This window comes from Ascaphus truei, chromosome 1, assembly GCF_040206685.1.
Source record: "Ascaphus truei isolate aAscTru1 chromosome 1, aAscTru1.hap1, whole genome shotgun sequence".
NCBI classification, from domain to species: Eukaryota; Metazoa; Chordata; class Amphibia; order Anura; family Ascaphidae; genus Ascaphus; species Ascaphus truei.
In genome coordinates this window covers 474,149,051-474,437,408 of record NC_134483.1, presented here as the reverse complement: position 1 = coordinate 474,437,408, position 288,358 = coordinate 474,149,051, and the positions used below count along the sequence as shown (strand labels likewise).

The following is a 288,358-nucleotide window of genomic DNA, read 5'->3' as shown; positions in this document are numbered from 1 at the left end:
TCTGATAACTCTTCTAGAGTGAAGTCTGCCTGTAGTGCTTCTCTCACACCCTTGTTCAAGATGGGTAATTTTGCCTCTTTCAGAAATGTTTTTAACATCTCTTTCGTTTTTAGGTTGTGAATGACCTTGTCTCCATTGTATAATTTTTTATAGTAGACTTTAAATTCTTCTACTATTTTCCCAGGAATGGATGTGAGGTCTCCACTCTGTGTACGAATAGCGTGAATGTGGGAATTTGGAAGCTTGTTTTTTAGCTTATTGGCAAGTAGGGTATCTGGCTTGTGTGTTGAAAAACCTCCTATGGCGCTGAGGATGGATGAATGGAACAGAGTCTTGTGCAGAAATGTTCCTATGAGGATTACCTCAGAGAGGGAAACAAGAGAAATGCAAAAAACACCACAATAGTGTATTACCCTTTAGACAATGTAAGACATAATGAGCATTTAATAATTAAAACAATTGTATCTACAATTGGTGTAAAACATGAACTGTAATAATAAACAGTAGATGATCTTCTGTTGATAAAAAACAAAAATAGGGGCTTCCCAGCGCTTATGCTGAAAGAAGCCTTGTTGCTCCGCCAAGAGTAAAACTGAAATCCTACTCACCGTCCTAGAGTAGGACATGTGCAGTGGTACGGGGTCTTTTGCCAGGGGTTGCCGTCTGCTGCAGGGTACCTGACGTCTGCTCAATGCGTGCGGGGAGATTTCCTGGTGTACTCGTGGTCTCTAACACGCCGAGTGAATTACAAGCGTCTCCTCCGCTGACGTCACAGCCGGATTGGTGCAGCTACGGTGTCCCTGGATGCCCAAAAACCTTCCTACGCGTTTCGAAACACCTCGTCACGTGTCTCTTCGTCAGGGAATGGTTGCTACAAGGGTTGAGCTTCCTTATATACCCCCGAGATTCTAATTGGCTAATGGGAACTCCCAGGTTAATGATCCACAATGTGACAAGTCCTTGGATAATAGACCTAACACTGTTGTTAGTACAAGAAAGTTATTAAGTCAAGATGATAACTACAGGGATGAATACTTTCCAAGAATGATATACAAGATATTTTGCAATGGAAATGGTGTATATAGCAGGTTACATATACCTATGTCGTCTGGTGTGTGTGTTTTGGTTTTCACTGAGACCCAATTTAGTTAAATCCTATTTAATTAATTGAACCCTATGAAGGGAAATTAAAGCACCATAATTAGTATATGGATGTTAATCAGGGTGTCAGTGCAAACAGGGCACACTATCCAAGGCCACACGTATATGGAGTACAATACAATTTATGCATACTACAATGATGGTTTTTTAACAATTGCTAATACAAATTATAACACCAATTTATCTAAAATAATTAATCTAATGTCTACAATGAAATTGATTATATACACATGATTATATGAACATATGTCTACAACACAATTAATTATATACACATATATGTCTATCTTCAACAATATAGTTGCTATTCAGACAATTATACAGTTTAGTTAAGTAATTGACCCAGCAGTCAAATAATGCCAGAAATATGACATAATTGATGTTATTTAGACATCAACTATTTTAATTTTGTTGGACCTATTTAAACCATGGTCCTATTTAGAAGATGGTCAGATTGGAGAGACACATCTTATATGTAGAGAACATTTTAATGAAATCAAGTGAAATGAATAATGTGATATTAGTCAATGTGATAGCTATACACTACATAAATGTTAATGAACAATAATGTGGATAATAGTGAATCTATTTTATTGATCCTATGTATGTGTATGTACAAGAAAAAAGAAATATAGTGAAAATATTTTAATATTTTTAATAATTTATAAATTTTTATAAAAAATATATAATCTGTGATAATATTATATAATGTGCACTTTTAGTTATGTGATTATTATAGATAGTGATATTCTTAGTGATTGTGTAATATTATATGGTGTTGGCTGGCACATCCACACTGGTTGGGGTGTCGGTGGACAAGGGCTGGGCACCCCGCCATGTCATGCGGACCTGGTTATTTAGATATTAAGGGTTTGTTTTATTTATTTTTATGCATATACGCGTTGCTGAGGAATTGTGTGACCATACTATTTGAGGAATGATGTCAAATCGAATTCCACATTTAGACCATGTGGGCTGAGGGTTTTCAATTCAAATATCCAATAGGATTCTCTTCTTGAAATGATGTTAATTTTGTCACCCCCTCTTTTACTAAATGTGGGACACTCTATAGCATGGCATTTTAGTCCCATTGGACTTTGTGCATGTTTTAATTTGAAGTGGAGAGACACATTATGGGCCTCAAAGCCTCTCTTTATGTTATATACGTGCTCCCCTAGTCTTCTCTGTAGTGTTCTGCCCGTGCGGCCCACATATTGTAAGCCACACGGGCATTCCAGCAGATAAATTACAAATTGACTGTGACAGTTTATAAGCTATTAATAAAATTAGACAAAGAAATTGTTGAAATTCAGGCATATTTAGAAACAATTACGAGCTCAGAGAAAATTTTATATGAATATAAAATTGAGAAAAAAACAAAACAAGTAGAAAAGGAAATAAAAGAAAATAAGAGAATCAAACACCACAGAGACAAGTTAGACTATGCCCAAGGTAAATACAGAAATTGGAAGAAAGCTTCAAATTTAGACAAACCCCAAAATTTTCATAAAGGCAAAAAACGTTATGATAAAAAATGGGCACCAGATAGGGCCAAACACGATGGGTCCCGGGACAGGACTCCATCCAATTCTAGAGAAAGTAGAAATTATAGGGATGAATCAGATCGCACCAACCTTAGAAGGGAAAGGGAGTTAAATATAGAAGAATTAAATGACAAACCAAATTACAATATCAATTCTCCTTTTCACCAGCTAAGAGGTCTACACATAGAAGACAAAAAACAGAAAAAGATAAGCCCCACTAAATCACCTATAAACAAATGTTCTAATAAACCCACCGAAAGTCCCAAAAAAGCACCAAAACCAACCAATGGTGACAAAAAACAAGAGGCCCCCCCCCCACTTCCAATCCGGAAAAGAAACCGACGTTTTCTTTTTTAGATTGGAAGAGGGAGAGAGACGAGCAATACCAACGGAAAAAATTAGACACGAAGTGGGTCTCTCCCAATTCAAGAAAAAGAAAAATAGGGAGAGAGGTAGAAGAGGTGGAAAAGAAAAAAACAGCCAGAACAATAAGCGAATGAGAGAGTATAAAAAAACCAAACAACAGTTAAATATAGTCAACATAAGTGAATACAAATTAACCAAATATGAAAAACAAGTGTTGAGTAAGGGGTTGACGTTTGCCCCTACTAGTGATCCTAATCATTTTGAGATTTATATAGATGTGCAAAAATTTATTAGAAAGTTGGCTCTTAAAAGGTTTTTTGCTAAAAATAAAACATCTATTAATGGAAACACTGATGGGGCAAACAATAACAATTTTACTCAGTTCAAACCAGCTTCAACATTTTACCCCAAATTTGCTAGGGGTAATCTAGTTGAATCATTCGCAGAGATGGTCACAGCGGATTTGGAGAGACACATTAGGATGGAGAGAAAAAAGAAAGAGAATCTTAGTTTTGATGAAAGGCAGGCAATAACACAACTGGAGAACAACAAACAAATAATAATTAAGTCGGCGGACAAGGGGGGAGGCATAGTCGTCATGGATGCGGCTTATTACATTGAGGAGTCGGGTCGCATACTTGGGGACACAGACACTTATCTCCCTTTAAATCATAATCCCACATCCAAATATCAGGATACATTAAAACTTTTATTGGAGGGAGCTGTTAATGACGGTGTTATAAACGATAGGGAATATGAATTCTTGTTTAATTTACATCCAAGAATCCCTATCTTTTATATGATACCAAAAATCCATAAGGATCTTAAAAGACCACCGGGTCGCCCGATAATTTCGGGAATAGGATCAATTACTTCTGCATTATCTGAGTATATTGATCATCACTTGCAAAAACATGTAATTAAATTGCGTTCACATTTAAGGGACACCACACATATTCTGCAAATTTTGGGAGATCTTCCTTGGCACTCAGATTACATCATTGTAACAGCCGATGTAACATCGCTTTACACTGTAATCTCACATTCCAAGGGATGTGAGGCTATTAAAATAGCATTAGAAAGTGATACATCCATGTCCATTCCAATGGTCACATTCTTGATGGAATCTATAAACTACATCCTTAGACACAATTATTTTTCATTTAAAGACCAATTTTATGTTCAGACATGTGGCACCGCCATGGGTACGAAATTCTCTCCCAGTTACGCAAACCTATATATGGGTAAGTGGGAGGACGACACCATCTGGTCCAACGGAGAGCTGGGGGCGAATCTCGTCCTATGGCGGCGCTACATAGACGACGTTATTTTTGTTTGGAGGGGCTCCGTCTGTGAACTGGAATCATTCAAAATGTATCTTAACAACAATGACAGAAACCTAGTCTTTACATTTAAAGAAAGTACGAACTGTATCGAGTTTCTAGATTTACAGTTATACACAGAAAATAATATTTTGAAAACTAAAACTTACTATAAACCCGTACAGGCTAACAACTATTTGCTGGCCAGTAGTCACCATAACCCAAATTGGATTAGAAACATCCCAAAGGGACAACTGGTCAGGATCAAGCGCAACTGTACAGACCCCTCTGTCTTTGATATCCAGGCACAAGAATTAAGACAAAAATTTATTGACCGTGAGTACAATAAACATCAGTTGGACGATGCTATAAAGACTGTCACAGCCATGACAAGGTCAGACTTGTTACAATACAAACCAAAAGATCAAACAAACACAACAGTGAACACGGTGGCCTTCATCACAAAATATAGTTCATTAGCACCACAGATTGTCAAAATATTTGAGAAACACTGGGGCCTTCTACGGCAAGATGATATCCTTAAAGGATTTCTGAAAGACATTCCGGAAATTTATTTCAGGAAAGCAAATAACTTGAAAACAAAATTATCCCCAAGTTGCCCCTTTAGTAGAGATGTTCCAAACAAAAGGGATACCATCAAAGGCTATTTCCCTTGTGCTAAATGCACAGCATGTCAACATAGCGTTAAGACCCAAAAATTTGTTTCCAACATCACATTTAAAGAATATCCGATCAGAACACTTATAAACTGTCACAGTCAATTTGTAATTTATCTGCTGGAATGCCCGTGTGGCTTACAATATGTGGGCCGCACGGGCAGAACACTACAGAGAAGACTAGGGGAGCACGTATATAACATAAAGAGAAGCTTTGAGGCCCATAATGTGTATCTCCACTTCAAATTAAAACATGCACAAAGTCCAATGGGACTAAAATGCCATGCTATAGAGTGTCCCACATTTAGCAAAAGAGGGGGTGACAAAATTAACATCATTTCAAGAAGAGAATCCTATTGGATATTTGAATTGAAAACCCTCAGCCCACATGGTCTAAATGTGGAATTCGATTTGACATCATTCCTCAAATAGTATGGTCACACAATTCCTCAGCAACGCGTATATGCATAAAAATAAATAAAACAAACACTTAATATCTATATAACCAGGTCCGCATGACATGGCGGGGTGCCCAGCCCTTGTCCGCCGACACCCCAACCAGTGTGGATGTGCCAGCCAACACCATATAATATTACACAATCACTAAGAATATCACTATCTATAATAATCACATAACTAAAAGTGCACATTATATAATATTATCACAGATTATATATTTTTTATAAAAATTTATAAATTATTAAAAATATTAAAATATTTTCACTATATTTCTTTTTTCTTGTACATACACATACATAGGATCAATAAAATAGATTCACTATTATCCACATTATTGTTCATTAACATTTATGAAGTGTATAGCTATCACATTGACTAATATCACATTATTCATTTCACTTGATTTCATTAAAATGTTCTCTACATATAAGATGTGTCTCTCCAATCTGACCATCTTCTAAATAGGACCATGGTTTAAATAGGTCCAACAAAATTAAAATAGTTGATGTCTAAATAACATCAATTATGTCATATTTCTGGCATTATTTGACTGCTGGGTCAATTACTTAACTAAACTGTATAATTGTCTGAATAGCAACTATATTGTTGAAGATAGACATATATGTGTATATAATTAATTGTGTTGTAGACATATGTTCATATAATCATGTGTATATAATCAATTTCATTGTAGACATTAGATTAATTATTTTAGATAAATTGGTGTTATAATTTGTATTAGCAATTGTTAAAAAACCATCATTGTAGTATGCATAAATTGTATTGTACTCCATATACGTGTGGCCTTGGATAGTGTGCCCTGTTTGCACTGACACCCTGATTAACATCCATATACTAATTATGGTGCTTTAATTTCCCTTCATAGGGTTCAATTAATTAAATAGGATTTAACTAAATTGGGTCTCAGTGAAAACCAAAACACACACACCAGACGACATAGGTATATGTAACCTGCTATATACACCATTTCCATTGCAAAATATCGTGTATATCATTCTTGGAAAGTATTCATCCCTGTAGTTATCATCTTGACTTAATAACTTTCTTGTACTAACAACAGTGTTAGGTCTATTATCCAAGGACTTGTCACATTGTGGATCATTAACCTGGGAGTTCCCATTAGCCAATTAGAATCTCGGGGGTATATAAGGAAGCTCAACCCTTGTAGCAACCATTCCCTGACGAAGAGACACGTGACGAGGTGTTTCGAAACGCGTAGGAAGGTTTTTGGGCATCCAGGGACACCGTAGCTGCACCAATCCGGCTGTGACGTCAGCGGAGGAGACGCTTGTAATTCACTCGGCGTGTTAGAGACCACGAGTACACCAGGAAATCTCCCCGCACGCATTGAGCAGACGTCAGGCACCCTGCAGCAGACGGCAACCCCTGGCAAAAGACCCCGTACCACTGCACATGTCCTACTCTAGGACGGTGAGTAGGATTTCAGTTTTACTCTTGGCGGAGCAACAAGGCTTCTTTCAGCATAAGCGCTGGGAAGCCCCTATTTTTGTTTTTTATCAACAGAAGATCATCTACTGTTTATTATTACAGTTCATGTTTTACACCAATTGTAGATACAATTGTTTTAATTATTAAATGCTCATTATGTCTTACATTGTCTAAAGGGTAATACACTATTGTGGTGTTTTTTGCATTTCTCTTGTTTCCCTCTCTGAGGTAATCCTCATAGGAACATTTCTGCACAAGACTCTGTTCCATTCATCCATCCTCAGCGCCATAGGAGGTTTTTCAACACACATCTTCCTAATCTGGGTGGAAGATACCAGATCAACCCCCCAAGGCAGCTCAAGGACTATCTTCATCCAAGGACTGTATCTCAGGTTTTTTTCCCCCTGTGTGTATTGTATAAGTATTGCACTAGCGCTCATTTACACTTAGCATCTTACCCCTTAGGGTATCTGGCTTGTTTGCTTTTTCATAAAATTTACGCCTAGACCAAGTCATTTCCTTCTCGGCTTGGAAGGAAAGGAGGCGATTGAGTTTTGTTTTGGTGTCTAATAGCTGTTTCAGAATATGATCCTGCTTATTTGCTTTATGGAGGGATGAGAAGTCTGCTAACTGTTTTTCCAGATCTCTAATCTTTTTCTCTCTTTCCCTTTTTCTTTTAGCGGCCATATTCATTAATATCCCTCTAAGGGTTGCTTTATGAGCTTCCCATAGTGTGGAGTGTTCAGCTACACTCCCCTCATTCTCCGAAAAATATTCTTTCATTTTATCCCCCACCTCTCTTTCCAAATCCGGTATTTTTAAGAGAATCTCATTTAACTTCCAATTCGCTCGAGGTCTGTCTAGAGGTATTAATGTGCACCGCAGCTCTATAGGTGCGTGGTCAGACCATGAAATATCATGGATCTCTGAGCGAGTGACCCCCGGGACCAGTCTTTTGGACACAAGGAAGTAATCTATTCTGCTGTATGTGTTGTGGGGGTGCGAGTAGAAAGTATATTAATTCACTCCCTGATGTTGCTCCCGCCAAATGTCTAGTAGTCAACAGTCTTTTAACCCTTTCATTATTGTTAGTAAGTCCTGTCTGTGGGCTTTGTTAATAGTAGTGCATCTGTCTAAATCAGTGTTCAAGTCTCCTGCTAATATAATTTTCCCTTTAGCTACTTTTTGTAATTTACTGAGGAATCTATTGAAGAAGTCTGCAGCATTTTCACACGGGGCATAGATTGCTGCTAGTGTTATCTGGTGGTCACGTATAGTGAAACAGAGAAAAGACAAGGCGCACAACGCACATAGTGAAATACAGTTTAAAAAGTTAATTTTACTAGTAGATAATAAGTTCTGCGTACATCAATATGTATAAAAACAAGCATTTGATAAGTGGGGTTACCACACAAGGGAACAGCTGGACGCGACATGCTTCATCCGCTATCAGAGGAGGAACCGGAGACCAACGATCATCTGACCAGGTAGGGGGGGGGGGCCCTCTGGATCCGTGGAGGGCACTCACTCTTTTCCTGGATGCTGAGATGTGAAATCCACCGTGTGGATATACATACAAGTCCCAATGACACGTGCAGTCTGCTCTGCTATTGCCTTCCACTGCTACACACCGGTAGCACGCCTTTGCGCCTCACGGGACGCCCGCTGATGACGTCACTGGTTTGTTCTTACAGTGCAGAGCCCAAGGCAATGTCTATAGTGTCCACAGTGTTAGCGCAAAGCACTTCATATTCACTATAGTGTATTTTATCACATTATCACGTTATTAGCTGCGCACCATCACTCTTCTGTATACTGGTCACGTATAGTGCCTGTTACTATAATGTATCTGCCCTCCTTGTCCATATGTGTTTTGTCAGTTAGGAAAGGTATCCTATTGTGTATTAAGATGGCCACGCCTCGCTTCTTGACCTGTGCGGAGGACAGGAAACTTAGCCTGAAATCCTTGTCAAAGTACTTGGGACAATTATTTTGTGAAAAGTGTATCTCTTGCAGAAATAGGATTTCTGGACCCTTCCGCTTGAAATCCTTAAAGGCAGCCCTCCTTTTTGTTGGGCTGTTAAATCCCTTTACGTTGTGTGAAATAAATACTATGTCCTTACTCATTGTGGAACTTATGACTTTTTTCCTGCCGTGTTCTGCTGTTTATCTGAGGTGATTGTCTGCTCTTGGAACCGATACCTGCAACTGTATCCCTCTTCTGTCTGCGTCCATTCTTGCCTTGACTATCTAAGGAAACAGAGTGGGGGGGACACACACACAAGGGAAAACCTGGGGGTACACAAATACAAAACAAGCATTTGCAAAACACTGCATAACAAAAAATAACAGTTCTCGGCGCCTGTCCACTCCTCTGGCACCGAGTCCATTGCCTTTGGGCTCACTCCATCCGCGTTGTACCTTCACTCCCATCTTGGAGTGTACGGATTCCCTTCCCTTCGCCTCTGCCCAAAGGACTTCGCTGGTGAGCTGAAGAGCTCTTCTCTCCACCCCCAGCCTTTGGCCCATACGAACTTTGGAGCTGGCATCCCGCCTGAGCTCCTGCCCCGCTCTCCTAATGTCTTTAAACTTAAAACCATCAAACTTTTGCTCTAATAAACTGAATTCCTAAACTCGTGTCCTCTCTCTTTGTGCCACTTCTTTTGTGTCCTGTTGTCCAACCCTTCCTCCCTGATCTCGTATGCTTCTTCCCCCTCTAAGCTAACCAACGCACTACCCTTCGTGTCTGCAGCTCAGGCTTCTCTTAATCCTCCTCTCCCTTCTTCTTTCCACTTTGTGCGTTTCTACTATTCACTCGTCTCCCTTTCCTACTCCCCTAGTCTGTGCTCTCTCCATCGTAAGTCGTCCTGAACTCCCCCCTCATCAACTCTTCTATTCCTCTCCTCTCTGACTTCCTTCCTATCATACCGTTCCTTCCCTCAACCTGGTCTTATCCATGCTTCCGTTATCTCACGCCTCTTGTTATCTCATGCCTCCCCTGCCTCTTTCGCTGGCCTCATTGTCTCCTTTCATCACTTCCCTAACTCTCTTTGTCCTGTGTCTAACCATTTTTCCATTATCCCCTCCTACCTCCTACCTTTTTATCCTTTCCCCTTCCCTTCTTTCCACTTGCCAATATACCCCCTACCGCCTCCTCTATCTACTTACCCCTTTTGATTGGTATAATCCCTGATCCTGTCTAACCAACAGCTCTCTATCCCTCTTTCTTATCATTTCCCGCTACCCTGCCCCCCTGTCTGCGCTCTCTCCAGCGCTATTAGGCCACTTCTGGGGTCCTTTGCCTGCCGCGCTGCTCTGTTGACGTCATCTGTGTGGCCTTTTCGCTTTTGCCACCTCCAAGATGGCGTTGGTTGCATCGTCTCTATAGTATGACGTCCTTCCGGTCCATCGCCATCTTGGATCGCCCTTCGAGTCATGGTGGAGGTCTGTGTCCCCGCTCCCGCTTCCTGCCATCCTGTACCTTCCGGCTTCTGCGTTTCATCTTGAATCCAGGGATACTCCATTACCGCCACCATCTTCTCAGTTCGGCCATGCTTTCAAAGAAAGGTAAGGGGAGTTATTAGTACTGGGAAATGCCTTTATTTCCTTTTCTGGCAGGTCGTGGCAGCTAGGTTGTTGCTGAGTCTCTTGTTTCATCTTTGTTACTTGTGGCATTTAGTGTGGAATATCTGGAACCGCTGAAACTTTATCGTAACTTTAAACCAAGGAAACTTGATACTAATGCCTTAACTTGGAACTATGATGCTTTACTTTCAGAATATAGTTAGCTCTTGACCCTTTGTGTTTTGGGCGACCTGGGATTCTGTACCCATATGGGATCCGGAGCTGTCTCCTCGGGCTCTGCACCAGTGGGAGCTTCCCCTAGCCCTAGTTTGTGCAGGAAGGAGGGTCCCCCCTTGGGCTCCCTCATTGTGACCGAGCGACCACCTCGAGTCACCATTAGGCCAAAGGGAAAAGTCCATCTGACTCCCTTGTCTCTTAAGATTTTGGTGACTGTCAGCAGTCCTCGTCTCCTCACTAGCGTGTCTGATGCCAGGTCTTGAAAGATCAGTAACCTGGCTCCTTCAAAGTCCACCGCCGGTAGTGGTCTCGTTTTTTGCTTCTTTCGACCGGTAGTAGTGCATTCGCACAACAATGTCCCTAGGTTGCTCCGACTGGAGAGGCTTAGCTCTTAGGTCCCTGTGGCATCTGACCATTGTTAGATGCTCTTTTGGTGTGTCAGGCAGCATGCTCTCTATCCTTCGGGAGATATATTCCTCACAGTCCCCTACTGCTTCAGGGACTCCTCTGATCTGAATATTGTTGCGTCTGTCCCGATTTTCGGCGTCCTCCTGCCTTTCTCGTAGTTCATTTACTTGTTCATGTATGTCCGCTGAGTTTCTATCTTGTCTTTTTATTGCTTTAATGGACTGATCCACTTTTGTCTCCAGGACTCCTGTTCTCTCTCCTAGCCCTGTCACTTCTTTTTTAAATTCTTTTATTTCTGCTTGTAGCAGAGTCCGCAAGTCTTTATATAGTCTTGTAAAATCGCATTGTGGTACAGGCATCTGCGCTTGGCTGTCCTGGTCTTCTTCCTCACCGTCCAGCTCCGTCTCAGATCCAGCATTTGAACCGGGCGCCATTTCTGCTCCCGCTCCCCTCAGCCTGGCTCTCCCGAAGTTTTCCGGCAGCCCCTTCTTCTTAGGTGCTTTCGCTCCTCTCCGAGACATCCTGCGTGTTTGGGGTCTGTATCAGGGTGTTTTGTGCATTTGGCTTTTCGTTTTTAATGGTTTTAATTCAATGTAGTTATCGAGCGGGGCATGGAGCACTCAGCCTATGCGTCCATGCTCCTTGCCGTCGCACATGCGCCCCTAGATAATATTTTTTAAAGAAAAAAAACTTTAATAAATATATATATTTTTTAACTTCTGCAATTATTTACACACGCACAAACACACACACACACACACATCCATACAAACACACATCCATGCATACATGCATACACACATACACACATCCACGCATACATGCATACACACATACACACACATACATACATCTGAGCGCAGGCAGCGGCGCGAAAAGATGAATTTCCTCATCTTCGCCGCTGTCTGTCGGCTCCCCTCTCCCTGCCGTGCGGCGCGCGCGGCCCTTCTATAGAAAGGCTGACTGACGTCAGCCAACTAAAAATCCACGCGCGCGCACGGCGTAGCACGCGCCCGCCACTATAGAACGTGCCTTAGTGTTAGGACCTGCTTGCTGGTCATGCCGTGACGTGGCATGTAGACAGTGTGTTATATTTATTGAACCTCGATATATTAAAACAGGGGTGGGCAACTCCAGTCCTCAAGGGCCACCAGTAGGTCAGGTTTTTAGGATATCCCTGCTTCAGCACAGGGGGTTCAATTAGTGGCTCAGTCTTTGACTGAGCTACTGATTGAGCCACCAGTGCTGAAACCAGGATATCCTGAAAGACTTGGCCTGTTGGTGGCCTTTGAGGACTGGAGTTCCCACCCCTGTATTAAAAGGTATTCCTCAATTTAAAGAGCTAGGTTATTTAAAAACTATCATTATCAATAACAAGATACTCATAATATTTACTGTTTTGTTTGGGGGATGGGGAGTGGGGTGAGGTGGGGAGACAATAGCCTATCTTCAAATGAAACAACAGAATAAGGTTATAATAATAAGGAGGGAATTCAATTATAGGATAACATTCAATCTTTTTTGGAACAACTGACAAGCTTTTTGTAAGTATTTGGTTCAAACCTCATATTATTTTATTATGGATGAAGGATTATACAATGCCTCAAATTAATATGAAAACAATTATTCCCTCCAATCCCAAGTTTTTTATATTAGGTTTTGTGGTATACAGTTGTAAACATCCTTAGCTACCTCAAACACTATTCGTTTTGTTTTTAAATAAAAACATTTTTTATTCACTTACTGTTCAAATAACCCCGAATGCTAAAAACAGATCATCGATATAAATGCTTCTTTTGGGTTTACGCATAACTTCTTTATTTCTACAAATTATAGTTTCCATCAGCTTTTTTTCTGGAATGACAAAGTGACTTGATCTTCCTTTTAGGTGACTGTCATTTGTAATACTAAGAAACAACAGCAAATGTATTGAACTGTCATTTATCATGATTTTTTTGTTTAGATCAGAGTGAGTATACATCTCGCCAATTCCTTCTACCTTTCAAAACACTTTTAAAATAGCAATCCCCTCCCAGAAGCCTATTTGCGTTTAACTCAGAAGTTTTCAAACTTTTTTTTGGTTGAGGGACCCTATAATTATATTGTGAAATTCTGCGGAACCCCAACACTTTCTAATAGCGCGTCTGAGATCAGATACATTGTAAGGAACCCCAACCCTCTCTAATAGCACGTCTGAGATCAGATACATTGTAAGGAACCCCAACCCTCTCTAATAGCGTGACTGAGATCAGATACATTGTAAGGAACCCCAACCTTCTCTAATAGCGTGACTGAGATCAGATACATTGTAAGGAACCCCAACCCTCTCTAATAGCATGTCTGAGATCAGATGCATTGTAAGGAACCCCAACCCTCTCTAATAGTGCATCTAAGATCAGATGCATTGTAAGGAACCCCAACCCTCTCTAATAGCGTATCTAAGATCAGATGCATTATAAGGAACCCCAACCCTCTGTAATAACGTGCCTGAGATCAGATGCATTGTAAGGAACACCAGCCCTCTCTATTAGCGCATCTGAGATCAGATGCATTGTAAGGAACCCCAACCCTCTCTAATAGCGCATCTGAGATCAGATGCATTGTAAGGAACCCCAACTCTCTCTAATAGCGTATCTAAGATCAGATGCATTATAAGGAACCCCAACCCTCTGTAATAACGTGCCTGAGATCAGATGCATTGTAAGGAACACCAGCCCTCTCTAATAGCGCATCTGAGATCAGATGCATTGTAAGGAACCCCAACCCTCTCTAATAGTGCATCTGAGATCAGATGCATTGTAAGGAACCCCAACCCTCTCTAATAGTGTGTCTGAGATCAGATGCATTGTAAGGAACCCCAACTCTCTCTAATAGTGCATCTAAGATCAGATGCATTGTAAGGAACCCCAACTCTCTCTAATAGCGCCTCTGAGATCAGATGCATTGTAAGGAACCCCAACCCTCTCTAATAGCGCATCTGAGATCAGATGCATTGTAAGGAACCCCAACTCTCTCTAATAGCGTATCTAAGATCAGATGCATTATAAGGAACCCCAACCCTCTGTAATAACGTGCCTGAGATCAGATGCATTGTAAGGAACACCAGCCCTCTCTAATAGCGCATCTGAGATCAGATGCATTGTAAGGAACCCCAACCTTCTCTAATAGCGCATCTGAGATCAGATGCATTGTAAGGAACCCCAACCCTCTCTAATAGTGTGTCTGAGATCAGATGCATTGTAAGGAACCCCAACTCTCTCTAATAGCGCCTCTGAGATCAGATGCATTGTAAGGAACCCCAACCCTCTCTAATAGCGCCTCTGAGATCAGATGCATTGTAAGGAACCCCAACCCTCTCTAATAGCGCATCTGAGATCAGATGCATTGTAAGGAACCCAAACTCTCTCTAATAGAAAAATATATATCCAGGCATTCTAGGATTAGTGAAAAAATACTTGCTGTTTTATTGAATCACATTGGGGCATACATCCAACCAACGTTTCGGTCCATACTGGCCTTCCTCATAGCGACCCTGATGAAGGTCACTAATCCTAGAGTGCTTGGATATGTATTTGTCTATTGAGTGAATGTTTCAGAACAGATGGCTGTAGGGTTCATCCTTTGGCACCCAACCTCTGTAATTTGTTTTGCTAATTAAGGATAAGGTGTGCACCCCCCTATACCTTCTTTCCACTTACCCTTCCTTATAGATTGTAAGCTCCTTGGGACCAGACCTATCGTAACAATGTATGCTAATGTTTGATATTTTATTATTTTCGTCCTCCAACCCTATTGTACTACGCTACGGAATATGTTGGGGGTGTTAAGTTCTGATGATAATAATAATCTACCAATTTTGTATTGTTGAAGTATGGATTATATACGGGTGTTGTATGTCCACCAATATGCTGTAGTATTTGCACCTTTATTGATGCACCTAATACCAAGGTAACACCAAATAAAATTATTTCCTGAAACACTGAGGAGAGTGACAAAACCAAAGAAAAATACAAAAAAGTGTATGATACCCCTGCCATTATTTAGCAGAGTACGCGTGGCTATACTTAGGCTACAGTATATGTGAGTTATGTATCAAAGTCTTCCACTTGCAAAAAAACTACAGCAGATTTTTTTTTAAATCACATTTTTTTCTACAGGATTCTTTTGTTTGATACGTTTGGCGCTGTTTTTAGGCCCAGTACTAAAAGTGTGGGCTATATTTACTAAGCAGTGCTAACCTATAAGACATTTTATGATCCATTCAAATGGATGGGATGTAACGTGCCTTGCGGTTAGCCCCACTTCATAAATATGTTAAGAGCTATCAGACATATCTCTTTCTCTAATCAAGAAATTAGCTGTGTGTACTGTACTTAACCAAAATGTACACCACTTTATTTGGTTATTGCTTATGTGTTTGTGATATGCAAATTGCATATTAGTGTTCAACCTGAACAACTCTAGTTCTACAGCTAAAGCTTCAACTGCAAAGAAATTCTGCAGTGACACAGTATGTTCTCAGAATGCTGAAGTGGCTCTGTTACTCAAGTCGTTATGAAGCCAAGCATGTTAAGCAGTAGTGAGCGACCATCTAGACATGTTAGATGTTTACATGTTCACAGATATTGGCAACTTACCTTACACATAAAATGAGACATGAGCTTCTTGGTCTCCTCATTCCTGTAGCACTAATATGTTACAGTATGTCAGCTTTAAATCCATGTACTGTAGGAACCTATTCACAAAGCCCTGAAAGTGCAAACGATACGGTCTTGGTTTTGCCGGTTTGTGAATATTGGTATAAGTGGGGTAACATGTAACATTTAATTTTAATGTGCCCCTACAAACAGTAGTTTAGAAAATTGATAGGATATTACCCAATGGGCCATGTAAAGCAGATGACAAAGTCATTTGTCAGCTGCATTGAATCTAAATTACCCCAGTGTACATCTGTGTTGCCCCAAAGGCCAACAGCCTGATGGGGCGCCCCAAGAACTGCTCCCATCTGCACAGGACCAGCGTGCTAAGGGTTAACATTTGCATGTACTTTGTGGAAGGTCAACCCCACCCACTGGAATGTTAATGAGCCAAGAGGACACAAAGAACTTTGTATTCGCAGCTGCGTTGAATCTGAACCACACCAGTGTACATCTGCGTTGCTCCAAAGACGGACAGCCTTTGGCACAGCCAAAGGGCAGCAAAAGGGAATAAGCCATTTGCTGATGTTAAAGCTGCTCTATTACAGTCTAAACCTCACCAGTCCTTTATACCTTGTACCCAATTTTCCAACTCTATCTGTCCATGAAATGTCTGTGATTGACTGTATAACCCTGTTCTTTTAATGTAACCATGTATTTTTATAACTCTGTGCCCAGGACATACTTGAAAACGAGAGGTAACTCTCAATTTATGACTTCCTGGTAAAACATTTTTATAAATAAATTAGCTGAGAGACCCGGCGTTGCCCGGGATGTGAATCCCTAATAATTGTTTGGTGGGGGGGGGGGTGAATCTTGAGTGGGTGGGTTTTGGGGGGGGGGTGAATCTTGGGTGGGTGAATCGTTGGGGGGCTGTGAATCTTGGGTGGGTGGGGGTGTGGGAATCTTTTGTGAATCTTGGGTGGGGGTGTGTGAATCTTGGGTGTGAATCTTGGGTGGGTGGTTGTGTGTGAATCTTGGGTGGGTGGGGGGGTGAACTCTCACACACACACACTCTCTCACACACACACACTCTCTCACACACACACACACACTCTCTCACACACACTCTCACACACACACACACACACACACAGGGATTGAAAGCACAAATACGCCAGCCACGACCGCCGCCCCCCCTGTCCCCCTGCGCTGCCAGCCACGACCGCCGCCCCCTCTCTCCCCCTCCCCCCCCCCCACCCACGCCCATCTCCTGCTAACCAGACGGTTTACACATGGGAGGCAGGGGAGCACCGGGAGGCAGGGGAAACGCAGCAGGAGGGCTGTGTGGGACCAGGCAGTTGTGTTCTGGTTCTGAAAGAGGTAAGTTAAACAGGGGGTTACAGGCTCCTCTGGCAGCGACGGGGTTAACACATTTCCCACGAGAACCAAATCGGGATGAGAAGTCCTTTACTGAATGCCTGGGAAACAGCATGACCCCTGGACGGGGGGCCGGGTAGCACTGGGGTGAGTGCATGAGGGTGTGTCCGTGGTGGCGGGTCACTGTGTAGTGTTGTCGCGCTCACCTCGTTCCCCCCCTCACCTTTGTCGCTGGCCCGCGGGGTGAAGAGGAGAGTGGCCGGGTGGTTGTGCGTCGTAGTCCCCAGTGGCAGTTGGCTATGTGAGGTCATAGAACCACACAGGCCAATGAGAGGCGTGCGGGGGTGGGAGCGGGGCCGGGCCACGGACCAAACTGATTGGCCAGAGGCTGAGTGACAGACCGACGGACCAATCAGATTGCCCAGAAGCACAGCAAATATACAACATTTTCTGCAAACAAACAACGTTTCCATTTTTATAGATATAGATAATTACAATTTCTATAATGAATTGTGTACCAATTAAGAGGCACTGATGGTTTCAGTTTTATGATGGTTTTATTTCATATGATGTTTCAAAAAGTGCACGAATTAAATCTTTTTGATAACACAACGTATTGACAACAAAATCCTATGTACATGTCCTTCTGTCCTTGCAGCTGTCTTCATTGTGTGTGCACGTGTGCTTAAAGTTTAATCCACACAATTACTGTCACCTCCAGTCCCAAACACATGCCCTCCTTTCTCCAAGTTCCATCCTATTTGCTGAGGCATGCATCAACTCTGCCTTCACCAAGTCTAATTGACAGAATCCATTCTTCTGTTATTTAAACTTTCCCCAAAAGAGGGGGAGGGGGAGGCTATCATTGGACTATTCACATTTGACTTTGTATAGAAAGCAATGTCAAACAATAGGAGGAGAAGGACAAGCCCTAAACATGGCAGAAGACAAGTGTCAAAGGACAGCTAGGGTCGAATGCAGATCTAGCTTCAGGTGTGGCAGAAATGTTCTTTTTGTACACAATATAGAGCACTGAATGAATGGTACTATATTGTGGACACCTCATTTGCATTAATAATAAAAACTACAGAGATTTGGTAGTTGCATTGTCCCTGGAGAACACTATTTTGAACACAGCGGTAACAACGTAACTACTTTACTAATATGCAAATTCTTTAAGTATATCGTTTGTACTGTATGTGAGCTTCCATACCCTTTTGCTGGCAGAGGGACCTGCTATGCACTGTAATCTTCATATCTAATTCATTAAATATTAATGTCAAATTATTTTCTCTGGGCCTTATTAAAGATGGTAGCCATGGTGATTTTTAAAAAAAAATGCTTAATAACTTTAATCACAGCAACCATGGGGATATTTGTGCATTCTACATATGAGCTCCTTATTAGTACTCTGTAAGGTACCATGTTTTCATTTTTAAACTCTTGACATTGTGAATAGGGTTAACCCCCGTATCTAGTGCTCAAGAACTGTAGGTATGTATTGTATGTCTTTATTTATATAGCGCCATAAATATACATAGCGCTTCACAGTAGTAATACATGTTGTAATCATATAAATAACAAATAATATAAATAACAGGTCATGGGAATAAGTGCTTCAGACATAAGAGTAACATTAAGGAAGAGGAGTCCCTGCTCCGAGGAGCTTACAATCTAATTAGTAGGTAGGAGAACGTATAGAGAGAGTAGGAGGGAATTCTAGTAAGTGCGTCTACAGAGGGCCAAGCTTTATGTATCATGTGTTCAGGATTATCCACAGTGCTATTCATATGCTTCTTTAAGCAAATGTGTCTTAAGGTGGGTCTTAAAGGTTTATAGAGAGGGTGCTAGTCGGGTATTGAGGGGAAGGGCATTCCAGAGGTGCGGGGCAGTCAGTGAGAAAGGTTTAAGGCGGGAAAGAGCTTTAGATACAAAGGGGATAGAAAGAAGACATCCTTGAGAAGACCGCAATAGTCGGGATGGTGCATAGCGAGAAATTAGGGCTGAGATGTAAGGAGGGGCAGAGGAGTGTCAAGCTTTAAAAGTGAGGAGGAGAATTGAGTGTGAGATGCGGGATTTGATCGGAAGCCAGGAGAGGGATTTCAGGAGGGGAGACGCAGAGACAGATTTAGGAAAGAGTAGAGTGATTCTGGCAGCAGCGTTTAGGATAGATTGTAGGGGAGACAGGTGAGAGGCAGGGAGGCCTGACAGCAGGAGGTTGCAGTAATCGAGACGGGAGAGAATGAGGGCCTGAGTCAGAGTTTTAGCAGACGAGTAACAGAGGAAAGGGCGTATCTTTGTGATATTGCGGAGGAAAAAGCGACAAGTTTTAGAACGTTTTGAATGTGAGAGTAGAATGTGAGAGAGGAATCGAGTGTGATCCCTAGGCAGCGTGCTTGGGCTACTAGGTGAATGATCGTATTTCCAACAGTAATGTGGAAGGAGGTAGTAGGGCCAGCTTTGGGAGGAAGTATAAGGAGCTCTGTTTTTGCCATGTTAAGTTTCAGTCGGCGAATGGCCATCCAGGATGATACTCCAGAGAGACATTCAGAAACTTTGGTCTATATAGCAGCTGTAAGGTCAGGGGTTGAAAGGTAAATTTGTATGTAGCCAGCATAGAGGTGATATTTAAACCCAAAAGATGTGATTAGGTCACCTAGAGATAGTGTGTAAAGAGAGAAGAGAAGGGGTCCCAGGACAGAGCCCTGGGGTACCCCCACAGAGAGATCGATAGAGGAGGAGGAGGTGTTAGCAAAAGAGACACCGAAAGTACGATGGGAGAAGTAAGAGGAGATCCAGGATAGAGCTTTGTTCCGAATACCAAGAGTATGGAGAATGTGGAGGAGAAGAGGGTGGTCCACGGTGTCAAATGCTGCAGAGAGGTGGAGTAATATGAACAGAGTGTAATGACCTCTGTCTTTGGCAGCATGAAGGTCGTCGGTTATTTTAGTGAGGGCTGTTTCCATGGAGTGAGCAGTGCGGAAGCCAGATTGTAGGGGGTCTGGAAGACAATAGGTGTTGAGAAAGTGTAGCAATCGAGAGAATACAAGACGTTCAAGGAGTTTGGAGGCAAAAGGCAGGAGGGAGACAGGTCGATAGTTAGAAAGACAAGTAGGGTCAAGCTTGCTGTTTTTGAGCAAAGGTTTCACAGTTGCATGTTTGAAGGAGGATGGAAAATTACCAGAGTAGAGGGAAGATCTGTGTGAGCATAGGGATTATAGAAGGAGCAAGAGGTTTTAGGAGATGGGAAGGAATGGGATCAAGAGGGCAGGTGGTAGAGGGAGAAGAGGAGATCAGCAGTGACACATCCTCCTCTGAGATAGCAGAAAAAGAGTCCAGAAAGGCAGGGGGAGAATTAGGAAGCGGTGTGGGATGAGAGGAGGCAACAGATGGGATGTTCTGACGTATGGATTGTTGTAGAAGGGTTAAATGGTTATGTCCATAATGAAACGAACGCGATCCGGCTGCTATGTGTAATGTGAACAGAGACTCATGAATCTGTGTGAACCTGCATCCAGGAGGGGGTGAGTATAGCGGGACCAGGGAACCAAAGCCGCCAGAACGCTCACCGGAGGGTAAGTGTCAGTTAGCTGGCAACCCGATCGTCCCGCAACCCTCGCACACCTTGTGTCACACACAGTCTCTGCTCTCCTGCATATAATAGGTAGTCACAACGAGAATGCCGACAGAAGTATCCAGCCGTCGATCCAATCGCGAGGAAGCATGCTCCAGCAAATTGGTATGTTTCAGGTGTGCACTATATTGTGCACCTGAAATGATAAAGTCCTATCAGATACAAGCATCGGCTATTTAAGATCACCGTGGTACTTTGACAAAGTTCCCCGCAAGGAACGAAACGCATCAGAGTTTTGTGCTCACGTTATGTGTAATTCCAGTTTTGTTTTTATAATTCTTTTTTTCATTGATTGCGCTTGAATACTGATTTTTCACTTACCGGTTAGCAGTGCACCGCCTTCCTGCATTTTTCTACCCTTTTGTTATACTCTTGACAGTTAGGCTGTCAGGCCTATATTTTAAGACCAAATACACTTATTTATTAATTATGGTAAATAATAGGCAATATATTGCAAATTCAATGTACTGTATTTTGCTCTATGGGGCTACATCTTTAAAGACTGCATTGCATTGACAAGTTTAAGGCTTAATGTCTGTGACTATGGGTTACAGGCTATTCATAATCACCTTAAAGAGTGTCTCCTGGCGACACTATTTTGTGTGTGTTTTTGAATTTTTTAATATATAGGTTTGAAACGGGGTCACTGGGGCTGAACTGCGTTGCTTTCAGCTACAGGAGATCTGAGATAATTACCAGTAGGAGCCCTGGCTGGGTTCACAATATACGTGTCCTGCTGGCCAATAGGAAGCATCAACGTCATCCCGTGTGTCTTCCTATTGGCCACGTGAAGTGGGAGCTTTAAATTGCACAGAGATACCGGCAGCACTTAAGGAGGTAAGTATCTTGGGAAGCAGGGGGTCTCCAGAGCTGAAATCAAGGCAATTCATCTCCAGAGACCCCCTGCTTCAAAAAAAAATAAAAACACATATTGTCGCCTGGAGTTCTCCTTTAGATACCCACATGCTCCTTATCTCCCTCTGTTTGCAGCCTCAGTGCGTGCTGCTACTTCAGTGTTTGTTTCTGTCTCAGTACGTGCTCCTTCTGCATTTGTTGCCTCATGGGGCCTCCGTGTTTGCTGCCTCCGTGTTTGCTGCCTCCGTGTTTGCTGCCTCCGTGTTTGCTGCCTCCGTGTTTGCTGCCTCCGTGTTTGCTGCCTCCGTGTTTGCTGCCTCCGTGTTTGCCAGTGTCTGACTCGCCAGCAACCTAAACCTTGTTACTTGTACAGCTTTCTCTCTTCCTACTGATTTTCAGTCATACCTGGTCCCCCCTCTCCTTTCCCTCTCACCTCACCTAACCCCTCCCCCCCTAATTGCTGTCGCCTCCAGTCCCAAACACATGCCGTCCTTTCTACAAGTTTCATCCTATTTGTCTAACTGACAGAATCCAGAGGTGGGGCTATTATTGGACTATTCACATGTAAAACAATAGAAGGAGACGGGCAAGCCCTAAACACAGCTGAAGACATGTCTGAAAGGACAGCTAGGTTTGAATGCAGATCTTCAGGTGTGCCTCTGGAAGACATGTTCTTTTTGTACACAATATAGATCAGTAAATTAATGTACTAACTCCCCACCCTCTCTATTTCACCCTCCAACTGTACTCGTCACAAACCAGGACCGGACCGCAGGGCTGAGGTGGGGATAGAGAAACACCGACCTGAAGCCATGAAGCCGGGTCCGGATTGTGGATTCCGTTGTTGTGGGTAGCTGGGTCGGGGTTGGAAAGATCATAGTAAACGAAGTCCAGGCTGTGGTCAAGGGAGGTTGCACGGGAGCGATGGTCAGGGTCACAGGCATGGTATCAGGGATGGCTTTAGCAGTGGGGCAACAAACCAAAGAGGCCTCTTGAATGAAGAGACTCCAAAGCACGAATAGCCACCGGAACATTAAAGCTGTAGCGCAGGAAAGCCAGTGCAGGCGCTTTTGCACAGGGCCGACGGTTGAGGTCACAGACTGGGGATGATACCAGGGAAGGATGAAGTGAAGGGACTTCGGCCCAGTGAAGCCTCTGGAAGAGGAGACTTCAAAGCAGCAATGCCACCGGAACAGTGAAGCTGTAGCGTAGGAGATCCAGCACAGACGCTTCAGCACGGGAAGATCTGAGACAGGCCAAGCAGAAGTGATTGTGACAAACACAGGTTACACAAAAGAAAGCCCTCAAGGGATTCAAGAATTATGCTTAGCCTCTTCCTGGTGGAAGGGCTGACCCTAAATAGCACGGACAGCCAATAGGGGCAGAGCTGCACAGAAAGCAGCATCAAGTCAAAGTGAAGTCTGAGTTCAGAAACAGCTGATCCCAATTTCTCAATTCAGGGAGAGTTTTGCCAGTAACCTCTATAGCCATGTAAGGGTGAGTTCCAGCCAAACCCAGGACCGGAACCCTTACAGTATCCCCCCCTTCAGGAGAGACCTTTGGCCAATCAGAAGCAGGCTCACTCTGTGAGTATGTAGGCAACATGAAATTGTTTCTGAACTGTCTTGGACAGGTAGCGGACCTGCAGCAAGGCCGTTTGTTAGCGAGTACCATTTTTAAAAGAGAAAGCAGTGGTACTGCAAATCTTGACAGGCAGAATGCATCACAGTAAGACTTTGACATGCAGAGCTGTAGCAAACCTAGAGAGTCCGGAACCGACTGAATAAGGCTGTCAGAAGGCTGCAAGACAGATGAAAGGTTTTCGGCAATAGTCTCAGAGAACAAGGCAAGAAGCACCGACTGTTGATCGGATGCAGAAGAAAAATGTTCTGGAAGAGTAATTATAATACTCAGATTGGCACGTAGAAATTCATGAGAATTTTCTGCTCCAGATGGAATCCTGTCACAGGGTAGCATGGAGAGAGACTGAAAGAAAGGCACAGATACAGTTTTCTTGTCAAAATCCAGACCAGTTACACCTTGCAACTTATCTGCGACATTTGAGGTGAGTAAGTAGCTTTCTGCTGTGGTACTGGCAAACAGTAGGAGGCCAGCACCCCTGGGCAGGTGGGCTTTGGAAAGCATCAGTTCAGATTTCAGGGAATCCACAGAGGAAACAGTAGACACCGAAGAGCAAGCGGAGAGAAGCATACCCGTTCCCACAGTGGGAGCACAGGAAGCAGGGACGGGCACAGCAGTTACTGCAAGGAAATACCAGGGGGATGCCGTGAACTCAGATGAGGTCATCTCAGGCACTGCACCAGGATCAGGAAACAGTAACACTGTCCTTAGAGTAGGAGACTTTGAATTTGCACGTATATTAGGTTCTGCAGGAAGTTGGGTGAGTGGTAAACCTGACTTTGAAACAGAAGTCTTGGAGTTAGAACTGGGCACTTCAGACACTGAAAATAAATCAGGGAAGAGAAATCAGGGAAACACAAACTTGACTTAGGAATGGAAGTCCCAGACTCAATGGCTTCATGAGATACTGTAGAAGAATCCGTGAAGTATAAATCCGTTTCGAACACAGGGACCTTTGAATCAGTAGGTATATCAGGTACTACAGAAACCTCCATGAGAGGTAACCCTGAGTTTGTAGCAGAAGTTGTTAAGTCTGTAGTGGGTACCTCAAATACTGTGGAAGAATCAGCGAGACACAGTGTTGTCTTTGGAGTGGGAATCCCAAACTCAAAGGTTACATGAGGTATTGTAGGAAGAATAGCTAGAGGAAAACTATTATTTGCTGTGGGAATTTTATAGTCAGTAATAAGTACCTCCGACGCTGTAGAGAAATCAGTGATACTTAAACTTGTCCTTGAAGTGGGAGTTTTTATCCACGGTTAAAACAGGGCCAGCAGAACAGTCAGTGAAGGATATGTTTGCCCCTGAAATGGATGTCTGAGAAGCAGCAGTGGTTACCCTAGGTGCTGCACAGGAATCAGGAAGAGATACACTAGGCTCTGAAGTGAGATTCTGGATAACCACAGTTGAACTAGCTGTGGAGAAGTTTAAGGGAAAAGGCTTAGCATTGAGGATAGGTGTTTCACACATAGCAGGGAACTGTAACGGATCAGGCGACTCATGCTCCCCAGCGTGCCCCCGTCACCCCAATTCCCACAACACCTAACTATCCCTCTTCCTTACGTCCTCACTCTCTCCCATCCTCCTCTGACGGCCGTTCCTCCGCGGCGCGGTCTGCGCGCCCTGACGCGCGTTCGGGTCACGTGCGCGCCTCCTGCACTGTGTGCACACGTTCCCGGTCACTCGCGAACCTCCGTGGTACCCGCATGCCTCTGCGTGCTTCCATCACCCCAGCCCGTACCTTACCTGGCTCCACCGCTTCTCCTTCCCTTCCACCTCTGCTCCCGAGCGGCTCCCCGGCGGTGCGTTACTCGCGCCCAGTGCGCGCGCATAGTACAGTTACAGAGGGCGCGCGCACCCGCTACAGTTATTTGCCACCCCCAAACTCTAGCTCTGTCCTCCGGGGCTTACAGGCTATCTCCCTGGATTATTTCCCGGTCTCCTCCCCTGCACTGTCTGACTTATCCCTGCAAACATTCACTCAAGCCTCTGCTCCACCTCTCACCCCTATTGGTTCCCTTTCCTTTATAACCCCACTCTGTCCTCTTAGTCATTGCTCTGCATAGCTTTCCTGTAGCTCCTCTGTGTGCAGTGTCTATGCCTAGCTCCCTTGTCTGTTTCAGCTCTGGTTCCTGTCCCTGCCCCTGTTTTGGATTCCCTTGGTTTGAACTTGAACTCTGCTTTGGATTTGACTACTCTGCCTTCTCCTGCCCTTGAACCCTGGCTTACGGACATCACTACGCTGCTCTCTCGAACCCTTGAACTCTGGCAAACGGACATTACTCTGCGACCTCTGGCACCCCGGAATCAGCAAGTATACGTTAACCCTTTCTTACCAGGCCCGGCAACGCATTACTAGACTCCGGGCACGCCCTCACTGCTGTGGGTGCGTGTTATACCCTTACCCACCTCAGTACTGGGGACAGGCCAGGTCTGCGGGCACACAGGCGTTACATTATGCAGAGCCCAACAAATGCAGACCCCCCTGAGGTGGGCCAAGGTATTTCCATGGAACATTTGCAATTTGTAAGCAACCAACTTACCACTGTTTCTCAACAACTTTCCAATTTATCACTCCGGGAATCTCCTACAGTCCCGTCACCCCCAGTCCCTGTGGCTATAACTAATCCGGGACCACGCATACCACCTCCCAACCGGTATGATGGGGACCCCCTCGCTTGCCGAGGATTCTTCAATTAGTGCGAAGTGCAATTCGAGATGTCCCCGTCCCTCTTCCCTACTGGTCGTACAAAGGTGGCCTACATTTATGCCCTACTCACCGGCGACGCACTCGCTTGGGGTTCTCCTCTCTGGGAACACAAACCTGAATTAACCCAAGCAAGTGTGTATTGGGTAACCGAGGGGTTAACCATTCAGGCGCTCCAAAAGTCAGTAAGGTTACTGGGTCCTGCTTGTACAATAAACAAATGTAATTGAGTCACGGCTAATCTTCAAAGGGAACTCGTGAGCGGAAATGGTCTCTCCTAACAAATGGCTCACCGTAGAGCACTAATAGTATTGAATGTGGAGAAACTCATGGTTGATGAAGCAGTTGAAGCCGGACAGATGAATGAGGAAATCAGCTGCAAACAGGCACACTGCAAACCACCAGGAAACTCCTCCGTGTCGGTGGGTGGTCTTTGACCCGCAGTGTCTTGGCGATCAGCTGACACAGCAACCCGGCGTGCTACCGGTAGCAGACTGGAATCAATGAAAACTACTCCAACCGGAGGAAAGAACGATGCACCGCCGTGGAAAGAAGTCACTTGCAAGGCTGATATGGTGACTAGAAAATATTTATTGGAGCATCATTGTGTAGTTCTGGCGGATCCTCTGACGCGTTTCAGCCGCAAGGCCCCTGCGGCTGAAACGCGTCAAAGGATCCGCCAGAACTACACAATGATGCTCCAATAAATATTTTCTAGTCACCATATCAGCCTTGCAAGTGACTTCTTTCCACGGCGGTGCATCGTTCTTTCCTCCGGTGGGAAGAGTTTTCACTGAATTAACCCAAGATTACCCCACATTCCGGCGTGAGTTCCAACAGGTGTTTGACACTCCAGCACATAGGGAGACTGCTGCTTTTCCCTTGTTCCATCTCTCTCAGGCTCATAGGTCAGCTGCAAGATACGCGGTGGAGTTCCGCACCATCGCTGCAGAGACCCAGTGGAACGACGAAGCTCTCGCCACAGCATACTGGCACGGTTTGTCCGAAACTCTTAAGGATGACCTCGCATCCCATGCTCGGCCCTCCTACCTTGAGGAACTCATTGCCCTCAGTATCCGGATGGATCAGCGCACTCAAGAACGACGTCATGAGCGTCACTGTTCCCGTTCTCTCCCATCCCTGCATGTTTCTCCTAGGTCACCCCCTTCGGCCTTCCCTGTGTTGGATGCCCCTGAACCGATGCAGATCGGTAGCCAACAGCTTCGGGCTGCTGAGAAAGCACGACGTCGTGAGGAAGGTCTCTGCTATTATTCCGGTTCTCCATAACACTGCCGCCTGAAACCGGGAAATGGGAACGCCCAGTAAAGGTGCTTTTACTGGGTACTATGTCTCCTTGCCCCTCTCTCCCTAAGGAACTACCAAAGAAGATACTTCTCCCTGTAACTCTGGCGGGTCCTGATCTTCAAATCGAAGTGGATACCTTTATCGATTCCGGGTCTGGTGGTAACTTTCTTGATCACGCCTTCGCTTGCAAGAACCAAATTCCATTGGTCAAGAAAAAGTCGCCCATCGGCCTGGAAGCTATCGATGGTCGACTGCTCCAACCAGCCTTCATCATTTGGGAGTCTATTCCACTTACCTTGACCACCGCGGATGGTCACACTGAGGTAATGGTCTTCAATGCTTTCCACTCTCCTACTGTCCAGGTTATTCTGGGATTGCCATGGCTCCAACTTCACAACCCACGCATAGATTGGACCAATGTGTTGCCCATCCAATGGGCTGCTACCTCTGAGAAGACAGTTACTCCTCCTGCTGCCGTACTCGCCGGCCTCAACACCACCTCATCTATCCTCTCTACTTTGCCGACAGTGTATCACGAGTACTTGGATGTCTTCAATGAGGTACAGGCTGAGGTACTACCTCCCCATTGGCCTTACGATTGTCCCATTGATTTAATTCCTGGTACCATACTCCCTAAGTCTAAGTCGTATCCCTTATCTGTGCCTGAGACAGAGGCGATGACGTCTTACATCTAGGAGAATCTTGAGAAAGGGTTCATTCGCAACTCTACCTCCCCCGCCGGGGCAGGCTTCTTCTTCGTAAAGAAGAAGGATGGCTCTTTAAGACCCTATATTAACTTTCGTGGGCTTAACAAAATGACAGTAAAAAAACGATACCCTCTCCCTTTCATTTCTGAACTCTTCGGCCGTCTTCAAGGAGCTTCTATATTCTCCAAACTCGATTTAAGAGGAGCCTATAATCTTATTCGAATAAGAAATGAGGACGAATGGAAAACCACGTTTAACACGCGTTCGGGACATTATGAGTATTTAGTGATGCCGTTCGGCCTGTGCAATGCCCCTGCTGTTTTCCAAGAGTTCATGAACGACATCTTCCGGGTCGTTTTGGGAACATTTGTCATCGTATATTTGGATGACATCCTCAATTCCCCTCTAAAGACTTGGAGGAGCACATTTACCATACCAAACTGATACTCTCACGGCTTCATGCTAATCGCCTCTACGCAAAAATGGAGAAATGTCTGTTCCATCAGGCTTCCACAGCCTTCCTGAGCTATATTATCTCTGACAAGGGCTTTACTAGGGACCCCGAAAAATTGAAGTCTGTACTCGACTGGCCCTTGCCGAATTCACACAAGGCCGTGCAACGCTTCCTTGGCTTCGCCAATTACTATCGGAAATTCATCCGTAACTTCTCTACCATTGCCCTACCTATCACTGCCTTGACCAAGAAAGGTGCTGATCCGACTACTTGGTCTTCCGAAGCCATCGAAGCCTTTGAATTTCTCCAGAAAGCCTTCATATCTGCTGTCATGATAATGTCATGAGATATTTGGTATTTTTAATCCCTCTGGTGCTTAAGGGGTTAATGAGCTACACTTTTAAGAAAAATACAAAATGCTGAGTCTGAAACAGGTCAGAACTGTTTCTTTGAACTGCTCTGAATTTCAAAGGGATTTACATGGGGAGGGGGGTCCGTGTGGATGGCCCACTCAAGGTGTCAATTGAATTAATCAAGATCTACAGACAGGGTTGGGGGAGAACAGCTTAAAGGTATTTTGTAGAAGGGGTGGGCTCATGAAGGTGCCCTAAGAAAGAATTGTACTTAAGTCTGGGCCAGGTTGTAAAACGGCAGATCTGACCAGGGGCATGCTTGGAAAGCAGGGCAGACTTCATCTTCTGAACCAGTGCCTCTCTGGGAAAAATCCATAGCATGTGGTAATGTACTGTATAGGATTTTCTGTTTTACCCCTTTTATTTTAAGAAGCTGTTCTGCCTTATATTGTAATTGTATGTTTATTTTGTAATAACTTTTCTGTAATTCAAGCACTGTATTTTTATATATATTAAACCATTTAATAAGTAATGCTTTGGGCTCTGAATGAACTTTGTGCACGCTGGAGAGAATAACTTGCTAAATTCAGGCACATGTTACTACAACTGATTTTGTGTTAAAGTGCATACTAGTTTTTGCTATAATAAACAGGGACCTGAGGCCCTGGCGGATATTTTATTCTAAGATCTTTTATCATCTGTCTGCATAACCTCAGGTGGTGGCAGTGGACGGTTATGATATGCAATTGAGTAGGGGGTTAATGCTAACTCGCTGGTTCCTTGCAGAGAAAGGGGGGTTGCTAGAGAAGCTTTTGTGGATTAACCCTGGTTGCATATCTAAAGTCACGTGCTCACTTGTCTGCTGTTTGTGGCGGTGGTATATTGGGACGGCTTGAAGAGAGATACAACCCATTTGAGGGACCCCTGAGTGGGTGAAGAGTGGGTACGCTTGCGAGCGTCGGTATTAACCCTTGTCCCGTATGCAGGTCGCGTGCTAGCAGGGGGTCATACGTGACATCTGCACCCATCCTACGGCATCCAGATACTTCCCTACCTTTTACGTGTTAGAAGTAGACGCCTCTGATGTGGGAGCTGGTGCAGTACTTTCTCCACAGGAAAAACTCTATCCTTGTGGATTCTTTTCTCGGAAGTTCTCTTCGGCTGAGAGAAATTACGATGTCGGGAATCGTTAGCTTCTGGCCATTAAATTGGCTGTCCAGGAATGGACGCATCTTCTGGAGGATACCAAGGAATCTATAGCCATCCTCACCGACCACAAAAACTTATTGTACATTGAGGGGGCTCGTCGCTTGGGATCCCGTCAAGCTCGTTGGGCACTGTTCTTCTCTCGATTCAATTATACTATTTCTTATATTCCCGGCACCAAAAATATCAAGGCCGACGCTCTTTCTCGCCAGTTCTCCATGGAGAACAACTCTAACGAAGCCTCAGAGACAATTCTTCCCACCAAATGTATAATTTCCACCAATAACTTTGATATCTTGGACAAAATTAATAAAGCCCAGGTACACATCCCCAGGAGATTTAGGGTGCCAGAGGACGCTTGTACGCAGCCCCGCGTTTTTACCATAAGATACTTCTATGGGGACATTCTTCGAGATCTGCCGGTCATCCAGGCTTCAAGAGGACAGCAGACCTTATCAAACGGACCTTTTGATGGCCTAAAATGAACAAGGACATTTTTGATTTCACTAGTGCTTGGTCTGTGTCCAGAGTAAGTCCACCCGACACAAACCTTCTGGTCTCCTCATGCCGCTCCCCATTCCGGAACAACCTTGGAAACATATCTCCATGGACTTTATTGTGGAACTCCCCAATTCTCAAGGGATGAATACTATCCTCGTTGTAGTAGATAGGTTTACCAAGCAGTCACACTTTATACCCTTCAAGGGTCTTCCTAACTCAGCTACTTTGGCCGACATTTTTTCTAAGGAAATGTTTAGATTACACGGTGTACCTATTTCAATTGTTTCAGACAGAGGTACTCAATTCATTTCTAAGTTTTGGCGTGCTTTTTTTCAGAGACTTGGGATTTCCCTTCTATTTTCCTCGGGTTATCACTCTCAGACCAATGGGCAGACGGAAAGAATGAATCAGACTCTGGAACAGTATCTCAGATGCTTCGTGTCTGAATCTCAAGACAACTGGGTGGATCTATTACCCTGGACTGAGTTTGCCATTAACTCATTAAGAAACGAGTCTACGCAAGAGTCGCCATTTTTCATTAATTTTGGATTCCATCCCAGCAGTCTTCCCCTCTCCTCCCTCCCCTCTGGGGTTCCCGCAGCGGATGCTCATATTTCCAATCTTCAAAACTCTTGGAGAAAGATCCTAAAAACCTTGCAAGGTGCTGTTCAAAGAGAAAAGACGAAAGCTGATCGGCGACGTCAAGCGGGCCCAGTATTTAAACCTGGAGACCGAGATTTGCTATTTTCTAAGAATATCAGGCTCAAGACTCCTTCCCAGAAACTGACCCAGAGATTCTTGGGTCCTTTTAAAGTTATTGAGAAGATCAACCCAGTCGCATACCGTCTTGCACTTCCTTCCACCATGAAGATTCCCTCGGTCTTTCATGTGTCTTTACTTAAACCAGTGATCCAAAATGCCCACTTTCCAGATTGCCCCCAAAGACCCAATCCTGTCATCATTCAAGGACAACAAGAATATGAAGTCCACTCCATACTCGATTCTCTTTGGTCTAGAGGCAGATTGCAATTCCTTGAGCATTGGAAAGGATATGGGCCGGAGGAACGTTCCTGGATACCATCTCACCACATTCATGTCCCAACGCTCCTTAGGTAGTTCCGTCGGAAGTTCCCTCATAAACCTTGGGAGGATCGCCCGGAGTCCGATCCTCAAGGGGGGGATACTGTAACGGATCGGGTGACTCACGCCCCCAAGCGTGCCCCTGTCACCCCAACTCCCACAACACCTAACTACCCCTCTTCCTTATGTCCTCACTCTCTCCCATCCTCCTCTCATGGCCGTTCCTCCGCGGCGCGGTCTGCACACCCTGACGCGCGTTCGGGTCACGTGCGTGCCTCCCGCACTGTGCGCACGTGTTTCCAGTCACTCGCGAACTTCCGTGGTACCCGCATGCCTCGGCGTGCTTCCATCACCCCAGCCCGTACCTTACCTGGCTCCTCCGCTTCTCCTTCCCTTCTGCCTCCGCTCCCGAGCGGCTCCCCGGTGGTACGCCACTCGCACCCTGTGACAGAGGGCACGCGCACCCGCTCCAGTTATTTGCCGCCCCCAAACTCTATCTCCGCCCCCGGGGCTTACAGACTATCTCCCTGGATTATTTCCCTGTCTCCTCCCCTGCTCTCTCTGACCTATCCCTGCAAACATTCACTCAAGCTTCTGCTCCACCTCTCACCCCTATTGGTTCCCCTTCCTTTATTATCCCACTCTGTCCTGAAAGTCATTGCTCTGCATAGCTTTCCTGTAGCTCCTGTGTGTGCAGTGTCTATGCCTAGCTCCCTTGTCTGTTTCAGCTCTGGTTCCTGTCCCTGCCCCTGTTTTGGATTCCCTTGGTTTGAACTTGAACTCTGCTTTGGATTTGACTACTCTGCCTTCTCCTGCCCTTGAACTCTGGCTTACGGACATCACTACGCTGTTTTCTCCAACCCTTGAACTCTGGCACACAGACATTACTCTCCGACCTCTGGCACCCCGGACTCAGCAAGTATACGTTAACCCTTTCTTACCAGGCCCGGCAACGCATTACCACACTCCGGGCACGCCCTCACTGCTGTGGGTGCGTGTTATACCCTTACCCACCTCAGTACTGGGGACTGGCCAGGTCTGCGGGCATACAGGCGTTACAGGAACTTTGAGAAAGAGAAACGATTTAGAAACTGGATCCTTAGATGCAGTAACAGGAAACTCAGACATTGCAAGGGAAGGAGAGAAAAAGGAACCTGGCGGAAACACATAGGCCGGGAGCCATTCTACTTTAGTGAAAGGTGAACTTGTCCCCAAAGTAGGAACCTTAGAATCAGTCAAAAGAATCTCAGACATGGCAAGGGGACGAAAGAAAGGAAACCCAACAGTAGGAGTCTTAGAAATCCAAGAAAGCCGAATGTGCCTTGTAATCTAGGGCGTTAGAATTAGCAATGGTGAAAGCCGGTACTGCAAGTGAGTCAGAAAAAGGGGAACTTGACTTTGAAACAGGAGGCATAGAAAGTTCATATTTTGGCTCTGGGAATGTAACATTAGATTGGGGATTGCAAGAACACAAAAAGGGTGCCCCAAGGGGTTTAGTAGCAAGACTCTGTGCGCAGAGGGGCTGTGAAATAGCAGAGAGGTTGGGCTGGCGGTGATCCACCTTTTTTTTGTGTTCCTGTGCATGGATAGGGACAGTTCATGGAACAGTCTTTCAAGTGGGGCCAGGTATAGATCCATTTCAGCGGGGTCCTTGTTTGTGGGGCTGAGCATACTGTAACGGATGTGCTCGCCACAAACCATGACCGGGTCGCAGGGCTGAGGTGGGGATAGAGAAACACCGACCTGAAGCCGCGTCTGGATTGCGGATTCCGCCGTCGTGGGTAGCCGAGTCAGGGTTGGAGAGATCAGACTAAACAAAATCCAGGCTGGGTGCAAGGCAGGCAGTACAGGAGCAATAGTTGGGGTCACAGGCTGGGGTCGGCATCAGGGAAGGCTTTAGCGTTGGGGCTACAGCCCAATGAAGCCTCTGGAAGGAGGAGACTCCAAAGCAGGAACAGCCAGCGGACCAACGAAGCTGCAGCGCAGGAGATCCAGCGCAGGCGCTTCAGCATGGAACCGATGGTCGCGGTCACAGACTGGGGACAATACCACGGAAGGCTGAAGCGAAGGGACTTCAGCCCAGTGAAGCCTCTGGAAGAGGAGACTTCAAAGCAGGAAGGCTACCGGAACAGCATTACCAAATAATCCAGCATTACCATTGCCCCAGTTTAACATGATGATTCCACATGCACCCTGCTCCTATTACATGTGGGTGGGCAGCGTGCACCTACTAGAATACACTAATGATGGTATGAAACATGGGTAGCCAAAAAGGTTTTCTGGACTCGCACAACTTTCCTCGAGCCTGAAAATGGTGCATGCAACCATGAATGAGGCCTTTTCTGCACTAATCAAAGGGCATACTTGCATTGTTTTTGCTGATCTGCACTAGTGAGAAGTTTAGCAGCAGTATGGGAGATCCTCACATATTTCTTCTAATGAAGACTAAACATGCAACCACTTATCGTGACAACAAAGCCCACTTTTCAACACAGTATAATCTGTACAAATGTGAATGTAAAGAATTCCCAGAACAGATGTCAACTGAAATATACTTCTGTATTTCTATTCATTTGAATAATTGTACGGCATTTATGTGAACTTCAGAATCTAAAAATATTATAATTGTGTGGCATTGATGGGAGACTTTCAGAATTGTCAAAAAGAAACTGGTCTCAGTTTAATGCAAATGCCAGAAAATCACAGTGCCATAATAACACTGCCAAAGACCATGCAAATCATTTTTTAGTTGGTCCACTAATTTTTCATTCTGCACTGGGAATTAATTGGTTAAATAAAGAGTACCAACAAACCAAACAGTGAGTACAGATATTATGATAGTTTTTTTCTCCATAAAGCTATAAATGGTATTGTGACGGAAGGGGGTGCCAGCATGCATTAATAAATGTCAAGCCCGACTGGCTGCCTCTAGAAACCAGTATGTCAAGGGCTGAAGTGTCAGCTCTTGGGTCTTGTTGTGCACCCTATTGTATTGTCCTGTATTTCTGTTCTCATTTTACGGTCCCCTGCAGGAATGTAAGCTAGGGATGCCAGGTATAGTTAGGATCCCCATTAGGAAATAGCTGCAACACAGGGACTCTGAGAGCAGGAGATTAAGGGTGGATATTAGGGAGCAACTACAGTAGGGTTAAAAAGTATCTAGCCATAGTGTGGCTAAGAAATTTAGATTGCTACTTAAACAATTTGGTTTGTTGGATGCATGGCGTAGCTTGCATAAAGGATAGATGGATTACTCTTTTTATTTGCAGCCACACGATTCATATTCCAGAATCAACAATATATTTGTATCCCCAAATATTTTGGAAGTACTGGTACAGTCAGTAATAGGGCCTATAAGGTGGTCAGACCACGCCCCCGTGGCAATTTTGTTTGATCCCCCATTTGCCAGGACTCAATCATTCCATTGGATGATGAATGATTCATTATTGAATTACCCAGAGATTAGTACACAAATTGGAGACTCGCTTAAAAAATGTTTTCATATTAATAATGGGTCTGTAGAATCAACAACAATGCTATGGGAGGCACATAAGGCTATGATCAGAGGACAGCTCATCTCTATAGCATCACACAGAAAGAGAATAAAAATAGAAAAACAAAAAAGTCTAACGGAAACAAAAGTAAAGTTAGAACACTAACATAAACAAAACCCGTTGAGGAAAATTGATAACATTCTAAGCCAGGCAAGAGGGGAACTTAAGAGGTTGCCATTAAAGGAGGTGGAGAAGGCCCTAAAGTGTAAAGTGGACTAAACAGTTGTATTATGATAAGGGAGACAAGGCGGACTGTTTACTGGCAGGGAGAAGGCGCAATGAGTAAAGACATTGACTGGCACTGAGTTTGGGAGCAGGGGAACCTGGTTCAATTCCCGGTGTTGGCTCCTTGTGATCTTGGGCAAGTCACTTTATCTCCCTGTGCCTCAGGCACCAAAATATAGGCTGTAAGATCTACAGGGCAGGGACCTGTGCCTGCAAAATGTCTCTGTAAAGCGCTACGTAAAACTAGCAGCGCTATACAAGAACTTATTATTATATAAACTTAGAGGGAACAGGTCGAGAACTTTGGTCCCCGCTATTAGAATAAAAAAAGAAGTGACTTACAACCCTGTGATGGTAGGGGTGGACTATGGAAGGGGCAAGGGGTCCAACCATGCTGGAGGACTTTACAAGCCAGAGAGACTCAATTTCTTCCCTGCAACCTTAATTTGTTTCAGGGTGTGACAGTAGGGGGTAGCCGGCATTCATTAATAAAGGTGGAGCCCGACTGGCTACCCATGAAACCATATGGCAAGGGCTGAAAGTGTTAGCTCTTGGGTCTAATATTGTACCTTACCGTGTTGCCCTATAATTCTGTTCGCTTACACTGTCCCCTATAGGGTTATAAGCTAGGAACCGTGTGTGTGGGGTTAACTATATAAGCCCAATGGGCCAGTTAGGGCATTCTATGTTGTATTCCCTTTGACTCACGGTCCCGTAGCTGTCTGTGCAAGCTTATAAGTGGGTTGCCTTGTATGGGTGACCCCTTATGAGAAATATCTGCAGGGCAGAGACTTCTGGAACATGAGGAAAAGGGGGGATTTTGAAGGTCAAGCATGGTTAACCTGTATTGCATGCCAGCAAGGTATTAGAACTGGGTCTAGGAGGCCTGTATGCTAATGCAGGTTTTAGAACCCCCACTCACAGATCCCAGTTTTAGAGTGTCAGTTCTAGGGATCAAATATTACTGTATTGGGTGTAGGGGCTGGTATCCTAGAACAGGTTTTAGGGCCCAGTTCAAAGACCCAATGTTTTAGGTCCAAATTGTAGAGTGCTAGCTCTAGGGATCAAGTTTCAGTGTTGCTGTGTTTTAAAACTACAATGCCTTGTGTATTTCCCCTGTGAGGAAAAAACAGTTTGGTGACAAAAGACAGCCACAGGTAGATTAGCATAGCAAAAGAAATGCAGGTTTGTTGCACATGGTGAGGGGGAAGAGCTGTGAACAGGACATCTGGAGTAAAAAGCCTTTGTTTCACCTAGACCCAGCAGAGCCAGGAACAGCAGGAGTATGGGGTTGGACAGGAAAACGGTTGCTGGATGTCAAACTCATAGGCACGATTTCCATTGCCAAGTTTTGAATTTTCCCCTTCTATCATTGAATGCACAACCACAATCCATGCACTAATTGGCTGCCAGCACCCTCAGTGTATTAGATAGGCAGCAATCCCTATATAAGGGACAGCAGTGTAGCAGATCATTCTCTTTTCTGTTGGAGATTTTAAGAAGACAAGCAGCTGCTGGTAGGCTTCTCAAATGTGCTTCTGAGTGAATGGGCTGTTCATACACAGAAGCATGGAGAGGCTCAGCCAGCAGACTGGGACCAACCGGAGCAGACAGGGTAACGCCTTTTGCTGAAGGAGGAGCCCTGCAACTAAGAAAGGGCTAGATCTCAACCCCCAGATCCCAGTAAGTGTGTATATTCTCTGTATTTTGTATTTCTGTGTGTTTCCGAGGTCTTATCCAAATAAACCTCAATTTATTTCACTGCCTTGTTTTGCCTTGTGACTGATCCCTTAAAAATAAATGTGTTAAAAGACCTTCTCTACCATGACAACCCCGTCTAAGATAGCAGAGGAATTTGCTAAATTCTACGCGGAACTCTATGACCTAGACAACTCAACCCCAAATGCTAAAGTCCCGGACCCAACCCAGATTGAGGACTATTTTGGAGATTGCAACCTCCCAAAACTGACAGAGGAAGATCATAACATTTTAATCGCACAAATAACCCAGAAAGAGCTAGTAAGTGCGGTCATCTCATTCTAGCCATCAAAGGCGCCTGGCCCACATGGCTTTTCAAATCTGTACTATAAATTTTTTTATAGGAATTCTAGGACCATGTTTATTGGACTTATTTAATGATTTTCTTAATGATTTTCTTAACGGAAAACAAATCCTCCCACAAATGACGAAAGTTAATATAGTGGTGATCCCTAAAGAGGGTAAGGACCCTTTCTGTTGCGGCAGCTACAGGCCAATTTCATTGCTCAATACGGATCTGAACCCCTTCCCATTTATATTTGAAAAACGTAATAAAAATATAAGTTTAAAAAAAGAAAATCAGAGCTATGACACATAGATAGTCCTAGCGAAGAAGCAATGTAAGCAAAGGCCTCGGGCCACAGCAACTCAGAGGCCTCAAATACACTCTGGGGTATTGAAGCTCAAGTTATTCCATGAGAATGTACTTGATGTTTTCCCCAGATCCTTAAAATTATATTTGTGTTCTAGGATCTAGACAGTTATGGGGTTCAATGAAGGGTCAGAATTTGATGAATTTGGCTAATTTTAGACATACATGACTGGGGACAAATTGTCACACATATGAAACTTTGCCAGAAATCTCCAAATAAAAATGTCTTACTTAGAAAGCACCATGAAACCAATTTTCACAAATCTGAAAATGGTTGGAAAAAATTGGCAAATTATCTGGGAAATATACTGTCAAACATTGGAGAATGTGGGGCAAAATATTGTGAATTTTGTCAAATTTCACAAATACAGTATTTGCATAAATGAATTGGAAAGTGCCCATTTTTATATCTACAAATCAACAAATAGTCTTCACTCCAACATTTGGACATTTATTTAAAGAACTTTCGGGAAGAGGTGACAAGGACAGGTTCACACATCTCTACGTATGACCAGGTTATTTGTGAGTAAACAGAATGACTTCATGCAGTATATTATTTAAAAGGCTGAAGGTGTTGATTGAATTAACTACATGTGAGAATTATATGGATTTTTGTTATTATTATTTTTTTAGTGTAGTATCTTTTTAAGTCTTGTACAAAAAAAGCCCTAAATAAAGGCATGGAAATCTCCTAGACAACAAGAATCAGATGCCGGCTTTATGTACCAGTATACTGCAAGTTTTACAGCATTCAGGCTTCAATAAAGGAATAAATGTTAATTCACCTAAAATAGAAAAGCAAACAGAATATATATTTCTGCATTAGTCCAACAGTTTGTATTAATAAAAAATATATATATATGCATCATTTCGTATGTTGCTTAACTATGTATATTTATTTTTTAAAACAGGCTATTAGTCGTATTCTACCTGTTGCCAAGACACCGAGGAATTTCACATGGAAATCCTCTCCTCTATTTTGAGCCCTGTGCCCAACACTTCACAAGTCCAGTAGTAATTGGAATGAACATCAAGTATTATTTTAATGGAGATTCCGTTTTTAGACACATCAAATATTTCATTACAGGAATCAGTTTCAGACTTTCAGCAGGTACAGCGCACTAAGCCTGTGTGAAACATGGTTCTATTTGAAGTGTTATATTTGAGGTCTGTGTGACTATTGCTGAAAAACAGGAGCTACAGAAATGACCTTCCGTGTCAGTCTGAAGAGTAGCATTTGGTGTTGGACACCAGCAAAATGTGTACTGTTTTGTAACACGTTTTGGAAATGATGCTAAACAAGTATGAAGAGGTCAAAGAGAAATGGTCTTAATCCCTGCTTTTTCAACCCAGGTTCATTGAGATTCTTTATTTGACAGCCATCAGTCACTCATTTATACCGCGATGATGACTGAGAGTATTTTAATGCGCTCCCCAAGGAGGATTAAAACATCTTGTGTGGTAGAACCTCTGCTCCTATTGTTATGTACAGCTCCTGACATGACCCATTCTTTTAGTTATCCCACTATCCCAGCAGCCTGACGCCATGTTATCATGAGATCTTCATCCACTGCTAGGCATCTTTTCAATATACTGGGAAGCCACCTTCACCTATCTCAGGAATATCTCTTGAATTGGGCTTGGATATTTCAGAGCAATGCTTCACATCTTCTTAATAAGGCCCTCTTGTTCTGTTACCCAGAGCATTGGGCTTTTCAATAGCCTTGTATCAATTTTTATGGAAAATGGAGACTTGTAGAACCAGGACTTAAAGATTACCCAATCCTACCTCTGTTAGAAATAATAATAATAATAATAATGTATTTTACAGCACTGACTATACAAAGAATTTTGCAGACACAACGAGTCCCTGCCCTCTAGAGCATAACATCTAATATTGGTGCTTGTGGCACAGCGAGATAAAGTGACTATTTGAAGATCATAAGGAGAACTGACACACTGGGTTCTCCTGCTTCAAAGACAGTAACATTACCACTCAGCTAATCCTCCTGTTGCAGATCTTTCCTTGAAAGCAAGAGACATTTATAATCTCCACAGTAATGTAAGGGTTTCAAAAATTTAGATAGAACAAAGTGCCTTTGACTGAGAATTCATGCTGTTTTTTTAAAATAATAACACTAGTAAAATACCAAAACGGACACACATCAGTTATGAACACTGTATAAGTCGCAATCACCAGTGGAAGACACAAAGAGAGCATCTACAAGGAGACCATCGCATATATAGGAAGAGATAGTACCGTATATCCCAACCAGCAACAGAGATGTTTGGATTTTGGCCATAAATCCCAAGCTGACAGAATAGAAGTGATTGCACTTATTATAGAAAGTGGACAATACAAAGAACGCTCTACAAACTACAGCAGGACAATCTAAAAAAGTAATGCATGTAACCCCTATTTACCTGGCTCAAAAAGAGTGCTACATCGAAGGTGTCTTATATACAACGGTGCTCATCGTCTCTAATTACCTTCTCAGTGTGCTAGCATCCGGGCTGGCGGGGTGTGTATGATGGGATATGCTAATGATGGTGCCAGAAACTTTATTGATACAAACAAGAGCTTTATTCGTTCCATTGAATATACTTCACATGCGAGGACATCTTCCTTTAAGAAATAACAAGTGGTAAATAATACAATTGCACCTGTAATTCTTCCCCAGACAGCTCTGACCACTATCATAAGGAGGTTCTGGACTTGGTACCCTTAGCACTTGATCTGCGCAGTGTTCGCTGTCCCTGAGTTTGGCTTTGCCTCCTTCCTACCAGGACTCGGTGTAGAGATACTTCCATTGTCAGAGATACATATCCCATTCCTCTGAGGAGAAACCTCCTTATCCCAAGACATCAAAAGGGGCTGACATTTAGAACTGGTCATAATGGGCCATCCCGCGGTGCTCCTGAACCCTTTATTTAAAAGGATTCCCCCCGAAGTACCATGTATCCGCCTCTGCCAGTGCAGGCAAATATGACTAAGATGGGCACATTCCCTAACTAGAAAATAATAAAGGTGACCAGACATCCATAAACATATAGCTCTACACATACACAGGACTTACTGTATGTACAGTGAGATCCCTCCTTTGTGACTACTCCAGGGACCTGTCTAGAATCTTCTAGCTTCACTATATATACCTACTAGTGACATCACAAGGCACCATGCCCACAATGGGAGTGGTTTGGATTCTGCAAAGTCATCCTGTAATAGGTGACAGGCTAGACACCTTCTAGAAGGTGGGTGTGGCTAGTTTCCTAGTAACCATTAGTAACCCTGTACCATGGGATGGGAGAGGGGCGTTACACTTGCTAAGCACATAGTGTTAACCCTTTAAGGCCTTTAACCTTTTAAGTGAAAATAGTAATCCCAAAGGGGCATTACCAGTATATAGGAAGTAGCGCCATTCAATAACCATGGACAATTAATAACCCTGCTTTTCTTCATGTTATATGCTATATACAGACAATCGTACAGCTTATTTTGTGGTGATATATATTCAATTGTGCTTATGTGTTTGCATGGTGTGATTTACCAATACAGAAGAAGTATGTAAAAATGCAGGATGCCATATTTTTTTTTATGGATAAAGGTCTGAGAAGATATGATTAAGTTGTGACTTGGTGTACTCCACTAAGGGCTTGGTCTCCACTGGCTACTGCAGCGCTCGCTGTGGCGGGCGCTGCGGGGACAAGAGCCACCCCTCAATGGGGCCGGCCCGCTGCGAGGGGTGGCGTTTTTCAGACTCACATTAAAATTGTGATGAGACCTAGCAACGGAGCGCTAGGCCACACACCCCCGGCGGTTCAGCCAATGAGGGCAAACCTGCCGGGTGACGTCATGGTCGCGCCCCTGTCACTCCCCCCCCCCCCCTTCGTGTTTCCCCCTGCAGTTCTCTGCAGACCGGGGAATTCGGCTGCACGCGCCACCAGCCCCGCAGGCGCGCGTGCAGCACAGGCAGTGGAGCCGCAGCCTAAGGAGTATTTTTATATGCAGTTTTGCACAGATATTTTAAAGGTGATAGATGATGTATTATAATTAATGCTTTTGTAATGTTGCTGATAAGTCTTTGGCCCATTGGTTAATGTACTTACCAACAACCAACTGTTTCTAACTATAAAGGTACACACATCTCATTCTTTTAACACACTTGGCACGTTGCCCTTTCTGTGTGGTAGTGCCTGCTTAGTACTGTCTCACTTAAATGATTAACCCCCTACTGTAAGTTGTTAATGTTCTTGTACACGTGGACCTGCCCTTGAAAAGATGCATATTGTTGGCTTATCACATACCTGATTCTCTGTGCCTTTTTGTCATAACATAGGCTATAAAATGAAACAAATGGCAAAGGTTTACTAATATGGTGAAATCAATGTTACAATCTCATGTTCTACTAACATGCATACGGTAGGCATAACATTCACCTTCACCGACAATTTTGTTTTAAAAATGTGTTTTTATACAGAAAAAAGTGAAGTTGATTCTTACTATTTGTTTCAGTCTCTAATAATAACTTTTTTTCTAAAATTTTAAATGTTTGCATCGTGCCCAGCTACTTTCCTTCAGATTTAGCAGTGTGACAAAAAATAAACGGTGCTGTTACGTACTATGGCCAAGTATGCAGGGCACGTCAGTCAGGAATGCTCAGTTCTTCTGCAGCTTTTGTCATATGATGGCATCAATACGTAGAGATTTAAGAGAAGGAGAAATGTGAACAATCAGAAATAACAAAGGGGTTGTCTTGTAACAGAAATAGTCAGATATATGATCCCTGGGCTACAACATTGTTTAAAGGTTGTATTCTGTTTCTTTCTGCTAATAGCATTGATTGATGCGTATAGTATGAGTGGGTACAGAATGACACTACTTTATAAAGTGTTATAAATTAACCCTTTCACACAAAAAAAATAGGGAGTACTTTAAAAGGAAAATAAGTTAAGTCTCTCTTAAATGTAGGCCTACATTTACTGACTGGTGCTATGCTGTAAGGTATCTTATGATCTATTCCAGTGTTTCTTAACCCTATTTTAGTTAAGGAACCCTATAATTATATTGTGAAATTCCGAGGAACCCCAAACCCTCTCTAATAGTGCGTCTGAGATCAGAGGCATTGTAAGGAACCCCAACCCTCTCTAATAGCGCGTCTGAGATCAGATGCCTTGTAAGGAACCCCAACCCTCTCTAATAGCGCGTCTGAGATTAGATGTATTGTAAGGAACCCCAACCCTCTCTAATAGCGTGTCTGAGATCAGATGTATTGTAAGGAACCCCAACCCTCTCTAATAGCGTGTCTGAGATCAGATGTATTGTAAGGAACCCCAACCCTCTCTAATAGCGCGTCGAAGATCAGATGCATTGTAAATTCTTCAGTATTTGGTACAATTTTCGAATGACTTAAAAATTGCAGGGAACCCTTTACGGATGCCCGGGGAACCCAAGGGTTCCTAGGAACCCCTGTTGAAAAACACTAATCTATTCATATTAATGGGTCATAAGAATGCCAAGTTGTTAGTAGTGCCGCTTTAAATTGTTTGGATAAGTAAAACAAATCACGCCTGTTGGTAACGCCTGTTGTGTGTATGCTGTGAGCTGTGAAGGTACTGTGTGTTTGTGTGTTTATGTGTGTTTGTGTGTATGTGTAATTTATTAAAAAAAACAATGGTAAAAATACACACACAAATACATACAGTACACACATACACACACACACACACACACATATACATGCATACATTTATACACACACACACACACATATACATACATTCAACAAAAAGATGATTTTCCCCGTCTTCCACGCTGTCTGTCGGCTCCCCGCTCCCTGCCGTGCGTGCGCGCGGCCCTTGTATAGAAGGGCTGACTAACCTCAGCCATCTATAACTGCCGTGCGCACGCACAACGTAGCACGCCCCACCACTATAGAACGGGCCTATTATTTTACTTCTCCTGTGCAAAGGAAGCAATGCCTTCAAACTGTCTGAAACGCATTGGTTCAAATATCCAGTATTGAACCAACATGGCAAGTGGCTATATGTAAGAATTGAAGGACTTTGAAAGGCAGTAGAAGGACACGTTTTTATATTGAAAAGTGTCAAGTTCTGTGTTTGTGGAATATTTGTCTCTTTTTTTTATCCATGTGTAATGGGTATTCTGTATGGCCTGACCCCCCCAATCTCATATTGGCCCCTGTGGTCTAACCAGCCCCCATTACATGGTCGTGTCTGGTGGTGCACCTGTTGGCAACAGGACTCCTGAGTCTCCCACATGATGGTGTTTGGGGATTGTCAATCCAGACAAGTAGCTGAGGTAGTGTGTGCGAGTCCTACCTATATCCAGTGCAGCGCCTCCACCTCATCAGGATCCCTGCGTCCGCATGGGGATGGTTCTGATGAAGAACTCCTCGGTGTTGCCTTCCTCTGCAGAGTAATTCCAGACTCATACATGAGGGTATCTTTTATCAAGGACATCTTTATTGGCATGGTGGTATGGGCCAGCTGCCCCTCACAGCTAGCAGCTCAGATGCTCATCTCTCTGCTGCACTCCATTAGGAAGGTTCCTTCTCCTCTAATAGAGTTTCTCTCCACCTCTCCTCTCAAGGAGATTCACCAGCTTGTCTGTCTGCTTCTAGCTGCACAGAGTCACAGCCCTTGCATCAGCCACTGCAACACTGTTGCAGACCTCCACGTGCCTCTCACTGAACAGAGTCAGAACACCAAGAGGACTGAACCACTAACTTTAGGCAGTGCTGTGTCTTATATCACCCCCAGAGGACAGACACGCTCTGTGTCACTAAGGGTGGACATAAAGCATGTTGTCACTTCCTTTGGGACATATGACACCTCACCACGGTTTGAGGGCAAACCTCCATGATTGTTGCTGGCAATCCTGCATACTTACCAGGTTTACTGCCAGCATGAGAAAGAGATATGTACACTAATTTTATACATGGCTACATTCTCCCCCTGGTGGAACCCAACGTTCCGGCTGGGATCTAAATTTGCAGAACCTTCCTTCAGGTAGCACTGCAAAACATAACAATACATATCTTTTCATCATGACATAATAACAGATACATCCTAACTTAAGATGATGTATAACAACCAGGATTACTCCCTGATGGAGTATCCATTACTGGTACTACTCTACCCTCTTAAGGTGGCCTGCGCACAGCATGGTCCACTGGGTTTAGAGCAGCAATGCTGTAACACTCTAGGTGACATACTGGACACCCACAATCAGCCCATAACTCTGGCCTGGATGCTAGTGGACTGAGAGGATCATGCCCATACACTTCCTTCAGGCATCTGCTGGAGATGTAAGCTATCTTTTCTGCTGTCTCATTATACCAATTTTCATCTGATACTTCACGATCCCAATTTTCTATGGAACTATCAGTATCCCAATTCTCCTCATCTGATCCTTCCTCATCATCAGAACTATATCCCCTATCCTCATCAGTGGAACCATTTCGAACTCAATTTCTCCCTCCCATGGATGGTGAAAATAAAGTAACAACTTTTGGCGATTCCTGGCAACTCTTGCCGACACTGGAGGTACATAGTGGGTTCCCCGGGCAATAGGCACAATATGAGCGACATTACCTAAATCCCCAGACGAAACTCCTGATGTCGCTGTGGACCTAGAATTGGACCAAAGGCTCTTTGGCCTACACCTTACATTAATAGTACTACTATTATCACTGGTACATGATGACACTCTTTGCATAGATATTTCCCCTCCCGACCCATCATCAGATGTAAAGCACTCACCCCAGTCCAAGTTTTCCCCAGTCCGTTCTTCAGAAGTGACTCAGGACTCCCCAGACAACCCTTGGCTAGACGGGGACCCAGATGAGAAAGTGACAGGGGCAGGGGTTTTAACTATGGCCGGGGGTTGGGCATAGGGAAACACTGCCGGCTTACGCGGGGCTACGACCCGCAACTTCGTGCTACCTTGCCCGGTGCCATCGGACTGGCGCTCCGGTTCTCCCGTTTCATTGTTCCCAGGCTTCCGCATGGCTTGCCAGCTCTTCCCGGATCCAGGCGACCTGGTACAGCTACTTGGTCGCGAGGACGTGACCATTTTCCACCCGGCTCCGCTGTGTCCGCCGGATGTGATGTCATGGATCTCGCGGGACTCACCGCCGCCATCTTGCGTTGGGCTCCCAACCGGAACCTCTTCCTCCAGAACGACATCCGCCACCGGAAGTGATGGTTCTGCTCTATCCGCTCTGCTCGGGCCCGGACTAGGCCTTTCTCCGCCGTTTCCACCACCGACATCGAGGCTTCAGCTGTCAGTTTAGCTGTGTCCGCTCCCGCCTCTACGGTCTGCTCTGGTACGAAGGGCTGCTAGGCCCCTAGGTAGTGGATGCCACATTGGGGACACCTTGCCGTGATGCTAGCTTCTCCGCCGTGTAACCTGCACTGCATGCACAGGTACCGCAATGTCTCTTTGTCCCCAGCCGTGACTACCAGGAAGCCTCCTGGCAATGAATAGGGATATACCCCAATGTCCATCTCGCTCTTTGTTGTGCTGGTTACGGGAGACACTTTGCACAGTGGTCTCTCCTGTTCACCAGCTCCTCGCAACTGAGGGACAGGAAGCTCACATCCAGCTCCTCCCTCAGACAACTCGGGTCTTGCCTGGCAGAGATAGGGACCCCTCCCCCTGGTGAATATTTGGGGAGGGTCCCACAGATTCACGTTATGGCCCATAATTGGCTCTGAGCCTGTCACAGTCCATGAGTGCGCGGCCACAGCTTTCGCGCCATATCCCCCATCAGGGTGCGGTTTTCCTTTTGGCGCCACTCCTGGCCAACTCTCTGCAAGTTGAGTCCTTGCAACATTTTCTGCAACTGGCCCACGCGGTTTCCTAGGGAAGCGGGAACCGCCATTTTGGATCGCTCTGCAATCCATATTAGCAGCAGTTGTAACTTGAGTAGTAATCACCACCTGGCAATCAGATACTCCCTCAGCATTCTCACACGTAATCGCAATGTCCTCACAGCTATCCTCCAGGGTTGCACCCCAGAAATTTAGGCAGGACAAGAAAGGCGCGGCTACAGCTTTCGCGCCACTCCACAGCAGGCTCACAAAAGTCGCTTCTGTAGCTTGCTCTTCACCCGCACACATGCCATGTGCGCTCTCTCCCTCGGCCTCCGTCCGCCATTTTGGACCTTCCGCACCGCGCGGATCCTCCATTCTTGCGGTCGCCATTAGATTACTGTGTTCGTTCTGATTGTACATGGAGCTCCTCTCTGCGGGGCAGCTGCAATACCGATACAACAAACATGCCTTGTGTACCTAATGTAGATCTGACTCGTGTTTGCACTACCTCAGGCTAGGCTCACTCTTTCTGTGTCTGCTGTATCTCCTTCCTCCTAGTCTGTGCTCCCTTCGGTAAGTGGCCTGGAATGGGCTGGAGTACTCTGGCTCCTCCATGCAGTACTTGGGCGTCTACCTACTGTTGGCTAGCTTAGCGCAGACCCTCTCCAGAATTCCTGACCTCGTTAACAGGCTATCCCTTCAGGCATCCTACCACTAGCGCTACCTCAAGGTGACTAGGACAGCAATAGCTCCTCTCCAGACCCACTAACTCCTTGCAGGTCCCCAGGTCGTCTGTGCGGTCTGACAACTCCATCAGCTCCCATGACTACCCCTGGTTCCGTCCCACGCAGCACAAGTGGCAGCAGACACTCTCCCTGTTTCCCAGTGTGCCTAGCAAAAGCCTGTCCTGTTGACAGGTCTCTCAGCAGCGCCTCCAAATGTAACGGGTATTCTGTATGGCCTGACCCCCCCAATCTCATATTGGCCCCAGTGGTCTAACCAGCCCCCATTTACATGGTCGTGTCTGGTGGTGCACCTGTTGGCAACAGGACTCCTGACTCTCCCGCATGATGGTGTTTGGGGATTGTCAATCCAGACAGGTAGCTGAGGTAGTGTGTGCGAGTCCTACAGCGCCTCCACCTCATCAGGATCCCTGCGTCCGCATGGGGATGGTTCTGATGAGGAACTCCTCTGTGGTGCCTTCCTCTGCAGAGTAATTCCAGACTCATACATGAGGGTATCTTTTATCAAGGACATCTTTATTGGCATGGTGGTATGGGCCAGCTGCCCCTCACAGCTAGCAGTTCAGCCGCTCATCTCTCTGCTGCACTCCATTAGGAAGGTTCCTTCTCCTCTAATAGAGTTGCTCTCCACCTCTCCTCTCAAGGAGATTCACCAGCTTGTCTGTCTGCTTCTAGCTGCACAGAGTCACAGCCCTTGCATCAGCCACTGCAACACTGTTGCAGACCTCCACGTGCCTCTCACTGAACAGAGTCAGAACACCAAGAGGACTGAACCACTAACTTTAGGCAGTGCTGTGTCTTATATCACCCCCAGAGGACAGACACGCTCTGTGTCACTAAGGGTGGACATAAAGCATGTTGTCACTTCCTTTGGGACATATGACACCTCACCACGGTTTGAGGGCAAACCTCCATGATTGTTGCTGGCAATCCTGCATACTTACCAGGTTTATGCCAGCATGAGAAAGAGATATGTACACCAATTTTACACATGGCTACACATGTCAAACAAATTGCCTTGTCTGAAGTACAGTAGCATGAACCTCTCGCACAAGGTTTACAACAAAAGACAAAAAGCCTCAATGCTACATCCACTATGACAAATTGTACAGTTAAATACTCATCTGTTTTTGTTCATAATAGTATGTGACGGTCATTTAGTTAAATTCTTTGGCCAAAGCCTTTTATGCTTGCAAACCATGTCACGGTATCCCCTCTTTTGCAGGTCCAAACACTACTGCACCCACAAAAGGCACTCAACCTCTCTAATGGAGGGAGAGCTATCTTAATAGACAAGAGAGGATGGGTTGTTTTTTTACACAAATATATATGGTGTGGTTCAGTGGTGGATTTCCTATTAGTTCCGATAGGCCCGGGTTTAGGGCGGCAAAATTTGGGGGCAGCGAATTTCCCTTCCCCCTCTAACCCCTATATACAGAGGCCCCTCTCCCTTCCCCACTGATTGCCAGGGGAGAGCGTGGGGCCTATTTGAGCATTGAACTATGTACAGTTCTTACTTTCAACTTCGTGCCGCCCTCCTCCTTCAGCGTCAAATGATGCCGCGATGTCACACAACCATGGCAACGTGACCCCATGTGACGACGCGGCACCATTTGATGCTGAAGGAGGAGGGTGGCACCAGGTAAGGCTGAGATTATACTTGGCGCGCGCGCGACGGAGCGCATGACGTCGCACGCGCCCATCGCTCGAGCGATCCCTGCACTGAGGTCTGAGGCGATGGAGAGGCGTGGGGGACGCATCAGAGGGCTGGTTTGCCCTCATTGGCTGAACCGCTCACATGACGCGGCCGTTGCGTGAAAAGACTAATTATTTTGTCTTTTAAAAACATGCTGCGCGGTCGCTCTGCATCTCTGGCACGGTTGTGCGCACTATGGGCGGCCTCATAGGGAAGAGGTATCTTGTTCTCGACGCGCGCGCGCACTATAATCTCAGCCTAAGTGCCTAAGGGCGATGGTTCTGTAAATCCACCACTGGTGTGGTGGGTTTGGGGCCTGAGCTTACAGGAGCTGTGTGTCTTTGTCAAATGTTGATTGAAACGTGGGTGTTTCTAAATCAAACTACTGTTCTTCTGGTTAATATTGTAAACATTTGAGGAAAGAAAGGTGGCTAAATTATTTATATAGCACCAACAGTGTACACAGCGCACCACAAAATAGACATTACAATACAGGGAATTGAAATATAATATGTGCATCAAACATATAAGCACATAATAGGTAAAGAATACCTGACTGAGGAAATATACATCTAAATTCAACGCCAAAATGTAGATTCCCTCTCCTTTTGAATCATAACAAATAATATAAAGTTAAATGACAGCCCCATAACTGGAAACTTTGAAGTGACAGGTACGGGTGTTTTATTGTTTACAATATCGGCACTGCGTATAAAGAGACGACATCCTGCTGATAAATATGTTATTGTAAAGTGAAACGTGATTTATCTGCAGATATGCAACAGGATATGTGCAAATCACAAAGAGGTAAGAATAACAGGAAAAGCACCTCAGAATTGCTATAACTGACAGCAACATATGCTGTCATATCAACTTTTGTATCTGCAACTTACTTTCACCTTCACAGTGCAAAGCAATCACATGCATCAAAAGGACAACAAACATGTTTGGAAATGGGTGGCTAACTCTGGTCTTCATTCACTCAGACCTGGCATTGCAAGCTCTATAATGTAATAAATAAAGCTTACGGATGTCATTGAAAAGAAAGGCGGTCTAGGACATTTGGTGTTTAGCCGCCGCTCAACTCGCGGCAGCGACATTTCAATGCCAAGGTAAAACCCTAACCTTACCACTTACCGTAAAACACCCTAATCTTAACCCCTAATACTAATGCTACCCCTTACCCCAAAAAAACTTTGCTCTAACCCTTACCCTAATACCCTACCCTAAAAACCTAACCCCTTACCCCAAAAAACTCTATCATTAACCCCCTACCCGAACTGCTACAACCCCTTAAGTTAAATTACCTTATTGGCGAAACGGGCGGCGGCTGAGTGTCCGGCGGCTGAGTGCCCAGGGCCAAAGGGTCATTGGGCGGCCAAATGCCAGCGACTAAATGTCCAACTCCGAAAGATCGGCATGGAACATAAAATATTTAGGGGCTCTGTCACGGTAACTTTTGAGAAGATATAATATACACCAAAATACCTGGGTTGAACTGAACACGACTAGATATGATAAAATATAATTTATTCCATGAAAAGGGTGAACACACGAGATATACAAATAACAGACAAAATATGCACTTACTTAGAATTGGAAGACCATGGGCATAGACTGAGCCCTGTTTAAATACAATTTTCAGCCCTATACTTTAACTTTAAGGCGCCTAGCTGGCTAGTAGAGTCGTTTGAAGTAGAATCTTCCTTCCCTGCAAGTGTGAACTATGACACTTACAAACCACTCAGCCCCTTTGTTCTTGGCCCTAGTGTATACAATCAGGGCGGTTAACCTTTGATCAGAGGGCTTATGCTAAACCATCTGTCTGCCCCCCTGACCTATTAGCATAGCAGATGGGCTCTGTGTTCTCATATCAGACCCAAAATACCATTCACAGTTTAATATCTTCCTATATTAATATAAGCGATTCCGTTGGGTCCAGTGGGCTGATACTGCCAGCTTTCCTTGCCGGAACTGTACCTTCATTGTGGCCAAATCTCAGCCCGCTACGACCCCCAGAACCGGAGATACACAAATGCAGGTTAAAACACTTTTAAAATACAGGATTCTTCCCTTTAAAAATGAATCTCTGCTTTTCACTCTTTCCCCATTGAAATCAATGGGTTCCGCCGCCATAGCGTTGAATGGCGGAGCTCCGCCATTGAAGTCAATGGGGTTCCCCGCCATAGACTTTCAATGGGGAGACGCCGCCATTGAAGTCTATGGAAAAACCCAAAAATCTTTACATTTGCCCATACTCTGTCTGGTTGTTCGGAGAGGGCTGGGAATGGCCATGCATTCTTGCCGGAACCTTGGCTACATGCCACCCAAGTCCCAGCCCTCTGGTCCTTCCAGAACCGGAAATATGGACTTACACTTTTCACCATTTCGGACTTAGCCGTTTTCACGCCACGCGGCTTTTCCCCATTGGAATCAATGGCCGGCGCCGCCATAGACAATGCATGGGCGCACGCCGCCATTGGATTCAATGGGACATACGCTCCACCATTAAAGTCAATGGCGCGACCCTCTTCCTCCGCTCGACCCTTTACGGGGGTCCCTCATTCCTGGACCTGGTGGGGGTCGTGTGTGGAGGTTCCTAGGGGCAACAAGAATTTTATTCCCAGGTGCCCTAGAACCTAAGATTCCCACGCCAATTGTCATTGAACTTGACCCAAGCGATAAAGCTCTTTTCAAAGACATTGTATCCGCTTTTGCGGTCTGCAGTTTGGATGGCTACCAACCTGTTCCTGGAGGCCGACGTTGAGGAATCCCCGTTGAAGTCAATGGCCCCATTGACTTACAATGGGAAACCGCCGCTCCTCCTCTCGGACGCCACCTGCTGGTCGTCGCTGGAAACAGGTTCAAAACCTCTACTTCTGCCATTGGAATACATGGAGCCCCAATGGCGACCTATGGGACTCTGCAAAATGGTGCCTGAAAAGGCGGGAACATGGAACAAAGAGCTATAAACACTAAGTTAACCGTAACCCTTTCCCTCCCGCATTAATCCCAGTGTATGTGTTGGTGCAAACACTGGAACAGAAACAATACATTTTTTACAGGGAAATCTACATTAGGATGCTGAAGCGAGGTAAAAACACATTACTGGACCACAGTCCAGTTAACCCCTTGCTTCCCAGGTGAGAGTAGGGGTTGGCCAAATGGGGTGTAACCCCTTTAATCCCGGGCCAAACCCCCTCTCCCATGACAGGCTCATTCACTAAACAGTGATAAGCAGTTCATAGTACTATAAATGCCCTTATAGCGCGATACTGCCTGCTTTGCTATTCACTAAGCAGTGATAACAGTGCAGTATCGAGCTATAACGGCTTTTTAACGACCTTTAACACTCTGACAACAAAAAATCATACGAGAAGCCAAAATAACTTTTTTTTTGCCAGCAACTGCTATTCACTAAGCAGTGAAAAGCATATCGAACTTCAAAATCTTGCAATATTTTGGAGCCAGCTAAAAGCTGGTGCTAAAGATATTGCAAGATGCATAAAACCTGACTTTAAAGAGTAGACACTTTACAGTGTTTCTCGCACATATTACACATCTTAGGGACACTATTGGTCTGTACTGGTCAACTCTTTGTCATGTTTCATTTTGTACGTGTAGCCCTGGTAAGAAATAGGGCTATATGTCTTTCCTCCTACTGGTATAAGCCATGGTAAAGACAAGCTGCCAGTAGTTATCATGGGTTCCCCCCACATCAAGCCCTGCTCTGAGTGGTGGAAGTAGGTCACCTGACCCTGTGTGGAAGGCATAGACACGGGCGGTACCTGCTGATGTCATGAAGGGGAGGGCTGTCTCTATTTTAGTGTGCCTGTTCCTGTCAGTGACAGTAGTAGTTGAGTCCTGGGTTCAGCCTGAGAAGTAGTGTTGGAGTGTCTGACTGGACAGTCAGAGTATGTGAGCTAGCTAGGTTCCTGAGGAGTAGGGCCTAGTGAGCTATAGGTGGACCAGTGCCTCTCACCCTGCCTAGGGGGTGAGGGAAGAGCTAGCCCCACCCTGAGTGCCCGTGAATGGGGTGGAGGCAGGGACACAGAGTACCCAGAGACCATCCTGAGGGTGTGCAGTCTGGTGGGAGAGAAGACCCTGTACCTGTGATACAACTGTGTTGCTGTTGTTGCTGCTACTCTGCTGCTGTGTGCAATAAAGAGCTGCTGCTGATTTTACAATGACTGACTGAGACTGGAATCTCTCATCCCTGTGTGGGAAGTTCTCTGTAAGAGTTCCACCCCATATCCCTGGGGCTTCACAGAGATGGAGGCGTTGCACCACTGAGAAGAGATGAAGGCATTTACCCCAGAAACCTGGTACTGTCATCCCCCACACCATCGCGGGAGACTCAGGCCCTCCTGTTGCCAGCAGGTATGCACCACACCAAGACACGTAGCCAGACCTTAGACACCTCAGGGGGTCCGATCTGCGACTGGGGGGGGGGGTCTGAGGGCTACATACGGATTGCTCTTCATTGCATTTATTCTATGTATAAATACCGCGATTGGCAGGATTTAGTTGCCCCTGTCTTTGTGAAGTTGCGGAACAAGGAGTCCCACTAAGCACCTGGTGGTCTTTGGCCTTCTTATTAGTATTGCCACTGTTATATACCTTGCAGTGACCTCCCTACGAAAAGCCACTGGAGAAGATTATGCCTACAATATTTTCTTAGATTCTGGGATGTATGAAGGACATTGTTGCCTCAGGCCAGTACTCTCTCTATTTGTTGGCGCTTACCTCAGATTATCCTCTGCCCAGGTCCCTTGTTTTAAGATACATTTGTTTTTAATGCATTTTTAATATGTCACGTTTGTATTTCATTGTGTTCAACTTAAGTTCAACATTCAACTTAAGTTGTTGTGTCTCATTGCCTGAATTTTATGATAGCACCCTTATGGTGAATACAGAGATTGGGGATGTATAGCGCTAGATTTTTGTATCAAGCATGGTGGTTGCCAGGGATGCTTCTGTCTGGCAACCACTCTGTCGTCGCTTGGTCAAACGTGCATGGCCTCGATTGCAGGGCAGGCTGTGCGCGTGACGTCATTGCGCACTCGGTTGGTCTCATCCTGTTAGGGACTCTCGTTTTGCGCATGCGCATTGCAATGCATGACAACGGCTGTCACTAAGCTACTGGAGATATTTCATAAATTATATATGAATCGCGGCAACGGGGACTTTGCTATAGTGCTGGTAGGTTTTGTGAGTATTGCTCCCCTGTTTCAATGTGCTTGGAGGGTGGTGTCCAGCGCTGGTTCAGTAGATTATTAGATGAGTGAGGGTTATATACCACACATACTTACTGACCATTCCCATGACCACACACCTGTTTTAATTCACTTCACAGCTGCCCCTTGTTGTTTTGTGGCGTCACCATTTTACTTGCTCTATATAAACTTGTTTGTTGTTGTGTGCTATCAGTAAGAGCTTGAGAAAGGACAGAGTGAGGTCCAAAACGTTGCTCCTGATGCATCTGATTGCCATATGTGGTAAATAAATTTATTTTTGCTGATACCTGGAGAGTGCTGCAGATTTTCTACATTCTCTATCTATCTATCTATCAAAAAATTATTGTGTGCCAAAATGTCAATGTTAAAAAGTGATATAAACTTTTAGAAAAATGTGAGTCGTATATATGAAGAATTCCTACATATGATGAATAATTTGTTGTTTGAAATAATTTTTGACACATCCCTTATGTTGAATACCAAATTGATAAAATTTAAATTAAAACAGAATTATGTGTATTTCTTTTATTTACAACTAGTAAATATTAATTATTCGGCAAGCTGGGAAAATAATATATTTTGTTAACCTAAATAATGATATATCTGTGCTGCGTCCAAAACTTTTTTTGGTTGTTACATAGCAACTTAATTCTGTGCTAACACTATTTACAAGTTTTTTTTATGTCAATTTGAACTTGACTGAGTAGTTTGATGCACTTTTAATTGATTTTTTGCACACAGAAATTTTCATTTTTAGTACATACAGGCATACCCCGGTTTAAGGACACTCACTTTAAGTACACTCGCGAGTAAGGACATATCGCCCAATAGGCAAACGGCAGCTCGCGCATGCACCTGTCAGCACATCCTGAACAGCAATAACGGCTCCCTACCTGTACCGAAGCTGTGCGCAAGCGTGGAGACTATAGAGCCTGTTACAAATGCGTTATTTACATCTGTTATGCACGTATATGACGATTGCAGTACAGTACATGCATCGATAAGTGGGAAAAAGGTAGTGCTTCCTTTAAGTACATTTTCACATTACATACATGCTCTGGACCCATTGCGTACGTTAATGTGGGATATGGCTGTACACACCGTTCCAAATATAATTGATTCTTGAGGCAGTTTACAATACCCAGCTTCAGTTAGTATAGATAAGGACAGGTTATCAATGGAGAACAGACTTGGGCTATATATTTTTCTCTTCTGACGCATCTACAGAGAAATTGATTCGTTGTAACGATGCGCGGAACACGCCCCCTGCGGCGTGTCCCTTCCTTACCTGTTTACTTCTGATCGCCGCCTCTAGCTGCGAGTCAAGATCCTGTGTCTTTAAAGATTCTGAAGCAAGCAACGCCATCTTGCTTTCTGGCAAACCCTGCCCTCTTCCTCCTGACAGGAAGTAAGCCTCTCTTTGACTTTCTCTCTGCTATTAGTCATTTGCTGCCTGCCCTGGTGCCTGCTAGTACTCATCGCATACTGTTCCTGCCTGGACCTCCTTGGGACCTTTACTTATCTCCTGTGGATTCCGGAAGACTGGGACAGTCACTCGTATACTACTGAGGTTAGTTTACCGTGGGGTAGTGTAGGTACCTGCATAGTAGGGTTCACCTTGACGTGGTAGCAGGCTTATAATTCCTTGGCCAATGGATTAGACTAAGAACCCTTATGTTATGTTTAGTTTCGCTGCACCTTGCTGTTTCTGTCACTATGCCTTTAAGAAGTCTGGACATTCTCCAAGAAGCAATCCTTCTCTGGATGTTACCTTGTGCTCTGGACTCCATGCCCATGTTCCATGTTCCTGGTTTCCGTTTCCAGACTCCCGTGCTGAAGCGTTGGTGCCTGAGAACGTGCGCACTCCCGCTCTGCTGTCAGAGCATGCACGCACATGCAGCTGGATCAGTCATGTCTCTGAGCTTGGCTCCACACCTCCGGAAGCGGCGCGGTCACATGACTACGAGCGCCGATCCCCAGCTGCGCGGCAACTTACTCCCTTCGTATCCCCTGTGGCCTCCCCACCTCGCTATTGGGTCCCTTTCCTTTCCCTGCGCTTGTGAGGAGAGCACAAGCGTGACATTCGTATAGTAATTCCTAGCTACTAAATTAACATATTACTATTAAGCAGTGAGATGATTAGGAAGCGGAGAGCTGCGTATAAAAACAGAAAGAATAGATGAAAAAAAGCCTGGTCGTACAGCCCATATTCTTATCTAAACCTTAAATAGATTTCATCTTGTACCCAAAAGGTACTATAAACAATTCAGTTGTTCTAACTTTTCTACAAAATAAGATTCCCTTAAATGTGGGTTTCTTTCGAACATCCCACAAACTAACACTACAGAATATGTCTGGGTAACAAAACTGATACAAACACACAACATGGATTTCGAATCACTTGAATTCCATTAACATGTCAAGAAAAGTGCCACTCCGGGGGCCCTTATGAAATATTGTCTTAGCTCGTTTTTTAGGGGCTGTGTGTGATAGGCGCTCCATCCCGTACCACACCTGCCCCCTCAATGGCACATCCGACTGGTATAGGAAACGCATCCCATGAGCGCTCTAAAGAGTGGTCATGGGATGCGGACGCAGGGCCGTGACAGGGGGTGACAGCTGGGGCCGGGGCCCAAGCTCCTTACCCGCAAACTTGACATGTGGCCAGATCCGCAGAGGGAGCCTCCTGGAGGGTATCTTGGGAGGTGCCTGTTTGTTGAGGAAGCCGTTGGGAGGCACCCCTGACAAGCACCTCCATGGGCACCCTCCAGCAAGCTCCTCTGCAGGCTCACACCAAAGGTCTTTAACAGGCCCCTCCTCCAAGGCAGCAGGAAGGCTGACTCAGCTCTTTCCTCTCACCTCCCTTCCCCTACCTCTGTCTTTCTCCCCTCCCTCTTTCTCTTCCCCATCTTTCCTCCCCTCTCCCAGGCCCACACCTACCCCCCTCACCACCAGGGCCGTTATCTCTTTCCGTCCCTCACCCACCCCCAAGGCCCTTATCTCATTCATCCACTCCGCTCAGGGGAGGTGGCACGACCCTCCGTCACTGAAGGGGTTAAAGGGATCCCGTTAAAGTAGATAAGAAGCCAAATGTAATGGACTATGAGCTCTCATTTGCATGTCATTGTCACTGGAGACCAGGTACTTACACATTTATACCGGGATCATATCATTGAGCAAAGCCAATAAGTAAAATAAATTGTGATTTATTCTGTAGAAACAGGCAAACACACATTGGATTACAATAGGCAGAAGAAAATACATTTACTGGGGGTTTGGGGTTGAAAACGAACTTTCCTGATTGAAACAAAGTCTTTAAATAGTCCGTTGGCACCTATGGCTTCAGAAAAGTGAGAGGGCATGTGCACAAACTGCCATCTTGCCCACTTACAAAGCCCCATGCAGGCTCAGTGCCTCCAAGTCTAGGAAGGTGACATCTGGCCAGGCTGGTCAGCTATCAGTCCAGGACGCGGGCACTTGACTTAGCCATTTCGCCTGAATAGCTTTCACACCCCTGGCAGCTAGTGTCACTTTGATCTACGGACCTGGGATTAGACTCCCTGGCACCAAAGTCCAGCTGGCCAGGAGTCGACCCCCCTCCCTCTGTCCCTAGGATGAAAGACCCTGCCTCGGGGCAGGGACTCCTCTTCCTTAATGTTATGTTTATGTCTAAAGCACTTATTCCCATGATCTGTTATTTATATTATCTGTTATTTATTCGATTACCACATGTATTACTACTGTGAAGTGCTATGTACATTAATGGCGCTATATAAATAAAGACATACAATACAAAACATATTTTAAAACACTGCTGCTTAATAAAATATACTTTTATACATTCTGCTGCTAAAATGTGTTAGTCCTTTGGTGTATGAAATAGCGTGTAAAAACTAAACTCTTCCCCTTACACTAGCCTTTATTTATTTCTTACACCCAGCAAACTAGACTTTTAAACATTTTAACTTTACTTTGAAAACTCACAGAGGCTAGATGAACCCCCAAATCTTTATACTAGGTTTAGGGAGTCTGGGCAAACACTGGGCATCCCCTCATTACACAGGGGACCCCGGTACAGGTCTAGGGATACCTTACCCCCCCCGATGCCCTGTTTTACCCTCTGGTCTGTGCTGAAGCAGTCAGACTAGCGGTGAGCCGCAACAACGCTTTCATGGTAGGGTTTTAACCGGAGCACTGTGCTTCAATGTAGCCGGGAATCTAACCTGAAACAAGGGTACCTTTTTTAGGGTCTCCAGTAAATTTGGAACCCCGCTAAATAGACACAATCTGAAAGAAGTCTCTCTGTCAAACCTACCCTGAAACTCACAGCCTGGTCGTCTCCACTTGCTAGCACTCCAGGAAAGGGTAAAACATAAAAAATTGCAATTGTCGCATATTTTATTACATGGTACAGCACAGGCATACCCCGCATTAACGTACACAATGTGACCGGAGCATGTATGTAAAGCGAAAATGTACTTAAAGTGAAGCACTCCCTTTATTCCCCACTTTTCGATGCATGTACTGTACTGCAATCATCATATACGTGCATAACTGATGTAAATAACGCATTTGTAACAGGCTCTATAGTCTCCCCACTTGCGCACAGCTTCGGTGCAGGTAGGGAGTTCAACTTTGCTGTACAGTTCGTGCTGACAGGTGCATGCGTGAGCTGCTGTTTGACTACTGAGCGATATGTACTTACTCGCGAGTGTACTTAAAGCGGGGTATGCCTGTAATGCATGCACAATACACGGGTCCAAGACACTGTAGGACCCCCAAAACACAGTTCAGGGATAACCAAGTGGGCTTAACCTTTATTATAAAGCCTCATCGTCACAGTTATTATTACCAAGAGACCATGACTGCAGTGAGAGAAGTAAATGCTGTGTGATTATGTGGTAAGGCATGTTTAGGGGACCTGCCTAGGGTTGCCAGGTGGCTACTCCAAAAATAAAAAAAAGCGCTACATGAAATAAAGTTACTATAAAGTTGTTATTAGGATGCAAATCATTTTAGTTTTGGACCAAAAAAAACACATTTTAGTTTTAAAGTCTTGGCAGGTATGCAGGAAGGCAACAACTTCTGCAAATGTCACTATTTTGTATTAGGGAAATAAATGATCACTATTTTGTATTAGGAAAATAAATGATCACTATTTTGTATTAGGAATATAAATGGTCACTATTTTGTATTAGGGAAATAAATGATCACTATTTTGTATTAGGGACAAAATGGAGGTGATGCGGGGCTTTTTTAAAACTGCCTTTTATGGGTTGGAGTCATCGTGGTTAATGTATGGGGTTGTGCTGTTATTGTTTCACCACGATGTTCATTTAGATTATTCTGTTATTATGATGCGTCTGTTATCACTCAGTGAGGACACCATTAGCACCAACATATTGCACCCTGCAGAACCTTCCAGATAACTGCGGCCTTCTCTTCTAGCATTGGACGCGCAACCTGTCAGTCACCGTGACGTCACCTAGACATGACAGGCACTGACGCCTGCCTTTGCTGTTTCTTCCGGACCCGCCTTTTACTGTCTTTGTCGTCGCTCCCATTGGCTGGTCAGGGTGATTGACGTCACTGCAGTTGGTTGCCGTCGGTCGCCAGCAGGAAGGAACCGGGCAGGGAGGCGGCGTGAGGATCCGGGCAGGTGAGGCGGAAATCACCGGGGAGATGCAGAGAGAGGCCCCGGCTTGCGGTGCTGCCCCGAGGGGCGGGAGAGATGCAGAGGAAGGGCCAGCTTGTGAATGAATGCAGAGGAAGGGCTCTTCCTGTGAATGAATGGGCCGATGGCCTGGGGATGGAGGCCTGAGGTGTTCAATGGTGCGCATAACACCTCCTGTGAAGCACCCCGTGGAAGCAGATTGTGTGTGTGGACAACACAACCACATTGTGAGGTGGACACACACACACACAAAAAAAACACCACTCTGTTCTGTGACAAATTGATTTATTAACTCCTAAATGTAATCTGCATTCGGGTTAGGTGTGTATGTGATCGCACGAGCGCTGGGGGTCGGTGCTAGATAAAGGGAGTATGTGGCAGGAAAAAGAGAACCGAAGTATTACAAATATCAGCACAGGACAAAGTATGAGCCAAGTAAGGGTGTTTATTGACCCATAACACACGGGTACCGAGGACCGGCTTTAGAATTTTGCTGCCCATAGGCATTTACCTTTTTGCAACCCTGACAACCATCTCTTGCAGCATCCCAATGTCACATGGCAATGCGTTTCCATGACAACTGGACATATGATATAACAACAATGTGTCACCCTGTGATATTGCGGCGTCATTTGACGCTGTGATGCTGCAGGGGAAGGTATGAGACCTTTACAGAGGCCCCACGCTTTCCCCCAGCAATCAGTTTAATTATGTCGGAGGAGAGCGGGGCCTTTATAAGCGTAACACCGCCCCCCCTGAAATTTGCTTCCCTGGGTTCGGGCCTCGTAGGCCTATGTATAAATACATAGGCCTGGGCTACCTGACGTTTCGGTCGCCAATTATGAGTCAATAAACACCCTTACTTTGACCGGTGCTGATATTTTCAATACTTCGTTTTTCTTTTTCGTGATGTGTGTGTATATGTGTCTAAGACATGCAAATGAACGTACAGAAATATTTACAGTTGCTATATGCTTTACTGTGGTGGGTTTTTGGCCCTTTTTTTTTAGCCACCATAACCTTAATAATTGTGGTGAATGTCTAGTCTCAAACCAGCATAGCCAGCAACCAACCTCACACTGATGATACCCATCAAGGTTGAAACATGTCTGTGAGTGGGTTCACTGGCTTTGCATCTCATTCCAGCCTCTGTGTTTAAAACAGTATGCATTGGCTTGTGGATTTGCTTGTGTAATACAAGCTTGAGACAAAAGGTGGCACTGTGTGCTCATTTGCATGTCATTTCCCAAAATCCCTTGCTGCAGTGGAAACGCTGTGTGCTGGGCGATAATGGGGAAAGACAGGGTTGCAGACCTGTCTAAGACATGCAAATGAACATACAGTAATATTTACAGTTGATGTATATATATACACACACACCGCCCCTACATACGTATGTATTTACATTAAAAAAAGTAATGCGACTGGCACTCGCCAATGCTAAGATTTATTGTGTTACGGTCAATGTTTTAGCTTCAACTGAGCCTTTGTCAAGATACTTGATTGGAACTACAATGTTGATTGGAATGCAATAAATATTCTAAATATTGGGGAGTAGCGGTCTCGAGGCATTTTTTATTATACAGTATCCTGCTTCCGTATACTGGATCACAGTGCAACCCATCACTGTTGGCTGGCGTGCCGATCTTCCACTAATAATATCAAAACATTTTTTTACACCGATACACATGTAGATCTATATATTTGTGTCTGTGTGTCTGTGTGCGCGCACACACGTATATCCATATCTGTTGTGTATACGTAGAAATATATGTACACGCCAATTTATCCCATGATAATCATCGCATTACAGTAGGAAGTTGTAGAGTAATTCATTCCTGACCATGAAGTTGAAGTAACTTTGTCCAGTGTCATATTTATCTGACACTGAGATTACCATCGTAATGTGCCGGTTACAACATACCGTTCTCATCACTATCCTGTCTTCGGTGAGGACAAAGTAATAAAACAATATTTAAAACCTATGTTGCCTTGTAGTAGCAGTGGGAGACCTTAAGCAATGGTTAGTCTGGTTAATTACAAGTACTACCATGGTCCTTATGAACACGAGGTCTGGTACTGGTATCCCAAAGTCTCTAGTCTTTCAGATATGCAGCTCAGGACCAGATTGTATATGTTATTTTTTTAAGTGGGAAAAAATAACTTTCTTGCAGGAAGTTTTTATAGGGTTTTTTTTGTGTTTAAAGTTTCATTTTTATTCAAACGTGGTGAGACAAGATAGATATAATTCATTATAATAAAGCAAGTAAATTCACGTTACACTTTGCGTCAAAAAGAGACACAGGATTTGTTTCACCACAGTATTTGTAAGTACAGGCATACCCCGGTTTAAGGACACTCACTTTAAGTACACTCGCGAGTAAGGACATATCCCCCAATAGGCAAACGGCAACTTGCGCATGCGCCTGTCAGCATGTCCTGAACAGCAATACCGGCTCCCTACCTGTACCGAATCTGTGCGCAAGCGGGGGGACTATAGAGCCTGTTACAAATGCGTCATTTACATCAGTTATGCACGTATAGGACGATTGCATTACAGTACATGCATCAATAAGTGGGAAAAAAGGTTGTGCTTCACTTTAATTACATTTTCGCTTTACATACATGCTCCGGTCCCATTGCGTACGTTAATGTGGGGTATGCCTGTACAGGAATATTGATACATTACTGAAAGGTTATCCATAAAGCAAAATTGTGTAATATGGAACCCTATTTTCCCACTCGCTTCCATTATATACTTGGAGATGCTTTCCTACTATGTCATGATATAAAAATAATAATAATCAAAATAAGTTGCAAATGAAATATACTGTGATTGCCGTGTGAGGTGGTACAGCGAGGTGGGGGTTACTGGGAGGGAGAGGGAGGTACCCGGTGTGAGCCACACAAAGGAACAAACCAAGCCTGAGCGCCAGGAACAACGCGGGAAACCAGTGCAGTATTAAAAGCGCGCACAAACGACCCGGAGAAATAACAACTGTGCTGGGACAAGCAACAAACTAAATTATTTTCAAAAAATTGAATAATGCAGAGGTTCCAGATTCCATTAATGTGAATTTAACGTACAGACGAGACCACGACTATTCTAAAGCTTGCCTTAAACTAGCCCGGTTACATTCTGGGTATGTGCTGGGTGTAACCTGGCTAGTTTAAGGCATTTCTGCATTGACTAATGACCCATAGGATTAACACAGCAGGGGTCCCTGTCAGTTTGAATGGGACTGCCAGGGACCCCCGCTGTTAATCTGATGGGCCATTAATCAATGCAGAAATGCTGGGTCTAGTTTAAGGCGTGTACCTGGGTCTTTTTGGCGATTGCCACTGGTTTGTGTTAGAATAGTCGCAGTCTGCTGTATATAGAATTTGTTCCCTAGTTTTATAAATTGTTACAGCAGAGGGGAATGTTCTCTCGGTCTCTCGGTCTCTCGTTCTTCTTTTACCTTCCGCCCTTCTTTTACCTTCCGCCCTCCTTTTACCTTCCGCCCTCCTTTTACCTTCCGCCCTCCTTTTACCTTCCGCCCTCCTTTTACCTTCCGCCCTCCTTTTACCTTCCGCCCTCCTTTTACCTTCCGCCCTCCTTTTACCTTCCGCCCTCCTTTTACCTTCCGCCCTCCTTTTACCTTCCGCCCTCCTTTTACCTTCCGCCCTCCTTTTACCTTCCGCCCTCCTTTTACCTTCCGCCCTCCTTTTACCTTCCGCCCTCCTTTTACCTTCCGCCCTCCTTTTACCTTCCGCCCTCCTTTTACCTTCCGCCCTCCTTTTACCTCCCGCCCTCCTTTTACCTCCCGCCCTTCTTTTACTTGTCTCTAAAGTTTTTCTCTTGTTTGTCATTTCAGGCCCTTGTAAACATGGCGGACTCGGCTCCCAGTAGCCCCCCTCAGGGAGGAGGAGGCGCAGTGGTAAGTCGGCTCCCCATTATATTAATCTCTGCAGATCTATATATGTAGATCTACATACTCTTTGCACGTATAATATAAGTGCTTTGATTGCATCATTTTTGTGTTATAGCAACATACTTCGCTGCTTTGCACCATTTTTCTCCACCGCTTAAGTCAATGTTGATTTAAATGTATCATTTTAAAATCGTGTGTCTGAGACGCTAATTTCCATAAAGCAACGTTCCCTGCTAGTTTACACTGTGTGATCTTTGCCACCAATATCCCTCATGCCTGAGTAAACCTATTAGTAACCTAATAGTTCCTCAGGATGCAATTCTAGTTGGAATTCAGTACATATTAACCCTTTCACTGACAGAGCCCTTCTGGCAGGGAAAGAGTTAACGTCCATTTTCGTATTCTTGGTTCTTGCAAAAAACATGCTGCGTGGAGTAACAATACTGGATGCGCATGTACTTTTGTGTCCACCACCTGAGAGAGTGTCGATAACATTTACGGGAGATGCATAAAAGTTATGCTGTGCTCATCCAGTTTCTAGCCAAAATACCCTTGGTAAGAATCCGAGAACTGCTTGTGTGTGAACACGCTCCCATTCTGGGGTGAGAAGTGTAGCGAGCAAAGATTATGGTTTTCAGACAAAACAAGACCTTGGGAGTCCCTGTCAGAGCTGAGAATGTCATCTCGTTCTCTAGTCTTTGTGGTGGGGAAACGACTGTGAGATATTTAGTTTCGTATTTTCACTTGCAACAAGTTACTTTTCAGGGTTAATGGGGATGCTTTCTTTGCTTCTCACACTTACTGTAGGACCTTTTTCAAGGGTCTGCTAAAGCAGCTGTTCGGCCGGTTTTCAGCTGAAACTCCCCATAGATGTCAATGGAGATTTTCAGCCGAAAACGACCTGAACGCCCACTTTGACAGATATGCAATAAGGCCTGAAGCCTCAAACTATCCATTGAATCTGCTATTTGCAGCATATTGTTTTACAGTGCAGAAGAAGTTCTTGTGACATCATTATGGACTGTAACTTGCCTCACGTTCCTAATGTTACTTTTTTTTAAGCTTTATTTCTGAGTGACTTATGGATGAAACATGATTTTCAGTCACATAATTGAATTTTTATAGTCCATATGAACTAATATAAAATAAGTCCATGCTTTATTTTTTTGCCCCAATCTTATTTTTTCTTTGAACCGCTCTAATTTCAGCTCTGGAGAGGTTCTTTAGATGTTCACTTTTAGATGCTGGTGCACTTCCTGTTATTTTTAAAGATGGCACCTGCAGTTATCCAGTAGAAACCGCAGTGTCATTTGTTGCAGCTTCCTATTTGCCCACGGTTTGGCAGGCATTTTGTTTTTCAGGAATGGGAGGAGAACTCTGGCACCTAGAACTAGGTATTTCAGGAATCTGGAGGGCCCCGGAGCTGAAATTAGATAAATTCAGCCCACCGGGTTCAAATCCTGTTTAAAAAAATAAATAATAGTAGGATTGATGCTTTTATGTGAAATGTTTGTAATAAACAAAAAATATATATATACACACATACACTTCTGTTTTCCCCTACTTTGTGGGCCAGTCGTGCCACTGTTTTTTAAACAACTTATCTATGTAATTTACTTTTTTAGACAGATATAATCACCCTTATGTAAAAATGAGTCTGTTTTAATTTCTTTGGGCCTGCATCATTCTATTATTATCTGGTGCCAACATATTTCTATGGTAACTAATGTTGTTCCCCGGTGTCTAATTATGCTCCCATTATTGGCCAAGCACTACAAGAAAAGGAAATTAGTGTGGGTTGACTAACATACATCTACAACAAATGTACTAATGGTCTTATTGAAAAAAGATTAGGTGAATATTGTAAAGACACCCAAAGCATTTAGCTACAATGGAAACATTAAACATTTAAAAAAATATTTGTCTGATTTGTGTTTGAAATTTTGTGTCAACCGACTACGCTTAACTAAATACGCCACTGCATAGTGTTCACTTTTGCCCTTTTTAAGTGTTTTTTGATATGTGGATGAGTTTCTTGATCAGTCCCTATGGTCACTAAGACTTCTGAATGTCTGACGTTCATTTGCATTCCAATTTCTTGTTTTGCTGACTTCAAGACAATATGGTGAAATTTACACCCTAAAGCTGATAAAGAGATTAGATAAGAACATGATTATCACCTGCTGATGTGATCTGCAATCTCCATGTTTCAGGAACGCATTGAGTCCATTTCTTCTGGTATCCCTGCTAATAACTTTTAAATTGTAGATATACATGTGCTTCAAGTGTATACATGTGCTTCAAGTGTATTGCGTTTTAGTTGTCCGTTCTGCGTATCTCATGTGTTGGTGAGTCTGGTTTGCCTTTACAGAAGGCATTTCAAACTATTTTTATTCTTGGAAGGGGAGCTCTATATGCCATCCAGACACGCCAGTAACAAATAAAGGGTTACAACAGCAATCTGCCCCAAAATGGACATGTCTTTGTTTAACATGAATAAAACCAGGGGATCCTCCAGAGTGGAACCTCTGTTTTCAGGGCCCTCCCCCGCCCCCCCAAAAGGCACAGCTGCGATTGCTGCTTTAACATGGGGGTGGACCGCCAACAAAGTCCCAAGTCCAGTGATTCAGATATGCAACTTCTGCATTACAGTAGCTCCTTTCAGAGAAGCTACAGACCATATTACTTGGGGCTCCACTTGGGAATTATGCTTGGTGGCACTAAACTGCAAGCGTTTGGGTGTTGTGTGTCCACTGCATCCTGCATTTAAAGCTGCAGTTCAAGTTGCTGTTTTAACATGTGTCGGCAGACCGCGTTGGTGGTACAACTGTCAATTACCGCTCTGCTTTCCCAAGTTGTGCCTCAATAGTATCTTGCATAGCGTTGGGTAAGATCTAGTTGGGCGGGACCACTAAAAGCAGTGATGGAGAGCTGTACCACCAGTGCGGTCTCGCCACACATACAGTTCTTCCCTGAGCAGGTCCAGCTGCCAATATTTTCAGTTTGAACCAGCAAAACCTCTTGTCAGTCGCCCTGGATGAGTGGATTTTTCGACACCAGCTTTAGGCAAAAGATAGTCGGAGTAAGGTACCACTGGTGACAGTCTGCAGCCATGTGCATTGTTCATCGCCCTCTCTGGAGTATTATTATTGAAGCTGCTTTGCAAAAAAAAGTGCTGTGAATTTAGAAATGCTTTCCAGAAAAAAGTCTAAAACGTTTGGCAGGCACCTTTGGCAGTGACAGGGTTAAGCATGTTGGCTAACAGGATTGTGTAGGATTTTCCAACAGAGCTGTGCCATTTGTACAAGTAATTTTAGACAAACTTGCCGTTCTGAAATGTTCTCATAACTATGTTTAACAGAGTTCATTTCATTTGTTTCATATCTTAGCAATTTATGCTGGCGAATAAACTTGACACTGCAATGTGGCTGTCTCGGTGGTTCACGGTGTACTGTTCAGCATTATTTATTCTTCCTATTTTAGGGTAAGTAGTTGGATTCGGTTTACGTCCTTGTGGTTTTTTTTTTTTGTTTTAAATATGGATATTGTAATAGATCTATTATGTGTCAGTAGCGAATAGGCTTCAGCAGTACTGTAGTACAGTATAATGTATTTATTTTTTTATAACTAGCTCTTTTTTTGTTGTTTCACATTACCTTTCTACATGAAAGATATAGATTAAATGTTTATCTCTCTCATAGATGCACTCAATGTAGTTGACACAATCCTATGTAAGAATAGTCTAATATTTGATGCTTCGGGCACATGGAAATAAAGTGACTTGTCCTAGGTTACAAGTAGCTGACACTGGGATTATAAAAACCTGTTAATCTGCTTCAACGGTATTGACATTACTCCTCCTGGGGCCATAGCATGAAGAAAAAGCACCTGAGCACCGAGACCGTGCATACTGCAATAGAGAGGTGCCTTGGGTGGAACAAAATGGCCTTGCCCACTTGCCATGGGCGTGTGCTTTTGTGTGTGTGTGGCAAGGTTCAGCAGGCTTCGAGCATGCCGCTGCAAACTCCTGTGTTGTACAGGGTTTCCTCCTTTTTATGTTTCTCCTTTTCTAATTCCAAGCTGCACTTTGCCCCCCTCCTCCCAACTGCGCACAATGTTTCCTGGAAAAAACGTTCTTGGCACAGAAGATTAAAAATGATCTGTTATTTCTGCTGTACTTGCCTTAAAACTTTTCTCACAGGTGGTATTGGGATTGTGCAATAATGATGCAATCTCTGTGAAGGGAAGCATTTTGTCCCTTGTTTCCCTTTAGGCTTGTAATCTCTCGTTTGTTCATTTACAGGTTACATGAAGCAGCCAGCTTCTATCAACGTGCCTTGTTGGCAAATGCTCTCACCAGTGCTCTGCGACTGCATCAGAGGTTACCACATTTCCAGCTGAGCCGGGCATTCATGGCCCAGGCGTTGTTAGAGGACAGTTGTCATTACCTGTTGTATTCACTCATCTTTGTCAATTCCTACCCTGTTACAAGTATCCTTTGCAAGTGTTGTATTTGATACAAATACCACCCCTTCATACTAGAGGAGATTAATCTAGCACAGAACATTACAGATTCTGACACCAAAGGGTTTAGGGCCCATTTCTGGACCCTGAGCAGGGGATGCCCACATCCTCGTCTTTATTGCTCTTCAGTGCATTTGATGGCCACTTTCACTAGTCCACACACAGATTCTGGGGCAGAGATGAATTGACATGTTGACCATTGTTCAGGGGATCACAAATTGTAGTCCTTGGATAACTGATGGGCCCTAAATACTTTGGTGGTGGTTCTCAGGCAACTCGCATCTGTAGTCTATGCTGCTTTCAATCTGCAGATCCATATTAAAGATTTTCTTTGACATGCTGCTTTCCAGTTTCTGGTCCATTTAAATGGGCTGCTATATTTATATTTTTTCTCGGGAGACCTAGTATTGTGGTCCTCCACATAATTATGTTCTTCGACATAATTTCACATAATCAGCTAGATTAGTCTTTATTTATTGCATAATATTTTGTTTTAATACTAATCCAACCAATTGTCTACCCTTCTCACAAATATACCATTAGGCAGATGGCGTGTAGTATTCTAAATGTTATACATTTCTAGTGTATGGATCACATGGAAGGAATTCTATATATTGTGTTTTAAATTAACCTTTTTTTATTATTATAAAGAAGTTCAACCACTAGTCAAATAGGTTAACCATTGTCTTTTCTATATGGAGATCAGAGAACATATATTTTAGATTGTTGATTGAAATGTTCTGTGCCTGCTAGAATTGCCAGTGATACTGCAGTAATCTGTCACTGAATAAACAGGCTTCCAGTGCAGTTTACAAAAAAGGTGTGTTCTATTCTACATAGTAGCAGAGCACATATGGACATTTAAGGCCTCGTTTATAGTAGAGGTGCGTGCGATGGAGCTCATGGCGTCGCGCACCTTTCGCTCGAGCGATCACTGATGCGAAGGCGTGGCCATGACGTCACTAGGCTGGCTCGCCCTCTTTGGCTGAACCGCTCACATGACGCGGCCATCGCGCGAAAAAAAAGCCGGCTTAAAATTCTGCCGCTGGGTCGCCCTTCGCGCGCACTATGGCCGGCCAGATAGAGCAGCTGTATTTTGTTTGCACTGTCGCGCCGCACTATAATCGCGGCCTACGGAGCACGACAACAATGGCCCCTTCATGTCGTTTGTGGGACAGCCTAAACATTTATAAACTCCTCCATAAAGGAGATTGGATCCAGAGCCAGTTAAGCAAAGTACTCAAGGCTGCACCATTAATAAAGATAGTACATTTTCACAAGGATCACATATATGTTAACACTTAATGGAGAAATGCACCATTTGTGTATTGTTCTTTCTTTAACACATTGCTCCAGTGAGTATTTTCCCAGTCTTGCTGTTTTCTTCGCTTCACGCCTCAACTTACACAAAGAGAATCCTGGATGTAAGTGTCATTAGCTTCTAAAGTAAAGCAAAGAATGTCCTCATTGTAATGTTTTGACATAAAGCAGATGTCAGTCTAATTTCATGCAATTTGACATTTCTTAAAGAAGCAGTGTCTCTACCGAATTTCTTACTTTTAAAAAAAAAAGAAAAAGACCAAAGAGAAGCTGATCTCCCCAGTACATGCAAATGGTCATAATTACATCTGACCTGCGGTCACCTGAAAGCTGCAGATTGCTTGGCTGCTAATAAGACTTCTTGCCATCTACTGACAGTAATAACAGGAAATGCATACAGTATGTGGCCTTTTGGATGACATTTTGGTCAGCTGGGCCTCTTGCAAGAACTGAGGCATGGGATCACTAATAAAGCATTGTGCCCACTTATTAAAAGCTTAATTAATGCTTGTTGTATACATTCTTGAACTGTATAGTATTCATCATTGGTAAGTAATTTTCTCTTGTTTCAGGCCAAGGGGTTAAACAGTCTGCCTTTTGTAAGGTCGCTTCTGGACAAACTGAATGCAAATCAGCAAAACATTCTGAAGTTCATTGCTTGCAATGAAATATTCTTAATGCCAGCTACAGTGTTTATGCTTCTCAGGTAAGAATTTGAGGAAGTATATAAGTACTTAGCCAAATGTTTGTTGGAAACTAGGTTTAATCAAATATTTTTACAGTAGTCTTAATTTAGTTTTATAATATTTTTGTGGGTAGTGCACAGTTGACTAATTCCCAATTTTTTTTAATGATTAAATAAAATGGTTAAAACTGAACTTACTGCTGAGCACACTTTTTAAATGGGATCAAAGTCTTAGGCTGGGGCCATGGTACCGCTGAGCGTACAGACAGCCTTAAGGCAGTGTTCGTGTCCATGCGTCCGCACGCTGAGTGAACAGACTGCCTTTCGCATCCATGCGTGCATTGCGCACGAAATTAGTTCAAACTGATTTCTTGGCGCGACAGGCCGGACACGTGAGCGGTTCGCCCAATGAGGGCGAACCAGCTCCGTGACGTCACTGGCACACCCACGGACGGCGCGTGTACCAGCCCAAAAACCGCACCCGCTTTAAGCGGGTGACGTCACGGCCGTGCACACCTTTGCACGGGCGAAGGCACGATGAACCTGGCCTTAGATTTGTTATACTTCACGCTAACGCTGCAGACTGCTCATTGGAATAACACAATGTTGGAATGACGTCGATATCACTAGAGTTGCACAGATAAGATTTTAACAACCAAGTACCAATTTTTGGCTGCTTTTAAAATGGGGCTAAATCTTTGTAGGAGTTAAAAAGTTCCACCTTTCAATCAAATGAGTATTCATGTAAAAAAAGGTTTATTTTTTATTATCTATATTGGACGGCTGCAGTATGCAAGGGCTTTCCTTCCTCTAATTCCGAGATCGCCAACCTTTTTGTGCCAAAGGGCACACTTAAGAGTTCAGGAGAGAGGGGTGGGCACCAACTAATTAACACAGACGCACACAAAATACACTTACCTTGTGGGACGGGCCTCCAGTGTTGTGCCGGATGCATAAGAGACTTTTTTACATTTTGGCACAGGTTGCCCTCTAGTGGTGACTATTGGTCTCTGAGGAAAAACACTGCATGTCTGAATTGAGATTTAATTTATGCCCCGTCAAAAAAAGGCAGACATCTAAACATGGCACAAACTACGAGTCTCATTTTATCGTGTAAATGCCATACCTAGAACATAGCTTCTTATAGAGGAAATCGCGGGCACCCACAAAAGTATCGAGGGGCGCAATGGTGCACCGCGTCTGGCACCCCTGCTCTAATTCATGACGTGTATAATTTTTAAAGCTGGTGATCGATTTGGTTCTCCCATAATCAATCGGCAAAGATCCTGCTTCCCAGGGTTCACTAAATGGCTGCCTTTCAGTTTCAAATCAATCCTTCAGTCAGTGTAACTCAGCAGCTATAATGTATTCTTATATTGCTAAAGTAACATCTGTTGTTAGTTTGTAGCTAAAACTGCTGGAAATATTGACAACAAATGATCACAAACAGGAAAGTGTTTTGCACTTCAGGGGAAGTGGCTAAAACCTGCTATAGAAATCAAAAGCTGCTCAGTGTATTAAAACTCAATAAAAAATGTCATTAAGAGTTGACTTTTACAATTAACAAAAGGTAGTAGTATTATCTAATACTACAGAACAGATCTATTAAAAAAATATATTCCAGTTTCTACTACAGGACCACAGGAGCGCTGCAGCCACCCCCGATTTTAAATGGAAATGCAAGAGGCGCTGTTTGTGCGGCTGCTTTATTATTTATGTAAAAATGTTTTGGGCAGTAGGAACTTCCTGCTCTAAATACTTTTTGATTTGTGTTTTCCAACTGTTGCCTGTGTTCCAGGTATTTTGGGTGTCTAGAAAACATGTGCAAATCGCCTGGGGCTGATCTTTTCAGCTCTGATCTTACATGAATGCTGTGTATAGTAATTATTGAACATGTACAGTAACTTGTAGGCTTGAGTGGATTTGTCCTCAAACGCCAACCACAGGCTAACAGGATGTGTTATTATATTAGTCCGCTCTTTCTGCTGGTCAGAATGACTTCTTAAATATTATCACTGAACGATACAGTGCTTTGTCTATATTTTTTACATGGGATCACGCATACGATGGAACAATTAAGGCCATGTATCAATAACGGGCACATTTCCATATTCGATTTCTTGCACGGACTAAGCAAATCAATTGGGGAAAGTAAACGAGAGGAAAGTAAAGGGTCGAAGTGACGCCCAAACCAAAGACTTCTGTCCAGTTCTATTCTCAGAGTAAAAACTATCCTGCTTTGTGTACATTTAGCAGCAGCGAGGAACCTGAAGTCCCTTTTAAATATTGGAATCTTTAGATTGATATTCAGGCCCATATTTAATAAGCGGTGCTATTCCATGTGACGTCTTCTGGTGTCGCAGAACACCTAATGACCCAGTCACTTCAGTTGGCTGTGAGGTGTCTTGTGGAATATCACTGCATAGAAATGTGTAAAAAAAAAAAATATATATATTGTATGCATGACATTTAGGGGCTATATTAATGTTTTTTATACCTCTTTGGTTTCTATATGTGCCATTTTAGCTTTTGATTCTGCTAAATGGTAACGTCCTTCAGGGTAAGTGAGGCTTGTATGTGTGGACATTTGAATAGATTTGTTTGCCCATCACTGAGTGTATTAATGCTGCAGTTATGCCTCCAGTATTGATGTTGGGAACGCACACTGCGGTTTCTGAACTTTGATTTGGTCATCCGTTTTAAAGGATTCATTGTTTATTTTCTACCATTTTAAAATGACTTATCTAGATAATTTATTTGTTTTGGTGTGTCCGTTGTTGCACTGAGCACTCCTTGCTAACTGTTAGTTGATCTGAGTGGCGGACATTTTAAAAGGTGTATTGTTGCAGTACAGTAGGTGTTGTTTTTGTTTTTTGGAGGGGGAAGAGGGAATGCTTGTTTTATTTCCAGCGTGAGTCAGCCATGGTGCGTGGCGGTTGCTGGCTGCTACAGTATAAGTTCTAATTTTTACAGATAAATGTGCCAGCCCCATGACTGGAACTTTTTCACTAAACCATGTTTTTATTTTACATTTTCAGTGGTCAAGGGAGCTTACTACAGCCCTTCATTTACTACCGATTCCTAACACTGCGCTATTCTTCCAGAAGAAATCCATACTGCCGGTAAGTGTTTGTGTTTATTTATTTATTTATATTTTTACACAAATGTCAAGTGAAAAGTGAAGAGCATCCATGCGATTAACAGTCTCAATTTTAGGCATACAGTATCTAATTTGAGAACCCCCTAAACCAGGAGAGGCCAACTCCAGTCCTGAAGGGCCACCAACAGGTCGGGTTTTAAGGATAGCCCTGCTTCAGCACAGGTGGCAGTCAGCCATTCTGACTGAGCAACTGACAGCCACCTGTGCTGAAGCAGGGATATCCTTTTAGGGCCACCAGCAGGTCAGGTTTTGAGGACTGGAGTTGGCTACTCCTGTCCTAAACTACAGTTATAAAGGCCAAACTGGTGTCTCTGAGAACGCGGTTCTTGCAAGGATGTGAGCAAGCTTGTGGACCCAAGTCCATTCAGGCCTGAAAAGGAAACGAGTTCTGCAAAGAAACGTCCCTTCATTAAGTGATATATTTTTATAACCATCTGCTCTACAATTGCCCTGCTCCCTGATAATGGTCATGTTTGCTAAAGTAATGTCGCTTCACAAGTGTGCTTCCTGTTCTCCATGCATCACGAAGCCATACGGTGCGTTAGGAAAGGGTTAATAACGGTAATGAATCGTGAGGGATTTTTTAAAATATGGAATCTTCAAATTTATTTTCGGTTAAATAAGAATAATGTTAAGCATTGACATGTACTCCAGGATAAATTACTGTATTTGCTCACCACACTAGCTTTCTATGGTAATTATACCTTCATTCTTAATGTTTTTAATTATTGTTCATTTGTTTTTACAAATGTAGTTTGAGCAGTCCCTGAATGTTCCTTTTACAATAAAAGTACAACCCTCTGTCAATTCTGCAAAATAAAACAATATTTGCCTAAAAACGAAATATTTGATCATCTTGTTACAGAACTTTGTTCACTGAGCTGAAGATCATCTTGGAGCATCTTGTAATGAAACCAGCATGTCCAGACTTTGTGAGAAGACTGTGTCTCAGCAGCATCGCTTTTATAAGCAGACTAGCACCAGTAGTTGCATAATTTATTTTCCATTAAATGATGTGTACATTAAAGAGCATTAGCAGCTGGTATTTCTGCTCACGGTAAAATATCCAGGTGTCTTACACCAATGTCAAGCCAAGTGGCATCAACAAATGTTTCCATATAAAGGATGCTGAATTCTATTATGCCTTTTTATATAAGCCCCTTCTTACAGGTTCTTAGATTTGTCTGTGCTATGTTCCTAATCGGTGAATGTCGATCTCTTGATATTACCTTTGAGAAAGCAAAAGTGATGAAACCTAACATCGGAAAATACTGTAAAGCAGCTTTCATTTCCTTACGCCTGATCTAGCCTTCACACATTTGCTGCCTGTTAGTGGGGTTTTTTTTTGTTTTTTTTTACACCTGCTTAGGGCCATATTCTATATATGCGGAAGCAGCTGTTTGTGGTGTTTTTTGGGGGGGGGAGGGGGTGAAAATGTCCATTAACAGCCCAAGTAGCCACTTCTGTGTATATACTGTATAGTACTATCTCCTTAAGCAGCAAAGATACACGACACTAGAAGATAAGCCTTAAATTGGGGGTAGCTGGTTTATGGATTCAAAAAATATTAATATACCGTGTAAATGTTTTATGTAGTGTTCTTTTTGCATTCTAGAAGACCACTAGGTAGAATACAATTTTAGATCCTTCAGAATAAAATGAGATTAACCTCAGTTCTATTTAGGTTAATGTATAACAAATACAAAGGAACTCCAGTCCTTCGGGGCCACCAACAGGTCAGGTTTTAAGGCTATCCCTGCTTCAGCACAGGTGGCTCATTCTTTGACTGAGCCACCTGTGCTGAAGCAGGGATATCCTTAAACTTAGCCTGTTGGTGGTCCTAGAGCAGGGGTCTCCAAACTCAGTCCTCAAGGGCCGCCAACACGCCAGCTTTTCTGGATATCCGTGTTTCAGCCACCTGTGCCAAAACGGGGATGTCCATAAAACCCAGCCTGTTGGCGGCCCTTGAGGACTGGGTTTGGAGACCCCTGTCCTAGAGAACTGGAGAGGGCCACTCCTGATCTAGAGCCTCTGCTATCGAGATGCAAAAACAGATGAATATACAAGATGATCATTTTAGACACAGTGAAGCATTTTGCTTTCAAAAGTATGTAATTCGGTTATGATGCTTTTCGAAGTGTAAAGCTCCAGCCCTATGTTTCAATAACACGCAATAAAATGCAAACATACACCTACAAAACAATGTCTCTACCATTTTGTTTTTGTGAGGACGACGAATGGTTTGTATTCCATACACAAAATATGTATTCTTTCTACCTTTTGCCTTTAAAGTTGGATTCGGGGAGGAGGAATCTAATAATAGATTTTCTGGTTTAAAAAAAATAAATACAAATTGGGAGAGCGGTCTTAAAGGTACTGGTAGTAAGGTCTAAGCCAGTAACGTTCAGTCCTCAAGGGCCACCAGTAGGACACGTTTTCAGGAATATCCCTACTTTAGCACAGGTGGCTCAGTCTTGGACTGACCACTGACTAAGCCACCTGTACTGAAGCAGGGTTATCCTGAAAACCGGAACTGTTGGTGTCCCTTGAGGACTGGAGTTTTAAGCACAGTACTGCAGGGAAATAGCAACTTTGCATGCAAAATGAAAACCACATCAACTAATAATCTCAAATGTGTATGAATAAGATGTAAACCCCAATGATTAGTGAGTTGCAAGTTCAATGCTTTTTAAACCAATGCCATTTCAATTCTTATTTTCTATTAATTGATCGATCTAACAGGTTTTTGAAATAATGATAGATTAATTTCCTGTACGGATTCCACTAACTTCAATTTATGAACTGCAATATATTCACTAGCAGGTTTTTTTTTAGTTTGCAGATGGTGCTTTCCAAGATCTCTAAAGTTTGAACAACTTTCCACATTGTTGCAGTGGCTTCTTTTATGGAAAGTTGATGGGAACATACCGAAACATTTCAGTCCCTCTGAACTAAATGTCTGTAAAACCTACTTTTTTTTTTTTTTTCCTCTCTTTGTACATTTGCTCTTTTAATTTATTGTCGGTAACTAAAGTTAGCATGTGCTGCATAGTTATAAGGTACTGTCTTTCCTTAACCCCTACAGTGCTGTAAAAGCTAGGAACATTCAATACGTTGCAGACCATTACTGGCCTAGGTCCCAGATCCACAAAAGGGTGCTAAACTTTAGCGCGCCTTCATATAAATGGGATTATAAAGGCGTGCTAACGATTTGCCCCCTTTTGTGGGTTTGGGCCTAAAGGTTAAATTACAGGATTCTTTTATTTTTTTTACACAACTTGCAATTTCTGTAGAGCCACATTGAAAAAGCCACTACTTGTAGTACAGCTGCGCTTGTTCATTGTCAAGCTTATTGGTATATTTCTTAAGTGATTTCTAAAGGAGAATACATCTTAAATAGAATCATATATATTTTATTTTCAAGTTCTGTAGCTCTAGTTTGCATTCTGTTCAATCTTATTTTTGTTTTAATAGGTGCAGCAATTGTCCCGTAACTTTAAGGAAATGTAATTACCTAAGCTGCCGATCGATCCGTTCTCCTGTGACCGATCGGCAAAGATCCTACTTTCCAGGGTTCACAATGTGGTTGCCTATTTCAAAAGAGGAAGTGCTGTGCTTTTGTAAATAGTTGCTATTAGTAGTGTATATTGCTGAGTACATTGTGTAAACATCTGTATACTTAGAACCGGTCAGGCACAAGTCTTATCCCAGCAGAGTTTTTTTTTTTTTCTGACACTGGGATTCAAACACTTTACTGGCTTCAAACTGGTGATGCCACTCGCCTCTGTTTTTTTTTTTCCTCCCCCTTGTGTGTCTAACCTCCTTGTGGACAAATGTGTAAATAACATGTTATACTACTATGCATTGATTTATTTATTGACTTCGATATTTGGCTTATATTTGAGAATACTTTAGGCATTTTAGAGTATAATGTATTTTTTTTTAATTTAACTTGTTACAATTTTTGTTGGGTGTATTTTAAAATAGCAACTCTTCTCCTCCCCCAAATCGAATATTATAAGAACCAGGGTGTCTTCCAGAGTTGACCCGTGGCACTCAAAGCTTTGGGAACAGCCAGATTGTTTAATTATTTTTTTAAAACTTGTCAGGAATTGAAAGGAGAAACCAAGATTGCATCTTCCTATGGGGAATGTCATAAAATGTTACGATTTTCTATTGGCTGCCAAAGTATATATGTATACTTTGTATGTATACATTAAAACACCTCCACTTAAGGGGGCATTGCAATACTTAACAGTTTATCAAATGAAAATGATATACAATTGATTTGTTAGACAGGAAAGGCCAGAATGAGGTTTCTTACACTGAGCCTGAAACAGCGGTAAAGTAGACGCACACCTGAGCTCTGGCGGTAGCGAGTTCTACACCTCTGAAGCTGCATGCGAGAAGCCTCGCCCACTCAGTGTTAGGGTGCAGTACCCTTGGCACGGAGAGGCAGAACCCCACCCCATAGGACCTGAGATCATAGCCAGCATCCTTCCAAGGCTTCGAACGAGACAGCAGGCTCGTGACCTTGAAAGGTTTTAAAGGCCATTACAGCCACTTGATCCGAACCCAGAAGATAACTGAAAGCCACGACAAGATCCTATCTCCCACAACAGCCAGAGGCTCGGAAGTCTCAGAAGTGTGCAGTACCGCTGTACAGAAACTTGTGTACCATCGGTAGTATTCAAACATGTAAGGAACCTGTGAGTGAAAATTAATCCTGAGACATTTTAAAACAGAATTATCTCCTGATCATTTGACGTCTAAAATCTGCTGTGTAAAAGCAGCATTTACAATAGCTATATCATTATAGGGCAGGGAACCATTTAACCAACGCATCTCAACTACTGCATGAAAGGAGGTGGCTTTTTCTGTTGTGTCCCAGATTTTTGTGATTGAGAAAGTAGAGCCTAGCTAGTTGGGGGTTTTTTTTTCCTCCAGGTTTTAAACATCCCCTCGAGCATTAGGCAGTATTGGTATAAAGCTTCTCTTACCAGAGGAATGATGCAAAATAACCTTTAGGAGACACTTTGATAAAGACCATAAAATGCTGACCTGGTATACAAAGGTAGGATTGTCATAAACCAGTGTTATCTTTTACATTCTTAAAGAGCTGGAAGTCTTCAGAAGTTAATTTACCCGGCAATAGCTTATATGTGACTACACAATGCCGCAGTGGTGAAAACCTGATCAAGAAGCAGTACATCTATATGTTTGTAAAGAGTAGCCAACAACTAGATACATCACCCAAACAGCCTTGAAATACACAGAGGTGTTATACTGAATCTGAGAAGGGTGTAACAGGTGTTGGACCACTGCGCTATGGAAGGTTGTGACATAGAATAACCTTGGCATAAAGTAAATTCACAGGAGATGACCATGAATGGTGAAATGGCCCTAAATTCCAACCACATGCTGAGAAGAACACATGCATCTAGATGGAAGCTTAGCTGAATAGATGTGAATAGTATTGAAATGTGAGTCTATGATCATCTATAACAGCTTCTTTCAATAATGATTGTGCAAGACTTTAAATGCTTCTAATGGGCTTTGTTTTGTGTGTTTCACACAAAAAACGTTATTGCTGTGTATACATCACTCACTGGACCTCAAATCAAGAACTTTTCTAAACTGTGATACTGCTGATTGCCTTTAATGAGAGTTTCTTGCAATCATGCCCTGATCAGCACTATCACAGTTTAATGAATAACACCCTTTGACTAGACAGATGGCAAGAATCACATTCATTATTAAAACTACACATATTCATAGTGAATGTGTCAGGATTGTTTACGCTGCAATAAATACTAAATATTTCTTTCTCAAAACATGGACAGAATTGTGTATTTCCCTGCTCCGGCCCATGATATCCACCCTGTACAGTTTTATAATAAATTGAAACATTTATTGCATTTCTCTATTCAAGGACTGAGGCACAGAAATGCTAATGTAGGCCTCCAAGGGGAAATATAGCTCTCCTGCATATTTGAGAAAATGTGAAGCCCATTCAGTGAAATCTAATAAACATAATAATCACAGCCTGCTGACACTAAAGAAAAAGGACCTCATTCTCTTATTCTTTTATGCAGCGATTTACTGGTCCCTACTGATTTTCAAATTGGATCACAGCAGCAAATTACCCATACTGGTACTAGGGAAAGTAAGTACTGGAATCCATATTTGTTTAGTGCTGTGCTTCAATCAGCAAAAATGATACATTCGATGGTGTGAAATTGGAAATATCAAGGGCTTTCTTTTGTGAGGTGAGGAAAACAACAGCTTTACTTCTAATCTGGTGTTACCCTTTCTACTGCATTTGCTTTGTAGAGTAAATAATATTTCAACACAAATTGAATTGCTGTGTTTTTCCTCCGGATTGGCACATACAAGCTTTATTGACGTGAAAATAAAATAGCCTAATGCAATTTCTGTTAATATTTTAGGCAGGTTTGCAGAGATTTTTTTTTTTTGCAGTTGTTAGATCGTATTTCTGATTAGTTGCAGACTTGGTACGGCGCTTATTTTAGTTCATCATTTCCATCTTTATCGTTCCTTTTCAGTATTACGTCCTTCAGGTGATACAATTAACAACAGTTCAACCAGTGCATAATAAAGCTAAAAGTTTTGAATCCAGTGTTCAGAGAGTGATGTTGGTATGCATGCAAGGACAATTGGACTTTTATTTTATAATAAAAAGATATTAAAAAAAAGTACACAGATTTCAAACTGATGACAATCGTAGAAAGCAAAGTAAAAAAAGAAAATCATAGCCGTTTCAAAATGTGCTCCTAAGTTCGAGGCTACTTTCATTTACTAAATATCTATAAACAAAAGTGAACAAATATAACATTTTGAAACAGCCAGGGGTTTTTTTTTGTTGTTTTTTTTGAAGACCCTATACCCGCAAAGAGATTAAAAATAAATACATTTGGGAATAATGTTTAAAGATCTGGAACTGTAGTGTTCCCCAGAGCTGAACTCTATTATTGGCTCCGGGGACCCCCTTGTTTTAATGTACAAGTAAAATGAAAGCAGAATCAAAGATGGCCACGAGTTCTTCCAATTGAAAACTGATTTGTCACACTGATATGCGGCTTCCTACTGGCCCACGGGAGTGTGGTGTGGCTATCAGCCATATTATTGATTTCCCAAAATCACTGGGACATAAACAGGTAAATATCTCTGGAGCGAAGGGGTCTGAGGATCTACAAATAGTGCGGTTCAGTTACGGGGCCCACGCCCCTTCCCCCCCCACCCCCTCTGGTTCCCGATTCTGTAAAATAAATCAATAAAAATGAGGTGGTATTGCTACTTTAAGGGCCACAACCAGGTTAGTTATTCCATTTTTAAATGGTCTATTCGCTGTTCTCTGTCTGTTCTGTCACAGTACCGATCTATGTCACATATTCTGAGTTATTGTCCTTGGTTACAACATGATTCTATTGTTTATTATGGCATACTAAACATGCTACACAGAGTACCATACCACCTGACAATGGGTTTAGTAATCTCCATTACACTGTGGCCCATATTTACAAAGGCAACTTCTTGTGCTGGAAAATACCTTACAGCCCATTCAAATCAATGGGCTGCAAGATGTCTTCCAGCGCTGGAAGTCTGATGGTAGAAGACTGCTTAGCAAATATGGCCCTGTACCTTTTTTTTATTTTCTATTAATGTAATTATGCCCTAAGAAAGGACAATGACAGTGAAAGTGTGTAAATGTGTGTGTATGTGTAGCCAGGTTCCCCTTCACCGCCCCTTACCGCCGGTGCGGGTAAGGGGGAGGCAGTGGGGAGATGCTCCGGTGTGACGGAGCTCGACGGCGTACCCGGCATCTTGGAAGTCGCGCATGTGCCAGCGGTAGTGCGGCAGCCATTAGGCAGGCTCCGCACGGGACTACATGTCCCAGCAGCCCGAGGGGCTGCTCACACATGGCTAAGAAGACCCATTAGGGCTCCTAGATCCCCGGAGCACCAGAAGAGTTACATTTGGCACGCTTGGCACCACGCTTCAGTCGGGAGCAGGATAGAGAGGAGTAAGGTAGTGTCCAGGGAGCAGTGCTCTGCTGGACTAGGCCAGAGTTCCTCTCCAGGTACAAGCTAGGCCCCGACTAGGTTGTGGTTGCTGCAGGGAAGGCCCATAGGTAGGGACACTTCCCCAGTAACTTTATAGCATCATTGTACCAGTGACAGATGCCACGCGGTGTGCGCAGCCTGCAGTCTGGGATCAGACCCAGTCCTGTATTATCAGAGACACTTAAAAAGGGACACACTCCAACGGGAGCTCCCTCAGAGGTGGACCGGACGCCTGAGGATCGATGCGGCATGTTACACTTTGCGGCCCAACGAACTCTCAGCCAAGGAGGCCTGGTCTAGACTAAGACCAGGAAGGTATTGCATCTACGTGCACCAACGGCCATACACACACAGTGGGTAGCGCTACTCCACACTTTGGGTGGGCCTGGTCTGTGGACACTGGTTGGTTAAGTGCCCAGGTACTTACTTCAGTACTTTGCGGTTCCACCAGGGCGGTGTTATTGTGGGTGCACTGTATATCATATTATCGTGTTCGTATTCGGTAAACCTATTATATACTGGTGTGTGTATTTACTGTATGTATTGGGTTCCTGAGAGAGGTTATCCTACTGCGTTAGGATCTCTCCCAGGTGGAGGTGCTGCATCAGGTAGAATGACAGATCACCCCAGGCTCCCAGCGGCGGAGGCTCAAGCCTTCTGTGAGCCACAGGTAACTACAGTGCGCATGGTTCCCCTTAGTCACGGGGGAAAGGGGGCAACATATGTATAATGTGTATATTGCTGTACACATAGATACATCAACCTTCTATTTTAATTCCTGGTGTAAAAAAACATTAAAATAAGTTAAAGTGAATACTCGTGCCTCAAAATCTAGGTCATGTACCAGGCCTTATTTTCTTTTCATTGTACTGTATCAGTAAATCAGGGGAACATGGATAACATAGCAAGTTGTGGAAATATTTCTTGTTATTTCTGTAATACTGTCCTCTAGTGGACCGTTTATAAAATACATCTTAACTTGAGCATGTACTGTATTTAACTATCCTAGGAGATATACTAATATATGTTGAGGAGATCCTGCCAGAGAATCACAGGTTCTACATCCGTTTTAAATATATCTCGAACACTGATAGAACAGATGGTCATTTGCCTTGTAACCTCTAATAAACAATTTAATGTAAAAAAAATCCAATGTGGGATATCGCACCTCGATCCTGCAAGTCAATGGCAGTTAACGCCGGATCAGAGTGCAATACCCTATGTTGACTCTCAAACCTCGGATATAGCACAGGCGCGCGCATGTGACGGAGCGCAGGGCATCGCGCGTGCCTGTACGAGAAGCTATCCATGGCCTGTAGGATTCCTATGACGTGCGCAACGGGGAGGCGGGGCCGTGACATCATGCGAGCGGTTATGGATGTTTATTCAGATATTGTATGTTTAGATTTAGGCCCACAAGGCTTTCTCCAAAGAGTACACCAGCAAGTACTATGGAATATAGAATTGCAAGGGAATTACATTTATGAGTGAGCGGACAGAAAAAGGAAAAAGAAATGATTGAGGGCAATGAAAAGACAAGTCGTTTGGTTGCTATATTCCATTTCTGATTTGGAGTGTGGCAGCCAAAGTTCTCCCCAAACACACAATTGAAGACTCCTAAAAGCGCCGAAGTGTGACAAACCGTGTCTAAAGTGCCCTTTTGAATTGGATTAGCATGCTATTCTGTAAGCCCTTATCCCAGGTCCAATTCATGTCTAAAAGGCTTTTTTAGAAGTGGTTTCACTCTGGCTCTGCCAATCCAATCCATTTGTCAAAAAAGCCTCAAACTCACATTTTAAAAAAAAAAAAACTAAAACTGCTATTTTACTAGGTCCGTTACGCAAACCGCTTCTAAAAACGCACATTTTCTTCATGTCACCTCAAGGGTGGCGAGATTGGTATTGTGAGCTACATCCTGAGCCTGAAATATGGCTTTGTGTGAGAGAAAAACCCATAAGTCAGACTGGGGATGGAGTTAGCCCCCCCTCTGGTCATTCCGCTTCCAAAGCAAGCACCTATCGGGCGGATTGTCACTTTTTATAGACGCAGTTTAGAAAATGCGGTTTGCAATAGGGAACAGGGTTTTTTCATACATTTCATTACGCTTCTTCTGTAATTTACCTCATTCATATGCATGCAGTAATGAAATTGCGGTAATACAGGGAAAAGGGATTTATATTAAAAAAACTTTTCCCCATTTCCGTCCTCATAGCATTATTTCAGGGCTTTTTTTATTTTTATTTTTTAACTGCATTTATGAGTTTTTCAAGAGTACAGAAAAATAAAAGGGGAGAGGTGAGGTCACATCACGCAGGTGAAATGTAACAATCACTTGTAAGATATGAGTGTGCAAGTCAATTATACACAGGAACAATCCCATTGCCCACCCGATATAAACAAACGTTGCATTGAACATAGAAAAGAAACAAGAAAAGCCACAGACAAAATGATAATGACTAAAAAGGATAAATTAAAAGGGGTCGGGGGAATCCTGTGTTGACTATATCTTGTCATCTCCTGTGTGTGGGATCGCAGTTTGTCGAGTCCTGTGCTAAAACCTGTCCTAACCATCCCAATGGCTCTATAAGTGTCGCCCCCTATATTTGCGCTCTAGTTGGAGCTAGGAGGCTCTATATAAAAGCCGAGTTCCTGTTAAACCCCGTTTCTACCCTTGCACGTTGTCCATGGGGTCCATATCCGCGTGAAGGTATGTATGTATATCTTTATTTGTATAGCGCCCATGGTGTACTCAGCGCTTTACAAAGACAATACAATAAGCACAACAAATAGGAAAGGAAATCCCTGCCCCGGAGAGCTTACAATTTAAGTGGTATGTTTGGAGATTTACAGAGACAGCAGGTGAGGGAATAAGTGCAGTGCTTGGCCACAATGGTTGGTAGGTTGGCTGTGCTTGGCCACAATGGTTGGTAGGAGTGACGGAGTGTGGGACAGTAGTCATTATTCCAGCCTACTGGGATGCTTCATCTAAGGTGAATTTTCAGGTTTGTCTTAAAAGTGGGGAGAGAAAGTGCTTAGTATACTTAGTACTTAGTGTGAAGGAGTTCCATAGGTAAAGGGCAGTGAGGGAAAAGTGCTTAGTATACCTAGTACTTAGTGTGAAGGAGTTCCATAGGTAAAGGGCAGTGAGGGAAAAGGGTTCAAGGCGTGAGAGAGCAGTAGAGGTGAAAGGGGTGGAAAGGAAACAGTCATGGGTAGACGAACAGAGACATAACATGAGACCAGAGCTGATGTGTAGGAAGGATCAGATGCAGTGGAGAGCCTTAAAGGTAGGGAGAATAACTTTGTAGGTGATATGAAATTTGATGGTAAGCCAGGAAAGGGATTTAAGAAGGAGATGAACAGAGGCCATTTTGGGAGAAAGTTAAATTATTAAAAAAGCTGAATTTTTAATAGATTGCAGGGGAGAAAGTTGTGATTACAGCCTGTTAGTAGTATGTTACAATAATCCAGACGGGAGAGGATAAGGAAATGGATAGAAGTGCGGCGCAACTGCGCATGTCCAATGAAAGGCTCCCGGATGACTAGTTCAACATAACTTTATTTGACACACACCAGGGCTACACCAGCATCTCCCCCTCAACGCGTTTCACCCTTACGCAGAGGGCTTCGTCTTGGAGTGGGGAGAAGTGGTGACAGCCTCTTAAATACCTAAAAGCCCGCGAAAGCGGCATTAAAACTTTAACCCCTTCAGTGCTATATGCCTGTTAGCTAATATCATGCTATTTAAAGTATTTAATGTCTGTGCAGCTCACTATAAACATATTATATGCACAGAGAGCATCTAAATTATATATTCAGACATACACAATAGCAAAATGATAAGACTATTTGGCAGCACATTCCAGGTATATGAATAAACATAAAAAGCTGTTGCAAACACTGCAAGTGGAATATACTCAACACTAGATTCACAATAACCAAAGTTATATACCTATTAGTCAGTCATACATATAGGGGCTTCCTAATGCTTTATTTAGACATATTTGTGACTTATAGACCAGTGAATCAAGGGAAGGTAGGTGGGAAAGGGAGAGAAACAAGGGTAAAAGGGGGGGGGGAGAAGGGGGGGAAAAGAGGAGGGGGGGAAAAGAGGAGGGGGGGGAGGTATGGAAGGAGGGGGGGGGGATGAGAAGTGTGAGGGAGGGAAAGAGAAATGTGAGGGAGGGAAAGAGAGGGGGGGGAAGGAGGGGGAGGGGGGGGGGGAAAGGCTAAGGGAGGGACAGTGCAGAGAATAAATCAGAAATACACAATAGACGTTCTGTTCTAAAGAAGACCATAATATGTACATATCTGCATTCCACGTATAACACTCTTATATATCTCTTAAAGAAAACATCGTAGATCCCAATCCACATTAAGTCCACTGGGTTGTAATGTGTTTAATGTGTGGATCCAGTGCGCCTCCCTTTGGTGTAGGAGCTTGATTCTATCCCCTAGTCATCCGGGAGCCTTTCATTGGACATGCGCAGTTGCGCCGCACTTCTATCCATTTTCTGACCTGCATCTCGGCGGCGGCACGCAGGAGGAAGCGAGGAGAGCGGTCCCACAACCCAAGGAGCAGGTGAGGTTACCCTTTCCCCCTGCACCGGTTGATTAAGTGACCCTGCTTAGCTCTCCTACGCTTACCCCAGTGTCCTCATTCACTGACCTGCCTCACACTGAAGCGCTTGACAGACTTTCTGCAAGGGAGAGGATAAGGGCATGCACTAGAGTTTTAGGAGTAGGGAAATGTGACATTGGGATTTAGCTATATTAGCTACTTTAGTAAGGACAGTCTGTGTTGAGGAAGTTGTATGAAAGCCAGATTGTAAAGGGTTTCCCGGAAATGGGAATTAAGAATGTCGATCATAAGGGAGAACACAAGGCATTCTAGCAATTTAGAGGTAAACAGCAGGAGGGAAACAGGGTGGTGGTTACTAAGACACCTACTGTAGGGTCTAGGTTGTTTTTGAGAATATAAGTGAACACTGCATGCTTAAAGGAAGAGGGGAAAGTGCCAGAGGTCAGGGAGGAATTGAAGATGTGAGTGAGAGTGGGGACTAAGACAGAAGTAAGAGATCTGATAAGGTGTGAGGGTATGGGATGTGGTAGAGAGGGAGAAGAGAAGATCACTTACAAACGTCCAACTCTGTAACTGGAGAAAAAGAGTCAAGAATGAAGGAAGGAGGTTTAGGTAGAAGCAGAGAGGAGGGTGAAGGAGCAGAAGGAATCTCCTTGTGGATAGCATCCACCTTGCCTTTAAAGTAGTTGGCAAATGCTTGAGGAGAAGTGAAGGAAGGGAAGTGGAAGGAGACGATCGGAGGAAGGAGTGAAATAAAAATAAAAGATGGCGTGGATTGGATTTGTGAGTGGTGATGGGTGATGAAAAGTAGTGTTGTTTGGTCTTAGAGAGCAGAGTTAAACAGTAGAGGAGAAATTTATAGTGCAGAAAATCAGCCAGTGTGTGAAATTTCCTCTATAGGCATTAAGAGGAGCGAGTGCAAGTGTGACGGGAGCGTATTTGTGAATTTAGCCAAGGCCATGGGTTAGAGGGATGGGTGTGCCGGAGCTGATCATCCTTGCCTGCTGCTTCCCTCAACCCCGGATCCAACCATTCTTGTGTGCCGCATGTTTTGACCCCGGAACCGGACCCGAACATTCTTGCCCGCCTCGACCCAGAACTGGACATCACTACCCGTGCATTATAGGCCTGAGATCCCAAGTCAAGGTCGGTGTATCACTCCTTACCTCTGCCTATGGATTCGGATCCTAATTTGCAGACAGCAATGTTACACCTACACAAGATTTGCAGCTTCCTCTGTCAGCGAAGGAGCTGAAGAGTTAAGACAAGAATTACCAGGTTTTGTGACTAGAGTGTAAGGCTCTTGATCAACATTCTGCATACAGTAGATGCTTCCAATTGAATAGCATGAGGAGGTGGCTTCGCAGCATATAGTCAATTATTCAAATTTGACTAAAAGTGAAAGATTTATGAACACAGCATGGTGAAGAAATTCCTGGTAGTCTCTCTTACTTATTATGGAAACGAGCGAAAACAAGCAATCAAAATCTGCTCATATTGTTCTTCTCCCTAACTGCAAACCTGGAGCAGTCTATTTTACACCAGTAGAAGATTGATTGGCCAAGAGGAACAGCAAACTCATTGTCATTGGTTTTATTCATTGAGAGAAGACTCAATGGGTGGAGTATGCTTTTGTATGCGTGGGTTAAAAACATGAGTGGTGATAGCGTAGCTTTGGAGCATTAGGCCTCGGATATAGTACATGCGCGCGACGGAGCGCATGATGTCACGTGCACATTTTCTAGAAGCGATCCGTGGCCTGTAGGATTGCATAATGGGGGCGTGGCGAGGGCGTGGCCGTGATGTCACGTGAGCGGCTCGCCCTCATTGGCTGAACCGGGCACGTGACCCGGGCCGTCGCGCAACAAAATAAATGTTTTCTCTCGAAGGATCGGCCGCCCGTCACTCTTGTGAATGCGCTCTATGCCCATGCGGCCCTTTGTTTTCACCGCACGCGTTCTGTCGCTCATACTATGAACTATGAGCTTAGTCAATTATAAGACATTCTGAATTACATCACATGCATTTCACATAATAAAAGCAAAGGTCACTGCTCCATATTAAATAAAGGGTGAAAAGGCAGCGGAAATAGCTCTTAAACATTTGTGAGAGAGATTAGTGTAATGGGAGAGGAAGATGGAGTGAGTGCGAGTGTACGTAGATAAGATATTTATGTCACCTTTCCTCCAAAATAGAGAAATCTCACTGGTTTTATCCCAAAGAAGTTTCACTAAGTTTGAAGATTTATCATAGTTCTTTTTATCGCTGTATTTATCACTGGATTCAATCACTTCATTGAATCGTCTTTAAATTAGGCCAAATATGTAAACTTATTTTAGGGGAAGAGCTCCAAATATGTATTAGTGGACCAACTCAAAGCTGCTTTACCGGAGTTTATGGAAAAGGCCCTAACATATAAAGTTTGATGGGGGGTAAGCAATATCTTAATATTGGTGAGTTCTACATATTATGTTTTTTAAAGAAAAAAGGAACTTTCATTGCAGGAAAATGGGTATTGTTAAAAACAAAGCACAAAAACAGTAGTGCATGTGCTAATAACCCCAATGGGATTCACATAATCCAAATATTAGAATAACACCACCCAAAAAAATAATTGGGGTATTAATTAGATGAGTGATTGTTGCCAAAATATTAATTCTGCGCCTTATATTTTGGCTAAATAATTGTACTGCAGTTTGAACAGTTAGCTGCCGAGTGTGACTCCATTTATTTATTTTGTAATTTTGAGAAAAGCCACAAGGGGGAGTTTAATGACAGAATCAAGGGGATTGTTTTGTTAATCCAAGAATAAAGATGTCAAGATTTCAAGTTTCACTAATTAAAAAATGATAAGAAATTGTGATATTTAAAAGGGACAATCTCCAAAGAGTGGTTTAATTAAAAATACAGACACTCTAAATACCGTTTTTATATTTTCTAATGTACGCTACAATACCAGAAAGAAAAGCCGAATACGTTACAAATAGCCCTACTTATAAGTGCATACGTACTAAAGGGGTAACAGATCAAAGGGAAGAAAGTGAAAGAGGGAGGAAGTAGAAAAACATGACAAATTTTCAGCTAGCGGTTTCAGTCATTCAATGAAATACAGCCCCTCCTGCACTCAATGGGATACAGTTACACTAAAACAGTATTGCAAACTTATTTTTGTTTTTTGATTTAAGGGAATATACATTGTATTATTTTTGTAGCCCTGTTTCCTAGTAAAGACAGTACGCTACCAATGCTGTGTGACCTGTTGCTCGCAGGGCCTGAGCCTCCGCCACAGAGAGCCTGGGGCACTCGTACAAATATTGGTAACCTCTTACTTGGTGCAGCGCCTCCACCTGCGATGGCTCCCACCAGAGGGAGTGGTTCCTCGCAGGACAAATATATATCACTCCACACACACAGCATGTAAAATAACCAATGACTTTACTAACGCAACCATAAGTATGCATGTAATCAACAGGTGTCCCTCCCTAGAGGAGACACTAACTCGAGTCTCGCAGGACGCTACCCCCTTCACCGGGTGCTCCCACCCCGTGTCCAGTACCCCCACACTCAGTGTTCCCCCACCCTCAAGGGAGATCTGTGTGTGTGTGACTGCGCAGCCACTATGTCCTGATATGATATGTGGTATAGTTGGTGCACTTGATGACGTTACCTGCCGAGCGCTCCAGCGCCCGGGCCTGCCAAGGAACTTCACAAAGGGTCAGACGACGGATGCTTTCCAGGACTACCTTCCGGGGCGATCCCACCCGGTCGGCTGCTGCTGCGGCTGTTGAGGTCTGAGCCCAGACCTCTGGCTTGATAATTGCACTGTCTCTGTGGTTATAGTTCTCCAGTGGGCACTAAAGGGAACTGTAACCTAACGGAGGGCCGGTCCCTACTTCCGCTCCACTCTACGGGGACTCAGGGCCTAACTGGGCCGGGGTATATGGCCTAGTGTAGGGGCTACTGGCCTCCCCACACATAGAGCTCCTTCCTCCTCCCGCTCGGTTCTGACAAGCGTGCTCCCCTGCACAACCTCTAACCTTCCTCCCGATATCCTGGCCGCACTATAGGCTCCCTGGCATCACCTGGTCTCGCTATGCCTGCTGGGACTCGTAGTCCCATGCGCTCCACCCTATAGGAGCCGCTCCTCTTTCGCGGGCTTTGCAACCTCTGGCCGCGCATGCACGACCTCTGCTCCATCGCCACCTACACGGCCCGCTGCGCTTGCGCGAGCACCCAACATGGCGGTGCCCTGATCGCTCGGACAACTGCGGAGCCTCCGGTACGTCGGAACGCCCCCTGCACTCGCTGCAACCTTCCCTGCGCATACAGCTATATGGGTGAGTCTGCGGAGCCTGGCTACATTTTATTACTACCAAGCTTTTTTTTTTTAATATTTAAGGGGAGAGACACTGCAGTATTTGACCATTCCTGGTCAGGACCTCCTAAATTATGTTTTCAGTGCATTTTTGCGTCAGTATGGAAAATCTTTGTCACGAACGGCACACCTGTGAGCATGTGACTTTTGTATCTGACAAAGGTTAATACACACAGCTATCCAGCTGACTCACTTATCTCTCCACAGGGTCCATAAAATGAGTACCGGTTTTGCCCGATTATAAGGCAAGGTTTTTTTTTTATATATATTTTCAATAAAGTTAAGTTGAAAAGTACATTCTTTTCGAGCCAATCAGCATTCAGATGTATGAGATAGGAGGGTAAAATGGAGGAAGCTCCACCTTGGGGCCTAAAGCAGCCATGTTGCTTGTGGCAGGAAGTTCAAACCAAGAGTGACACACAGAGACAGAGAGTGTGAGTGTGTGTGTAAACTATTTTCTTTCCAGCTACTACTGAAATTAGGGGGTCGCTTTATATTCGGGGTCGCCCTATAATCGGCCAAATACGGTAATATCGCCCCTCAATCCATCACAATATACCTCAATTCACTGCCACCACCAAAAATATTTTAAAGTTTTTCATGGCCTCTGTTTACTAGGAAAAAATATGATTAACACACACAAATCTTTGTAGTAAAATGTGTCCGAAAATGTAGTTAATCTCTTCAAAACGTGCAAAGTTAAATTCGAGCCCATAGTGCATATTAAATTTTAAATGTAATAAGCACTAAGTAGTTGTCAGGATCGGGCTTACGCCCAACCCCACTTACCTCGCGATGTCACGAGTGACGCGCGTCAACCGTTATCTGAGCGCAGGCGCAATGCTGCTAGGAAGAGAAACACCGAAGGGACTATCTCCAGGCTCCATTCCCGTAACGTCATGGGCAACGCACGGCCCATGATAGCTACGCACAGACGCCGTGCGGACACAGGCAAGCCAGGGGTTAATTCACTCAACTATTCCACAGCTGCTACTCACTCCGCCCCTGCCCATCAGTACACAGTACACCTGTGATTACTTATTGCTCACAGCCTCCTGCTGCTTCTCCATTGGCTGCTTGTTCCTTATAGGCTCAGCCAGTCTTCTTGCAAACTGGCTGAGCATAAACTCTGTTCTAGTGACTTGTGCTTACCTCGAGCTTCCTGCGGCCCTGCCTTTGTCTTGTTTACTTCTTGTATTTTTGACCTCAACTTGCACCCAGACTCCTGCCTTCTCTGACCCCTGGACGATGGCTACGGACACGACTATTCTACATTCTATACCCCTGGATCCCGGCACCTCACAATGACAATCCAATCTCTCCAATCCTAGACCACGGCAAGTACCCCGACCAATCTGACTTTTCCTACCCTGACCCAGCTACACGACTACCACGCTGCACTCCGGACGTGGCTGATCGGTTGTAGGTAGGTGGCTACTGACATCCCCACCTCAGCCTCGCAGTCCCGCCTTGTTTGTGGTGAGCACTCGTTACAGTAGTACAGTGTTTAGTTACAGAAAAAAAGGTAGCATAGGACAAGCTTTTGAGAGTGTTTCTCTCTTCCTCATGTCAGCAATACTGATTAACAATGGGTTCTGTGACTAAGGCCTCGGTCCCGCTGCGCTCGGTGGCGCGGGCGGCCACACGCGAGTTCCCCACCAGCAGGGGAATCCTGCGGAGCCGGTCCCCCCTGGCTGCACAGCTTACTACACGCTGTGGCGCGTCAGCCGCTATGGGATACAAGAGAATGGTGATCCCTAGCGTTGACGCGTCACGTGGTGTGGCTGTGAGCCAATGGGGAGGGGAGGCTTCGGGGAGCGGGGAGGAGTGTGGAGTGAAAGCAGCGTGAGTGCCTGTCTGTGTGTGTGTCTGAGTGCGTGCGTGCCTGTCTGTGTGTGTGTATGTGTGTGCCTGAGTGCGTGAGTGCCTGCCTCTGTCTCTGTGTGTGTGTGTGTGTTGCTTTACTTACCTTCAATCAGCAGCCCGAGCCGTGGAGGGAGGGGGGGGAGAGTAGCGGGTCCCTCCGCTCAAGTCACGCCCCCCTTCCCGCTCAAGCCTCCCACTCCCGCCCACCTCCCGCTCCGGCTCCCGCTCCGGCTCCCGCTCCCTACAGACCGCATATCGCGGTCTGTGTATGTCAGCGCCCCGCCTGTCTGCAGTGCGGGCGCACTGACTGAGGGAGCGGGGCCTTAGCCTAAAGCAGAGATTAGAAAAGGAAAAACAAGAAAAAAAACAGATGTAGATAAGGGTGAGAAAGTGATGTTTGAAGACATTGGAAGAGTAATAAAATGGTGACAAGGGACAGCATGGAGGGGGAAGGGGATGCTGTCGAGGGGGGGGGGTATGGGTAGGAACATTGGCAGAGAGGCAGGCAGGATCATTACAAACCATTTCAATAGTGTGTGAGAAACCCCATATCCACACTAAGTCCTCTTGTTTTGGTGTCAAAGAGTCTTATCATTCTGAGTTCAAATGTTTTTCGTTCTTGGGTGTGTTTAAACATTCCATTGAGGATTTTGATATTTAAATCATTTATGAAATGATCTGGTTGTGAGAAGTGATGTCCCACTGGACAGCAGTATCTTCCTTCTTCATAGTGTTGTATAGAGTGTCTGTGCATATTCATTCTGCCTTGAAGTTTTGGCTGGTTTCCCCAATGTAACATCCTTGGTCACATTTGTTGCATTGAATCATATATACAACAATCCTGGATGTGCAGCAGTATGATCCTTTAACATTGAATGTTCCATGGTTGTGACTGGCTGTGGGATCTTGGCATATATGTTTGCACAGTTTGCTGTGTGTGTTGTTGCACGGTTGTGTGCCGTTATCAGTGTCTTTAAGTTCGTTATGAAGTTTTCTGTTGACCACACGCATACCACTAGGGGCCACATACAACGCTACCCTTGAGGGAATACGAAAAATAACCAAAGACCTGCAAACCATGCTGGTAGAGGATATGACATTAAAAGAAATCTTCCCCAAACCTCCCATCCTTGCATTCCAGCAACCACCAAACCTCAAACAGAAAACGTCATAAGCTGTTGCCAGCTGTTCGTGAGCAAACCTGTGCAGCGGTATCTCCTCAGAGGACTATCATCGTGGCAGTGATATATTCACAAACGCTTTTACATCTGTAAACCTTGTGAGTGAACCTTTTCCCTCCCTTGTCCATCCCCTACATTACATTTACGTGTTACACTATGGGGGTTGAGCTTTTTTCTCCCTTATTAGGTCTATCCATAGGATTTGGTTTATCCTTTTGAGAGCAGCATATTATCCCCATTGCTGGAATTGATTTCTACCACTGTTGATCTACTGACAGGACATCTCTGGGACTGGTTATTCTATGTTTTATGTTTGTTGATGTTTGTCTCTGTTCCTTATATCTATATTGGTATATGTACTAATACTGAATGAATCTATATACATAACTATATATTGTTTCCTTCAAATCCAATATTTGTGGGTCTGTCAGATTGCCTCAGTTTTTATTTTGCCACACAAATATTCATATTAGGTGATTATTTATATACCTATTGGTGCTACTATAGTTTCTTTTTTATATATATATATAAAACTCCTCAACACTTTACAAAAAATTTTTTAATCCAGAATAATCAAATATCATTCATTTGTGATCATTGATCATCTCTGGGGATGCCATAGCCCGGTCACGAGTTTCACGCATTAGAGCTTTGTCTGATGGTGTCACACAAGAGGGATGAATTGACCTTGAGTAATAGGTTCCAACCTGTGGTGTTAGTACCCTATGAATTAATTAATGTCTCTGTCCTGGAACAGGATTGTGTTTTTTCTCTGTCTTCAGGCTGCCAGCGCTCCTCAGCCTAGCTGTTGCAACAATGCTGCGACCCCTTGTGGGCTTCTTGGCTTCAGCCAGTTGCCTTGACAACCCCCCTGCCTTTTTACCAGGATGGACAGCTCCCCCTCCCCTTGGCAGGTGGTATTGTCCCTGTTAATTTCCCATCAGCCCCGACCAGCATGCTGTCTCTTAGTACCAGCAGCCATCTTGAGCAGTCATCTCTCCTATCCTGGTAAAGTTACTGATTTTTACCTATCCCTATATTCTGCATTTATTCCACTGCCCTCATAGCTCTCCTTCCTCTCCATTGCCCTCATGTCCCAGTGTTCCCTCAGTACTTTCCCCCCCCTTTTTATTTGTATGTTGTTGCCCCAAATAAACACTTCAGCAAGTAAGAAGGTTCCCTTGCTTGATATATGGGATTGAGTGAACCTGCCTCTCCATACGCATCTATACAGGTGTGCTTGGGCCAGAACAGTAAAAATCAACTCTACAGGAGACAGGCTGAGATAGCTATACAGAGCAAGTAGCTCTACACAGCTATACAGATCATGCAGCTTTATAAACAGTTTCACAGAGCTGCCGCACTGCTTCACAGATCCGTGCATTATACACAGCACTGTCACTCTCCTATCCTGTCTGAGTTTGCAGCTCTGCACAGCTACACAGTGAGGTACAGCCATCAAACCTACCCCTGCGCTACGTCCATACGGCTAGGGCTTCGCCACCGGACATCTGCCAGGACACGGGTCAGAGCCACGGACAACTGTAAGTACAGCTATCGCTACGCTGACCGCTGCAGGACACCGACCGGCACCATCTGAGACAGCCATCCATCGCTGACGCAGGTAACAAACCGCACGCCACACACACTGGCTAAAGGCCTACATACACCTGCAGCATGGCAGAACTCAGACCCTCACCAGACACCACGCATGAGAGTGACAACTCAGACGCTGAGGCCGCTACACAACTGCAACAGACGCAAGAAGGCACCAGGCCTAAGCGGACAGTTACACTTACACAAAATGCCAGCGAAAAGTATGAAACTGACACCGTGACAAGTTAGAGAAGGCCTGGGAAAATACTGAATTTGAAATGTGTAATGTCACAAATATTAGCGATCAAGAAACACAGATTAAGCAAGCTATAGCCAACTAAGGTCATGCTATAGGCTTTACCAAATGATATCACAGGCCTATCTCTCCTACCTGGCAAAAACAAATACTGAAGATAGCCTGCGAGAGCGAGAACGAGATAGCCTGCAAGAAACTTTGGGCATCACAGGCCACCGTACTGAGGAGTTAGAGATTCATCCAGCTTGGAGGCAGCACTGCGACTGACGCGCAAGCGCATGCACGAGAGGTAGAGGCGGGAGCTGCGGCAGGGAGAATAGCAAACAGGAGGAACCTGGTCTGTGCACGAGCACCAGGAGACCCCCCCTGCTGCTAACACATCTCTGCAAAACCACCTCACCAGCTGGAGCGGAACTCACACCGACAGCCAGAGATTCTGGAGGAGGGTCTGTGGAGTCTGGATGCACTTCTTCTCATTGCCATAACTTTTTGCCGTTTGTGAGTTTCCAATCTCTTTTAAATTTGTTTGTTAATAAAACGGTGTTATACTATGTTTCCCTTCTCTTCCCTAATTTGAGGTATCACCAAGAAGTCTCCCTTATCCTTACTGGAGAATTACTGTCTAATGGAAGTGTGTTTCTACTAAAAACCTACTTATATGATTCATTGTTTTAACTACCCCTGATTGTGGTCCCTCTTTTCTGTTTAATATTGCATGTGTCCTGGAGTCACAAGTGGAACCACGTGCCGGAGGATCCCTTCTCCTTTTGTGACTGTTACCTATAGAGGCTGGTGAATCACCTCTAAGAAACTCTGGCAGCAAGACTCCATTTTGTGTGGGACTGAATTTCACCATTTACCTAATACGGTTGGCGCAACTATTCCCTTTTCTTTTATTTATGGTAGCACCAGAACGCCTCTCTCGTCCACAGGACAGATGTGTCTTCTAAAACATCTACACGCCCCAATCATTCTGCTCCAAGCAGGGTGACAGGGGAGCCAAACAGGGAATGCCCCATACACAAGAAGCCACACCCACTTAACCGGTGTTTTGGCTTTAGGATGAAGCCCATAGAGGAACGCAAGAACCTACTCGGAGAATTTGCAGTTTGCTTCAGGTGCTGTGCTTCCATAACTCATCTATTCAAAGACTGTAAAGAAGCCATCAAATGTACAGTGTGCAACAGTGACAAGCATGTAACATCTGTACATCCAGAGGTGCCGACACTTGAACAACCCAACAACCCTTCCTCCATAGCAAAGCATGGGGGGGAGGAAGGAGAAGAGAAATCAACATCTGTTACATCCCAGTGCACAGAGGTTTGCGGAGAAGGACGTGACCAAAGGTCCTGCTACAAAATATGCCTTGTTGCAGTATACCCCAAGGGACAACCTGAAAGGGCTATTAGGATGTACACAATCATCAAAGATCAAAGCAACAGATCATTAGTGAAGACAGAGTTCTTTAGCTTGTTCAACACACAAGACAATGCCTCACCGTACACACTCAGATCATGTGCAGGACTGACTGAGACAACAGGGAGGAGAGCAAATGGCTAAACCATATGTTCAGTGGATGGCAGAGTAAAGATACCTCTCCCTACACTCATAGAGTGCAATCACATGGCGGCAAACAGGAACGAGATTTCCCCACCAGACGCGGCACGTCATCACCCACACCTTAGGGGAATGGCTGACCGCATCCCGCTAATAGAACAAGATGCCAAGATTTTGCTACTGCTCGGCAGAGACATCCTGAGAGTGCACAAAATCCACGTACAGCGCAACGGACCCCACAACGCCCCATTTGATCAAAGACTCTACCTAGGATGGGTGATAGTGGGCAATGTATGCATTGGCAAAGGGCACAAACTAGACTACGTTGATGCCCGCAGAACAAATATAATGGAACGTGGACACATCCCTCTTCAAACCATGTCTTGGCCAAATCCAAGTGACAGGAAGGCCTGGTATACAGTGGATGCAGGTGGATGTCAGAGGGTTCCAGGCCTCTGGATGGTGCTGGGCTCTCTGGTAGTCTTGAGGCCTCTGATCTCTCTTGGCTCTGTCAGCCCAGGAGGGACTGGCCAGACTGACTCACTCTCAGCCGGGAGGAGCAGCACACACCTCCTCTCCCTAGGAGGGGTGGAACAGAACTCACTATAATTTGGCACTTCCCCTCTGAGACTCCAGAAGAGGAGGACACAAGATCTGTACCATGATAGGCTGTACACAGACCCTGAGTCACCACCACTTCTGTCACTCAGAGAGTCAGCATGAGGGGGGGGTCAATGCCCACAGGATAGCCTGTCACAGCCTGTAGCTACTAAGGGCTTACGTGACAGGGGGTAGAGAGGCAGTCTGGACTAGCCATGCTACATGCTCCCTGTGTATGTGAGCCCTGTATAGTGTATGTGAGCCCTGTATATGATACACGCCCCAGACCCCCTGTATATGATACATGTCCCGTGTACAATACACGCCCCCTGTGTATGATATGTGTGCCCTGTATGATACATGTCCCAGGCCCCTTGTATATGATACATGTCCCCTGTCCCTTTTTATAATATATGCCCCTCTTTAAAGCTGCAGTTCAGTCAATATCCTGCATGTGTGTTTTTTTTAATAAATCAGTTATGTAGTAAGAAAAAATACTTTTAGCATTTTCTGTTTTTAAAAAAACAACTTTGAAAGACCAATTTTCTTGTATTCTATTTTAACAGCCATTTGCTAAGGCACTGCCCCTTCATGTCCTGTCACAAGCTCTGGCACACCCCTTTGTCAGCCCTGCCCTCCTTCTAGCAATTGTCTGTGCAGGATTTCTCATGAATATTCATGAGCTTCCACTGCCAGACAAGCAGATTATAAACAAATGCCAGCTTTTAATATGTCACCAAATTTCGACCTATCAATACATGGAAAACGAATTGACCTGCAGCTATACTGTTCTTTAGCTAATTAGAGATTGCACACATGAAACTATTGAAGTAAAAAAAAAAAATGCAAAAAAAAAAAATGAACTGCAGCTTTAAGATACATGTCCCCTGTTGCATATGATACGTCCCATGCCCCTCTGTGTATGATACATGTCCCTTCCCCTGTATATGATACACCCCAAACACTGGTATGGCTGAAGTTCCCTTGGGAGAGGGATGTGAATACACACAGATAGGATGTATCATACACTGTATATTACAATGGGGGTAAGTCACTTATTTTCTCCTTGAGCAACAATCTCTGCACAGTTGTCAGGAATCTCAGCACACACAGCTGCTTTTAATGTAAGACACGTGAAGATTTCTTCGTCTTCATACAGTAAAAAGGAGGTAAAAAAGCCAAAATACGCCCTTATTACGTCTATCCACCACTCCGTGCTATTGAATGATACTACGTTTCAAAAGCTGTGAGACGGTAAACGTATCTGTCAACAACATGCATTGTCAATAAAGTTTTGCAAAAAAAAGGGGTAGTTGAGCTTTGCGTCACAGCACAGTTTACAGAGTAGGTGGATTCCATGAACTGTTTCGCGCTGCCCATTTCCTCCATTTCCTGGGGTGTCGCGCTCTTGTGACGCGGAGGGTGAGCGCGCATCCCACAGGTGTACAGACCGCCCGCGGTGTCAGTGGCAGGAGGCCGCCGGGAGGGAGCGGTGTCAGTAGCATGGCTGGCGTGTCCGCCCAGAGCCGGAGCTGGTCCTCCCTGTCCCGGCTTTACCTGCGCTGCAGGGCCGTGCCGGTGAGCGGCGGCCGGTGCTGTCACGGTGAGTACACGGGGGTGAGAAGGCAGGGGAAAGACACAGGTCAGCAGCACAGCCCTCCAGACTCGTCCTCCGTTCTTTATCACCACCACCATCCTATTTCCCTTTATCACCACCACCACCATCCTATTTCCCTTTATCACCACCACCACCATCCTATTTCCCTTTATCACCACCACCACCATCCTATTTACCTTTATCACCACCACCACCATCCTATTTACCTTTATCACCACCACCACCACCACCACCATCCTATTTCCCTTTATCACCACCACCACCACCACCATCCTATTTCCCTTTATCACCACCACCACCACCACCATCCTATTTCCCTTTATCACCACCACCACCACCACCCTATTTCCCTTTATCACCACCACCACCACCACCACCATCCTATTTCCCTTTATCACCACCACCACCACCATCCTATTTCCCTTTATCACCACCACCACCACCATCCTATTTCCCTTTATCACCACCACCACCACCATCCTATTTCCCTTTATCACCACCACCACCCTATTTCCCTTTATCACCACCACCACCATCCTATTTCCCTTTATCACCACCACCACCACCACCATCCTATTTCCCTTTATCACCACCACCACCACCATCCTATTTTCCTTTATCACCACCACCACCACCATCCTATTTCCCTTTATCACCACCACCACCACCATCCTATTTCCCTTTATCACCACCACCACCACCATCCTATTTCCCTTTATCACCACCACCACCACCATCCTATTTCCCTTTATCACCACCACCACCACCATCCTATTTCCCTTTATCACCACCACCACCACCATCCTATTTCCCTTTATCACCACCACCACCACCATCCTATTTCCCTTTATCACCACCACCACCACCATCCTATTTCCCTTTATCACCACCACCACCATCCTATTTCCCTTTATCACCACCACCACCATCCTATTTCCCTTTATCACCACCACCACCTTCCTATTTCCCTTTATCACCACCACCACCATCCTATTTCCCTTTATCACCACCACCACCATCCTATTTCCCTTTATCACCACCACCACCATCCTATGTCCCTTTATCACCACCACCACCACCCTATTTCCCTTTATCACCACCACCACCACCATCCTATTTCCCTTTATCACCACCACCACCACCATCCTATTTCCCTTTATCACCACCACCACCACCACCATCCTATTTACCTTTATCACCACCACCACCACCATCCTATTTCCCTTTATCACCACCACCACCATCCTATTTACCTTTATCACCACCACCACCACCATCCTATTTCCCTTTATCACCACCACCACCATCCTATTTCCCTTTATCACCACCACCACCATCCTATTTCCCTTTATCACCACCACCACCATCCTATTTCCCTTTATCACCACCATCCTATTTCCCTTTATCACCACCACCACCACCATCCTATTTACCTTTATCACCATCACCACCACCACCACCATCCTATTTCCCTTTATCACCACCACCACCATCCTATTTCCCTTTATCACCACCACCATCCTATTTCCCTTTATCACCACCACCATCCTATTTCCCTTTATCACCACCACCATCCTATTTCCCTTTATCACCACCACCACCACCACCATCCTATTTCCCTTTATCACCTCCACCACCACCATCCTATTTCCCTTTATCACCACCACCACCATCCTATTTACCTTTATCACCACCACCACCACCATCCTATTTACCTTTATCACCACCACCACCACCATCCTATTTACCTTTATCACCACCATCCTATTTACCTTTATCACCACCATCCTATTTACCTTTATCACCACCATCCTATTTACCTTTATCACCACCACCACCACCCTATTTACCTTTATCACCACCACCACCACCCTATTTACCTTTATCACCACCACCACCACCCTATTTACCTTTATCACCACCACCACCACCACCCTATTTACCTTTATCACCACCACCACCACCCTATTTACCTTTATCACCACCACCACCATCCTATTTACCTTCATCACCACCACCCTCCTATTTACCTTCATCACCACCACCCTCCTATTTACCTTTATCACCACCAACCTCCTATTTACCTTTATCACCACCACCCTCCTATTTCCCTTTATCACCACCACCACCATCCTATTTCCCTTTATCACCACCACCACCATCCTATTTACCTTTATCACCACCACCACCATCCTATTTCCCTTTATCACCACCACCACCCTATTTCCCTTTATCACCACCACCACCACCACCATCCTATTTCCCTTTATCACCACCACCACCACCACCATCCTATTTCCCTTTATCACCACCACCACCACCACCATCCTATTTCCCTTTATCACCACCACCACCACCCTATTTCCCTTTATCACCACCACCACCACCACCATCCTATTTCCCTTTATCACCACCACCATCCTATTTCCCTTTATCACCACCACCACCACCATCCTATTTCCCTTTATCACCACCACCACCACCATCCTATTTCCCTTTATCACCACCACCACCACCATCCTATTTCCCTTTATCACCACCACCACCACCATCCTATTTCCCTTTATCACCACCACCACCACCATCCTATTTCCCTTTATCACCACCACCACCACCATCCTATTTCCCTTTATCACCACCACCACCACCATCCTATTTCCCTTTATCACCACCACCACCACCATCCTATTTCCCTTTATCACCACCACCACCACCATCCTATTTCCCTTTATCACCACCACCACCACCATCCTATTTCCCTTTATCACCACCACCACCATCCTATTTCCCTTTATCACCACCACCACCATCCTATTTCCCTTTATCACCACCACCACCATCCTATTTCCCTTTATCACCACCACCACCACCATCCTATTTCCCTTTATCACCACCACCACCATCCTATTTCCCTTTATCACCACCACCACCATCCTATTTCCCTTTATCACCACCACCACCATCCTATGTCCCTTTATCACCACCACCACCACCACCATCCTATTTCCCTTTATCACCACCACCACCACCATCCTATTTCCCTTTATCACCACCACCACCATCCTATTTCCCTTTATCACCACCACCACCATCCTATTTACCTTTATCACCACCACCACCACCATCCTATTTCCCTTTATCACCACCACCACCACCACCACCATCCTATTTACCTTTATCACCACCACCACCACCATCCTATTTCCCTTTATCACCACCACCATCCTATTTCCCTTTATCACCACCACCACCATCCTATTTCCCTTTATCACCACCATCCTATTTCCCTTTATCACCACCACCACCACCATCCTATTTACCTTTATCACCATCACCACCACCACCACCACCACCATCCTATTTCCCTTTATCACCACCACCACCATCCTATTTCCCTTTATCACCACCACCACCATCCTATTTCCCTTTATCACCACCACCATCCTATTTCCCTTTATCACCACCACCACCACCATCCTATTTCCCTTTATCACCACCACCACCACCATCCTATTTCCCTTTATCACCACCACCACCACCATCCTATTTCCCTTTATCACCACCACCACCATCCTATTTACCTTTATCACCACCACCACCACCACCATCCTATTTACCTTTATCACCACCACCACCACCATCCTATTTACCTTTATCACCACCATCCTATTTACCTTTATCACCACCATCCTATTTACCTTTATCACCACCACCACCACCCTATTTACCTTTATCACCACCACCACCACCCTATTTACCTTTATCACCACCACCACCACCCTATTTACCTTTATCACCACCACCACCACCCTATTTACCTTTATCACCACCACCACCATCCTATTTACCTTTATCACCACCACCACCATCCTATTTACCTTCATCACCACCACCCTCCTATTTACCTTCATCACCACCACCCTCCTATTTACCTTTATCACCACCACCCTCCTATTTACCTTTATCACCACCACCCTCCTATTTACCTTTATCACCACCACCACCCTCCTATTTACCTTTATCACCACCACCATCCTCCTATTTACCTTTATCACCACCACCATCCTCCTATTTACCTTTATCACCACCACCATCCTCCTATTTACCTTTATCACCACCACCATCCTCCTATTTACCTTTATCACCACCACCATCCTCCTATTTACCTTTATCACCACCACCATCCTCCTATTTACCTTTATCACCACCACCATCCTCCTATTTACCTTTATCACCACCACCATCCTCCTATTTACCTTTATCACCACCACCATCCTCCTATTTACCTTTATCACCACCACCATCCTATTTACCTTTATCACCACCACCACCATCCTATTTACCTTTATCACCACCACCACCATCCTATTTACCTTTATCACCACCACCACCATCCTATTTACCTTTATCACCACCACCACCATCCTATTTACCTTTATCACCACCACCACCATCCTATTTACCTTTATCACCACCACCACCATCCTATTTACCTTTATCACCACCACCACCGTCCTATTTACCTTTATCACCACAACCCTATTTACCTTTATCACCACCACCCTATTTACCTTTATCACCACCATCCTATTTACCTTTATCACCACCACCACCACCGTCCTATTTACCTTTATCACCACCACCATCCTCCTATTTACCTTTATCACCACCACCATCCTCCTATTTACCTTTATCACCACCACCATCCTCCTATTTACCTTTATCACCACCACCATCCTATTTACCTTTATCACCACCACCATCCTCCTATTTACCTTTATCACCACCACCACCACCATCCTATTTACCTTTATCACCACCACCACCACCATCCTATTTACCTTTATCACCACCACCACCACCATCCTATTTACCTTTATCACCACCACCACCATCCTATTTACCTTTATCACCACCACCACCATCCTATTTACCTTTATCACCACCACCACCATCCTATTTACCTTTTTCACCACCACCACCACCACCACCATCCTATTTACCTTTATCACCACCACCACCATCCTATTTACCTTTATCACCACCACCACCACCACCGTCCTATTTACCTTTATCACCACCACCATCCTCCTATTTACCTTTATCACCACCACCATCCTATTTACCTTTATCACCACCACCATCCTCCTATTTACCTTTATCACCACCACCATCCTCCTATTTACCTTTATCACCACCACCATCCTCCTATTTACCTTTATCACCACCACCATCCTATGTTGTCGGCTGAAAACACCCAATCAGCGCGAAGCAGCGTTATGACGTTGACGTCGGCGCTTCGCGTGCTATTGGCCCTGCGTCGTCACTGCCCCACCTTCCGATCGCGCACGTTGGCTCGCCTGCCAGTCCATGGGATCGCTCCTGACCGAGCAGCAGAACCTCAGCGTCAGCGCGGAGGAGCGCAGCTTTCCCCTCTATGGACTCGGCCTAATATAAATTATCTTTAACTGTGCATGCAATGTCTTGTATATAATGTATACCCTGTTCACTTATGTAACTATGTATTGTAACCATGTTTTATTTGTCATCTTAACTCTATGCCCAGGACATACTTGAAAACGAGAGGTAACTCTCAATGTATTACTTCCTGGTAAAACATTTTATAAATAAAATGTGATCGCAGCGTTACTGATGACTGAACGGAAGAAGAGTCAGATTTAGTTCTTCAGACTGCCAGTTAGTGAGCAGAGCGCGATCTCCCCTAGAAAACTAGCAAATGGCATAAGACGTAGTACAGTAGCTACTTCGGTGTGGAGCACACAAAGTATTAACCCCTTTACTGCCAGAGGTGCCTGCAACGCGTTGCTTTTCTTTGCCATGTGTTGCAGGCCCCTCTGGCAGTGAAGGGGTTAGTGTCTGTATCCGGTGATTAAATAAATGTTTTTGGTCTGTGCAGTTCTGATTTCTGTGGTTCTTGTTGCTCTGCCGCATTATCTGTGGATCATGCCAGCAGCACAGTTAGTTTACACCAAACAACCAAAGGACAAACTGTTGATGTAACAATTTGCTTGTATGTGCAAGAGTTTACGAGAAGTTTTATCCCAAAAGAAGGTGAAGATCACACAAAGTCCCCAAAGCTTTTGGTTACCATCGCAATGGTTTAAGCCTTATGTAAAAGTATAAAAAAATGTGCATGGACTTCACTCAGAAATCAAAGAAAAACGTGGAAAATGTTAACAAAGAGCAAACCTTGGTCTGTCCTCACTACTCATAAATCTACACGAAAATGAAACCATGGAATGGAGCATACACGACTGATGGCAAAAGTGATGCTAGAAAAGTATTTTACTGATGCATAGTAATGGACAAGTGCAGAACAATAACATTTCAGGGCAGCAGCCCTTTTGTCAGACCACCCCTTATTTTGTTTTTTCTTATTTAAAAGTACTAGTGGTGGCAATGTTTAACATATCAAACATGGCATAACCATGAGTTCACTTTGTTCTTGGGAGGGATTGCCCCATTAATGAAGTTGGCAATGTGTTAATTTGCAGACATTGCCCAGATTTGGGCTGTAATCCGACTCCTGACTGTTTATACATCTGATGGCAACCCAGCAGTGTGTCAGGCTGACATTTTTGCATGATTGATCCCTGCCTGCCTTTTCACCTTAATCCAGCTCATCTCCCTGGATGCACATAGCCATATATATGCTAGCAGTATGTGCAGTGCTTTGTAATGTACTTGCAGTCTCCTTTTTTATTTTATTTATTTATTTTTTAATCTGGCAAGCAGCAGCATTTTACAATGTTTTTCCAACTTCTAATGTTTCGGATTAGAAGCAAAAGGTGACACTGTGCTCATTTGCATGCTATTTCCCAGAATCCATTGCTGTGGTGGAAGCACTGTATACCAGGAGATAATGGTGAAAAGCAGGGTTAGAGACCTGTATGAGACTTGTGAATGTGCTCACAAGTGGTATTTTTATTTACTGTACAATGTTTCCATAGTAATTAATCTCCTTTTGTAAATAAGGCCGTTTGAGGCACCTCGTGTCTACAGGCAAATTGCCATTTACTCGTTTTAATTTTTTGTGTGTGTCCTGTTCAAAGTAATTATGATGGCGTCCTAAAAGTGGAGGTTAATACATGTCCAATAAGAAGGGGTTTCCCAGCGCCGGGTAAGGAAATAAAACATAAAAGTAAGGCATACCTCTAATCTATTATTTTTTTTTTTTTTTTTTAAGGAAGCCAGTTACCTTGATAAATGGGTCACATTTTTTTTAGGTTTTGCATTTTTCGTGGGACTACCTATTCGGGGGCAGGGAGCCAGCACCGTGGAGCAATTTGTTACCGGCTCCTCTGTTACTGTAAAGGAAAAGCTCTCTTATTTCCCATCCTTCATCAGAATGAACATATTGGAAGATATCGGAGTTGTTGTGGAACGCTTCTTTTTTTCTGTGGTACACCAGAGTGGTCTGGAAGCAGATTGTCGACCTTGTCTCGGTCACCTCACTGTGTCCACCCTGTCACCCAACTTTCTCATTCCAACACAGTAAAACCAGGGTATAATAACATTGTCATTTATTTCTTTTAACCTGTTTCTGCCAGGCCACAATCCGACATGTTGCTATGTTATTAAACATTTCCAAAGCAATTTGCTAAAATATCTAAAAAAAATACATCCACTTATCTAAATCCATTCCTTTGTTTTCCCCTCAATCCGGTCTGTCCAATTTGGTGTCTTTGCAATTTGCTTTAGTACTCATACTCTACTCATACTCATTTAGTACATCATACTCTAATTACTGAACACACAGATTTGTGTTCATGTCTGGCATTGAGATCCTTATAGGAGGTGGATGTTTGGGAGAGGTATGCTCCTTTTGGCAAAAAAGGGGTAACTTTTTTTGGTGTGACTTTCAAACAAACAGGAGTCCTGCTAGTGTCACAGTTTCATACCCTGCTTATTCACAGCTCGAAGTGCAGCATTTGGCAGAGAACATTGAGCTAAGCGCTGCATCACAATGTTACACTGCAACAAACTTAGTTTATCTACAGGCTTGACTTTTCCCTAAATACCTTTTCTTTTTCTACTCCAAAGACATGCAAATTGTAAAATCCCCATTGGTGGAAAAATGTATATTTTCACCGACTTCTTAAATGGTCTGCCCTTGAATTGTGTAAAGCTGGTTAAATAGCTCTTCCTATTATTGTAAGTTCTTAAAAAAAAGAAATACAAATAATTTAATTGCTGTGGACTTATTTCCCCAGTAGCTTATGAGCAGTCATGTGAGAAATATTTAATGTAGCGTATTGATGTCTCGCTCTGAGTTTTGGACGTACATTTGAATAATTAGATCACATGGCTTGGTGCTCTCACATTATTGCATTCATAAGACTGTGTTTAAGTTTTACATTCACATCCCTATGCCATTTGATTGTTCTGGTTGTATAATTATTTTTGTGTAGACTGTTGGCGTATAATATTTATGAAGCCTTGCAAGAAAAAGTACTACCATAATACCCTCTCCCCTCCCCCCCATCCCCAAATAAAATTTAAACCTCCTGTTTTTGACATATCCCTTTTACTGCTAAATGGGCTGCAACTCGTACAGCAAAGTGTTACAGATCCTTCTGGCTGTGAAATGTTTAATAAGAAAGCAAGTTGGCTGAGTCTTAGTAAAACTCGTTAATTATTTGATTCTTGTGCGTTCTTGTCTTTAGTTCTTATACAAATAATCTCAATGTTTACTTAAAGAGTAATGTAAAGGGGGGTTAAGGCTGCACACCACAATATAAATAAATACATACAGTTTACCGGTGCTGCTGGTTCAAGGAAGTTTCCTGCCAGGAAATTCCAAAGTACACAGAGGAAAAAAGATAGATCCAGCGCTCCACGGATTTCAAGATAATGAATTTATTGTGCCACACGACGTTTCGACCAACAGGTCTTTTTCAAGTGCCTTGTCACTTGAAAAAGACCTGTTGGTCGAAACGTCGTGTGGCACAATAAATTCATTATCTTGAAATCCGTGGAGCGCTGGATCTCTCTTTTTTCCTACTTGAAGAATAAGGGAGTTGAGTTATGGTAGAAATAGGCAAATTAGTAAATAAAAATGTTTTAACAAAATTCTATTTGTCGGTCGATTGGACATTTAAAAACTCTCTATCGTTTTCAATTCGTTTTCGGATGTTATAACCTTCAACTACAGACCCTGAAATATGGGGAAGGGGAGCTATTTTTGTAGTCCCAAGTGATCTAAATCTTTATCCCTTCAAACCCACTTTGAAATAAGTTGTGGAGAGACACCTGGGAGATATGCAACATATCAGTCACCAGCACATCGGAGGTAGGTAAAAGGCAGTTTATCACAATAAAAAATACATAATAGCTGCTTACATATGAAGTAAAAACAATGGGTATCAGCTGCCGTCATAGAAGAAAGTCCGATTCGTTATGCAAAAGGCACGTTGGGGAAAAGTGCGTGCTGAAGTCCCGCGTCGTATTCGGGTCTGCTGTAAAATCTCTTGGAGGCGTTGGTAATCCCGCAAGTGGATGTTGAACCACATGACTGTCACACATTTTGTACTTCCTCAGGGGGTCACAGTGTTACGTCCCAACGTCTTATCTATCTCGCTACATATCTACATAGCCAACTTTATCAGCAAACTCTAATTACAATTCATCAAATGGGAACAAGTGTTAACTGGAAACTTAATTAAAGCAATAAATATGCAAGAATATAGACTAACATACATTGGATTTAGAAGTGACATATAAATTAGTGAATATATTTGATATTTAAATATAGAATGCTTTCCTTTTTTTAAATAAACAAAAAAAAAGTCTTAATTGGCAAAGCCACAGTCTGATTAATGAAATACTATTCTAATATACAAAAATGTGTTTACATGAATGGAATGATAATATATTGATATCTAATGTTTACTTATTAAATCCATATTAAATACTGTAAAATGTGTGCGTATATAAACCTCAGATTATATTTAAAAAAAATAAACATCTAGAACGAACTATATTCCTTTATGGTTAACAATATAATGAAACATTCAATATCGATTAACTTAACATACAATTTAATCAATAACAATGTTAAAAGAGCATTGTAAGAAAAGGTGCGTTACATTTTCCAACTGTAAATTTATGGTTGAAGTTTACATTCAAAGCCTTCATGAAGTCTAATAACGAATCTTCATTGCCCTTCCAAATCACAATATCATCGATGTATCTCCTCCACAGCACTACCACTAGAGGAGGTACATCAAGGCTACACACAATAGGGCTCTCCCACCAACCCATTTATATGGCAAAAGAAGTGGCAAATCGTGTGTTCTTTGCTGATCCACAGATCTTTAAATAAGAATATAAAAAAAATTAATTCTGTTGAAGAATGAAAATAAATACTGTTCAAAATAAATTTGGATTTTAAGGGAAAGGAACCATCCTCAATTAAAAAAAAATGATTGGCCTGTAAACTTTTGGAGTGTGGAATACTAGTGCAGTGGTTTTCAACCTTTTTTTTTTTTGTTTGGGAACCCCAGAATTAGATTGTGAAATTCTGGGGAACCCCCACCCTCGCCCCTCCCGCTCATACTCACACTCCCCCTTACGCTCCCTCTCCCTCACACTTTCTCCCTTACACTCACTGTCTCCCTCTCTCCCCCTCGCTTCTATACACACACACTCCCCCTCTCACACACACAATTTCCACTGGACCTGGGAGAGTTGTCCCAGCTCTCCCCCCCTGGTGGCCGCGGAACGCCTGAGGGGAGATTGCGGAACCCCGGTTGAAAATCACTGTTGGTGTGTAAAGATTGTACATAAAGTTACCAGTCCAGATTCCAAACTCTCACTGAACATTATCCAATATACTGTATGAAGTGTCCTTATTGTAAGAAGGTAACTTATGGACAAAATGCGGTAATTGAATTAATAGTGGAAATAATAGGGCGATCAGGGGGATTAATTAAAGACGTGACTTTTTGGCAAATTATATAAAATCGGGGCAATATGAGAAGCAACAAATAAAAAAAATCAAATTCGGAATACTAAAATGCCATCTGACATGGTGTGATGTAAAATACTTTGGACCCTTGCAGACGCACTTACCAGAACACTTTCCTACTTTCTGTGCGTTCTTCCTATTTACAACTTAGATTGTAAACTCTTTGGGTCAGGTACTCCTCTTCCTATTGTTACTTTTATGTCTGATGCGCTTATTCCCATTTTGTGTTATGTCACTTGTATTACTGATGTGAAGCACTATGTACATAAATAGTACTATATAAATAAAGACATACTAACCGTTTTTAATACTGAATTCCTCAGTAGGATCGCTAACTAAACAAAAGAATGATCGTGTCTGCTAACCATCTATATGCTTCTTTACAGTAATTGTCTCTATTTGGGAGTACCAACCCTCTTCCCCTTATCCAACTCACGGATTATGATGATAATGTCTAATTTAAGGTCTTTCAATGATAGTTGTTCCTTTAGAATTCAGATAACGACGTCTAGAAGGAGAATTTCTGGAATAATGAGTGGCCAAATCACACTCTACAAGTGTGGAAAAAATTACCCTTTGGTATTGAAAGAAAATGATTTGGGTTTAAATCCTTAATGTAAGATTCCCACAGGTTGTTGTTATTTTTTCTCTCCTGGGGTCACTGTATTGCCAACGCCAGGAGATTCTTACAGCAGGTCCAAATACACAGCAGGTCTTGAGCGTACTTTTCCCCAACATGTCTTTTGCATTACAAATCGGATGGGGTTTTATTTGATATGTAACTGGTTACTGCAGTGTTTTTCAACAGGGGTTCCTAGGAACCCTTGGGTTCCACGGGCATCCCTGAAGGGTTCCCTGCAAATTTCCAGGTCATTTGAACTACAGAAGAATTTACAATGCATCTGATCCCTATTAGAGAGGGTTGGGGTTCCTTACAATGCATCTAATCTCAGAGGTGCTATTAGAGAGGGTTGGGGTTCCTTACAATGCATCTAATCTCAGACTCGCTATTAGAGAGGGTTGGGGTTATCTAGAAAATCACAATATAATAGGGTTCCTTAACCCAAAAACCTTAGAAAACCACTTGTTTGCTATGGTTGTTTTTTTGTTTGTTTTTTGACACTACAGTGCTAATCTGCATTTTACTTTTCGTTGTGCTTGTCCCCCCCCCCCTTTTTTTTTTAATTCAAATTTCCTCTCGAGGATCTTTTACATGGAGGAGGAGCACCTTGCTACACGTGATCTGCAAGGAGGTGGACTCTTCAAAGAAGTCATTATTAGAGAGCCCTGTACATGGTTGATTCTGAGTGTGCGCACAGGCTCACACACTAAATTTTAGCAAGCTCAAGACCCAGGCACACAATAGTCTAGGTTTACATGTTGTGCCAATTGTAGTGCTACTGGAAAAGTGACCTCAAATATACAGCTGTACACAAAGAAGCCCCAATGCACATGCGGGTTGACAAATTAATTAACTAATACATTCATTAATGTGACATCCACATTATAATGTATATATGAGCCTTAGCGATATATAATGTCTGGGACCCCGCTAAATGAGTCCCATGTGTAATTTGTACGCATTGGGCTAATTTCTGTTAAGAACAGACAGACCATGCGCTTGCAGCCTCCATGGAGGTAAAGCTGTCTGTCATTGCACTGCTCTCTGAGATCGTGCTGGCATTGCCTTGAGTAGCTCTCTGCAGAACGTTGTGGGGCGTGATGACTTGGGCGGGGAGGTGCAAGCGTGCAGCACCCTGCCGTGGCCCTTCTAGCGTATGTATGTGTATATATACATACTGTATATACATGCCCCGCACTCTTAATAGTAGTGCCCCCTGAGGCATTGATCCGTGCTCGGTAAAGGTAGTTTTCAGAGTAAACGACAAGCCCAGACGAGATCTAAGTAGCACCACTGGGGACACAAAGTGAATACAAAAGTAATATATTCAGCCTTACAATACCAGGTCAATACAATCCATACTGCTCGCGGAATAAAAATACTCCATAGAAGAAAAATCCTAGAGCTATTTGAACTATAGAAGAATTCATATTATAAATTCATATTTGGTCATTTGAGGTATTTTTAGGCATAACGGTTTTACGTTGAGGTTTTTTTTCACCTGTTTCATGGTTTACTATTGCACGTTCATCAGTATGTCGCTCATCGAAGAAATACTAATCACTTTCTTTTCTGATTCAGTGTACTGCCCTGAAGAGCCCACAATCTAATTGTGTAGTATACGACAGGAGTGGCCAACTCCAGTCCTCAAGGGCCACAAACAGGTCAGGTTTTCAGGATATTCCTGCTTCATCACAGATGACTCAGTTAATGACACAGCCACTGATTGAGCCACCTGTGCTGAAGCAGGGATACCCTAAAAACCTGACCTGTTGGTGACCCTTGAGGATTGGAGTTGGCCACCCCATGTACAGGTCAATATACCAAGCTGCATTATTTTCTTCCTCGGAGAGGTGTTAAGTATGTGCTTATTGACTGCAGAACTTATTTTTGTACTATAAACTCTGTGTAAGACAGTGGGGCTCATTTACTCTTGGGGTGTATCACTAATGTGTTGCAGTTGAGATGAAACGTTGGGGATAATGGGTATATCATGTTGTAATTGCGTTCTTGCTTCCTTCTGCAGGTTGGCAAAACTCTTCGAGAAGCAGAGGTCTTTCATCCTTGCTGCCATCAAGCCGCCTGCCGGTTCAAGCGCAAATAAGACTTTATTCTTCTAATAATGAGAAGGGAAGCTCTGGATCACAAGAGCCCAGTGCCCCAAACCCTCAAGATAAATCTTCAGCAGGTATTCTGTATAGCACACTCTTTGATCTGCTTGTATTACAATTTATTTATCAAATATTTTACCAGGAAGTAATACATTGAGAGTTGCCTCTCGTTTTCAGGTATGTCCTGGGCACAGAGTTATGATGACAAATACAGGGTTACAAATACATAGTTACATTAAGTGAGCAGGGTTATACATTATATACAAGACATTGCATTACAATGGTTCCCAAATCTGCTTAATTCACTCCAGTGTTGTCATACAGCGGTTAAGCTGCAGGCGGAGAGTCTGGTTAGTAACATGCAAATAGAGAGCATGTTAACTTTTTAGCTTCCTATCCAATAAGTACATGAATTCTTCTATCATTGCTGTGCTTTGAACCAGTGGATGGTTGCATGCTAGGTGCCATATATATATATATATATATATATATATATATATATATATATATATATATATATATATATATATATATATATATATATATATATATATATATATATATATATATATATATATATATATATATATATATATATATATATGCAAATATAGCTGTATGCTCATCTGCATGTCTTAGGCAGGTCTGCAACCCCGCCTTTCCCCTTTATCACCCAGCATACAGCACTTCCACTGCAGCAAGGGATTCTGGGAAATGACATGCAAATGAGCACACAGTGTCACTTTTTGCCTCAATAACCATTTTTAACATGGTTCCCTATAGGCTTATGCTTGCTGCATGGTCACAGCTTTGAGCACAGCCAGGGTTAAGGTGCATACCCAGAAAACCACCCACAGACAGCTGTTTCGACCTTGATGGGTCTCATCAGTGTGGGGTTGATTTTACTGGGAATGCAAGAGAGGCTTATGGGATAGGCCAAACCATAATACTGAGTTAAGTTATGGTGAGTAAAAAAAGTGACAAAAACCCTCCACAGGAAAGCAAATATGCAAATATAGCTGTATGCTCATCTGCATGTCTTAGGCAGGTCTGCAACCCCGCCTTTCCCCTTTATCACCCAGCATACAGCACTTCCACTGCAGCAAGGGATTCTGGGATATATATATATATATATATATATATATATATATATATATATATAGTTTTACAAAGGGAGAGTCAGAGTGAAACCGATACAACGGGTACAGGAGATATTGGTATAACCTCAAAATTCACATTTAAGGTATAAATTCAATATATGAATTAAGTATTTCCAGATCTATTGGTTGTTTTCATATTATTCCCTTCGTGACTTATTATTAATCTACTAAACTGTTGTCTCTGGTGTGATTACAAAGTGGATAGAGAAGATAAGATGGAAGAAAGAAAGAGTGGAATAACGGGGATGGGGTGAGGGGGGGAGGAGGAATGGGGAAATGTGTGTTGGGAGGGGAACTGAGTAGGGTGAGTGGGCCTGGGGCTTTGCCTCCTTTAATCTTCCTAATTTTGGCCAAGGCTCCCATATTCTATAGAACCGCTCATTAGTTTGGTTTAGGTGGGCAGTCAACTTTTCCATGTACTTGACTTCGTTTATCTTTTTGTACACTGTTTCTTTGGATGGGGGTCGCAGAGAGAGGGAGAGTTGTTTGTTTGTTTGCTTGCAGGAAACCGGAGTAGTTCTAACTGGTTGCTGAGTAACGGTGCAGCTACTGTCCTGCAAGAATGAACCAATGTTTCTCTATGGTCTCAGCCTTGGCACAACAAGGGGAAAGTGTGTGAGTGTGATACATTTGCCCTAATTGATTTGTTTGAGACTATTGGAGTATGCATATAAACGTGAAGCATATGTGAATCTAACCTAACTGAGTGAGAGTTAAATTTATGTGAATTTAAATCTCATGGAATAAATATCAAAAATACATTTCTATAAATGTCAACCATCAAATGTGACAAACCTGAGAGAGAAATAAGATGAAAGGATATTATAAAGTGATTAAATTCAAATCGGTCCAACCAATGTTAGGACGAGGCTGAAGACTTGGACAGCTTCTTAGTGGACTTACCAGGTCTAGATAAAGCTAAAAAAACAAGCAAAAGAAGCGCACGTATAAAGATACACGCACACGCACACACACAGTATACACATGCTCAGGGCACGATATGCACTCACAAGATGAAAAAGATAATGAAGCTTTTGGAGATAATTCTCAGGGGGCTACCAGCCAGCACCGTGGGGAACTTGAAGTTGTTGAGGTCCTACACAGAGCCCGTATATGCTGTAGAAAGGACACATGCTGTATAGCAGTGGAGAGCAAACTGGGGGTGTGACATTTTCTCGGGGGGGGCCGCGGTGCTTACAGAGGCCCCACACTCTTCCCCACAACAGTTAAATTAAATGCCGGTGGAGTGTGCAAGGCCTCTAAGTCCCTTGCCATGACAACGTGACGTCACATGACGTCAGAAAACACAGGAGAAAAGGTAATCTGGCACCAAGTAAACTCAAGGCATCTATTCTGAATACTAATAGAGATTTCAATTGGATATCTGCCAAACCTATAGTCAACCATAGATGTGGCAAAACAATTTCTAAAATGTGCCACCAACTTAACTTCAAGTCCAAGCACAATGGAAATATGTGTCCCATGAAGAGGTTCATAAATTGTAACACCACCTATACACTGTATATATGCTCATTTGTCCATGTGGTCTACATTATATAGGTCGAACTATAAGACCTCTAAAAGTTAGATACATGGAACATCGAAGAAACATTCTAAATGGTCCACTTACCCATGGAGTCTCTAAACATTTTTTAAATACACATAATAAGGATCCTACAAATGTGACCATCATTGGAGACCTTGTAGGTGCTGAGAGATTTGCCAGCCTGTGTAAACAAGAAGCTAGATGGATCTTTGATATGAGCACTTTATATCCAGATGACCTCAATTAACCCCTTGATGTCAGTACTTTTTTGTGATTGTAGATCTTTATTGAATTTTGTGCTCTAGAAATGTTTTTGACTTTACTCTGTCGGCCATCTTTTGTATCTGGGTTAATCGCTAGCATTAATTTGATCCAGGGCGCCAGGCAGTCCACCAGCACCTTGCCCCTCAGTGCAGATGCAGGCATAGTTCGTACCTAAACTTTTTATTACACTGCCTCCACTTTAGGCAACCTTTGCTTGTCTGTGCACACGTGGATGGCTGCAGGCTCAATTAGATCCCCTTTTGGTGTTCCAGTTTCCCCCTTGTCCTCCGCCACCCAGCATACTGTGTGCAGTAGGAGCGCGGCCCCATCTGAGACGGGAGACGCCAGTGCAGTCGGTTTGGCGTTCCCCCCTCCCTCTGGACATCTATCTTCATCCCTGTGCTGTGTGACTGATTCATTACCATCAGACACTACATGTGACTACCGTAACCCATACACAGATAAGCGGCTTGACATTAGTATTCCTTTAAGGGCACTTGCATCTTTTATATGTTGTGTTTTATCTGATTGCATTTTATAGTTGAGCCCTTGTTTTTGTGCTCTCGCAATTTCTTACTCCATTTGTTTTTATTTTTCTGCTACCATACGGTTAACCTGTTGGAAATGGTTTGATACGGACATTTTTACTTTATGCATTAATAAGCTAGGATCATGCCACGGGGAGTTTGCGCGTATTTTTGCTAGTTTTGGCAGATTTCCCTCTGGACCTGGTTGGCGTCCATTGATGATGCAAACTCTCCATTAGATCCTTTTTGAAGCACATCGGTTCTCTCTACGAGCTCCTACAAGTAATTTTTAGAGACTTTGCCAATTTCTATTGGGGATTGATTTTCACTTGTTTCATTATTGATTGTTCCCTTACACAGTACACATTTTTTGAGTTGGCGCAATTGTGGCTGCCTTTTTGTCTTTTATAGTATTTCACAGACGGTACCAATGAGCTTACAATCTATGTTTTGGTGCCTGAGATATAGTGACTTGCCCAAGGTCACAATGAGCTGACACCAGAATTTGGCCCATGCTTCCCATGCGGCAGTCAGTGGCATTGCTTTCCGTCGGGGCCTTGACTCACTGAGACACTCCTCCTTCAGCCCAGTGTGGGCTAGTTATCCACCTTGTTTGCTTCACCTCAGTAATAGGTTAATTCGCTGCATGCCAGAGAACCAGCCACAAATATAGGGAATACGACAGGGTGTAATAAAACTCTAGGTCATACTAAGAGGTATTAGACCAATGTTACTGCACAGCAAAGAAAAGAAAAAATGACCAGTACCTAGGACTGCACCTTTTTAATTACAAAAAAATATAGAAATGTCTTTTCATGTTATATAATCTCTCTGAAGTACATGACACAGACTAATGCCGTGGTGGCCAACTCCAGTTCTCATTCTGATTTAGTGTACTTCCCTGAAGAGCCCACAATCTAATTGTTAGTAAATGCCAGGAGTGGCTACTCCAGTCCTCAAGGGCCACCAACAGGTCAGGTTTTAAGGATATCCCTGTTTTAGCACTGGTGGCTGTCATTGACTGAGCCACTCATTGAGCCACCTATGCTGAAGTAGGGATATCCTTAATATCTGACCTTTATGTGGCCCTTGATGACTGTAGTTGGCCTCCTCTGGTCTAATGCTTAGGGGTAGCTATGATTGATACTAACCTAAATAAAAGACCTCATACAGGATCCTGCAACTCGGAATTGTTAATAAGAAGGCTGTTTTCAACCCGTTCCAGTTTGGGAATTTTTCTAGTTTGCACATTTACATTTCTTTTATTATGTTAACTTTCACATCAGGGGATTTGCGCTTTGGAAGAATGAATGCTTTTGTTTTCTAAGCTTTCAGGCTGCTAAATACATGTTATTTTGTATGGAGGGGGGAAGCGTAATTGTATTGTATGTCTTTATTTATATAGCGCCAAAAGTGTACTCAGCGCTTCACAAAGAATACAGTACAGGGAATTATAATAATACAATAAGTCCAGCAAAAATCAGACAGTGGGAAAGGAGTAATGCAGTGTAAACTGTGACAAACTACTTAACAGAAATTAACAAAGGTGATGAACCTGGCTTTTATTTAAGTGCGTCTTCACTGACTATTTTTATCTCCTGTTCCTCGATGTCCAGACATGACACTACGGATTAGCCCCCTCCCAATTTGGAGGTAGGACATATTCCCTGACTTGTTGGCGAGTCGTATAAACCTATTACTCAACACCAAAGAAGAAGCTTGCAAGCAGGCAGAAACTTCCTTAAATCCGGTCTTCGGAGCATATCACAAACTTTAATGACATTATACAAAATATCAAAGATACATATAACAACGCAGAAATGTAAAATTCATTAAAAGGTCGCCATTCTAGACCATGCAAAACCAGCTGTAAAATTCAATTTATGGAGTGGACATAATTTATATAGCATCCTACAAATCGCAACAATAAAGCAATATGTACTGAATAAGCTCTCCCCTGGCAGTAGGAAGGCTTGATAGCCAACCGGAATCACTGCCTAATCCCACAGTACCTGGATACCAGGTGTTAATGCAAGAGGCTGGTCACAGAGCATTGCTCATAAACATGCCACACAAAGATAAAAATATCCTTACAAAAGTGCAATAGATATAATATACATTTTAATGCCCAGTGTCAAATGGTATAGACTTCTAGAGTCATCAGGATCGCAGCCTATAGAATCTAATCACTGAAGCACTATATAAAGATCCATATAAGGGGCCAATCAACACTCGTGGAGACTGGATGTTAGCGTCTCTCCCGCTGACTGGACAGCACAATGAGATTCTACCAATGATATAAATCTCCCTTCAGCCCCCTGTCAATTGTTCTGTGTCCTACCAGCTGGGAGGAGGACATGCCATGCAATTGCCCCCCTCACTCCCCCTTATTATGATGCTTTTCTGCCACCCATGGTTACCTTTAGTGTATGGCTCATTCACGAGCCCCCCGTAGTGCTGCTCTGCCCGCACCCAGGTATTATTTCCCTCCCAAACGACCGGGATGCTCCGCCATATGAAGGATCCCAATACTGCCATCCGGTAGCAGTGATTCTCTTGTGTGTGGCAGGCATCGGTCATGCAGTCGGACAGTGTCCTTTTGTAACGATGCGCTCACCACAAACAAGGCGTGACCGTGAGGCCGAGGTGGGGATTTGATAAACGACAACCCACAGCCGCAAGGGCGTGTCTGGAGTGTAGATAGGTCGAGGTAGCCGGGTCGTGGTAGGAGAGGTCGGGATGGTCAGTGATGCTTGCCAAGGTCTGGATTGGAGAGGTACAGATCGTTGCAGGTACTTTTGCCAAGGTCGTGATTGGAGAGGTGCGGACCATCGTGGGTAAGCCGGGGTCAGGAGCGGAGAGGTATGGATCGTCATGGGTAAGCCGGGTCAGGAGCGGAGAGGTATGGATCGTCGTGGGTAAGCCGGGGTCAGGAGCGGAGAGGTATGGATCGTCGTGGGTAAGCCGGGGTCGGGAGCGGAGAGGTATGGATCGTCGTGGGTAAGCCGGGTCAGGAGCGAAGAAGTGCGGAATCCAAAAACAAGCACGGTCAGGCAACACAGGACAAGACAGGCATGGCTCAGACAGGAGGCAGGACTGCAGTGAACACAGCGCACATAAATAAGGTTATGCTCAGCATATAAGGCAGAACAGACCAATGAGCTCGAAGCATACTCAGCAGTATGCCTGGCTGTGGTTGGCTGAGGTAGACAGCACAGGTGTGTCCCTTTTAGGCAGAGGATAGAGGAAGCTTCTGCGTGTGTGCCGTGCATAGCAGGTGCGCACTGCCGGCAAGTCTGGAGGCGGGACCAGTGGGAACGGTATTTAGTGCCGAGTGCGGTCTGTGCGCGCCCCTACAAGGAATGCTGGCTTTCGCTGGTCCACGAGATGCGCTGCAGGAGGCAGAAGAGGCAGGAGGCCCGGTCGCAGGTCTAGGCAGGTAGGGAGGGCACGAATGACGGATCCTTACACCTTTTAAGCTTTGCGCATTTCAGAAAGGGGGCCTGTCCTTGAATCACCCTTATGCGGGTCAAAACTTTTGGGCCGCCGATGCACGCCACTGTGGAGTCAGTCATTGCGCGACAAACCCAAGACATGAGTGCCTCTCAGAGATATCCTTTTAAGGAACACCTACAGCGTCGGTATCACAAGTACTGGGCTCATGCTGTTAGGAGCTTTTAGGGCTGGTTCTCATTTTTGCCTTTTCTTTCTCTGTTTGTATCAGTCTACTATTATGACTTCTTTAACCCCTGCTTCTCCTCCTGGGAGTAAGGCAGAGTCTTTGACTGACTGACTGACTCTGTCAGACCAAAAATTTGTACTGCCAAACTGAACCCTATTCATTGTATGAACTGTAGTGGCAAACTGCCCTCTGCTCATCCTGGGAAATTGCTTCAACTATGCATCAGAAATGCAGCCTTGGATAAAGCTCCAGCACAGATGACAATTTTTTGAAGTGGCTTTAAAGCCTCTGAAGCGTTCAGATATTTGGTTAAGCGCCTAAATCCAGAAGCATCAAGTTTGGTTTTCAGCAGCTGATTCTGAAAATGAAAAACAATGTCAGGTTCGTATCTGCAGACGCACTCCGATGAAGGTGAAATCAGAGGAACATTCTTATTTCAATGTGGATTAACTTGAGCTCATTAAAGAAATGTCATCAACCTGGGGTTGGAAGAGGGAAAAAGATCTAAATATTTTAAGATTCAAATCTTTCGTGGACCCAAGAAAATAATTCAGGAGCTTCCCAGTTCATAAAGAGATTTAATCATGAGGGAGTGGAAATACACAGATCAGAATAGAAGCAGGCTCCCTCAAACAAGTGCTGGAAAATGTACTCATTTAAAACTGAAGAGAAGAAAGGGGGATAATCCGCCAAGAGTAGTTGCCACATTGGCCATATAGACGAAAAATGATACCATGGGATGACTTCATTCAGGGTTCATATGGGCAAGAGAATAGAAAGTGTATTAACAAGAATGTAGACCACTATAGAACAGGAATTGTGTTAACCTGTTTGCTAGAACTATTGAGATCTGGTTCTCCAAACTCCAAGAATCGCTATAATCTGGTCTTTTTCGTTGGAAGATGTTGAAGGAATGTGGCATTATTTCTGGTTTGCTAGATTGTGTGTGATGCACAACAGTAAGCATAAACTTTGCTAAGGATTTTGGAAATATACTCGTTTACAATGGCAGCAGTAGTTTGTAGCATCATTGGAGCTGTAAAGTACAGATCTGTACGGTCTGGACTAAAGAAATTTAGAATGTTTGTAATTCCCTTTTTTTTTTCTATTGATACTCGAGATGACTGATTTTGAAAGAGAAATGATCCATTTCACACCAGAAGGCAAAGTCTGACTGCATCTTGCGGCTCCGTTGACAGTTGTTAAAAAAAAAAAAGTAGAATTCATACTGTAAGCTCCTTTGAGCAGGAACTGCTTCCTATTGTCAGTTTGTCTTCACTTCTATGTATTCTTGTTGTTATAATGTTATTGACTTCCTCCCCACATTGTATTGTGCTGCAGAATATGTTTGTGCCAGACAAATAAAACATAATAATGCGCAGCCACTGGTAGGAAACATTTGTGATTTCAAAGTGTATTCATCCTCTTTCACAGTCCAGAGCTTTTAAAACCATTGAATTTCGTAAAATGCTGAATAAAATAAAAAAAAAAAGTTAAACAAGCCAGTTTCTTATTATAGATTTTGAATATCTAAATTGCGTTATTTCAAGCTCCATCTCCCCCCAACATCAGATTTATTTCGGCAAAAACATCTGCTGTCATTAGCAAAACAAACGGATGCAAATTCTTCTGAAATCCATCACTTACTGCCGTGCGTATGCTAAGAAGTTGAAGCGTTGGTTTTCTGCTTTTCCTTGTAATGCTTAATGAGAAGTTTGTGTTCTGAATTATTCAGCTTGGCCTTTTGAGTTTCGCAGTGTAGTGATTTGTGGCACTCTATACAAGGCGAGAAGATGCTTTCTTTAACCCCTTTGCTCAGAAAAGCATCTGCACAGCCATGCGTTACATGCAGCATCTGCACAGCCATGCGTTACATGCAGCATCTGCACAGCCATGCGTTACATGCAGCATCTGCACAGCCATGCGTTACATGCAGCATCTGCACAGCCATGCGTTACATGCAGCATCTGCACAGCCATGCGTTACATGCAGCATCTGCACAGCCATGCGTTACATGCAGCATCTGCACAGCCATGCGTTACATGCAGCATCTGCACAGCCATGCGTTACATGAAGCATCTGCACAGCAATGCGTTACATGCAGCATCTGCACAGCAATGCGTTACATGCTGCATCTGCACACGACCCCAGCCCTCCCTGCTGCATGTGCGCCTGGCGGCGCGTTCAGGGACTACAGCCACGATTGGAGGTCTGTGGGGGGCGGGGCCATGACAGGACATATCTGCCCTGCCATTGGTTGCGCGCCGCCACGTGACCACGACACGGGAAGACAAAATTAAAAAAGACAAAAGTCTTCCCTGCCAGCGTACGCGTCACAGCGCTTTGCGCGCCCGCACACACACAGCCACTGTGGCCTGCCTCATGGAGTGCTGTGGTGTGGCGCGCACAGCCATCACCACCAGGGACTCAGCCTTACATGCTGCATCTGCACAGCAATGTTTTACATGCTGCGCTGGCAGAGAGAGGGTTAACTCTGGTGGCTCACTTACATTAACCATGATTATTTCCTAGTAGTAAAAAACGATCTCGTGCAAATTCTAAAATGACAATATCTGATCCACCAGCTCGGGGAGAAGGTAATGGATCAGCAGTGTAATGGCTCTAGTATCATTATCAAAATCAGGTTAAAAGGTTACTTAATAAAGTATGGCAGGTAATTAATACCACTCCCTAGATAAAGTGTAACAAAAATGCATAATGTGGTCAAGTGAGCTAGTTAAGCCCACAAAAGGTGCACATGTAGAGGTTCAGAGAAATTATTATACCACTGATCAATTTAACTCCTCCCATAGCTAGTGGACCAGCTATTATAATTTTAGATTTTGTGCAATAAATACTGATCCATATGGGGTTTGTTTTCATGTTGGTGTTTCCATCATTATTTCTTCTTACAATGCAGCGCTTTGCAGGCCTCCCTGGCAATGAAGACACAAGCTCTCTGGAGGCTTATTTGCATTTACCATTTTTATTGCTATTTTACATGCAGGGCCCAGGTAACCAGCAAATCATTAATCCAAGAGGACTCAAAGATCTGCACAATTATCCGATCACATGGGACATTAGCAATTGTTCATAAAATATGAAGCATCTAAATGAATTTTCAGATTGTGTTGACAATTAATGTAATGCTTTCCTTGTGATTCAGAATGGATTTATATAACGTGCCACCTCCTTCCCACAGTGACAGGTACGGCAACAAAGGACTTTGTCAAAAGAAACTGCCTTTCTGTGCTACTACATTGTGAAATATTTATTTGGTGTATGTTTTTATTGAAATATTTATGCCAAACATTGTGCCTGGATTCTTAGAAATGGGCTGCCTTCCCGACTCTGTAAGCATCTTTAGAACTCAATCTTGATAACTGGTGCTGCGGTGGCAACATTTTTTTGGTTTCAATCAACCCCAAAATGCATCATACTGTGTAAACGGGCCTGTCCCTAGGTTATGTATGTCCCACTCTTAGGCAAGCACTATTAAGGACTCCCCCCCCCCCCCCCCCTGGTTGGAAGCAGGGTATCTATCTCAAGAGGTGAACCCCATTAATGTCAGCTCCGGAGACCCCCCGCTTCCTGAGATACCTACCTCCTTAGGTGCTGCTGGTATCTCGGCACAGGTTTAAATGTCCCATCACTTGGGCCAATAGGAAGCTGTGACGTTATAGGCGGCTTTAAACCCGAGCTGAGTTATCGCCACCCCCTAAGGAGTTAAGTATCTTGGGAAGCAGGTGTTCCCCGGAGCTGAAATTAATGCGGTTCAGCTCCATAGACTCCCTGCTTCAATACGGCCTGTATTTTAAAAAAATAAGGGGGAGGGGGGGCGAAAGCAACAGTGCTGCTGCTCTCTCCTTATTGTTGCTCCTTATTGCTGACACCTGCCGCCCCAGTCGGTGACTTACCTGCTTACCACCTAGGGACAGACTTGATATATTCTGTACTTTTTGTTGTGCTGTTGCAGTTAAAAGTTTATTTCAGTGCACTATAAGGCCGCGCTTATAGCGACGGTGACGTCACGCTGCGGTCTCTGGAAAAATCTAATTGACTTCACTTCCAGCAATCACGACCAAGCCGTCTCGCCGTCGTGTCGCTTCAACTATAAGCGCACGAAACTGCGGCAATACATTTGATTTGCCACGCCGTCACGTCGCCGTCACTATAAGCGCAGCCTAAGGTTTATACATATCTTAAATAAAGTATCCAGTAGAGAACATGTTGCATATTGTGGCTTTTTCACTTTATTGCAAAATATGTTGCTAAGATGGAGTTTTTTTTAACCAATGTTTCTCAACCCTCTCCTTGGGACACTAATCCAGCTCACATTTTGATTACCAATGAATTATTAAAGAGGCAATCCAAGGCGGATATATTAAAAAAAAAAAAAAAAAAAAAAAAACTTCTGGAGATACCTGTGAATTAGGTGCCGGTAGCAGCTGTGCTTGGCTACCAGGGTTCACAATATGTCCGCTGTTCAGATATTCCCCGGCCTGCAAACCAATAGGAAGCTGTGACGTCATCGGTGCGGCTTCCTTTTGGCCCATGTTGACGTGGGAGCTTCAAACCTGAAAGCACTGTTTGCTGAGCCGGAGCAGCTACCGGCACCTACTTCGGAGGGAAACAACTCCGGAAATAGGGGGTCCCCGAAGCTGAAATTAACGGTGTTCAGCTCTGGAGACCCCCTGCTTCTCGTGTGTGTGTGTGTGTGTGTGTGTGTGTGTGTGTGTGTATGTAAAAAATTGTCTTGGATTGCTCCTTTTAAAGCAGCAATACTATTTTCCAACTTCCCCCCTTTTTATATGTAAAGCATGTGACAATATATAATTCTCATTTATTGAGCCAACACGACGTTTCGACCTTAGTGGTCTTTCTCAAGTGACAATGGCATGTCACAGACCACTAAGGTCGAAACGTCGTGTTGGCTCAATAAATGAGTTTAATTTGCTTAAATCCGCAGTGCCCTTTGTTCCTTTGTTCATCTGTCTAGGACTGACTGCAGGCTTTCGTGCAAACATTGGAGCACCGGTAATTGTATGTTTTTTCTATTTTGAGGTGTGCAGCATCACTCTATTTTTTCTGGACAATATATAATTCTACATTCTTACCTAAGCTGACAATCGTTTGGTGCTTCTGTTATAAATCTGTCAAAATCCTGATTGTGTGCCTAACATAAAGGCTGTTTCACTTAGTGTAACAGCAGTTACAATGTATCGGTATACTACTACGGTAACTATCTCTATTGTTATAGTGTACAGCAGGAGTGCGCAAACAGGGGAGGGGGGCGCAGCGGTTGCAGAGGCCCCGCTCTCTTCCCCAAGGCATTTAAATGAAATGCCGGGGTACCGCACGAGGCCTCTGCAACCTTAACTTACCGAGATTCAGCCAGCCTCTGGGCGCGTCTCCATGGCAACACGGCGTCATGTGACATCACATTTGACGCAGCACTAAGGTAAGGGAGGGGCGTGAGCACTGTGGGAGACAAGGCAGGGGGGCGCAGCACCAAAAGTTTGTGCACCCCTGGCTTACAGCTCAAACTTAGGCCGTGCTTATTGTGACGGCGACGCGAATTAGCCCAAAAACAAACGCTATGCCGACGTCGCTGTTGCGAAAACCCGCCGCTGGCAAAATTTGATTTTTCAAGGGCCGTCGCGTCACGTGACGGCCCTTGAACAAATCAAATTGCGGGAATCCAGCGATGCGGCCGACCGGCGAAAAGATAACTTTCGCCGGTGGCGACGGGTGACGTCACCCATCGTGTCGCCGTCACCATCGGCGGCACTACGGGCAAAGCCTTAGAAACATTTGAAACTAATTACCCCAAACGGGAAAGTGTTGTAAAGATCTTGCACTGCTCGAATCATTGGATGCTTAAAAACTCATTAAAAATTGTTTTATTTATTGAAAACGGAGGTAACTCTCAATGTATTACTTCCTCGTAAAACATTTGATAAATGTATAAATAATTAAAAATGGCATTGAGATGAATAAGAGCGGTATGATCTGTAGGGTAGGGGTTGTTTGGTTCAAAAGTTATCAGAATGTTTATTGTTGCCATATAGTTCTAATAATGTAAAGTCTAATGAGCAGAATAAGGACCACAGTGAAGTTAAAATTAATGTAAACCTACTCTAACCAGTGTTTCATGCTTTGTTTGCCTCCACAAAGTACCATTTTATGGCAGAATGAATTCAATGGTTCCTACAGTATATGGAACTACAGCTTTAAAGTAGCAAATTATTTTTGCAGATTTATTTTTGTAGATACTTGTGATATCCCTGAGAACCCATTGCCTTGATCATTCATGTCTATGAACTCCCTCTTGAGATTCTGGCTCTGTATATGGGAATAGATAAAGGAAATAACTCTGAGGAGAGAAGACAATGTGGTTTGATAGAAGCCATAGACTACTCAAGAGTACCTGTTTTCTATGACTGCATACTCAGTGGAGTTTCCTGAGCAGGAACAGACATCCTTCTAAAAGCTCATTATTTTTCTAGGCACCCAGTCAAGGCTCCTTACATGTAAAGGTTTAGATACCAAACCCCCTTTCAGTGAACATACAGAAGAGCGAACATTTCTATTTTGTGTCAGATGGGAAAATTTGACACAAAGAAACTGAAACATTCAAAGCTCTCACTACTTTAATGAAGGGAAGGTCTTGGGAAAGGGAATAGAAGTAGGGGCCAAATTTACATGGGTTTTTGCAACGGGAAGCCAATTTAGAGTAATCCTAATTTAAAAAAGTAATTCATATGGAAAATAGAAACGAGATGTAGGTTTTAGACCAAAACAAATCCAGTTTTCTGTAACACTGGAATTTGCAAATTCCTACTTTTGGTTAGACAAGTCTATTTTGAGGAATTAAATTTGTCTTGAGACAGAAGTTACTGGCAAATGATATCAGCATAGCACAGTTAGTCTTTTCATTGTATCACATGTACTGTCCTAATAATGTACTGTCCAGATGTCATATAAGGCATGTGGTCTGAATTAAGAAAAGCAAATTGAAAAATGAAATTACAAGGAATTGAACAGGTCTCCCCAACTCCACTAAGCCAGCTCATGTGAGAAAGGAAGTCTTCTACGGATCTACAACAAAAAAAACTGTTTCTGAAACATATGAAGCAGTACATATTTCACAACGTATTACCTATTCCTCAACTAGATATATGCAAGTACACCGTCCTCATTTGATATAGTAAATGTATTTTCGTTTACCCGACAGGACAGGATCCCAGCAAAGTAGAGCCAAAAATCACTTTCCCACAAAATCCTATTCAAGTTAAAGGTACGTACATATTCATTGTGTTTCCTTCAGCATGTTCATTGGACTTTTTGTTATATGCTGATTGCAAGCATTTAAGTGTGTGTATGTACAGTAGATATAAATATATATTATAGTAATGCTTGGCAAAACAATTGCTGTTTATTAAACGTGTGAAGTATGTAATTTACAGTGATCTTTTATTACTTTCTGATTTCTGCAGGTGTCTCCTAAACTTTTATGTACCTTTTTTGTAATGGAGGAAAAAGTTCTCTCCTTTTGAAATGACAAGATAATCACACTTAACTTTCACACTCAAAATAAAATATCCCTGTATGGTCTGAAACCCTTTTTATACAGGGCACATTTTGGGCATACTTTGATTAAGGTCTGCATACGTTTTGGATTTCCATGCCTGGGGTAAAATAAGGCACACAAGTTGTTGGTACAGTTTGGAAGTATACTTGAGGACAGAGTAGAATCCGATGTAGGGGTTATAGTGACCTGATGATATCACTGCCCTCAGCTGGTAAACAGTGAGGGCGAGGCAAGCAGAGGATTCTGGGAGAGGAAATGGAAGCTGTAGTCTTCCTTATGCATTAATCATCTTTCAATCTGCTAAATTATTTTGGTTTTTAGAGTCCATGCAAGAAAATGGTAAACATGGCTATATAATTTCCTGATGGACTGAATGGTATCGTCCTTTCTTTTTTGTTTTGTGTTTTTGCCTACAGTTAAAGCCGTCTTAAAAAAGAGGGAGTATGGAGCTAAATACATGAAGAATAATTTCATCACTGGTGTGCGAGCAATGAATGAATTCTGCCTTAAACCCAGGTAGCTAATGCAATATTACCATTTAATGGCTGTTTATTTTTGAAGAATTTTAATTTTTGCCGTTGTGATGCACTTTCCTCCATTCTTCTGTCTAACTTTTATGTTGGCCTAGATTCACTAAATTTAACTGAACCCTAGGATGTGGGGGAGAAATTCTACATAGTTCAAAGGGCCCGTTTTGAGATGACCATCCCCATAGACTTTAATGGGGATGTTTGCCTGAAAAACTCTCTAATGTCTGCTTTGGACTATATAGTCCCTTACCCTTAAATCGCCTTACATCTCATTCATAGGGTGCATTTATAGGGTGCACTGAAGTTTATACCTTTTCCCCCATTACAAGTACAAAACTGTGCTTGTGATGATAAACAGTGTGGCCTTAATACAATTTTTCTCCTTAGAAGTTCCTCAGATAGTGTGCACAATATTATTTGAGACAGAGGGCTACAATTACTATTTACTTTGTACTGCTTTAGTAATTGTAGCCCTCTATCTTATAAATATTAATACTATGCAGGTATTTAACATGTGGAACATCTTTTCCATAGCTTGCACTATTTTAGGAACTTCTAAAGAAAACATATTTATTGAGGCCCTTCTGTTTATCACTACAAGTACGGTTTTGCTCTGCTTGTAATGAAGAAAAAGGTATTGAGGGCTACATTTCAGTCCACACACACAAATGCTCTATTTAGTTAACTACATAATGTACAGCTGTATAAGAGGGGACAGTTAGTTTTTAGGTGTTACGTCTCAAACAAGGTTGCACATTTTTGTTCCATTGCCATCTCCTTAAACAAGAACATGTAATTTAAAAGGTTGATGTGAGCATTAAACAGTGTAGTAAGATTCTGTGGTGCAACACTTACACTATGGCCTGATCAAACCTTTTCACTAGTTTCTAGGATTGCAGGGAAGTTGATGACACTAATTAAGCAGCAGTCTTGCCTGATCACTATCTTCTTCACCATTTATTTTTTTACTGATCAGCTTCCAGGGAGCCCTGATTGAGATCTGTGGTCTCATGACCTCTGGTACTCCACCGGGCAAAAACACTTGCCCAGTGGACATAAAGGGGGTCAGGCTCGCGCAGGCAGCCAATAGAAAGTTGTGACTTCGTCGGTAGATGTTGGTGACCCTGTGGCGCATGTCTCTGGTGCCGGGGTCTTCGGCGGTCGAAGGATTGCTGCTTTTCAAGTGCTTGTTCCTCTAGGTGCCCAATTGCTTTATAATGCATTTCATACTCGTGGAGCTGCAGACATCAAATCTTAGATCAGCATTCATTGCATTTTTGTCGGTCATAAAGTAATTTATTGTGTTTTCTTTAAAACTCACCATATGTTCATTCATTTTGTATTTTCTATTGTGACAGTGACCTAGAGCCACTACGGAAAATTAGACGAAGAAGTCCCCATGATGACACAGAAGCTTTCACCGTATACCTAAGATCAGATGTAGAAACAAAGTAAGAGTGACAGATTATGAAATCATTAGACGTTGGGGTTCTTTGTTTTTTTTATACTTTTTTTGATTCTTCTATTTCTCTGGTATTGAAGGAGTTTGTGTAGCATGGCAAGGTTAATCAAAAATAAAATCCTGCATTTGCTTCCCTACTAGAAATACATTCCACTTCTGGGTACAGTATAATTGTGTAGATACAATTTCCAATAGATGCTGGTGTTCCATCATATCAATTTGCTGCGCTATTCAGCTTGGATTTTTCTGTCACATGGTGCATTTAATAACTTCCTTCCACCCTACTCCCAGCTCACCACTCTCCACATACCATGAAAATAATTCTTCCTGTGTCTCTACAGTGGGACACCACCTATAATTATTTAATTTGGCTTTCTGCAAGCTTATCTCCCTAACCATGATATAAAATGTGTGGTTGCACCTTTTTTTTTTCTCTTCCTTTCTTGGTATGAAGCAGGGGGTTTCTGGAGCTGAACCACGTGAATTGCAGCAGTGGAGACCCCGTGCTTCCCGAGATACCTCTAAGGCTGCGGTCCCAGTCAGCACTGGAGCGTGCCCGGCGGGGGGGCGCGTGCACAGCGCTGCACTGCGGTCCTGGGACAGAGGGAGAGTTTGCGACGGGAGGCGGCGTGGCGGGGGGTTGCGGGGGCGTGGCCATGACCTCACGCGGCTGGTTCGTCCTCATTGGCTGAACCGCCGGCGGGGGCTTGGCCACGCCTCCGTCGCAAACTCTGAGCTTAAATTCCCCTGTCTCAGTGAAAACCTGTCGCGCACCGCTGCAGAAATGTGCGCGACAGGGTAGTAACTGGGACCGGACTGACTGGGGGGCGGAGCTTGAACGCTGTAGAAGGTACTGGGGCCGCGGCCTAAGGGTGTTGCTGGTAGCATCCCTGTCTGGGTTAAACAATATGGGGATTTAAATCTCCTGCGGCATGGGAGCCAATAGGAAGCCGCAATGTCATCCATCGTAGCTTCCTATTGGTCCCGCATGCTTCATACTTATTGAAGAAAAAACACAGGAATGCTCCTTTCAGGATCCACAATTGCATAGGGAAAAATGAATGCAACGTTTCTAATGGGGAATGCTGGGATCCCAAGGCAGCTATCATAACCTTTGAATCAATATTGTATATAAAGACTATACACCTGTAATCATTTTTCACCTAATCAAATAATATTTACGAGTATATGGATTACAAGTGTTTTACATGAACAATGCTCTTGGTTGTAAAATACACAATAGTGGTGAAAGATAGTAGGTTGCGGGGTGAAATCCAGAACTGTGTCCTCCCAAACTTTTGCAGTCTGAAATTATGTATTTTAAGACGTAGGAAAAATACAAGGAGGTGATACCTGCTCAACCTGTATTAAAGTTTGGTACGTGCATTAGGGGTTGAAGTTTAAACAACAACAAACAAAGTCCTAATCAAGGAATTCTCCAGAGATAGAGAGCTGGGTAGGGAGACCCCTAATCATTTTAGATAGTAGTAACAAAGAAGGGAGAGAGAGTAGGTGGTATGATGCCTTTTATTGGACCAACAAGTAGTTCTGTTACAAGCTTTCAAACCTCAAGGTCCTTCATCAGGTATGGCAGAAATACATGGAAGAAAGAACCAACATGGCTACCCACCATTCTTTGCTTATTTTGAAAAGGAGCACTCTGAGACATTGATAGTTTGTAGATGGATGGAGAGTGGATACTTTTGGCCAGTATACCTGCAGTGGTGCATATCCCAAGGGGTGGGGGGGGGGGGACCATCTAAAACCAGTGTTTCCCACTCCCTCTGACCATTGAAGGGGTTCCCGACATTGTGGGGCATTCCCAATTCCAGTAGGTGGATGGGCAGGACAGGAAGGAGAGTATCCAAAGAAGGAAGACAGCCCACCTCCCGCATATAATAATTGTGGAAACCTGGAAAACAATGACTCGTTTATATATTTACAGTATATGTATCTTTTTTTTTATTTTCCTTTTACAAAATATTTCTAATGTAGCATACATATATTTCTATATACAGAGCCCAGGAAGTTTGGGGGAGTCCTGAAGCCATTTTTAGAGAACGAAAGTTAAGAAAAGAAGAAGAGATTGCGTACAAAGAAAGTAAGGCTGAAACTTGAACGGGTTTCTCTGAATACTAAAAGATATTGCGCATGGAGCCACCAGGTACACTAATGTGGCATTCATGATTTAACTGCAGCACTGAATTTACATAACAGGATTTGTATTGCTGTGTAATTTACTATAGTACATTAATTAAACATTTACTAGAAATAAAATGACTGGCATAGTGTAGAAGCTTTCAAATGTTATCTGATTTTCATGATAATTCTAAGGCAATAGAGGCAATCCAAGCATTTGTTTTATTTTTTCCCCTCCATATACAGGATAGAAGCAGGGGGTCTCCGGAGCTGAACCCCATTCATTTTGAAGTTAAGGTGACATGCAACATTGGCTCTCTCCTTTTTCCATGCTTTACTAATGTCATCATACATGACATCACATATGGCATGATCCAATCCCATCAGAGAATGTGAAATGCAGTCCCAAAGAACCAGGGTTCTCCGTTCTATTTCTTCCCCAGCCCACTCCCCAAACATTAGGCGCTTCTGAACCCTTCTTCCCCACCTCCCCAAGCATCACACCTCTATGATTCCTGTCTCCTCCCACTCCCCAGAAACATGAGGTTCCTCCAGTCCCTTTCTCCCCAAGCATATGGCTTCTGTGATCCCTTTCTCCTTTCACCCCTCAAGCATTCGGTTTCTCAGGTGCCTTTCTCCAGCTGCCAACCAGGAGCATGAGGCTTCTCCAATCCCTTTCTCTTCCTTACATCCGGCTTCTCCGTGTCTTTGTCACTCAGCCGCCGCAGACGCATTGGCTTCTGTGATCCCTAAGTTCCCTTTGCCTCCCCGAGTATCTGCGGTCCCTTTATTCCCCAAACAAGTATCAGTCCTGTCTGATCCCTTTCTTTACCCACACTCCACATTCCACAAGTATCAGGCTTCTCAATACCCCGCCCACACTGCTTCCCCATAATTGGTTTTAATGATGGCTTTGGAGCAATGAACAGTTTTCAGTGATGTTCGGAATTGAAATTGTCTACGGTGCTATAGTAGTAGTCTTTAGTGTGCTACATACATCCTGACGTGATGTCCACTTCACCAATTCTATAATCCCCTTTATCCACCCCACATTCACTGATGTGATCGGATGATGTAATTTGTGATGTCATGTATGATGACATCAGCAAAGAAAGGGGGGTGGGAGTTAAGATTGCATGTCGCCTAAATTTTGAAATGACTTTTTAAGGGTTTGCTTACAAACCTTAACTACGCATTAACAACGTTTTTTTTTTTTTTTTCAATTGAATTTCTATGATTTTTATCCTATGAATCTTAGTTTGTAATTGATCACAAAGACTCTTTCATTAATATATTTCAATATAAAATTGTTCATAGATACCTCGCAATGACCTATTGTATAATTGAATCAAACAGATACAACCGATTGGTCTCAAACTTTCCACAAAAACTCGCCTTGCAAATCTGACCAGAAATGCAACATTTCAGACAGTGAATTTTTGAGAGAGTTATGAGCAACTGAAAAAGGGGGCTTATAATGGAAGTCTCGCTCAAACCTTAACTATGCGGTACTGCGCATCCATAATATATAATAATTTCAAGTATTTAAATATATCTAAAATGACCTTATTTGTCTTATCTTAACTTACGAGTGAGTGTGCCAAACTGCCCATAGCTGCCTTGGCAACTAGTAAGAAATTGGCAGCAGCAAAGCGAACAAGGGCCAGACAGGGAACTTTCTCGCGCTGCATTGTCCCACTGACCACTTGGTGAAGACCCCTGTTTTTTGGTGGTGTACCAGGAGGATGTCCGAAATAAGGAAGCTGTCCCCATATCTCTCCTTTTAAAGTTCCCAAGCCAAAAACCTTCCTACCTCATTACTTTGCCTATAAATGTTTGATATCACCAGTCATATGTTAATTTCATGATTTCTATGTGGTTACCAAGTTTGCATCTATTAGAAAACAGTGTCATCCAAACTTATTACAGCTGAACCCCCGCTATAAGCGGAATCGCGTTTAAAAATTGGCCGCGATCAGGGGTTCCGCGTCCACCAGAGGGGGAGAGCTGGAATAACTCTCCCAGCTATCCCACACCTGGCGGCACCCCCACGCAGCACTTACTCAGCAGCTCTCTCATCTCTCCTCGCTTCTGCTGTCAGCTTCCGGCTGACAGAGAGGAAAATCAGCGGAGGGGGGTGGTGTGTGTGTGCGTGCGTGCGCGCGCGTGTGTGTGTCAGGCACCTTACATTAGTATAAAATCATTCTGCCTGTAACAGTGCAGGTCTGTCAACTCTCACATTTATTGTGGGTCTTGTGTTCATTGGAAATATGGCTGCACTCATTTCAACCTGAAGGAGCCTTATAGGCTTTAGTGGAGTCACTGTTAGAAATCAGAATAGTTCTATTAACCCCTTCCCTGTCAGGTAGGCATGGAAAGCACCAGGTCTTTCTGGTCTTTCAAATAAACACATTTGTTCAGCCTCCCATGTTAGATTCCCACTGGATAAACCCTCCCACACACCAGCAGTTACCCTCTCATCTGCTCCTCCATCCCCATCACTCTCTGCCTGTGGGCTCTCTCTTGGGATGCCAGAGTGCACTCGACTTGCTGCTGAGTGCTGCGCAGTCTCTTGTTCTCAGCATCCAGTTCCTGGCGGTGTCTCACACTCACTTCTGTGTGTGACCCTTCTCTAGCTCTGTTATCTACTCCTGAGCGAGGGGAACATAAAGCAGTGATTTAAATGCACTGCAGTACGTTGCGTGTCCCTCGGACACTGAAGGGGTCAAGGGACTGTCAGCTCTTTTTAGTAAGGTAAAATGTGGAACAAAACGCCATGTCCCTGTTATTGATGTGATTAATATAGCAACACTGTAGGTCTCCGACAAGGAAGGTTTTATAGAGCAAAGCTTCCTCTGGCCAAGATGGGTTAATATATTGTTAATGTAGTAATACTGCACGTTTGTTTGGCAAGGGTTAATGAATGGCTGTACAGCCTTCCCCACATTTTCCAGTAACACAGTGGCCAATGCTGGGTCCTTCACCTCCATGTGCTCGTTCTGCACCTCTGCCAGCTCCTGTCTGAAGGAGATCACTGACTGTTTGAGCTGTTCCTTCTCTGCGCTGAGACGCTGTGCCTCCCCTCCAAACGCAGCTTCTCGAGCTTCCCCTGCGTAAAAGAGACAACACTCTGAGAACCACAGGAACGCAAGGGTATGAGGAGAAGACTTTATATTGGAAAACTCTGAGCTCTTGTTATAACTGTGATTTCCCTTAGAGAGATACACGGTTCTTACAGCACAACGTAATGTGTGTGTGACTGTCCAAATTTTGCATCCTTTAATACTTATATGTAGTGATTATTTTTTACACAAATGACCCCGCGGGTCACGTGACGTCGGTTGCCATGGCGATATGACGTCACATGGCCCCACAAGGTAATTTGACGCTCGAGAGGTAGGAGAGGCAACCACTGTATGAACTGAATGCATTTTACTGCAGTTTGTTTGTTTGTTACTGCTATTTGTTAGGAATTTACTTTGCTCTGGGCTAAGGGGGAAAAAAGGGAAACACGCTCGGACCGCGTTATAAGCGGATCCGCGATTTAGCGGATCGCGTTATAACGGGGTTGAGCTGTAGTTACTCATTTTAATTGTGTTTTCCAAACTTTTGAGTGGCTATTCTCATTCGCAGTTATCATTTTGTGGTAACAGAGGAACTGAGACGATGATCTTGTGATGTGAAGTTTGCATATCATGAGAGAAATATAAGCCATTGCACTGTAGCTAATGTCTAAATTTGTCATTATAATTGGATCTTCAAATTATCTGTTGCCTCTAACAATGCATTTTCAAATTTTCTGTACAATTGTAATCTGTACAATGTATTACAATTATTCAAAACCATAGACCCATGCTTGGTCGGTTCACCAAAATGTATAAATATAGATATATCGATCGATAGTTTAGTAATTTATAAAATACAAGTACATGGATTAGAGCACAGGGCCCCAGTTAATTTGCACAGAGACGTTTCTATTTAATCTGTGAACATTTATCTGGAAAAGCACGCAGTACTGTATTGCACTGCGGAGTCTGTTTTCTAATATTCTGATCACATTTTTCTTCCAGATGTTTTCAGAAACCAGAAGCTGCTAAAGGAATACAAAGACTTTCTAGGGCACACGAAGGTATAAAAATTATTTTTTTTTTTAAATGTTTTTTTTTTTTTAGATATATCTGGTTAGTTGTATGTTCTTGTTTTATTACTTTTGTAGCATGTAGGTGACCACATGGTCTTCATCTGCTAACAAATATATCTTTTTACTTTAGTGACTCCTGCAAGGATCGCAAAACAGAAGCCTGACAGTTATCAGTGGTTTCTAAGTGATGTAGTAATAACAATATGTTTGGGTACTTCAGTCTTTGGCCCAATCCTTTTAATTAGATCATAGAATAGGTACAGTGGAGCAGAACAACAAGGCGCTCTTTCTGACATTTACTGCTCTTTTTATCTAATGGAGGTTTAGGGTAATGACCTGAGAGATTGTATAATAATGACGCAATAAATCAGATATGAGGAGTTGATTGGAGAGTTACTCTTTTGTACTTCCGTTATGCAGAGGTGTACTTGGCACTTTCTGTAGGATTGTACTAATTTCCAGGCCCTTCCGGACAGAATGATGCACTCAGACAGGTTTGGCCAACTCCAGTCGTCAAGAAACACTCACAGATTTGGCTCTGTGGACATTCCCTCAGCACAGGGATATCCTGAAAACCTGACCAGTTAGTGGCCCTTGAGGACTGGAGTTGGCCACCCCTGCACTAGGAAGTATTATATTTCTATGGTAGTATTGCCAATATTTTGATATATTTGCTGCTTCTTTGGTGATTGCAGCGGTTATAAGCTGTGTATGTTTGTTTGCACACAGCCCCGCCTAGGTACTGCAGCATTGTTTATGAGTGGACCAGGGAAGGTCGTGATGGTTGCTATTTGCATGTAAGTTTCCACATCCTTTTTGCAATTTAAGAAAAATCAACATATTTAAACATATAAATATTAGCATGCCCAAATATTTTAAATTCGTAACATGTGCGGGACATTCGGAAATGTTCCATGTTTAAAAATAAATAAATAATAATAATTATAAAAGCCTTATTAAATATTTGTTTTGTTATTTTAAATATGAGTACTTATACTATTGGTTTTCGTACTGTTAAAGCAGCAATTCCCCAGCATTGGAATCGCACAATTTTCGACGATACAAAATGGCTGCCAAATCTCAGGCCAATAAAAAGCTGCAGCAATTGTGGCTTCCTATTGAACAGCTACTTAAATCCCCTTTTTAAAAGCAAGGAGCCAATGCTGATAACTTCAGCTGTAACAATCTCGGGATCTGGGGAGTCCTCAGACCTGAAAATAGTTCAGTTGAGTTCCGGTGGGTCCCTGCGATGCACACCCTGTGGGGGGAAATGGGGATTGCTGATTTAAAGCCACAAAACACCATGTACTACATCATTTTTTGGGGGTTCTTAGATTTAAGCAGGGTGTCCCCGGAGCGGAACCCCATTAATTTCATCTCCGAGGACCCTCTGCTTCCTGAAATACCGGCACTCCCTACGGAGGTAAGTATCTCTACAGCCAGTAGAGTGCCTAACTAAATGGCAGTGTTTAAATGCCTCACAGGCCAATAGGAAGCCGTGACGTCATCCCTTGCGGCTTCCTATTGGCCTGTGCGACCTGGACATTTACACTCTGCAGAGATACTGGCACCACATACTGAGGCAAGTATCTCTGGAAGCAGGGGGTCCCCAGACCTGAAATGTAATGGGGTTCAGCTCTGGAGACCCCCTGCTTCAATCCCATAACAAAAAAAGTTTAAAAAAATGTAGTGCATGGTGTTTTGCTGCTTTAAGAGCTGGCTCGATAATGTCTATTGAGCTGTTCCAAAAATGGCGGTCATTTGAATTATTCTGTACCATGATGAATATAGCCGTTCACAGCTGTAACGCACGTTCTTGCTCCCGTCAACCACCGACATCGCATCATTTGTTTTGCTATCGACGGCTGCATTTGTTTGCAGGGAGCCACAGTAAATTGCTCATTAAACAGCATGCCAATGGTAATGCAATAATGGTAACGTCTGCTACTTCTGTAGTATTGTGAGAAGCTAAGTGGGAACGGGGAACCTGGTTTGAATCCCAGTGTCAACTCTCCTTGTAGCCCGGGGCAAGTCACTTGATGTCATTTGATGTCCCTGTGCTACATGCACTAAAAATTGGGTTGTTCGAATTCTGTTGGAACAATGAGCCCCTGCCTTGAAGAGCTATGTACAGTGCTGCGTACACGGTCAGCAATATAAAATAAACAAATAGTTGTTGTAGGTCAAGATGTTCGCACTATTTCAGATTATCTTTGAAAAAAAGTATACAATGTTACCATTGTGTTATGCTTTGAAGCTTTAAATCACATAATAATTGTATTAGTTAATCAAGTCAAATGTAAAAACGAATTCCACAGCACTCCAAGTAAGTATCAAAAAGTATACTTTGTTTTGGATTCATTACAGTAAAGATATGAAAACATTTGACATCTACATGCCTCATATACTGTAGGGTCTCCAAGTTTGTTGCGGCCTCTGTAATAGAGTTACTCTGCAGGAATACATCATGCTCCCAGGGGTGCACTGCTGCTTCCAAAATTGTGTTCATGGTGCAGTCCCACACAGAGCCAGACAGAACTGGGTGGCAGTAATACATGATAACTAGGTGACTGCCTTTAAAATAATTACTCAAGTACCTGTATTTTAACATCATTTTTAAAGGTTATCCTTGTAATGTATACAGATTATAACCTAAGATTTAGTGGGTATCTGTACCACTCGCACTCCTAGACCCCGTCCTTTTTGCATTGTATGACAGGATTGTGATAATTCCCCTTTGTTTTCCATTGAAGCGAGCGCTATGAGAGAGTGCGTTATTATCAAACTTTCAGAAATGATCTAAGATGACATACTTGTTGATGTATGTCTTCTAAAAATATAAACAGACATCTAGATTGTAATGTGTTGATTTTGTTCCTATGTCAGACTAAACTTTGAATAGTTTCTTTAACCGGCCTGTACTGCTTCAACTTCATATGTTGACAAACAATAGTAAGGAGACAAATACACAATTTAAAAAAAAAATCCTTAACAAACAAAGGTGCCTAAACAAAGTGACCAAAAGGGGGTACTGCTAAATCCTTAGGGAACCTTTTATGCTTTGTAGCTACTGTACCCACTATGGGGAAAATAAGAAATCCCAGGGAGGATATTGCTACTATGAATTATACGAGGACCGCATGAATGTGCCATGTATAAAGGATACTAAAATGTGGTGCTTTGTTTCTTTTGAACACTACTTTAGCGTTTAGCGTTTAGCCCCTTTGCCGTCCAGAACAGATAAGCACCGTACAGTGGTCTGCATACTGCACACGTTTGTTTTTTTTGCCTAGCTATACTAGAAGCCATTTACAAAATATTCTCCAGTACAGGAGGAGGTACCAGTGATATGATCGTTCTGTTTTACCCCGTTGCATTTAGATCAGATAACAGGCAGTGTGTTGAAACCAATATTTGACATTTCAATTCATAGAAACTGACTGTTCTTTCTTCTTTTTTTGTCTCTTTTTTTTTTTTTTTTTAACCAGAAATGGGTTAAACTTCTTCTTTAAGCTTTTAGCCTGGGTGTACACAGGTTCTGCAAGCATGTTTTCAGAAGCTATCCATTCCTTAGCTGATACATGCAACCAGGTAAGAGAATTACATTTCTTTTTGTGGCCTATATTAAAAGAATGTATTGAGCCCAATCACTTAAAACATGAATAAAGAGCTGGATGGTTCCTCTTGGATACACCTATGTACTGTATATGTTAAAAACTATCAGTTAGGCATTGATCGTGAAATAAGGAAGTTTGAGACCTGCATGTGTATACGGATGTTTCAGGCTTTATTGTTCTCTTTTGGTGGGATATGTATGTTCTGATATTCTGTGCCGTCAATGCCATTGAATCCTATGGAAACTTTGCTATTCTGTGTAATACCAGGACATTATATACAAACACAAAGTTATTTTTCTTTTTCTTATTTCAGGCATTGCTAGTCTTGGGCATCTCTCAGTCTGCAAGAACACCAGATCCTGGCCACCCGTAAGATCCTTCTCTTTATTTAATGCATACCTTTTGCTGCCAGAGGTTGTGCAATGCACCTTTGGCATTAGAAAAATATCATTTGCAAATCACACATTCCTTTTTGTTTTGTTTTTCCTCTGCCCTCCATGGCAGTCGGACACGAATGGGTTAAGCCCTCTCCTCAGCTGAGCTGGACAGGTAAAAAGTATTAGCTCCAACCATATATATGGTCCCTCTCCCTCAGCATCATTATCTGGCCCTGCTGAGCAGGCTTACCTGGTAGGTGGGGGATATAGGAGATGCAGCCATCCGGTAGGTCGCTTGTGCCCCTCTACCCAGAAGTACCTCCAGGAGGGCAGGGTGGTGTTGCACACCATAAACTGCACATTTAAGGGCTACAACTACCACAGTCAGGACCTTCATCTTGGGCATGGAGGAGCACAAGGGAGGAAGACGCATCTCTCCTATTAAAGGAGCTGTAGCTGAACTGCGTTCATTTCAGCTAGTATCCCCTGCTTCCCAAGATACTTGCATGTAAAGGTGCTGCCAGTATCTCTTTTAAGTTTCAAGCGCCCACATCACGCGAACCAATAGAAGCCACAAGGGATGACATTGCAGCTTCCTATTGGGATGCGGGAGCTTCAAATCGCCATACTGGGGGCTCAACCAGAGCTGCTAGTGGGGGCACATTCTCAGGTATGCATCTCAGGACGCAGGGGGGCTCCAAAGCTGAAATTAACCTGAATCGGCTCCGGAGACACCCTGCTTCCCAGACCCCTAGTTGAAAAAGAAAAAAAAAAGAGAATTCAAAATAAATAGATAAACAAGAGGCACTGCTCCTTTTAAACCCCATGGGGTTTTTTTGCATCTTTGTTATTCTTTACTTCATGTATATGTTTTGGTTCTAGGACATATTTTTTTATTGATTTGCTGCCTAAAAATCCTGTTTTTCAGTCATGTCTACCCATTCTGCTAAAAATCCTCATAAAGGGGAAAGTTATAAGACTGCATCCAAACGAAGAATTTTAGTTTGTGATTAAAACACTTCCTGCTGATTGCAAGGAAAAGTTCTGTCCTGCATGTATGGTCACTAAAAATCCCCAGCCACCCGAGTATGGCTAACAGGATTTTTTGTTTAAAGTCCTCATTAGCTGAAACCTTTGTTAGTTAGGAAGATTTCAAAGTATTATAAACAGCTTTGAAGTATTGGAGGATTCAACAGTGGAGTCAGATAAAGGTTCGGCGATGTACCGGTATTTAGTAGTATTGCGATAACATAATCTCCCGGTGTGCCGATATGGGATGTCGGTGGTGAGAGGTGCAGCTTTGAATCTGCCACTGTGCAGTCTCGCACTGCCTCTCTCTCCAGTCCCCCTCCCTACCCGTTCCTGATTGCTGATTCAGAGGGAGGGGGAGAAGCTTCGGACAGCATGGGGAGTGTTTGTGAGTGAGCGCAGCTGGCAGCAGCAGGTAGGAAGGAACTCCTCTCCTCACTTTTTCCTTTTGTTAGGCCCTCCATTCCCCAACCCCCCCCCCCCCCCCCTGGGACACTTAACCCCTTCCCCACCCTCCCTCAGGGGCACTTAACTGCTTTCTTCCCCCCCCCCGGAAGTTAACCCTTTCCCCTCTCACCTGTGATGACACTTAACCCCTTCCCCACCCTCCCCATGGGACCCTTAACTCATGCCTGCACTTTACCCGTTCTCACCTACACTGCATCCATCACCGTAACGTCCCCCTTATCCCATCACTCCCACCCTTTATGAAAATGTTAAAAAAAAAACTGATTCAATCACATTTTTCGACAATTCTTAATTGTGGAAAAATCTGTAATATAGTTTTTAACATTTTATAAATTGTGTTTTTAAATGAATGGATTATCTCGGGGTGAGTGGGGTAGAGGTTTTTTTTAGGGTGATGTGAGGAAAGGTGACGTGTAAAGGGTTTGAAAATGAAAGACACTTTGTTTTAATAAATCTAAAGAAAATGTATTTATTTTGAGAACACATTTTAGTTAGATTTACAAGAACATTTTCAGACTTTATTTGAACAAATATTGCAATATATATCGTTAACATAAGACATTTCTTAATATCGTTATCGTAGTGAAAATTTTTATACTGCCCAACGCTGTCAGATCTGGATCTTACATTTCCCTTTGATCAGGATTTGTTTGCCTTATCTGACACAGAACAGCAACATTAGAGAGGAGAAACCCGCTTTTAACATTGATCAAGTCGAAGTGTTAATCAAATTCATTCAAGCAATTATGGGCATTCAGGATTGGGAACTGGTACATTACCCTCGGAGTGTTTTTATTTGAGAGTTCCATTAAGAAACAGTCTTCATTCTAAGTGCACCAGGCGATAAAGGATATCATCACTAATGAATGGGAATACCATATCTGAAACCTGCTACTTCCAGATGCTTCACCAGGATAACCCATTGCAAAATCAAGATGTCAAGTTCTGGCATGCTGTCACAAAGGTGGATGCGTCCATTTCAAGGCTGACCAGAAGAATGACTCTGTGTTTGGAGGAAGGGACCCTATTCAGAGACCCTATGGATCGTAAGTTTAGTATCTATTCTACATAAAGTAGCCATATAACAGCAGAAGCCGAAAGTAGTCTGGCTGTCTGTAACGTCCATAGCTAGGGCACTTTGAGTCTGGTTGGCAAATATACAGGAGGGTATCCCAGAGGTTGTGAAGAAGTCTACAATTTTAAAATCTATAATACAAAAAAATAACTCAAAGGGCGGTAGATTTTATATGTCAGGCCTCTTATGATTCCGTCTGTCTGGCGATAAGAACCATGGCTCGACAATGAAAGCCAGAAAAGCCCTATGGATCTGCTCTTGGTCTGCAGATAATTAAAATAAATTGTGCTTTGCCCTTTGTGGAGGAATTCTTGTTTGGAGTAAGATTAGCAGGTTAAAATCAATACCTACCACAGAACAGAAACTGAATCCCCCACTACAAGGGGTTCAACAGAAATACAACGGAAAAATGTTACCTAACGGTGCCAATGTGAAAATGTCATAAATGTACACAAAAACAAAATAAATAAAAACCAGCAAATACTGTGAAATATAAATGGTACGAGTATCAAAAGTCCTTGATTAGGTGTCCATAACAAATGAATCTCAATGTCCAAAGTTCCTTGCATCCAATGGAAGATGAGTTGGTGGATTTCAGCACATATAAGAGAAGGGGAAACAAAAATACATAGTGTAATACTGCTAGATTAGTAGAAATATACAAGGGGTACGGAATGGTGAGTTCCCTAATGAAGGTGTCGGCAAGAAGGTGAGATGAACAAAAAATACATTTATTAAAAACAATGATGATTGAAAACAGCTCCTCTCCTCACGGTGGCAAACAAAAATTGAAATCCTACTTACAAGACCCAAGTAGGACATGCGCAGTACAATAACGTGTTGTCACAGGAGCAAGCACTTCTCGCTAGCAGAAACCGTCCCCGGAGTCCCAACACTACGCTCTCCAGACCCGCTGGGGCGTGATGATCTTCCGGCGCGGTTAGCTGGTCGGTTAGATGGCTCGCTTCCCTTCTCCTTGTTCTGGGTCTCCCAGTGTCTCGGATGTCCGGTAGCTTCTCTCGCTAGAAGCGATGGTGTCGCAGACACAAGCCGGATATGACGTCGCGTCTTGGGAGATCCCGGATGGTTGTAAGTGAAGGAGCGCACGTAGGTACTGCACGGTTTGCGCACGCATCTAATTTAAATAAGTTATTTAGAATAGCGCATCTAATTTAAATAATAGTTATTTAGAATAGCAGCACTCCAGTTCTTTTTTCTTTTGTACAACAGAAATACAAGCTCTAATAGAATTATTTACCATCTATTACCGACGAAAGTAAGTTCAAAGGTTCAAAAACATCAAAGAAACAAATGAATTTATTCAAGGCTATTCCTAGTACAGATGAAGTCTGGTGAGTACAGAGCCATTTTAGATTTGGTACGGGTGAACAGATTCCTCAGAATAACATAACTCAAGATGGCGTTTCTTCAATCTATACTCCACGCCATTCAACCAGGAACCTTTATGACCTATAGATTTAAAGATGCATACATTAACTTCCCTGTTGCCAAGTCACATCCAGATATCTGTAGTTCCTCAAAAATGGTTTGGATAAGGGTCAATCTCTTCGTTCTTTGAAGGGACAGGTCGCAGCACTGCGAGTCCTGTTCCAAAAAACACTTGCCAGTAATATAGTCCATACGCCTTTTTCAAGCAATTAGAAAAGGCCTCAATTTAAATCGTTTGTGCAATCCTGGAACCTAAACCTGGAATTAGAAGCACTAATGGAGGAACCTTTCGGCCCAATTGAAAGCTCAATGTTAAAATGCCTAACAATTAAATTGGCTTTTTTTTGTAATTGTGATTGCTTTTGCCGGTAGGGTGAGCGAAATCAATGCTTTCTCGGCGGTAGAACCATTTACAATTGTGCACTTGGATAAAGTATTTCTTAGGGCAGACCCAAGGCTTTTACCTAAAGTGGTATCCAAATAAACCAGGGCATAATTGTTCTGTCTTTTTGCCCAATTCCAGTTAATTTGAAAGAGCAAAAATGTCTTGACTTGGTCAGATTAACAAAAATTTACTTTAGACAAAACCAGAGACTTCAGGAAAACAGATAGATTAGTAATCCCAGAAGGCAAAAGGAAAGGTTGGGCGGCATCTAAAGACACTGTTTCTACTTGGATTTAAGAGTGCATTAAAAATGCTTATACTCAGAGACTTAGAAGCGCCCAATATTGTGAATGTTCATTCTAATAGAGCAAAACGCTTAAAGCTACAGCAACTCCAGAGAAGTTGTGTAAGGCGCCAGTATGGTCATCCATTCTCACGTTCACCAAGTAGAAGCAAAATTTGTCCGCAAGATTTTGCGGGCTGTAATTAACTAATGTGTAAATAATACATTGGGTAGATATGCAAATCTCTTATTTTTTTTGTTATTGCTTTACACATCCCAGGAAATTACTTTTGGTGCTTCCCATTTGTGTCTAACGACCATGGAGGACAAAGAGGAAATGGAAGCATTATTCTCACCGAATAATTTTCGTTCCTCAAGCCCTCTATGGCAGTACTACTTCCGTCCCTCTTGTGTTTTGTTCGGTAGTGCGGGGAGTCTGGGGTATCATTTCAACCTGGGGAAAACCTTAAGGCTACGCTTATAGCGAGAGTGACGTCAGGCTGCGGTCGCTGGAAAAATCAAAATGAGATGACTTCCAGCGATTGCGACCAAGCCTTTGCTCCGTAGCGTCGCGCTTACTATAAGCGCACGCGACGGCGGCAATGCATTTCTTTTGACGCGTCGTTGTCGCCGCCAATAACAGATGGAGAGGAGAAAGGACCTTATGTAGGGGTGCAGCTAATACTTCTTACCTGTCCAGCTCAGCTGTGGAGAGGGCTTACCCCATTGGTGTCAGACTGTCGTAGAGGGCACGAGGAAAGAAAGTTATCTGGAAGAATAATGCTTCAGTTTTATGTCAAATATTGTGCATATATATCAGAGAAACAAGGAAAACCAACTCTGCATACTGTTTCTGTTGGAATGTTGACACATGACTACAGTATAGGGATAGTCCAAGCGGGAAAGGTCATTCACAGGATTTTTTCACACCATTAAGATGGGAAATACAGAAAATCGAAAATATGATTTATTTTTTAAATGTTATTTGCAAACTCTAAGAGACTGGCATTATTTTTTTGCGTCGCATATTAGGAAAATATTGCATATTCTTTTAGGAGCAGTTTAGTGGTAATTTCACTGCCCTTGAATTGGGTGAACATGGTTCATATGCCAGTATCGGCTTTGCTTGTGGCCTTGACAACGTAACTTTAATCGTTTTAGGCATCAAAAAATTACATTGTAATCTCCCTGCAAAAATTGTATATTGAGCGCTATACAAGGAAAAACAAAAAAAATTGCTATTTATTTTCTATTTATTTTACTACATTTATGTGGGGAGTATTTGAATAAATAAGGACTGTAAGTTGAAACAGCATTAAAGGAGCATCTGCTCCCAAAACAAAAACATCTCTCTCCCCCCCCCCCCACCTCCCTTAGCTTGGTAGCAAGGGAGCTCCGGGGCTGAGCCGTGTTGATTTCAGCTTGGGGGACCCCATGATTTGAGAGATACTTACCTTGGTAGGGGGTGCCTCTCTGCAGGTTTAAATGTCCCGGTCATGGGGGGCAATAGGAAGCTATAAGGGATGACTTTACGGCTTCTTATTGGCCCTATTGACATTTAAAGTTGCCTCCCCAAGCCCAGCTGAGCTGCTACAGGCACCCCCTACAGAGGTAAGTATCTCGGGAAGCAGGGGGTCCTCAGAGCTGAAATAAATGTGGTTCAGCTCCAGAGACCCCTGCTTCAAAGCTATGAAATAATGTAAAAAAAAAATGTCACTATGTTCTACTGCTTTAACAATTGTGGCACATAATAATCACATAATAATCAATTTATTTTCATAAATTAGGTGATGGATCTTGATGAGGTTACATCTATTTCTAATACTCTGCTAAATATGAAAAGCTTTACAGCTATTTATTATGGTTCTGAGATTTAAGTAAGGTATATTGTATTAGTTTCACGCTTTGGAATTATAGGAAATGCTGTTATTCTGATGTGTTCTTGTTTTTAAGAAGTTTGTTGCTTTTATATTGTTGGTTTTTTTTAATGCCATGGTTTTACTTACTATTGAATTAGTTGCAATGCTGAGCTTTGTCTAGTTTCCTTAGTACTGCATAATCTAATATATAAAGAGACACATGCTAGTATTATACAGGTGCCACCGACATCAACACTCTCCCTCACTGTCAAGAACACCACAATCTCCTCAACACCTCAAGCCCTATGTCTAGGGGTCATGTTTGACTTTGATCTCTCCTCCATTCCTCACATTCAGTCCCTCACGAAATCCTGCTGTGCCCACCTCTGAAATATTGCCAAGGATACGCCCTTTTCTCACTCATGATGCAACTAAAATCCGAATCTACTCACTACTCAATCATGTTCCCCCTCGATTTACTGCAATATTCTCTTAGTTGGCATTCCCCTTGTCCATCTCTCCCAACTCCAATCTATCCAAAATGCGGCGACTAGATTCATCTACCTCACTCATCTACCTCACTGCCCCACTTCTACTGCTTCATTACGCATATCCCTGTACTGGCTTCCCATAGCCTCTAGAATTACATTTTAAACAGTAATGGCTTACAAAGGTCTCAACAACACTGCCCCCCTTTACATCTCAGCCCTCGTCCACAAATACATACCTAAACGCCCCCTACGTTCTTCCCACTACATCTGCCTTTCCTTCCACCTTAATACCTCCTCTCACTACCGCCTGCAAGACTTCTCCCGTGCTGCCCCCTCTCTTTGGAATCCCTACTGCGTACCATCGGGCTCTCCCCCAGCTTTCAGGTGCTTAAAAACTACCTGAAAACGCACCTTTTCAAGGAAGCCTACACATCATACCTCTAACATCCAACTCCTCTCCAACCTTATTGGGACCAATATGTGGCTCACCAATCACCACCCTATGTAACACATCCTCCCCCCCCTTCCCCCAACCTTAATGGCTTCTGCTGTCAGACTAGGCCATATTCTAACCTGAGCCACACACCTTATCCTACAATGAGCAGCCACCTTACCTTCTTGTGTCAACATTGTCCCTCATTCCCTCTAGATGGTACGCTCTCACAAGCAGGGCTCCCACTACCTCTTTGTATCTGTTTGTCCTCGCCTGTATGTAACCGTTTGTTTTTTGTAATATACTTAACTCTGTAGCCCTATTTTACTGCGCTGAGTAATGTGTTGGCGTCTCACAAATAAACGATAATATACAATGCATTTTCTGTGTTAGAAGCTAGTTAATGTGTCGTACCCAAGTAAAGATGGCAGTGATGATAAACTTTCTGTCGCTGCAACTGCTATAAACCCGATTTCTCTCTTCGTCCCTCCTATGCCATTACAATCAAATGGCGATTTAAGTCCGGCACAGTTGGGAGTAGGGGAGGACAAAATTAATCCGGTTTCAGCAACTCCTATAAGGCCTGGTCTCTTCCTTTGTTGTTTGTATGACTTGTCATGGGTGTAGGCTCTCTCCTTACAGGGTTTGTTCTTTTGTTATTTCTCGGTACAGGGTGCGTTCTGGCTTCCCTATGACAAGAAAAGGAGAACATTTTCCTGAAAGTCCCTTAGTGCCACCATTTAGTTGTTTGTCTAGTGGGAAAAAAGTAGGCTTACTCGTAGGCCATGGTGCTAAAATTATGCCTCTTGCACTGTGGTATTCAGCGGCAAACTATGCCCTCCTGCTTATCTGAATAGATTTTAGCTGCTATTTGAAGCAACACCAGTCTGGAATATGGGGACCACAGGTATATAAACAAGGCCACCTGATATTGCAAAGGTATGGTTGCCTTCTATGATTTATTAATATCCTCTATGGAAGATTTGCATAACTGCTATAGAATACGTGTGTTTCGGAAGCAGGCAGGTGCCTTATTTTTTTCCTTTTAGCTTCTGTTGGTGAGAACATTTTTTTTTTTAGTGGGTTTTTTTCTGGACTGGCCTCCACTTGTTGTTCCTGGGTACAGCCACCTGTTGCATTTAGACTAATTAGCCAATTAAGCCTCCACCTTACCAGTGAGTTGGCTGAGCCCTTCTGCTCTGACCAGAAAGTATTGCTGCTATGTTAGATTTTTCTATAGAAAGTGATCTGTGTTACAGGGCAGCGCTTGGATATGCCCCATCAGTTTCTACTTGCATCGGTGGGACAAAGAGAGAACAGATTTTTTTTTCTTGTACCGTCAAGTACTTTTCTGCTAGTCCCTTCATGCCAATACAACCTTTCCCTCCCTATTGAATTTTGATTGTTTTTCTTTTCTCTTTTGTTGCTCGACTAGACTGATAACTGCTTTGAGCAGGAGAGTGGGGTACCAAATTTGTTTCATGTTTAGTCCTACCTCCAACTGGGCACGGCTTAATTCTCATTTTTACTGGCATGGAGGGACCAGACAAAAAGTAATTTACCAGTTTTCACTTCAATACTACTAGAAAAAGTACTGGAGAATTTCACAATTTGATATGTGATAAAGATTAAAAATAAGAAGAAAAAAATCAAACTACAGTAGCAAAACATTATATTATATTATATTGTCCCGGTTGAGTTGTACCTTTCAAACGATAAAAGTGTTTTTCAAATTATTAAAGTAAGGCTCTTGCACGAAGGTAAGACTACAAAACAATGATCTGACAATTAACCACCTAATTCTACCATTTGTTTAAATGCGTTTTATAGCAATCAATTATCCATTTATGTCATTACAGGTATTTGCATATGCAGAGGTTCTTAACTTACTTCTGTGGTTTCTCCATGTTCTAGAATAGCACCATCTTGTCCTCTTTCTAAGATTAAATAGGGTTGAAAGGTTACAAAAAAATAAGAGTTGGGGCGATTTATTATTAACACAGTACAGTAGCTACTATCAAAGTCTTCCGCAATGAATATGCAGGCAAGCAGAACAAAAGCTTGAAGGCTTCACAGCAAACTGTAACATGATATGGACCAATCTGCTGACAATGTAAAATGCTAGATTAAGAAAACGGGTGTGTGGGGGGGGGGGTATGGGGGAGGGGTGGCGGAGGCGAGAGTGCTGCTCTTGGTGAAGATATTAACTGTTTGTCCTTTACAATATTACAATATAGTGCTGTGTCAAACCATCATCCTGGAGAAATATAAAAAAAATGGCCCAAACACACATACCCTGGCTTTCTCAGCTAATTGTATTTTTTTCCTTGGTGCCACCTCCCCACCATTCTATATTCTAACACGGAGTTATAGCCAACAGGAGAGTTGTTCACCAGAACAGTTACTCTCTCTTTGTTTGGAGAGGGATAGTGTAGTGCAGGGCATTTTGACTGGTAGTGAGCTGCCAGCTTCTTCTCTATAATTATAATTCTCTGTACTTCTTTGTGACGCGCTGAGTAGACTTTTGGCGCTATATAAATAAAGACATACAATACAAGGCTGCGGCCCCGCTGGCGCTGACCGTGCTCATGCTTGAGTGCGGCAACGTCACCAACTCTCTAAGCATGAGCGCCAGGTGTCGTGTATTTCGCAAGCACGCGGGGGGGCGCGCATGGGGGCAAATTAAGCGCACTTGAAAGTTAAAACATTTTTTGTTTACTCAAGCACCAAGCTTGAGTGAGCGTGCGTGCCCGCACTGCGGGAGCGGGGACTTACACATATAGATTTATGTAAGTAAAAACGGCAATCACCGCACGCTCAGCGCCAGCGTGGACGCAGCCTAACTTAATTGCTCAAGCAGCTACCGATGTAGCAGGCGTTATTACCAGCGCTGAAGCAAATTAATGCAAAATAACGTGTGTCATCTCCATAACACTTGTTTTCAATAGCACTTCTCTTAAATTACTTCAGTGTCAACACATTGTATTAACGAGTGCAATAACATCTGCTACATCTGTAGGTGCAATTTTTTATATTGCAACTAGTCAAATAGCACTGGAGTAGTGCATAGTTCTAGTAGCGCTTTTGGTCATGGTGCTTTGTTGGTTCATAAGAAGCCGAGATGTTTTTAAGCAGTAATCCAAGCTGTTTGTTTTTATATACATATAAATATATTTTATTATTATTTTAAGCACCACAGTACTCCAAAGCACAGGGATACAACAGTTTCTGAGAGTTACATTTGAAATTCCCTTACCATAATTATTGTCTAGGGTGAAACCATATGACCACTAGGGTTTGCCTCTCTCTGGTGGACAACAGAAAGTTGTGACATCATTGTAAGATGACATTGCAGCTTCTGATTGGATGACCCCGCAGCCATACAGTAGTTCATTGTTACTGCTTTTATGGAACATCAAGAAGAGTCATTGATAGCTATCAATAGTGTAGTCCAGTGTTTTTTTTTGTTTTGTTTTTTAGTTTTTTTTGTTTTTAAGGAACCCTATAATTATATTGTGACATTCTGAGAGACACCAACACCCTCTAATAGCGCGACTGAGATCAGATGCATTGTAAGGAACCCCAACCCTCTCTAATAACGCATCCGAGATGTCAATGAAAACGTAACTTGTCTTTTGAACACTTATGTATGTACTTTCTAATATACTGCATTAAACTGATTTGTATATTAGAGGGAGCCCACTGGCCCTAGTTCAACCCTACTTTCCTTTGCAGAAGCTACTTTTGATGGATGGAAGTGTCACAATTTATTAAGAGTGGGAGTCCCAAATATGGGTTTGAATTTTTATTACCAGTCGGATACCTTTATTGTAATTTTTCAGTTATTCAATCCAATAGTTTCCTCAACTGACTGCTGTGCAATGTGGTTTCTCATTTTTCTAGCATGTACGGTTTCTTCTGTCAGCACCAACCTATATTGATTTGATCACTTGATCAGAGAACTGAAAGCTTGAGACCTTAGAGTCCAAGTTGTATACTCTACAGCCGCTGTCATACCAGTATCTTACGTAAATGGGCCATTACGGCGTTTCATTCCCTTGCTTAAAATCTGACCTAAATAAAAAATGCATTTCTAACACCTTACCGTGCTCGGCAGAGGATTATGCCTGTATGTCCTCTTTACCACTACAAATTGGCAGGGAGCAGTAAAAAGGCTTGTAAAGCAACTTTGGACATACAGCAAAATACTTATTTTCCCTGTGAATAATTACCTGCTTTTGGACTTAATGCTCAGAAATCATAAATATGGAAATGTATTTCCAGTATCAAAACATATCTGAGATTGCACATAAAGACTGCAGGAATTAAATTCAGAATGGCATTCCGAGGATATTTAAATACTACCCTGTTCATTAAACATCTGAATGCATTAAAAAAAGGGATTAAATCAATTTCTTCAGCAGCTGTGGTGCATAACATTAAAGTAATAAGATTAGATCTAAATAGCCTGTGCCGAGAAGGGATTAGAACAAAAAAAATCTGAATTGAATAGCATTTTTTTTTTTTTTTTTTAAAGGAATTTGAGTTATTGCATGAAATAGAAATACCCGGTCATATATTGGCCACATTTCAAACTTGTAGCTTTTGCTACGCTGAGTATCATATGTTGACATTAAATTATTGGCGACAAATACAGTAACATTGACCACTCAAGCAGCACTTCAGGAAGCAATCAATTTAATTGTTTTGCTCCTATTTACTTTGTATGCCTACCCTACATACAAACTGTGGGGGGCGTATTTTGGGGGATTTTGCTGAGCAGCCTAACAGTGTAAATCATGGGAATGCTGAGTGTGCATGGATGAGATCAGATTTAAAAGTAAACATTTCGAAAAAAGTATTCCAAAGTATTGTGTTTTACTATTTTTCAGTTGTGTGGTGGATGACCTAGTGTAATATTAGGTGTCGGGTCATTAGTAATTTATCTACATAGCACAGGCTGTTGGGCGAGAGGGCTGTCTAATTGGTCTTCTTTATGTACCAATCTTCTTCCTTGAAAGGGACAAACCAGCTTAGGTCATAAGTGTGAGGCTTATGGTAAGGCCATATTGTGTTTAAACAAAAAAAAACCTTCACGTAATGTTTCCCTGACCTAAAGAAACGTAATCATACTTGAAACAAATATTTCTGTTTTGGTCAAAGTGGAAATTAACATGCAACGTGCCCATCTGACATTCAAGATACTCGCGGTCCTGGTAAACGAATGACCTTCCCTGAAAGTAATGTCATTTTTGCTTGTGTTTAGGGCAGACTGACTGGCTCTCTGAGATCACAATGCAATCTTAAGGAACAAGGAGGATTTCATCGTCTATTACTGACATTGGGGCCAGTGCCTGGCCATATGATCACTGCACTAATAATATGTGACCATGGCACTGTAATGTCTGTGCCAATACTTCAATGGCTTCAGAGTGCTTCAGAGACTGAAATAGTTTTTCCCTTCTCTTCGGGATTGTTTCCTCTGCCTTTACACCTTTTCTATCCTGATCAGCGGGCAGGAGAAGTAGAGAAGAGACCTTTTACTTGTGCACGGTTGTGCTCCAAACGCTGTGACAAAACACAGAAGGGAGAAACTCGAGGAAAACAAAACTCTCTGGCATCTCATCGTACAGCGTTAACGAACGTTTAATGTTAAATATATGCAGGTGTCTAAAGTATTATTCCCCCGCAATTATCTTTTTACACATCACTGAGATGGCTTCACTTTGGTCCCAGGAAGGACTGTGTCCCTAAAAGAAGGGTTTTCATGTTCAATATGATCATATAAATATAATTTCCTAGAATCCCTAGTTGCAGTAGAAGCACTGTATGCTAGGAGATTATGGTGAAAAGCAAGTTTTCAGACCTGTCCTGAGACACATGAATGTGCTCACAAGTGGTATTTTTATTTGCTGTGTACTGTACGATGGAGGTTTATTTTTATTTTTTACCCAACATAACTTTTATATTATGTGTGGTTGAAAGCTATTTCAACTTCACGTTGCAAAGCCAAGATAACTAGCCTCATACTGAAGAGACCCAAAAGGTTGAAACAACCGTCTGTGAGTAGGTTTACTGGCTATGCACTACTTTAACCCATGCTGTGCTGAAAAAGCAGTGTGACACCAGGCTTATGTATTTATGTATATCTTTATATAGCGCAATTCATGTACATAGCGCTTCACAGCAGTAATACACGTTATAATCATATAACTAACAAATAACACATAATGGGAAGCAGTGCTTTCAGACAAAGTGACGTTTAGGAGAAAGAGTCCCTGCCACGAAGAGCTTAAATCTAATTGTTAAGTAGAAGGAACGTACAGAAACTGTAGGAAGGTGTTCTGGTAAATGCGTCTGCAATGGGCCAAGGTTTATGGATGAAACGTATAGTAACAGCCACGGAGCTACTTATATGCTTCGTTAAACAGGTTTGTTTTAAGATGGGTTTTAAAGGTGGATAGAGAGGGTGCTAGTCGGATATTAAGGGGAAGGGCATTCCAGAGGTGCGGGGCAGTCAGTAAGAAAGGTTTAAGACGGGAGAGGGTTTTAGACACAAAATGGGGTAGAGAGAAGACATCCTTGAGCAGAACGCAAGAGCCGGGATGGTGTATAGCGAGAAATTAGGGCTGAGATGTAAGGAGGGGCAGAAGAGTGTACAACTTTAAAAGTGAGGAGGAGAATTGAGTGTGAGATGCGGGATTTGATAGGTAGCTGGGAGAGGGATTTCAGCAGGGGAAACGCTGAGACAGATTTAGGAAAGAGTAGTGATTCTGGCAGCATCGTTAAGGATAGATTGTAGGGGAGACAGACAAGAGGCAGGAGGTTACAAAAGTTGAGATGGGAGAGAATGAGTGCCTGTCAGAGTTTTAGCAGTCGAGCAACAGAGGAAAGGGTGTACTTTTGTAATATTGTGGTGGTAAAAAAAGACAGGATTTAGCTACTTTTTGAATGTGAGAGAGGAGTCGAGTGTAACCCCTAGGCAGCGTGCTTGTGCTATTGCGTCTATGATAGTGCCTCCAATAGTAATGTGGAAGGAGGAAGTAGAGCCAGGTTTGGGAGGAAGTATGAGGAGCTCTGTTTTTGCCATGTTAAGTTTAACTCGGCGGAAGGGCCATGCAGGATATAGTGGAGAGACCTTCAGAAACTTTGGTCTGTACAGCAGGTGTAAGGTCAGAGACAGAGCCCTGGGGTACCCCCACAGAGAGATCTATAGAGGAGGTATTGGCAAAAGAGACACAAAGTACAATGGGAGAGGTAAGAGGAGATCCAGGATAGAGCTTTGTTATGAATACCAATAGTATGGAGAATGTAAAGGAATAGAGGGTGGTCCACAGTATCAGATGCAGCAGAGGTGTCGAGTAATACGAGCAGCGTGTGATGACCTTTGTCTTTGGCAGCATGGAGGTCATTGGTTATTTTAGTAGGCCTGTGGGTGGCGACTGTTGGGAGTAAGTGCACTTTAACCTTGCCAGGCGGAGGGCTCTATGGTGCCGAAAAGCCATGTGGTGGAGAGTGGGCAGGGCTAATTTATGTGTGATTCTCTGGGGCCATTACTCACTAGACGGCCAGGCTAGTGAGGTGCTCAGCTTGGTGGTCTTTTAGCGGGCTATGGTTGGTACCTTCGGCCTTTACACCGGGGTTGAGCATCCTGACAAGGTTGGCACTTACACAGGTACATTATTTGTTTTAATAAAGCTGTTGCCTTTGTACCTCCACAGACCTTGTTTATTTATAATTGTATGGGGACGTGTGAGCTGGGATGGGGGGGGGTGGTGTTGGGAGAGTTTCCTCGCAGGCAGGCTCCAAAGTCAAGGAAAAGACAGCATCATCATTTGAAGAATCAAATAACATGCACGAATTGTAGTTTTACAATACGCAGTAGCAGGTTTTAATGGTTCCCACGGAGTTAAAACAAAAAACAAAAAATAGGATGTTTTAGCTGTATTGATTTATTGAATTTGTTTAAGGAATTCCAATTATATGTGTAAGTTGATTGAGTGATTGCTTTTGTAAATTGACACTGCTTTTGACACTCAGTAAAGAAGTGTGGCAATCTATAATTGTGATCACTGTAATTGATTTGGGATTGATTCATTTATATGTATAAAAATAGCTGCTCTATAGCCCACTCAGGTCTACGTCAATATCTGGAATAATGTGCATCATTAAACTGCAGTAAATGTTCTATTAACTGGGCTACAGAGTAGTCCTATAATCCAAAAGAGCAATAGAACCATTTTCAGTATCTTGCAAAGCACAAACTCAAGACTCTACTGACCCAAAAGTGATGAAGTCTGTTTTTTGCGTAGTGATATTGTCCTTAAACATACTGTATATGGGATGTGTATACATTTTCAGGAGCATTAAATATATGAATATGTACATCTACAGTATTTGGGTGCCATTATGATGCGTGAATTGAAATACAAACCTTAAATGTACTCTTTTCAGGAGCTTCTGGATTCTTTTATTTGCTTTCCACAATATCAATAAAAATGCAATCTAGATATTTTTCAACAAGAAAAGATGGTTGTCATTCTGTAGTGTATATTACTAGTAGACCAATTGGCTAAGTGACAAACTTTTTTTTATTTGATCAAAATGAAGATTTCACATAGATAACGTATATCCAACGTCAGTGTGTATTTTCTTTGCAAAGTAGAAAACTATGATTTCAAAAGCAAATTGGTAATAACTTTGTTAATATGAAGAATTTAAGAAATTAACGTTTGAATATAATTGGATCAAAAAGAAAAATCAAACATTTTGATTGATGACAAGCTTGGTGATTACTTTCACATATGAATAATGGGGTTTTGCCATTTCAGCAGCTACTGTATATAACTTTTTCCTCTGGTAAACCTTTTCACAATTTGTTTATTCATTGATTCTGATAACCAAGATGTGTACACGAATAACAGAATTAAAGCACAGACTTGTGTCAAATACTAGCAAATTGCATAGTACAGAACCGTATTCATTTGTGTCACTTGCCTTTTGATTTTTGGTACATGCATTATATTCTTACATTCAGATTTATTTATATTTTATTTATAAAATTAGCTGTGGTCATTTCTAGTCTTACAATATTTCACCCTAATAAGTTTATTTTATTTTTTTACTAGTAAGGTTGTAGACTTAAGTGACTGTATCTGGGTACCTAGTCTACTGGTAATGTCACGTTACCTTTGAATAGGGTGAACCACCTTCAAATCCTTATGTTGGATACAGTGTAAGACGAGATAATTTACCTGGTCCCACTGTACCTCAATGAGCAATAGGCCACAGACTTAAAAATGCCGACCTTTTTTATGAAGTGGTGCTATGCCCGGAGTACACCTTATTGCCCAATAACTTGAATGGGTATTTTCTGGTGCCATAATGTGCCTTATGGCATGGCTTCATTACTGTGGATACTGCCGTCCAATTTAAGAAAGTGTATGTTTCGTTTTTCCAGGTTAGAAGGCTTTTGCTTGCATGCACTGAGTTCTTTTTTCCTTGTATCACATAGGTATGGGTTTACGAACATGCGCTACATTGCCTCCCTGATCAGTGGAGTTGGCATTTTTATGATGGGTGCAGGACTTTCCTGGTATCATGGAATCATAGGTTTACTTAACCCTCAACCCATAGAATCTCTACTTTGGGTAGGTCGGTCTTACATTTTCCTTATAGATTGGCAAGCTGTCTTTCACTGCAAACGGACTAACACGTTCTTTTTGTGTTGCAGGCGTATTGTATTTTAGCTGGCTCACTTGTTTCTGAAGGAGGTATGACGCAATTTCTTGTTTTTCAATGTGAACTGAAGGATCAAGTAAAATAGTGCAATACATTCTCTAAATACTTGACCATTTATACAACTTTTCACACAACAACGTAACAAGAACTATCCATTTATGTTGTACACATCTAAAGCACCTGTTTCCGTTATGGAGTATATTCGGTGCTCCATAGCGTGTAGCATAATTCCATGTTCAGTATTTTTATAGCTGAAGAGTACAGATTTCAGGTCAGTGTAATACCTACAGTACAGCACATATTAATTTGTTAAAGGCCCAACTGATTGTGCAGATTAGAAAATATTGCTTAGTTAGAGAAAAAAGATTTAAATTCTGAAGGGAATGTATCAATTTTGTTTACAAAGTTCTCATTGTCATGAAGACACCAATAGAGGATAGTACTGAATTAGCCCATTGAGTAGAGAGAAAAGGCTTTGGTGACAAAAAAGGACAAGAAGTGATACCTTTATTGGATGAGCGATGATAGTCCAGAATTCATGCACTTTATAAACCTCAGTTAACTATTAAAGGTACTTTTTACCTTTTGTTCTTTTGTTGTGTTATTTGTTATGAAAGGAAAGCTGACTATCATAAGAACGACTCTTGAAGATATGTGTGCTTATTAAGTCCATGTTTGGAGCTATGACATTAAGCTCTATCACACCTCATAACTTTTGTAACTTTTTGTTTTCTTTTAGCTACGCTCCTTGTTGCCGTCAATGAAATTCGAAAGGGTGCACGGGCAAAAGGATTGTCCTTTTACCAATACGGTATGTCCACTACTTAATATTTAAAGAGCACTTAACTGAAACCGATATGAGAGCACTTCTGTTTAAATGTAATGTTCCATGCTTATCAGGTGGCATGTGTTTTTAAATTGCAGAGTAATACTATAGATATTTACTGTATAGCCTGAGTAAAATCGCTTGTTAGGCATGCTTTGTGCAAGTGATTTTAAAAACAAGCACTTGGATGTTTCCTGATTAAACAAAGAACAGTGCACTGGTTCAGTTATTTATCTCTTCAGTTCATAATAATATATATTTTTTTAACATGATCACGTGCTATCTTCTGTAATCTTCTATTTTCTAGGCGAAAAATATATATTACCATGCCTTTTTACAGTTCGTCAATCACAGTGAATTTCCAATAAGTTGAATGAAATATTGGAATGACTGCACACGTCCTTTGTTTGTTTCATATGAGCCCCTAATTAGTCCCAAGTGCATATGAGGTGTATTTCAGGAGAATAATTTGACTGTTTGTGTTTCACAGCTGTGCAAATGCTCTGTTTCTATGTGTATTGTATTAATAATTGGTATCTTTAAAACTATGCATGTACCAAATACATTTTTCTTTGATTTTATTTTAACAAGTGACTATCTGATAAAAGAACATTTTGTGGTCCAAAAAAGTAGGTTGCTTATAAAGAAACATATTTGAAGATTTTTTTATGTTGATCCAATAATAGGCATTACAACCAACACAAAATCAACTTTTCAGCAGAACAATATTCCCGCCGCTCCTTTCATACGTGTGTAATATGGTGTTTGTGTACTTGCCTAGCGTGTACAATAAATGGTGGGTTGCTGTAAAGAATGCAGGTGGCAGAACTTAGATCTGAAAGTCCTGAGTATTTTGTTTCTTGTTTTAGTGATTCAGTCTCGTGACCCAAGTACCAATGTGGTGTTGACAGAGGATGCTGCAGCAGTTTTGGGTGTGATTATGGCTGCGTCCTGTATGGGACTCACTTCACTCACAGGTAACTCCTGTTGCTTAGAATTTTAACCCTTCTTGTTGTCACAAGGCCACATAATGCATTGCAAAGCAACATCTGACAGGAAAAGGGGTTCAAGCAGAAGTCCAAGCTGCCTGTTTTATTTTTTTTGTTCCCCTTTAATATGTGCATCAATACAATCCACACAATGACGAGTAATTAACTACGTTGACGATCGATCCATTCCCTTGTGATCGATCGGGAAGATTCGGTTCCGGGGTTCACTAAATGGCTGTCAGTGCAACAAAGAAGACCAAAGATGCAAAGTTCTGTGGCGAAGATCATGTGACCATGCAGGCACTAGATACAATTGGTGCACTGCTAGAGAGAGGGCAGAGCTCAAAAAGGGGTGTGCCAGAGCCTATTTCAGAAGAAAGGGATGTGACTTTGTAAATGGTTGCTATAGAAACAAAAAATGCTTGTTAATTAGAATAGATTAAAAATGTCATTCAGAGTTGTTTAAAAAAATACAGTACAGCAGGGCCCCGCTTCTCGGCGTTCCGCCAATACGGCGGTGCCGAGAAGGGGACTGCCATGTCGCCGCATATTGCCATGTCCGCGCATGCGCAGAACGGGCCGGGCCGGGATCGCGCATGCGTGGAATGGAGGGGTTTCCTTCTGTCGCGCATGTGCAGAACGCCGCATTGCCGGTCTGCGCATGCGCACCTAACGAAAATCGCCGGTTCCACTTTCTGGCGACGGAACCCGCCGCATTAGTGGGGCCTTGCTGTATTTTCCCATAGTACAGAACTGATTTATTACAAAACACACACATGTAGGACATTGCTTAGTCTGCAGCTTTAAGTCCTAATTTCAGGGTAAATAATTTCTGCTTCCCTTTTTATCTTCGAGTTATAGAATTGAAGCAGGGGGTCTCCGGAGCTAAACCGTGTTAAGTTCAGCACCGGGGACCCCTGCTTCCTGAGATACTTACCTCTGTAAGGGGTACCGGTATCTCTGTGCAGGTTTTATTGTCCCGGTCCCTCTGACCAATATGAAGCCACAAGGGATGATGTCACGGCTTCCTATTGGCCCCCATGAGGCGGGAAATGTAAACACTGCCATTTTAATAGCCCCACACAGGCCGGTAGGAGCTACTACCTGCACAGAGATACCGGCACCCCCTACAGAGGTAAGTATCTCGGGAAGCAGGGGGTCCCTGGAGCTGAAATATAACGCGGTTCAGCACCGGAAACCTCCTGCTTCAATGCTAGAACTCGAAGAAAAGGAAAGCAGGAGTGCCGCTTTAATAATGCGGTAGGTGATGGCAAACATGTTCACACATTCTTATGTTTCATCACCAATTGTTAGTGGAGTAAGGCAGGGGTGGTCAACTCCGTCCTGAAGCCCCCGCCAACCGGTCAGGTTTTAAGGATATCCCTGCCTCTGATTGAGCCACCTGTGCTGAACCTGACCTGTTGGGAGGGCTTGAGGACTGGAGTTGAGAACCCCTGGAGTAAGGTAACGGAGGCTACTCCTGCATACGTTATCAGTGATCATGTTTTGTCAGTGTGCGGCACCTCCCTGCAGCATGGGTGGAAATGAAGTTCCACCATTACTATCTCTCTCTCTATATCTATTTCTCTCTCTCTCCCATTTCTCTCTCTCTCTCCCCCCCCCCCCCCATCTCTCTCTCTCTCTCCCCCCTCCCATCTCTCTCTATCTATATATGCGACGTGTTAGTCCAGTTGCGTTAGGTGATACCTTTTTTATTTGGACTAACAATTCATGTCATAGGACAAGCTTTCGAGAGTTCTCCTCTCTTCCTCAGGTCGGCAATACTGATATACACAGGAAGCTATGGCTAAAACAGTGTAGAAAGTGTTTGAAGCCAGGAGAGGGTGACAAGAAATGGTATGGAGGGGGGGATGCTAGGGGAGGGGGAGGAGTGAAGGTGTGAATAAGAATAGAGACAGGCAGGATAATTACAAACATTTTTGATAGGTTGTGAGAAACCCCATATCCGCATTAAGTCCTTTGGTTTTGGTTTTAAATTATACATTTTACATTTTATATATATACAGCTAAACCCCGTTATAGCGCGGTCCTCGGGGGCCACCCGATCCGACCGCGCTAGACCCGGGGTCGCCCTAATTTTTTTTTTTTTAAATGGCCGCCGCGCACCTGATCGGGAGGGAGTGAGGAGGGAAGGAAGAATTGGCCGGAAGCCCTACACGTCCCCTAGCAACGGCGAGTCCAGCCGCAACCTGCTCCTTACCTCCCACCACCGGCATCCATTTCCTCCTCCCCCAGGCCCCCACACCTACCGGCCCTCCGCGGCATAGCCCACGCGGCCCTCCGAGTCCCAGCCTGCTCCTCACTCACCCCCCCCCTCCTCCCAACACCCCCCCTCCTCCTCCCGACACCCCCCCCCTCCTCCCGACACCCCCCTCCTGATGCCAGCTCCGCTCCGATCTCAGCAGCCGACACCAAAGGTAGGAAGGGGGAGTGGGAGGTGTTGTGAGTGTGCTGTGAGTGCTGTGTGCTGTGAGTGCTGTGTGCTGTGAGTGCTGTGTGCTGTGTGTGGAGTGTGCAGTGAGAGTGTGTGCAGTGAGAGTGTGTGCAGTGTGCAGTGAGAGTGTGTGCAGTGAGAGTGTGTGCAGTGAGAGTGTGTGCAGTGTGCAAAAAAAATGTATTTTTTTTAAAATTTTTAAAAAATATTGTTTTTTTTTAATTATTTTAAACGGGTCGCGCTATAACGGGGTTCAGCTGTATATATATATACATATATATTATAATTTTTTTACTTCACATTTTCATCATTGGCTGCCTGTGGCTATTCAACATGAAATATGTCTGCAACTATTTTCTGAACCCTTAAAAGCTTTCTTTAAATCAGGGGTGAGCAAACTTTTGCTCCTGCACCCCCCCTGCCTCTTGTTCCCCCAGTGCTTGCGCGCCCCCCTCTTCGGTCAGTGCGGTGTGATGTGACGTTGCGTCATTTGGTGTCACGTTGCTATGGCAACGCGCGTGTGACGTCACACCGCATTGACGCCGCATTGCCATGGAGATGCTTCCAGGCGCCGGCTGAAGCAAGGTAAGTTGAGGTTCTAGATGCTTCACGCGATCCCCCGACATTTAATTTTAATGTCTTGGGGAAGAGCACGAGGCCTCTGCAACCGCCCGTGCCACCCCAGAAAAATATCGCTCCCCGGTTTGCGCACCCTGCTTAGATCATACATTTCAATAACCCCCATCTGTTCATTCTTAAAACTGCAGGCACACACACACTCTGTTTTTGTTACATTGCATCTTATTAAGGTTCCCTTTAGTTGGAAGACCATTGTATGATAACACAATATAGGAACTTACATTGTATCCGTCTACATTGCAGTCTAGATTTTAACATTGCTGAGGGCCCGAGATCAAATATACAGTTTCTTTCCTTGTTGTGTACTGCTCTAACCACGACTATGTTGTTCTAGGAAATCCATACTATGACAGCTTGGGGTCTTTGGGTGTTGGAACTTTGCTAGGAGCTGTATCAGCATTCCTCATCTATACCAACACACAAGCTCTCCTAGGACGGTCAATACAACCAGAACAAGTACAGCGACTCACTGAACTCTTGGAGAGTGACCCTGTTGTAAGGTAATTTCACTGGAAGAACATGGACTTTTTTCAGTATAGTAGCACTGCTTTGGTCAGCAGCTTTGAGTGGAAGATGGTTTCAAAACAGCCTTAATATGAATAGTCTGTAATTGTCCAGAATGTATATCTTTGTTTTACTATTTTTATACAAATAATGGTTAAAGGTTAGATGGATACGGTGAAGATAACGAAGTAGACTTTTAACCCTTTCAGTTTTCTGTGCCTTCTCTATAACGGGCTGTGAATAGCCCTCAGTGTAGGGCTTTGCGTAGTCTTCAGTGTTGTAAGGGCCAATCTATCAGCAAAGATATTGACACTTATTAACTTTTTATACTGATCAGCATTAACAGGCATGTCAAAACAAGCACAGGGGAAATGGAACCCATATTGGATATTGAATGTTCACAGCAAAATGACATGCTTTAAAATTCATTAGAATTGTAAAGCAAATATAAAGGGAATGATGAAGGTCTTGGTAAATGTGTACACATAGAAAAGCCGCACACACCCATATCTCCCAGCAGTTCCTGACATTAATCCTTTAGTTTTCACACGCCTCAAACAAGGGACGTTATAATTACACACCAACATTACTTTTTGTCTTGCTGCCTCTTATTATGATAGAAACTTTGTTATAAACCTAAATTGTGCTTCAGACTCTCAGCAGAAAAGGGGTCCATAAAAATAAATACGTTTGCCATTAGTGGTTGGAATTAATTTGTATTCCATTTATTCCAAAACCCGTTCTATAAAGAACATAATCAGAATTGCTCCGATTTGAGAGAAGCCTGTAAATGTATACAAAGTGATTTAATCTCGTGCCTGTCAGGGGTTTCTCTTTTAGTTATAGTTCAGGAGCTTGCTTTTCACATCTCCCTCCCCCTCCCTTATTTTTTTAAACAATTGATTTTTTCCCCACTATTTTATTTGGGTCCTCGGGAGCGGAATTGTGCAATTTTTAGCTCCAGTTCAGTTGCCAGTATTCTCCTCCCCTTCAGGGAAAGTAAAAACGCAGCTACATTTTGCATGTCCCACGCGGCCCACAGGAAGCCGCAGTGTCATTGGCGGGATGACGTTATGACTTCCTATTAGATGACCGTTGTAAATGTAAATGTCAAGTATCTTGGGAACCGGGGGGGACCACTGAGCTAAAAATAGCGCAGTTTAGCTTACAAGAAAAGAACAAAAAAAGGCAATTATAGGATGAGGACTTTTTTTTTCTCTCATGACATCTTTTACTTTCACTACACTGCTACAAAGTCTTCTAAGGTGAACATGCTGCATTCATTCTTTCAGGGCCATTCATGATGTGAAAGCGACAGACATGGGAATGAGTAAAGTTCGATTCAAGGCAGAAGTTGATTTTGATGGACGGGTGGTGACACGATCCTACTTGGAAAAACAAGATATTGATCAGGTGTTAAATGTAAGTTAAACATACATTTTTGTATTTTTAGATTTTGTTGGCATGACTTTTTTTTTTTCTTTCAAATTCTTTATTGTTGTCACAGAGGAAAAACGAACTGCTTACAAACGGACAGAAATGAAATACATGTCATTAAGTCCATATCCTTTTTAGGTCAGCACAATCACTTCAGGTCTGTGGCAGAATTTTACATGGAAAGCGCTCCCCACTGGAAAAACAGTTTAACAGTAAATGATAACATTGGTATAAACGACGATTAACAATGGTAAAGTACTAAACACTTGGATAATAAATTATTAATATAATATAAAGTAAGAAAATAAATTAAGATAAAACATGAAGCCATGAAAATCATGGGAAGCCCACAGTGGCCACCACGCTACATTGTTTACGGCAAAACATGGGTCCCCACCCAATCGAAGACCATCTTCCTGCCACTTCCAAACAAGAACCCCATGACCATTAATGTGACGGGGATGGGGGTGGAGATATGAGGGGAAAGGGGGCGGTGCCCAATTGAATAAACTTTCTAAATCTAAGCTGTTGTGAGGTGTACATCCTTCCTATTTTTATATGGTACAATAGAAGAGAGAGATGGCAGAGCACAACCGGAAATATCCAAAAAAGAGAATTTAGAAGGAAAGTGCGTTATCCATAAAAAGTTTAATGGTCATGAAGGGAAAAATGGCAAGGCATTACCCTACCAACAGGTTTCGTGCTACACAGAGCACTTTATCAAGGCATGTTTGTCCATATTTGTATGCAAGTCTGAATGCAATTATAAAATCTCCATAGCCCCGTTGTAGTACCCTGTAGAATATGGTGATGCTTTACAAATAAACTATTCTAATAATAAAGTCATATAATTGGGAAATGAACTGGGATCACATGCGTTCGTGTTGGCTCTTTCTGAACTTGGGCCGGGTCACTATTCTCCTGTACCTCAAAGGCTGCGTGAAAAGCTCTGTGAAAAATGGATTTGTGCCCAAAACGCTGTGTATAGTGATGAATACGCTGCTTTGTTTTTATTTTGAAAGTCATGATATTCTGTTTTTCACTGGGTGAAAGGGTCACATCTCTAATAGCTAAAGCTTCCATTTGAGGCTAATGTACATAACTAATGACATTATTTATTATTTATAGAGGAAGTGAATGTAATACTGTAAGGGAATTGAAAAATGCTTGGTGTAGACATCGACCTATTCCAAATATAAAAAAAGCAAAGGATCACATGGGGTCTGAGGTTTTACAGCAGATGGGGAAAGGGTCAGATTAGGTGGGCCAAGTGGTTCTGCCAAATTCTATGTTTCTATTTCTTTCTGTAGACTTTCTTCTAACTTCGTGCATATTTTAATTCATGAAACAATCATTTGTGGATTTTAATATTCATTTTCTGTGCCTTGTCATTGTAGTACTTGTAAGTTTCTCTTCGTAATGGTCAGTCTCCTTTTATTCAATAGGAAATTCGGCAGGTGAAGACACCAGAAGACTTGGAAACGTTTATGCTTAAACACGGAGAGAATATCATTGACACACTAGGGGCTGAGGTAGACCGACTTGAAAAAGAATTAAAGGTAAGTTGAAATGGTAGCCATCAAGACCAATTTATTGCCAAAGCAATTTATATGGAACTTAGAAACACAATACAAGAAGGATTTGTAGGCAACAACTAGTCGTGTACACTGCAGCAGTGCGCAAAGTGGGGGCGATATTCGCTGCGGGGGGCACGGATTGCGGGGTTTACAGAGGCACCGCACGCGCTTCCTGAAGGCATTTGAATGATTGCCGGGAGAGCTGCAGGGCCTCTGTAAACCTTACTTACCTTGATTCAGGCGCTCCTGGTGACACGTCGCCATGGCAACGCGGCGTCATATGCCGCAGTCGGGTCATGTGACATCGCGTTAACATGACGCCTGAATCAAGGTAAGAGGGGGTGGGCGAGGAGAGGGGGAAAGCCAGCAGGGGTGCGCAAGGGGAAAAGATTGCGCCCAACTGGTGTACAGCAATGTAACCGGGAGATTTAATAAACCTTTACTTGTGCAGTTTTGCTCATAGGCAATTCACTTAAGAAGGAAAGAGATCTGCGTTTACTTTTTTTTTTATCCTGATCTGGTTGGTAATTACTGCTATAGATTTCTATTTTTCCAAAACCGTGACATTAAAAAAGTTTTTGCTGGAGGGACACTAAACCTACTAACAGCCACTATAATTGTTTTTGCACTTTAATCCAGAGAAGATAATAACACTGCTCATTCTGTACTCCGCTTTATATGAGACTTTGGTACTAAAGTCATTAACGGTTGTTAAATTGCCGATAATTTTGGACATTATGGGGGGGGGGGGGGAAAAGAACACTGGTTATTTTTGCTGACTTAATGCTGTATTTACTAAGGATTATATGCATACGATAAGCAGCATTAATTTTGCACCTAACCTAATTTTGCATATGGGTGTTTGGTGATATAACTGTAGTACTACGATAATCATGATCACAATTTCCTCGTTAACACCAACAACAAAAAAAGACGTGCAAGTATCTCTTTATTTTCCACCATAGGGACCCTTAATAGAAATCTCGAATATTTTCTGGCAGTAGCCCAATCTTGGCAGGTATCAGAGTTCAGTAAATAGCATGCACGTTATTTTTTATTTAATTACTCGTTTGTATGGGTAGTATTAAAACTATTGCCAACATAGTGCTGTGGTATGAAGCTTTAACACTCGCAATATGGCTTTAGTGAATAGGACGATAAATAAAGTTGGTATTATACACCGTATTAGTTGTATAATATAGGTTAAAAATTTAGTACAATCTTTATTGATTTGTTGAAATTTCAACACTATATTTCCAGATTGTGCAAAATAAGTCGGCATAACAGAGCATTTTTATTTATGCAAAAATGTTGTATAGAAGCTAAGATCTAAACTGCTTTCTCCAGGTGCGGGATTGAGATTTGTCAGTATGACCTTGTCAGTGTGAGTTTATATTGTTTCAGTGCACTGGATTTACATGGTTGCCTATATGCCGGCAGTACAAGACTGGTCATTACTATATCCTCTCCAGTTTGAGTGAAATATTACCTGTTCCAAATTGACTGACAAGTAATGTAGAGAGTGATCTGAAAATGTCGAGCTATTTATAGTCCTGTAATCTTGACATTCACCGATGCAATTTTTAGGCATTGTTAGAAAACAAAAAAAACCATGAGATTTCTGAATTAGTTTTCTTCTATGTCACAGACGAAAGCATTCAAAAGTAGGATATTCAGAGAGTGTTATTTTTACTTGGCCTTCAATAATTGTATGCCAGTGTGCTTCTGCACAGCTATTGGGCTAGCTTCAGTTAGGTCAGGGGTGTGCAAAGTTTGGCTCCTGCGCCCCCTTGCCGTGTGTGCCCCGGTGCTCATGCCTCCTCCCCCCTTCGTTTAGTGCGGCGTCAGGGTCATGTCATGTAAATGACGCCGCGTTGCTATGGCAACGTGCGTGTGACGTCACGCCGCATGACCCCACGGCGTCATTGGATGCTGTGTTGCCATGGAGACGCCTCCAGACGCCGGCTGAATCACGGTAAGTCGAGGTTGCAGAGGCCTCACGCGATCCCCCCTGCCATTTCATTTTAATACCTTGGGGAAGAGCGCGGGGCCTCTACAACCGCCTGTGCGCCCCCCCCCCCCCCAGAAAAACCTTGCGCACCCCTGAGTTAGATATTAGGATGGTAGCGATAGGGTTGGGCGATAACAGAATCTCCCAGTGTGCCGATATGGGAGATTACCTGTTATCGCTGTATGTATGATAGGTCGGGATGCTGGTGCTGCAGTAAGAGCAGCTTTGAAGCTGCCGCTGTGCTGTATCTCTCTGCCTCTCTCTCTCTGCTTTTGAATGCTGCTGACTCGGAGGGAGGGAGAGGAGCTTCGTGCAGCATGGGGAGAGCGAGCATGCAAGTGCAGAGAAACGGAATGGGACCAATCACTGTCGGCAGTCCGCCGCCTCACTACAACTCACCAAGCAGGTCGCTGCTGTAAAATTCGCAGGTCTGAAAATGAACTTCGGCTGCTCCTAGTCCCGTTGCTGCAGCTTCGCTGCACGCTGCTGGCTGCCACGCACTTTCTTTAAATATCCTGCGGGTGAGTTGTAGTGGCAGCGGAGCGCTAGCAGCGCTCTAGTCTCAGCCGCGCCCATTGGTCCTAGACAGTCTGTGAAAGGTAGGAACTCCACAGGTTCTTGTTGTTAACCCCTCCACACCCCTTTCTCCCCACGGGGCCCTTAGCTTCTTCCTCTCCACCCCCCCCCCTTAACCCCTCTCCCCCTCTCCCCCTCCATGTCTGCAATTCACCATTTCTCACCTACACTGCTTCACAAAGGGCGAGTGATGGAAAGTGTTATAAAATTTGACAAACTCTGTTCTAATACATTTTTAAGTGAGAAGTGTTCTTAAATGGAGGGAGTATCTCCGGTGAGAGCGATGGGATGAGGGGTGGATGAATGAGAGGAATGGGAGCAGCGTAGGTGAGAAAAGGTGAGTGCAGACATGGAAAGGGTCTGGGAATGAAGGTCTCTTTGTTCTTGTAAATCTAAAGAAAATGTATTTATTTTGAGAACACATTATATTTGGATTTATTAGAACACTGTCAGACTTTTTTGTTTTAACAAATGATCTCATTCTCGTGGTGAGACTTTTGATATCGCCCAACCCTTGGTACCGATAGCTTGTTGATGGATGTTAAGAGCCTTGTATACCTACTGGCAAATCAAAACTTCTACACTATGCTTTTTGAGGCAGCTTACTAGGAAAATTCAGTAGGTACACTATTCAGTGAATTACTGAAGTATGCAAATACCATCATTTCAATCATTTATGTAGGCTGGGTTCATTTGAGCTTTAATAAACGAGCAATCACACTTGTTCTGCAATCAAGTAATAGCTTTTTGGCATTTCACATTAGTATAGCGATCTCATCTTTTGTAAAGCTGTAAAAGAACAGCCTTACCCTTAAATATTGTAATAGATGCTTTCTAAGTACAGTACTGTTCTTTGGTTTTCTTCGGCATAGAAAGTAACATAGTGAGCTGTAGCTACAAAAGTCAGATTTGTTTTTATTGTGGCTAACATCTGTCCACAAACGTGTATTTAACAAGTCTTGGTCAGTTGCCGTTTTTTCCTCTCCCTAGTAAAACCTTATCTTCCTTAAATGAGCTGTAATGATTGACAGTGCTTAGTAGAAATTGTTGGTGATCAGTTCTATTTTAGTATTGAATCGCATTTGGTTAGTGTTTCATTACTGCGCAGTATGAATATAAACTAAATGGCAATAATGCAACATAGCTTACAGTATGTGGCAACTAATGATTGCACAGAAGCTCTTGTTCAATATGTTGTAAGGCCGCTTGCCTTTGCTGGACCTGTTTTTGAATAGATCTGAGCTTGGAAGCAGTTTTACAGCATATTTAAATATAAGGGCAATCAGTCCCAGGATACACGTGAACATGATTATTTAGGTTAAATGAACAGCTTTTTTTCTAAAATAAAGAAATAAACAAATAAGTATTTATAAATAATTTTTTCCCGCATTTTCATAGTTACAAATCCCTTAAACATTGGTGCAATCTTTTATCTAACATCTGTTTGCCAGTCCTCCAAGACAGATACATTGTTCTTGTTTTGTTCTTGATTTGTAAAGTAATTACGGTGTTATTATTGGTAAAACACATACACATAATTAGCTGATGTGCATGAATTCCGGCGATAAGGGGAAGATTTATTGTTAACCGGGTGCAAATAAGTAAAACTTTGAGTGTGATTGAATGCTTCTGCGGAAGCTTATTATCCTGACCTGCCACGTGGGGCTGTCACTTTAAGTATCATTTTCCGTGCATTGCAAAGCCTTTTTTCCCAGGAAAGAAACTGCCAACTTACCTTCTCTTCACTTTTTTGTATTTTTTATGCACTAATTCGTCACTTCGGTTTTGCTAATACTCTCATAGATTTAAATGACTTGACTGCCATTAAACGAGATAATAGTAGTAATAATAATAATCAATATGACATAATTATGGATTGTGATTATTATTTCAATGTCCTATAATTTTATCAAATATGTATTTTGCTATTTTGAAAGGAGCACTCCTGGTGATACTTTAAAAAAAAAAAAAAATGTTATGTTTAAATAGGTTGAAAGCAAGGGGGTCACCAGAGCTGAACTGCGTTTATTTCAGCTCCAGGGACCCCCTGCTTCCCAAGATACCTCCGTAGGTGCTGCCATTATCTTTAAAAGTGTCAAAGGAAGACCCAAGGAATGATGTGGCGACTCCCTATTGGCTCATGGGGCATTTTTAAGTCACCATCTATTCTGTCGCCAAAGCACGTTGCCTAGGAGGGATATTTGACTCTTTTCTCTTTCCTTCTCCATTCGCATTCGCGTCATGGCAGTATTATGGTGGCAGAAGCAACAAATTGTAGCCAAGATCCGCCCTTTGCTCTGTCAATCCACTGCTAAAAAGCTAATGCTTTCCCTTATCTCCTTATCTTCTCCCGTATGGATTATTGTGTCATACTGTTAAGAAACCTCCCGGCCTCCCTGTCACGGGAGACCAGATCTCAACCCTGGGATCAAGGCACCAGGACAAAGCAGTTCAATAAAGAATTTTTTTTCCAGCCGGAGACAAAGCAGAGCACAAAAAACACAATCATAGCTATACTCAGCAAAACAGGTGCATACGGGAGGAATCCTAGCTGACTAGGTGCTAAGCGCCACATCAGTGGCTTACCCAGGGCTTGCTTCCACTCACGATGAGGTTGGAACCATCCAGGCCTCTCGGGTACAATTCATGGCAGAGCACTTTCAAAAGTCCCACTGAAAAATCCTGCACTCCGCTTCTCCGTCACAGCTACAGTCCTGTAGCTCAGAGCACTTTCCGTTTTCCCACTTGGTAAGGCGCTCAACCTCGTTTTCTGGCGTCTCCAGCACAGCCTCGGAGCACACCGCTTAGTTCACTTCCACGACAGCGTCAGAATGAACTCTGATCGGATTCCACTCCTACCATAGGAAATCATGGTAGAGAGGCTGTTGACCAATCACATTGCATGTGCTGCTCAAGAATCAATCAGGAGGCGACGGATCACCTCCATTGGCCAAGCAGGGCTGTGGGTGGGCTAATACTCTGCTTTTGGGGCGGATGGCCCCCCTACCCGATCTCTGCCCCTAGACACACACTCCTTTGTTCCTTCACCTCACCTCCCCCTCCAGTCCCAGAAGCAGCCATTTTCTCTGGACATGCCGGAAGCACAAAGGGTTTCTCAGCCCTCCATCAACTGGGCTACTTCCGTCGCCCCATATGAAGGTATCTCCGGAAGCAGAGGGTCCCCAGAGCTGCAGTTGAGCACCGGAGACCCCCCTGCTTCAAATCTATTACAAAATAAATGTGGGGAAAAAACACACACAAAAGAAGTGTCGCCAGGAGTGCCGTTGCTGCAATGGATTTTTAGAAGGGAGTACAGTCTTTAAATATATATATTTACTTGTTGTTGAAACCTTTTTACTTTGTGTTGGGAAGGCAGTAAATGTCATAGCTCTGGAATTGTTTTAGCTCTTTGCTTTCAGAGGAGCTTGAAACACATTTCGAAGGGTTGGTTACTTTTACTACGCACTACACAGAGATTTCGTGTACATAGTGGGAAATGCAATTGCTTTATGATATTGCGTGTGTTCTAGGTTGGGATGTTTCTCGCTAATCCTGCTTGGGACAAAAAAAATGTGCCCACAATTCAAAGGGTGAACATATTATTCTGTTTTAATAATGACCCATTTGCTCTGTTTCAGCAACGTAATCCGGAAGTTCGGCACGTCGATTTGGAAATTTTGTAGAAGCCGAACAATTTCTTTTGATACAATTCACAAAGAGGATAAAAGACTGATTTAAAGAAGCTTAATTTCCTGTTTCAGTGTGCGTACTCCATGACTATGTTGTAAATGAGTGCCGATTGCTCCTCTTATAATAAGTCCCGATTGCTCCTCTTATAATAAGTCATGTTTAAAAAGCATTTTGGAGTCAGTTGTAAAAATTATTTGCAATAATGTCTTTGTAGAGAAAAAAAAAGAAAAAAAGATGGTGTTATTTATTTGTGATTTTGCCTCACTGAAGTAAACTACATTGTTTTATTTCATTCCATCTTCATGTACACCTGTGACCTCATCTTTTCCCCACCCTTGCTATTACATGGTAGTAAGATGGATAAGACAGCAGCCATTTTGCACTCCCTGTGTTTATTGGGACCTTTTCATGATGGTAAATGAAAAATATTTTTTTTTTAATGACCAGTGTACAGAACTAGAATGTGTTAATTCCCTTGGGGAGGTTTCCATAATGTGGTCTCTCCTCCTGAATTGAGATTTAACACCTTCAGTGTTACAAATTGCAAAGCAGTTGCGAAGTCCTCATGGACACTAAAGTATCTAAAATTACATTGAAGAAACAGTGTTCTTTGTATTGAGTGTCATCAAATACAAAAGTATCACTGTACACTACATGTTAATAGATGTCAGGAGATGGGTCTCATATTATTGAGAGGGGTCATATTACACAAGGATAGGGTGATATCACTGAGATTTTTATTTTTATCCTGGATTATGCAAGATATCATCTTTTATAAGAAGTTATGTCCCTCTCTGGCACTGAGAAGCTTATTGTATTTTTCAGTGGTTTCCGACCTTTATTTACGATTAAGGAACCCTATAATTATATTGTAAAATTCTGCAGATACCCAACCCTCTCTAATAGCGCGTCTAAAATCAGATGCAGTGTAAGGAACCCCAACCCTCTAGTGTATCTGAGATCAGATGCATTGTAAGGATCCCCAACCCTCCCTAGTGGCGCGTCTGAGATCAGATGCATTGTACATTCGTCTGCATTTAGTACAATTCTCAAATGACCGGAACATTTCAGGGAACCCTTTAGGGATGCCCATGGAACCTCTGTTGAAAAACACTGATATATCGAATCCATTTTTAAAGTAAATGTTGATTAATTATTTTGATTGCAACAAATCTCAATTTTCACTGTGTGGTTGGGTTAGAAAACTCCTAACGTGTGCAAGAAATGACTCCTACCAGAAATAAGACGTAACGTGATATATTAATGCTACAGCTCTGGCCAGTGTAGTGAATGTAATAGCCCCTTCGTTGTGTTGGGGCACTTGCAGTACAATGTACTCATGTTAAAGGGCCGCTCCGCAATTAAGGGGGTAGAGTAACATTTTTTGATTTCTATTTTCGCTTTATTCTTTTCATCCCATCTTTTATTCTGGACTCTTACTAGCTTGACATTTCAGCACCAATAAATATCAAACTAGCTACATTTACCTGGTTTTATATTGTAATTGATTTATGCTTTATTGGTCCTTTGTAGATTTAACAGCATTTATGTCTGTTTTACCATACTGCAGACTGTAAAATTATACATCTATTGGGAGCATTTTAACAAATAGTAAAATATATATTTAATTTATGGAGACATGGGCATTCAATGCCGTGATATCTGAACCTACTTTGGAAAAATGTTTCCCTTGACATAGAAAATAAACCTCTTCTGATGAAGCGTGTCAGTGGCGTTGAATCTTTCTTGAAATATGTTGAAGTAGTGAGATTTTGATTCTGTTATTTTACACCATTGGGGAATAAATGGATGACCTGAGGTACTGCATGTCTACCAAGTACTAGTAAGCATATTTTCTCAAACACTTATGCATTCCAGATTGAAATAACGCAACTAGAGGCAGCTGCAGGATAGTACACATTGATCCAGCATTAGCTGCCCTTTAAGTCACCAGCCGATAACACAGGATCGGAGTGAGAGCCTACATCACGGTATAGTGAATCTGCCCCGTGGTGGGATAGGAAGTACATTACAAGAACACTCAACCGGTTTTAATGACGAGATCTATTTTGATATTACGTATTCTATTCGGACAAACTGGAAGTTGAAAGAAAATTTAAGAAGGACTTTAGGATTAATATAGATCATAGTTAATCTGAAAACAAAACCCTCCTACTAAATGTAATGGAGGGGTAAAAACACAAGCATTCGCCATGTAACTCAGCCAAGTCGAGCTCATCTTGTGCTACTGCAGAGGGGCTCAACTCCAGTCCCCAAGACCCCCCAAGAAGACAGGTTTTAAGGATATCCCAGCTTCAGCACAGGTGACTCAATCCATCTTCGACTGAGCCACCTTTGCTGAAGCAGGGAGCTACTGATTGAGCTGCCTGTGCTGAATCTGGGATAGCCTGAAAACTTGACCTATTGGGGTGTGGGGGGTTCTTGAGGACTGGAGTTACTGAGTTACATTTTGATCCTGGTACCATGCCTTATCAGACACAGAATGGCTAACGTTATACCCTGAGGAGTCCTACATTGTTTCTATTTTTATTTACATAGCACTTATATTTACTATATAAATACAGATGTAATATTACGGTGTGATGTTATATGGTGGTGCCAAATACTACTGTTCTTTTTGTTTCGATATACATGTCAACGTATATTTAGGTTTGCAGTAAGTACATGTATATAAAGACGGCTTCCTTTTGTGTTTTATTTTTATAACTTATTTTGTTTTCTGAAGTTCAAGCACTACTAATTTAAAGGGGGCTGTTTAAATGAAAGCATGCACCATTTTTTTTGCACCATTTTTTTTTAAATAAAGAGCATACATTACAGTACATCGCTGTTCTTTAACAGGCGACCCGTGTGCCTTGACGTGGCTCTTGGACGCTCACCTAATTTCATACTTAAGTAATAATCCCCTCAGAACAGGGCATTGCTGACCAATAATGCCCTGGCTGGGTTAAAGTCTCTCGGCTTCGCCTCGGGCCTTCAACTCTTCCAGCGAGCCAGGGCATTATTGGCCAGTAATGACCTGTTCTGAGGGGATTATTACTATTGTAGGCTAAATGTAGGCTTTTTTCATAAATAGACACTTTTGTATAGTTATATAGAATTTTTTTTTTTTTTTAATTAAAATAAAATGGTAAATACATGAAACCACCTCTATATACACTAACACTGCAGCTATCTATATCCACACACTGCAGCTCTACACACACACACCTCTTCTCACACACACAAACTACTGCTGCTGCTACACACACACACACACATATGCTACACCAATAAAAACTGCTACTGACACACACACACAATGGAGCACTATACACAAACAGCAGCAGCAGCTCTACACACACACAGCAGCTCAACACAAACTGCTGCTACACACAAACTCTGCTGCTGCTACACCCATAAACACTGCTGCTGATACACACAAAAACACAACACCTCTACACACAACACAGCAGCTCTACACACAAACTGCTGCTACACACACATACAGCGCACGCACACACATACACACTCTGCTGCTACACCCATGAACACTGCTGCTGACACACACACACAAACTGCAGACAGCCACTTCTTTGCAGACTCTCTTCCCCCCCACCGACCCCCCCTTCCTCAATTCAACTGAATCTGCTCAGTCAATCTCAGTCAGCTCGGGAGGGGGAAGCGTCAACCCGTGGCTGATACTTCCTGACCAATTCCCTGCCCTGTCTCAGAGCTGTTCTGAAAGCTGATTGGCTGGAAATAAACACATTGAAAATAAACACATTGCAAGCATCAAAAATTCCAGGCATTACTGATTGGTTAAATTCCGGTCATTATCCAATCAGAGCAGGGATTTCAATAATGCCCGGAATTTTACTGCTTTAGCCTATAAAAGTTGATAAAACAGTAAGGGAGGTTTTTCACACTGAAGCTCACTTAGAAGTTAAGGTAATGTAAATATATCGTACATGTTATAAATGCTTGCAAAATGTGGAAATATAATCGTTTTCAGGACTTAAAATATATCATTACAGTAAGCTTGTGGTCTTTCCATTACTTAAATGTTTTCTAATCTGGCCCCATTAGATCCCAGCCCTACATGAAGGCCTTTATTTAATGCCATATAAAAGTGCCATTGGCTTTACTTCTAAACGTATAAGGTCCTAAGCAGAAGTTCATTTTTTCTAGACCATGTCTAATTCGAGCTATACTATTTTAACCGATTATATTATACCTGAACTGGAGTAAAGACTGCCTTTATTTCTGATACTGACGACATGAACCAATCTAGATTTCAATAGCGGGGATAAAGCGTGTGTGTGTGTGTGTGTGTGTGTGTGTGTGTGTGTATATATATATATATATATATATATATATATATGTGTGTGTGACCTAAGCGCAAGTGGAAAAGGGAAGAGAGAAAACACAAAAGGGGATCATAGGGCAGTATATCTATAATATTATAAATATAGGAATGGTAAGATATGCGCTTACACTGATCGAATATGTAAAAGCCTGTAATCCTCTCTGGGACTCACAAACGTAGCTTTGAAGGACTTGTTGGTATACTGCTTGGTCTTCCAGAAATCTTCCTTACAGGAAATCAGCTGCTGCTCATCCAGGGGTTCTCCGTCCCAGGCACTCACGTCTCACTATGGGTGAATCTCACAGGAGGGGTGGGGAGGAAATAATGGAAGGGAGCAATACTGTGTAAAAACTTTTTAATCTAAAAGAGACTAGTTAAAATATAGGTGATCAACTCACATTTGGTGAGAAAACAACAAGCAGTTGAGAGTGTTTAGCGAGTCTCTCACACTCGTGTAGAATCGCCGGTTTACCAGTCCTCTCCGCAGTCTCTTCCGTACCACGTGATCGGCCGTGGCGTGTGACGCGGCCCGGCTCTCGCGATGTTGTCAGTCTGTTAGTACAGGGATTCGATTCCGGAACTCCTCATGTGTGTCTCACAGGGGCTTCTCGGCGTGTCTCTCACACTGCTGGTAACACAAGCTGGCCCTACGCGTTTCTCCCAGCGGGCTTCGTCAGGGGCTGCTCTTACCATTCCTATATTTATAATATTATAGATATACTGCCCTATGATCCCCTTTTGTGTTTTCTCTCTTCCCTTTTCCACTTGCGCTTAGGTCACTCTTCTCCAGATCTCCAAGGCGGCGATTGTGGAGCCGTAGACCTAAACTAGCTGCAGTGTATAGGGTTAGAGGTGAACCAGGGTATGTACCCCCTTCATATTTTTGGCTCTATATAGTGGTGTGAATATTATCTTCCACAGGAACAAACTGTTTAGATTTGCGCTGTGTGTTTCTTTTGTATATATATATATATATATATATATATATATATATATATACACACTTTTTTTTTTAATTAAGATGCCTGATGAGGAAATTTATAGTGATTACAAAGCATAATAAATGATTATAAAAAAAATAAATAAAGGCTAATATATACGATTACACATATATACATAAAGTGTCACTACATTTAATTTTTTTTATAATCTAAAGAAGTTAAAGCAGCAAACCCCCCAGAAGTCTATATGAGTTGAACTGGTATAATATTACAATCTTGTCCTGATTTTTTGTTTGTGAAAAATAAAACACAAAAACAGAATTGACCTAATCTCCATATTAACCTCCCTGACGCTTAATATGTCAAATGCGTACATTTCTCAAGGTTTAGATTGCATCAGATAAAAAAAAAAAATAACATTGGAAAAGGTTAAAAGATATCTCAACTCTTTGGATGCCCCAAAACGTAGTCAATGCGTCATAGGGACTGGCACTACTGCAGGGGCGCGATGACATCGTAGCTACGTCACGCCCGGAGAGTGCTTTTGTTTCTTCAGGTTGGGTCATGTGCGTTCCCGTGAAGCGCAGGACGTGATCTAAAGTGCAGAGAAACGGTAGAAGACGACTTCCCTTTCATGTTAAGAGCTGCCACGGTCATGTGACTGCGCTGCCCGGAGGGATCGTGGCACTCGGGTGCTGCGCTCCCTCCGACACTCAAAGGATTAGGGGTAAAAAAAAATATGAAAATGCTGGGAAAAAATAGAAAGCGCACAGAGCGCACCGGGGGTTAAAACCAAGAGTGAAAAATAAATAAAGAATGAGCAGTGCTCTACTCATAGGGTTACACACATAAATGAGTACTTGTGACCCACCAAAAGATCACATAACACCTGATAGGTGAAAAGAACAATTAATTATTTATTCATAAAAATATAGACATACAATAGTTAAAATTGGAGTCCTAATGGACCACAACACCGCAAAACAGACGGTTCCTAAACCACTGTTTGAATGCTAAAAACAGCCAAAAGATACAAAGCAAATACATACAAAGAAAGACCCTCTGGTCACAACTGCCCCGAGTACCACACACGAGAAACCCGCTGCCGGGTACAAGCTGACGGGGAGGGCGGGCACTTACCAAGGAGCGCAAGCTGGAGCCGCTCACTGATGCCGAAGGTCCGGACTGTACCAGCGGCGGAGATCACAACACAGCTGGAGTCACCAGGACAAGCGTCCACCCCAGCAAAACAGTAGACTCGTATGGTGACCTCTACGTGTTTCGCAAGCACGTGCTTCGTCAGGAGGTGACGTGTGAGGTCACCCACGTGTACTTATACAGACTAATTGCCAGCCCATATGGGAACTCCTCCCCACTGCAGGCACACACATGCCCTTCCATCTTTGGGGCCCCCTTTAGGAGTGCTTTGAGGAGGTGCTCATGCATGGTCAGCAGCAAGGGGGGACCTAATTTCTTCGGACGGCTCGAGCGCGGACAGTTCATCTGTATCTTTGCCGGAAAAAAATTGCTGATTCGTGCGGTCTGCTACTTTAAATAGCAACGATGGGGAATGTAATTTGTTTGTTTGGTTGTAGAGCCCCTTATTGTGGCAGAAACACATTACCAATTATTTTACTTGAATGATCAGAAGATAAAAGATGTCGCCAGTCTCGTTACTCGTAGTGATCACACCACATATCCTGCGATCTCACTTATTTATTCATAGCATTCAGATTGCTTTTATAGCGAGGGCAGTGATAGGTTTAAAGCAGCGACATGCTCTGCTCATCATAACAAAAAATACATCTGTTTCGCAGCACAAAGTCACTTTTTGTTGCTGTTATTCGCAATCCCGTCCTTATTATTTAATTCTGTTGTTGAATTCAGGAGCTATCCGTTGGGGAAAATGTTCCTCCCTGGTAGGATAAAATGGCTGCTGCGGCTGCTAATAACACATGGTATTAAGGCCATAGCAGTTGCCATAGTAACAACTAAAGTTGGTGAAATAATAAATAAGAAAACAGACCAAAATTTGGATTTTGAAAGAAAAAAAATAGGTTACCAAAAGATGAGCACAGCACGAACCAGCATGTCCTGGCTTCATTTTGGTTGTTTAGGGCCTCTCCGGCTCTAAGAGGTTTTGTTCGGGTTATGCCATTTCCGTTAAACAAAAAAAAATGATGTGTATTTGAAATAATTGCCAACCCCATTACTGCCAGAGGGGACAGCAATGCTTTGTAATGCTTTGCAATGACCTGTTCTAACGCTCTGTACACTAGGGTTCATATATACAGGCAATCCTCGCTATCCGTCGTTTCACTTTACGAAGACGGCATATCCGACGCGTCACAATGCAATCCTATGGGGCTGATTTCCGACGCCGGAACACCTAATCCAACGCTCATCACCTCTGATTAACGCGGGACTCGCTTTACAACGCTTTCACTATCCAACGCTACTTTCCTACAGTGGATTCCGTTGTATAACTAAGGACCGCCTGTACTGTAATATAAATATTCTATAAGTCATGAGCTGAAGGTTTAGCTTGCTGAGTAAAGGCATGTACTCTGAAAAACAATGGCAAGGACTTTGGGTCAAATCCCATTATCTGCTCCTTGCGGTCTTGACCAAGACACTGTTGACCTCCCCTTCCCTCAGGCCCCGGAAAGATGTAAGCTTTTTTGTCAGGGACTCTGGACTGCAATAGGATGGTTAATTAAAGGGTAGCCCAAGCTATAATATATTAATGCACCAAAATTGTATTAATGTGCAGAGCATTTCAGACCTACTGTATCTGCTTCCATTCATTCAATTTTATTTCGGTGTAGAAATTGTCATTGTTTTCTGAAAGGGAATAATTGTTTTAGTGCTTTACTGCATATCCATTTACAAAGGTTTAAGGAAGTTAAATAGAAATTGCTGAGTTTTGGTCGGTTTACGGAAACAAAAAATGGAGGGTTATTATTATTGTATGTGATATATATATTTAATGTAATATGTATTCATGTAATACTTCAAAGAGAAGCTGCAACACCTGTATTTTGCAATTCTCTCTTCAATAAATATTTGTAGAAGAAGTAGATTAAATCTTTATGATTTATTTTTACAAGCATCTGGACATGCAACGTTTGGGGCTACACAGCGCTCTTTGTCAAGCCTTGCATAGCCCGAAACGTTGCATGTCCACATGCTTTCCAACATAAATCTGTAAAGATGTTATCTACGTACTTCTTCTCAAAGTGTTTATTGAAGTAAGAATAGTGAAATACAGGTGCTGCAGCTTCTCTTTCACATATTGGATGTGTCTGTCAAGTTTGGAACCAGTTTGTTGATGAGCATGCACCTTTTTGATTGTTGTTATTTCATTGTGAAGTTATACGTGTTCCTGGGTCTTTTTTTATTTTTATTTTACTTCTCTGTATTAAGGCTGGTGTGCCATTTACTTCAAAGATCCTCAAACTACTCTTATTTTTCGACTCCATGGAAAATCTTTTGATGGTAAGACTAATTGTGGAAACATTTGCTAACTAGATCATTAAGCTCTTTGTTAGTTACAGAATGTGACAAATCCATTGTAAATGATTACTCACAGAAATAGACACTTAATAACAGCTAGTTAGAAGTGAATCTTCTGGTGTGATCTTGGCGTACAGCACTCCAATATTTCAAGGTTAGTTCAAGCTGTGTTGCAAAAAGAAATTAAGAGGGAAATTAACACCTGGGGATTTCACATTTCTTCTCATCGGAACCATTTGTATACAAAACTGCACAACAAATTACGTTGTTAATGAAGATAGTAATTGTTTAATCAGCCTTCTATTTCAGGATAGGAAACCAAATGTCTGATACTTTAATATGAAGGTACGTTTGCAGGGGCGTTTTATTTATATTTCTAATTAAGTTCACCCAAAACTTGCATGTGCTTGTAACAGCAACTTCTGCAAACCGCCACAGTTCGCACACATATTGATTGTAAAGTTACCTTCACAGAGTACCTGTCTGGTATGTCAGTCTTTCATCATATAGGACAGTGTTTTATACAAATAGACACGCTGTAAAATATTGTTAGATCATTTATATATATCTGGCAATATTTCATTATTGCATTCCTTTTGCTATATACAGTATAACTGCTAGACAGATTCCCTTTAGTTTTAGTTTTCTTTAGTATTAGTGTTTGTGTAGTCAAAGAGATCTATTGACATCTTGGAACATTAACATGCTTGATGGATGACTATTTACTAGCTTAGAAACGGTATTATATTTCAATGTGCAGAATATAATGCATGTAAGTGTGGACCTAATGAATATAATAAAGATAGGTAGTATGGATTAATAATTGTTTCTAGTTTAGACTTCCTGGAGATTTGCAGCTTTGAAATGGCTCTTGTAATAAATTGCATCATGGTTGCACGCTATCAAAGGACGCTGGGCAGCTGCTGTATGAGAGTTCTGTATTAAATGCAGTAAAAGTGAAAACTATCTCTTCCGTACATTACACTAAGGCCAGGTAAGGACTTTATTTCTTTATTTCTATCTTCCTCCACCGTGACAGGTTCTTGATGGGAGGAGAATAGAAGAAGAATTGTAGCCTACCATGTCCTGTGGCAAAATTGTTCAAGCTCATTATCTGTAGGGGGACACTTTTCTGCTTCTGCTGCTTCATTAGCTGTACCCAGGCTAAAGGCCATTTATATGGTTTCTTGTATTTGTCGTCTGTGATGCAATGCCTAAAACAGGGTAATTGTCTCAACACAAATAGAAAGACCCCACTCAATCTGAATCATTTCTGTTCATGGAAGTAGGTGCTACCTACGAGGTAACTGAGAACAATATGGCGTGTCCAAGAGAGAAATCCTATAGTTGTTGCACACCACTGTTTCGTAGAATATTTCTATTGAAAATTATTAATAATTATAAAGTGTAACCTTTATTATGACCGAGTACATATATGTACCATCCCAGAAGAATCTGTTTTAGACCGCGAGATGGACATCAGGTTTTCATGAAGTCACTGCTCGGCGTCCAACCCATTTGGCCATGTTAGGAGTCTATTTGCGCTCATCTGCACTTTATTTTGGATGACTCTAGTGTTGATCTAGACTTATCCCTTCTCCAGACAGGGTTCATCTAACGTTTCCCAATATTCCCCGCTCTACTCCACCTACTACTCACTCCAGGTAGAGGTTACTATTAGGGTCCACCCTACTGCAGGCACAGAGACTTACCAAGCCCAACTAGCTTGGACACGCCTTTACTGTAATTATCTCAACAGCAAAAGTGGGGTTATTGAATGCTCCCTTGTAGCCCCCACTGTTTATTGCAAAACCACTTTTTGTTATGGGTCATCACTAAATATATTAGAAATACATATTGGCCTTCAGCTTGGCCAATACATCTTATGTGAGAGATCCGGCACAATCACACAGCCTTGTAGAGAAGTTTAACAAATTAAAGTCAGATGAAGAATGGCAACTTATTTTCAATGGTATTTATCTTCCCAAGAAGAGACAATAATAATTGCCATGGTTTTGTTTGATCCCTGCACAGTGCAGGTATAAGTGTGTGAGTTTCACTGCGGACTGATCATCTTCAATCTCCTCACAACAGTTCTCTGCATTCTCAGGAGGCTAGTTAAAGGAACAAGTGTTTCATCCCTCGGGTCCCTGAAACGATCCACTGATTATCAAGGCTGCTGAAGCTGGGTGAAAAAGGTCAGGCAAATCAAATAAGCAGTGCTAGGCCATGAGATAACTTTCAGCACTGGAGACACTGTGTGGCCCTTTCATATGGCAGGGGTGCTCAACTCCATGTCAGGTTTTCAGGATATCCCAGCTTCAGCACAGGTGGCTCAATCAGACTGACTAAGCTTATGATTGAGTCACTTGTGCTGAAACTGGATTATCCTGAAAACCGGACCCGTTAGGAGGGGGGGGGGGTGGGCTAGAGGACCCCTGGAATAGGGAATAAGGTATCCCCATGTTAGAGGATTGATGCACATTACTGTATTTCTTGGATCGTTCCGTTCATTGCAAAGTTTGCCAGAATATACTATAACAAAAAAATACCAACTCGGCATAAATCTTGACTTTTAATATTTCATAAACCTCAGCAATTTCAAGCTAACATTAATTCCTATTGCTTAATACTTTGTAAGGAAGGAGGTTTACGTAGAGGTGTGTGAAACCTTTGCGTAGTGTGTGAAAGGCGAACTTTAGAATTTCACTGCTAGTGAAAAAGTTAGTGTAAGAGATGTGTGCAGAGGTATGCAATGGAGACCGTTTTTAAGGTGAAATTAAAATAAGGCTTTATTGCGCCTGTCCCTTTTAACACAGCAAAACATATGAAAACAACAAACGCATATCCCTGTTTAAGGGCTAAATTACTTCCCCAGTCCCTTTCTCCAGGGCTGGAGGGATAATCCCATTACCACCCTATTCCCCAAAATCTCAAGAGATACCTTAAAGCAGGTGTCCCTTCATGTCAGTCTCTGGTAGGTTCCTGGATCCCCTGTGTCCAGGAATATAGGTCTTTGGGTGTCTTGGTCTCAGCAGAGCCTTTCTGCTCAAGACCTTTTTCCTCTTGTCAGCACCCTTGCGTACTAAGGAAAATCTCCCTTCCTGTCTCAGAGGCAGGCTTTTTCTGACACCTCTAGTCAGCCAGGTGGTGTTGATTAATTGTCTACCAGCAGTTAACCACCACACTGCTGGATTAGAGGCACATTTGTGAACAGGGATATGTCCCCTGTTACATACCTCCCCTGGTTGTGGGAAGCTCGGGCTTGCCACGGCCAAAGCCCATCCTTCCACTCTCATTCAACATCTTTCTGTGACTTAAATGAGAGTGGATGGAGGAAGAGAACCCTCAGTCCCGCTGGGATTGGAGCCCTTTATCCAGTTTATTTGTGTCTCCTCCTGAAGGTGCTTGAGCTCAGCACTCCTCAGTCGCTCAAGGAAGACTTTTCCCAAGTATCGTCTTCTTTCTGAGTGCGTGGTCATGAGATTTCCCTTGCATCGGCCGCTCTTCTTTTTGTAGAGGAGTTAGGACTAGCCCTTTGAGTTTTCCGCCCTTAAAGCTGTCTTTCTGCACTCCCTCCACTCAATGGAGTTTCCTGTTCAGCTTCTTTGGGATTGAGTTGCACTTTCCAGAGAACGTCCTATCTTCTCTGCTTCACCAGCTAAAGATTTTTCTGGTTTTGATTCGGCACGTATACCTTTTTGTGTTGCCTCTTGGGCCACTGAAGGTATAGCTAGTGCTTGTTTAGGTGGTTTAGACTTTGCAACCTTGTTTTTTAGGTGAGCGGTGTTCCCAGCTGTACCCTTTTTTCTTTGGGTTTTCGTGGCTGTGGGACACTGACGCTTGGTCATGGTCAATACTTGTCTTTGTAGTACTGTAATCTCATCCGTGAGAGATTCCTGTTTTTTGAGTGCATCTTGCAAGTCTCTTCTCAGGGAATTTATCTGCGCACTTTGCTTTCTCTGAGTTTGTATCAGTGTCTCCTTCATATTCTGGAGCTCTGTAATTTTTGTCGTCAAGGTTGCCGCTGCGTCTGTTTTCTCCTTGGTGTACTGACTCAAGGGTATGGAACAAACTCTCTGTCTCTCCAGCTCTGGCTCCAGTTTCTGGGCCTTCTCCTGCTCCCGCTCATACAGAGTCACCTGATCTCTAAGGTCCGCCTTCAGCGAGGCTCTGGTGACATGCAGCGTGGCCTTTCGCTCCTCATACTGCTCTGTGGGGACGCACTGGGTATTCAGATGTTCCTGTAGCGCTTGTACCTCTTTAGCAGCCGGCAAATTTTCTTCCTGCAGAGTTCGATGCTTCTCCTCGGTATTCTGGAGGTGTGTATGCAGACCTTGTAGTTCGTTCTGCAGTCGGTGCTCTGCTTCAACCTTTTCACCTTCCAGAAATGTCTTTATTTTTTACAACTTGTGGAGCTTTTCATTCTTTCCATTGATGTGGTCTGTCAACTCAGAATTTTCTTTTTTTAGTCTTAAATTTTATCTTTTTTCAGTCTCTGTAATATTTAGGGCCTCCTTGTAGTCCGCCTTCCATTTTCGCACCTCTGCTTGGAGACTGACTGTCTCCTGGCGTGAGACTTCCGTCTCTAGGTTGAGGGTCTGAAGCTCCTTCTGAGAGACTTTGAGATCTATATTAAGATTGACAATAGTTTTTTTAGAACTGTCCAGCTCCTCAGCGAGACTGTGAAGTTCCTTTTTGGAGACTTCCAATTTTGTGCGGCAGCTTCCGATCTCGTGGTGTGAGGCATCCAGTACTGTGCAGAGTATATGAACCTCCTTCTGGGATACGTCCACCTCTGTCCGGACACTGTTGACCTCTTGATGTGAGGCATTCCGTTCTAGGCGAAGACTGTGAACCTCTTGCTGAAAGACTGTAATCTCCTTCAGTGCCTCCTCATACTTCCGCTTCAGCTTAGCCATCATTTTATCGGATTGGCTCTGCTTTTCCACCATGGTGGCATTAGTAATGTTTGCAGCATCTAGCTCAGACTTGATATCGTCCAATTCTGTTCCAGATTCAGAGTACATTGCGAGAACAGTCTTCTGTAGCTCAGCATTATCTTCCCTCTCAAGTTTCAATTGTTCCCGGAGCAGATCACAGTTATGCCTGGCAATTTTCAGGGCATTTTCAGGGCTGGTCAAGGGATCGCCACTCATTGGTTCTGGCTCCGCTTCCCTGGTATGGTTGGTTGAGGGTTTCTCACTATTACCACCGGACAGACACTTCTTTGGGGTACACGACTTCTGCCTTGGGCACTCTGGATAGTCGGTCATCCACGGGACAAATTCTCCATTTTCTCTAGGCTGCAGGGCATCTCGGACCCCCTTTCTCTCCGCGGGATCTGCGGATGTGTCTGTTCCTTCCACGGTAAGTGAAGAACCGCTTTTCTTTTTCTTTTTCCGTCTTTTTGTTTTGGATGACTCCGTCCCATCAGGAATACTGGGGTCTCCGTCTTTATTTGAAACTTCAGCAGCTTCATTGTATACGCCAGGCTTTTCTTGCAGTTGCGTTAGCTGACAGAAATATTCGGTAATCTGCTGCTCCCGCTCTTTCTCCTGCCGATCATATTCGTCATCATAGAGAGCGGTCTTTTCGGTTCGTACCGAGTTCAGGCACCCCCACCATTCTTGGGGTGTTATGTGGGTGTGACTCGATTTGGGTTCCCCATAAGAGATGTCTTCAGACTGGAAGGGCCACTCTTCTGTGGGGTAGGGTTCATTACAGGAACGCCGCATCTTGTCCTCCATTTTGGGGCTACCAGGTGTATTTTTCTTCCTGACATCAGGAGGCCCTATTGCAGCTGTTGCCACTGTTTTTGCTAGAACCCAAAATTGTGGTAGTCCTACAGGTGGGCATATTTTGCTTGTAGAGGTCGTAGCTCTCACAGGCATCTCTGTAGACTTTTTCTTTCCTTTGGTAAGTTTTAAAACATCAACAATCGTGTGCATGCATTCACTCTCATCGTCTGAATAAGGCCTGAAGGGACACTGCTCCGTGTGGTGGGGTTCTTTACACCAGGAACACATTTTCTTCCCTAGTTTTGCAGAGTATGTATTTGACTTCAGCTGGGAGGCCATTTTAAATTCCCAGAATCAGTACCTTGCATCGGTCACGTCTGTAAAAGTTTCCCTGCATCCACACAGTCTTGCATCAATATTCACACTTTTCTGCATATACTCCATTCACAGCTGGTAGTCCTATGCGGTGTGGCAGCCTTTACTTCCAGAATCAGTACCGCTCGTGGGTCACTGTCTGTATTCACTGCTTCAGCGCAATTTAAAAAAAAAAAGAAAACAATAAACAAAGCCTAGCTCCTCTGGAGCGCTAACTCACTTCTTGAACCCTGACTAAGGCTGGAAGGCAACGCCCCTTTTTCAACAACCATATGACACATTATTGTGATAGGCAAGTAAGGTTTACCTGCTTCAGCAGTCTCTCTCTTCTTGGGATTGACGAAAAGAGTCCATCTGTGGTTTTGTGGCTTTCTTCAATGCAGTGTAGATTTCCTGCCTGGATGTGTATCCCTTTAATTCTGGTCTCTGCTGCATGTGATTCTTTGCTTTGTTGCTCAGGCTGTTTGCAGGAACTATGCAGGCAAAAGCACAAAATAATTCACAGGCAGTCTCCGGGGCCTCTTTGAACTTCAAGGGCCACCTCTCATCCCACTTCTGACACCATATGTAAGAGATGTGTGCAGAGGTATGCAATGGAGACCGTTTTTAAGGTGAAATTAAAATAAGGCTTTATTGCGCCTGTCCCTTTTAACACAGCAAAACATATGAAAACAACAAACGCCTATCCCTGTCCGAGTCCCTTTCTCCAGCGCTGGAGGGATAATCCCATTACCACCCTATTCCCCAAAGTCTCAAGAGATACCTTAAAGCAGGTGTCCCTTCATGTCAGTCTCTGGTAGGATCCTGGGTCCCCTGTGTCCAGGAATATAGGTCTTTGGGTGTCTTGATCTCAGCAGAGCCTTTCTGCTCAAGACCTCTTTCCTCTTGTCAGCACCCTTGTGTACTGAGGAAAATCTCCCTTCCTGTCTCAGAGGCAGACTTTTTCTGACACCTCTAATCAGCCAGGTGGTGTTGGTTAATTGTCTACCAGCAGTTAACCACCACACTGCTGGATTAGAGCCACATTTTTGAACAGGGATAAGTCCCCTGTTACAGTTAGCAAAAGTACGTTTCTGATTGGAAACCATGTTTTTTGGGGGTTTTTTTAGCCAACATTGGTGATTTTTGCAGCAGGTTTTACTTTGCAATAGTTACATAGGCAATGATTGTTCATATTACATTTTTTTTTAACTGCAAATTGGTTTGCTGGCTAATTTGGGGGGAAAAAAACAGTTTTGTGGTGTCTTTTTCCATCTTTGTGAATGTGTGTGGGGAAAAAAAAGACGACTCCATTTTATAAGTTAACTTGGACATTTTAACACCCACCTTTATCTGTATCTCATACTTTGTCAAATTCTCAGACAGATGCGTTTCAGAGAAAAATCCATGACAAACTTTTCCACAATTTTTTTTTGTTTTCATCACAATTATTACAATTTTTCACAGAATTCAACATTTGTAATCACCGAAACATTTATTTTCTCGGGACCAATATAACTACTGTAACCCTCTTTCCCTATGCCTAAGGGAAACCTCGGGCGATTACGCATACTGCTGTTACCTGTACGCTCACAGGAGGCCTGAGCATCCGCTTCTGGGAGCCTGGGGTGAGCTCTCTCTCTCTGTCTTTGTGCAGCGCCTCCACCTATGAGGGATCCCAGCGTTGGCGGGATGATTCCCCATAGAACTCAATACACTCAGTAATAACAATACCCATCTACAGTGGTCAACAAATCACCCAAAAATCTACTCGCCAAACAAAAAAATCTACTCGCCACCTAGTCCCACACCCAGCCCCGCCCCAAAATTTTTTGAATAACATTCGTTTTTGACATAAGTTTATTTATTGTATTACATTATACTACAATTAGTCCTTGTTACGTGTGTGTGTGTGTGTGTGTTTAAATGTCGGATTTACAAAAAAAAGCCAGATGTGAATGACTAGTTTCCTGCACCCTTTAACCAGTGTCTGGATGCCCCCGCTTCACAATAACTAAAGCAGCAATCCCGCCTGGGATCTTACCTGATCCGCAGTCCCTCAATGTCCAGGTTCCCTCATTCCCGCAATGTTATAAGTTGGAGGGGAGTTGTTCCCTACCTGTCTTCTGGGTTAGGGGGGAGCAAGACAGAGAGAGCATGAGAGCGAGCAAGACAGAGACAGCGTGAGAGCGAGCAAGACAGAGAGCGAAAGACAGAGAGAACGCGAGAGACAGAGAGAGTGAGAGACAGAGAGCGTGAGAGAGACAGAGCGAGAGAGAGCGTGAGAGACAGAGAGAGCGTGAGAGAGCGCGAGAGACAGAGAGACAGACAGAGCGTGAGAAAGATAGGGAGACATACTGGGTAGGGGGGGAGTGACTGACTGGGTGAGGGGGTGGGGTGACTGACTGGGTGAGGGGGTGGGGTGACTGACTGGGGGGTGGGGTGACTGACTGACTTTGACTGACTGACTAGGTGGAGGGGTGGGGTGACTGGATTGAAGGGTGGGGTGACTGGGTGGGTGATGGGGTGGGGGGTGGTTGACTGGGTGGGTGATTGTGTGGGGGGGTGACTGATTGGGGGGGGTACTTCTGGTATCCTGCACACACACACACTCACTTTCTCTCCCATACGCACACTCACTTTCTCTCCCATACGCACACTCACTTTCTCTCCCATACACACACACTCTCCCATACACACACACACACACACACACACACACACACACACACACACACCCATATACACACACACACACACTCTCCCATACACACACACTGTCTCATATATGCACACACACACACACACACTCTCCCATACACACACACACACTCTCCCATACACACACACACACTCTCCCATACACACACACTCTCATATACACACACAGACTCTCTCTCTCTCATATACACACGCATGAGGGGCGTAAAGTGCAGGGGTACTGCAGCAGCGGAGTGGAGGGGAAAGGGTGCTGCTGCAGGGAGGCTCTGTGCAGCCGTGGGGGGGGATCGGTACCTGGGCATCCAGGGGGTGGTGGTATGTGGGCAGCCAGGGAGGGGGTTCTCAGAAGGCTGTAGGGGGCTATGGCTCCTGGGTGGAGTGGTGAGGGAGGGGATCCCTGCAGCCGAGGTCTCTCTCACCTTCCTGGCAGTGGCTGGAGCCGGCTGGCTTCTCTCTCTCCCTGAAGCTGAGGGTGGGGCAGCTTCCTCTCCATGCTGTAGGCTGGCTTCTCTCTCCCTGCACAGCTGAGGAGCAGGCACCAGAGTGAGGCAGGGGGAGGGGGGCTTCCTCTTCGTGCTGCAGCTTCTCCTCTGTCCCTGCGGCTGCTGGTGCAGGATGGAGCCGGGGGGGAGCATCCTCTCCGTGCTGCAGCTTCTCCTTTCCCTGCCGGTGTAGTGTGGTGGGCCGGTCTCCAGCAGAGGACGGGTGGGCTGCGAGGGGGAATCCACATACAAACTCGCGGCGCCCAGATTGGGAGCCACTGAGCTAGAGAGATTTTTTTTTGTTTTTGTGCATGGATTCTTTTTTTGTAGAGCAGGGGAAATCTACTGGCCATGAGCCAATTTCCACTCTCCAGGTGCGAGTGGGCAACCGGGTTTGTCGAACACTGCCCATCTATATCTATATATATCTATATCAGTTTTACTGTAACCCCACATTATGTAACAACACAAATACACTAACACACTGATACAATACCACAATACCCCTGTGTGTCTTCCCAAAGTACTGAGGGTGCCCTGGGCACCTAAACACCCGGTGTCCGTAGAAGAATTCCCACCCAAATATGAGGTAGCGCTACCTCCTGTGAAGTGGTGTTGGATCCTGTCCCACGCAGCGGGGCCTCCAACACAATTCCCCTCACACCTTATCCATGAAGTGGTCTGTGGTTAAATCTCCAGCCGAAGGGTTCCAGCTCTCTGCAGCTCCTGTCCCAGGCCGTAGGTCACCGTATGGAAGTCCATCCACCAGCGCGGTAGTACTACAGTGGGGAGGGTCCCTATCGATACGGATCTATAGTTGGCTCAGAGCCTAACTGGGGCCTAGGGGGCAAGGTCTGGCCTAGTCACTACCATCCTCGGTGGCTCCATCAGACTGGTTCGCGGGGTCTCCGCCCGCAGAGGATATCCTGTTCCACCAGGCTGCATCAATCCCCCCTCCCCGCCCCCCCCCCGAGGATTCTGGGACTCGTAGTCCCATTACAGTCCATGTGGAGCCATTCCAAAAAGGTCACCGATCGGCCGACAACGCACATACGTGCCTTGCCACAAAATGCCCGCCCCCACAAACTCCCTGGTCGTGTGCCGCTCCGCCGACCAGCTGAGTAGCGGAGTAGTTACCCCTCACCGGAGGTAAGGAGGGGGGATTCTGCTACACTACCTACAATGAATAAAGAGGCCCCAATTCACATCCAATGTGACATTTCGTAGATTTTTATATATTTTTTATTCTCATAAGTATGGCTCATTTGGTTCAATCTTTTAGCCAAAACATGCAAAGTCTGCAACTACGTCAACGCCGACCTTTCAGCACGTTCCTACTCTGCCAAGTTTACACTGTCCTTTGAATTTCATTTACTGCATGGAGAAAAGAGGAAAGAAAACAATAATAGTCAATAGCATGGGATGTGTGACATTTATGCGGTGCCTAAGGGGTTAATATTTTGAGACACTGATATGTGAACAATTTTTTATTTTTTATAAAGAATTGTCCTCCAAAATGGTAAAAAAAATAAAAAAAATTACTTCCCAAGCTTACGGCTGCAGGTTATATCCACCTTTCTGCTGGGGGAAGAAAGATCTTACTACTACTATTACATGTGTGGACCTACTGATTAAATAGGGGTGGGAATGGGTGAGCTCATGGGTTTGGGGTTTCAGCTCGCTAAGATTGGGTATTTCGAACAATCTAAATCAAAAAAACAAATCCTGGAATAGCTTGTCACGTGTCTTGCAGCTTCAAAAAATAAATTGGTTGGTGAGACAGCAGTTACTCAATATTATAGGCTAAAGCTTGTAAAGTCCGGGCAGGATTGAAATCCCCGCTCTGATTGGATAATGCCCGAAATTTTAACCAATCGGTAATGGCCCGGAATTGTTGGCACCTTGCCAAGTTTTTCAGCCAATCAGCTTTCAGTTTTCATTCACAAAGAGTGAGAGCAGCTCTTAGACAGGGGAGGTGAATGGACAGGAGGCAACAGCAAGGCACTGACTCCTCCCCCACCCTGCCTGCAGAGAGCCCTGCACAGGAGAGGGAGGGGAAAGGTTTGTGTGTGTGTTGTGGGTGTAAAGGGGGCCAGCAGAGTGTTTTATTGGTGCATGCCTTCTGTTGGTGGGTGTAGAGGGGGGCTGCAGTGTGTGTGTTTTTCATTGTGTGTCTTGGTGGTGCAGAGTGTATTGTTGGTGTGTGTCTGCAGTGTGTGGGTTTCCAGGGGGCTGCAGTGGGTGTAGGGAGAGGGCTGCTGGTGTGTTTTTGTGGATGTAGAGGTGGCAGAGTGTTTTGTTGATTTGTGTGTCTGCAGTGTGTGTTTTGTGGGTGTAGAGGGGGGCTGCAGTGTGTGTATGTGTCAGTGGATGTAGAGGGGGGCTGCAGTGTGTGTGTGTGTCTTCAGTTTTGTGAGTTTAAAGGGGGCTGCAGTGTGCGTTTGTTGGTGTAGAGGGGGGGCTGGTGTGTGTGTGTGTTTTGTGAGTGTAGAGGGTGGAGGAGGGTAGCAGTGTGTTTTGTGGTTGTAGAGGGGGGGGGTGCAGTGTGTGGGGCGGACTGCATTGTTTGTGTATATAGAGGGTGTGCTGCTGTGTGTGTGTGTGTGTATATATATTATATATATATGTTTATATATATATATATATATATATACACAGTGTTTGACAAATCACCCAAAAATCTACTCGCCCAACTAAAAAATCTACTCGCCACCTAGTCCCGCCCCTAACCCCGCCCACAACCCCGCCCCTAACCCCGCTTTAAAATAAAATATATAAATAAAATACATTTAATAAATTCCTAGTCAGAACATTTGTTTTTGACATAAATGAATTTATTGTATTACATTATACTACAATTAGTCCTTTTTACGTGTGTGTGTGTGTATGTGTGTGTTAATGTCGGATCTAGAAATAAAAGCCAGGTGTGAATGACTAGTTTCCTGAACCCCTTAACCAGTGTCTGGACGTCCCCGCTTCACAATATCTAAAGCAGCAATCCCGCCTGGGATCTTACCTGATCCGCAGTCCCTCAATGTCCAGGTACCTCATTCCCGCAATGTTATACATTGGAGGGGATGTGTTCCCTACCTGTCTTCTGGGTTAGAGGGGATTCCGATGTCTTCCGTGTGAAGCTTGAGTCAGAGCTGGAAGAAAGCAGTATAGGTTATTTCGGTGTAGTATAGGGCAGTTAAGATATATAGGGTAAATAAGAGATCCAGAGTGTGAGAGAGAGAGACACAGAGAGAGAGAGACAGAGAGACACAGAGAGAGAGAGAGACAGAGAGAGAGACACAGAGAGACACAGAGAGAGGAGAGAGAGAGAGAGAGGAGACACAGAGGGAGGGGGAGAGAGAGACACACACACAGAGAGAGACACACACACACAGAGAGAGAGAGACACACACACACACACACAGAGAGGCACACACACACACACACAGAGAGACACAGAGACAGAGAGACACACACACACACACACACACACACACACACACACACAGAGAGAGATATGAGAGAAAGAGAGAGATATGAGACACACACATAGAAAGAGAGACACACAGAGAAAGAGAGACACACAGAGAAACACACAGAACGAGAGAGACACAGAGAGATAGAGAGACAAAGACAGAGAGAGTGCGGCAGAGAGAGTGCGGCAGAGAAAGGGCGGCGGCGACAGGGAAAGGGCGAGGGCGACAGGGAGAGGGCGACAGGGAGAGGGCAACAGGGAAAGGGTGACAGGGAAAGGGTGAGGGCGACACAGGGAGAGGGTGACACAGGGAGAGGGTGACACAGGGAGAGGGTGACAAACACTCACAGACACATACACTCACAGACACATACACTCACAGACACATACACTCACAGACACATACACTCACAGACACACACACTCACAGACACACACATACACTCAGACACACACTCACTCACACAAACACTCACAGACACATACACTCACAGACACATACACTCACAGACACATACACTCACAGACACATACACTCACAGACACACACTCACACAAACACACACTCACTCACACAAACACTCACAGACACATACACTCACAGACACATACACTCACAGACACATACACTCACTGACACATACACTCACAGACACACTCACAGACACATACACTCACAGACACATACACTCACACAGGCAGACACACACTCACAGACACTCACAGACACATACACTCACACAGGCAGACACACTCACAGACACTCACAGACACAGACACACACAGACACAGACACACACACTACAAGAAATGGAGCCGGGAGTCCCACTCACCAGAGGTATGTGGGTATCCTGGGCCTGGGGGGCGACATCGAGGTCTGCGGGTGACATTGGGGGGCCTGCGGGGGACATTGAAGGGCCTGCGGGGGTCATCGGGCGACATTGGGGGGCCTGCGGGGGACATCGGGCAACATTGGGGGGCCTGCGGAGGAACTGGAGTGCACGTGGGGGCCTGCGGGGGACATCAGGAGACATTGGGGGGCCTGCGGGGAACATCGGGCGACATTGGGGGGCTTGCGGGGGAAATCGGGGGTTTGTGGGGGCCTGCGGGAAACATCGGGCGACATTGGGGGGCCTGCGGGGGAAATGGAGTGCACGTGGGGGCCTGCGGGGGCCGCGGGGGAAATGGAGTGCACGTCGGGGCCTGCGGGGGACATCGGGGGGCCTGCGGGGGAAATGGAGTGCACGTGGGGGCCTGCGGGGGAAATTGACATCCGCACGGCCACACCAACTCCCCGATGGGAAACGTGGCCGGACGGTGACGCGCTGGATCCAGCAGCGAACTTTGCTTGCGCGTGCGCACGCGCACTACCCGTGTGCATACAGAGCTGTCAGCCTGCAGCATTAACCTGCCCGCGCGGGATCCAAAGGAGCGTGGGACGGAGGGGAAGCGCTTCCCTTGCTCCTCCCGCCCCTGGCAGGGGGCAAAGGGCGGAGGGGGAGAGAGAGGCTGATCCAGAGCTGGCAGAGGGAGGGGGGAGAGAGAGGCTGACCCAGAGCTGCCAGCCGGCCCTCTTCCCCCGTCAGACCAATCAGGGAGAGGAATTATTTATTTATTTAAAAAAAAAAATTGAACATTTTGGCGCGAGCAAGGGAATTAATAGAGCCGCAGCAACGGCTCGCCAGCGGCCTAAATCCACCCGCCGCGGGCGAGTAGTTATAATGAATTGTCGAACACTGTATATATATATATATATATATATATATATATATATATATATATATATATCGCTGTGTGTATGTACAATTTCCTTTAATAAACTTACAGTAAAAGCATAAGAATGTAGACAATCTTGCTGATAAAAATCAATATGACTACAAAAGTGTCTATCTTCTTTTTTTTTTTATGAAAAAATAAAAACCTACATTTCGCCTCAGGCCTGCAACTCTTCCAGCCAGGGCATTATTGGCCAGTAATGCCCTGTTCTTCAGGGATTATAACTTTAATAATAATAATTATATACTTTTCTGATTTAATGCTGTCTAATTAATGCATAATTTACGACTTCCCAGACTTCTGCTGGCTTTCCCTGTCCTAAGATTCTTACTTACAGAACATGTGACTGTCTGAGGAGGAAATCAAGTCTACACATCCGAATAAAGCAGATTCTAAAATAACCTCAAGTGAATAAATGAGTGTCATTGCTCCACTGTTCCAGCATCTGGTAAAGGAATGTGTTTTATATTGATATTGATATATATTGCATTGACGTTGAGCACTTAGATATTCTTTGAATATATTTTACGCTTCATTCATCACACAGTATTGACTATTGAACATCTATCCCATGAATCACACAGTATTGACTAATGACTATTGAACAGTGGGAGCCCATATACAATGAGCAAGCAAATACTTTTAGAAGCACAGCAAAAACACATTATTTTTTTTTTTAATTACTTGTGTCGGTTTCAAATGAATCGTGTTGATATAATTGTCACGGGAGACTCGGGTGATCAGCCCATGCGGCAAAGGAGGGGATACTGGGGGATTTCGGCCTTGAACTCTCACAAAGTGGAGCTAATCTGCCCGGGGTTGGAGCAGGGAGCCCCAGGAGCAGAGGGGCAGTCCCGCCTCAGGTACCTGGTGTGGTTTCAGCCATAGCTCAGCATCTCATGGATGAAGTTGGTTGGGATCGGGAGGGGGGACATTGTGGCCGGTCTCCAGGCAGGAGTGGAGGCTCGGAGAGCTGACGGCTGACGGTCAGGGCTAGTGGACTGCTAGCCGGGGCGATCGATGAAGCTGGCTGGGGGAGCTGAGGTCGGGCCGCCATTAAGTCATTGGCCATCTTGGCAACCAGCTGGAAGGTTGTGGGCTTTCGGTCCATGAGCCACACATTGACATCAGGGAGGTATTTTAGCAAGAATTGCTCCTTTACGATCAAGTCTAATAATCTCTAAAAAGAGCTCACTTCACATCCAGCTACCCGTTGATAGGTGCAGTGGGCTAATTGGGCAGCAAATTCAGCATTGGAGTCGTGTGGCGCCTTGTCCAGGGCATGAAACTGCACCCAGTAAGTATCTGGGGTCATCTCATACCTACATAGAAGTAGTTCCTTTACAATGGTGTAGTTCATTACATTCTCCTGGTCCAAAGAGTGTCTCCTATGGTGGGGAGATAGGCAGGAAGTTCCCGTTTATATGCACTCAGTAACCCTAACCATGATGATTAATAGGTCTGAGCTAAAATGTATCAAAGAGGCTATAACTTCTACTATGTTGCCCTAGGGCTGGACATCTACCGTAATTGTCCCAGATGAACATGTAAAACAATAATGGACTGATATAAAATCACAATTTATTCACAATAAAATGACAATAAATGGGGACACTCACAAGTATCAATTCCGTGTTGTCGATAACCATTAATGAGTATTCCATGTATAATCCTTCTGCTGATGAACAGTCACTATGTGGCTGTTATAAGACGGGACGTGGAACGTGGTAGTGATGGAAAGAGCCTAACCGTGATTCACTGGCCCCAATACGGAGGGGATCAATTCCACAGGCCTACTGAACTTTAATAAGGGCACAGTATCCTATATAAGCTGTTATACAGTGTGCAAAAAGAATATAAAATAGCGGTCTAAGTAGTTTAAGTTAAATATGTGCACTGTTGCCAACCAGTTAGATTAAGAGAAAAGATGGTGTATATAGCGCTAAAAGGCTAAACAATATACAATACAGTGAAAATAATATTAATGATAATATGTGACCCTACACAATACAAAAATGAAATGGGCTAGGCTGCCAGGTGATACTAACTCCAAGACATAGTTAGCAAAAAACACAAAATAAACAATACAACCCGGCGCCTAAAGAGTCCAAAGGGAATAGTTATAGTCCAATGGTAATACAGTCTCAAGGGGTGGATATCAGCTATTTTCACTTTCCAGCTCCACAGCAAGACGTTACTCCATGCATATAAGAAAGAGAAGACAAAAAGAAAACATCATAGTGCAACAATGCAAATAGAAAACATGCAGGACAATCAGGACAGGACAAACACTAAACAGAACAAGCAAGGCTGACTAATAGTAAGAGTAAATTTAATATACGCAATATAAAAGACTATAGCAGATATGGGATCCGGTTTTAACCTACCGGATCCCACATCTGCTATAGTCTTTTATATTGCGTATATTAAATTTACTCTTACTATTAGTCAGCCTTGCTTGTTCTGTTTAGTGTTTGTCCTGTCCTGATTGTCCTGCATGTTTTCTATTTGCATTGTTGCACTATGATGTTTTCTTTTTGTCTTCTCTTTCTCTGCATTATATGCATGGAGTAACGTCTTGCTGTGAAGCTGGAAAGTGAAAATAGCTGATATCCACCCCTTGAGACTGTATTACCATTGGACTATAACTATTCCCTTTGGACTCTTTAGGCGCCGGTTTGTATTGTTTATTGTTTTTTTTTTTTATTATTATTTTTTTTTAACCAGTTAGATTGATTACTAAGTTGGCACGGCAGGCAAGTGGTGCACTGTGCCCTGTGTACTGCAGGTCCTGCTTAGTAGCAACCCCTAAAAAGCAGAGGAACATGCAGTAGAGGGAAACTCTGGTGCTTTTTCCCACCCCCCCGAACACAACAGAAAGGGGCAAAAGCCCTATTCAAATGCTGCTTCCCCCAGGGCGGCAAATGCGGTGGTTATCTGGTTGGCAGGATCAGAGCTGGGGCTCCCCGCATTGGCGTTGCTGTCTTCCTCAGAGCTGGTATGGGATGAATCCGATTGCCTGGCTGTGAAGGACCTCTCGCTTGTCCACTCTCCCCCGATTGCTGGGTTTGCCAGCAACAAGGCTCCCTGCTGGAGAAGAGACAGGGGGTGCCCAATGCTGCATCCAATTGACAAAACATATAAAGTAAAATACTTCAATAATAATAATAATTGGTTATTTAGTTAACCCTTTGGCCAAAGGCGTCATAAGCCTGCATACCAACGTCAAGGTATAACCAAAATAATGCAGGTCCTACACTACACTGTGAAACCTTTCCTTTTACCTCTGTGAGAGGGGAAAAAAACCATAATGGGTCTTGTTCCTGCAGCAAGTGAAATGACCTTCCAAGTTAAAAGGGTGAAGGAGGAGGAGTGAGCTCTGGGGGGAGGTGCCACAGCCTCCAAAGAGACATAGGTTAACACAGATACCCAGCAAGCTCAAACTCCCCCACCCACCACAAAGTGAATATATATTTATGTCAACCAGAGAGCTACTGAGCGTGGCAATTGTATATAACAAGAGACAGGGGGTGCCCAATGCTGCATCCAATTGACAAAACATATAAAGTAAAATACTTCAATAATAATAATAATTGGTTATTTAGTTAACCCTTTGGCCAAAGGCGTCATAAGCCTGCATACCAACGTCAAGGTATAACCAAAGGTCATTTCACTTGCTGCAGGAACAAGACCCATTATGGTTTTTTTCCCCTCTCACAGAGGTAAAAGGAAAGGTTTCACAGTGTAGTGTAGGACCTGCATTATTTTGGTTATACCTTGACGTTGGTATGCAGGCTTATGACGCCTTTGGCCAAAGGGTTAACTAAATAACCAATTATTATTATTATTGAAGTATTTTACTTTATATGTTTTGTCAATTGGATGCAGCATTGGGCACCCCCTGTCTCTTGTTATATACAATTGCCACGCTCAGTAGCTCTCTGGTTGACATAAATATATATTCACTTTGTGGTGGGTGGGGGAGTTTGAGCTTGCTGGGTATCTGTGTTAACCTATGTCTCTTTGGAGGCTGTGGCACCTCCCCCCAGAGCTCACTCCTCCTCCTTCACCCTTTTAACTTGGAAGGTCATTTCACTTGCTGCAGGAACAAGACCCATTATGGTTTTTTTCCCCTCTCACAGAGGTAAAAGGAAAGGTTTCACAGTGTAGTGTAGGACCTGCATTATTTTGGTTATACCTTGACGTTGGTATGCAGGCTTATGACGCCTTTGGCCAAAGGGTTAACTAAATAACCAATTATTATTATTATTGAAGTATTTTACTTTATATGTTTTGTCAATTGGATGCAGCATTGGGCACCCCCTGTCTCTTGTTATATACAATTGCCACGCTCAGTAGCTCTCTGGTTGACATAAATATATATTCACTTTGTGGTGGGTGGGGGAGTTTGAGCTTGCTGGGTATCTGTGTTTCCCTGCTGGAGAAGGTCTGCAACCATGTGCTTCTTGCTCGTGGACTTCCTCCAAGCCCTGCTCTTTACAGAGTTTTGGGAGTTGTTCCTTGATCCAGACTTTGTAGTAGGATGCCATGATCCAGTTCGGGACACTCGTTGACTAACTGGCTACTTGGGGGGGGGGGGGGGGTGAGGTTTGCTCTGACTGTGAGCGTAGTGCCTGGAATGCTTTGTTCTGTGGTCTTGAGGTTCTAGACTCGCTCACTCCAAAATACCTACAAGTATTCTGACCCTGAGCCTGGCGATTCCACCGCTGTGCCACCAAAACAAGTCAGTCGCGGAAGACCAGTACGTAACCCAGGAATCAAGACACCAGACAGGACAAAGCAGGTTCAATAAAAGGGTTTTATTTCAGCCGGAGCCAGCAATCACAATACAAAAACACAATCCGAGCTATTCTTACAAAACGGGGCATACACAGTGAATCCGAGATAACTAGGTGCTGAGCGCCACATCAAAGGCTTTCCCAGGGCTTGCTTCCACTCTCCGATGAGGTTAGGACCGTCCAGACCTCTCTGGTGCAATTTGTGGCAGAGAACTTTGAAATCTCCCGCTAGAAAGTCCTGCTCTTCGCTTTTCCAGCAACACACAGTCTCACAGCACAAAGCACGTTTAAATTTCTAGCTTTGTAGGGCTCCCCGCTCCTCCTTTGGGTGTCTCTGGCAGAGCCTCGGAGCACACCGCTTAATTCACCTCCATGACAGGATCCAAAATGAGCTGTAGAGAGTTGATCGGATTCCCCTTATCTAACTTCCCCGCTGCCATAGAAAAGCTTGGTAGAGGGGCTGACGACCAATCACAGCACAGATGCTGTTCACAGACCAATCAGGAGCCGAGGCCTCAGCTACATTGGCCCATCAGGGCTGGGGGCGTGTTTCCAGAGTTAAAGGGCTTGTGGTGGGAAGTTTAAATGGGCCAATGGGAGCACCGCCTACAGTAGGGACTCGGAAACTGCTTCCCCCGGCCGACAGGATATCTCCCTCTGAGCTGGCGCCACTCTAGCAGGGGAGGCAGACATTTGCTCCTGCTTTTCGGATAGATGACGCCCGGCCTGATCGCAGCCCCTGAGCACCATCTCCTTTGTCCCTCTACCTCTCCTCCCCCTCCAGACCCAGCATCAGCCATTTTCTCTGGACATGCTGACAGCACAAAGGGTTTCTCAGCCCCACATGTCCACAGACTTTTGCTCTGCTTAATTGTAGCACAAACTTGAATAAGAATACTTGAAACAGGGAACTTCGGATTTTTCAAAGGATTTATTATGTCAGAACAGCACGATGTTTCAACCTGCTACGAGGTCTTTCTCAAGTGACTGATCATTTAGGATTTGTTTAGACAGGTTTCCCTGAACCAGGAGCACCGGTAAATGCCAGTATCGTTGAATGAGTTTCTCGGGGTGCAGCATTACATGTTATTGTTCATTATTGTAGCACAAAACACATTTTTATACTTGCAGTTACATTACACACAGGAATAAAGAGTACATTTTCACATCCGATGCAAGGGGCTATCCGGGCATGTAAGAACAGGGTGTCCCAGCAGTCTGGGGGGTCAGGTGAGCTCCAGGGAAGTACGGCAGGAGCCAGGACCCGGGCTTAGCCGTTATTTTACTGGTCCCTGAGCCTCTTTGCCATCACAATAATGTCTCCAGATCGGAAGCAGACACGAGGCAGAAAAGCAATCAAAATCAATGCAAATTACCACACTACCTACGCCGGGATTCACTAACCTGTGGTAAGTGTTATTGCAATGTGATCCCACGTTAACTGCCAATGACTTGAATAGCAGTTAATGAAGGATCGCAATGCGATTACATGTTGGTGAATCTGCTCCATTGACATGCTCAAAATATTGTTTTCAGGGTCAATTTAATTACCTAAAAATAGATTTTCAGTTTGATTACATAATCCATAAAATATGCAAAAATGCTGAAGAAATGTTATTGTAGAAGTTACCGTCAAAGTCCGTAGCATTACGGAGGGTTTTTGTCACTTTTTTACCCGCCATAACATATTTAATGTAGCATATACAGTATAAGATAAAAGCAAAACAAAAGAGAATATACTCGGCGACTAGTGATAAAGTCCATATGTAGTGTGATAATAGTCACACTAGTGTAATATACAACCGTCCGTTGTTGTAGACAAATGTCCTGTTTGCTGCAATCAGAATTCAGTGATGATGGATTCCCAATGCATGAAATTAGATTAAAAAAACATATATAGCATAATACTGTAAGGTAGTTCAAAAGCACAAAATATTGTGGTAAATAAGAGCTTCAGAGGAATTAAATGAAAGTGACAGGTAAGTGAAAAAAGGGTAGTACATTCATTTAAAATATATATATTTTATATATATGTAGCCCTCTTTCCCCATGACTAAAGGGACTACCAGTACTGTATTACCTGAGTGGCGTACAGGAGGCCTGATCCTCCGCCGTTGGGTGCCTGGGGTGATCACGTTCGTGGTACACAGCACCTCCACCCGGGAAAGATCCTAACGCAGTAGGATAGCCTTTCCCAGGACCCCAATGAAGACAGTAATTACACACACAACTGGGTATATAACTAGGGTGACCAGACGTCCCCTTTTTGCCGGAACAGTCCCGTTTTTTTGAGTGCTGTCCCGGTTTCCTGTGTGTCCCGGAAATGTCCCGGTTTTCCCTCCATGTGTTCCGTTTTTTTTTTAGCGTTGCCGGCAATGTGCGAGTAAGCTGCGGTGCGCTAGTCAGCGGCGGCGCGGAGGAGGAGACTGCAGAAGCCCGGCTGGTAAGTATTTTTTTTTAATGCCAGGGGTTGGGCTTCTGTAGAAACATGCTTGGTCTTGCTGATTGGAGGATGCGGCCCGGCATTGTCAAAAGTCCCGCCCCCCCCGGCATTTTCCTACCTTGGCCAATCCCCTGCGTCCCGGCATTAAGCCCCGCCCCCGGCATCATCCTTCACCAAGGCATGTCACGGAATGGAAGGAAGGGTGCCGTGTGGGGGGGGGGGGAGTGGCAGGACCAGGGTGCCTTGGGACGGGGGGCAGGGCCAGGGTGCCTGGGGGTGGGGGGCAGAGCCAGGGTGCCTGGGGGGTGGGCAGGACCAGGGTACCTTGGGGTGGGGGGCAGGGCCAGGGTGCCTGGGGGCGGGGCTTCCGCTTCCTTCTGCAGAGCACACGTGGTGTGTGTGTCTCTTCCCGCTCCTGGCTCCTCTGTCGGCTGCGTGGTGTCTCCCCCCTCTGCCCGCCGGGGTTATAGGAGGTGGGTTTTTATTCCTTTGCCTCCACCTTTGCCTCCTGTCCTGGCGCTCCCTTCCCCCCTGGTCCCCTTGGTGCGGGAGATGGGCGCGGGGGCAGGCAGTGGTGGCTGCGCGGTGTCCCCCCATTCTGCCCTGGGAACCCGTGGCTGCCCGCCGGGGGTGGGGGGGCGGCAGTTTGTACCTTTGCGTCCCGGCGCTCCCATCTCCCCCCCCCTAGTGTGGGAGATGGGCGCGGGGTGGGTGCTGGGGGAGGCGGGGAGCCGCCTGCGCGTGGCTGCCTCTGTCTGTACTCCACTGTGTGTGTGTATCTGTGTGTGTGTGTGTACCAGTGTGTGTGTGTACCAGTGTGTGTGTGTGTGTGTATCAGTGTGTGTGTGTGTATCAGTGTGTGTGTGTGTGTGTGTGTGTGTGTGTGCGTGTGTATCTGTGTGTGCGTGTGTATCTGTGTGTGTGCGTGTGTATCTATGTGTGTGCATGTGTATCTGTGTGTGTGTGTGTATCTGTGTGTGTGTATCTGTGTGTGTGTATCTGTGTGTGTGTGTATCTGTGTGTGTGTGTATCTGTGTGTGTGTATCTCTGTGTGTGTGTATCAGTGTGTGTGTGTGTATCAGTCTTTGTCTCCCTCTCTCTCCATCTCCCTGTCTCCGTCACCCTCTCCGTCTCCCTGTCTCCCTCACCCTCTCTGTCTCCCTGTCTCCCTCACCCTCTGTCTCCCTGTCTCCCTCACCCTCTGTCTCCCTGTCTCCCTCCCCATCTCCCTCTCTCTCCCTCCCTGTCTCTCTCTCTCTCCCTCCCCGTCTCTCTCTCTCCGTCTCCCTCTCTGTCTCCCTCACCCTCCCTGTCTCCCTCCCTGTCTCCCCCACCCTCCCTGTCTCCCTGCCTCCCTCACCCTCCCTGTCTCCCTCCCTGTCTCCCTCCCTGTCTCCCTCCCTGTCTCCCTCACCCTCCCTGTCTCCCTCACCGTCTCCCTCCCTGTCACACACACACACACACACACACACACACACACACACACACACACACACACACACACACACACACACACACACACACACACACACACACACACACACACGTAACTATGTAACAAGGACTAATGGTAGTAAAGTATAAGTGTACTACAATAAATAAACTGTTATGTAGAAAAAAAAATGTGTCCCGGTTTTTAATTTTCAAAATCTGGTCACCCTATATATAACGATAGTATTTACTGACACATAGCAAGACACAACAATATGTATATGGCCATACAATATTCTATCTCCCAAAGTAACACCTCCCTTGCGGACCCCCCAAAGTATTGGAGTTCTGGGCACTCAACCTGTTAGTGTCCCCAGAGCAGTCCTTCCCCAAAGAGCATGTGTGGGATAGCGCAACCCACAGTGTGTTGGGCCGTTGGTGTACATGTATATACTGCCTCCCTGCTCTCAGTCCAGACCAGGTCAACCGAGCCGCTGAGTCAGTGGATCCGTGACGTGGTCCCACGCCGTGCTCGTACAAATCCTCTCCCGCTCTGATTCGCAGGCGGTTGCCTCTGAAGGGGTTTCCCGCTGGAGTGTGCCCCAATAAAATAGTCTTTAATGATGTATTCCTGGATCTGGTCCCAGACCGCAGGCTATGCTTCACAACGTGGCGTCTTCAATAGCACTATACAATAACTATATACAGTTAATGAAGAAATGTCCCTAGCTAGGGGTTTCCCTGTAGCAACCACATTTTGAATAGGTGATTGGGGACGATCTTGGACCTAAGGGGGGGTAATCTGACCTAGTCTGGGTGCCACTGACATCCAGACCCTACCTTTCCTTTCTCTGTCCTGGCTCTAACTGTCCTTCCTGTCTCCAACTGACCTAACTCACTCTGTCAGCTAATGCAGCAGCCCTATTGGCTGAGCCACGCCGCGTGATCATTCCCCTACAGCATTCTGGGGAGTGTAGTTCCCCTGCAGAGCCCATTGGCAAGATGGACGCCCCTATCCGGTGCTCTGCGCATGCGCCGGGAGTACAAACATGTCCGCCTGCACTGAGCATGCGCAATCCGGGTAATGGCCTCCACAACTTCTGCACATGCGCACCATCTCACGCATGTGCGGACACTACAAGCCGGAGCCTCTGGCGACCCTGTCGCTCCTTCACCAGTTGCAGCGCCCCCTCACGACACCCGTATGAAACCGCGCACCTCCCTGCACTCTCCCAAGCCTCCGCTGCCCATTTGAAGGTAAGGGGACAAACAGGGGACCAGGGGGACCCAGGATATATATATACATATATATATAGTAACTATACCACCGGTTACCGGTTTGGATCCACGAAATCAGGAGACAGCACACAAGGGTTTGAGAAATAAAGCTGTATTTTCAAAGCATGGCACAGTACATCCAACGTTTTGGTCCCTGGAATGGGACCTTCCCCAGGGTGGTGCAGTAGGGAAGTGGCACTACATGCCCCAATCACCCTTGTGACACATCAATTGAACAATTAAATCAAACATAATGGCTCCCAATCACTAACAGCTGATGGACTCCCGCCTAAATTACATTTGAATTAGTTGCGGCGGCCATTTTGGATTCAGAGATCCGACGGCAATAGAGACACTGTAGTGCGCCTGCGCAAGCCCCTGTTGCATGTGTAAATGTGTTGCATAGCAACATGATCGTGTCAGAGTTATAGGACGAAACGCGTCAGAGTTTCTTCGTGGCATTTTGTACATGTCTAGTGCACGTTAAAAGGGACTTTTTTAAATTCAGTAGTTGCACTCTGTTCTTACCCACACGGACGGCTGTGAACCGCGATACCTGCTTTTTCTCTATCTGATTCAACGAGGCTGGAGCACACCGACACTGCGCATGGATCAAGTCCTTGGATTACAGCATTTGACCGGCAGCATCGACGAGCCAAGATTGTGAGTACTACGCCCTCGGGCTCTTGGGGTGTGCTTAAGACGCCAGGATTTGTGAGGGTAATGGCGGAGTAGTATTCATTACTGGGGTGTCTCTCATTGACCCTTGCTCCCTACCACTTTCTAGCCCCCTTCCTGATGTTGAGACTTTATTGCACAGTGAGCCCTTCTAATATGTTTATGTTTAAATGGATTTGATCGGTGGCAGGACTGATACATTTATTTCTCATTGTTACAGTGCCCATGCATGATATTTTGGAGCACCGTTTTTTGGAGTTTATTCTCTGTTTTACACATGGTTCTACCCAAGAACTTGCAATATATGGTCCCGAGATCACTACATGATGAACATGGCCATCTCGGCGTAGACTAGACGTTCGGCTTACTCCAGGACCGGTTCTTCTGGCCTCACATGAGTCGGTCGAACACCATTGCCACCAGTGTATTCAACGCAAGACCCTCTCCACCAGAGGTGCTCCAATGGCTCACCTGAATAGCTCGTGTCCCCTGGACCTGGTATGCATGGACTTTCTGTGTATCGAACCAGATGCCAGAGGCATCGGCAACGTGCTAGTTATCGCCGATCATTACATCCGCTATGCCCAAGCATTCCTCACCAAAGACCAGAAGCCCATCACGGTGAAGAGGATTCTGTGGGGGCGGTACTTTATACACTATGGCCTACCCAATCGCCTACTTTCAGATCAAGTCGGGACTTTGAAAGTAAATCAGGGCGTTGTTGAAATTGCTCAACATCACCTATCCCTTACCATCCGGAGGGAGACGCTCTGCTGGAGTGGTTCAACAGGACCCTCCTCGATATGCTCAGCACCCTGAAAGGCTCTCAGAAGAGTGAGTAAAGTAAGCATATGGAGTCCTTGGTACATGCCTATATCTGTACCCGCCACGAGTCCAAAGGATTCTCTCGTTACATCCTCATGTTCGGCCGAGAAGCATGGCTGCCTGTAGACATACGTCTGAGGGTATCGACCGACAGGGTACCCAACACGACGCATTTCCGCTATGTACAATGGCTCCAAGAAAGTCTGCAACAAACCTATCAGCTAGCAGAGAAGTCTTCCGCTCATCTGAATGCTAATAACAAAATGCACTACGATTATAAGGAGCAACGGTTATGGGCCCAGGCCACAGACACCTACTCTGGTGGCTCCAATGAGCCCTCCTCTGGTCCCAGAAGTCCTTGCTTTATACCTCATCGAGACATTAGAGACTGTATTACCCCGAATGAGAGAGGCTGAGCCTGAATTGTATGTTCACTACACCCCAGAGGGAGTTGAAGAAGGGCTTTGCCGAAGCCAACGTGTTAGGTACCCTCCCAACCGGGTAACCTATGATTCATTTGGGGCACCCCACTATGAGGCTCAGCAGTGGTCTCGCAGTAAAATTAAATCCATCCTTGTAATGTTCAGGGAAATGTATAACTTGATGTAGAGCTATGTCATGTGATAAGTTGTACATATTACAATGCATTTTTATTATATAATCTGTGTGATTATGTGGACAATGTGTGAAGGATAGAATATGGGTGTCATATCTCTATATTCTGAAGAAACCACTCGTCTCCATCTTATATCTGTTTGCTGTGCTTTTTTACTAATACTGTTTTCTATCCGAGGTGACTGTGAAATTCCGCTTGCACAGACTCTCGCCCACGCCCACGCAATAAGGAAGTAGCAAAGTGACCTAAAGCCGACTGATTACAGAGAAAACGAAACATAACTTCAGAAAGCAAGGACACACGGCATTCCTGTGAAACTTGCATCAGCCGACAAGACCCCCGCCCCCATTGTGCCTTTTTTCTACTAACTAATGTAATAATTGGATAAGCTTTGCCGCATAATAGGTGTGGCATTGAATGATTGGCTAGTGTTAGCCTACTTTGATATAAATAGATTGTAATACAAAAACTCGGCAGTTCCTGTGTTGCCCCCAGGGATAACGCATGTACTGAGATTGAAGCTGAACCTTGTGTCAGAGTCTTTCTTAGTGAGCTAGCGCATGCATGATTGAATTTGGAGCAAGTGACTGAAGAGAGAGAGAGACCCTGATATAGTGAGATTCACGACCTCATTATTTGGCGCCCAACGTGAAAGGGGGGGAGCAGCGTGACTCCGGCTCACCACGAGAGACTGACCTGTCGCTGATTTTGCTGCAGAGACCGTGACACACCGAACCGAGGACTGATCACCCTCATTGTCAAGGTAAGCTCTTGCATACAATTTGTGTGTTATCTTGCCTATGACAAGTCGGTGGGTTGCTGCCTAGGTAGTATAATCTGTTTAGGTCTTTCACTCACGTTGATGTGATACAACGGTGTGATCTTTAGAGTCGCGCTCTGTTTAGAACTGTTAAAAATATCATACTCTTCAGTTGCTTGTGGTCACCTATAAGTTGCTAAATTGTACGAATGTTTACATGTTATATATGCTAGTCAGTGCCGCAAGTGAGAGAGTGGAGTGGGATTTTTGTCGGCTGACTGGAGGTCGTATATGTAGGTGTATTAGTGCATTAGTGTTGGGAACTTAAGAGACCGAGTGGGTATTAATGGGAAATAGATTGCGGGTTGTCTGATTGATTTTCTGATAGGTAGTTGCAAAATCCCTGAATGAGAAGTGCAGGCTGTCAGCCCAGTAAAGGGGAACAGGACAGGCACCAAGAAGTGCAGGCTGTCAGCCCAGTAAAGGGGAACAGGACAGGCACCAAGAAGTGCAGGCTGTCAGCCCAGTAAAGGGGAACAGGACAGGCACTGATGCTCTGAGGGCGGTAACCTGGAAAAGTGGTTCCCTCGAGACGTAGAAATAGTACTCTGTCTCCGGTACCGGGTGTCTGGGGTCAGGGACCCAGCGTCTGAGGGCGGTAACCAAACAGTGGTTCCCTCGAGACGGTGACACAGGACCGGCCACGAGATATTAGTGGGACGAACAGAGAATTCAGAGATGTTGCACTTATTTAAGAAAAAACATGTGTTGCCCACAGGGGCACAGACAGCACTAGATTTAGTCCGCACTCGAGAAGGAAAGAAATATATCAAAAATGCTGCTAATCTATATAAACTGGCTGGAGTCCCGTCCTCGGGGAGATTGCAACCCAGTCTATGGTCTAAAATAATAACTGAATCCCGGGGAACGCTGGAAGACAAGGGTCTCCTAGAAATGTAAATTGTTGTTTAAAGTATTGGATTTACCCTCCACGGGAAGGTTGCAACCAAAAATGTTGAAAGATAGAATCCAGGCATGTAAAGGAATGTTGAAAGATGGAGGATTGTGGGAGAATGCTGAGAAATTTTTGAGTGTGGCTATTGAGCTTCAAAAGGAAGGTTTCACTGAAATAGAATGTGGAGGGAAAGATAAGAAAAGTTACTGTTATATGAAAGTACCCGAAAGTGACAAAACTACACCTTCTACCCCTAAAGTTAACCCTCCCCCGCCATATCCTCTAAATAGTCAGAAAAGTCCTGATGTGAGATGAAGGAAGAGTTAATGAGGGTTAGACTTGTGAGTGTTGACTAATGGAGAGAAATAGGTGTGTGTAGCTTGAGAAAGGACAGAATTGCAACAGGATAGCATAAATTTGTAGTGAATGAAGTCAGTGAAACTATAAAAGTTCAAAACAGAAAGCATTAAAAAAAACTGAGTGTAGGGAAATAGCATGAGCGTGTGGCGTTATTTGTGTGTTAAGAAGTTATATGAACCTCAGCTATATAAAAGCCTGTTGGTTAATTTTTGAAAGGTCATAAAAAATGTAGTTCTTAGGGCTCTGGATAAAGCTCCATGTATTTAAACTTTAAGCAAAAGTTCCAATCCAATAATTATTATTTTTAAGGAAGAAGCCGTGGCTTACCTTTATCTTATCTTTTCAGGGTCAATTGGCGAAACGCCCAGAAACAAAATGGCTCTTTGCCCGGAAACAAGTCTTATAGAAAATATTTTTCCTTTAGTCAGATGAATATGCAGAGTGTCTTTAAAATGATAAAGCTGACCATGTGCTCAGCACTGTGCAAAGAGATTATGTAAAGCAAGACATTAGTGTGAAGTCTTATACAAAATCATTTGTCTATTAACTGAATATGTGATGTATGTTATAACGAATTAACCATTTATTTTTCCGTAAGCAGTGGTTATTGTCAAAATTGCTGTGTAATCTAGAATGGGTTTACCAGGAAGTGGTGAATTTGGGAGCACCTCTCATTTGTGGGTGTGTCGTGTGTATAGGGTTAAATATAGGGGATACATAGTTTCAAAAGCAGTTACATAAGTGAATAAGGTATGCATTATGTAGAAGGCATTTCAATTTTTTAACAGAATCGTTACAGTGGAGTGTTTGGGGTAAAAGCCAGATAGGGATTGGCTAGGGAAATTTGTATGGGTAAAATAATTGCTTAAATTGGGAGGGAATATTTTTCCATAACAGTGGATAGTATTGGGAGAAGAGAGATTGGCCTGTAGTTTGAGACAGTGTTTTTTGTCCCCACTTTTGAAGATTGGGACAAACTCTGGTAGTTTCCCAGGTCTTAGGGATATGGCCTGCAGACAGGATAGAATTAATTATGGAAACAAGTGGTTAGCAAGGGATGAGGCCCTAAAGTTTCAGGAACTTAGATTGTATCAAAGTCAGGTTCACATTGGCTACTTAGTTTTAATTTGAGGAATGAATTAGGAACATTAATAGGGAATACCTCTGTCTATATGTGGATGCTAAGACAGGAGTAAACACATTGATACAAGAATTTAGTCCTGGGTATAAATTATCTCCCTATGAGACACATATGGGATGACTTGTGACTAGCAGCAGTCCAAAGGAACGAATTAAGGACCATGTTATTGGTAATAAAACAATAAGTTGTATGCAACTAATACATTTTTTTGAGTCTCTCTAGGCATAAGGTATGATAAAAGTGCACCTACACGTGACGGAGTTAAAGGTCAAGTATTTCCTGCGCAAGCATGCTTTTCATCTCAGGTGAAAAGGCCTAAAGTAACCACCAATACAGCAAAGTCAAAGCGGCAGAGTCATTTTCCTGGACCCAAAGTACAGTAAAGCTCGTTCCAGCTCCACCAAAGACCAGAGTCACCTAAAGCACAGCCGCATCAAGTTAACGTCTTGCCGAGTCAAAACTCTAACCGTTAACCAACGAGGAAAATAAGACACCAGGCTAAGGCCAGGTTTTATCAGAACATTTCATTTTTTCAGAGACTCAATATTTAGATTCTTTAGAGTGTGTTAAGTTAGAAATTTAAGGTGTATGTAGAATTGAGCCTTGATGGGAGGATTGGTTTCCTGGAAGCGTGGCTTGTGAAAGCTCTTGTATGTGTTTTGGCAGTACTCTTCACTCTCTATGTATGTGTCATGTGCAGCAAAACTTTGATCCAGAAGTGTGTTGCACCTCCACCGAAAGGAGGGGGTCACCCAGGGGCGTGTGTCAGCCACAAGGAAAGGATCATAAGTCAGCCATGTTGACCATCAATATTCTGAGTGAATGATGTATACAATGTATACAATGCGTGCAGGGTGAGGATCATGCATTAGCTTCCACAGATACCAAACCCCCTCAATTCTCAGTAATAGAATGTTGTGATGACCCCCTCCCCCAATCGGATGCCACTCTTTACAGATGCCAGAAAACAGCAGTACCGTGAAGAAAGAAGATGCTGACCACAGTTATTCAATTCATCAAAAGACATATTGGCCGCAGCGCCTTACGAGACTATGACAGTGAAGGGCACGCGCCCTTGTCCTCTGAGTTATCCCTGGACTATCATCATGAACTTTATTCTCAAAAGCTATGTTTTAAGAATAAAAAGGAGGGAGTGACAGAGTGAGAATATGACGTAAGAGGGGGGGTCTGACATAACAGCACTGGGATCTAAGCAACCATTTTGAGTCAGCATCCATCTTAGATGCCTGATATTGTCTATTGTCTGTATGAAAGTTGGAATGAATGTTAGTTTAAAATACATTTTTTTTCTTCTGAAGTTCCAATTGATATTGAGCGGTTCAGCTAAGCCAAAAACCTTGAGAACAAGAGCAATGTGCCAATGTTATGAAAATATGCCATTACAAAAACGAGAGAACATAAGACCAGTCCATTATAGTACTCTGGAGTGACAGGGGTGACCAATCAAGTTCCCAGACCCTAGTTTGTTTTTCGGTAGGGAAGGGACTCCTTGTGTATGTTCTGTAGGTTTTCGAGTTTAGCGAGCAAGCAGTTGTCGGGGATGAGAGAAGCTCATGAATAGCCGACCAACACCCTCAGGTAGTTTTTCTAAGGTTAAGATTAGTCATAGGGAAAGTATATCCTTTTTGGTTTAGTTTTTTAATACTTTTATAAGATTATGTTTGTCTCGTGGTTTCTAGGGGGGACTGTGAAGGATAGAATATGGGTGTCATATCTCTATATTCTGAAGAAACCACTCGTCTCCATCTTATATCTGTTTGCTGTGCTTTTTTACTAATACTGTTTTCTATCCGAGGTGACTGTGAAATTCCGCTTGCACAGACTCTCGCCCACGCCCACGCAATAAGGAAGTAGCAAAGTGACCTAAAGCCGACTGATTACAGAGAAAACGAAACATAACTTCAGAAAGCAAGGACACACGGCATTCCTGTGAAACTTGCATCAGCCGACAAGACCCCCGCCCCCATTGTGCCTTTTTTCTACTAACTAATGTAATAATTGGATAAGCTTTGCCGCATAATAGGTGTGGCATTGAATGATTGGCTAGTGTTAGCCTACTTTGATATAAATAGATTGTAATACAAAAACTCGGCAGTTCCTGTGTTGCCCCCAGGGATAACGCATGTACTGAGATTGAAGCTGAACCTTGTGTCAGAGTCTTTCTTAGTGAGCTAGCGCATGCATGATTGAATTTGGAGCAAGTGACTGAAGAGAGAGAGAGACCCTGATATAGTGAGATTCACGACCTCATTAAATGTTCCCAAGCAGGGACGTTGGTTCTTTCACCAGGGGGAATATGGCTGGGTCCCTTTGTCCCCTTACCTCCTGGGCGCCTGCAGCTGGCAGCGGAGGCTGGGGAGAGTGGCCGGACGGTGTAGGAGCTTGCGGGCAGCCAGGAGAGGAGACCAGGTTGCCGGAGCTCCACAGCACCTCCCTTTGCAGGTCGCCACCATATTGGTTGTGTGCGCATGCGCATAGACAAATTGCGCATGCGCAAAGAGCAGTAGTGGCGGCCAATAGAGAGAGGCTTCGCGCAGGGACTACAGGTGCCATGAGCCTCTGAGAAAGGTGCGCATGCGCAGTATTCTTACTGGCGTGGCGGCCATTAGAGATAGGCTCTGTAGGGAAACTACAAGGGCTGGGGCTGAGACCATATGGTGCGACAGAGCCAATAGGGCTCCCGGATCCCCCTGCTCCCAGATAGATACATTTGGCACACTTCAGGGACCAAGCCAGTCGGAGCTGGGACATCAGTGGGTAAGGGTGTGTGTGCAGGGTGTCTGTAGGCCCCTGCACTAGGCCAGAGACCCCCTGTTAGGCCCCAGCTCCCACATAGTTTGTGGCTGCTATAGGGACAGGCCCCTTAGATAGGGACACTGCTCCACTTAGCATCATTAGCATCAGGGACACAGCCAGGACGCAGCTGCAACCTGGCATCAGGTGGTCTGGGACCAGATCACCATGCACAGAGTGAGACTATAACGGTAGGACACTCCTGCTGGACACCACCCAACGTGGAGACGGACTCATCGCTGATGACAACGGCATGGGACCTGACGGCTCCTTGTCTAAAGTCGGCGCTACTGGGTGCTGGAGTACCCGGCAGGCATCACCAAGTGCACCAACTCTATTGTATTGTATGTCTTTATTTGTATAGCGCCATTAATGTACATGCCGCTTCACAGTAGTAATACACGTGGTAATCATATAAATAACAAATAATATAAATAACATTTCATGGGAATAAGTGCTTCAGACATAAACGTAACATTTAGGAAGAGGAGTCCCTGCTCCGAGGAACTTACAATCTAATTGGTATGTAGGAGGAACGTACAGACAGTAGGAGGGCATTTTGGTAAGTGCTTCTGCAGGGGGCCAAGCTTTTTGTATCATGTAAAAACAGAAAAAATACTGTGCGCTACTACCTAACTAACTACTAGGTTTTATAGTATATGAATATACACAGTGCAGTGACTAAACCATAAAATATGTGCTAAAGGATTATACCACAGCTCCCACAGTGAGATATATAAAAAATAAATAAATTGTATCACATAACCGTGTTGAGGATACAGGCGTCTGCTGCTATAAACACAGGGGGTGGCTCAGCACCCCACACACACTAAGAAAATGGAAACAAAAGAAAACAGCGCACAATGCCAAATGGTGAAGCAAGTTCAACAATATAATTCAAATTAAAAGGGTAATATATCTGCGTACATAATAAAGGTTGGTAAAGTGCATTTAGTGTGTATCACACTTGTTTACCACTCGGCAGCTGTTGTCAGGAGAGTCAGGTGCTTGCTTCTCTCAGCTAGTGCCACTCCGTTGGTTCTGGGGCAGGACGTCAATCTTTTGCTCCCAAGGGGGTTTCCCTTCACGCAGCCAGGTTCAGCTGAAGGTATTGGTGCTCGGTGAGATCACTCCGGCTTCCAGGCCGTCTGGAGCAGCTCCTATACCTCAGCAGGTAGATCCTCTGCAAGGAGGTTAGACCGCAGCTTGCAGGGGCACACGCAGCGTGCCACGATGCCGCTCCGTCGCGGGACGCTGTGTGATGACGTAATTGTCTCCACAGCAGTGGTGGAATCGGCAGGGAGGTGATACAGTATATTTCTGACAAGGCTGCAATGGTTTCTCAGTAGTATAAGAGTGACTGTCCCAGTCTTCCGGAATCCACAGGAGATAAGTAAAGGTCCCAAGGAAGTCCAGGCCGGAACAGTATGCGATGAGTACAAGCCAGGCTAGTACAGGCTAGTAGCCAGGCTAGTACTCATCGCATACTGTTCCGGCCTGGACTTTCTTGGGACCTTTACTTATCTCCTGTGGATTCCGGAAGACTGGGACAGTCACTCTTATACTACTGAGAAACCATTGCAGCCTTGTCAGAAATATACTGTATCACCTCCCTGCCGATTCCACCACTGCTGTGGAGACAATTACGTCATCACACAGCGTCCCACGACGGAGCGGCATCGTGGCACGCCGAGTGTGCCCCTGCAAGCTGCGGTCTAACCTCCGTGCAGAGGATCTACCTGCTGAGGTATAGGAGCTGCTCCAGACGGCCTGGAAGCCGGAGTGATCTCACCGAGCACCAATACCTTCAGCTGAACCTGGCTGCGTGAAGGGAAACCCCCTTGGGAGAAAAAGATTGACGTCCTGCCCCAGAACCAACGGAGTGGCACTAGCTGAGAAAAGCAAGCACCTGACTCTCCTGACAACAGCTGCCGAGTGGTAAACAGTGTGATACACACTAAATGCACTTTACCAACCTTTATTATGTACGCAGATATATTACCCTTTTAATTTGAATTATATTGTTGAACTTGCTTCACCATTTGGCGTTGTGTGCTGTTTTCTTTTGTTTCCATTTTGTATCATGTGTCTAGTAATATCTACGGTGCTACTCATATGCTTCTTTAAGCAAGTGTGTCTTAAGGTGGGTCTTAAAGGTGGATAGAGAGGGTGCTAGTTGGTTATTGAGGGAAAGGGCATTCCAGAGGTGTGGGGCAGTCAGTGAGAAAGATTTAAGACAGGAGAGGGCTTAGATACAAAGGGGGTAGAGAGAAGACATCCTTGAGCAGAACGCAAGAGTCGGGATGGTGCATAGTGAGAAATTAGGGATGAGATGTAAGGAGGGGAAGAAGAGTGTAAAGATTTAAAAGTGAGGAGGAGAATTGCATGTGTGATACGGGATTTGATAGGAAGCCAGGAGAGCGATTTCAGCAGGGGAGAAGCTGAGACAGATTTAGGAAAGAGTAGAGTGATTCTGGCAGCAGCGTTTAGGATAGATTGTAGGGGAGGCAGGTGAGAGGCAGGAAGGCTGGACAGCAGGAGGTTACAGTAGTCGAGACGGGAGAGAATGAGGGCCTGTGCCAGAGTTTTTGCAGTCGAGCAACAGAGGAAAGGGCGTATCTTGGTAATATTGCGAAGGAAAAAACAACATTTTTTTACTACCTTTTGAATGGGAGAAGAGAATGTGAGAGAGGAGTCGAGTGGGACCTCTAGGCAGCGTGCTTGGGCTACTGGGTGAATGATAGTACTTCCAACAGTAATGTGGAAGGAGGAAATAGGGCCAGGTTTGGGAGGAAGTATGAGCTCTGTTTTTGCCATGTTAAGTTTAAGTTGGTGGATGGCCATCCAGGATGATATAGCAGAGAGACATTCAGAAACTTTAGTCTGTACAGCAGGTGTAAGGTCAGAGGTAGAAAAGTAAATTTGTTTGTCATCAGCATAGAGGTGATATTTGAACCCAAGAGATGTGATTAGGTGTCTAGAGAGAGTGTGAAAAAAGAAGTGGTTCCAGGACAGAGCCCTGGGTTACGCCCACAGAGAGATTGATAGAGGAGGAGGTGGTGTTTGCAAAAGAGACACTGAAAGTACGATGGGAAAGGTAAGAGGCGATCCAGGATAGAGCTTTGTTAAGAATGCCGAGAGTATGGAGAATGTGAAGGAGAAGAGGGTGGTCCACAGTATCAAATGTGGCAGAGAGGTCAAGTAATATAAGCAGAGTGTAATGACCTCTGTCTTTGGCAGCATTGAGGTCATTAGTTATTTTACTGAGCGCTGTTTCAGTGGAGTGAGCAGTGCAGAAGCCAGATTGTAGAGGGTCTACAAGAGAATAGGGTTTGAGAAAATTGAGCAAGCGAGAGAATAGGATTCAAAGTGAGAGAGAAAGACAGAAAGGGGATGAGTAGAGGTATGGGGGCGATAGATGACCACTACATGGACAGGGAAAGGAGAAAAAAGCTGGACAGTGTGAGCCTCAACGGAGGGAAAAGCAAAAAAGGGAGGAATAGAAAGGGTACGGTAGCGGCAGATAGAGGAGAGCAGGAGCCACACGCCTCCACCCCTGCCATCAGGGTGCGGAGTGTGGGAGAAAGAAAGGCCACCATAAGAGAGGACAGCTTCCGGAGCAGAGTCAGACTGTGTGAGCCAGGTCTCGGTGATAGCAAATAGGAGCAGAGAGTGAGAGAAAAAGAAGTTGTGCACAGAGAGGAACTTGTTAGAAAGGGAGCGTGCATTCCAAAGGGCACAGGAGAAAGGGAGAGAGAAGGGAGGGTGACAGGGGATGGGTATAAGGTTAGAGGGGTTGACACCAGAAGGAGTAGAGGTTGTAATTGGCAGGCGAGGACGAGCGCATGTAGGAATAAGGCAGGGACCAGGATTGGGAGAGATATCCCCAGAAGCAAGTAAGAGAAGCATGGATAGAAAGAGAATGTGTGAGGATGATTTGTAGGCATGTGCTTTATTGCTGGGGATATAGCTGTGTGGTGTCAGAAGGCGCAGGTAAGAAAGGAGTTCATGTGAACAGAGAAGTGGTAAAGGAAGGAGAGATGGAGATATATGAATAGAGTTAGAGACATAATGAGGCTGGTAGAAAGAAGCACGTATTTTGAAAAGAAGTGAGGTCAAAGCAAATAAAAACAGTAGTGGTGGCATGGCAGCAATAGTTTAGTGCTGATATGTACAGTCTGGGATAGATAATGTCCTCCTTTCCAGCGTAGTTCAAATCCAGGAATCAGGGCCAGAAGGTGTTGTATTGTCCACTTGTTTCACTCCTGTTTAACTCCCTGTGTGCAAGTGTATCAAATTATCAGTGCTATTCAGGCTCAAGAAATGTCATCAAAAGCAAAAGTAAAGATAAACTGCACACATGAAACATTGTTGACTGCAAAATAGGATATGGACCCGCAGGGCAGAGGTAGGGAGTAATACACCAACCTTGGCCTGGGATCAGAGGCCTGGGATGCAGGGGTAATCAGGTACGTTCCGAGGTCAAGGCAGGTGGCAGGCAAGGGGTGGTCAGATTCAGTTCCAAGGTCAAGACAGGCAGCAGGCAAAACAAAGGCAAGGGAGAGCTCAAACAGGGCAAGGTATCCAGTACTTCGCACGAGCAAAGACGACTAGTAGCAACTGCCTGCTATTTAAGGCAAGAGGCAGCTGCTGGCAATAAGAGCCAAAGAGAGGCTGATTTCCTGTCAGGGGAGTAAGGGCAGGATTTGCCATGAAGCAGGATGGCCGTGGTAGCTTCGGACCAGATTATGTAATTTCCTGGATGTTCAGACAGATTTCTTATAACACATCACAGACTGTACCTCCAATGGGGGATTTGTTATTTTAGTTAACCAGGTGCTACTTGTGTGCAAGGCGTCCATCTTTATATCATCCCTTTCCATACATGTCTCTGTGTAAGAGATCATCCTGTGACACCATTCAGCTGTACAGTGTCTTTACACAAAGTTTTTTTTATTTTATTTTTTACTACGGAAGAAGAAAAAAAAACCCCAGATCTTTAAGAAATTTGTTTATCTTTCACCTAACTCACTCTTTCCAGTATTACATGAATATTAAACCATGCTCAACTAGACTAAACTAGGGGTAGTGGGTTGATATACGCATGCTCAGTCTGTATACATCAGAGTAAATCGGTCAAAAGTCCAGCGACCCCCAACAGGGGAGAACCTTCGAAAGTGAAACAGAAAAAATGGAACAGACAAGCACAGCCTGTATAAGTAAATGTAATGGATACAAAATATAAAAACAATAACTGCTCACTTACATGTGAGTACAACTCGACGGGTAAGGTAAGAGCGCGGGTACTGGCACCTCTGCGGTAAAGCCGATCACCAGGTGGGTAGGATTCTCTCCCTGACCAGCGTCCTGCACCGGATCTCAAGAGTCCCGAAGTCTCGCGGGATTCCTCCTACGTCACGTCCAGGTTGCGTGCGCAATGCTGCACGGCTGGTCTGGTCTCCTCGTCTCCTATGCGTCCACCGCTGGAGTGAGCGATCAGGCTCCCTTGGGATGTGTGTTCCTCCGTCATTAACTGGTTACTGGAGGAACACTAAGTCTACTTTAAACAAATGTAAATAAAAAAAAATATGCATTTGGGAGGTCCTCTTAAAAAAAAAAACCTCAAAATAACCTTAATATCTCTTATTTTTCTCGATTAAAAAAAAAAAACATCAATGTTTTGATGTTTGATGTCAATGACTGAGCCACTGATTGAGCCACCTGTGCTGAAGCCGGGATATCCTGAAAACCTGACCTGTTGGAGGGCCTTGAGGACTGATGTTCAGGACCTCTGCCCTACTTGAAAAATTAACATTGGACCTCGATCTCAATTTGTTACAGCATACTACTGGATCACAAAATGTGGTCAAGTTACTAGCACAGGACAAATATATGATGAATCTATTGTTCCATCAGACACTAGATAGCCCGATGTTTCAGTCCCCCGCGAAAAACTACTGAGGGGGTAGGGAAGGTGTAGAGGGCCAGTGTTGCTAAGCAACGTGAAAAAAAATACCAACCCGAAAATCAAAGTGCAAGGGTAAAAAAATAGGAGAGAACTTATACGGAGCACACTGAATGCATTAAATCCTACTTTGCATTAGTATTTCAGGCCGATACTAATCATTTGTAAGCATCACCGCAACACTGATTACCTTGGGAATGTATCAATTAACCTGTTTTTTGAACCTGACATTTTTTATTACAGATTATTTCATAAAGACTGACTTTTAAAGATGGATGCATACTGTAAAATACTTTATTTCTATGTTCCTTAGGATGCTTACAAAGTATATGTATCAGCCTGAAATTCTAATGCAATATATGATTTCATGCATTCAGTGTGCTCTCAATATGCCCTCTCCTATTTTTACACTTTGATTTTCTGGTTGGTGGTTTTTTTCACATTGTTTAGCAGCACTTTCACCTGACACCCCCACCCCCTCGCCATTTTGGGGTATTTAATGTGTGGTCCTACATTTACAGCCCCCCTGGGGACTCATTGGGCGATCTAGTGCCTAATGGGGCAATAAATAGATTTATTAATCATATGGTTGACCTGTGCTGTACTACTTTTTGTGATCCAGTAGTATAAGAGAAAAATACTACTAAGATACACCCAACCAGGAACAAAATCACTAATCCACCCCGTTATACATGACTTACTGGCATACACGTGTAGCCATGTTTAAAAATGGTATACAGTTCTCTCTCATGCTGGCAGTAAGCCTGGTAAATATACAGGATTGCCAGCATCAATCATGGAGGTTTGCCCTCACACCCTGGTCAGGTGTCATATGTATTCAAGGGGAGTGGTAACATACTCTGTGTCCACTGTTAGTGACATAAGAGGTGTGGCTATTCCCTAAGTTATATAAGACACAGCACTGCCCAAAGTTAGTGTGTGTTAACTAGGAGTTCAAGAGAGTGGTTCTATAGCAAGTAGTTAAAATAATCAAGACCTGCAGCAGTAAGGCTGGCAGGGCCTACACTGTGTCCAGGGACCTGGCACAGGTGGTGATCTCCCTGAGGGGAGAGGTGATCCCACTCCATTGGGAGGGCAGATTCTTCTGAAGGACAGGCTGTAGAAGAATGAGCGGCTGAGCTGACCGCTGTGAGGGGCAGTCTGCCTGAACCATCAATAAAGATGCCCTTAGTCACAAGAACTCTCGTGTGTGAGTGTGAAGTTACTCCGCAGAGGAAGGCACCACAAAGGAGGTCCTCATCAGAACCATCTCCTTGCGGATGCAGAGATCCTGATGAGGTGGAGGCACTGCACTGTATGTAGGTAGGACTCCAGGAGGGTCCAGAAAGACCGTTACACACGTAAAACCCAATTTTCTCTACAATAGACGGTATATATCGATTTCCAAACAACCATAATTGTTACAACTTACCTTACAGCTAGTACTCCTTTGATTTTGTTGGGACATCTGTATTTTCTGAGTGCTGGAGCGTGTGCACATACAAAGAGGAATGTCTAGTTGTATTGGCACTAAAGTATCCCCTATCTATTGCCTTTCTAGGTTCAAACTATGAAAGAGATGGTCCATTTGAAGAGCAATCCAAGAAATATCCTATATGTGTTTTTTTTTAATTTTTAAATCAGTTCTGTTGTATTAGATAATACTTACTAACTTTCTCCCCCCCAACTCTTAATGCTATTTTTAAGGAGGTTTAATATACTGAGCATCCTTTATTTCAATAGCAGGCTTTAGCCCACTTCGCAAGCAGTGCAAGATATTTGTAACACTTTTCTGTTTGTGATCATTTGTTGCCAATATTCACTGACGGTTTTTGCAGTGTTTGCTTCTGCTTTTTACTGGAATAGTTATAACATTTGAAAAATGATATGCCTACACGATCAACTTCATCCATAAATGGTACATCTTTAAGGGACTTTAAAACACTTGACTGCATATTATTAGCGACGTGGTGTACGGTACGGTTACTTGGTGCTTGGCATCCTTTGACATTTTTGATGCTAATCCATTAGCTGCACCGATCATTGAATCGGCCCCATCAGTACCGAGGCCTACAAGTCATTACCCATTCCTCCAATCTAAGCCTGAGCATTGTCAATGCTGATGAGATAATCTGAAGTTGTGCTATTTTGCAGGGGAGCCATTACTAAAAATTATTCTTTTATTGGGTTATTTTCTAAGTATCTTGCATATATAAAGACTTTTTCACTTCCGATCAATTCAACCATCTAGCATAATTGAACAGAAATCTGAATTCTTCACATCTGCCACATGTTTACGTATGCAATTTGCAATGTGCTTCACACAGTCTTTACATTGCTTATGGTTGGAATACTCATCTCCCACTTCAACATTTCATTTGTTTGCCAAACCTATCAAGCCTCCATATCGCTGAATGGCTTGTTATTGATTGCAATGTAATATGCCACATTTAAGCGTATGTTAACACCGTGAAACATCTTCTCGTCCATTTTTCTTTATTACATATTTTGCCAGAGGAACATTTTTTTCGGTTTTCTTGAGCATTTTTGTGCCACAATACTTTGAGATTGAAATGTTCGGTGGTGAAAGGGCTCCTTGAACCCATTAACTGCATGAGTATCACATACTGTAAATGCAGAAACTGAAGACGCACAGAACACTTTGCTACACTCGTACATTTTGTCATATACAAGCCATGTGCATTACCACTTGGCTATACATTTTCTCTTTTGGGGTACTGTTCCTGCAGCTGTATTGCTGGCACTGAGACTTGCTGCCAGTTTTGCTGCTGTGATAGATGCTGCATTTGCAATTGTAGTTGTCACTGGTTGGAAAAAACAACACAAACTACAGTAACTACGGTATGAAACCTTTCAATGACCAGTGACCCCCCTCCCACTTCATTCACATTACCCACACTGACCCTGTGACGGGAGGGGGTAACCAGGCACTTTAATAAAGATCAGCCCGGTTTGGTTACACCTGATCCGTGTATAAGAGTTAGCTCTTGGGCCCAGTAAGATTGTACCATTCCAATGTATTGTATTAAAAGTATTTTTGGTGTTTTCCCTTTCTGGGCATGCAATCAAGCAGGTATTGCTAGGGTATGAGTTTCAAGTTTTTTTTTTGCAGAGGAACCGTTGACAGAATGTGCCTAGGAGGTTGGGGTCCTGAGTTGTCGGTTCCCCTATAAATGTACACGGAAATCATGCCTGATACTCGGATACATGTAGGCACATTGTCCCGGCAATACCTCCCCATGAAAACGCAAGTGCGACTGACCACACGGGTACCCTGCTTCAGCACAGCCCAGAAAGGAGAATGAGGTCCAGGGATAAAACATATATTCCTGTGGCTGAGGGAATCCTTAGGTTAAGGGGGGTACGCCAGCTAGTGCCAAGGTGACCCACAACCAGTATAGGGTTTGTGGGTGCCCCAACCGTATATAAAGTTGATGGGGGACTCTGAGTCCAGACTGAGTTCAAGGGAAAGTGAGTGGGGAATAAGGCAGATAGAAATAAAACTACGTTTCCTTTTCTGTCCCGTTTCCCAAGACTCATCAGGGAATGAAGTAGCGTCATAGCTACGAAACGCATAGGATAACCAAGTGTTAATAGTAATTTGTCAATCAGTTGCCTCATAACTGCTGTTCCTGGTATACTGTAATACCCCTGACAGTAGATTTGGTGAGCCACTTCCCCACACATGACTCATTGCGGAGGAGCGGTTTCCCGTAGCAGAGCCATGGTGGATCGTGACCACTTCCTGTTAGTGAGGTTTCTCCCTGCGGACACACTATCACCTAGTTGGGTGTAATTTTGGACTGCGGCGCCTAGAAGGCAAAAACTCTCTATGCCCGGCAATCATAACATCTAGTGGAACGGACATTTCTTCCCTGATGAGACGTGCACCATGGGACTGTGTGATTGAACGGCCAGCCATCAGTCGTAAGGAGGACAAGCACCGTCCTGATACAGCCTGGGAGATCCAACAGAGTGATTCGATCCTGTCTGCAGATTCCTGTGTGGTGTGTGGTAACCTTTGTGTTTGAACCATACAATGTGATTTATCTTTTACATTGATGTACACAAAATACTTACCTTTTATCTTCCATTAATAATCATTTTGATATACTTCACTAGTTGCGTCTTTGTGCTGTGTTTTTGTCGTTGTTCTCTTAGTGCATTGAGGGTGCTGAGTGACCCTCTAATATCATCAGCTGCAGACGCTCATGTTATAATACACGGTTATGTATGCCTATGAATTTATCACTGTGTGTTAAGATTCTCATGGTATTGTTTGGGTATTTATCACCAAAATTTGGTTATATCACTTTATGGTTATAATTTAGTTGCGCACTTTTTTTGTTCACGTATTTTATACGTCTGCTGATGTGTAGGGCTAAGCAGCAAAGACATACATAAATGCAATCCCACTTACAACATACTGTATTGTGGTTGCAGTAAAGTGAAAGTACTTACCTGTGTAACACCCTCTCTTTTATCGTTACCTTTGTTTCCATGGTCCTCCGCTGGTGATCTTGAGGTCTATGATAACACTCCTAATAAGATACATGCAAACCAGTGTTTTTTTTCCCCCAGTGACTCTTAATACTCACCTTATTAAGGACTTTTGAAATTAATTTCTGTTTTGCTGTGGTCATACATTACTTATGATTGATCATGCCAAGCACCTACATATCCCCAAATTACTTTAAAATGACAGATTCAAAATCTTGCATATAGTTTATATGGAAAAACTTTCAGCTTACCTGAATGGCTCCACCTCACAATTTTCGGAGACTTGGGCCCCTTGATTTCGACACGCAGGTATATTTAGACTAAAATAATCTCTGAACAGTGTGTTTCACGATGCATTTAAATTGTTGCCCACTATACTATATATGTACAAATGCTGTCCCCTTTCCCTAACCCCCCTCAACCGTGTTATTACCAGATGGTATGTATCAATGTACCCCCCCCCTTTTTTTTCTTTTTTATGTATCCCTTCTCTTTAAAAAGACCAATAAAAATTCAAGTAATAAAAAAAAAAAAATTACAGATTCAGCCAGTGCTGTTTTTTTTAAAACTATTTAAAAGTTTAACCTGCCTTTGGAGCCCACCTCCATATTCAAAGCAATATATCAAATGTTTTGACTTTAGAATCTAGCAATGGTTGTAGGTATCTTTTTAATTTAGAGAAGATCAGCAACTTTAAAGCAAATGTACATGGATTGATTATAGCCAAAATAATAAAGCATTGTAAAGCTTAGAGTGGCCTAGTGGCAAGATCACAGTCTCAAAGTAAGTGGGCCCAGTTCGAATCACAGTTCTGCTCTCGTTCTGACTATGTGATTATGTCCCTGTGCCTTAGGCAATGGGCCTTATTCTATAAAGTGCAATAACGCCAATCTGGGGCTACCGCTATAGCGTTTATTGCTAGCGCGTGTGGTAGCGCAGAATCTGCTGTATTTCACTTTATAGAATAAAGACCAATGTCAGTAACGGATTAATTGGGGCAGATTTAGTAAGCTCCGATACCAGGTATCGTGCTGCGATCACATGTTACCTGCTATTAAACACAATGGGGCTTATGCAGAGAGGATAGAAATGCAAATCGCGCCATCTTCTGGCCAAAAAACTCGCCAGAAACCCTTTTGCTGCCGAGAACATGGCGAGATTTATAAAATCCGCCACAACAGTTTCCGGAAGTTACAAATTCGCCAAACACGTGGCGAGAAGCTTAAACTCGCCATGTTTATGTACCGTGGAATTCCAGTAGCACCGATGTGCTTGAACGCGCCATTATGTGGCTTAGTATGGCGAGTTTGAAGTCTCCACGAAAAGTTGGCAAGTTGCTGCTTGTTACATTTAACGGTAATGGAAACTCGCCAACATTACCAACATGTCTGAAAGGAGGTAACGCACTTGCCTGCATAGGGCCATAAATTACGCCAAATCACTGTCTATGTTATTGCCGTTTTCCCAGTAACTCACGTTGCTCTCTGCATAAGCCCCAATGGCACTTATCCAGTATCAGAGCTCTGTTAATGCCGGCTATTGTGCCTGAAACGTTTTCTGTACAGCACTGCGTCCCATTGTCTGCCCTATGCAGGAAACACATGATTTAAGAATACCATGCCGATAGAAAACGGCTACATGCAGTATAAATTGCAGGTGGTTCCCTACAATAATGCTGAAAATAAAATGACACTGACTATAGTTTGACTTTTATTTTGCATTTGTGTGTAAGTGGTGATTTGTAGTAACAAAACGTATGTTCAAATTAGAGCTAAAACAATACCTGTCATTTGTTTTAATTAACATATTTTATAATTATAAAATATTTACTTAAAAAAAAAAAAGTGTCCACATTAAAAGGCCCTAAAAGAAATGTGCACTTTTAACACATAGAAAACTGTTCACATTTCCTAGGGTATTGTCACAGAAAGAAACATTCTACACTATTTTAGGCACCTTTTCTAATCTATATTGCTAATAACTATTAATAATCTATTCCTACGTCGCATTTACTTCACACGGCATTATCATCAATAGAAAGTATTCAGAATAAATTACACCCTAACAAGAAAAATATTTGAATAGATGGTAGTCTCTATTTGTATCACAGTTGATCTTCACAAAGTCATTCATCATATAAAATAGAGGAAAAGGCATGTTGGTACGGATTCACACTACTGCGGCAAGAAGTTTCAGGCGAGATAGATAGCTACCAGCAAAGGGAGCCGTACAGCTGCAAGAAGGGCCTGCAATGTATACCATCAAAGGCAGGGGTGGGCAACTCCAGTGCTCAAGGGCCCCAACAGGTCAGGTTTTCAGGTTATCCCTGTTTCAGCACAGGTGGCTCAGTCGAAGACAGTGCGGAAGCAGGGATAGCTTGAAAACCTGACCTGTTGAGGGGCCCTTGAGGACTGGAGTTGCCCACCCCTGATCTCAGGTGACAACTCAATACCTGTTTCCAGATATAGACTGGGACAGAGCCATTCTCTATAGAGTGCAGTGTAAATTGTCTTTGCAAGGATGTGAAATGTCAAAACTGGACTGACTGATATTGTTCCTGGTAACTACATGTGGCAGCAAAAAGCTAAAAAGACACCCGAAGGGCTTCATTCTTCGTAAACTTCCATAATTGTTCATGGAAACTGGGTGAAATACAGTTTGAATCTTTTTATTTTAAACCATCACAAATGAAAAGTCTGTATATAGTACTAGATAAAATAAATTAGTTCTTCAGAACTTCCTACTGCTATCTTTGTTGAGTGTACAATTGGATTCAACTTGGTTTGGACCTTGTTATCATAATACATAAAATAAAACAATGTGCAATACTTCTAAAATATATATATATATATAATCTATATATTTATTTTTTATCTTTTTACTAGGCCACTATATAGTGCTATGGTATGATAGTACTATGATCAAGGCATGTGTATCATAATAACACTGGCCCAGAGCAGAATCAACATATCTACTACACTATTTTAAGACGATTACATCATTTTTGGCTGTTAAACATAAATTAAAATTGACAATGCTAAAGTAATTGAATAAATGCTGTCTTTACCCTTTTTGACTCTCAAACAGTAGTAAAGACACATCGTATTCATGATAGCTCTATGCAGTTCGGTAAACCAAAAAAAAAGTGCATACAATATTTGCTGACATTTTGTTAGTTACTGGCTTGGTTAAACCCTTATCTTCGGGTTGGAAGGTATCAGACATACCCATTTAAAATATAAAAGCACAGATATACAAAATGGTGCTAAGCCTTAACAAACTTTATGGTAAATTCTGGGCGCTAAATAGAAGTAAAGCTTAGTACCATAATACATACAATACATCAGGTCCCATGTGACTGCTTATTTACATCACAACTGTAAACCAGCAGTGCCAAGTACATTCTGTTTTACTGAAGCAGTTTTGTATTTTGCAGTATGGGTGGACTTGCAAGGGGAAGGTGACCAGCTGCAAAAGTTCCACTTGCTTTAACCCCATTTCCTTTGTGTACCTCCTATTGCTAGGCAGACAGCACAATGGAAGTAGCATCATTTCCAAAGTAATGGTACCTCTGGACCACAGAAAATACTGCGGACACTTGCAATTCACATAACCATGCATAGTGCTATTTATTAGGTCTCTTACGAAAAGGAATGTGGCGTCTGCACTTTTAATCGATGGGACATCAGTAATAAACCTAATACTGCCTCGATGTTATTTGCCCTATTAAGGATTGTCCACTTATAATTTTAGGCAGCATTCAATGCATGGGGCATGTATTGATTACTATAATTATTATAATACTCATAAGCAATTGTACTGAGTATGCCCCTTCCACCTAGAGATGTGAATGAGAGATTCAGTCTTGCACACCTTAAATATTATAACATGAGCAATATACTTGAGTTTAAAGGTACTGGTGCTCCGTGGTTCGGGGAAAAAACCTGTCTGGTGTAATTTCAAGTATATGGAAGTAAGTAGAAGATCCAGGGCACCACGGATTTGTAGAAAAGACGTCACTTGATAAAGAACTCTGTGCAGTTCGAAACGATGTGTGTGCCACTGAAAGAATACATTTCTTTTCTACAAATCCGGAGTGCCCTGGATCTTCTACAGTACTTACTTCCGTCCACCTAGAGAACATAGAGGTCAGCACAGCTTGAAAAACAAGGCAAATACCAGGTGCCCTATGCTACTTTTCGATGGCGTCTACCACAGATGACCTTGTCTAATCCAACACTACCTCCAGTCTCTTAAATGCCCTTTCTGACACTACAGTTTCATAATAACGTATTTATTCCATTCGCTAAACAGAAGAATACTTCTACTGGTTGAAAGTTTGTACTTAGACTTGACAATGCCTCATATTACTATATTCACAGATTTTGTATTTTCGGTAGAGATGGGATCCAAATAAATAGTAAATATGTGATGCTATGTTAGGTAGAAATAATAATAGTTTGAGTTTCTACAATATTGAAACAGCTCATTTTAATCCAGGTATTTTACAAAGACTTGACTTTTAATGAATCACATATACACACACACACACACGGAAATAGAATAGTGTATTATTCATGGGCAGGTGTGATTTCTATTGCTGGCAAAGGGGCCTGCCACAATTTTACGGGCTTTTTTATTTACGAAGTTCATATGAGACAGGCAAACAATATAAACCGTACATCAGTCAAGGAGAGCAGAACCCAAAATTCCTCCTCGTGAAAGACGAACAAAACATCAACATGTTTTACAAAGGGCCTTGGCCAATGTAATAATGCTAACAGTGTGCCAGCATGATTTATATTAACATCTTGTGATGAAATGTATTTCTAAACTAAAGTCAGTCACCCAGAAGCTATAAAAACAGACTAACAGCAATGCCAGATAATACATATTTATCTTTCATTGACTTCAACCATTAACACGGTGTACAATTTATTAGGCTCTTGGCTGGCGGGAAGACCTCTACCTTATTTTCTATGCAATGGCCCAGATGTACTAAACCAGAGCTTCTCAAACTCCTCCTCAGGTTTCTGAGACAACCACCCAATATTCTATTGTAATGTTATGCAAGAATGTGCGTTCACCGGTGTACAAGTGTTTTATTCCAAAAACCTGCTATGGCTGGGGATTCCTGAGCCGAGTTTGAGAGCCACTGCACTTAACTGTACTAGGCCTTACCACTCCTGGAAGTGGCGGTCTCTGTCAACACCAAAATGCACCAATGGGAGTGACGTTTAAGAGAGTAATGTTGGGTGATTGATTCCTTCTTATATCCAACGTGGTAAATATGGTGAGCTGAGACATGAAATGAGTTTGATTTCCTCCGACTACTTCCTTTTGTGTGATGTCCCTGTAGTGGCGGATATCCCATTAGGCCCGGGGCTAGGGCGGCGAAATTATGGAGCGGCAAAATTGTCCGCCCCCATATACAATTTTTTCTGCACTATCGGGAAGTCATTTAGCGGTTGCGGTTGCCTTCTTACCTGCCTCACTCTTCCGTCAAATGACGCCGTGGATGTTGCCAACGTAACGTCATGGCAACGCGTCAAATGACATTGCATTACCATGACAAGTCACGTTGGTGACTTCCATTGCGTCAGAGACGCTGCTGTTCAGAAAAAGGAGGGGTGGCAGGTAAGGAGGCGGTCTAGGGGCACTGTTTATACAGATGCAGCCCCTCTCTCACCTTATATTGGTCTTTTATTCACAAACACTCCCCTAGTCAGAGGCCTCTGAAGAAAAAAGAAATATGCTTCATTTCTGAAGAAACAAAAGCATCTACATGTTTACTTTAACCACGGTTACATTGTTAAGGAAGACCGATTGTTAAATCATTAACAAAATGCTGTTTTCTAGGTCGGCTATCAGGGATTGCCTACAGAAGTCGTATTTTAACCTTACCTGAACCAGGGGTCTCCCGATCTCTTTGGGGCCCCGCAGTTCCTGAGATATTTATAGGTTTTTGTGCCGTGTTGACACATATGGCCACAAATAAAAGTGGCAACTACATCTTCTAATGACATCACAACTTTCTATTGGCTGCCGGAGCAAACCTGGCTTCACTGCCATTTTGTGTCCGACGGGAAACTATCTCCAAAACGGCTGGTTGCTAGGGAACAGGGAGTCCCCGGATAATAGACTGCAGAAGTGATAAGACTTTGCACCATTTAGTAGATTGAAAGGTTTAAAAAGTGTGATCAGAATTAGAAATATATAAATAAGAGGTGTCTGTTTATTTTGTACCTACTTTATTGCACGAGGCACATGCAGATCATGGCTTCTAATACTTTGCACTGCTGCAATACAGGCCCCTCAGCGAGCAAAGATGTTACACGGTGCATTCACATATATGGCCACATGAAACTTATGACAGCAATATGTTTAACCGGGTAAAAGTAGGCGATTGGTGCCTTCAAACAGTCATAAAAGTACGTTATACATTGTTTTAGTTTTCACTGATAATCTTGTTGTAAACGAACACATGTCTATTTTTTGTTTTAACCAACCATACATATCACTGTCATTAGTTAAATGTGTCCTAAGTGGGACAGCACATTTAAAGCAATGGAAGAATTGTTTCAGTTCACCTTTAAGTTAACAAGTAAACCCAACAATGATGCAAAATAATTAAGTTCCAAGATAGTGGCGAGAACTTGTGATGAACACAGGATGTAACAAGTTGAAATGCTGCGTGTGTTAACTAAAGTAAATAATGTAAATACTACTAAAGCTAATTCTACAGAAGAGAATAACATATTCCTCTTCGGTGTTATTCAGGACCTAAAGGCCGGTAGATATGTTCATATGTACCAATGACCTGTGTTCATATACCTTTTCTGTATGGAACATACGTCCACATAATGAGGTCCATAGCAAGTTCCTGAATCATTAGGATGACAATTCTTATACACACAGATTTACCTCTGGCCCTTAGTATAATTTGGGTTCTTTGAGTAGCAGACCCTTTCACAGCTGGTAGGGCCTTCAAACATTCTGTTTCAGGCACCTTTTGCAGCAAAAAAACAAAAACAAAGATACATTAACTGAACTGTTACACTGTTTCATTTTGCGACTAATTTTTTTTTCTTGATTATTTTTTTAAATCTTTTATTTTTTGCTTCCATTTACATCAATCTCCAGATCCATCAAGAGAACCTCTGTTGAACATCTCCTCTTGACAACCTTGGTGGTCAATACCGTCGTAATATGAATTTCCATTATGGAAGAAAGTACCCACTGCACGTCCTTGGCGAGCATGCCCTACAGCGTCACTGAACACCTTGTTTATCTGTTCTTCTGATGGCATCCACCAGTCAGGGTTTGAGGTGCAGTGCATCCTAATGAACTCTGGGGGATATTGGAGAAATACAGAACACAACATCATAAATATACATTGTAGTAAACCTATATAACAATTATATTGATGGTTACTATACAGTATATCATGACTGAGGGCCCTGTCTGTGGTGATTTGATTTGGATAGTGGGTAACAACCTACTCAGATAGGGGGCTGTCTAAATGTATATATCTTTGGGAAAGCCATTAAACAATGATATATATATATATTTTTATTAATCTGAGCTCAGAAAAAACATTTTGTAAACATCTTAACTCATTGCTTGGTGCTTAGATGGACGGAGCGGTTTTCTCAGTTTAGCATTTTGCTAACTCTATTCTAAAAACAAACATGAATAATCATAGGTTTATACCCCGGGTAATACCCCAGGTGGTGGCAGTGGATAAATCTGATTTGCAATGGAGTAGGGGTTAATATTAACTCACTGGAGGTACCGTGTGGAGGAGAATGGTGAGTTGGCTGGCGTAGCCGTGTGTATTAACCCTGGTTGCATATCTAAGTCACGTGTGCTGTTCGTGGCAGTGGTATATTGGGACATATTTAGGAGAGATAGAACTTATTTGAGGGACATGTGCGAAAGTGAAGAGTGAGGCAGCTCGCGGGTTGTATACTAATCCATGTCCTATAGAGGAGATATTTTCCATTTGACGGACCTCTGAGGCAGTGAAAAGTGGGAGCGCTTGCGTGTGTGTGTATTAACCCTTGTCCCGTATGCAGGTCGCGGGCTCGCAGGGTGCCGTACATTACAGGTATTTTAACCCAGAGTTTGATTAATCTGTGGGCAAGTGTTTTATGGAATAACACATCTTAGTAAACATGGCCCTAATTCTCCAGCACAATAATACTTATCCAGGACAACTATATTTCCACCAGTCTCACTCCAGCTGCCAATAGAAACATGGAACATCATCAGGAGAGACATGGTGGCTTTCTATTGGTGATCACATTGGATTCTTTTTTTATTTTGCAAGAAATTGGCAAAAATGAAAGGTCTAATTTTCCAGCAACAGGGGGATCTTCTGAACTATGAGTATTGTGATTGAGCTCCTGTGCACAAATCAGATTTAAGAAGGTGAAAACATACTAATAAGTGGGAGTTCCATAAAAGGTGTCACTGTTTAAACCCCTGATGAAGTTGTCATACAACTGTGATTTGAAGCGAATTTCCCTTCTACTTTTGCCGTTTACCTTGGCGCACTACCATCCAATCTGAGTTCCACGCATCTTTATTATTTTACCCTTTTCAACTGTAAATGGAGTGTGCTGTATGTAACTTTTTGGGGGGTATAAACAAACGTAGATGATGTAGGTTAAAGGATCAAGTGGATCTGAAATCCCAAATGATCAAGAAATGACTTTGTGCGTGGATTCTATAAAATAAGAATATTCTAACCTAAATCAACAGTGTGCTCCACGATAATGCAACAAAGAAAAACGGGCTCTTTCTGAGATAGTAAAGTTAAGATAATGAGTTAGTTTAACAGGCAGAGAAATATGTTTCACCCTTATTGTGATCTCACATAGAAGAACAAGTCAGACACGAAGGGAGTTATCAAGTTCAAAAACTAATTTTGAACAGCGTCAACTTATGCAGGCATTTTCTGTCAATGTGCACCAAAAGATGTGGGTTGTGTATATAGGGGGACTGTGAGGTAGAGTTAATACACAGTACTGTATAGGGATGCCACAAGTACTTTATCATACATGTTGGCTAATAGCTATACACAGTACGCCCCTGTGCAAAATGCTAGGTACATACTGCAGAGCAACATATTCCTACATCTTCAATGGGAAAGTGGGTAGCATGGGGCCAGTAGGCATAAGGGAAGAAAAGGTAGTTATTATATTGCTTGCATTATAACAATACCTTTGCCAATACATATGTGCAATATTAGCTATTTCTTTGTACCAAAAACATGAATAGCTGTTTTTATCGGATTTTAATGAACAGGCCCAAGACATTTTAATGCACAGTCTATGCTTTTACATCTCTAGCAGTAATTGCAAAGGTGACTGGTTAAAACAGATATGTATTTTCATGAAAACGCGGTGCAGTATTTGCTAGGCTACATTGTGACAGCTCTTCAACCAATTAAGCCTCTGTCTTATTATTCCTATGCGAAGCCTTCCTCTTTATAATACTGTAATTCTGCTCAACAATCAGCAGTGACTCACATTACAGTTTATTAGTTTAAAATCTCTGCTGGTTTTATTTACATAGCTGTAACATCTGGCACGGGTTTAAATAATGATCAAAAGGGACATCTGTTAATCTGCACTTACGGAATGATATCATTTGTTTAAATGCTCATTGACTGATGTTGGTGTATTATAATTAATGCTCCTGTATCTTCCCCCTCTTTTGGTGCAAATGGATATTAAAATAATGTGATATTGTTTGAAGCGCACAATTGGAATCTCCCTAACAAAACCCCCCAATAATGTTAATTTAATGTAGCCATGTATTATCATAACTCTGTGCCCAAGACATACTTGAAAAAGAGAGGTAACTCTCAATGTATTACTTCCTGATAAACACATTTTACAAATAAATAATTCATAAATAAATAAAACAATAAAGTAAAATGAATGTAAACCAAAGAAGTCCAAAGTAAAAACGTCCCCACATGCTGTTTAAGGAAATGAAACATTACATTTATCAAAAATTCCATGCAACTAATACAAAGTCGAAAACCTAGTTTGTAAAATCAATCTAAAAAAACAACATGGTTACAAAGCAGGTGCAGAATACATCTTAGGGCTGTTTCTGTGGTTTCTGTTACTGCTTGTGCTTCCAAATACTGATTAGAAGCAGCAATCCTGCTATTGTTAGCCCCTCCTCTTCTTTTAAGGGTTAGAACTGGTGGGGTGCTCCAGAGTTGATCCACACTATTTTCAACTCTGTGGCCCGCCCAGTTCCCGAGATACTTACTAGTGAAGTTATAGATATTACTTCCTGTTTTTTAAAGGGGGTTTAATAGGAATAGGAAGTCGCAGCTGATCATGTCGCGGCTTCCTGTTGGCCCAACATTTCGCCCTTGAGGTGGATTTACATCCTGTAACTTCAGTGGTACGTATCTCAGGTACCAGGGGATTCCTGGAGATGAACATAGCGTGATTCAGCTCCCGAGGACCCCCTAGTTCACATCCTGTAAGAATAAATGGGGGATAAGAAAAAAACCACGAGTAAGGGGAATTGCTGCTTCATGTAATAGGGGGAATAAGTATCAAGTGTAGCAAATTGGATTATTGCTCCAAAACTAGCACAAATTGCGTCATTATCCCCGCATGACTGTATCAATGTAACAAGGTGCGATGCAATATATTTGTCGTGAAAATGTAGTCATGAAAAAGGCACATGTACAGGGCGAAACATCAATCTGATTTATTTAAAACATGCATCATTAAGTTCACCAGAGGACTGTTTGAACTGTATATATCTGTATTGCTCCATCTTTTGCCCCAAATTGCTGCATTCGCACTTGGGCCAGTTTGGGGAAAGCTCATAAGGACGAGCGAGTCAGAGCAATATAATGACATGTATCAAAAGTCGCATCTAAGTTTACTTTTCTCTTTACGTAAAATAAATCTGCCAGGTTTAGGTAGCGTTAAAGGAGCAATTCATGAGCTTTTTAAAAAATATATATTATTTTTAACATACTGTAGGATTGAAGCAGGCGGTCTCCGGAGCTGAACCCCAATTCATTTCAGCTTCCGGGGACCCCCTGCTTCTCGTGCTACAGACCTCCAAAGGGGCTGCCGTTATCATGGCAAAGTTTCAAGCTTCCGCGTCACATTTGCCAATAGAAAGCTTAACCTGATGATGTCAATGTTTCTTATTGGCCTGCAGGGCATGGGAGCTTTGAAACTCTCTCATTATGTAAACGCTGCTAGTCGAGCGGAGTGGCGACCAGCACCCCCTGGTCTGTATCTCTGGAAGCAGGGGGTCTCGGAGCTGAAATGAATGAGTTATGCTATGTAAAAATATACAGTAGGGCCCTGCTTTTCGGCGTTCCGCTCATACAGCGGTACCGAGAAGGGGGCCGCCATGTCTGCGCATGCGCAGAACGGGGGGTGCCGAGGTTGCGCATGCGCAGAATGGGGGGTGCCAAGGTTGTGCATGCACAGAACTGAGGTCGCACATGCGCTGAACGGAGGTTGCGCATGCGCAGAAGGGGGAATTGCAGGTCTGCGTATGTGCAGATGCCGAAAATCGCCAGTTCCGCTTTCCGGTGATTTTTGCTTTGCGGCGGGTCCATAGAACGGAACCCGCCGTATTAGTGGGGCACTGCTGTAAACAAAAAAAGGGAAAACAAACGGCCAGTTAGATTGCCTCTTTAACCTCTGCTCCAAAGAGATCTGTGCCAAATGTAAGAGGCAAGATTACCAAGATACATACATATGTTGCTACTGGTGCAGACTGATACATATGCACATATTTGCTCTGTGTTTTGGAGCAAATTGTACAATTTTGATCAATATCCCCCATAGACTTTGAATATACTTAAAAACCTAGCAAAATATCTTACAACTTGTATGATAGCCATAGGAAAAAAAGGTACTGTTAAGTGAGTGAGTTAATTAGAAGTAAGGATTTAGAAATGAAGACACATAATTAGTTCCCATTATGATATCTCTTTGCAGTCAATCATTTTGAATAGAAATATGTTAATTACGGATATGGACGATATTCACTAAGCAATGCTACTTCATAAATACCTCTTGGTGTCAGAAGGCACCGTATACCTTATTCCTGATGTCCTGAATGGGCTGCACGTTGCTTTTTGGCAACCTACATTGATTTATGGGGTAGCATCTCTTAGTAAATATGACCTACTTTATAGTGTTTGACATTATGATAAAGCATTGTTCTGAAGTGTACAACACTGTACACAGAATATATTTAAGGTGCCCTTACACCAGGGGATCACCACTCCAGTGCTGAAGATCCCCCAACAGGTCAGGTTTTAAGGACATCCCTGCTTCAGCACAGGTGGCTCAATAAGTAGCTCAGTCAAAGACTGCATCAACTGTGCTGAAGCTGAAATATCCTTAAACTAAAACCTGGCCTGCTGGGGGGTCCTGACGACTGCCTTGCGCCATTCCAATATTGGCACAATAGCCTTCACTAACATGACCTTTATGCCGTTACTGGAACAGCATAAGCGCACCAAAGAGAATAATAAGAAAGGGGATAATGATCTGTTATACATAGCGTACATAGGAAGAGCTGCCGGAGTTATCTGAACAGAATGGAGAATAGGACAGTGGGGGATAAAAAGACAGGACCATGTGATTACAGTTATAGAGATCACATTACCTTGTTACCAAACGACAATCTCTCTTGAAGGGGCTTTAAATTGCAGTAAGGATTAACACCGTTTAGCAGATCTGAATCTATATATATTTTTGCCCCCCACATTGTTTTGCACTATGGATTATTAGATTTTTTTTTAATGGAACCCACACATGAAAAATTATTTCTTGATGACTCTGGACTATGTTTGTGGTATGCATACATTTCTGTTTCTCCATAGGATGGGGGACATCACGACCAATGTAACATATGGCTTTGAAGAAGTCAAGCGCAAGCAGTCACTTGTAATTTTTGGATGCTCTGGCATGTACAGATCAGGATAGCAAAAACATACAGTAAATGTGCAATCACAATTAGATGTTACCTTTGTGACAGGGTGCTGGAGAGGAAGGGAGCGCAGTTCTCAGGGTGGGGAGAACTTGCAGAAGCCCATGTGATATTACTAATGAAAATGAGATCATGTAAGGTTTACGCTGAGTGAAAAGGTGCAGTACCTCTGAGACATGTAACTTTAACAGGATCCAGAGGACGTCTTTCAGGACCAGTGTCTCCTGACTGCACTGACCTTTTCCTTTTCCCAAGGCCGCACGAATATTTAAGCTCATCTGTACTGAAAACAAATCTGATGAGGTATCGAAGGAGCCGCCTTCCGTCTTTCTTGGACGAGTTGACTGCCTCATCCCACTGTTTACTAGTGATGTAGACGGGATAGTTGTTCAACAGCTGTTTGCTGCCCTAGAAAGTAAACAACACATCACAGTTTATACAAAAACGCAACAAAAGGTCCTATTCCTATGTGAAAACCCTGCATTTGCAATGATAGTAGGTACATCTACCCCTGCCTATCTTCAACCTTTCGGACAATACAGGTATGAAGGCTGCTTGGAAAATGGAGCACTTCTTGGTACTTACTCAACATGCTATGGAGTTGTCTTCCCCCTGCTAGTGAATATTTAAGCCCCATTCAAGTAATTGGATCTTAAATGTACCTGGGAAGTAAAAACCCAATCAGCTGTGATTTATAATCCTCTTGCATCATGAGATTATATTGTTTATAATCATGAGGGGCTTCAGTCACTAATGTAGCCGGTGCTGGTAGGCAGCGGTTTTACCAGAAGAGGAAAAAAAAAAAGAAGAAAGAACTGGTGGTATCAATTAATTACAGGACAAGTTGCTGGAAATGTTGCGTACTAATTGCATTCCTGTAATGAATTTCCTGTGGTTGTGTGAACGGCCTGTCACTGCACTGACAATGACAAAAATCAAGCAAATGATACGAAATAGGCATAGCTCTCAGAGTCTGACATCCTCCCACAACATGGACATTGAAGGAGCAACCTAAGCAATATCCTACATAGGGTTTAAAAAAAAAAAAATAGTTCTATAGTCTTAGATAATACTTACTAATTCTTTATTTATTCAACTCACTGCTATTTTTACTGAGTTTTAAAATACTGAGCATCTTTTACTTTCTATAGAAGGTTTTACCTCCCCAGCAGTGCAAGATCTTTGTAACACTTTCCTGTTGATAATTTGTTGTCAATATTCCCAGCAGTTTGAGCTGCAAACTGTAACTATAGATAATGTCGCCGTAGTAATATAAGAATACACTGTAGCTGCTGAGTTACACTGACTGAAGGATTGATTGAAACTAAAAAGCAGCCATTTAGTGAAGGAAAAACGAAAGGCAGAGCACTACTTCTTCATTGAAAAAATGATATTGCAGAGAAAACGTTCCCAAAGTAAATGAAAAAATGTATTATATCAAGGACCAACTACAAGCGGATGCACACCAAGTAGCCCAGGACAAGTGGATTTTGACCTTCAGATGGTGCACCTATATGCAAGTCTATCATTTCTTATTCACTGATGTATATACTCTTCTGGACACCAGAGTGTGTTCAATCCGCAGTGCTCGGTGGGATTTTGTGCATTTATATCCGGTTACTGGAAGGGTACACCATTGAAGATTCTGTTTATTTTCAAGCTATTTCAGCATGATCTGCCATGTGTTTTTGAGCATCACATAAGTGTTTTTTTCTACAGCCATTTAATGAACCCAGGGAAGTAGGATTTTTGAAGATCGATCACGGGAGAACGAATCGATTGGCAGCTTAGGTCATTTGTTTTCAATATAAGGTAATCAAAGGCTGCGTATATTAAAACAAAAAATATATATTTTGGGGTTTTTAAAGTGCCGCTTGGATGGCCTCTTTAAAATGAAGACCGTAAATAAAGCACAAGTTACAAGTGCAAATCCTCAAAAAGTAAAAAATAAAAAAAACTCAACGAATGAAAGTCTCAATAATACCTAAAAATATACAATCAATAAGCACTGGGGTAAGACAACATAAACCAAAAAAAGATATGGCCACTGTAGTTAAAACACTATATTAATATAAAGCTAGCTTTAAAAAATAGAACATCCTGTATTTCACCTGTAATGAGTATAAGATAGCAATGTGCATAGATATTTACCATGTCATATAACACACTGTTATCATTTGAGAGCTGGCAGTAAACGTGTGGCACACACGTTATTCTTCTTAAGTTATCATCAAAAAGGTACAAATCAAGCACACACAACATTGCATTATGTGCTCCCCCAGCAGCCAGGGGTGAAACCAGGCCTGGTACTCCACTTATAACTTATTATTTATTCTGCAAAGTCTATTCCTTTGGAGCAGAATGTTGGTGTACACCCACTGATTGTATTGCACACAAAATGTACTTGAGACATTCCATAAAAAAACAAGCAAGTTATTACATTGACAATAAAACATGCGCTGAAATGAGCAAGTAATTGCTCATTCTAAGGGCTGACACTTCTAAATTACATTTGCATTTTCCATAACAAGACCCAATGAGGTATAATGAACATGTTTGAAAGAGCAGTTATTTATAATTTGCACTTTAACAGGTAGGAGCAAAAGTGTCAATGATCCAGTGACTGAGAACATCATTTAAATATAACCAGTATCCTTCCTATTCATCTATTCATGTGTCAGGGGTCTGGCAAGGGAGTGGTGACAGGACTGCTGTCTTAATGGCAGGTGACAACTCCACACCGCACAAGTGGTGTTTTTATCATCTATTCTTTAAAGTATCCTTACTGCTTCTTATTAAATGGTTTTATAATGCGACGCTCATTTTACTGTGCAAGAAAAGAACACGTAAAACAAATTAAACAGAGGTATCGAAGTCATTAAAATCATATGCAAAGCATATTCATTCAAGTTCCGGCATTAAACAAATGTCACCATGTCAACCTGAAATCTTTCTCACTTCTTAACGCTCGTAATTTACACGAGCCATAAAACTCCAGGACTAACTAGAAGCGCTGGGACTAATTACATGAATTTGTATAACCCACACAACATTTATAGCTGTGATTAGTCAATAACACCTAAATGATACGACATACGTTGTTCTAAGATTTAAACTCGTCTTTGGTCAATTAATTAACATACAGTAGCACATAATATTAATACACTCTCTTCAGTAATTAAAGAACATGAAATAAAAATATTAGGGGCTCATATATTTCAGCCGTATGAGCCCGGGTGCCCTTTGTGAAGCTGTAAAACATAACTGTAAGACATATTGAATTAACAATTACATTTCAAAGAGAATAATGTCATTCAACTTTATAAGAAAATGTATAAATATCAGCATTGTGAGCAATAATAGTTCTCTTTATCCTCCTTTCTTTAATGTAATATCCCATTTTGCAGTAGGGAAATGAATGTGCATTTGCCAGTCACAAAGACATGCAGATGTAACCAGATGTAGAGTCCTCGGAGCCGCGGCCGTGGAGAAAGGGATCGATGCGGCTGCCTATAGGGGGTTCATTGCTTCTGAATGGTGCCGGGGAGATGCCGCGGCTGGGATTCTGCGGTTTCTCCCGGCAGTGGGGAAAGTTAGTCTTGCTTCATCTGTATGCAAAAATGATGACAGCGCTCGACCATTCGTGTCATTATAAGTGCGCAGGTGTTCAGATAGGAAGTTATTGTGTCTAAGCTTTATACAAGTCATGGGTGGTAAAAGCAGAAGGATGAATGCTTTTGCGAATGGGGTTTAGCTAAACCTGTGTAAGCGTAAGTGTAATCCCCTAGGAAATTTAACAGCAGCCATAATGGGCGGGTTCATCAGATATCATGTGCCTAGAACCAATTGCTCTGTCCAGGCGACTAGGAGCTACAGATGAAGCAGGCTTCATTATGCGGTAATTCAACATAACCAAGCATGCCTCAGAACATCTCAGGGTTTCCGTAGGATTCAATGGTAATGCTGCCGCAAAACTGCAGTATGCCAAGGCCTAACCCCCAAAAAAGAACAATGAAGCCTTCTACATCTGTAGCTCAGTGAGTTTTAGCTTTCTTTTGTACGCTGGGCTGCCACAAAGGTGATGCCACACTTGGCCCAATCCCACTATCGATGCCAAATGGCCAACTATGCAGACACCGCTTTCTCCTTCCCTATAACTCTGGCCCAAATATAGACATTCACTGCTGGGGCCCTACTGTTTATCTTTAAATTTGCCAGTTCTTGCAATCATAAAGCCATGTACTCCACTATCTAGAGTGCGGGACCTCTATAATTGCCAGGCCCCCCCAGGGGGCACGCAACCCCAGTTTGCGCACTGCTGCAGTAAGTAACGAGTAGTTTAATCTTTTGAAGGGGATATATAAAGTTGGCCTATGAAATTTCAGGTGACTCAAAAGTCACAATAGTATTGAAAGGAAGCAAAGGAGCACAGCCAATATAGAAATCCACAGGAAAGGTCCTATAGAAAAAATGAAGGGCACAACTCCAAGCTAAAACTGAGGGTAGTTTAATGAATAAGTGCACAGGGACAGAAACACAGCCCACACACCAACGCGTTTCGTCCCAGGGGACTTTATCAAGGTGATAGTGCACATGGACAGAAACACAGTGCACAGGGACAGAAACACAGCCCACACACCAACGCGTTTCGTCCCAGGGGACTTTATCACCTGTGCTCCTTTGCTTCCTTTCAATACTATTGTTCATTCTATCAGGACTGCACGCAGTGAAACTTTTCTACGGATGGATTCTGGATTCCTATACACCCCATGGACAGGTAATGGGCATTAGCCCTCATTTTGTTACCTTGGTCCCTATGTGGGGAAGTGTATATGTTAAGTGGGGTGAGCGGGGGAACCACATTTGCGGTAGTCGTGCTGACTGACCGCTAGGTCCCATGTTTATGCCCCCCCCCATGACCTTTTATTGCACATATGTGGGAAAGATTTATGGAAGTTCCCATCTATTTACATGCTAAAAATACAGTTTGTGTGTCCAAACACGTATATGAGCGTCGATCTCTACATCTATACATAATGGACTCAGAAGTCACCACTATAATAATAAGTTTATTTCATGTAGCGCTTTTCTACCAATGGAACTCAAAGTGGTATACAGCACATAGGATTTTTACAGACACAGTCCCCAGATCAGCTTACAATCTATATTTCTGGCCTGGGGCACAGGAAGATAAAGTGACTTGGCCAAGGTCACCAGGAGATGACATCTGGAATCAGGGTTCCCTGATTCAAACGTAGTGTCATTGTTTACAGAGTCAGTGTACTTTACTCACTGAGCCACTCCTCCCAGTATTATTGTAGACCCCCTCACCCACAAAATCATGGCAAGAATAACGTATGAACCAATCCCAATGTGACAGAGTCAGCTAAGAGAAGTAAATAAAAAGGAAGAAGAAATCAAGAGAAAACAACCTACACATGAATTATTATAGTATGGGGGATATACATCTGCATTCTTAGGAAGTGCAACTATGAGGCAAAAAAGAGCTGGTTCAGCTTCTTGGTAGATACAGTAAGAGATTACAACGTATCTATAATAAAATAAATCTTGTGTTAGTGTATAGTGCGCTAGTAACATTGATGAACAGATTATTTGTTTGATTTAGCAGTAAAAGCAGTAACCACGCACAGAAATGCTTCAAAATGGGACTCTGTGGAATGGATTTTTACTGTGTCTGTGTCTAAAATGTGTACAAACAGCTCTAATCTACGGGATATCAAATGTACTCTCAGTGTTTATTTCATCGCTAAGAAATTCTGCTCAGTAAGGAAAAATGTATTGAACCAGAAACTATTTATTGTTTTTCAAACACAACCTTTAAATGTATTGCTAAATGTCAGTCTTTTGTCTTTTCCATATTGAAGTATGGAGGTTTTTGTTGAGATTGCATAGCAGATCGGATGTGAGTTATAAACGTATGAGGTTTCACACGCTCTGCACACTATCATTTAATCTATAAAGAACTATAAACGTCATCTGCTAAAAGGCATCACCACCCACAAAGTGACTCCCTTTAAGTATTAAAACAATAACATAAGTGCTACAGTATGTTTGGACATCATCCATTTTAAACTCTCCCAAATCATGTACCCAATGATACCCCAGATTAGAACTGTTAGCCGAGATGTTACAGTATAAAAAAAATGAGAACCATTTGGCAGGCAAACCATAGCAACACCGTTATGTTGTCTCCCTGCCTTTCACCATTATCCCCAGCAAACAATGCTTCCACTGCAGCAAGGGATTCTGGGAAATGACATGCAAATGAGCACACAATGTGTCACGATATATATATATATATATATATATATATATATATATATATATATATATATATATATATAACAACCTCAAAATTAACAGCAGCACATTTCTTCTAGAACTAAAAGAATTGTTTCAGCTTGCCTGAGGTGCATGGGGACACTTATGAAAAACTTGAAGATTGCAGTTGAAAATGCAGAAAAAACTGGAGGAATCGCTAACAAAAAACAGGAATAAGAAAATATCAGATGAGCCAATGTAGCTACTGGGGAAATGACAAGAAATGAAGCAATCCCAAGACGTAAGAACAAACATTGCATATGCAGAGCCCGTGCAAGACGATTAACTGAAGATGAAGAAAATGTAACTATGATAAGTGAAGCATATATAAAATAACGCAAGTTTAAAGAAGAAAAAGCAGCAACTTATTGTTGGGAAGAAGCAAATCGTTGCTCAAAAAGGACGAGGGATCAACAATAAAAGACTGGGCACGTATCGCAAAGAGACTTGTACAAGAAATTGCACAAGAACACAGATAACACAAGGCAAAATCAAGCAGATGAAGAGTAAGACAAAACTTCTAATGATGTACTCTACCACGCGTCCTTCTAAAAGAAGTAGCAAAGGCAATAAAAGTCATGAGGAATAGGAAGACCCTCAGAGAAGAAAAGATGGAATTACAACTGAAATCTTGAATGAAGCTGGGAAAACAGTAGAGAAAATCATTGCAAACCCCTTTACATGCTGCTTGAAGAACAACAAAAAATGCCAGTGGCGTTAAGCAATGCCATAGTTATCTCCAACCTTCTACTGTACCATAAGAGGAAACTGCTCGAATGCCTGTGCTCACGTATGGATGTGAAACATGCACCCTAAATGCAAAGATAATTCAGTAGCTTCAGATAACTGAAAGAAGTATGGAGAGATTTATTTATCTATAAAATGTTTTACCAGGAAGTAATACATTGAGAGTTACCTCTCGTTTTCTAGTATGTCCTGGGCATAGAGTTATGATGACAAATAATACATGGTTACAAATACAGTTACATAAGTGAACAGGGTATACATTATATACAAGACATAGCATGCACAGTTAGAGATAATATATATTATAGGTGTATGTAATAGTTACAGACCAGATTAAAATGTGAGACAGCTTTTGTTTTGACCTGGAGGTTTCTTCTTGCCTTTTTCACACACCATAACTTAAAACGTAATGGTAAACCCAACAGTCTTGAAAATGCAAAGCCAGCAAGCAGTACAACCAACTTCACACTGATGATACCCATTAAGGTTGAAACATGTCTGTGAATGGTTTCTCTGGCTTTGCATCTGATTCCCATGCTGTGCTTTAAAGCTGTGTTAATAGTGAGCATTGTCTTATATGGGCTCCATGTAAGAATGGTTTTTCAGACAAAAGGTGACACATTGTGTGCTCATTTGCATGTCATTTCCCAAAATCCCTTGCTGCAGTGGAAACACTGTATGCTGGGGATAATGGTGAAAGGCAGGGTTGCAGACCTGTCTAAGACGTGAATGTGCTCACAAGTGATCTTTTTATTTGCTATATGCAATACGGTGGAGGTTTCTTGTTGCCTTTTTCACCCACCATAACTTATAAACGTGATGGTATATATATATATATATATATATATATATATATATATATATATATATAAAAATAGAAATATTACTGTATGCTCATTTGCATGTCTTAGACAGGTCTGCAACCCCACATTTCACCATTATCACCCAGGACACAGCACTTCCACTGCAGCAAGGGATTCTGGGAAATTACATGCAAATGAGCACACAGTGCCACCTTTTGCTTCAAAACCATAAACATGGTTCCCTATAGGCTTACGCTTGTTGCATGGTCACAGCTTTGTGCACAGCCAGGGTTAAGATGCATAGCCAGCAAACCCACCCACAGACAGATTGTTTCGACCTTAATGGGTCTCCTCAGTGTGGGGTTGGTAATATTTCCATTTGCTATATGCTTTGCTGTGGAGGCTTTTTGTCACTTTTTTACCCACCATAACTTAATTAAGTATGGTAAAACCTATCCCTTGCTTTATTTTTTGCATAGCCAGTATAACCAACCTTGATAAAGTCCCATGGGACGAAACGCGTTGGTGCGTTTGTCATTTTCACCCTCCTGTGTGATTATACATTAAATACCCTTCCGTTTTTAGTCTGGAGTTGCCCGAGAATTATTTTCCTATTGAGGATCTCTTCATGTTGCTGTGCTCCTTGGCTCTATCTACTATTCCTGATAGAGAAAACCACTGGAGACATGAAATCTTGGGAATGTTTGGTCTACCTAGCAGATATTATTGTCTTTGGTAAGACCTTAGAGGAACATGAAGAACGGCTGCTAAATGGAATCGTCACTGATCCGGCCAAAGTAGAAGCTGTGGCGAATTGGCCATGACCGAAGAACGTCATGGAGGTATGCTTTTTCCTCGGCTTCTGTGGTTACTATCGCCACTTTATGAACGGGTATTCAAGTAGGGCCAAGTCCCTCAACAATCACCTCAAGATATATCCCGAGGACACAGGGTGAAAGGCCACCTCTGCTAGACAGCCGTTCGACGATAAATGGACGACCGACTGCAGGCGTGCCTTCCTGAGCCTGAAGAAGACCTTAACAGAGGCACCCGTTCTCGCTTATGCCGACCCAGAACAACCCTACGTTCTCCATGTAGATGCGAGTCTCAACGGCTTAGGTGTAGTCCTACACCAGAAACACCCAGAGGGGCTTCGACTAGTAGCCTACTGTATGTCAGCCGCAGTTTGATTCCCAGTGAGCAAAATTATCTGGTACACAAGTTGGAGTTCCTCGCCCCTCAAGTGGGCCATCATAACAATCCGCTCACCTAAATACTAACATCCGCCAAACTGGATGCTACCGGCCACCGATTGCTGGCGGCGTTATCGAACCGGCATCATCTGCCAGGCTGTTCAGATAAACAAGCCGGCAATTCTGAAAACGTGCTCCCAGCGACATGGTCACGATACTCATGCGAGAAGCTGATAAATTCGAGATCGATAACGGCCTACTCTATCCGGTGCTACAATATCATAACCACCCGGATAGAAGACAACTGGTTCTGCCCAGGAACCTACAATATATGGTCCTGAAAGCCTTGCACGATTAATCTTGGCTATCCTGGTGTGGAGAAGACTTTTGGGTTAGTCCGAGACCGATTATTCTGGCCAAAGATGCGCGAGTCAGCGGAGCAACACTGTCGTCGGTGCTCAAGGTGCATTCAGCGTAAAACTCTCCCTAACAGAGCCGCACCCATGGCTCACCTGAAGAGCTCAGGCCCCATGAACTTGGTGTGCATGGATTTCTTGTGCATTGAACCCAACGCTCGAGGAATTGGCAACATGTTGGTCATCACGGACCATTATACACGGTACACTGAAGCCTTCCCCAACAAAGAACAGAAGGCTACCATGGTGGTGAAGATCCTATGGGAGCGATAATTTGTACATTATGGCCTGCCTAACCGTCTTCACTCAGATCAAGGCCGGGACTTTGAGAGTAAACTCATCCGGGAGTTGCTCAACATCCTCAAGTCCCAGACGACACCGTACCATCCAGAGGGAGACGCTCTACCGGTGCGGTTCAACAGGACGCTGTTGGACATGCTGGGAACACTGAAAGGCGCTCAGAAAACCGAGTGGACCCGGCATGTAGAAACCTTGGTACATGCGTACAACTGTACACGGCATGAGTCCACCGGGTTCTCCCCTTACTTCCTGTTTGGGCGAGAAGCCAGGCTGCCTGTGGATGTACAGTTGCGAGTGTCAACCGATGGGATACACAACAAGACGGACTTCAGATACGTGCAAAGGCTTCAGGAAAACCTGAACAGGCTCACCAGCAAGCCGAGATGTCCGCCGCCCAACTCAACGCCAACAACAAGAGGCAATATGACCATAAGGTCAGACACCGGGAAATCCACCCTGAAGATGGCGTGCTTCTCCTCAACCTTGGAATTCCCGGGAAACACAAACTAGCCGACCGTGTGTGTGAAGGTGTGTTCGAGGTCAAGTCACAGAAGTCGGGCCTCCCGGTCTACCGCATAAAAGATGCGGATGGTCGGGTAAGGTTCTGGCACCGTAATCACCTTCTCCCTATCCCACAGGTGGGAGATGACGAACCAGTGATACCAGCTACACCACTGGACGGTAAGCCGGAACAATCAGAGGCTAGCAAAGAGACTATAACTGAAATTATCTCTGAGACCACCAATGATCATGCAGACGGTGAAGAAACCGTCAACGAGACAGTAGAGGATCCTATGAAGGGACCCTCTCAAGGGGACCCCAAAGTCACGGAGCAACTCCCGAAGGAGCTACGGGTAAAGGGCCCCGACGTACAATGCCTACAAGGGTGGCTCCAACGAGCCAACCTCTGAATCCTAGAAGCCCGTGGTTCATACCGCAGAGAGACTTTCTACAGACATTTATACCCTCAATGGGCGAGGCCGAGCCTCAGGACTATGCGTATTGCTCCCCAGAGGGAGTAGCGGAAGAACCGCTCAGGCGGAGCCAAAGACTTAGGCATCCTCCCAACAGGATGACCTATGATTATATTGGGGCACCCCGCTATGATGCTCAGCAGTGGTCTCGAGACAAAATACAGTCCGTGATCATGATGTTCATGTCACTGTACAACCTTGTATAGAGTCATTGCAATGTGATAAGTTGTGTCATATATTATGCATTTTTATTACATAATTTCTGTGATTATATTATTATGTTACACTGTGCCCAAGCGAGGTCATTGGGGTTTTCACCAGGGGGAGAGTATAGCAGGGTTCCCCCTCGGCCACCCTTACCTCCGGTCAAGGGCGCGCGCTTCCGGAGGGTGCTGGCGAAGTGCGGGCAGAGTGGCTGTGGTTAGAGAAGGCGACCAAGTCGTCGTTGGCTCCCGTAGCAGGGCGCCACCATCTTCTGTGTGGTCGCGCATGCGCAGTGCAGTCGCGCATGCGCAGTGCAGGTAGCTATGTTGCGGCGGCCATCTTGGTGCACCTTGCGCATGCGCAGAGAGGTACACAGGTGGCCACTACACCCAACGCCCCTCAGGGGGACTACAGCCCCCAGCTGCCACCGGGGCTGCTAGATCACATGGCGCGCAACAGCCAATGGGGCTTCAGCAATCCCGTGGGCAGATACTTTTGGCGTGCTGAGGATGACGCCAGTCGGAGCTGGGACGTCATCAGGGTAGGGTGTGTGTGTGCAGGTGTCTGTTGCACCTGCACTAGGCCAGAGACCCCCATTAGGTCCCGATTCCCCTTTGAGCTTGTGGTTGCTGCAGGGACAGGCCCCGTAGATAGGGACACTGACCCTGTAGCACAAACGTGAGGGATTCAGCCAGGACGCGGCTGCAACCTGGCCCGTGGTGATCTGGGACCAGATCACCCCTCTGCTACCCAGAGACTTCTGCATGGTGGCACCATTTACGCGGAACTTACCCAACATAGAGGCGGAGGCTTCGCGGAGACGTCACTGGATCCGTGGATCCCATCTTGCTGCATCGGTGTGCCCGTGTGCTGAAGCACCCGGCAGGTACCTCACCTCATTACATCCACCAACTCTACACCTTATTGGGGCAGCGGTGTCTTACACACTTGGGCGCGTGGCTCTTTGGGGACACTAGGGTGGTTGGGTGCCCAAGGGCCCCTAGGCACTTTGGGTGGAATGTGTATCAGGTGGAGGGGAGCAGAGTGGTTGAGGGTATGGCCGTGCATGGCCGCATTAGTGGGACTGGTACGTGTATCTACATTGTGTTTATAGTAAACTGTTATCTTACACAACGTGTATTTCTTGTGTCCTGTAACGGGGGTATTCCACATAGTTAGTGACAAAGTGAGAATATGATGCAAGGAGGGGGGGGGGGTCTGACATAAACAGCACTGGGATATAAGCAACCATTTTAAGTCAGCATCCATCCTAGGTGCCTGATATTGTCTATTGTCTATATGAGTGTTGGTATGGAAGTTAGTTTAAAGACATCTATTTCTTTTCTGCTCCTGAAGTTTTTGATATTAAGCTGTTCAGCTAAGCCACAAGACCTTGAAGAGGGGAGAAAAGCGCGAATGTTATGAAAATAAAATATAGATAACCCGCGTCTCGCATTCCGAGGGAGTTGCCCATGAAGTCCCGTATGTAGAGTAAAAGTCACTGGCTTGTGTAAGGAATATTAGCTGAGTCATTTAATTTCTAATATGAATCCCATAATAATGCTATTAACTCTATGTGTTCATGTTCATATTTTGTTTATCTTGTATGCTTACGTAGTGAAGAACATGCAACCTCGTATAGGGGGCGTGGGCTTAGTATTTTGTGTATAAATAAGGCCTGTATGCCACCATGTCGCTGGGGGAGTTTTATTTTGAAACTGCCTCCTGCGTGTGCACGTACACTGCAATAAACTTATTTGTCATTCTGCAAAAATGATCCTCAGATGATGACTCTTATTTATTCACGCTTTTCACATTAGAATCCCGTACAGGTGGAGGCACTACCAAGCATCGATCCAGGCACACCCCAGGTTCCCAGAAGCGGAGGCTCAGGCCTCCTGTGAGCCGCAGGTATCGCATTGCATCCCACAAACCGTAGCCACACATCTCCCAGGGTGTGGGGGAAAATGCGCTACATAATATATATAGTTTTATCAGTATCAAAGTCTACATTAGTGAGAGCATTGATGTGGAGGCTTAACAGGTATTATCTTCAGTTATGGTGTAGGCAGGCTGGACAGAGAGTCCTTCACTGGGTTAGCCAGCTCTAGGCATAAGGCTTGGACTGTCCAGTTAACCATTAGAAATACTGAACTGGACTGGAGTCCTAGCACAAAAAGGACAGTTACAAGAAAACTGGGAACACTGTACCAGTATACCTTCACAACATGTGCATACAGGAGTATTGCAATACCTACACTTAACACGTACGGTATCTATCTTGTACATGAAGGACATCGTTTGTACAGTTACGTCAGACATTGGTAGAGGGCATATTTTGTTAAAGAAATAATAATCAGGTTTTGTGCTGATTAGCTGTGTTTGTCAAGTGTTCAATGGCAAACAGAAAGCTATTTTGTGTCTGGCCTGAATCCATTTAATTGAACCCAGTGTGTAATTATGAATGAATTAAAATCAAATATTCAGACAATATAACTATGAAGGTACAAAAACAATGGCTTGTCATGCTATGAGTGTTCATGCCAAGTACTTAATCTTATTAGGCTAAGAAATATTTGAATAAATTGTTGCACAGCGCCTTCATTATCATTCACAGTCAAAGGTACAGTCAATCCATATTTTGATTTTGCGCTGTTCAAGCCATTTGAAAGGGTGTATAGCACTGGTTCAAAAGCTATGTCACACTTAAAATCTGTTTCTTTGCTTCTTTTGTAGTTAAAAAGGTGAATAATAATGCGATGATGTAATCAGTATGCAAAATAAAGATGAAGGAATATACACGGTAAAGTAAATACGTGAGGTTTACTGTTTAATACTGGACAGCAGTGTATATTTTCAGACTTTTGATCATTTGAATTTGTAGTCTTATTTCTTACATCTGTCCTTTCATGACCTTGGATTAGTCACTTGTTTGTGTGGGATTATTGACAATCTGCTAGAATAGTGTTTGCTTACTTGTATGAAATGTATATTTGAAATATAAAGCACCAATACATTTCCCCATTGATTTCTAAGACCTCCAAGGGCAAATCACAAGACTAATTGTGTTGAGATAAATCTGCCAATCAATATACTGTAGCAGCTGAGGATGTTTGGGAAATTGAATAGTAGCTGCTGAAGTTGAACGTACCCCCTTGTTTTGGTTTGAAGTTTTCCGATAGTGAGCTCATTGGGTTCTGGGGTTATAGCACTGTGGGCACATCAATTAGTCAGTAATGAGACACACTGGCATGTCAAATCCCATTTGCATGTTATATTAAAGCAGCAGTTCAAGCAATATCCTACATGTGTGTTTTTTAAATAGATCAGTTCTGTAATATGAGAAAATACTGGTAGCATTTAAAAAAAAAATGTTTTAAAGAATTTTTAATGTTTCTAATGTAGGAAGCATTTCCAAAGTGAAAGCCCCCTTCCCCTTCTGATAGGCTCTGGCTCTTGAGCCCCGCCCTCTCTCTAGCAGTGCACCGATTGTATCTAGAAACTGCCCAGTCAATCATATTCCAGGAACTACATTGCCCAAAATACTGTGCAAGAACTGAATTAAATAACCCCGAGCAAGCGATTGATTGCAGGAAAACGTATCGATCTGCAGCTTAGCTAATCACTTGTCAGTGTGCAGATTGTATAGATGCACATATTGAATGGGAAATATATATATGTTTTAAAAACGGCAGCTTGAACTGCAGCTTTAAAGAGCACAATTCAGACACACATTAGGGTTATCGTTTATATATATATATTTTTTTTTTTGAAGATGAAAGTTTATTGGCATTTTTTCAGGGTTATAGGATACAGAAATTAGAAAAGGAAGGGGGTGATGGGTTATAAAAGAACAGAATGATCACCATTGTAGCGAACATATGCCACGTGGACAGGGCTTTATGGGTCAGAGCAGTGTCGCTTTCTATAAACACTAACTAACTGAAATAAAGAAGTCTGTGGGAAAGGCGGGAGGGGGGGGAGTGCGTGCTCTTTTTGTTGTAAAAACAGAGAGTGATAAGACCAACTAAAGGCAGATTTATAAAATACAAAAAAGGAAACAGGCTTAGGTTTAGTGAATAAAGACAACTAAGCTACAGTAATGCATTTTGTATATTTCTTTATACACCTGTCTAAGGATCTGTGTGTATAAATGACATCATATACAGTAGATGCAGCTCAATTTCATGTTCCAGTCACAGCTACATGCGCCCACTATACCTTTACCGACCACTTTTGCCATTTGTGGCAGTGTTGGGAAACAAAGAACTGCCTGTCTTGACATATAGTAGTGCACCATTTAATGCTGGTGTCTGTGTCAAATATAATAATAATAGCATGTTCTTGTATAGTGCTGCTAGTTGTACGCAACACTTTACAGAGACATTTAGCAGGCTGAGGTCCCTGCCCCGTGGAGCTTACAATCTATTTTTTTTGGCACCTGAGGCACAGGGAGATAAAGTGACTTGCCCAAGGTCACAAGGAGCCGACACCAGGAATTGAACCAGGCTCCGCTGCTTCAAACTCTCAGTGCCAATCAGTCTTTACTCACTGAGCCACTCTTTCTCCCTAAATATAAGTATAAATATAAGTAATGTAACTTATCAATCAAGTAGGTTGGCAGCTATAGACGTTTAAACCCCTTCAGACCCGGTAGAGTTTTTTTAATCAAGTTAAACAGCAAAGAGATGCACAAATTGTGGTAATAGATTGGAGAGAAGTACCTTACTTTATTGTCAACAAGACACATCTAACACATACTTCTATTTGCATCATCTCGGTGAATGTCAACAAGTATCCAGCTTTTCTAATTAAACATCGTCACTGTCATATTCTCAGCTTTCAACATGCTTCTGATCAGCCTCTTGGCTGCAAACTGGGGAATAATTAGCGCAATAAACAGCACAGGATTTGCTAATGTTAAAGTTTCTGTGGGATTATTTTTATTTGATAAATATGGTTCTTTTTTTTGCAGCAGCAGCTTTAAGGCTGGAAGACTTTGATACGTAAGCCAACAGATAGGCTGTTGTCATAGATAGGCTGTTGTCTAAACAAATCTTCACCAGTCCACACTGAACTCTAGTAAACTACAGGTACATTGTAATACTTACTGTACACTGAAGCTCAGCCCTGCTGCACCGCTCATAATACATCTGAGGTCTATTGGGATCTGTGTTTTGTCATTAAATGTATGCTGAAAGAGGCCATTTGAACTTCTATCATTTTATCAAGACACTTTTCATCAAAGCAATGTGAGATTTGGTTGCTTTGCACAGCTCTAAACTCCTCCACCTCCCATAACACATCTGAGGTCCATGGGGAGTTGTGAAGATAAACTGCTCATACAAATGCCCACCATCCCTCTCCATGAACAAATGACAAATTAACATAGACTTTTGTGAGTAGAATGCAAAAGAGTTAAACACCGTTAGCCTTGAAGAGCAATACTACCTCAAAAAGTGTCAAAAACAGTAATTGCAGGTCTACATAGCCAGAGAAGAACAGGAACCAGAGAAACGTATCAGCAGTAACTGGTTTGGTATTATTCATTCCCACTTTGTATATAAGAATCAGGCTGTACTTCCAAAAGATCATCGATGAGAAGTGGCCCAAATGTTTAATGCGGAATTAGTAACATAGGATAGGGTTGTAAAGCCATAAGCGTAACCCCGTTACACAAGGAGTTGAGAATATAAAGGTTGCAGGGTTTTAAAATGTGGTCTGGATGGACATACGGAAAAAGCTATTTACTTCTATATCCCTTTGCCATACTGCTTCAACCCTCATAATAAGCACTGGATTACTATATCAGACAGTTCTGTTACTACTTAGATCATTGTCTTTTACTACAGGAAGTATAACATGACAGAAACAGATTAAAATGACTAATTGAAGTTACTATTTCACATTACCTCTGTTGGTTGGTCTACAGGCTGTGGTATGAGAAGCTGATTGTGATGTTGAAGTACCGTCTTCAAATAGTCCAACACAGTCTGGCAGGGCACTGCAAGATACAGAAGAATCACATATCCTGCATAACATTTCAAGACACCAAATTATAGCATTATTATGAGAGAGAAAAAAGAATAATTTTTATTCTAGATATGAAATGTAATGACTTTGAAAAAAAAAGTAGTCATCATAACAAAAGTTAAAAGGTAAACGTGCTTATTAGCAGTCTCACAAAATGTGACAAGATGTAGTGTTTAAGCAACAATTACAATCGTAAAAAGCCTGAAAGTAATAAAAAGGTTTGGCATTTCAGTGCTAGAAAAATCATACATTCACAAAACATGTGTACATGTTGGGGAATTAGGGAATAGGTGGAGCTTTGCATCTCATAAGGGAACTATTGCATAGTAAATAAAGTAATGGGTTCATTTCAACACTATAGTAACGTAGTTACTACATGGAAAAAAGGACCAACACGACTACCTACCCATCTTTGCTATAGTAACCCTATAGTAACAATTAAGGTTAGTCAGCTATATTTTGCAACCAACTGCTTATCTTACTATTGCCCCGGAATTGTACTGAGTTCTTACAGTAATGTAGCTATTATTCCATTTGCCACTTAGCCATACAGGCCTTCTTGGCCCTACGAGCTGTTTTATGCTGTTTCGTGATGGTAACGCAAGTTAATGCAAGTTAAAATGAACACAGTATTCACTAAAGCAAATAATGTGACGCTAATCCAATTTTAATCCTGTTGAAACCATGTAATTGTTTTATTACTTGCGTTATTTTAAATGATGAATATGAGCTAATAACAGACTAAATCCGATCTCACCCAGATTCTCTCAGATCGCTGGGCCGGTTATGTCGCCAGTTTTTTGAGCGTTGCTATCACGGTATTCAGAAAGCATAATGCGATAGCAAAATGCCAAAAACTGGCGAGTAGTCGGCGATGTGATGTTCGCCTCTCTCTAAAGGGCTCACCCGGCGATCTGGCCAGCTGCATAGAGAGCTGCACAGAGAGAGCCGCGTCTCCCTGCACATATCTCACCAGCGATCCCAGGGTTTTAACATAAATGTTGATACTAGTGTACGTGAGCAAGGGGTATCCGGAACAGAACTGCATTGATTTCAGGTCCAGGGACCCCCTGCTTCCTGAGATACAGGGTGCTGTGGTTTTATTTATTTAATTGATTTGTTGGCAAGTGGATTTATTTATTTAATTGATTTGTTGGCTAGTGCTTTTATTTATTGAATTGATTTGTTGGTTAGTGGTTTTATTTATTTAATTGGTTGGATAAGTGTTTATTTAATTATATTCTTAGGTTTTGGAATAACATAATTTGAATTATTATGCTGTTTTGGTGATAGAAATGTTTTATTCATGTTACTATTAGGCTTTTTAGTTCTTGCATTGTTGGAGTGTTTAGTTGCTTATGTATTTCTTTTATTATTGTGTATTTTTGGCATTAATGATTTTTATTAGGTTGACCATTGAGTGCTATAGTGGCTTATCATGCCCATATTATATGGATATGACGAACCACTGTGCCAATCAATGGGTAGAGGGTGAGTATAGTGGGGCCGGGGTGGGTGGTTAGGCTTCCCGGGTAGGTAGCGGGGGAGGGTGGGTTAACCCCTTAATTACTATAGCCGTTATTAATCGCTACGGTGATTCATGTACTTTTGCTGGCAACCGAGGACATAGACCTGCAGTATGCTGATGAGGACGCCCTTCATGATGACAGGGGTAAGTAGAAAGTTGTATTTACTTTATTTATGCTGGCTGGCTAATGTTTCATTTTGAATGGGTAAATGAGCTATTATCCATATCTGGATAATAATAATTTGCTCATTACTGTACTGTATGTGTGGGGGGGATTGTTGGGGGTAGAGGAGGTGGGTCGTAGGGTTGTTGTGTGTATTTTTGTTTATTGTGGGTAGAGGGATTGGGTGAAGGGAGTAGTAGCCCCAAGGATGGATGTTTAGGCCTACCGGGTGGTAGCGGGTATTAACCGCTAAGGTAATGAAGGGGTTAACTCCACCTGCAACCCCCCCGCAATGCCTAAACACCCACCAAGGGCCAAATAGCACCTTCACCCACCCCCGCTACCCACACTAAACATGGCACTGATGGTTAACCCATTCATTGCCTTAGCGGTTAGCCGCTAAGGTAATGAAGTTGCCTGTAATACATTTTTATTGCATGGGATTCATGCCGGGGGTCTCCGTTCCTGATATTAATGGGCATCAGCTCCGAAGACTCCCGGCATCAATCCGATGCAGAAAAAAAAAAATTCTAAGTCCTCTCGCCGCCTTCTCAGCAGGTTCTCCCCAGCCTCGCGCCAACGTTTCCTGGCTTGAGGATTTTGGGAGAAACGCGCCATTCTAGAGCCGCGATTAGCCTCGATAAACTAATCGAGGCTACTAGAATTGCACGAGTTTCAAAACCTGACGATAAGTGGCTTATCGCTGGTCACCCGGCGATGTGTTTTGGACGGCAGCAAAAATTGGCGATTCATGTCTTTATCGCCCACTTATCGAGGCTTACTAAATAGTAGTGGGCATTTTGGCCGAAAAGGCCTCGATAAGTGGGTTATCGAGGCTTATTGAACAGGCCCCTATGGATTTTAAAGCCATGCAGTACTTTAGTATTATTGACAAATTTGCAAAGACGTTTAGAATTGTTTTAGTGATCAATGGATGTAGATCTGGTCAAGTGGACAGCTGGTTCCTCGGTATCAGAGGTGTTAGGACATGCAGGGGAGACAAGAAGATATGATCATAGTGCAACACTGTATAAAATAACATGTAACACATACACTTAAACAAACAGACACACACAACACTGAACAACACTAAACAATAGGCTGACTAATATAACGATATTTTAATGATCACAATAAAATAGCAGATGACTGGTGACGAGCAGGTCAGGGATCCAGTGTGTAAAAACTGGAATCCTACTTACAGCAGGTCCCTAGGATATGCGCAGGTGAGGATAGTCTGAGTGTCCGACAACGATGTTGGTGGTCGCGTGCCACGTGCAAGTGCCTGCAGGGGCTGCCTTGGCTGGCTGCCCAAGATGGCGCCGTTTCCTTCTCCTCCTCGTGGCGTCCTTCGTTTGCGCCCGGATGTACGTCACAGCGTTGGGCCATTGAGAAATCATTTATTAGCAGCACTGGTAGAGGAGCAGCCCATTCAAACAGTCCCTGGAGCCGCAGTGTTCAGGAGTTACCGGCAAGTGGCACCTGGTGTCCCGTCCCGCCCGCAGTGTTCAGGAGCTGTTATCGGCAAGTGTTACCTGGTGTCCCGTCCCGCCCGCTGTGACGTACTTCCGGGCGCAAACGAAGGACGCCACGAGGAGGAGAAGGAAACGGCGCCATCTTGGGCAGCCAGCCAAGGCAGCCCCTGCAGGCACTTGCACGTGGCACGCGACCACCAACATCGTTGTCGGACACTCAGACTATCCTCACCTGCGCATATCCTAGGGACCTGCTGTAAGTAGGATTCCAGTTTTTACACACTGGATCCCTGACCTGCTCGTCACCAGTCATCTGCTATTTTATTGTGATCATTAAAATATCGTTATATTAGTCAGCCTATTGTTTAGTGTTGTTCAGTGTTGTGTGTGTCTGTTTGTTTAAGTGTATGTGTTACATGTTATTTTATACAGTGTTGCACTATGATCATATCTTCTTGTCTTCCCTGCATGTCCTAACACCTCTGATACCGAGGAACCAGCTGTCCACTTGACCAGATCTACATCCATTGATCATTCCAATCATCAATTGGACTTTATATCTCCCATTTGGACTTTAAGGCGCCGGTCTGTATTGTTTTCCTTGTTTTCACTAACCGTGTTTGGGTTAGTTTTTCCTGGCAGCCTGTTCACATTGTTCACTTTAATTATTCTCTACCACGTTGTTGTTATTATTCGCACTGTTATTATTTGTATTGCAATTGTACACACTTTTATTTTCATTTATTTTTTAGCGCTAAAACACACCATCCTTTTTTTCAGTCTAGAATTGTTTTAGGGTGACTCAGGGATTCACAAAACTGTTATTAATTCATTAAAAGCAATTATCCCAAAGTCAGAAAAATTCAAATTGCATTCAATATAATCACCTAAAATAGCTATATATAAAAAACACACCTTACAATTGTAGGTCATACCTCTTATAGATGTCAAAGAAGTAGAAATATTACTAACATCTCTACGAAGGCAGAGAGGGAGAATGGTGAATCCTAAATTAGGGAGGTAGACCTAAAGTCCCAGGTTATACGGAATAGGGCCACTACACTGCCTACACAGGCCGCTCCAACTCGCCATCTTTAAATGTCCCACGAGACATCTAAAGATGGTGCGTCGGAGTGGCCTATCTAGGTCCTGCGCGGGACATTTAAGCATCCAGTTGTCGGATTGGACGGTTGGGCGTGGCAGACCTGGCTTGTCAGGTCAGGTGCAGGAGTGGACATCACAGCAAAATGTCCCTGCGGCGCTATGCCGGCAGTGTTTTGGTGGGGGCCAAATGGTGACAGCGAAACGTTTTAGTCAGCAAGTTATATACTCTAAACACACCTTTATACAACATGTGGAGAGATACCCGTGCAGAAACAGAATCACACCTGAGATAGCTGGGAAATATTGTGATTTGGATATGGAAATTGTATTCAAATGATTTAAATTAGCATATACTGTCCCGACAAAGTTTATTCTAACTAAAGACGGGAGCTGGCCGGTATCGCAGCGGGCTAGCTGCGGGTCCTTGCGGGTCAATTCTCCGGTTTAAAACCGGAGTTTCCCGCGCTTTCCCGCGCTTCAATAGATAAGCGCTATGGTGCTTACTATTGAAAGAGCCCGAGGCGCAGGAAAAAATGGCCGAAACCCGGCCAGGTTTCGGCCGGAGACAGCCACGCGGCGCACGCGTTTTTTTTAAAACGCGGTGCTGGCCGTGTTAGAATAAACTTTGTCGCTACTGTATCCCAGGTGTCTTAGGTGTGTGCACAGTCCTCTTCCACATGCTGCATAAAGGTGTGTTTGGGGAGGTATATGTCACGTGGCACTCTAGTAATAGATTCTCTCCTCCCCGCCACTCCAACACCCGTTTCCTCCCCTCCATTTCAGTATTGTTTGGGGACAGTCAAATCTCATACATAGAAATTACAACAACAAAAAACACTAAAGCAAATGAGCATGTGTGCAAACTGACCAACATGTGAAAGTTCATATCAGGAGTGTTTGGAAGAAAAAGCCATTTACTAGCATAGAGCTGAAGAAACTTTCATCAAAGATGAGGTAAAAAAAACTATCACCTTATTCAAGCCACTTCCCTGTGTCATTTAATATCATTTATATGAATAGAGCTGATCTCCTCTCTAACTCTTGGAAGCAGTGTCAAGAGATATTGAATGAGGGTCTGTATATCTTTTATCTAAGGGGGTAATTCTAGGGTGTCTGACGCCGCTGCTGGGCCCCATTGAATTCAAAGGGGATTTTTATCTGAAAAGGCACGATTTGGACAATATAGAATAAACCCCTAAGTACTAGGGTGTCTTCCCAGTGTCGTTAATACATGCTGGTAAGTATGCTTGTATGGCATGGTAATTGTATGTAGGGGTAGAATTTTGTTAATTTGCTACTGTATGTCAATACATCTTACAATGAAACCAGATGAACACTTGAAATAAATTAAGAAGTATTGTACAACTAACAAATTAAACTGGCAAATTACATCATTGCTACAGTCAGCGTGTTAAAGACATTGCAATATTATAATACCTGGAATATTCTCTAATTTTCTTCTTAATTCTTCATTCTCTTGCTGCAGAGAGATCACCTCTTGTTCTAGTTCCTGACACCTTAGGCAATAACCTTCCTCTTCTTCTTCTTCTTCATCATCATCTTCTTCTGGAAGGGTGGAGGAAGATGGGTGACCATGTGATTCAGAGGTTGCTGGGGATGTCCACCCACCCATCGTATGTACTGGAGAGGAAGAAAGAGCCTCCATGTCGGTCAAATGACCATAATCATTTGTGGATGAGGTATTCCGAGCAGGGAAGTTTCCAGCCAACAGGTAGTTTTGAAGTGAATCTGTGAAGACCCTCAAGAAAGCTGAGGTTTGCTGCTTTTTTTGCACGTACTGCATTTCTACATCCGGTTTGTCTGAAGTTTGGCTATGAAAAACTTTACCAAGCTGACACTGATCCGGTCTTCCACTGTAACTGTTACTCTCCTGTTTTACGCAGGAAACCATAGACTGGGAATGCTTGGTGTCCAGAAGTTTTCCTCCACAGTTTAAAAGGCTGAGAACTCTGCTACATTGCTGGGCAAAAGCATCCAGTATCATTCGGCTCTCTAGCAAAAACAAAAAAAGAAGACAGATTAAGTATGAAACAGAAAAAGGAGTGGTCCCCTCATTGGTTCAGTAGCAGATAATCTGATTCTATCAGTCACTCAGTTTGAATAGAAACACATGCTTTAATTACAACATCAAGTACATTGGTTATGTTCTTGCTAAATTTCATAATGGACCATGACCGTTATTTATAGGAAAAAATAATCCAAATGTCCTATACCACTTCTCCAATAAAGTTCATTTTTTATATATTTTTTAACTTCCAAAATATATTCATTACACAGCAAAAATGCAGACGATGTACCATCTTTCCTCTGTACGGAAACACTACTAAAAATAAAAGCTTAGGTTCTATACAAAGCAAACTATTTGCAGAGATATGTTTTGTAGTAAATCTTCCATTCACAGCCATAGTTTTGCGATTATGTACCAAAGCTATTACGGACACGAAATAACAGTCACGGATTAATCTAATCTATCTATATATATATAATGTCCACAGCACACCAGAATTAGAAAAATATAAAAATACCATTTATTTAACACATCATGAGATACAAACATGGACCGTATAGCAAGCACTGCAGCTAAATCTCTATTCTCATTCTACTTATCTTCAAGAGTGCTTTCAACAGATTTTTATATATATATATATATATATATATATATAGACTGTATGCTTTACCAAGGTATTTACATATATACAGTAAGCATTTGTATGTAAATCTGTCTTATATGGCTTAACGTAATTGCTTTCTCTAGCACTGACTTTTCTTTGTATAACCCCCCACTCGGATAATAGAAGGCATACACTTTACATGCACATTACACTTTGTTTTTTTCCCTATACAATGTGGATACTCTTGTGTTTGTCAGAATGTCCAGAATTTCTCAGAACTGGAGCAAAAGCTTCTTTATTGTGTATGCATGCTGTCACTTCAGTGTACATGGTAGAATCCAGACTTCTCAGAAATACATATTTTTTGTGGCTGAACATAGTCAGGATTCCCTATCCTGTTTTATATAACTGACTCATCAATAGTCACTCCTTTAGTCTTTGGACTGCTGCATTGATTTAATTTGGAGTGTCCCTGCCTCATTGAACTAAACTGGTTATTTTGTCTTAGCTCAATATCTAACTTGATGGAATGTCGACCTTAAAATTTATGATTCCGGGGGCGTGGCCAGGACTCTGAGCTGAGCTGACGCAGGTCGGGTCAGCTCCGTATCAAAGAGAGTAAATTGGGCATAAATATCCCTAAAATATACACCCAAAAACAGCAATCACAGAGGGGCAGGGAGAAGACCAACCTCCAGACGAGCAGCCCGTCTTGAGCCCCCCGGCGCCCTGACCGCTGATCGACAAGTAACGAGAGCTACGGCCGAGATCCCCTGAGGCTCCCAAGATGGCCACCGACCACGCGGGGACTGCCTGAAACAAACTTTGCCGCACAACCACCAACCGGCGGGAGAATTCTGACGGGGAAGGACGTCCCTGAGAGGGCAGCGGGGAGCGGACGTTCTCCGGTGCAACCTCAACAGGTGAGCGCAGAGGACGAGCGGGAGGAGGAGAGTTGTGTGCCGAAGTCACGGCTGGCGGCTAGCCAGTAGAACCCGAAGGGAGGCTGGACGCTGTGCTGGGGAAAAGTCTTGAAACGGAGGAGGGGGGGGGGGGCTGCCTGTCGGGAATCACCGTTCTGACACTGCAGAGGGCTCCCGGCTGTCGGCTGCTGGCCGTGGGTTGCTGGGAGGAGTGGAAAGTGGTCATCTTGCCCCCCCATCGGGGTAAACAACCGGCAGCCTGCCAAAAAGAACAGGGCCCAGTACCACCCAGGCCTAAGACAGCAACTGAAGGCCTCTAAAAAGCAGCAGAAAACTGAAGTGTCAGCCCTTGTCCCCAAGAAGGTTCATCCTGACAGTCATCTCGCCCACGCACACATGAACCCAAACAAAGACTCTAAGGTTATGCCTACAGCCCAATATCTATCTCCCACATGGAGATCGACTACCCTCCCCTGTTTCCCTGTGTATGAGAACGAAAGAGAGCAGAAGAGACACTTAGACAAACGAACAAAAGAAAAAATATAACATTCTTATCTTCATCAAGTCTTATCTACCATAGCTTCGAAAGCAGTTAGAACTATCAAAAAGAAAAAGAACCAGAATGAGTTCCGTGAATATTTTAGAAACCAGGGTCGGCCAGCACCACGATAGGTGGAGTTGGAAGCGACCCGCTCTGTAGGAACACCAAGACTCTGAACCAGGGGTGGAGATCGAAAACCTTTCCACAAAGAATGACTTACTTATCTTCTTTAATAAAATCGAATCTCTAATGCAAGCAGCAGTGAAGGATCTTGAAGAGGAGATATCTTCCTTGGGAGAAGGCACTAGCTCTTTGGAATCCAAGGTCGATGCCACAATCACCCGGCAATCTCTGATGGACGCTGAGCTCAAATAAATGAAGTCCCAGCTCCTAGATATCAAGGATAGACAGGAGGTTGTGGAGAATAGAGACCGCCGTAATAACCCTCGGATCCGGGGGATCCCGGAGTCTGTAACGGATATTGAGGGATTCATGGGCAATTGGCTAACATAAGCCCTTCCTGATTCTACAAAGGAGTCGCTTACCCTGGACAGATGCCACAGAGCCTTAAGATCGAGACCTCAACCAGGAGACAGACCACGGGACATGGTGCTGAGATTCCACTATTTCAAAACAAAGGAAGCTTTCAACACGGCGAGGAAAGGCTCCAGTGACCTCAAGTTTCAAAATGTACCCTTACAGGTATATGCAGACCATGCGCCTTCCACACTTGCCAAAAAAAGAGATCTCCGAGAGGTGACGGCGAAGCTAAGAGACCGCAATATCAAGTATAGATGGACAACGGTGATGCCTTCCTCGAATATTTAGGCTTGAGCTCCCCTACTCCCGGACGTGCACTGGGAGGCAAGGACCCTCCGACCCTGGAGCCATCCCGGTCTACGATTCCCACGAGAAAATCCTCCCACTCTAGCTCTCCGGTGAAACAGATATCTGAAGATGGGTCCAAACCCTAAGCTGAGTTTCAGGTTCATGTTCCGGAATGGAGTAAATATTGTAGAATGTTTTCAGGTTCAAATTAATAACAGATTACTAACTGTTCACTAGTGTGGTCTATGCCCTTGGTAGAAGTATTAGTAAGTCTTACCTATGCAATAGGCCCAATGTCTGGAGAAACTCAGAGGAGGGAGCTCGGATAGTCGGACTGTCGGAGTCCTGGCCACTACCCCCAACAATATCCGTGTTATTGTAGACAAAGTTGCCCTTGTTTTTTTCTGTTCCTCCCCCACCCCAGATTTTATTCCCAAGGGAAGGTGAACATTAGGACGGTCTCACAGGATACACATCCATGCACACTCTTTTTTTTGTTCTCGATTTCTCCCCCCCCCCCAATTTTGTTTTTTCCCTCCGCCCTCCCACACACCCCTATCCCTTAAACCAGAATAGCAATAAGGTGATGAGAACAATAGATGATCAGGAAGGCAGTTTAAAAAACAGAATCTGTGTATTATCTAGGCCCCCAAGAGAAGGTCTCCATGGCAGATCTAGAAGCTTCTATAACAACCCTTCAAGCTAAGTTAATACTATGCTAAGCAGAATGTTTTGTGGTTTTGCCACTATGTAGTTCCACTTCTTTCTTATCTCCCTCTCATGTCCCTGCCCCTACCCCATCCCCCCCCCCCACCCAACTTCTTCCCCAAAATGTTTTGTTTCTGCATATCGCGGCAAGAACTGTTGATTCACTACGCGACTCCCCGTGCTCACCACTCAACCCTAAAAATGTATATTATAGTAAGATTTGGTGATTTTTCTTGATGCTATTCCCCCCCTCTATCCCCCTTTTCTATGTACACAACCCCCCCCCCCTAACATCCACCTTTGAATGTTTTATTTCTGTATATTTCTGCTCGAAAACTCAATAAAAATTTTGTGGAAAAAGAATTACGATTTCATTTATGGAGTTAAACATTTTCTTTGTTACAAGCTGATTTTATGTTTTATTTGCAATCCTGAGGGCATATTATGACGTATATGTACTGTACCCCTTTAATATACTTGTACACGGTACTAAAATGGCTGTTTAACATGGCTGTTGGAAATGTCTAACTTTATAATTCAATGTGATGAGTGTAGCTCCTAATAACTGCTGTATTCTTTCCATATGTATGCATGAGTCAAAGACTACAGTAGTTCTCACCAAAAAACGCCTGTCTTAAGTATTCAATGTTTTTTGTTCTTGCTCTATTATAGTTGGACCAGTGTTTTTTAAGCTTTTTTTGGTACCAAAAAAAACCTATAATTATATTGTGAATTTCTGAGGAACCCCAACCCTCTCTGATAACATGTCTGAGATCAGATGCATTGTACGGAACCCCAATCCTCTTTAATAGTGAATCTGAGATCAGATGCATTGTAAGGAACTCCAATGCTCTCTAATAGTGCATCTGAGATCAGATGCATTGCAAGGAACCCCAACCCTCTCTAATAACGCGTCTGAGATCAGCTGCATTATAAGGAACCCCAACGGTCTCTAATTGCGCATCTGAGATCAGATGCATTGTAAGGAACCCCAACCCTCTCTAATAGCGCGTCTGAGATCAGATGCATTGTACGGATCCCCAACTCTCTCTAATAGTGCGTCTGAGATCAGATGCATTGTAAGGAACCTCAACCCTCTCTAATAGCGCGTCTGAGATCAGATTCATTGTAAGGAACCCCAACCCTCTCTAATATCGCGTCTGAGATCAGATTCATTGTAAGGAACCTCAACCCTCTCTAATAGCGCGTCTGAGATCTAATGCATTGTAAGGAACCTCAACCCTCTCTAATAGCGCGTCTGAGATTAGATTCATTGTAAGGAACCCCAACCCTCTCTAATATCGCGTCTGAGATCAGATTCATTGTAAGGAACCTCAACCCTCTCTAATAGCGCGTCTGAGATCAGATGCATTGTAAGGAACCTCAACCCTCTCTAATAGCGCGTCTGAGATCTAATGCATTGTAAGGAGCCCCAACCCTCTCTAACAGCGTGTCTGAGATCAGATGCATTGTAAATTCTTCAGTATTTGGTACAATTTTCAAATGACCTAAAAATTGCAGGGAAATCTTTAGGGATACCTGCAGAACCCAAGGGTTCATAGAAACCCCTGTTAAAAAAACACTGAGTGACTGGGCCTAGATCTTAAAATGTATTAAACTGATCCTTTATTATAAAATGAAAGTTATAAAAGGTTTAAGAAGATGTTACATGGCTACATGCTTTCATGTTATTGACGTTTCAACATATGCTGCTTTACAGACAAATCACTTGTCCAAATTGCAGCATATGCTGAAGTGGACTCATGTTGCCATAAATCAGGACTGCTGTTCAGACGATGACACTTGGGAATTCTATGATAAACACTATTGTAATTGTAGGTCCTGTAAATGGCCGGTACTAACCATGCACGTGCCGCAATGAGAGCATATTTCTCACAAATTGCTCCTTCAGGTACTGATTGTTTCCTTATCATTTCATTTTTATATCCAATGTGATTTCATTAGCGACGTATATTGATAACTTTTTTGATCTGTGGCCTGAGATCCACAGCGACGGGGTGGCGTGGTGGTGGTGGCGGCGCGGACGTGACGTCACGAGGCTGGTTCGCCCTCATTGGCTGAACCGCTAACGTGACCCCGGCCGGGGCGCGACAAAACAAATTCTCTTGTCTCCTTAAAACACTGACGCGCCATCGCGCACGGGGCCGCGCGCGCGCTCTATGGCCTGCCTCAAAGAGGTGCAGCCTGTTGTCGTGCCGCGCGCACGTATGGACGTGGCCTTAGGCTTCCAATGAAATTGAAATCACTCATTTTTATGGCAGCTTAGGCCTCGGGCCGTGCTGAGGCGCGCGCAAGCTTACCAGTGAGCCCCTGCAGCCGCAATGAGAGCGGCTTTAGCAGGAGCTCGCGCACGCTTCCGCACGCGTGCGGAAGCGTGTGTCTTAACAAATTTTTAGTTTCGGCACTCACGGGAGCGCAGGGCCGGTCACGTGAGCGGTTCACCCAATGAGGGCGAACCAGCTCCGTGACGTCACTGTCCCGCGCCCAGACACGCCCACGGACGGTGCGCGCTCTAAGGCCAGGGAAAGCACCCGCTTTCCCTCAGCCTCAGCGCGCCTCTGCACGGCTGCAGTCTCCATGGACTCAGCCTAACTTGGCTTACTTACTTTGGCATCATGACTCATATTTTAGGGAATGTGCAATCTTTGATGCTTTCGTCCTGGCCGACTCACAGACATCATAGGAATTGTTGCAGCATTTCTTTGGTTAATGATAGGACAGTTTTTATATACTGTAGCAGCTCTGCAAAAACTACCCATGTCCACATTGCACATGTAGTACGACTCACAATCACTGCCTTATACCAGTTTGCCTTTCCAAACAGTCACAGGAGGATTTTAACAATAACAGACTCAAGATAATCAAGGAAGAAGCATTTAATAAAGGAATGGTTTAAGGCTAAATAAAATGCGCTGTGGCTTCAACATGTCCAATCTGACAGCAAAGATGTTATTCAACAGATTGGACATTGCCTACTGAACTCATCCATAAATCAATAAAGAAACAACCCATATTCTTACATGTTCTAATTAACCATTAGAATAACAGCTTATTACATATAATGCTGTTTTAATGTTTACATTTTAAAATGCGAGGCATCAACTGCAAATTTCGACCCTGTTTATTTTGTACGAAATGCATTTACTTCTGCAGCCAGAGCTGCCTAGATTTGCCTTGATCTACTTGGTTCTAAACAAAATCAATATACTCTGTATAAAATTGACTGAGAACTCGCGATGCAATGCATGTTCATTTGCTGCGTAAGGTTGCATTTTCCCGCTGCATGTTTCCTTTCTACGCATTTGGATTCTTCGAGCATTTAAAAAAAGAAAAACGGATATATTTTCCAGTACCTTCTGCCCGTCACTCAACACAATCAATAGGGAATTAAGGCGTATTTGGAAATCAAAGTAGAAAAAAAATATTCCCAAGTGGTTCTATTTTGAAAGAGCATTACCATAGCTATGATTAGTTACATGTCAGTTTTGGTGTTCTGTGAAGAGATTGAAAATTGCTTCCTTGGAAATATAGATATGATTTATCTACCACATCCTTTGTATAACAGAAGCAGATAATGGAATTAGTACATTGTAGCTGTACCAGGAGCTCATTTTCATACTGATCTCTAAAATTACCATATTTGCTAAAATGATTTTTTTTTTTATTCATAAAGAGCTGATTAAAAATGATTGTCAGTGCTTTACAACCCAGTGTCAACATGGAACGGAGGCATACATAAAAAATATACTCATTAGAACATTTCCCGTATTGTGTGATCTGAATTCTAAGCGCAGATTTTTTTTTTACCCTTCATTTTATTCATTTTTTATTTCATGTCTTCTTCTTTTTTTTTATCCAACCTCCATGTGGTTTAACGTTATAAAATAGTATTTCAATCTCAATTAACAAAGAATTAAACAGATAAGTTCATAATACTGGTGCTACCGAAAAGCAGACAGGGATTTAAAAAAAAAAAAATCATCTCGATCAGTCAAACACTGAATATTTTCTGAACTATCAGTATAAAAAATAGGTTGCTGCTATTTGTGATGGCAAACAAAAGCAATCATGCCTGCCAAGCACATACTATAGCAGGCAGCATTTCAGCTCTGCTAGACAGAAAGTAATTAGAATGCTTTTAATGTCCAAAAGAATGATGCTGATAGGCCTGCCACAGATGTGTAGATTTATGAATATTTATATGGTGGTTTATAGCTGACACTTTTATCAGTTGAAGAAGATAAAATATCTGCCTGACTCAAAAGCTTGACAGTCGGGTTAATAAAATCTCATTAAAGAGAATGACCTATGCAATTATATAGGATTTATTGTAATTCATTTTTGATTGTGCGCTGCTTAAAGATGCAGTTTCCCATTTCCTGCTGCCACATTAAGGTTGCACATCAAAATCCTCTCGTGTTAACTCTATGCTGTCCATGGAGAAAAAGGAAAGGCAGTTAACACATTGCCACACTCGTTGCACGTTTAAAAATCCTGGTGTTTGGACTAAGTACAAATAATGACAAATAAATACATTACAACACATACACTTCAAAGCATGTGCATGTGCTGAATAGAGATACCATTCATTGGCCTTCATTTAGTTAAGACAATAAAACAGCACATGGATGTTACAGTGCAAAACATTTTTCTAACCCAGTTTGTTTTGGTACAATAAGTATTTCTGTTGGATACTTAAAGTTCTCAATTTGTAAGATATAACCATGCATTTGAGCTTCTTGATTGTATCTTTTAAACCAGGAGAGGTTTTCAAACTCGCCCTCCTTGCCGACGAATAACCATGTGGAGGACTTGCTGAGCATTGTTCACCACTTTTCTATTCATCAATACATTATTAAATACAGAACACATACATATTTACATCCAAGCTAATGGACTAGAGTCTGAAAAGGAACATGTCACAAAACAAAACCCTTCAGGACTGATCAGTTGACTGTGATACAAAGGACCACAGGCTGCAGATGTGAGCTGCCTAAAATAGAGGCTCCCGTGACCACCACCAAAGTGTCTGCCCTGGATGTGTGTACAGCAGGTCTGAATACTACGTTCAGCTTCCTGGGACCTTGGACAAGTTAGTTTAAGCCATGGTTACTAAGCAGTGCTTAGCTGTAAGATACTGTACAGGCCTTTGAAGTGGATGTGATGTGTAAGATGTTTTAGGACCTGGCACCACTTTATCACTCTCTGCTTGCAGCACCAAAAATGAGAATTTAAGCTCTCCAGGGCAGATTCATGGTGCCTGTAAGATTCTTTGTACAAGTGCTGTATTCTTTTCTAGTGCTATACAAGGGGAACAACACAATACAAATCTAAATTCCTGCTTTTAATTGTACAGTACATGCAGATGTGTAGCAAACATGACGGTTATTGGACGTTGTTAATGCCACATTTACTAATGGGCAGAAGATATCACTTATCAAGAATACAGACTTTGTCCTAACAAACGTACTGTTCTTTGCATGTGCATTAACCTGGTTGTACTGTTAACTCGGTCCTTAAAAACTTGAGAGGAAGGCCTTGCAAAGAGCAGATCACTAAGTACTTAGATAGATACCCATAGCTGTCCCTGAAGGATCTTGTCATCAATCCTCATTCCTGTGCAAGAAGAGGATCCGGGTGATATAAATAATGTAACCATTGCTCTTGTGAATCCTGGAATCAAATCCCAGCTCCTTTACTGTTGAAAAGTGAGCAATGCACAATGCATTAAACAGTGAACATACTGTAATGCCATTGAACATAAGCCCCCCTGCTACCTAAGGGCTTGCAATGTTGCATACTGTAGGTTTGCGAACGGTTGCATACCTATCTGGCAGCAAAAGGGTTGATGCAATGTGGTATTCAGCAGTTGTAATACTATCATGTCATATTAACCTGTGAGCCAATGAAACCTAACATTTTCATGTCTATTATCCTATAACTTACATTCTAACACCTCAAGTACCAGGGAATTGACAGAGCAGTTTTAGCAAGTCCTGGTTACCAGTCACTCAGCATCCTGGGGTCTATTGTTCTGTCCCCTCCACCCCCCATGCATAATAGATCTTCCTGTATATTATAATCAAGCGCAGCCTGGGATTGGAAGTGCACACTACCAATCATTCGGAGGTGCATGTTTGAGGGGATTACGGTGTGATCCTTTGGAATGTTTATTCCCAGCGGGTATCAAAACTTTGTGAATGTAGTGTGCCCCGATAAAATAATTTAAAACGTATTTCTTATCTTCCGTGTAACTACATAAGTAGAAGTTGCTATTGATACTTCAGTGAGTCTTCAGACCTTCTTGGATTTTCCCTTATCTGTATTTATAATCTTCGTCACATTCTACAATTCTGCAATGTAACCCTATAATACTGCAGCATGCGCATCCCTTCCTCCACTAAGCATATGCACCCCCCCCCCCCCCCCCACACACACACAGTGTTAACTTCCAAGAACCAGACTTCAAATAGTAAGACTCTGTTGCAGTACTGTACTGTATATGAGACCAGTGATGCTAATATGAATGAGGCAGGATCCCAAGGAATGCGTGAGAAGAAGTCCCACATATTGCAATGAGCAAGAATGACTCCAAATAACTGGAAATGTGTGAGCATACAGTAACTGCCAGTAAGTGAGGCTCACTGCAACCCGGTGACACTGTCTCCCAATAAGCAAGACTCACTGAGAATGAGTGAGGACTCGCAAAGACTGAAAACAAATGGAAATGTCTCCCAAGAAGGGAGACTGACTCCCGACAGATGAAAATGAATTAAAATGACTCCCCATATATCAGACTGACTCCCGACAAATGAAAATGAATTCAAATGACTCCCCATACATCTGACTGACTCCCAACAAATGAAAACGAGTGACGACGACTCCCAATAAGTGACACTGACTCCTAGTCACTGGAAATGAGTGACAATGACCCCAATGAGTGACAATGACTCCCAATAAGTGACACTGACTCCCAGACACTGGAAACGAGTGCTAATGACTCCCAATAAGTGACACTGACTCCCAGTCACTGGAAATGAGAGTGATAATGATTCTCAGTAAGATAAGACTCACTGATGATGAGTGTCAGGGTATGGGAGGTACCTACCTCCACTGAGTTCAATAGTGCCCTGGCTGGCTGGCTGCTGGCTGAACCTGTTGGAGGAGCCCAGATGCCCTGCTGGGGCACCTCCCCTCTGCTGGCACTGGGATGAGGAGGTGGACGTGGCTGCTCTGATGGGCCCGTTGTGATAGGAGCTGTGAGCCTGCTGGTAATGCTGCTGCTCGCTGTTGCTGATGGAGACTGAATGGTGCTGCTGAAAGTGTGCCGGCTGCTGCCCTGCCGGCGCCCCCAGATGTGGGATCTCCACCATGGTGGGTCTCTCGTACCTCTTGCTCATGGGTCTCTTGCTGGGGAAGGTTTTGAGGGCGCTGTAGGGGCTCCTCTGCTTGTAGATTTTAGGGATGCAGGGCCCCTCCTCTGCTGGCTGCATCTCCTCCTCCATCTCTCGGCGCTTTCCCTTCCCCTCGTCTTCTTGTCGCTGTTGCACTGCTGCTGCTGAGCCGTGCAGGGGTGCCCGCGTGATTGACAGCCGACCTCTCCAATGCCTGGAGGGAGAAGGGAGGTAAAAAGAAGAGCAAGTGTTAGGGTAATATTTGCTAATGATGATGGGGGGAAGGGGCGGGTCTTGCAGCTGCTGTCTTGGAGCTGGCTGTGTGTGCTCTGCTGGGTGTTCAGCGCCAGGTGCTCCAAGTCTGAGACATAACCTGAAGGTTACCCAACTCCTGAACTGCCACTCAGAGCTGAAACCACTTAGTGTGTTATGAGGGCTACAGGAAACTACTTCACTGTCTCTGTACCATCAAAAGACTAGTTATGCTAATTTAGCTCACCCATTAAAAACAATACACTATTCTCTCTTTTTTTTTTTAAATATATATATAATGTACTAGAGAGCTGTCGCGTTGTGGTCAAAAAAAGCTACTGGTAAAAGCAAAAAAAAAAAAAAAAAAAAGATCACACATGCAAAATAGCTACAACTTAACATGTCATAACTATGAACCCTTTCTTAGTACTTATATCATGCTGCATGTAAGCCTATATATATATCTATAACTATTGTTTTAGTTATATATTTTGGCCAAAGTATCATACCCTTGCTCACCAAGGTTTCCCCAGATCAGACAAATCCTAACATCTCATTCCATTTTTGTTTTCTTAGTCTGTCCTGTAAGATGAATTCCTCCCACTTCTCTTTCACTTTAATGGAAGAAGACTTACTTATAAACTTAATATACTTTTCCATTAGCAGATCACTTGTGAGTAAGTGTGTGTTGGCTACAACCTTTATGCTAAGATCACCCAGTAGAATAAAAATAATACTTTAAAAAAAATATAATTTACTGGAATTGAGGTGTGACCGAAAGAGCAAAAGTACAAGATCAACACGCATGCAAAATCCCTACAACACAACTTTCTATTGGCCACTGGAACAAGTCCCATGACCCGGCAACCATTTTGTGTCTCCTGGGTAGGGGACCTTCTGCTTTTAATAAGTAGTGGTACTCTGCTTGTGCTAAAAAATAAAAAATAAACATCTAAAACGTCGGAAACATTTGGGCCAAAGTTCTTTGGATTTACAGCCGCAACCCCTTTTATTCTCCAACATCTCCGAATTTTTTCGGGATTTTATCTGAATGCCACGCACTTCACCACGTTCATGCCGCATTCACACCCGCGGTTGATGTGTTTATTGATAATGGTTCGGATTTAATTGGTTGCAATTCTTCGCGTATCCGCCAGATGACAGATATTCATGAATTGTAATGCGCATGCGCTTCAGTAATGTGTCGACTTGCAGGTGTTTAAAAGAATACCACAGTGGTCCATTGTAAATTGGCCTTGGGACTGAAGAAGTTACAATAATGTATCAATTTAGGCTTTTCATATTAAAACTAAACGCGCAGTGTCTGGTGTTCTACAGTATTGTCCTGAGAGTTCCGAGATGAGTGCACAACTGCAGTCCATGTTCCAAAAACCCGACAGAACGTACGCTTATTTAATATGGCCCGCGATTAATGCAACAGATGATAAGATGGCAAACAGTTGTTCAAATTTATCAGTATTTTATCGAAAACTATAACTTTTACAAATTTTCACCAGATGCTCGTGTGTGGAAGCGTGCAATAAGGTAAAAGTTATGTATCGATCCATGTTTTTTTCGTATTGATCCCGATTTTATTGGAGGGTATTGGTGTGTATCACCGGGTTTTTCCCATATCTATGATCATGTAGACTTCAAAAGGTGAAAGGTCATGTTAAAACCAACTAAGAAACGTCAGTCGCAGGCAAGCAATGCGCCAGCGACAGCACCGGCTTCCAATAATGGTCCGACCGTTAGTGAAAACCTGGTGACCGACAACCCTTGCTGTCTGTCCCCGCCCGGATACCTGCAGCCTGAGCCGGATTTCGCGTACAGATTCCAGGAAGCTTGCATGTACCTAAGCGATTTCCAGCCTCATCAGCTGACTACAGGTGTAGTAGTCCCGCTGTCACCTGGCAACTACGTGTATAATCAAGAATACGGAACTGGCAGTGGCTCGGCGCAAGCTGATTGGCAAAGTCTATGGTGAGTAATGTTGCCGTATTTTATTCTGTTTTTGAAATATCAATGCACAGTCAAGCGAATCTCCGAGCAGCTAAAGTAGATACTGAACAATTGGTGGAACGCTAGGCGCATGCGCATTGGAACCTTCTTGAAACGCATATGCGTATCATCACATCAACAGTAGGCGCATGCGCATGTGAACAGGAGACGCCCCCCGAGAAAATTATTGGTGGGACTTACTGTGGGAACTTCTTTAGGGGACTGACTGACCATTATAGTAAAACTTTTACTTTTTTTTCCTCAGAAAAGAAAACTTTGTCATCTCATGCGGAAAACGGCAAATGGAGGGATTTCGATGGATAATATCGCTTTGTGTAACAATGCCTGAACATTGCTGAATCTGATTTAAAAAAAAACACGTACCGGAGTCTACAGTTTAGTGGCCGTTGTTATTGATTAGGATAGAATACCTGAAACAGTATGCTGTTGTTTTCAGACCGTATACAATACTTTTTTTTATATATACTGTATAATAAACCCGAAAAATAAAAAGTATGCATTTATTCTACATGTATTCCAGTACATATGTGTATTCTATACCCGTACAGCATGTATTGTTTTAATACTCTTGTGATGTACTGTACAGTGCTGAGCATGCCTACAGTATACTGTACAGCAGGGGAGCGCAAACTTTTTGTGCTGCGCCCCCCTGTCTCTCTGCCCCCGGCTCTCGCGCCCCCCTGCCTACCTTCATCCGCGTCAGATAACGCTGCGTGGGCGTGTGATGTCAGGTCACATGGTGCTGCGGCGTCTATTGACGCCGCGTTGCCATGGCGACGCAACAGAGACGGCTGAATCCCGGTAAGTAAACAGTTGCAGGGGCCTCACGCGATCGCCCGGCATTTAATTTAAATGCCTGGGGGAAGAGCGCGGGGCCCCTGCAACTGCCCGCGCCCCCCCAGCACAATCTCCTGCCCCCCCTGGGGGTCGCGCCCCCCACTTTGCGCACCGCTGCTGTACAGTATGCCTGAATAGTACTGTACAGTATGTTCTAGAAACACTGTATTTTGTTACAGTATAAAAGGAGACAATGGAACAATTTAAAGCAAATCAACATTTTCTTTTATTGGTGGAGTAAGTACAAAAACATTTATTTACAAATACAATTTAAAAACATTTTAAGTGTACAGCAATTCAAAACATTAACAGGTGTATGGTTTACTGCTAGTGAAAACATTTATGTACAGAAAGTCAAAACATTTACAGTAGGATGGCGTACACAACAGGCAGTCAGGCCTGCACAACTCCAGTCCTCGAGGGCCGCAAACATCCCCGGTTTTAAGGATAACCTTGAAAACCGGGCCTGTTTGCGGCCCTCGGAGACTGGAATTGTGCAGGTCTTGTGTAGAGTAAGTAAAAACATTTCTTTATTAATACAAGTTAAAACACGCAACATCTCCTTTATTAAAGTACAGAAAGTCAAAACATGTACAGCACAACAGTATGGTGTTATTAAAAAAAATTCTTTATTCAAAAAATTTAAAAAACGCAACATCTCCTTTATTAAAGTACAGAAAGTCAAAACATTTACAAAAAATAAACAACAGTTGAACAGTCACGCAAATTCGATACCAGATTGTCCTTCCAGGGCCGATGCCTTGTATGGCGCAAAATGCCATTAATGGAGTCTCGAACGATTTTCATTAAAGGATCTGAAATTGAAAAATAGCGCCGCAATTCCTCCACAATAGTCCTTAAATTTTCAGGAAGCGCCCTTTTTTCGCGATTTCCTTCGTAGTTTACATTGTAGACCCACCCGCAGTACACCAAGTAGGACACGTGGTGCTTAAAAATTAACATGGCATACTTCTGGGGTAAACCAGCACTCATCACCCTATACTTCTCCCTGAGTGCCGGTGGCAGCTTGCGCAGGATGATGTCGGGCACCGTATCGATGCAAGCATATGTAGGTTGGGTTCTGGAAGCGGGTGGTCTTCTGGGAGCGGGTGTGCTTGTGGCGGCGGGCAAGGGTAGGTTGTCTGGGAGGAAGCTTTCCTCCTGTCTTGGTCGCTGTGTTGTCTCCTGGCGTGGTCTTGACGGGGTTGTCATGTTATCCTCCTCCACAACGGCATACATGTACACAAATTCTTCTGGTGGAGGGGGTGCGCTTGGTGTTCGAAGGCGGTCGAAGGTCCCATTCACCACATCCATGCCACCCTCCTGCTCCGGCGTCGGGGATACAGGGGCATGAACACTGAGCAAATTATGTATCCCCGCTATGTCAGTCTCTATCTTCTCCATCCGTCGATCCATCTTCTGCATCCGTTGATCCATATTTAGCATGGTCTCTAAAAACAGATCTATCTTTACCAGCATAGTAGAGTTCCCGGGGATATCCACACTTAACCCATTCAGCATGCGGTCTAACGAGCTGGTTCTTGTGCATGGCGTGCTGTGGACATCTGGGTGGATGGGTGCTACGGAGGATGAGATGGGGGTTCCCTGGAGAGAAGCGGCAGCGTCGTCGAAGAAGGATGGAGGAGGTGACCTGTGGATTTCCGGGAGAGAAGCAGCAGCGTCGTCGAAGAGGGATGGAGAAAGCGACCTGTGGATTTCCGGGAGAGCGGCGGCAGCGTCATGGACGAGTAGTGGAGAAGATGGGCTGTAGATTTCCGGGAGAGCGGCGGCAGAGTCGTCGAAGTGTAATCGAGGAAGTAGCCTGCAGGTTCGATGGGTTGGCTGCCATTTGTTTTGCGTTGAGTGTACATCACCGAATTTCTTCTTGACATCATAAAGCTTACGTGTATTAAAACGCTTAGCCTTTGGGGTCAGCAGAAGGTTTTCTTTATTAGCCTTAGTCTGTCGCTTTGGCCTTGGCTTGGAAACGGCTGCCACCTTTCGCTTTTTCTGTGTGATAGGCACGGCAGAGGCGAGTGGCTTCTTGCGTCCGTAGAATCGGGGTTGATCCATGGAAGCAGATGGCACAATGCAGTATCTGGACAAGGGCAAGTTCAGATACAGATCATCGAGTGGGAGGCTATGCAAAGTGTGTAACCTTTTATGCATGGCGACGAGGTAGAGGTATTAAAAGTGGGCGTACTCTAATGTGAGTCATTAACGTATAAATACACCATCCATTTTGTGGATTCACTGCACATTGAATACACATCGACTAAACATCGAATATACATTCTTGTGTTTGTATTTCTTTCTACTCACAGCAATACCTGTTAAAAAGATTTCAAAGGATCTCAGCATGAGAATTAAGGAAATGTACACGAGCAAACAACGAATTGCAGATATACAACGCTGGTTAGCTGCTTCTGGCCTCGTTGTGCCATCAACCACCGTGTGCTATCATGCACACAGAAAAAACAAACAACGCACGAGGACACCAACGGTAACTAACGCATAAGTATACTTATATAACTATATAATACAGTATATCTAATATTGTTTATATTGCTGCATATTAGTAGAACTATATATTGTGTAGACCTATCTAATTTTATAGTTATTTCGGTATATTTATATAACTACAGTATATCTATTGTTTATATTGCTGCATATTAATAGAACTATATATTGTGTAGATTTATCTAATTTTATAGTTATTTCGGTGTATTTATATAACTGCAGTATATCTATTATTGTTTATATTGCTGCATATTAATAGAACTATATATTGTGTAGATCTATCTCATTTTATAGTTATTTCAGTGTATTTATATAACTGCAGTATATAATACAGTATATCTATTATTGTTTATATTGCTGCATATTAATAGAACTATATATTGTGTAGATCTATCTCATTTTATAGTTATTTCGGTGTATTTATATGTACTGTACTTGTGGCCTACTGCACTGTAACTTACCGGATTGTTGTTTTTCTGTACACTGTAGGGAGACAACTCTTCTGGTCGACAAAATAAGTGAACAGAATGATGAGAAGAGTGCCTTGAGGGTCAAATACACTCTGCAGCAAAATCACAATCTCACTGTATCCGAGACCAGCATAAAGAAGATGAGACGCAGAATTGGATGGAAATATGGACGTGTGAGGTTAGTACTGGACAGTACAGGAGGTTAAAGTGTTGTTTAAGAAACGGTACTGTACCTATAAAATTATTCCTTGTCATTACAGAGCGTACCCTATGATAAGGGATGTTAACAAGATCAAGAGAGTGGTCCAGGCCCAGGCATGGATCGACAGTGGAGAAACTTTCCAGGATTGCATCTTCACTGACGAGTCTACTGTATCGCTGGAGAGATTTGCCACCTTTGCATTCCACAAAAAAGGTCGCATATCTATGAAGCTGCGTCAGAAACACCCAGTGAAGATGCATGTGCGGGGTGCCATCTCTAGGCGTGGACCAGGATGCATCGTCATCTTTGAAGGTACAGTAAAATGTATGTCACACGCTTTTGCCTTATGCACTGTACTGTACTAGTGTGCAGTTTTTTGAGCACTTTTCTTTTCTTGTTATACAGTAGGACTCATGAATAAAGCTTTCTTCCAAGAGAAAATTGTGCCTGAGATTGTGGAATACATCACACGTGAGTTCCCGGATGGTCACCGTTTCTACCAGGACAACGATCCGAAGCACATATTCTTGAGCGCGGTATCAACTGGGTGAAGACGCCAGCGGAGTAAGTGCAGTAACCGTGTCTCATTTTTTCCCACTGTTTTTACTGTGTACTGTATCTCTTTAGCTAATTGTCATTTTTTTCCCCCTCCCTCCAATGACAGATCGCCAGACTTCAAACCTATCGAAATGGACTGGCATCAGCTGAAGGACCATATCCGAAAAGTCATGAAACCCTCCAAAAAGGATGAGTTGGCGCAAGGCATAATGAGTTTTTGGAACGATGTACTCACCGTGGAACGATGCAATAAATATATTAACCATATTGCGACTGTGTTGCCCATTGTGATCGTGCGTAATGGGCAAGCATCAGGAAGGTAGTATGGTATAGTACTGTACTGTAGTATTGTAAGTACAGTATGATACAGGTAAGTATGGCACAGATTTTTTTTTCCCCTGAGAGAGCAGCACCAGCCATCTGGTTACAAAGTATTTAACAGTAGTCACAGTATACAGTAGTTCCAGTATAGACAAGTTTGACAGTACTAACTGCATACTGTAGTCCAATATGGAGTAGCTATACAGTACACAATGCCATAATATGCACCTAACTGCTCAATTTTTTTCTTTCCTGAGAGAACAGCACCAGCCATCTGGTTGCGAAGTATTTAACAGAAGTTACAGTATACAGTAGTTTCAGTATAGACTAGTTTGACAGTACTATACAGTACACAATGCCATAATACAGTATGCACATAACTGCACTAATTTTTTGTTTTCTTTTCAGAAAAAAAGGATGGACTGGGGGAGAGGGGGGTATCGTGCAAATTTTGTGAACTGTCTGTACAGTTAAGTGTATCTAAACTGCAGTCATGATGTACACAAAACCTCTCCTCTCTCAATGAACTACTGTACTGTACACAGAATGAGGAAGAAGATAAAGACGGAAAAAAATATATTATTATATATATTATTATATATTATATATTATTAATTAATATTATTATCAATGTGCATTATTCATGGTTATTCACCGGCCCTCAATTTTCATCTGACAGAAGAACTGAATAAAGACTGCATTTTGTATTATTCATGATTATTTGTATATTTGTATTTCTTGTTCCTGATAAAATAAAATAAATATTTCTTTACATTCATGATAATCATAATCATTGACACCCCCCCCACACCTACACCAAAGAAAAAGAAAGAATGACAAAAAGTGGTAATTTACTGCATCAACAACATGAATCAGATAATGTTTTTTTTAACTCTCAATTTCACAGTGCTGTGCAAATCAGATTTACATATCAAATTCGAGAAGGGATTATCGCAAGCGTTACCGTAAACAAAGTCTCAAAGGGTTGTGGGGGGTGGATGGGTGAGTCATGCGCAGTAATCATCAGTTAGCTCCCATCCCAAAGAGGATTACAGAGAGGTGACTCAAAGCCAACAATAGGAAAATTAGGCATGCAGGCGCAGAGAGGTGATGCTCGGCTAGGGACGGACGATTAAAAACACAATGACAAGCTTTAGAAACGGAATGGTTCTGGAGAGGTGTCTGTCGATAAGAGGTTCAAATCCTTGATGAAGCCTTGTGTGTGTGCGTGGGGGAGGGGGGTACAGTTGCATGAAGGATTAGCTGTACTGCAGTTCAAAGAAATGACATATTTTCAAAAGGCAGGTCATCATAATAATTTGATCCCTACACCCCCAAATACATAAAAAGCACACAAATCAACCATGTGCAGTCAAACGCACAGTGTCACAGTCAAAAGCTACAGCACATATTGAATATCGTAATATCAAAATGGGTAAGGCAGGCTTGTGGAGAAAATAAAAATAAAAAATGATGAGAAAAAAAAATATTTTTTTTTTGGTCACTCACTCTTGAACTTCGCAAGCAAACAGTGGCGAAGTTACAGACGCATGCGCAGTAATCATCAGCTATCAAGCAGGAATGTGATTGAAACCAGAAAGACACACATTCAAAGGAATGGTGTGGGAGAGGTGTACTGTAGATAAGATAAGAAGTTGAAATACTGCAGTAAATTATCCTGTGTGTGTGCGGGGGCGAGCGAGGGGAGAACACTGTATATGCCAAAATGTGATACTGTTACATTACACGCCTATGCGTTTCAACAATTTTCAAATGAGACATACAGCACTGCACATATAAATATGCAAATTTACAATTACTGCGCGCGCACACGCAGACTGTGTACTGACGTAGGTTGAACTGCTAAAGTATTAGACTTTGAAGACAACAGCTCGCGAACGCCCCCTGAGGTTTTAGACGGTATTGCAGTATTGCAGACAGCGCTAATAAAATGCTAATATTAAGAGCGCTAAAATACCGCAATATACTCCGGAAAAAAAAAACCATACTGCATCTGACTACGGTTATCAGAGTTCCGCCGCAATGGCCGCACTAGGATAAAGGCGGCCGCCACTGTAGTTTAGTAAGGTTTATGCATTTTCTTGTTAATAAATGCCATACTAATTTACAAAAAGTGTACTGTAAGCGTACGTATGTAAATAAAAAAGTATCTGTACTCTATGTTTGTATATAAAAATGTAGGTACTCCTTACCCCCTACTACTACCACACTTCGAACCTCTGGTTATTTTGGGGTTGCTTTAGAGAAATCCTAATTTTGTTAAATTAGGGGGGCAACACTAAATAAAAAAGCTATGGTACTCTATGTAGCAGGGTCCCCCCTGGCCCTCCTCACCTGCGCAGAGTTGCGGGTACCCCCGCACCAAGTCAGGCAGTTGCAGGGGCGATCGCGGCTCCCGGCAGCATCAGTGACAGGGCGCCGCCATCTTGTGCGCGTTTGCGCATACGCGGTGCGCATGTGCAGTCGCGGCGACCATTACACCTAGCGCAGGAAAGTGTAGGGAGGCAGGAAGGACCCCTAGAAGTCGTGCATGTGTAGTTAGGGCGATGCAGCGGCCATTACAGGTTTGCACAGGCTCCATGGAGAGTAGCGGCGGCCATTACAGATCGCGCGCGCGGCCCCAATAGAAAAGAGGGCCATAAAGGACTACAATTCCCAGCAGCCTCTGGGGACTGCACTTTCACCTTGGTCACAGGCAGCCAGACAGCCAATAGAGCTTGCAACTTCTCCTGCTGGAGAAGGATACATTGTTGTGTGCAGAGTCAGGAAGCAGACTGTGAAGCACATGAGTTAGTCAGGCTAAGGAGACAGTGGGGGAAGAAAGGGGGGCAGAGAGCTGCAAGCTTCTGCCCTAGGCCAGAAATCCCCAGGCTAGAGCTGAGGCCCTGACTCACCACTAGTGAGGGTGTGTGTTCATAGGGACAGGCCCTTAGGTAAGGACCATGTGCCCCTTCAGCTGTGCAGTTTCTTAGAGCAGGGAGAGACCCTGTGCAGTTCCTTAGAGCAGGGAGAGACCCTGTGCAGATCCTTAGTGCAGGGACCCAGTGAAAGGGTTTGCTGCATGTTCCTGTAAGCTGTGTTGCTGATCCAGAGACTGTCCTTACGGTGGGACGGCCGGCGGGACCCCATCCCACGCGGAGGTACAGATCAGCGCTGGACCAAGCGGCGCCGGTAGACCCTTTGCGAAGACACCCAGGTGTAGAGACACCTGGCAGGTATTTACAACCTTCCACACGTGCACCAACTTTAACTTGCTCCTCACATGTGACAGGCCTGTTCACACACTTGGGTGGGCTTGGACTCTTTGGACACGGGGTTGGGAAGGGGGTGTAAAGGTATAGCCCAGTTAGGGGCAAGGTTATAGCTGCCAGCTAGTGGCACGGCTATGTTGCTATACAGTATGATGTGATGTTATTGTTTTGCCCATATAGTAAACCTGTGTTATATATATCTTGGTGTATGTGGTTCATATATGTGGGTCCTGTGTAGGGGACATTCTACACTCCTAGAATCCTGCACAGGTGGAGGCGCTGTAATTATAAGATCGTTCCAGAGGATTCACCCCAGGCTCTCACTAGCGGAGGCTCAGACCTCCTGTGAGCCTAACAGGTATTGCACCACACCTGGTAACATATAGGTTCCCCCTCACATACACTCTATATGCGATTGGGTGGGGGAATATGGGTTACATCTGTATCCCGTTAGACTTGTTAATCAATTACAATCAGTGGTCAAAATGTCATTAAGAAGTTTTGATAGTGATGCTGATTTCCGGAGAGTAAAGATTCTACAATAATATATTTTCTTGTATAGCACTGACCGTGTCAGGGCCGGACAGAGACATTATTGCGCCCCGGGCGGAGTTAGAATTTGGAGCCTCTACTACTCACCACCACAGGTCACCTCGTCACCATCACTGCAGGTCACCTCCCTGCCTTCTTTAAGTGTCCTCACTGCTTGGATCTCCCCTGTCACAGGGCACCAAGCACGGCGGCAATAGCCATTTGTGAGCGGGCGCACAGACGACACTCACCTTGGCCGCCAGCAGCAAAGACACATTTTTCCCATGCGTGGGAAATTTAAAAACGTGTCCTGCTGCTGGTGGCCAAGCTGAGTGTCCTGTGTGCGCGCGTGCATGGGCTCGCTCACAAATGGCGTCGGTATGGAGGCTGCGCTAATGCCATTTTTGAGCGCGCCCTTGCACACTCACAAATGGTGACGGCCTGAGGGAGGCGCCCCTTTTCAGTTTTAAGTGCCTTATATTAAGTGTCGGGAAAGCGGCGAAGGCCTCTGTAATCTGCACTTACCTTGGCTCCGGCGGCTTCTGGAGGACGTCATGACGCCGGAGCCGAGGTAAGAGGGGGGGGGGGGCGTAGAGAGGGGAACAGCCGGCAGGGGGGCACAGGGAAAAAAGATTGCGATCCCCATGTCTAATAAATGAAGCAAGCCTTTTAACTGGAAAAAGGTGAGTCAGATGTTAAATCCCTAATATATCATAACCAGAAGAAATAAGGCATGTAATCAGCCTTAGGCTGCGTCCAGGGTTGCAGCAGCCGTATGGAGGCGAGCTGAGGCTGAGGGAAAGTGGGTGCTTTCCCTGGCCTTGGTTAGCGTGTCGGGGGGGGGGGGCTGTGACGTCACGGAAATGGTTCGCCCTCATTGGGCGAACCGCTCACGTGACCGGCCCTGCGCTCCCATGAGCGCAAAATCTAAAATTTGGATAAGACCTACGCTTCCGCACACTTGTGGAAGCGTAGGCGAGCCCCTACTAAAGCCGCTCTCATTGCGGCTGCAGGGGCTCACTGGTAAGCACCAGTGAGCCTCAGCACGTGTCAGCGCCTAAGCGTTGACCATGTCCGAGGCCTTAGGCTTGTTATATATTAGGCGCTGGTGCGTGGCTAGGGGCATTTTGTTTTTATGTTGTAAGCGGTGCCGTGCGCAACTAGGGGACTTGGCCATAAACGTCACAGAGATAGCCGCGCTGTGATTGGCTTGGCAGTGTCACGTGGCGCGGCAGCAGCGCGAAAATATACATTTTCATGTATTTGCTGTGATCTGCCGTGCCACCGCTCACTGCCGTGCGCGCGCACGGCTGAAGCACAGAACGCCAGGCCTGGACACAGCCAATTTTAAATGATGAGCGCGCGCACGGTAGCGCATGCGCGCGCACGGTAGCGCATGCGCGCGCACTATATTACACGCCTTATACCTCCAAGACTGGCTGGTCTAACAAAGTTAATGATGGAATAAGATAAACCCACTGCATGAATTAGGCATAAAAGATATCAACCAAAGAGAAAAATGATACCAAGGAGTAATGGCTGCACTCATGAGAAAATATGTAAATTAAGCTGAAGTTATGAAGTTTTATGTTGACTAATTTCTGTTTGAAATTGGTCAACATAAAACTTCATAACGAACTTAAAAATACTGATAATGGCACAAAACCGTGCAATAACACGTTGCAAACTCTGCAAACATATATGCCAAAATCCCACAGCCAGTCACAACCATGGAACACTCAATGTTAAAGGATCATACTGCTGCACATCCAGGAATGTGGTTTATTTGATTCAGTGCAACAAATGTGACCAAGGATGCTACATTGGGGAAACCAGCAAAAAACTTCAAGGCAGAATTAATATGCACAGACACTCTATACCAGGGACGCGCAAACTTTCTGTGCTGCGCCCCCCCTGCCTGCCAGCCCCTATGCTCACGCTACCCCTCCTTACCCAATATCCAGCGTCAAATGACGCGCGGGGTCACGTGACGTCACGTGACCCCACAAAGTAATTTGACGCGCGTTGCTATTGCGACGCGCACGTGACATGACCCAGCGGCGTAGTTTGACGCTGCTTTGTCATGGCGACGCAGTGCCGAGGAAAGGTGGGTGAAGTCCGCGCCCCCAAATAATCTTGCACCCCCCCCACTTTGCACACCCCTGCTCTATACAACACCATGAAGAAGGAAGATACTGCTCACCAGTGGGACATCATTTCTCACTACCAGATCATTCCATAAATGATTTAAAAATCATAATCCTCAATGGAATGTTTAAACGCACCCAAGAACGGAAAACATTTGAACTCAGAATGATAAGACTCTGACACCAAACAAGAGGACTTCATGCAGATATGGGGTTTCTCACACACTATCACAATTGTTTGTAATGATCCTGCCTGCATGCTTCTCTGCCAATATTCTTTTCCACAACTTTCCCCCACAGCATCCCCTTCCCCCTCCATGCTGTTACTTGTCACCAATTTATTACCCTTCCAATTTCTTCAAACATCCCTTTGTCACCCCACCTTATCTAAATCTCTGTTTTTTTCTGCTTTCCAACCCTCTGTTTTAGCCATAGATTCCTTTGTACACCAGTATTGCGCACCTGAGGAAGAGAGGAGAACTCTCGAAAGCTTGTCCTATGACAAATTGTTAGTCCAAATAAAAAAGGTATTACCTAATACTGAAGCACTAATTTATTCTGCACTATCGCCACTGGACTAACACGGCCATTTCCGTTTTATATATATATATATATATATATATATATATATATATATTTAGGTCTGCAACCCTGCCTTTCAACCATTATCACCTCACATACAGTGCTCCCACTGCAGCAAGGGATTCTGGGAAATTACATGCAAATGAGCACACAATGTGTCATCTTTTGCCTGGAATATCCATTGAGCCCGTTTAAGCTGATGTGTCGCAGTTCACACAGCTTTTAAACACAGCATGGGTCTAGCAAAGCAAGTTTAAACCACTCACAGACATGTTTCAACCTTGATGGGTATCATCAGTGTGAGGTTGGTTTATACTGTCCCGGCCAGCTTTAATCTAAAGCTTGCCAGGTTAAATGCGGGCCAACCGCGAGCTTTTCTCCGATTGAATCGGAGTTTCCCACGCGGCGGCCGCTTCAATAGATAAGCGCTAATGGCGCTTATTATTGAAAGCGCCCGAGGCGCGGGAAAATCGGCCGAAAACGGCCGAAGATAGCCGCGCGCCGTCTGCAGCTATTTTTAAACCGCGGAGGCAGCCGCTTTAGACTAAAGCTGGCCGGGGCTGTACTTGCTTTGAAATATTTCTAGGCTGGGTACAGTAGGTTTACCATACATTTTAAGTTATGGTGGGTGAAAAAGGCGACAGAAAACCTCCACCGTTGTGAATGAATATTCCAGGCAAAAGGTGACACGTGTGCTCATTTGCATGTCATTTCCCAGAATCCCTTGCTGCAGTGGGAGCACTGTATGCGAGGTGATAATGGTGAAAGGCAGGGTTGCAGACCTGTCTAAGACATGTGAATGTGCTCACAAGTGATATTCTTTATTGGCTATATGCTAACAGTGGAAGTTTTCTGTTGCCTTTTTCACCCACCATAACTTAAAAAAAAAAATATATGTATGATATATATTGAGTATTCAATTAGTTAATGGAGAATAGATACAGAGCTGAAAAATATTGAGGCCTATTTGTTATCTAAAAGAACAAGGCTGCTGCTATCGTTACGTTAAGGGAGGCATGACTTGCTATCTATAGACAGGAAGAAAGTATAATGGGGCCTCTTCGGTATCTATAAAATTAGGGTTATGGAAAGGCTAAAAACAGGGTTTTGCTCTCATTAATATTAGGGAGTACAGGACAGTACTGTATGACAGGAGGTAACAGACATACTGATGTACTGATAAAAAGCACAGCTGGGGAAGAGACTCTGGTAATTGGGGAAGGCTCATATTTGGGTAAGTCCGGATGTCGTTGGATAAGTTATATATGTTTTATCTGTGTGTATTGAGAGCTGAGCTGAGCAGACAACCATATTAAATGAATTCAACAGAAACTGCAGCTCTCCACTCATAACTGAGAATGCCTGTAAAGACCTTTATGATGCAGATGGCTTTCTGTTTGTCTTGGAATAAATTGGAATAAGAACCGGTCCGTGGAATGATTGACTGAGGTAGAAGTACCTATCTTTACCCGCCCCTTGATCTGGCAGTGCATAGTTTTGTACATAGAAGTTTTGCAGACACAAGTTCCTGCCCCGTAGAGCTTACAATCTATGTTTTGGTGCCTGGGGCACAGGGAGATAAAGTGACTTGCCCACCTCTGGAGAGGACTCGCGATACTGGCAGTCAAGAGGGGGTGGCGTAAGAGTACTGCATAGGGAGTATCTTAGGAGGGGTGCCTGGACGTACTCAGGTGCCTGAACCTCTGCTGTAAGAAGCCCAGAGTACTACTAGCCGTAGCCAGATTCATGAACCACAGAGTGCTTGTGATGGACTGTAATCGTGTGCAGCTCATTGAGATGGATCTTTGTTAGCCTGGGGTACAACCTACTCTTGGTAGATTGCTAATCTATATGCCGCAGAGACCACAGTAAATGGATTCCCGTAAGAATTGCGACTCCTGTGGGGTCAGAGAACAGACTGTGCTCAAAATGGAGGTTCCCTTGCCTGGGAATATGCCATGTGAGTTACACGAGTTAAAATGGTGTCTCCCGCCAATCCTGGATATTGCACATACTGTTTGCAAACAGGTTGCAAGTGAACTTTTTGCAAAGTTCTGCAAGGGTCTGACACGAAAGCCAGGACCCCACCCAAGCGATGTGACTGGCTCAGAGAGGAGTCAGAGTCACGCCCCATCTATGTTACTGGTTGCCCCTCCTCTAATCTCCACTAGAGGGATGGGACATGGTGATAGCCAATGCCTAACGACTTTGGAGAATAAGGGTGGTACCAGATGTAGAGGACCGCACCCTCAGTTCTTTGAAGCCTGGCGAGCGAAAGGAGTGTGTTATCCATTGTTCTTGTGCCCGGGTCTACAGAAAAGGATGGCTGGAGATATGGACTTTACCCAATATGGACTACCAAGAGGACTCCTGGTGGTGAGGGTGAATGGGAAGAGGTACCTCAGATGCCCCTGTCCCAAATGTGATTTCCCAGGTGGTGAATTAATCTGGGGAGCCAAGTGTGCCTGCTGCAGAGCACAGTTCCTGAAGCCCACACTGCTGCGGCCTACGGAATTCACAGAGAAAGATGCGATTGACTCCTCTACCTGGGCAGTCATTACTGCTGCTATTCAATCTACCTCAACTATGGAGACTTTGGAGGGTCCCGTGCCCTATCTGGGGCCCAATGGGATCCGAGTATCCCGAGGACTACAGGAGCTGAGGAGGAGAAAGATGACTATGCAGTTGTGTGAAAAAGAAAGTACACCCTCTTTGAATTCTATGGTTTTACATATCAGTACATAATAACATTCATCTGTTCCTTAGCAGGTCTTAAAATTAGGTAAATGCAACCTCAGAAGAACAACAACACATGACATATTACACCGTGATGATTTATTTAACAAAAATAAAGCCAAAATGAAGAAGCTATGTGTGAAAAACTAAGTACACTGTGACAGGGTAAATAAAAGCCACCAGCTATATGCCTGGAAAACCTATGTCTAGTCTGCAGTGCAGCAGTGACTAGGTTAACTTCAGCTGGGAACCTCAGGACAATTAGTTGGATCCCAGCTGCCTAATCAAGGTGTGTTAAAACCCAAGGCTGTAGACACATGGGTGCTGGCTGTTGAGGAGAGAGGAGTAAGCTACTGAAGAGATTACTGAAACAAGGTCTGTTATCAAAGTACATGAATTATGAACTGTCTGTCTCCTGCATAGAAAAGGGTAGCTGCCTGATTTTTACACTGTCTGCTAAAGAGAAACTGTTTTGTTTTGTCTGCTGAAGAAAAAGCCAGTTTTCTTTTTGTTTGCTGATGAAAAGCTATTTTTGTTTTTGTGTGCTGTATATCTTTTAAGGCTAAATAAATAAGC

The 288,358-nt window shown here is 43.4% G+C and overlaps 3 protein-coding genes across 5 annotated transcripts; 2 read left to right on the top strand and 1 right to left on the bottom strand.

Moving 5' to 3' along the window:
• The first annotated feature begins 59,878 nt into the window (after positions 1-59,878).
• TMEM33 (transmembrane protein 33) lies at positions 59,879-74,675 on the top strand. The gene is made up of 8 exons (XM_075567260.1): positions 59,879-60,030; positions 63,903-63,965; positions 67,349-67,443; positions 68,263-68,450; positions 69,840-69,907; positions 70,376-70,509; positions 73,527-73,610; positions 74,514-74,675. The coding sequence occupies exons 2-8, from the start codon at positions 63,915-63,917 to the stop codon at positions 74,641-74,643; spliced, it is 750 nt and encodes a 249-aa protein (XP_075423375.1). The 5' UTR covers positions 59,879-60,030; positions 63,903-63,914; the 3' UTR covers positions 74,644-74,675.
• Positions 74,676-99,082: 24,407 nt separating this feature from the next.
• Positions 99,083-173,768, top strand: SLC30A9 (solute carrier family 30 member 9). 2 transcript variants are annotated; one of them, XR_012787570.1, is made up of 18 exons: positions 99,083-99,348; positions 113,002-113,163; positions 127,503-127,565; positions 128,276-128,375; positions 129,748-129,840; positions 131,870-131,952; positions 136,061-136,119; positions 136,861-136,928; positions 139,620-139,722; positions 140,062-140,117; positions 157,112-157,247; positions 157,331-157,370; positions 158,078-158,149; positions 159,034-159,141; positions 162,582-162,747; positions 164,044-164,173; positions 164,259-164,438; positions 165,634-165,747. XR_012787570.1 is itself a non-coding variant. In XM_075567252.1 (18 exons), exons 1-18 carry the CDS (start codon positions 99,249-99,251, stop codon positions 172,033-172,035), a joined length of 1,698 nt encoding a protein of 565 aa, XP_075423367.1. In that variant the 5' UTR covers positions 99,088-99,248; the 3' UTR covers positions 172,036-173,768. The 2 variants fall into 2 exon arrangements, 1 of the variants encoding a protein (XP_075423367.1); XM_075567252.1 differs by lacking the exon at positions 164,259-164,438 and adding an exon at positions 171,991-173,768 and having other exon boundaries at positions 99,088-99,348.
• A 51,942-nt stretch (positions 173,769-225,710) lies between these two features.
• Positions 225,711-271,615, bottom strand: BEND4 (BEN domain containing 4). 2 transcript variants are annotated; one of them, XM_075567228.1, is made up of 5 exons: positions 271,047-271,615; positions 259,722-260,297; positions 253,894-253,985; positions 237,170-237,410; positions 225,711-231,347 (listed from the first exon to the last, which is right to left on the bottom strand). In XM_075567228.1, exons 1-5 carry the CDS (start codon positions 271,441-271,443, stop codon positions 231,130-231,132), a joined length of 1,524 nt encoding a protein of 507 aa, XP_075423343.1. In that variant the 5' UTR covers positions 271,444-271,615; the 3' UTR covers positions 225,711-231,129. The 2 variants fall into 2 exon arrangements, with proteins under 2 accessions (XP_075423343.1, XP_075423351.1); XM_075567236.1 differs by having other exon boundaries at positions 231,204-231,347; positions 237,241-237,410.
• Positions 271,616-288,358: the final 16,743 nt, after the last annotated feature.

Coding starts and splice junctions, on each gene's coding strand:
- SLC30A9 (XM_075567252.1), top strand. CDS start 99,249: ATGGCTGGCGTGTCCGCCCAGAGCCGGAGCTGGTCCTCCCTGTCCCGG. Junction 139,723..140,061: donor TAGCTGATACATGCAACCAG/GTAAGAGAATTA, acceptor TTCTTATTTCAG/GCATTGCTAGTCTTGGGCAT. Junction 140,118..157,111: donor ACACCAGATCCTGGCCACCC/GTAAGATCCTTC, acceptor TGTATCACATAG/GTATGGGTTTACGAACATGC.
- BEND4 (XM_075567228.1), bottom strand. CDS start 271,443: ATGGAGGAGGAGATGCAGCCAGCAGAGGAGGGGCCCTGCATCCCTAAA. Junction 260,298..271,046: donor CACTATTGAACTCAGTGGAG/GTAGGTACCTCC, acceptor TGTTTTTGCTAG/AGAGCCGAATGATACTGGAT. Junction 237,411..253,893: donor CTGTAGACCAACCAACAGAG/GTAATGTGAAAT, acceptor TTTACTTTCTAG/GGCAGCAAACAGCTGTTGAA.
- TMEM33 (XM_075567260.1), top strand. CDS start 63,915: ATGGCGGACTCGGCTCCCAGTAGCCCCCCTCAGGGAGGAGGAGGCGCA. Junction 68,451..69,839: donor CAATTCCTACCCTGTTACAA/GTATCCTTTGCA, acceptor ACATTGCTCCAG/TGAGTATTTTCCCAGTCTTG. Junction 69,908..70,375: donor ACACAAAGAGAATCCTGGAT/GTAAGTGTCATT, acceptor CTCTTGTTTCAG/GCCAAGGGGTTAAACAGTCT.